General features: G+C 55.1%; 9 protein-coding genes across 10 annotated transcripts; 4 read left to right on the plus strand and 5 right to left on the minus strand.

Annotated features, from left to right (window-relative positions):
* The first annotated feature begins 6,070 nt into the window (after positions 1-6,070).
* Positions 6,071-35,915, plus strand: MAPK8IP2 (mitogen-activated protein kinase 8 interacting protein 2). The gene is made up of 12 exons (XM_033057535.1): positions 6,071-6,235; positions 13,593-13,698; positions 13,906-14,157; positions 17,835-17,937; positions 19,122-21,299; positions 22,121-22,196; positions 24,196-24,365; positions 29,143-29,252; positions 29,318-29,437; positions 31,175-31,245; positions 32,006-32,104; positions 34,632-35,915. The coding sequence occupies exons 1-12, from the start codon at positions 6,171-6,173 to the stop codon at positions 34,702-34,704; spliced, it is 3,423 nt and encodes a 1,140-aa protein (XP_032913426.1). The 5' UTR covers positions 6,071-6,170; the 3' UTR covers positions 34,705-35,915.
* Positions 35,916-41,510: 5,595 nt separating this feature from the next.
* Positions 41,511-42,872, plus strand: LOC116995471. Of its 2 annotated transcripts, none has more exons than XM_033058217.1 (2): positions 41,511-41,934; positions 42,073-42,872. In XM_033058217.1, exons 1-2 carry the CDS (start codon positions 41,832-41,834, stop codon positions 42,840-42,842), a joined length of 873 nt encoding a protein of 290 aa, XP_032914108.1. In that variant the 5' UTR covers positions 41,511-41,831; the 3' UTR covers positions 42,843-42,872. The 2 variants fall into 2 exon arrangements, with proteins under 2 accessions (XP_032914108.1, XP_032914109.1); XM_033058218.1 differs by having other exon boundaries at positions 42,150-42,872.
* Positions 42,873-47,364: 4,492 nt separating this feature from the next.
* On the minus strand, positions 47,365-193,352 carry SHANK3 (SH3 and multiple ankyrin repeat domains 3). Its single transcript, XM_042779181.1, has 24 exons — positions 193,343-193,352; positions 181,323-181,669; positions 168,259-168,462; positions 163,670-163,741; positions 158,172-158,280; positions 155,133-155,284; positions 153,909-154,076; positions 152,027-152,143; positions 150,708-150,785; positions 148,280-148,346; positions 141,497-141,845; positions 134,036-134,226; positions 119,155-119,268; positions 116,968-117,043; positions 107,538-107,620; positions 98,947-99,071; positions 92,988-93,123; positions 85,493-85,573; positions 80,737-80,760; positions 77,852-77,979; positions 75,968-76,070; positions 63,987-66,324; positions 47,717-49,251; positions 47,365-47,668 (listed from the first exon to the last, which is right to left on the minus strand). The coding sequence occupies exons 1-23, from the start codon at positions 193,350-193,352 to the stop codon at positions 48,705-48,707; spliced, it is 5,619 nt and encodes a 1,872-aa protein (XP_042635115.1). The 3' UTR covers positions 47,365-47,668; positions 47,717-48,704.
* On the minus strand, positions 181,643-197,292 carry LOC116995310. The gene is made up of 2 exons (XM_033057908.1): positions 192,896-197,292; positions 181,643-181,689 (listed from the first exon to the last, which is right to left on the minus strand). Exon 1 carries the CDS (start codon positions 197,240-197,242, stop codon positions 196,160-196,162), a length of 1,083 nt encoding a protein of 360 aa, XP_032913799.1. The 5' UTR covers positions 197,243-197,292; the 3' UTR covers positions 181,643-181,689; positions 192,896-196,159.
* Positions 181,672-220,457, plus strand: LOC116995149 (acrosin-like). The gene is made up of 5 exons (XM_033057536.2): positions 181,672-181,742; positions 216,351-216,611; positions 217,369-217,634; positions 217,850-217,995; positions 218,910-220,457. The coding sequence occupies exons 2-5, from the start codon at positions 216,373-216,375 to the stop codon at positions 219,306-219,308; spliced, it is 1,050 nt and encodes a 349-aa protein (XP_032913427.2). The 5' UTR covers positions 181,672-181,742; positions 216,351-216,372; the 3' UTR covers positions 219,309-220,457.
* Positions 220,458-220,924: 467 nt separating this feature from the next.
* On the plus strand, positions 220,925-228,918 carry ARSA (arylsulfatase A). The gene is made up of 8 exons (XM_033057907.1): positions 220,925-221,225; positions 222,280-222,520; positions 222,688-222,906; positions 225,561-225,730; positions 227,107-227,231; positions 227,313-227,440; positions 227,532-227,634; positions 227,708-228,918. The coding sequence occupies exons 1-8, from the start codon at positions 220,987-220,989 to the stop codon at positions 228,013-228,015; spliced, it is 1,533 nt and encodes a 510-aa protein (XP_032913798.1). The 5' UTR covers positions 220,925-220,986; the 3' UTR covers positions 228,016-228,918.
* Positions 228,919-229,196: 278 nt separating this feature from the next.
* Positions 229,197-232,193, minus strand: LOC116995150 (acrosin-like). The gene is made up of 5 exons (XM_042779182.1): positions 232,006-232,193; positions 231,668-231,898; positions 230,726-230,988; positions 230,362-230,534; positions 229,197-229,508 (listed from the first exon to the last, which is right to left on the minus strand). Exons 1-5 carry the CDS (start codon positions 232,191-232,193, stop codon positions 229,197-229,199), a joined length of 1,167 nt encoding a protein of 388 aa, XP_042635116.1.
* A 1,101-nt stretch (positions 232,194-233,294) lies between these two features.
* On the minus strand, positions 233,295-235,776 carry LOC116995152 (acrosin-like). Its single transcript, XM_033057545.1, has 6 exons — positions 235,706-235,776; positions 235,352-235,615; positions 234,896-235,161; positions 234,533-234,678; positions 233,877-234,038; positions 233,295-233,330 (listed from the first exon to the last, which is right to left on the minus strand). Exons 1-6 carry the CDS (start codon positions 235,774-235,776, stop codon positions 233,295-233,297), a joined length of 945 nt encoding a protein of 314 aa, XP_032913436.1.
* Positions 235,777-236,435: 659 nt separating this feature from the next.
* On the minus strand, positions 236,436-241,403 carry LOC116995153 (acrosin-like). Its single transcript, XM_033057546.1, has 6 exons — positions 241,373-241,403; positions 240,840-241,110; positions 238,716-238,958; positions 237,671-237,936; positions 237,310-237,455; positions 236,436-236,903 (listed from the first exon to the last, which is right to left on the minus strand). Exons 1-6 carry the CDS (start codon positions 241,401-241,403, stop codon positions 236,568-236,570), a joined length of 1,293 nt encoding a protein of 430 aa, XP_032913437.1. The 3' UTR covers positions 236,436-236,567.
* Between the last annotated feature and the right edge of the window lie 5,318 nt (positions 241,404-246,721).

The following is a 246,721-nucleotide window of genomic DNA, read 5'->3' on the forward strand; positions in this document are numbered from 1 at the left end:
TGCCACCCCCAGCGCGGGGAGGGGGAATTGAGGCTGGAAAATCCCCCGGGATCCGAGTGGCCAAGGCCACCCCTGTGTCCCCAAGTGTCACATCCGGGGTGGGGCTGGCGATCCCAAACCTTTTCCAGGAGGAGTTTTGCCAGATTTTCCCAAATTTCCCGAATTTTCCAGAGGTTCTGGTGGCCCTGGTGAGGCCCCATGTGGAATTCTGGACAGTCCTGGAGGGGATGGGAAATTCCAGAGGGGTTTGGGAATTGGAAATTCCAGAGGGGTTTGGGAATGGGAAATTCCAGAGGGGAATGGGATGGGAAATTCCAGAGGGGTTTGGGAATTGGGAATGGGAAATTCCAGAGGGGTTTGGGAATGGGAAATTCCAGAGGGGAATGGGAAATTCCAGAGGGGTTTGGGAATGGGATGGAAAATTCCAGAGGGATTTGGGAATGGGAAATTCCAGAGGGATTTGGGAATGGGAAATTCCAGAGGGGAATGGGAATGGGAAATTCCAGAGGGGAATGGGAATGGGATGGAAATTCCAGAGGGGTTTGGGAATGGGATGGGAAATTCCAGAGGGGTTTGGGAAATTCCAGAGGGGTTTGGGAATGGGAAATTCCAGAGGGTTTGGGAATGGGATGGGAAATTCCAGAGGGGTTTGGGAATGGGATGGGAAATTCCAGAGGTGAATGGGATGGGAAATTCCAGAGGGGTTTGGGAATTGGGAATGGGAAATTCCAGAGGGGTTTGGGAATGGGAAATTCCAGAGGGATTTGGGAATGGGAAATTCCAGAGGGTTTGGGAATGGGGCTGGGAAATTCCAGAGGGGAATGGGAATGGGAAATTCCAGAGGGATTTGGGAATGGGATGGGAAATTCCAGAGGGGATTGGGAATGGGAAATTCCAGAGGGGATTGGGAATGGGAAATTCCAGAGGGGTTTGGGAATGGGAAATTCCAGAGGGATTTGGGAATGGGATGGGAAATTCCAGAGGGATTTGGGAATGGGATTGGAAAACCCCAGAGGGGTTTGGGAAGGCCCAGCCCTTTGGGATGAGCTTTGGGCTCTGGCTCATCCCGGGGTTCTCAGGAGTTCGGGAAGCTTCTGGAAGCACCTGGGACAGCTCCAGGGCTCCTCATTCCCGTGGATTTGCCTTTTCCACGAGTCCCAGATTTTCCTACTTCCAAAGGGAAAATCCTTTTATTTAATTTATTTATTATTTTTTTTGTGTATGTGTAATCTCCATCTCCAGCCATCCCAGCTGCTGCTCCCAGGAATTTTTGGGAGGGAAGTTGGGTGTGGGTGAGGGAGCAGGATTTGGGAATGAGGAGACCCCACAGCTCCATGGGAAGGACGAGGGAAATCTGGGAATGAGGAAGGCATGGATTGAATGGATGCGTTTTCCTCAGGCTGGATTGTCCCAGTGGGAATTTCTCCCGTTTTTTGGAGCTGTTGTGGCTCCAGGGGGATCCTCTGAAGGTTTGGGATCAACCCAGGGTGAGATTCCCAGATCCTGGGAATGGAAACTCTCGGAAAACTCCCTGTGCTGTGCCCTGGGATCTCCTGGATCCTGGGGGATCTTTGGGATGGGTTTGGAGCTCCTTCTCATCCCGGGGTTCTCAGGACCTCGGGAAGCTTCTGGAAGCACCTGGGACAGCTCCAGGGCTCCTCATTCCCTGGGATTTGCCTTTTCCACGAGTCCCAGATTTTCCTGCTTCCACAGGGAAAAATCCTTTTATTTTTTTATTTATTATTTTTTTGTGTGGAATCTCCATCTCCAGCCATTCCAGCTGCTGCTCCCAGGAATTTTTGGGAGGGAAGTTGGGTGTGGGTGAGGGAGCAGGATTTGGGAATGAGGAGACCCCACAGCTCCATGGGAAGGACGAGGGAAATCTGGGAATGAGGAAGGCATTGATTGAATGGATGCATTTTCCTCAGGCTGGATTGTCCCAGTGGGAATTTCTCCGGTTTTTTGGAGCTGTTGTGGCTCCAGGAGGATCCTCTGAAGGTTTGGGATCAACCCAGGGTGGGATTCCCAGAGGAAAAGCTTGGAAAAGTTCCTGTGCTGAGCCCGTGGGATCTCCTGGATCCTGGGGGATCTTTGGGATGGGCTTGGAGCTCCTTCCAACCCAGGAATTTCTGGGTGGGGATGTTTGGGAAGCAGTTTTGGAAAAGGAGCTGTGAAGAGCCAGGAATGGTTGGGAAAAAGATCTGGAGTGGGAATGGCGGCATTATCCAGGATGGATCATCCATGGGGAATGCATCCATGGAATTGTCCAAGGGAAGGATGCAGGGAGAGCTTCCAGAACATTCCAAGAGAGCTGGAGAGGGACTGGGGACAAGGGACAGGACACAGGGAATGGGGAAAGGGGAGATTGGGGTGGGAATTCCTGGAATTGCCAGACAATCCCTGGATCCCAAGGAAGGATTGGAGCAGCCTGGGATGCTGGGAGGTGTCCCTGCCATGAGCTTGGAGCTCCCTGCCCAGGCAAGGCAGGCCAGGATTGTGGGATTCAGGACACTCAGAATCCATGCAGAGGGATTGGGATGGAAAGTGGGGATAGAAAAGAGAGGCCCAGGGAAGGGAGAGCCTTGATGGTTTGCTGAGATTGCAAGGGAAGGCCCTGGATGCATCAATTCCTTGGAGAGGAGATGGATCCAATGTCAGGTTCTGGAGAGCTGGGAATTGCCAGGCTGGAGAAGGGAAGGGTGCAGGGAGAGCTTCCAGAACATTCCAGGGCCTGGAGGGGCTCCAGGAGAGCTGGAGAGGGACTGGGGACAAGGGACAGGACACAGGGAATGGGGAAAGGGGAGATTGGGGAAGGAATTCCTGGAATTGCCAGAGAATCCCTGGAATGTCCAAGGAAGGATTGGAGCAGCCTGGGATGGCCAAAGGTGTCCAGGAACTGGGGACACGGGGGTGACACAGGGATCTGGGGACACAGGGGTGGCACTGAGGGATTTGGAGACACACAGGGGTGACACTGAGGAATTGGGGACACACAGGGGTGGCACTGAGGGATTGGGGACACACAGGGGTGGCACTGAGGGATCTGGGGACACGAGGGTGACGCTGAGGAATTGGGGACACAGGGGTGGCACTGAGTGATTTGGGGACACACAGGGGTGACACTGAGGGATTTAGGGACACACAGGGGTGACACAGGGATTTGGGGACACACAGGAGTGGCACAGGGATTTGGGGACACAGGGGTGGCACTGAAGGTCCCCACGTCCCACGGGTGGCAGTGTGGGGGTGTCACTGTCCCCCCCCCAGCCTGGGTCCCTCGCTGGTGTCCCCTCCCCGGTGTCCCCTCCCCGCTCCCCGCCGCCACCAGCGCTGTCACCGTCCTGGCCCGTGTCAGCACCAGGGACAGCTCCGCTCCCGGCCCCGCGCCCGCCGGCCCGCGCGGGGACCCCGGAGAGCTGAGACCCTATAGAGACCCTATAGAGACCCTATAGAGACCCCTATAGAGCCCCCTATAGAGATCCGAGCCCCTATAGAGACCCCTATGGAACCCCCTATAGAGACCCGAGCCGCTATAGAGACCCCTATAGAGCCCCCTATAGAGCCCCTATAGAGACCTCTATGGAGTCCGAGACCCTTATGGAGCCCCCTATAGAGACCCCTATAGGGCCCAGAGACCCTATAGAGCCCCCTATAGAGACCCGTATAGGGCCCCGAGACCCTATAGAGCCCCCTATAGAGTCCCGAGACCCTATAGAGCCCCCTATAGAACCCCCTATAGAGCCACCTATAGAGCCACCTATAGAGCCTCGAGCTCTTATAGAGCTTCCTATAGTGTCCCGAGCCCCTATAGAGTCCCCACAGAGACCTGAGCCCCTATAGAACCCCTATAGAGCCCCGAGCCCCTATAGAACCCCTATAGATCTCCGAGTCCCTAGAGAGCTCCCTATAGAGACCCGAGCCCCTATAGAGCTCCCTATAGATCCCCGAGACCCTATAGAGCCCCGAACCTCTATAGAGCTCCCTATAGAACCCCCCATAGAGCCCCCCACAGAGTTCCTCATCCCCTATAGAGACCCGATCCCCTATAGAGCCCCCCAGTCCCTTATAGAGCCCCCCGTAGGGCCCTGCTCCCCTGTAGACCCCCTGATCCCCTACAGACCCCCCCGATCCCGTTATAGACTCCCTGATCCCCTATAGAGCCTCCAATCCCCTATAGACCCCCCATAGGGTCCAGATCCCCTATAGACCTCCCCGATCCCGTTATAGAGCCCCGGATCCCCTATAGAACCCCCGATCCTTTATAGAGCCCCCCATAGGGCCTAGATCCCTATAGACCCCCCCTATGCCGTTATAGATCCCCTGCTCCCAGACCCCACATGGCTCCTGTCCCCTCTTACTGACCCCACAGGCCCCCTGAGCCCCTTATGGATCCCTCAGCACCCCTATAGAGCTCCGGGATCCCCTATAGACCCCCTGGGCCCCCTATAGACCCCCTGTTCCCCCCCCCGTACATCCCCCGTCCTCCTCTCCCGCCTTCAGCACCGCGGACAGCTCCGCTCCCGGCCCCGCGCCCCCTATAGAGCCCCTATAGACCCTCTGAGACCCTATAAACTGCCCCACCCCTCTAGAGAACCCCCAAACCCCTACAGACCCCCTGATCACCCTTCCCTTCCCTTCCCTTCCCTTCCCTTCCCTTCCCTTCCCTTCCCTTCCCTTCCCTTCCCTTCCCTTCCCTTCCCTTCCCTTCCCTTCCCTTCCCTTCCCTTCCCTTCCCTTCCCTTCCCTTCCCTTCCCTTCCCTTCCCTTCCCTTCCCTTCCCTTCCCTTCCCTTCCCTTCCCTTCCCTTCCCTTCCCTTCCCTTCCCTTCCCTTCCCCTCTCCCCCATCCCGATCCCTCCCCTCTGGAGATTCCCCCTCACCCTCCAGGACCACTCCCCATTCCCACAACTCCCCCAATCCCATCCCACACCCTCAGACCCCTCCTTCCCCAGACCCCCCCCAGGACCACCCCCCTTCCCATCCCATCCATCCCATGGATTCCACCCCATGGATTCCATCCAACCCCATCCATCCCATGGATTCCATCCCATGGATTCCATTCAACCAACCCCATCCAATCCTATCCCATCCCATGGATCCCATCCCATTGATCTCACCCCATCCATCCCATGGAATCCCACCCATGCCATGGATTCAACCCCATGGATCCCATCCCATCCAATCCCATTGATCCCATGGATCCCATCCAACCCCATCCCATTGATCCAACCCCATCCCATGGATCCCATCCCACCCCATCCCATCGATCCTACCCCATCCTATTGATCCAACCCCATCCTATTGATCCCATGGATCCCATCCCACCCCATCCCATCCCATTGATCCAATCCAATCCCATGGATCCCATGGATCCCATCCCACACCATCCCATTCCATCCCATCCCATTGATCCCATCCAACCCCATCCCATTGATCCCATGGATCCCATCCCACACCATCCAATCCCATTGATCCCATGGATCCCATTGCACCCCATCCCATCCCATCCCATCCCATCCCATGGATCCAATCCAATCCAATCCCATTGATCCCATGGACCCCATGGATCCCATCCCACCTCATCCCATCCCTCACCATCCCATTGATCCAATCCAATCCCATTGATCCCATGGATGCCACCCCACACCATCCCATTGATCCAACCCCATCCTATTGATCCCATGGATCCCACCCCACACCATCCCATTGATCCAACCCCATCCCATTGATCCAACCCAATCATATTGATCCCATGGATCCCACCCCACCCCATCCCATTGATCCAATCCAATCGTATTGATCCCACGGATCCCATCCCACCTCATCCAATCCCACGGACCCCACCCAATCCCAACCCATTATCCCATCCCCACAACCCCCAGACCCCTCCCCACCCCTCTCCCTCCCTCCCACCGCCCCCTCCCCTCCCGGCTCCTCCCTCTCCCCCAGCTCTCCCGCAGCCCCTCCCGCCCCTCTCCCCCCGTTCTCCCGCAGCTCCTCCTCCCTCTCCCCCCGTTCCCTCCCCGCTCCCGCAGCTCCTCCTCCCTCTCCCCCCGTCCCCGCGGCTCCTCCCGTCCCTGTCCCCGCTCTCCCCCCGTTCCCGCAGCTCCTCCCGCCGCTCCCCCCCCGCTCCCGCAGCTCCGCAGTCCGGCGCAGCCCCGGCCGGAGAAAATGGCGGATCGCGCCGAGATGTTCTCGCTCTCCACCTTCCACTCGCTGTCCCCGCCCGGCTGCCGGTGAGCGGGGTGCGGGTGCGGGGAGGGATGCGGGGGAGGCTGCGGGGGTCTCGCCGCCCTTCCCCTCCCGCTGTTCCGCCCTTGCACCGGGCCCGCTCCGCCGCTCCCCCCCCACCCAACCCGTTCACCTTGGGGGCTCCTCCCGCACCTCCCCCGCCTTTGCGGGGCCTTTCCCGGGATGAGCCGCGCTCCCCTCGGAGCCCCCGCAGCATCGCGGGTGGGGGGCTCGGGGGGCTCCTTCTCGCCTTCCCTTCACCGGGGCTCGGAGCCCCCCCGGCCTCCGGGCCCGCCGCATCCCGGGGCCGCCGCATCCCGGGAGGAGCCGCCGCCGCCTCTTTGTCTCTCCCGAGGCGCCGCAGCGGCCCCGGGATGGGGACGGGAATGGGAACGGGAATGGGAATGGGAATAGGGGGCCTGGTCCCGGGAGCGCGGCCGGGGGGATCCCAGGGGTTCCCGGGGGGTTCCCGGGGTCGGTCACCTTCCCGCAGAGCCCCCGGGGAGGGGACGGGGCCGGGCCCGCCCCGCTGCTGACCTTGGCTGGGTGCGGGGGGTGCGGGGTCGGGGTGCGGGGTCGGGCTCTGGGGTGCGGGCCGGGCTGGCGCAGTGCGGGGCCGAGAATCCCGGCAGGGGAACGGGAATGGGAACGGCAGGAGGGTGAGGGGCACCGGGGGGCGCCGGGGATGCGGGGAGAGGAGCAGGGGACAGCGGGGATGCAGGATGTGTCCTTGCGTGGCTGTGGCCTGTGTTGGGCAGGGCTCCCCTTGGCCGGGATGTCCCCTTGGCCGGGATGTCCCCTTGGCCGGGATGTCCCCTTGGCCGGGATGTCCCCTTCCCTGAGCATCCCCTTGCTCGGACTGTCCCCTCCCTCAGCATCCCCATCCCCAGGATGTCGCCTTCTCTGAGCATCCCTGTCCCCTTCTCTGGGCATCCCTGTCCCCTTCTCTGGGCATCTCTGTCCCCTTCCCTGAGCATCCCTGTCCCCATCCCCGGCCTGTTCCCGTCCCCAGGATGTCCCCTTCACTGAGCATCCTTGTCCCCTCCCTCGGCATCCCCATTCCCGGCCTGTCCCCTTCCCTCACCATCCCCGTCCCCAGGATGTCCCTGTCCCCGGCCTGTCCCTGTCCCCATCCCCAGGGTGTCCCCATCCCCAGGATGTCCCCGTCCCCAGGATGTCCCTGTCCCCGTCCCTGTCCCCAGCCTGTCCCTGCCCACGGTGGCGCAGGGAGGGGACACCACGGCCTCGCTGGGCCCGGGGCCCAGTCCAGGAGCGGGAGCCGTGCCCGGAGCCATCCCAAAATCCGAGGCCGATCCCTGGGGATGCTGTGGCCACGCTCGGCTCTCCCTGAGCATCCCGAGATCCACTCGGGAATGGTGATGGAGAAACCAAACCCTGAGGAACCGCGGGGACGGAGGGAGGGGGTGCCCAGCCCGGGTTTGGGGTGTCCGGTGGGGCGGGACCCCCTGGCCGGAGAGGGAGAGGCCGAGCCGAGGGCACGGGCTGGGAATGCTCGAGATGGGAATGTTCGGGCTGGGAATGGTCAGGCTGGGAATGCTCGAGGTGGGAATGCTGGGGCTGGGAATGCTCGAGGTGGGAATGCCCGAGGTGGGAATGCTGGGGCTGGGAATGCTGGGGCTGGGAATGCTCGAGGTGGGAATGCTCGAGGTGGGAATGCTGGGGCTGGGAATGCTCGAGGTGGGAATGCTGGGCTGGGAATGCTCGAGGTGGGAATGCTGGGGCTGGGAATGCTCGAGGTGGGAATGCTGGGGCTGGAAATCCTCGAGGTGGGAATGCTCGAGGTGGGAATGTTGGGCTGGGAATGCTCGGGCTGGGAATGCTCGAGCTGGGAATTCCAGGCACACACGCAGCCGGGCCTTGGGATGGCTCCCACTCCCGGCTCGGGCCGTGACACCCTCAGGTGCCCAATTTGGGGTGACCACAGGGTCAGACCCGCTCCGGGCACGGCGGGGATTGGAGTCCCTGACACTGTTGGGGTCCCTTCCCAGCGTCCGGAGCCGCCTCCCGGGCAGGGAGCGGGGCTGGCAGGGATGAGGAAATTCCATCCGCCCGCAGCTCCCCGGGGAGCCCGGCCCTGGCGGCGCTGGCACCGCCGGTGTCCCCTCCCAGCCCTGCCCGGCCCGTCTGGGGTCCCCTCCGGCCCATCCCGGCTCGGGATGGTGGCACCGGGGTCACTGCGATGCCGTGGGGCGGGTCCTGCTGCTTCCAACCCTGCCCGATCCTCTCTGGGTGTGCGGAGTGGGTGAGACCCCCTGGCCCTGTCCCTCCCTCGGTGCCAGGCTGTCCCCGGAGTGTCCCCGAGGTGGGACGGGCGCTGTCCTTGTTCCTGCTGCTCATCCCCGGCGCGGTGTCCCTGCAGCCGTGCCCAGGGCGCTGCTTTGGGGTCCCAGCGGGGAGATTGTGGGGCTGGGTTGGTTCCTGCTGCTGGTTCCATCCCATTCCCATCCCATCCCATCCCAATCCCATTCCCATCCCATCCCCACTGGGGAGGGTCCAGGGGTGCAGGAACAGACCCGGGGTCCCCACCCCAGGACTCTCAGCCCCCCTCGTCCCCCCAGGTGCCCACGGGACCCCCCCAAGAGCCCAGGAAGGGTCCCGGGGATCTTTCTGCAGGGGGGCAGCCCCCGATATTGTGTGGGGTTGGGGAGATGGGTCTGCACCCCATAGTGCCGTGCACCCCAAAATCCTGGGATCTACTCCACGATATCCCTCGGATCTGCTCCCCAATATCCTGGGCTCTGCACCCCAATATCTTGGGGATCTGCACCCCAATATCTTGGGGATCTGCACCCCAATATCCTGGGGATCTGCACCCAAAACCAACCTCGGATCTGCACCCCAATATCCTGGGGATCTGCACCCCAATATCTGGGGCTCTGCACCCCAATATCTGGGGCTCTGCACCCAAAACCATCCTCGGGTCTGATCCCCAATATCCTGAGCTGTGCACCCCAAAGGGTTCTGCACCCCAATACCCTGGACCTCTCCATCCCAAACTGATCCTGCTCCCCAACACCCCGGGGTGAGTTCTGCACCCCAAAACCCCAAAGGGCTCTGCACCCCAAAGAGTTCCACACCTCGACACCCCATAGCTCTGCACCCCAAAGGCTTCTGAACCCCAAAACTTCTGTTCCCCTACACCCCGACACCCCATAGCTCTGCACCCCAAAGGGCTCTGAACCCCAAAACTTCTGTTCTCCTACACCCCGACACCCCGGGGCTCTGCATCCCAAAGGGCTCTGAACCCCAAAACTTCTGTTCCCCTACACCCCGGCACCCCATAGCTCTGCACCCCAAAGGCTTCTGAACCCCAAAACTTCTGTACCCCAACACCTCGGCACCCCATAGCTCTGAACCCCAAAACTTCTGTTCCCTGACACCCCGACATCCCAGGGCTCTGCACCCCAAAGGGTTCTGAACCCCAAAACTTCTGTTCCCCGGCACCCCGGGGCTCTGCATCCCAAAGGGCTCTGCACCCCAAAGGGCTCTGAACCCCAAAACTTCTGTTCCCCTACACCCCATAGCTCTGCACCCCAAAGGGCTCTGAACCCCAAAACTTCTGTTCCCCGACATCCCGGGGCTCTGCACCCCAAAACCTCCGCTCCCAGCACCCCGGGACCCCTCACCCCACACCCCCGGGGCTCCCCCGTCCTTCGGGGCTTTGGGGTCCCGTTCCCACCGCAGCCGCGGCCCCGTCTCCGTTTCTGCCGCTTTTGCCCCAAATCTGCGCGGATTCGACGCGGCCGTGCCCTACTTGTGGGAATTATGGGATTAGGGGAATCTTCCTGCCGGGGATCGGCAGCAGCGCGGGGCCCGGGGGGGGACAGGGGACACAGGGGACAGCCCTGACCCCCTTTGGGCTGTCACACTCGGGGCTGAGCCCCCGCAGCTGCGGGAGCCCACCCGGGGGTCCCCAACCCCACGGAGGGTGGGCACAGGGCCCAGATATTGTCACACCACCCTGGGGACAAGCTGGGGGTCCTGAGTGTCCCCAACCCCATGGAAAAAGGGTCCTGTTGTCACCTGGGTGCTGCCACACCGCCCTGGGGACAACCTTGGTCCCTGCGTGTCCCCAACCCCACAGAAAAAGGGTCCTACTGGTGATCGGGTATTGTCATCACCCCTGGGGACAATCTGGGGGTCCTGGTGTCCCCAACCCCATGGAAAAAGGGTCCTGCTGGTGCCCAGAGGTTGTCACACCCCCCTAGGGACACCCTTGGTCCCTGGATGTCCCCAACCCCACGGAGGACAGGCACAGGACCCAGATATTGTCACACCCCCCTGGGGACAACCTTGGTCCCTGGGTGTCCCCAACCCCACACAAAATGGTCCTGCTGGTGCCCAGATGTTGTCACACCCCTCTGGGGACAAGCTGGGGGTCTCGGGTGTCCCCAACCCCACAGAGGGCGGGCACAGGGTCCTGCTGGTACCCGGATGTTGTCACAGCCCCCTGGGGACAACCTCGGGTTCCTGGGTGTCCCCAAGCCCACGGAGGGCGGGCACAGGGTCCAGATGTTGTCACACCGCCCTGGGGACAATCTTGGTCCCTCGGTGTCCCCAACCCCCCAGAAGAAGTGTCCTGCTGGTGCCCAGAGGTTGTCACACCCACTGGGGACAACCTTGGTCCCTGGGTGTCCCCAGCCCCACGGAAAAAGGGTCCCGTTGTCACCTGGGTGCTGCCACACCGCCCTGGGGACAACCTTGGTCCCTGGATGTCCCCAACCCCATGGAAAAAGGGTCCTGTTGTCACCCGGGTGCTGCCACACCGCCCTGGGGACAAGCCGGGGGTCCCGCGTGTCCCCAACCCCCCAGAGGGTGACCTGGGTGTCCCAGTGTCCCCAGGCCGTGTCCCCCCTCACCCAGCCCCCCCAAACCCCAATTCCCGATTTCCCCCCCCAAACCCCAATTCCCGTTTCCCACCCCAAACCCCAATTCCCGATTTCCCTCCCCGAATCCCGCCGGGATTTCTCTCCGTTCCGTTATTCCCGCTGGTTTCCATGGCACCCCCGTTCCCTGGGAATGTCACAGCCCGGGTCCCCCTTGTCACCCGTGTGACACCCCCGTGTCCCCCCAGCGGCACGGGCCACCCCAAAGCTGGCGCTGTGGATGTCCCCTCCCCAGCTCGGGGACATGTGGTGGCTTCGGCAGCTCCGCCCAGCCGGTGCCACCGCGTGTGACAGCGCTGGGGTGACGTGGCACTGTGCCCGTCCTGTGCCAGCACCCAGGGGTGGCAGGGGATGGTGACATGTGCGTGTGACACCAGAGGTGACAATGTCCTGGTGCCATGTCCGTATGACACCAGAGGTGACAGGGTTTGGTGCTGTGTCTGTGTGACACCAGAGGTGACAATGTCCTGGTGCCATGTCTGTTTGACACCAGAGGGGACAATGTCCTGGTGCCATGTCTGTGTGACACCAGAGGTGACAATGTCCTGGTGCCATGTCTGTGTGACACCAGAGGTGACAGGGTTTGGTGACATGTCTGTGTGGCCCCCAGGGGTGACAATATTCAGGTGCCATGTCCGTGTGGCACTCAGAGGTGACACTGTTGTGGTGCCATGTTTGTGTGACACCAGAGGTGACAGAGTTATGGTGCCATGTCTGTGTGGCACCCAGGAGTGACAATGAATGTCATGGTGCCATGTCCGTGTGGCCCCCAGAGGTGACAATGTCCTGGTGCCATGTCCGTGTGACACCAGAGGTGACAATGTCCTGGTACCATGTCTGTGTGACACCAGAGGTGACAGGGTTTGGTGCCATGTCCGTGTGGCACCTAGAGGTGACAGGATTATTGTGCCGTGTCCGTGTGGCACCAGAGGTGACAATGTTGTGATGCCATATCTGTGTGGCCCCCAGGGGTGACAATATTCAGGTGCCATGTCCGTGTGACACCAGAGGTGACAGAGTTTGGTGCCATGTCCGTGTGACACCAGAGGTGACAATGTCCTGGTGCCATGTCTGTGTGACACCAGAGGTGACAGGGTTTGGTGCCATGTCCGTGTGACACCAGAGGTGACAATGTCCTGGTGCCATGTCTGTGTGACACCAGAGGTGACAGAGTTATGGTGCCATGTCTGTGTGGCATCCAGGGGTGACAGGGTTTGATGTCATGTCCGTGTGACACCAGAGGTGGCAGGGTTTGGTGCCGTGTCTGTTTGGCACCTAGATGTGACAGGGCTTGGTGACACGTCCCTGTGGTTGTCCTGTGCCAGCACCCAGAGGTGGCAGCGTTCTGGTACCATGTCCGTGTGACACCAGAGGTGACAGAGTTGCAATGCCATGTCCGTGTGGCACCCAGGGATGGAAATATTCAGGTGACATGTCAGTGTGGCACCAGTGGGTGGCAGATTATTGTGCCATGTCCGTGTGGCATCCAGAGGTGGCAGGGTTTGGTGCCATATCCATGTGACACCAGAGGTGACAGGGTTTGATGCCATGTCCGTGTGGCACCCAGGGGTGACAGAGTTTGGTGCTATGTCCGTGTGACACCAGAGGTGACAGGGTTATGGTGCCATGTCAGTGTGGCACCCAGAGGGGACAATGTCCTGGTGCCATATCTCTGTGGCATCTAGGAGTGACAATGTCCTGCTGCCATATCCATGTGGCACCCAGGGATGACAATGTCCTGCTGCCATGTCCCTGTGGCACCCAGGAGTGACAGTGTCATGGTGCCATATCCATGTGACACTGGAGGTGACAGGGTTTGATGCTGTGTCCGTGTGGCACTCAGAGGTGACAATGTCCTGGTGCCATGTCCGTGTGGCACTCAGAGGTGACAATGTCCTGGTGCCATGTCCGTGTGGCACTCAGGGGTGACAATGTCCAGGTGACATGCCCGTCTGACACTCAGAGGTGACAATATTCAGGTGCCATGTCCATGTGGCACCAGGGGGTGACAGAATAGTTGTGCCATGTCTGTGTGACACCAGAGGTGACAATGTTCTGGTGCCATGTCCGTGTGGCACCCAGAGGTGACAGGATTATTGTGCCATGTCTGTGTGCCACTCTGAGGTGACAGGGTTTGATGCTGTGTCCGTGTGGCACTCAGAGGTGACAATGTCCTGCTGCCATGTCCATGTGGCCCCCAGAGGTGACAATGTCCTGCTGCCATGTCCCTGTGGCACCCAGGAGTGACAATGTCATGGTGCCATGTCCATGTGGCCCCCAAAGGTGACAATATCCTGGTGCCATGTCCGTGCTGCTCCCATGCCGAGGGTGCCACCCCTGCACTCACGGATGTCCCCGCGGTGCCACTCGGCTCTCTGGCTGTCCCTGAGCCGCGTCCCCGCTGTCCCTGAGCCGCGTCCCCGCTGTCCCTGAGCCGCGTTCCCGCTGTCCCCAGGCCCCCCCAGGACATCAGCCTGGAGGAGTTCGATGACGAGGACCTGTCGGAGATCACGGACGACTGCGGCATCGGCCTCAACTACGACTCGGACCACTACGAGAAGGTGCGGCAGCCTGGTGGCCCTTGGGGACACCGCGGGGACACCGTGGGGACACCGGGCTGTGACAACTCCCCCCAGCGCTGCCACCGCGGTGCTGGCTCTGCTGAGGCCATGACGAGCCGGGGGGTCCCCTCTTGTGGGGGATGGGGACACCGCCACCCCCTCGGTGGCACGGAGGGTGACCCGCCGCTGTCCCCGTGTCACCCGCAGGACTGCCTGGTGCTGGAGCGCGGGGAGCAGCCGCACCCCGTGTGCACCTTCCAGGACGACTTCCAGGAGTTCGAGATGATCGATGACAACGACGACGACGAGGAAGAGGAGGAGGAGGAGGAGGAGGAGGAGGAAGGCAACGAGCTGGAGGCGCCGCCGTCCCCTTCGGCCTCGCCCATCCCCTCGCCAGCGCTGGAGGAGACGCAGAAGCACCGACCCACGAGCCTGAACCTCACCGCGCCGGGCACGCAGGTGGGGCGGGTGTGGCCGAGGTGGCGGTTCCTTGTCGCGTGGTGTCCCCTTAGCCCGGTGTCACTGTCCCTTTTCCCCCTGGGTCACTGTCCCTTCACCCTCAGGGTCTGTGTCCCCTCGCTCCTGGGCTCGCTGTCCCCTTCCCCCCCGGTGCTGCTGCCCGTTCCCCATCGGGTCACTGTCCTGTCCCTTCAGGGTCACTGTCCCTTCACCCTCAGGGTCACTGTCCCTTCACCCTCAGTGTCACTGTCCCTTCATCCCTGCGGTCATTGTCCCTTCACCCCCTGGTGTCACAGACCCTTTCCCTCCTGGCCTCGCTGTCCCCTTCCTCCCCAGTGTTGCTGCCCGTTCCCCCCCGGGTCACTGTCCTGTCCCTTCACCCCGGTGTCACTGTCCCTTCAACCCCCTGATGTCACTGTCCCCTTCCCTCCTGGCCTCTCTGTCCCCTTCCTCCCCAGTGTCATTGTCCTTTTCCCCCTGGGGTCACTGTCCCCTTCCCCCCCGATGTCACTGACCCCTTCCCCCTCCGTGTCACTGTCCCTTCACCCTCAGGGTCACTGTCCCTTCCCCCTCAGGGTCACTGTCCCTTCACCCTCAGTGTCACTGTCCCTTCACCCTCAGTGTCACTGTCCCTTCATCCCTGCGGTCATTGTCCCTTCACCCCCTGGTGTCACAAACCCCTTCCCTCCTGGCCTCGCTGTCCCCTTCCCGCTCAGTGCCACTGTCCCCTTCCCGCTCAGTGCCACTGTCCCCTTCCCCCTCGGTGTCACTGTCCTTCCCCCAGTGCCCCCTTCCCCCTCAGTGTCACTGTCCCTTCTGCCAGTGTCACTGTCCCTCCCCCGACCCTTGTCCCCATCCCTCCAAGTGCCACTGTCCCCCCTCCAGCGTCACTGTCCCTTCCCCCGTTGTCACTGTCCCTTCCACCAGTGTCACTGTCCCCTCCCCCAGTGTCCCCACTGTCCCTCCCCCGTCCCTTGTCCCCATCCCTTCCCCCAGTGTCACTGTCCCCCCTCCGTCCCTTGTCCCCACTCCCCTCAGTGTCACTGTCCCCCCCCACCCAGTGTCCCCCCCCCAGTGTCACTGTCCCTCCCCCGTCCCTTGTCCCCGCACCTTCTCCCAGTGTCACTGTCCCCCCCGCTCAGTGTCACTGTCCCTTCCCCCGTTGTCCCCATCCCCTCCCCCGTCTCTTGTCCCCGTCCCCCCCAGTGTCACTGTCCCCCCGCCCCCAGTGTCCCCCCCTCAGTGTCACTGTCCCCCCCAGTGTCACTGTCCCTCCCCCGTCCCTTGTCCCCATCCCCTCCCCAGTGTCACTGTCCCCCCCCACCCAGTGTCCCCACTGTCCCTCCCCCGTCCCTTGTCCCCGTCCCTTCTCCCAGTGTCCCCATGCCTTCCCCCAATGTCACTGTCCCTCCCCCGTCCCTTGTCCCCGTCCCCCTCTCGTGTCCCCCCTTTCCCGCTCTCGTGGCTCCCCCGGGGGTGTCCCCCCGCCCGTGTGGCCGCAGGGATGTCCCCGTGTCGCCGCGCACGCGCCGCCGCAGTGTGTGGGATGCGGCTGCAGCCGCCGCCGTTGCCAGGGAACCGCGGGCCCTCGGGAATTTCGGGGGCCCCCCCTTTTCCCGGGGGGGCTCCGAGCGCTGCTGGGCTGGGAGGGGCTCCCGGGGGTGGCGGTCACGGCGAGGGGACAAAGGGACAAAGCCCAGGGGGCTGGACAGGGGGGGTCCCCGCGGGGTTCTGTCATCCCTTGGTGGGGGGGGGCGTGGGGTGGAGCTCCCGGGGGGTCCCGGCAGGAGGTGACACCCTGGTCCCTGTGACCCCTGTAACCCATCCCTGTGACCCCATCCCTGTAACCCATCCCTGTGTCCCCTGTGACCCCTGTGACCCATCCCTGTGTCCCCTGTAACCCATCCCTGTGACCCCATCCCTGTAACCCATCCCTGTGTCCCCTGTGACCCCTGTGACCCATCCCTGTGTCCCCTGTAACCCATCCCTGTGACCCCATCCCTGTAACCCATCCCTGTGTCCCCTATAACCCATCCCTGTGTCCCCTATAACCCATCCCTGTGACCCTGTAACCCATCCCTGTGAACCCTGTAACCCATCCCTGTGTCCCCTATAACCCATCCCTGTGACCCTGTAACCCATCCCTGTCCCTCTGCGGCCATCCCCTCAATCCCTCATTCCCCTCTCCCCCCATTTCCATCTCCCCCCATTCCCAATTCCTCATTCCCGATCCCCCATTCCCAATCCCCCATTCCCAATCCCCCATTCCCAATCCCCCATTCCCCTCTCCCCCATTCCCAATCCCCCATTCCCTCTCCCCCATTTCCATCTCCCCCCATTCCCAATCCCCATTCCCAACCCCCCATTCCCAATCCCCCATTCCCAATCCCCCATTCCCAGTCCCCCATGGCTCCCCCCGTGCCCACCCCGCTCCGTGTCACCGCTTGGTGCCGGTGGCTCCAGCCTCGCTCCCTAATCCCTCCCTAATCCCTGCTCCCGCCGGGATCCGCCGGGATTAACTCTGCCCGCTCTTCCCGGAGGGACAGCCCGCAGCTGCCGCATTCCCGAGCATCCCGGGGGGCTCCCGAACATCCCGGGGGGCTCCCGGGGGGCTCCCGAACATCCTGAATATCCCGGGGGGCTCCCGAGGGGCTCCTGAACATCCCGGGGGGCTCCCGAACATCCTGAATATCCCGGGGGGCTCCCGAACATCCCTGGGACTCTGAACATCCCGAACATTCCAGGGGCTCCCAAACATCCCAGGGGGGCTCCCGAACATCCCAGGGGGGCTCCCGGGGGGGGTCCCGAACATCCCGAACATCCCGGGAGGGCTCCCGAACATCCCTGGGACTCTGAACATCCCGAACATTCCAGGGGCTCCCGAACATCCCGGGGAATTTGAACATCCCGAGCATCCCGGGGGGCTCCCGGGGGGCTCCCGAACATCCCGAGGGGCTCCCGAACATCCCGGGGAATTTGAACATCCCGAACATCCCGGGGGGCTCTCGAACATCCCGAACATCCCTGGGACTCTGAAAATCCTGAGCATTCTGGGGGGCTCCCGAGAATCCCGGGGGACTCTGAACATCCCAAACAACCCGGGGGGACTCCCGAACATCCTGAATATACCGGGGGGTTCCCGAACATCCCTGGGAATCTGAACATCCCGAGCATCCCGGGGGGCTCTGAACATCCCGGGGAATCTGAACATCCCGAGCATCCCGGGGGGCTCCCCAACATTCCTGGGACTCTGAAAATCCCGAGCATCCCGGGGGGTCTCCCGAACATCCCTGGGACTCTGAACGTCCCGAATATTCCAGGGGCTCCGGGGGTCCCTCTGCGGGGTGGGGCCGTGCTGCTGGGGTCTCACACCGCTGTCCCCGGGGCTGGCGCCGTGCCGTGCCGTGCCGTGCCGTGCCGTGCCGCATCTGGCCGGGCAGGGATGCGGGGATGGATCCGTGCCCTAATCCGGATAAACCCCGCGCACGTGGCACGGGGGCTGCCAGGCACCTCCGAGCCCTCCCCCGACACACCCCTGGGGTCCCCCCGGAGTCCCCAAACCCCCCTGGGGTCGGGGGTCCCCCACTGAGCCCTGGTGTCCCCTCCGGAGTCCCCAAACCCCCCCCGGGGTCGGGGGTCCCCCACTGAGCCCCCTCCCCGCTCTGCTGTCCCCGCAGGATTCCCTGAACAACAACGGCGGCTTCGCCCCCGCCGCGCCCCGGCCCAGCTGGCAGGACGCGCTCCTCCACTCCTCCTCCTCCTCCTCTTCCTCACACACCGGTGAGCGACAGCGACAGTGGGGCAGTGACACCGGGACAGCGGGGTGGGACAGTGACACCGGGACAGCGGGGTGGGACAGTGACACCGGGACAGTGACACTGAGACAGTGACACTGGGACAGCGGGGTGGGACAGTGACACTGGGGCAGTGATACCGGGACAGCGGGGTGGGACAGTGACACCGGGACAGTGACACCGGGACAGCGGGGTGGGACAGTGACACCGGGACAGTGACACCGGGACAGTGGGGTGTGACAGTGACACCGGGACAGTGACACTGGGACAGCGGGGTGGGACAGTGACACTGGGACAGCGGGGTGGGACAGTGACACTGGGGCAGTGACTCTGGGACAGCGGGGTGGGACAGTGACACTGGGGCAGCGGGGTGGGACAGTGACACTGGGACAGTGACGGTGTGACATCAGGGTGTGACAATGACACTGGGGCAGGGGGGTGGGGCAGTGACGCTGTGACAGTGACATCGGTACAGTGGCACTGTGGTAGCAGGGTTAGGCCAGCAGGGTGACAGTGACACTGGGACAGTGACGGTGTGACACCAGGGTGTGACAATGACACTGGGGTAGCGGGGTGGGACAGTGACACCAGGACAGTGACACTGGGACAGTGACACCGGGACAGCGGGGTGGGACAGTGGGCTGTGACAGTGACATTGGTACAGTGGCACTGTGGTAGCAGGGTTAGGCCAGAGGGGTGACAGTGACACTGGGACAGTGATGGTGTGACACCAGGGTGTGACAATGACACTGGGGCAGTGGGTTGTGACAGTGACAGTGTGACAGTGACATTGGTACAGTGGCACTGTAATAGCAGGGTTAGACCAGCGGGGTGACAGTGACGGTGTGACATCAGGGTGTGACAATGACACTGGGGCAGTGGGGTGGGACAGTGACGCTGTGACAGTGGGGGTGTGACAGTGGGGGCGTGGCGGTGACACTGCGACAGTCGGGCTGTGCCAATGGGCTGTGCCAGTGACACTGAGACAGAAGGGTGTGACAATGGGGTGTGACACTGGGTGTGTGACAGTGGGGCTGTGACAGTCGGGCTGTGCCAGTGACGCTGTGCCAGTGACACTGTGACAGTGACACTGTGACAGTGACACTGCGACAATCAGGCCGTGTCACAGCCTCCCCCCAGACTCACCCTGCCCGTGTCCCTTCCCCGCAGGACACTCGTCCCCCCACGCCTGCATCCTGGACGGACCCTGCCTGGAGAGCCCGCCGGGCCCCGGGGGGGCCCCCCCCTCGCTGCCGCCCTCCCCCCTGGACTCGCAAGGCAACAGCCCCGAGTCCCTGGCACATGGTAACCCATCGCCCCCGAGAGCCGCGCCCGATTTTAACATGAACCTCATCTCCGCTGCGCTCCGAGCTCCGCTCTCCCCGCCGCGCCCCCGCCAGCCGCCCCCGCCTCACCCCTGTCTCTCTCCAACAGGGCCCGCCGCTCCCCCCGGCGCCCCCGACGCCGCCCCCCCGCCCCAGGCCGCCCCCCAGGCCCCCACGCAGCCCCAGGGCGGCGGCAGCCCGGGGTCCCCCCGCTCGCAGCCGCAGGCGCGGCCGCAGCCCCGGCCGGAGCGGGACGGGGCTCCCGCGGAGCCGCTCAGCTCCGACGGGGAGGGTGCCCAGTCCGGCCGGGCCGCCAGCGTGCGCGGCCACCCCTCGGGCTCCTCGGAGACCACCTCGCCCTCCTCGGACCCGGGCATCGAGGCCGATCTCACGAGCCGCACGGCCAAGCCCTTCCTGCCCGGCGGGCGCCGAGGGGACGAGCTGAGCTCGCCCGGCTCCGACTCGGACGTGGACGGGGAGCTCGAGGCGGCTTTCGCCGGCGGGCGCCTGGTCAGCAACATGATCTCGTCCATCTCGGAGACCGAGCTGGACCTGAGCAGCGACAGCAGCAGCGGCCGCTCGTCGCACCTGACCAACTCCATCGAGGAGGCCAGCTCGCCCGGCTCCGAGGGAGAGCTGGAGCCCGAGCTGGAGGCGCCCGGCCTGCTGGGCATCAAGGACTCGCTGCTGCTGGACAAGGGCAAGGAGGACGAGGAGGAGCCGGCCGAGAGGGGCCCGCCGGAGCGCGGCGTGGTCCGGAGGGAGAGCCTGGCCGAGCTGAAGATGGACGCCTACTACGACAGCCTGGACCCGGCCGACGGCCCCGCGCCCGAGGGCCAGACCGACGTGTCCAGCGCCAGCCCCCTGGACCTGAAGATCGACCCCGACCACAGCCTGGAGAGCATCCGCCGCTCCTTCTACCTGCCCGTGGGGCCCAAGCTGATGCCCGAGGCGGACGAGGAGGACAACAGCGAGTACGACTCGGACTCGGAGTCGGAGCCCGACCTGAGCGAGGACTCGGACTCGCCGTGGCTGCTCAGCAACCTGGTGAACAAGATGATCTCGGAGGGCTCGTACCCCATCAAGTGCCCGGACGAGTGCTTCCAGAACAGCCACTCGCTGTGCGACACCATCTCGCCCGCCTCCGACCTGGAGCCCGAGATCCTGAGCGAGGCTTTGGACGAGGAGCCGGGCCCGCGGGACTCGCCGGTGGCGCTGGGGGACGCGGCGGCGGTGCCAGCGCGGTGCCAGCGCGGCGCCATCGAGCTGGTGGACATGGAGACGCTGCGCAGCTCCCTGGCCGAGGCCGAGCACGCAGCCGCCGAGCCGCCCCCGGAGCCGCCGGCCGAGGAGCCGGGGCCCTTCCTGTTCCTCAGCAACCCCACCAACGACACCATCGCGCCCGTGTGCCCCGGCCGCCCCGTCGCCCTCGACCGCCTCGACGCCTCCGAGGTCCTGGCCACCTTGGGCTGCCGTCCGGCGGTGCCACCGCGGGCGTCCCCCGGCACCGAACCCACGGTTGGCAGCGGTGATCGCCACTGGGCCCTCGACGGCGAGCTGGGCTCGGGCGTGCTGGACGCCGACGCTATGATCGACGACGTGCGGTTAGCGCCCGACGGCGACCCCGCCACGCTGGACGTGTCCACGGCCAAGACCAACCGCGGCTTCGCCATGGCCTTGGAGGAGGCCGAGCCACCCTCCCGCCGGGGTAGCCCGGCCGGGGACGCGCCGGTGCCGCCGGAGCCGCCGGCGCTGGACGAGTCGCTGGCCTACGACTCGGTCAAGTACACGCTGGTGGTGGACGAGCACACGCAGCTGGAGCTGGTCAGCCTGCGGCGCTGCACGTCCGTGCTCAGCGACGACAGCGACATCCTGCGGGCCTGCGACGACGAGGTGGCCTTTGGCGACGCGCTGGTGGCCCCCGACGTGCGCAGCTCTTCCGAGGACTCGTCCCCCGAGGCCGACCTGCAGTTCTCCAAGAAGTTCCTCAACGTCTTCGTCAACAGCACCTCGCGCTCCTCCAGTAAGTGTCGTGACATGTCGTGACGTGTCGTGACGTGTCGTGACATGTTGTGACGTGTCGTGACGTGTCACGGTGTCCTGGGCTGCTCTGGGTGACCTTGGCACTCTGGTGTCCTGCCCCAACCATTCCTGTTGTGGCATGTCATGATATGTCACGATATGTCACATCATGTCATGATACGTCACTGAATGTCGTGACATGTCATGCCATGCTGTCCTGGCTTTTCTCACACCTACTTGTCCTGGCCATGGCACCATTACCCTGCGCCATATCGTGTCATGATATGTCATGATACGTCATGTCATGTCACGATATGTCACCGGATGTCACGATATGCCACGGGATGTCACGATATGCCACTGGATGTTGTGACATGTCATACCATGCTGTCTTGGCTCTTCTCATGCCAGCTGTCCTGTCCCAACCATCCTGGCACCATTCTCGTGTGCCATGCCATGTCACGATATGTCACTGGATGTCGTGACATGTCACGCCATGCTGTCCTGGCTCCTCTCACATCATCCGCCTCCCATTGCCCTGTGCCTTGGCATGTCACGATATGTCACGACACGTCTGGGATGTCACGTCATGTCGTGACATGTCGCGGGAGACGGGACAGGCTCACAGTGACCACGAGGGTCCCCAGCCGAGCTCTGCTGGGCAGGGTCCAGGTGGGACCCCCGGGGAGTTCTGACCCCAGGAGCGCCCCTCAGGGACACGGGCGGGGTGTCCCCTGTCCTGTGGGGGTGACAGCTGTCCCCAGTGTCCCCGTGGGGTGTCCCCAGCTGTCCCCAGTGTCCCCTGCACGGCTGTCCCCACAGGCACAGAGTCCTTCGGGCTGTTCTCCTGCATGGTGAACGGCGAGGAGCGGGAGCAGACCCACCGCGCTGTCTTCAGGTGAGGCCACCCCGGGTGACACAGACCCACAGGGCCCCACAGTGCCACCCCAGGATCCCCCAGTGTCACCCCCAGGGCCCCCCATTGTCACCCCAGGGCCCCCCATTGTCACCCCAGGGCTCCCCAGTGCCACCCCAGGGTTCGGTTTCAGGGTTGAAGATGAAGAGTGTGGGGTTGTGTTTGGGTCTGGGGGTGACCAGGAGATGAGGGGAGTGGATTTGGGGTGACCAGAAGGTCATGGGAATGGGTTTGGGGCTGACCAGGACATCAGGAATGTGCCTTTGGGGTGCTGATGACGTGAGGGGTGCCAGGCTGCGGCTTTGAGACTGACCAGGAGCTCAGGGCTGTGGCTTTGGGGTCACTGGGAGCTCAGGGGGCAGTGGTTTGGGGTCCCCAGGAACTCAGGGCAGTGGCTTTGAGGGTGCTGATGACCTGCTGGGTACCGAGCCGTGGTTTTAGGATCACCAGGGGCTCAGAGCTGTGTCTTTGGGGTCCCCAGGAGCTCAGGGGGGTGGCTTTAGGATCACCAGGAGCTCAGAGCTGTGGTTTTGGGGTCCCCAGGAACTCAGTGGGATGGCTTTGGGGTCCCCAGGAACTCAGGGCAGTGACTTTAGGATCACCAGGAGCTCAGGGGGGTGGTTTTGGGTCCCCAGGAGCTCAGGGCACTGACTTTGGGGACGCTGATGACCTGATGGGTTCCAAGCTGTGGCTTCGGGGTCCCCAGGAGCTCAGGGGGGTGATCTGGGATCCCCAGGAACTCAAGGCAGTGACTTTGGGGTCCCCAGGAGCTCAGGACAATGACTTTGGGGTCCCCAGGAGCTCAGGGCTGTGGCTTTGGGGTCACTGGGAGCTCAGGGGAGTGGCTTTGGGGTCCCCAGGAACTCAAGACAGTGACTTTGGGGTCCCCAGGAGCTCAGGACAATGACTTTGGGGTCCCCAGGAGCACAGGGGAGTGGTTTTGGTGTCACTGGGAGCTCCGGGGGCAGTGGTTTGGGGTCCCCAGGAACTCAGGGCAGTGGCTTTGGAGTCACTGATGGCCTGATGGGTTCCAAGCCGTGGCTTTAGGATCACCAGGAGCTCAGAGCTGTGACTTTGGGATTCCCAGGAGCTGAGGGCAGTGACTTTAGGATCACCAGGAGCTCAGGGGGTGGTTTTTGGGTCCTCAGGAGCTCAGGGCAGTGTCTTTGGAGTCACTGATTGCCTGATGGGTTCCAAACCATGGCTTTAGGATCACCAGGAGCTCAGAGCTGTGACTTTGGGGTCCCCAGGAGCTCAGAGCTGTGACTTTGGGGTTCCCAGGAGCTGAGGGGGGTGGCTTTAGGATCATCAGGAGCTCAGAGCTGTGTCTTTAGGATCACCAGGAGCTCAGAGCTGTGTCTTTAGGATCACCAGGAGCTCAGGGGAGCGGTTTTGGTGTCACTGGGAGCTCAGGGGGCAGTGGTTTGGGGTCCCCAGGAACTCAGGGCAGTGGCTTTGAGGGTGCTGATGACCTGCTGGGTACCGAGCTGTGGTTTTAGGATCACCGGGGGCTCAGAGCCGTGTCTTTGAGGTTCCCAGGAGCTCAGTGGGGTGGCTTTAGGAACACCAGGAGCTCAGAGCTGTGTCTTTGGGGTCCCCAGAAGCTCAGGGGGATGGCTTTGGGGTTCCCAGGAACTCAGAGCCGTGGCTTTAGGATCACCAGGAGCTCAGGGGGGTGGTTTTGGGGTCACTGGGAGCTCAGGGGGCAGTGGTTTGGGGTCCCCAGGAACTCAAGGCAGTGACTTTGGGGTCCCCAGGAACTCAGGGCAGTGGCTTTAGGATCACCAGGAGCTCAGGGGGGTGACTTTGGGGTCCCCAGGGGCTCAGGGGGGTGGCTTTAGGATCACCAGGAGTTCAGGGCACTCTCTTTGGGGTCACTGATGACCCGGCGGGTACCGAGCCATGTCTCTGTCCCCGATCCCCTCCTCACCCCATCCCCTCCATCCCGACCCCTCCCCGCTCCATCCCCTCCCCACCCCAGGTTCATCCCGCGGCACGAGGACGAGCTGGAGCTGGACGTGGACGATCCCATCCTGGTGGAGCTGGAGGAGGACGATTACTGGTACCGGGGCTACAACATGCGCACGGGCGAGCGCGGCATCTTCCCCGCCTTCTACGCGCACGAGGTGCAGGGACAGGCCCGGGACATCGGTGAGAATCGGGACTGGGGGGACAGGGACAGGCCCGGGACATCGGTGAGAACCGGGACTGGGGGGACAGGGACAGGCCCGGGACATCGGTGAGAACCGGGACAGGGGGGGCAGGGACAGACCCGGGACATCAGTGAGAACCGGGACTGGAGTGACAGGGACAGGGACAGACCCGGGACATCGGTGAGAACCGGGACAGGGGGGGCAGGGACAGACCCGGGACATCGGTGAGAACCGGGACTGGGGGGGACAGGGACAGACCCGGGACATCGGTGAGAACCGGGACTGGGGGGACAGGGACAGACCCGGGACATCGGTGAGAACCGGGACTGGGGGGGACAGGGACAGACCCGGGACATCGGTGAGAACCGGGAAAAGGGGACAGGGACAGACCCAGGACATTGGTGAGAACCGGGACAGGGACAGACCCGGGACATCGGTGAGAACCGGGACAGGGGGGGACAGGGACAGACCCGGGACATCGGTGAGAACCGGGACTGGGGGGCTGGGACAGGGACAGACCTGGGACATCGGTGAGAACAGGGACTGGGACAGGGACAGGCCCGGGACATCGGTGAGAATCGGGACTGGGGGATCAGGGACAGGGACAGACCCGGGACATCGGTGAGAACCGGTACTGGAGGGACAGGGGCAGACCCGGGACATCGGTGAGAACCGGGACTAGGGGGGGACAGGGACAGACCCGGGACATCGGTGAGAACCGGGACTAGGGGGGGACAGGGACAGACCCGGGACATCGGTGAGAACCGGGACTGGGGGGACAGGGACAGGGACAGGCCCGGGACATCGGTGAGAACCGGGACTGGGGGTCAGGAACAGGGACAGACCCGGGACATCGGTGAGAACCGGGACAGGGGGGACAGGGACAGACCCGGGACATCGGTGAGAACCGGGACTGGGGGTCAGGGACAGGTATATATATATATATAAAAAATACATTTTAATGCGTTTCTTTTATATTTAATATAATTAATATACTTAGTTATATTTATTTACTATATTAATATATTAAAATATATAATATATAATACATAATATATAATATATGTATAATAAATATAATATACTCTAATATATATTATATATAATATGTATAGTATGTATAATATATGCAATATATATAATATATAATAATATATATTACAGTATATACTGTATTTTATTATATTATATTGTTATAATATAATATATTTATTATATATTCAATATATTTAAGATATTAATTTTTATTAATATAAAAATATATTAGCTAAATTTAATAAATTTAATGTATTGTTATATTTAACATACTATTATATTTATATAATATATTTAATATATTTTATAATATATCTTAACATATTTTAAAATATTTAATATCTTTAACACATTAATGTATTTATTTATATTAATACATTTAATATATTAATATATTTATTTATACTTCGTATATTTAAGATATATTTAATACATTATTATATTACTGCTATATATGCAATATATATTAAACATGTATATTATACTATATTATATTATATTATATTAGTTGTATATATAATATATAATATATAATATATAATATATAACATATATAGCTTAATATCTTTTATTTAGATTCAATATATCTAATATATTAATTTATTAATACATTTAACATATTAATATATTTACTCACACTTAACATATTTAATGCATTTATTTATATTAACACATTGAATATATTAACATATTTATTTTAATTTAATATATTAATATAGAATATTTAATATATTTATAATACATTTTAATATATTGTATCTAGGTTTAACCTTGGCTGAATTGCCCATGCACAAATCTCATTGATTGCCCGATCAAAAGGCATTGATGAAATGTGTATTTGTTATTTTAGATATTTAAAAATTCCTTTGAGTTTCTTCTACATCTTTTGGGGATTTTTTTGTTTGGCTCGGCCCCTGAGCTGTCGTGTAATGGTGTGGATTTGAGTTTTGGGCATTGCTTTTTCACTATGTGAAAATCGTGAAAAAATTTCTTTATAACCACCACTGGGGATTTATTGATAACCAAAGCTTTAATGGTAGAAATCTTCTTTATATATATATATTTTAAATGTAATTTAAAATATTTTTTAATTTCCATGTGGCTTTTAAAATGCTATTTAATAATACAGAGTGGTTAGTGGTAGAAGTCTTCCTTACATCTTTTTTTAATGTTATTTTAAATATTTTTATTTCCCTGTGACTTTTAAAATGTTATTTAGTCATACAGACAGTATGGATAGTGGTAGAGGTACTTTTTTACACATAAAAAAGTTATTTTTAATATTTTTATTTCAATGTGGCTTTTAAAATGTTATTTAATTCTATAGACAGATTTAGTTATTTCCACACACCTGAGCTATTCCCACTAGTGTCAGTTAGATGCAAAAAGAAAATTAATTATTTCGTAACTCCAATTACTGCTGTAAAAGTTAATGTTGTAACAGACAGCACACAGTTTCGAATTTAATATTTTGTGAAAGCTGAAACTGTAGTTGAGATTGTGGGATTGTGAATCTGTGATTAATTGTGTGATTCTCTGTGATTCTGATTGAGTCTATGATTGATTCTATGATTTTGGGGTTGATTTTCTGATTGAATCTGTGGTTGAATCTGTGCTAGAATCTGTGATTGATTCTGTGATTATGCATGATTCTGTGATGGATTCTGTGATGGAATCTGTGATTGTGCGTGATTGTGATTCTGTGATTGATTCTGTGATTGTGATTGATTTTGTGATTGATTCAGTGATTGATTCTGTGATTGAATCTGTACTTGATTCTGTGATTATGCATGATTCTGTGATGGATTCTGTGATGGAATCAGTGACTGTGCATGATTGTGATTCTGTGATTGTGATTGATTTTGTGATTGATTTTGTGATTGATTCAGTGATTGATTCAGTGATTGATTCAGTGATTGATTCTGTGATTGATTCTGTGATTGAATCTGTGCTTGATTCTGTGATAACGCATGATTCTGTGATGGATTCTGTGATTGTGTGTGATAGTGATTCTGTGATTAATTTTGTGATTGATTTTGTGACTGATTCTGTGATTCAGTGATTGATTCAGTGATTGTGCATGATTCTGTGCTTGATTCTGTTATTATGCATGATTCTGTGATGGATTCTGTGATTGTGTGTGATTGTGATTCTGTGATTGTGTTTGATTCTGTGATTGATTCTGTGATTCTCTGTGATTCAGTGATTGATTCAGTGATTACGCATGATTCTGTGATGGATTCTGTGATTGTGCATGATTCTGTGATTGATTCAGTAATTCCACAATTGTGTGATTCTGTGTGATTCTGATATTCAGTGACTGACTCTGTGATTCTGTGAGTGTGTGGTTCTGTGATTGTGATTGTGTGTGATTGTGTGATTCTGTGATTGTGCATGATTCTGTGATTCTATGATTCTGTGATTGATTCCGTGATTCTATGATGGATTCTATGATGGATTGTGTGATGGATTCTGTGATTGATTCTGTGATTCTGTTATTGTCTGTGACTGTGTGATTCTTTGGTTCTATGATTCTGTGATTGATTCCATGGTTGATTCTGTGATCCTGTGTGATTCTGTGCAATTCTGTGTGATTGTGTGTGACAGTGTGATTCTGTGATTGTGTGAATCTGTGATTAATTTTGTGATTCTGTGATTGAGTCTCTGTGATTTTGTGATTGTGCATATGATTCTGTGATTCTTGATTCTGTGATTGATTCTGTGATTCCATGATTGTACGACTCTGTGATTGATTCTGTGATTGTGTCATTCTGTTATTCAGTGATTGATGCTGTGTTTCTATGATTCTGTGATTCCCTGTGATTCTTTGATTCTTTAATTTTCTGATTCTGTAATTCAGTGGGATTGTGTGTGATTCAGTGATTGATTCTGTAATTGTGTGTGATTCTCTGTGATTCTTTGCCTGATCCCATTATTTTGTGCCTGTGATCCCATGATTTGTGGCTGTGATCCCATGATTGTGTGCCTGTGATCCCATGATCTGTGCCTGTGATCCCGTGATCTGTGCCTGTGATCCCATGATCTGCACCTGGGATCCTGTGATCTGTGTGCCTGTGATCCCATGGTTTGTGCTGTGATCCCATGACTGTGTGCCTGTGATCCCATGACTGTGTGCTTGTGATCCCATGATTGTGAGCCTGTGATCCCATGATTTGTGTGCCTATGATCCCATGATCTGTGTGCCTGTGATACCATGATTTTCACCTGTGATCCCATGACTGTGTACCTATGATCCCATTATTGTGTGCCTGTGATCCCGTGATCTGTGTGCCTGTGATCCCATGATCTGCACCTGTGATCCCATGATTTGAACCTGTGATCCCATTATTGTGTGCCTGTGATCCCATGACTGTGTGTCTGTGATCCCATGACTGTGTGCCTGTGATCCCATGATTTGTGCCTGTGATCCCATGATCCTTGCCTGAGATCCCATGACTGTGTGCCTGAGATCCCATGATCTGTGCCTGTGATCCCATGATCTATGCCTGTGATCCCATGACTGTGTGCCTGTGATCCCATGATTTGCACCTGTGATCCCATGATTTGCACCTGTGATCCCATGATCTGTGCCTGTGATCCCATGATCTGTACCTGTGATCCCATGATCTGTACCTGTGATCCCATGATTTGTTACTGTGATCCCATGATCTGCACATGTGATCCCATGATTTGTACCTGTGATCCCACGGTTTTTAACCCCCTCCTGGCCGTGTCCCCAGGCCTGAAGCGGAACCCGTGCTGGGTGGAGCGGTTCAACGTGCAGTTCCTGGGCTCCGTGGAGGTCCCGTACCACCAGGGCAACGGGATCCTGTGCGCGGCCATGCAGAAGGTGAGGAGGGGGCTGCGGGACCCCGCGCGGCCCCGGCGCCCCCCTGACCCCCCTGTGCCCCCCAGATCGCCACCACCAGGAAGCTGACGGTGCACCTGCGGCCCCCGGCCAGCTGTGACCTGGAGGTGACACTGCAGGGCATCAAACTCATCCTGACCGTCACCGAGTACAGCCCCGAGCACGAGGTCAGCGGGGCGGGGGGCTGGGGGGGACGGGAGGGGGCTGGGGGTGACCAGGAGGTGATGAGGGGCTCAGAGCTCTGGTCTTGGGGGGCAAAAAGATTTAGGGGTGACCAGGAGTGTGGAGAGTGAAGGGCTCTGGGTTTGGGGGTGACCAGGACAGGAAGAACATGGGGGGTGCGTTTTGGGGGTGATGAGGAGTTCAGGGGTCTGGATTTGGGGGTAAAAAGGAGATTTAGGGGTGACCAGGAGTGTGGAGGGTGCAGGGCTCTGGGTTTGGGGGTGACCAGGAGGTGATGAGGGGTGCAGGGATCTGAGTTTGGGGGGCAAAAAGGAGATTCAGGGGTGACCAGGATGTGATGAGGAGCTCAGGGAACAAAAAGAAGATTTGGGAGTGACCAGGACAGGAAGAACATGGGGGGTGGGTTTTGGGGGTGATGAGGGGTTCAGGGGTATGGATTTGGGGGTGACCACGAGGGGAGGAGTCTGGGGGTGACCAGGAGGTGATGAGGGGATCGGGGCTCTGGTCTTGGGGGGCAAAAAGATTTAGGGGTGACCAGGAGTGTGGAGGGTGCAGGGCTCTGGGTTTGGGGGTGACCCGGAGTAATGGGGGACCACAGGAGGGGACAGGAGAAGGTTTGGGGGTGACCAGGATGTGATGGGGGGCTCAGGGCTCTGGGCTTGGGGATAAAAAGGAGATTTGGGGATGACCAGGGGTGTGGAGGGTGCAGGGCTCTGGGTTTGGGGCTGACCAGGACAGGAAGAACATGGGGGGTGGGTTTTGGGGGTGATGAGGAGTTCAGGGGTCTGGATTTGGGGGTGACCACGAGGGGAGGAGTCTGGGGGTGACCAGGAGGTGATGGGGGGGTGAAGAGATCTAGGTTTGGGGATAAAAAGGAGATTTGGGGGTGACCAGGAGGGGAGGGGAGGGGTCTGGGGGTGACCACAAGGGGAGGGGGTTTAGGGGTGACCAGGATGTGATGAGGGGCTCAGGGAAGAAAAAAGGAGATTTAGGGGTGACCAGGAGTGTGGAGGGTGCAGGGCTCTGGGTTTGGGGGTGACCAGGACAGGAGGAACATGGGGGGTTGGTTTTGGGGGTGATGAGGGGTGCAGGGATCTGGGTTTTGGGGGGCAAAAAGGAGATTTGGGGGTGACCAGGATGTGATGAGGAGCTCAGGGAACAGAAAGGAGATTTGGGGGTGACCAGGACAGGAAGAACATGGGGGGTGCGTTTTGGGGGTGATGAGGAGTTCAGGGGTCTGGGCTTGGGGGTAAAAAGGAGATTTAGGGGTAACCAGGAGTGTGGAGGGTGTTTAGGTCTGGGGGGGTAAAAAGGAGATTTAGGGGTAACCAGGAGTGTGGAGGGTGTTTAGGTCTGGGGGTGACCACAGGAAGGGAGGGGAGAAGGTTTGGGGGTGACCATGAGATCAGGATTTGGGGGGCAAGGAGGTGATGAGGGGCTCAGGACTCTGGGTTTGGGGGTGACCAGGACGGGAGGAAGGTGTGTGGGGTGGGTTTTGGGGGTGATGAGGGGCTCAGGGGTCTGGGTTTGGGGGTGACCAGGATGGGAAGAAGGTGTGGGGTGGGTTTTGGGGGTGATGAGGGGCTCAGGGGTTTGGGGGTGCCCAGCAGGTGGAGGGGGCGGGGCTGTGGGTTTTGAGGGGCCGATGCTGAGGTGGGGGACACAGATTTTGGGGGGCTGTGGGCACCCAGAGCTGACCCGGGGGGTCCTCTGTGCCGCAGTTCGAGCGCTGCAGCCACTTCTTCCAGATGAAGAACATCTCCTTCTGCGGGTGCCACCCCCGGAACAGCTGGTGAGGAACCTCAAGGGACCCCCACCCACCCAGGGACACCCTGAGGGTCCCCCACCATCCAGAGACACCCCGAGGACCCCCACCCTACCAGGGACACCCTGAGGGACCCTCACCATCCAGGGACATCCCGAGGGACCCCCACCCTGCCAGGGACACCCCGAGGGACCCCCACCCCATCCATGGGCAGCCCAAGGACCCCAACCCTGCCAGGGACACCCCGAGGGACCCCAGGGGACCCCAACCCTGCCAGGGACATCCCGAGGGACCCCCACCCCATCCATGGGCACCCCAAGGACCCCCACCCTACCAGGGACACCCCAAGGACCCCAACCCTTCAAGGGGTACCCCAGGGGACCCCCACCCTGCCAGGGACACCCTGAGGGTCCCCCACCATCCAGAGACACCCCGAGGACCCCCACCCTGCCAGGGACACCCCGAGGGACCCCCACCCTGCCAGGGACATTCTGAGGGATCCCGAGGGACCCCAACCCTGCCAGGGGCACCCCGAGGAACCCCACCTCATCCATGGGCACCTGAGGGGACCCCCACCTCATCCATGGGCACCCCAAGGACCCCCACCCTGCCAAGGACACCCCGAGGGACCCCCACCCTGCCAGGAACACCCCCAGAGCCCCCCACCCGCTCCTGGTGCCCCCAGTGTGGCTGTCCCGAGGCTCTGGGGGTGTCCCCTGGCACCCCCCGCCCGGGGCAGGTTTTGGGGTGTCCCCCTGAGCCCGTGCCCCCCCCAATCCCTGTGCAGCTATTTCGGGTTCATCACCAAGCACCCGGTGCTGAGCCGCTTCGCCTGCCACGTGTTCGTGTCCCAGGAGTCCATGAGACACGTGGCCGAGTGTGTCGGGTACGGACAGAGGGGACAGAGGGGACACGGGGGGTGTGGGGACATGGGGGACACGGGGATATGGGGTGGCATGGGGGGTATGGAGGGTATGGGGACACGGGGGGCATGGGGGGTATGGGGGCACACACAGGGGTCACAGGGGGCATGGGGGTGTGGGAGGTATGGGGGGACACGGGGGGACACGGGGGGACAGAGGGCATGGGGGACACGGGGCTATGGGGTGACATGGGGGACAAGGGGGACATGGAGGGTATGGGGACACGGGGAACAGGGTGGACACGGGGGCACACACAGGGGTCACAGGAGGCATGGGGGGTGTGGGGACACAGGGGGTATGGAGGGCATGGGGGACACGGGGGGACACAGGGGTACAGAGGACATGGGGGACACGGGGTTATGGGATGTCATGGGGACATGGAGGGACAGGGGACATGGGGGGTACTGAGGGACACGGAGGCACACACAGGGGTCACAGGGGGCATGGGGGGTATGGGGGGCATGGGGGGACACGGGGAGGTACAGGGGAAATGAGGGGACACGGGAGGTACAGAGGACACGGGGGACACGGGGCACACGGGGATATAAGGTGACATGGGGGACATGGGGGGACAAGGGACACAGGGGGGCATGGAGGGTATGGGGACACGGAGGGCTCGGGGGACACAGGGTCGCACACAGGGGGTACAGAGGGCATGGGGGACATGGGGATATGGGGTGGCATAGGGGCATGGAGGGTATGGGGGCACAGGGGACATGGGGGACACAGGGTCACACACAGGGGGTAGGGGGGACATGGGGGACAAGGGGCTATGGGATGGCCTGGGGGACATGGGGGGACAAGGGACACAGGGGGGCATGGAGGGTATGGGGACACGGGGGACACAGGGTCACACACAGGGGTCACAGGGGGCATGGGGGGTGTGGGAGGTATGGGGGGACACGGGGGGACACAGGGGTACAGAGGACACAGCGGGCTACTGGGGGACACGGAGGCACGCACAGGGGTCACGGGGGGTATGGGGGGACACGGGGGGACACGGGGGACACGGGGCTATGGGGTGGCATAGGGGCATGGAGGGTATGGGGGCACGGGGGACATGGGGGACACAGGGTCACACACAGGGGGTACGGGGGACATGGGGGACACGGGGCTATGGGGTGGCATGGGGGACATGGGGGGACAAGGGACACAGGGGGGTATGGGGACACGGGGGGCGTGGGGGACACAGGGTCACCACAGAGGTCACAGGGAGTATGGGGAGTGTGGGAGGTATGGGGGGACACGGAGGGGCACGGAGGGACAGAGGGCACAGGGGACACGGGGATATGGGGTGACATGGGGATATAGAGGGACAGGGGGGGCATGGAGGATATGGGGACACGAGGAACAGGGGGGACACAGGGGCACACACAGGGGTCACAGGATGCATGGGGGGTGTGGGGGGACACGGGAAGTACAGAGGACATGGGGGACATGGGGCTATGGGGTGATATGGGGGACATGGAGGGTATGGGGGGACTCGGGGGGCAGGGGGCACACGGGGGCACACACAGGGGTCACAGGGGGTATGGGGGGACACAGGGGGTCACGGGGGTTATGGGAGATATGGGGCGACACGGGGGGACACCGGGATACGGAGGACATGGGGGACACGGGGCTATGGGGTGGCATGGGGGACATGGGGGGACAAGGGACACAGGGGGGTATGGGGACACGGGGGACTGGGGGGACACAGGGGCACACACAGGGGTCACAGGGAGCATGGGGGGTATGGGGACACAGGGGGTATGGAGGGCATGGGGGACACGGGGCTATGGGGTGGCATGGGGGCATGGAGGGACAGGGGACATGAGGGACATGGGGACACAGGGTCACACACGGGGGTCACAGAGGGCGTGGGGGTTATGAGGACTCGGGGGGCATGGGGGACACGGGGGCACACACAGGGGTCATGGGGGGCATGGGGGGTGCGAGGGACAGAGGGGCACGGGGGGTGAGTGTGGGGGACAGGGGGACATGGGGGGACAGGGAAAACAGGGGTTATGGGGGACAGGGGACACGGGGGTTATGGGGGACAGGGGACACGGGGGTTATGGGGACAGGGGACATGGGGGGACAGAACTGGGGGCAGGGAATGGCTGGGATGGGGCTGGGGTGCCAGGCATGGGGGGCTGGGGGTGGCGGTTTTGGGGGATCTGGGTGCCAGGGGGGTGGGAGGGGCTGGGATTGGGGTGTCAGGGGTTTGGGGTGCCGGGGGATTGGGGTCTGGGTGCAGCATTTTGGGGTCCAGGGGTTCTGGCTGTGCTGGGGCTGGGGTCCCAGGGTGCTGAGTTTTGGGGTACTGAGTGTGTTGGGGCTCTGGGAGCTGGGGGGTTGTGGGGCTGGGGGGTCGGGCTGTGCCAGTTTTGGGGGCTCTGTGGGTGCCGTGCCAGCTTTGGGGGTGCCAGCAGCTGGTTTTGGGGTCTCAGGGGGTGCTGGGGGTGCCACCCTGCCCCCCCTGAACCCCTCCCCCCGCTGCCCCCCCAGCCGAGCGTTTCAGGAATATTACCAGGAGCACCTGGAGTACGCCTGCCCCACAGAGGACATCTACCTGGAGTAGGGCACCTGTGTCACCTCTAGGGTCCTGTGTCACCTCCCAGGGACCTGTGTCACCCCTCCAGGGAGCTGTGTGACCCAGGGACCCTGTGTCATCTCCCCAGGGACCTGTGTGACCTCCCCAGGGACCTGTGTGACTCAGGGACCCTGTGTCATCTCCCCAGGGACCTGTGTCACCTCTCAGGGTCCTGTGTCACCTCCCCAGGGAGCTGTGTGGCCCAGGGACTCTGTGTCACCTCCAGGGCCCTGTGTCACCTCCCCAGGGACTCTGTGTGACCCACCCAGGTCTCTGTGTCACCCCCCAGGGACCTGTGTGACCCCAGGGACCCCATGTCACCTCCCCCAAGGACCCGGTGTCACCCACCCAGGGACCCTGTGTCACCCCCTAGGGACCCTGTGTGACCCCAGGGACCTGTGTGGTGTCACCCCAGGAACTCAGTGTCACCCCCAGGGACTTGGTGTCACCTCCTAGGAACCCTGTGTGACCCCAGGGACCTGTGTGGTGTCACCCCTGGGGACTCGGTGTCACCCTCAGGGACCTGTGTCACCCCCTAGGGACCCTGTGTGACCCCAAGGACCTGTGTGGTGTCACCCCAGGAACTCTGTGTCACCTCCTAGGAACTCTGTGTGACCCCAGGGACCCTGTGTGACCCCACCCCACCCCCCCCACGCCCCCCTCGCCTCTGGGGGGTCCGGGTGTCCCCTCGGGGGGTGACACAGCCCGAGTGCCCCCCCTGCATGAGCACGGCCAGCCTCGGGGACAGCAGGGCCCGCAGCTTTGGGGACACTGGGGGGGCTGGCGGGGGTCGGGGCGTTTTGGGGGGTCCGGGAGCAGCTCGGGGTGAAGGGGGGGGGTGGGGACACCCCCAAATCCTCGCTGTCCCCCCCGAGGAACGCGGGTCCCCCAGGGCTGCCCCGCCCCCTCCCCGGGTGTGCTGTCCCTCGTGTCGGTGTCCCCGGCTGTCCCCTCCCGCCACCGAGCTCGGGCCGGGGGGGTCCCGGGGCCGCCCCCCCCTCACTGCTGTGCCTGGTGGTCCCTCGCTTCGGCCCCTGTCGCCCAGCGCTATCGTGACTATATCGCCACCGCCCGCTCGATGTCCCGATATTTATCTGTATCAGCAGCCAGAGGAGCCCCCGAGCCACTGTGCCAGCCCCGGCTGTCCCCACGCCGTTGTCACCCACTTGGTCTTTCAATAAAATATATGCTTGGTGTGAGCTGGGACAGGGCTGGGACAGGGTGGGGACAGTGCGGGGACACTGCGGAGAAAGGGCTGGGACACTGCGGGGACACTGCGGGGACAGGGCTGAGGACAGTGCGGGGACAGTGTTGGGGACAGTGCTGGGGACACTATGGATAGAGGTCTGGGGACACAGGTGGGGACACTGCTTGGTGTGAGCTGGGACTGTGCGGGGACAGGGTGGGGACACTGTGGGGACACTGCTTGGTGTGAACTGGGACAGTGCGGGGTCAGGGCTGAGGACACTACGGGGACAGTGAGGTGACACTGTGGGGACACTGCGGGGACAGGGTGGGGACACTGCGGGGACAGGGCTGAGGACATTCCGGGGACGGTGCTGGGGACAGGGTGGGGACACTGCTTGGTGTGAGCTGGGACAGGGCTGGGACAGGGTGGGGACAGGGTGAGGACACTGAAGGGACACTGGGGGGACACTGCTTGGTGTGAACTGGGACAGTGCGGGGACAGGGCTGGGACAGGGCTGGGACAGGGTGGGGACACTGCGGGGACAGTGTGGGGACACTGCTTGGTGTGAGCTGGGACACTGTGGGGGCACTGCTGGGACAGTGTGGGGACAGTGCGGGGACAGGGTGGGGACAGTGTGGGGACAGAGTGGGGACACTGAAGGGACACTGTGGGAACACTGCTTGGTGTGAGCTGGGACGGTGCGGGGACAGTGTGGGGACAATGTTGGGGACAAGGTGGGGACACGGGTGGGGACACTGCGGGGACAGGGCTGAGGACAGTGCAGGGACAGTGTTGGGGACAGTGCTGGGGACACTGTGGGGACAGGTCTGGGGACACAGGTGGGGACACTGCTTGATGTGAGCTGGGACACTGTGAGGACACTGCTGGGACAGTGCTGGGGACACTGCAGGGACAGTGCGGGGACAGGGCTGGGACAGGGTGGGGACACTGTGGGGACAGGGTGGGGACACTGCAGGGACAGTGTTGGGGACAGTGCGGTGACAGGGCTGGGACAGCGCTGGGGACACTGAAGGGACACAGATGGGGACACTGCTTGGTGTGAGCTGGAACACTGCGGGGACAGTGTTTGGGACAGTGTTGGGGACACTGCGGGGACAGGGCTTGGGACACAGGTGGGGACACTCCTTGGTGTGAGCTGGACACACTTCCGGGACAATGTTGGGGACAGTTCTGGGGACACCCAAGTGAGTTGGGGACCCCCAGCCCTTTCCCTGTCCCTTTGTCCCTTGCCCCCCCCGGTCCCTGCAGGTCTCACCCCCTGTGCTGGCACTGGGGACACCCCGCTGGAGGCGTGACACTGGGGACAGCGCCATCGTGCCATTGGGGTGGCACCTGTGGGAGCCAGGGCACTCCAAAACTCACCCAGGGCACCCCAAAACTCATCTGGGACACCCCAAAATTCAACTGGGACACCCCAAAACTCATCCAGTGACACCCCAAAACTCACCCAGGGCACCCCAAAACTCATCTGGGACACCTCAAACTCACCCGGGGCACCCCAAAACTCACCAGGGACACCCCAAATCTCACTCGGGACACCCCAAAACTGACTGGGACACCCCAAAATTCAGTCAGGGACACCCCAAAACTGGCTGGGACACCCCAAAACTCACCTGGGACACCCCAAAACTCACCGAGGACACTCCAAAACTAACCTGACAAACACCAAATCTCTCTCAGGACACCCCAAAATTCAGTCAGGGACACCCCAAAACTCACTCGGGACACCCCAAAACTTACTGGGACACCCCAAAATTCACCAGGGACACCCCAAGACTCACCCAGGACACCCCAAAACTCACCCAGGACATCCCAAAACTCACCTGGCACACCCCAAAACTCACTGGGACACCCCGAATCTCACTGGGACACCCCAAAATTCAGTCAGGGAGACCCCAAATCTCACTCAGGACACCCCGAAACTCACCTGGCACACCCCAAAACTTACCTGGCACACCCCAAAACTCACCCAGGACACCCCAAAACTCACCTGGCACACCCCAAAACTGACTGGGACATCCCAAAACTCACCTGATACACCCCAAAACTCACCTAGGACACCCCAAAACTCACTGGGACACCCCAAATCTCACTGGGACACCCCAAAACTCACCTGGGACACCCCAAAACTCACCCGGGACATCCCAAAATTCAGTCAGGGACACCCCAAAACTCACCTGGCACACCCCAAAACTCACTCAGGACATCCCAAAATCACTGGGACACCCCAAAATTCACCTGATACACCCCAAAACTGACTGGGACACCCCAAAATTCAGTCAGGGACACCCCAAATCTCACCCAGGACACCCCAAAATACACCAGAGACACCCCAAGACTCACCTGGCACACCCCAAAGCTCACTGGGACACCCCAAATCTCACCTGACACACCCCAAAACTCATCCAGGACACCCCCAAGCTCACCTGGCACACCCCAAAATTCAGTCAGGGGCATCCCAAAACTCACCTGGGACACCCCAAAATTCAGTCAGGGACACCCCAAATCCCACTGGGACACCCCAAGCTCACCCCCCACCCTCTGTCCCTCCCATTTCCCCCCCCTTGTGCCATCCCAATCCCCAGAACCACCACAGGACCAGGCAGAGCTTTCTTATAAATTTATTACATAATAATAATAATAATAATTAATAATAATAATATAATATAAGAAACATAGATCTCTGTGGGGGATGTGTATCACAACGTCAAGGGCGGGAGGCGAATGGCCGCACCTCCGTGACTCCGGAGAAGGAGAAAGCTCCTCCGGGAAATCCATACAAAATTAAGGGTGAAGTCAAACTGACCCTGGGAAATTAAAAACGGAACGAAAACCCACAGGTGAGTCCGGCTGGGGGGCGGGGGGGACCGAGAGTGTGGCGGGGCCGGGCTGTGCACATGCAGCGGGTGTGAGGGCGTGGCACATGCATGGGCAGTGAGGCCGTGGCCGGACAGCGGCCGGACAGCGGCCGGACAGCGGCCCCGCCGCGGGTGGGGCTGGCGAGGCCGCCCGTCCCCCCTCGGGAGCTGAGTGACCCGAGGGGGGTTTTTGCTTTTTTTTTGTCACAGTCGGGAGGGGAAGGTACGGACAGGCTGGATGGAAGTGAGGGGGGAGGTGATGGCGCCGGGCTGGACGACGGAAAAAATATCAACAAGTTTTGGGGGGAAAAATCCCTTTGGAAGCGGGGGGAAAAGAAAAGGAAAATGTCTCCCTTTGTACAGCGGAAAAACCCGAGTGCTGGAGAAGCCATGGGAGGAATCACAGTAACCGCCGCGGCCGAGGGCGGCGCGGCCGGGCCGGCATGGCCGGGGGGCGGCATGGCCGAGGGGCCAAGCGGTGGTCAAAGGGTCAGCACGGCCGAGGGGTTGGCGCGGCCAAGCGGTGGTCGAGGGGTCGGCACGGCCGAAGGGTTGGCGTGGCCGAAGGATTGGCCTGGCAAAGGAGTGGTCGAGGGGTCAGCACGGCCGAGGAGTTGGTGTGGCCGAGGGGTTGGCGTGGCCGATGGATTGGCGTGGCCAAGCGGTGGCCAAAGGGTCCACATGGCCAATGGGTTGGCATGGCCAAGAGGTCAACATGGCCAATGGATTGGCGTGGCCAAGGGGTCAACATGGCCAATGGATTGGCATGGCCAAGGGGTCAACATGGCCAATGGATTGGCGTGGCTGAGGGGTCAACATGGCCAATGGATTGGCGTGGCCAAGGGGTCAACATGGCCAATGGATTGGCATGGCCAAGGGGTCAACATGGCCAATGGATTGGCGTGGCCGAGGGGTTGGCGTGGCTGAAGGATTGGCCAAAGTGCCAAGGGGTGGTCAAGGGGCCGGCACGGCCGATGGGTTGGCGTGGCCGCGGGATTGGCATGGCCAAAAAGCCAAGGGGTGGTCAAGGGGTCAACATGGCCAATGGGTTGGCGTGGCCGAAGGGTTGGCATGGCCAAAGAGCCAAGGGGTGGTCAAGGGGTCGGCACGGCCGAGGGGTTGGCGTGGCCAAAGGATTGGTCTGGCAAAGGGCTGAGGCGCGGTCAAGGACTTGGCACAGCCGGTGGATTGGCGTGGCCGAGGGGTCAGCATGGCCGAGGGGTCAGCGTGGCCGAAGGGTTGGCATGGCCACTGGCCAAGGGTGCTCTAAGGGTCAGCACAGCTGATGGCTTGGCATGGCCGAGGGGTCAGTGTGGTCAAGGGGCCAGCATGGCCAATGGGTTGGCGTGGCCAAAGTGTGGCCAAGGGGTCATTGCCAAGGGGTCAGCGTGGCCAAGGGGTCGGCACAGCCGATGGGTTGGCGTGGCCGGGGGGGTCAGGGTGACCCCGGGATTGGCATGGCCGAGGGGTCAGTGTGGCCAAAGGCTTGGCATGGCCGATGTGTTGTTGTGACCAAGGGGTCAGTGTGACCCAGGGGTTGGCAGAGCCGGGGGGTGACCAAGGGGTCAGCACGGCCGATGGGTTGGCGTGACCGAGGGGTCAGTGTGACCCAGGGCTAAGGGTCAGTGTGACACAGGGGTCAGTGTGACCCAGGGCCGAGGGTCAGTGTGACCCAGGGCCAAGGATCAGTGTGACCCAGGGGTCAGTGTGACACGGGGGTCAGTGTGTGACCCAGGGGTCAGTGTGACCCAAGGCCGAGGATCAGTGTGACCCAGGGGTCAGTGTGACCCAGGGCCGAGGGTCAGTGTGACCTAAAGGTCAGTGTGACCTAGAGGTCAGTGTGACCGAGGGGTCAGTATGACCCCAGGGGTCAGTGTGACCCAGGGCTAAGGGTCAGTGTGACCCATGGGTCAGTGTGACCCAGGGCCGAGGGGTCAGTGTGACCCAGAGGTCAGTGTGACCCGAGGGGTCAGTGTGACCCAGGGCTGAGGGTCAGTGTGACCCAGGGGTCAGCGCGGCCGAGGGGCCAGGCCGGGGTCAGGGGTCAGGGGTCAGTTCCTGCTCTGCCTTCTCCTGGATGGCTTTTCCAAAGGCAAGGTGGCCTCGGCTCTGGAGGTGGCCGGAGCGTGGCCGGAGCTGGGGACCCGGGAATTGCTCTGTCCCCGCGGGATGGGGACAGCAGCGCTTTGGGAACGGCCGCGGGACCGGACCGCGGCCGGGGGCACTGGGGGGACAGTGAGGGGACAGGAGGGGCACACGGAGGGGACACGGGGGGGCTGTGCTGGCTGCTGGAGGGGCCACCCCGGACGAAGCCAGTTCGCCCGGGGACCCTGATGGCCTTTTGGAAGTCCCTTGTCCAGCTCTGCCACATCCCCGTGGTAGCGCAGGGGACAGGGGTGGGCAGGACAGGGGTGGGCAGGGGACAGAGGACAGGGGTGGGCAGGACAAGGGACAGGACAAGGGACAGGACAAGGGACAGAAATGGTCAGGGCTGGGGACAGGGATGGGCAGGGGACAGAGGACAGGGGTGGGAAGGACAAGGGACAGGGATGAGCAGGACAAGGGACAGGACAAGGGACAGGGATGGGCAGGACAGAGGACAGGAATGACCAGGGCTGGGGACAGGGATGGGCAGGGGACAGAGGACAGGAGTGGGCAGGACAAGGGACAGGAACGGGCAGGGCTGGGGACAGGAGTGGGTAGGACAGAGGACGGGGATGGGCTGGGGACAGGGATGGGCAGGGCTGGGGACAGAAATGACGAGGGCAGGGGACAGGGATGGAGTGGACGGGGACAGGGATGAGCGGCACGGGCGACAGGAATGGGCAGGGCGGGGGACAGGGTGAGTGGCGCAGGGGACAGGAGTGAGAGGAGCTGGGACAAGGATGGACGGGGCTGGGGACAAGAATGGGCAGGGCTGGGGACAGGAATTAGTGGGATGGGGACAGAAATGAGAGCTGCTGGGGACAGGGACAACGGGACGGGGATAAACGGGACAAAGAGGACAGGGATGAAAGGAATGAGGATGAGCAGGGCTGGGGACAGCGATGGGTGGCACAGGGGACAGGGATAAACGGGACAAAGGGGACAGGGATGAGTGGCGCAGGGGACAAAGGATGAGTGGGGCGAGGGACAGGGACAAACGGGACAAAAGGGACAGGAATGCGTGGTGCAGGGGACAGGGATGAGTGGCACGGGGATGAATGGCACGGGGATAAACGGGACAAAAGGGACAGGAATGAGTGGCACAGGGGGACAGGGATGAGTGGCACGGGAATGAATGGCACGGGGATAAACGGGACAAAGGGGACAGGAATGAGTGGCACAGGGGGACAGGGATGAGTGGCACGGGAATGAATGGCACGGGGATAAACGGGACAAAGGGGACAGGAATGAGTGGCACAGTGGACAGGGATCAACAGGACAGGGACAAACAGGACAGGCGACAGCGCCAGCAGGACGAGGAGGCTGCGGGGACACAGCGGGGTCGGTGGCGGCCCCGGGCGCTCTCGGGACGGGCAGCGCGGCTGGAAGTCGCCTTCTCTGGCGTGGGGCCTGACTGGGACGAGCCGTGGTGTCCCCGCGGGGCGGGTGACACTCAGTGTTCGCCAACACAGGTACGGCTGCAGCTGCTTCGGCGGGAGCTGGGGGTGCCGGGCGGGCACGGCCGCGGCTCCGCGGGCGCGGAGCGGGCACCGCCATCGCCTCCTCCGTCCCGAGAGGAGGAGGAGGAGGAGGAGGAGGAGGAGGGGGGAGAGGAAGGCTCCTCCGAAATGGCGAGAAGGCGTCCAGCTCTCCCGGTCCCAGAGCGAGCTTGGCGCGGAGCGGTTGCGCTCCGCGGGGTTTTCGGCCTCTCGCGGCGAGAGGCGGCCGCGGGCGGGTCTCCCTCTCTCGGGGGGTGCCCCAAAAAACAGCTGCGGAACGGGGCGGAGACCCGGGGACACCCGGCGGGGATGGCGCCGGGCTGCCCGCGCTCAGGCCACCACTGTCACCTTCCAGCGCGCGCCCGTGTGGCCTTGGCGGAGCGGGGGTGGCTCCGCGGGGGTGGCACCGGGTAGCGGTGCCACCGAGGGGACACCGAGGGCGCCGGGGGCTGCCGGGGGGGCGGGAGGTGGGGAGGGAGGGACAGGGGGGCAGGGACAGGGGAGGGAGAGGGACAGGGACAGGGGAGGGACAGGGCAGGGTGGTCAGGCAGGGTGGGCAGTGCCAGGCAGGCTGGGCAGTGCCAAGCAGGGTGGCCAGTGCCAGGCAGAGTGGTCAGTGCCAAGCTGAGTGGTCAGGGCGGCCAGGCAGGGATGGTCAGGGCGGTCAGGCAGGCTGGGCAGTGCCAGGCAGAGTGGCCAGTGCCAGGCAGAGTGGTCAAGGCGGTCAGGCAGGGATGGTCAGGGTGGTCAGTGTGGTCAGTGTCAGGCTGGGTTAGTGCCATGCAGTGTGGGCAGTGCCAGGCAGGGATGGGCAGTGTGGTCAGGCAGGGATGGTCAGTGTGGTCAGGCAGGCTGGGCAGTGCCAGGCAGGGATGGGCAGTGCCAGGTAGAGTGGCCAGAGTGGTCAGTATGGTCAGACAGGGATGGTCAGTGTGGTCAGTGTCAGGCTGGGCAGTGCCAGGCAGGGACGGGCAGTGTGGTCAGTATGGTCAGGCAGAGTGGTCAGTATGGTCAGGCAGGCTGGGCAGTGCCAGGCAGTGTGGTCAGTATGGTCAGGCAGAGTGGTCAGTGTGGTCAGTGTCAGGCTGGGCAGTGCCAGGACAGACAGCACCGAGGGTGACACAGCCGGGACCCCCGTGTCCCCAAGGCGGGGACAGCCCGTCACCCACAACAGCCGCAACAGCCGGGAAGCGACAGCCAAAGGAATTCCAGCGAATTCCCAATTCCACAGCTTGGGAAGGAGCCCGCGCGGTGCCACCGGGACGTGCTGTGCCCGCCGTGCGACATTCCCGCGTGCGACATTCCCGCGTGCCACATTCCTGCATGCGACATTCCCGCGTGCCACATTCCCGCGTGCCACATTCCTGCGTGCGACATTCCCGCGTGCCACATTCCTGCATGCGACATTCCTGCATGCGACATTCCCGCGTGCCACATTCCCGCGTGCGACATTCCCGCCGGGATGCAGAGGGGCTGGGATGGGATCGGGGATGGCGGGATGTGCGGGACAGCACCGGGAAGGGGGCGGGAGGGGACAGAGGGACGGGGACAGGAGGGGACACGGAGCGCAGGTGGCGCGGGAGGCACAGGAGGGTGGCACAGGATTGTCTGGGATGGGATCTGGGATGGGATCTGGGATGGGATTGGGGATTGGATGGGGATGGCGCTGGGATTAGATCTGGGATGGGATTGGGGATGGGATCAGGGATGGGACTGGGGATGGAGCTGGGATTGGGGCTGGGATGGAGCTGGGATTGGAGCTGAGGTGGGATCTGGGATGGGATTGGGGATGGAGCTGGGATGGGGCTCGATGGGAACAGGGATGGGGCTGGGATGGAGCTGGGGTGGGATTGGGGATTGGATTGGGGATGGAGCTGGGATTTGGGATGGGATGGGGCTGGGATTGGAGCTGTGGTGGGATCTAGAACGGGATTGGGGATGGGGATGGGGCTGGGGTTAGGGCTGGGATGGGATCCGGGATGGGATCTGGGAACACAGTCGGGATGGATTTGGTGCATGGGAGGTATTTGGGGGGTACAGGAGGGATGGGTTTGGGGTGCGGGGGGATTCATTTGGGGGTGCAGGGTGGATGGATTTGGGGGCACGGCTCGGATGGGTTTGGGATCACAGGACGGGATGGGTTTGGGGCACAGTTTAGATGGATTTGAGGGTACAGGGTGAATGGATTTGGGGGTGCAGGTGGGACGGGTTTGGGGGTACAATTGAGATGGGTTTGAGGCACAGTTGAGATGGGTTTGGGGGTACGGGTGGGACAGGTTTGGGGGCACAGGGTGAATGGATTTGGGAGCACAGGTGGGACAGGTTTGGGGGTACAGTTGAGAAGGATTTGGGGGTACAGGGTGAATGGGTTTTGGGGGTACAGGGTGGATGAGTTTTGGGGTACAGGTGCGATGGGTTTGAGGGCACAGGATGGGACAGGTTTGGGGGCACAATTGAGATGGATTTGGGGGCACAGGTGGGACGGGTTTGGGGGCACGGGTGGGACAGGTTGGGGGCACAGGTGAATGGATTTGGGGGTACAGGTGGGAAGGATTTGAGGGTACAATTGAGATGGATTTGAGGCACAGTTGAGATGGGTTTGGGGGCACGGGTGGGACAGGTTTGGGGGCACAGGGTGAATGGATTTTGGGGGTACAGGGTGGGACGGGTTTAGGGGTACAATTGAGATGGGTTTGGGGCACGGATGAGATGGGTTTGGGGGCACAGAGTGGATGGGTTTGGGGCACAGGTGGGATGGATTTGGGGGCACGGGTGAGATGGGTTTGGGGGCACAATTGAGATGGGTTTGAGGCACAGGTGAGATGGGTTTGAGTTTACAGGGTGAATGGATTTGGGGGCACAGGTGAGATGGATTTGGGGGCACAATTGAGATGGATTTGGGGGTACAGGGTGGATGAGTTTTGGGGCACAGGTGAGATGGGTTTGGGGGTACAGGGTGGATGGGTTTGGGGGTACAGGGTGGATGGGTTTGGGGATACAGGTGGGATGAGTTTGGGGGCCCAGAGTGGATGGTTTGGGGGTACAGGTGGATGGGTTTGGGGGCACGGATGGGACAGATTTGGGGGCACGGGTGGGACAAGTTTGGGGCACAGGTGAGATGGGTTTGAGGGCACGGATGGGACAGGTTGAGGGGCACAATTGAGATGGGTTTGGGGCACAGGACAGGGCTGGCTTTAGAGGGCACAGGAGGGCGGATTACAGGAGGGTGACCCTGGGGGCGACTGGCACAGAGGATTTGGGGGCCGAGGGTGACATTGGTGACACGGCAGGGCAGGGCTGGGGACACAGGCGCTGGCTTGGCGAGGGGAGGGGACACGGCCGAGGGGCAGGACCTGAGCTCGACATTCCCGCCCCGGCTCCCTGGGGCTGGGGACACCCGGCGGGGGCGGTGACACCCGCGGTGGCGCAGGTGAGGGGTCGGGCAGGTGTCCGGGCTCCCCGAGCCCGGCATTCCTGGGATTTTTTTTTTTCCCCGGGATTTTTTTTTTTTCCCCTGGGATTTTTTTTCTCCCGGGATTTTTTTTTTCCCTGTTTGTCGCTCACCGGGCCGGCTCCAGACCTTTCCCCATTCCCGGCTGGGACAGCGGGATGGCAACCGGGGATGGGGACAGGCCACGAACCCCCGGTGGCTTCCGGAGAAATCCGGGTGTCGCCACGTGGGCGAGGGCCTGGGGACAAGGAGGTGGCACCGGGGACCCTCCTGGGGACATCGCGGTGCCTGGCACAGGGCAGGGACCATCCCGAGGCTATCCCGGTGTCCCCTGTCCCCGGCAAGGTGGGGAAGGTTCGGAGATGTTTGAGGGTCAGGACGAAGCTCCCTGTCCTCCCCTCTTAGCACCACAAGAGTTTTTTATTTTTTTTGTTTTTGTTTTTAATGCCTTCCTGGGGGCCTCGGCTTTTGGGACCACCGAGCCGTCCCCTCCCGGCCAGCCGGGCACGCCCGGGCCACCCCCAGCCCAGGGGACAAGCGGGTGGCGCTGGGGACAATCCTGGCAATCCCGTCCCCGCGGCCACCGCCAGCCCTGGGACCCCCAAAATCGGGGACACAACCCTTGGGGACCTCCGTGCTGTGTGCCTGGAAGACTCGGTGTGTCCCAAAATGCAAGTTTTGTGTTTTTTTTTTTTGTGTGTGTGTTTTGCGATTCTCTGAATCTTTACAAATCCAGAGCGTCTGAAAGGAGATTTTTTTTTTGGGGGGAGGGGGGGATTTTGGGGGTTTTTGTGTGTGTTTAAAAAGACTTTTTCACATTCATTCAGTCGCTTAAAAACTCCCACGAGCCACGGGCGTCCCGGGAGCGTCTCCTCCAGTCCAGAGATAGGAATATTTTTTTTTTTTTAGGAAAATCCTAACAAAAATCAGGTGGCTATAGCTCTGGAGATATAGATATATAGATATTCTCTCTTTCCAAATATAGAGCTGCTTAAAAAGATGCAAAACGAGGGATGAGCAGGAATTTTTTTGGGGGAAGGGGTGTGTGTGTGGGGGGGGGAAGGATCCTGTAATTCGTTATCTCGTGGGGCTTATCAGCTGCTCTCTAGATAAATGCACGGAGATTAAATAATTTCCCATCAACGCTTCCCCCTTTTGGAAAATAAAACAAGACCCCAAGCCCAGAGGAAATCAAACCTTTCCCACCCCCCGCCCCCTCCCCTCCAAACGTTGGCAAAGCATTTTTTTTTTGTTTTGTTTTGTTTTGCTTTTTTTTTTTTTGCTGCGGGAATTTGTCCCCCCCAGCCTCCCGACATTCCCAAACATGCTTCGATCCATGCGCTCCTCGCTCCCTCCTCTCACCCGGCCGGGGCAGCAGCTCAGAGTCCGGGGGGGTCCGGCTGGCGGGGGGGCTCTTCTGGCACGGCCTGGCACGGCCTGGCACGGCTCGGGGTGGCACGGCCGCTGCTGGAGCCTTCCCGGCCCTTCCTTCTTCCCTTCTTCCCTGTTTTTCCTTTTTTTTTTTCCTTCTTCCTTTCTTTCCTTCCTTTCTCCGGGAGCACCGCCGGGATGGCCCCGCTGGAGCCGCCGCCTCCGAGCCCTGCGGGGACACCTGGGGACACCTGGGGGACACCTGGGGCCACCTCCTGGCAGGGACACCTGGGGGACACCTGGGGCCACCTCCTGGCAGGGACACCTGGGGGACACCTGGGGCCACCTCCTGGCAGGGACACCTGAAGCGGGAGTGGGGTTCAGGACCTTGGGCCACCTCCAAGCCTGGCAGGGCCACCTCTGACCCTGCCAGGGACACCTGGAGGGTGTCAGGACCTGGGGTCACCTCTGACCCTGCCAGGGACACCTGGAGGGTGTCAGGACCTGGGGTCACCTCTGACCCTGCCAGGGACACCTGGAGGGTGGCAGGACCTGGGGCCACCTCCCGGCAGGGACACCTGAGAGGAGGGACAGGACCTGGCGCCACCTCTGACCCTGCCAGGGACACTTGGTGGAAGGGAAGGACCTGGGGCCACCTCCTGGCAGGGACAATTCTGAACCTGCTGGGAACACCTGGGGAAGGGGGGTTCAGGACCTGGGGCCACCTCTGACCCTGCCAGGGACACTGGGATGGGTTCAGGACCTTTTGGGCCACCTCCAAGCCTGGCAGGGACAATTGTGACCCTGCCAGGGACACCTGGGAGGTGTCAGGACCTTGGGGTCACCTCTGACCCTGCCAGGGACACCTGGAGGGTGTCAGGACCTTGGGGTCACCTCTGACCCTGCCAGGGACACCTGGAGGGTGTCAGGACCTTGGAGTCACCTCTGACCCTGCCAGGGACACCTGGAGGGTGTCAGGACCTAGGGCCACCTCCCGGCAGGGCCACCTGGGACTTGTCAGGATCTTGGGCCACCTCTGAGCCCGTCAGGGCCACCCGGGAGGTGCCACCCCCGCAGGTGCCACCCTCCTGCTCTCGCCACGCCGCCAGCGGCTGGGGCAGCTCGGGGGGGTTGTCCCCGAGGTGCCACCACCGCGGCGCGTCCCTGCCTGTCCCCCGCGGCCAGCCCTGGCCCGGTGCCACCCCCGGGCAGGGCACACGGAGCGATTTACAGGCCAGACTCTCTGGGAGAACGGGAACGAGGAGGAATTTCATGCAACATTCCTGGTCCGGAGGCGGCGCGGGGCCGGGGCGGGAGCGGGCGGGAGCCTTGGGGAGGTGGGGGGAGGCTCCACACCCTCAGTGCAGTGCTCGGAGAAGGAGAAGGAGAATCCAAGTGGGTTTTCTTGGCTTGGGAATAACGCCCCGCCCTTCCCACGGCGGCTCCGGGCGCGGTCAGCTGTCCACCAGCTGCTTGAGCGCCCGCTCGATGTTCATGCGGTGCCCAACCCGGGTCACCCCCAACTCCACGAAGTCCTCCTTGGTCAGGGCGGGCAGGTGCGTGCCCTCGATCTCGTGGTCCTCGAACTTATCCCGGTGCTCCACCAGGTTGATGCTCTCCAGCCAGTCCCCCACGTCGTACTTGTTCCACAGGTGCAGCGGTTTCTGCATGAAGGGCCGCGGAGGGTGCAGCGTGTGCAGCGGCGGCCCCGGCGACGGCGACGGCGACGGCGAGCGGCTGCGGGCGCTGACGCTGCGCACCACGAAGCGAACTTCCTTGGGCTCGTGGGGGATGGACAGGCTGGAGGATTTGAGGATGGTGGGGGGGGTCAGGCCGTAGGGCCGGACGGTGCTGAGGGGCTCAGGGCGCTCCAGCGCCGCGGGTTTGACGGGGCTGGGCGTGCGGCGGGTGACGGGGTAGCGGCTGCCGGGCCGCACGGTGAAGGTGGTGCCGGAGCTGCGCTGGGAAATGGTGCTGAGCTCTCCTAAACTACTGAAAAGTCTGTGGAGAGAGCGGGAAAACGGGAAAAGAAGAGAGAGAGAGAGAGAGGAGAGGGAAGGGGTGAGGCCAGGTTTGGGAATGGGGGCACGAGTCCAGCGGGGTTGGGGGTGGGATAATTTGGGGCACGGCTCGGGTGGGATATCCCGGTGGGGATGTCCCAAAGATTCCGGCAGCGCCGCCAAGGTGGGGGGATTCCCGGCCTGTCCTGCCCTCCTGGCATGGCTCTGCGCCCCTCAAAATGTCCCCGGGGTTGGGGACAAGGAGCCTGCGCCTCGTCCTGCCCCGTTCCCCTCCCCACCCGTGCTGGTCCCGGTCCCACATGGAATGGGATAATCGGGAATGTTCCGGCGTTTTCCCGGGATGGGAGGGCCCTCTGGACAGCCCTGGTGACGGTCACCTGGCCAGGGGTGGCCGGGCCGGTGTCCCCTCGGCACTGGGACGTGTGGGACCCCCTGGCTGTGCCACCGTGGGAATCTGGATGGGGACACGGCTGCTGCTACCGGCGCTGTCCCCTCGGCATTGTCCCCACCCTGCCACTGTCCCCAGGGAATGGGCAGGGAATGGGGAAGGAAACGGAGCTGACACCCCGATGAGTCCTGGAAAATCAGAGTCCTCTGCTCTGGAGAGGCTGGGAAAACTGGGAATGTTCTCCTGGAGAAGGGAAGGATGCAGGGAGAGCTTCCAGAACATTCCAGGGCTTGAAGGGGCTCCAGGAGAGGTGGAATTTGGGAAAGGGACAAGACACAGGGAATGGCTCCCACTGGGAAAGGGGAGGTTGGGGTGGGAATTTGGGCAGAAATTCCTGGCTGGGCTGGAATTACCAGAGAATCCCTGGATCCCTGGAATGTCCAACGAAAGGTTGGAGCAGCCTGGGATGCTGGGAGGTGTCCCTGGATGTGTTTTGAGGTCCCATCCCATCCCAATCCTCTTGTCGTCAGAACCATCCCATAAAATTCCTGCATCCCGGTGCCTCAGTTTCCCTGCCCTTCCCCTGCTCAGGTTCCCATCTCAGCTCCCTCCTGGAAAACCGGGACGCTCTGGAATGCTGCTGGGATCCAGCATTGTCTCCTGGTTTTGGGAGTGGTGATGAGCTCCAAGGATCCCATAAATCCACGGCTCCGAAGGGATGAGCTGAATGCGGCTGAAGATCCGCAGGATGAGCCACATTCCTGGTAATTCCCAAGTCCCTGATAATTCCAATTTTTGAGCCACATTCCTGATAATTCCCATTTTTCTGCTTCCTTGGGATTGTTTGGAATGTTCCTGGGATTGCTTGGATCGTTCCTGGGATCACTGGGATAATTCCTGGTGTTATTCTGATTGTTACTGGGTTCCCTGGGATTGTTCCTGGGATCTTTTGGATCCTTCTTGGGATTATTTGGATAATTCCTGGGATCGTTGCTAGGATCACCGGGGTAATTTCTGGGGTCGCTGGGATTGTTCCTTGGATTATTTGGATCATTCCTGGGATCACTGGGATCATTCCTGGGATCACTGGGATCATTTCTAGAATCACTGGGATTGTTCCTTGGATTATTTAGATAGTTCCTGGGATCACTGGGATTATTCCTGGGATTGTGGGATCATTCCCAGGATCGTTTGGATCATTCCTGCAATCACTGGGATCACTGGGATTGTTCCTGGGATCACTGTGATCATTTCTAGAATCACTGGGATTGTTCCTTGGATTATTTGGATCATTCCTGGGATCATGGGATCATTCCTGGAATTGTTTGGATCGTTCCCTGTTCCTTGGCCAGGTTTCCATGCTGCTACTCCGGTGTTCATGGTGGGCCTCAAATCCTCGGGATTGTCTCCAGCAATTCCCACTGCAGATTCCAAAGGGGCTGTGACCACACCCACCGTCCTCTGGCCTTGGCAAGGACCTTCTCCCAAATTTCTTGTGGATCTTCTCAAACTTCTGATGGATCTTCCTCTGAATCTTCTTCCAACCTTCCTATGGACCATTTCCTGACCTTCCTGTGGATCTTCCCAAACTTCCTGTGGATCTTCCTACCTTCCTATGGATCTTTTCCCAACCTTCCAATGGATCCTCCCAACCTTCTTATGGACATTTTCCCAGTCTTCCTATGGATATTCTCCTGACTTTCTCATGGATCTTCCTCTGACCCGCTCCCCCAGATCTTCTCCGACCTTCCTGTGGATTTTTCTCCGACCTTCCAATGGAGCTTTTCCCAACATTCCCAAGGATCTTTTTCCAGCCTTCCCGAGGATCTTCCTCTGAAATCTTCCTTCCAATGGATCCTATGGATCTGCCTTCCTTTCTATGGACCTTCTTCCAATGCCCCAAACACGACCTGAACCCTGATCCTGACCCTGATCCTAACCCTGATCCTGAGCCTGTTCCCAACCCTGATCCTGAATCTGATCCCGACCCTGATCCCGACCCTGATCCTAACCCTGATTTTAACCCTGAACTTAAACCTCACCCTAACCTTGACTTGAAATTAACCTTAACCCTGATCCTGATTTTTATCCTGGTCCTAACCCTAAACCTGACCTTGATCTCAACCCTCATCCTAAACCTGACCCTAATCCTGATCCTAATTCAGAGGTGATTCTGAGCCTGATCCTAACCCTGGTGTGGATCCCGATCCCAATCCTAATCCTAACCTTGATTCAGACCCTGATCCCAAACTGAACTCTGATCCTGACCCAATCCCAACCCTGATCCTGATCCTAATCCTGATCCCAATCCTCATCCTAATCCTGCCCCTGGCTTTTCCTGGGAGCTGGGCAGGGATACTGGGAGCTGGACAGGGATACTGGGAACAAAACACGGATACTGGGAGCTGGACAGGGATACTGGGAACAAAACGGATACTGGGAGCTGGACAGGGATACTGGGAGATAGACATGGATACTGGGAGCTGGACAGGGATGCTGGGAGCTGGAGAGGGATTCCAGGCAAGGACCAAACACTGTCCAAAGTTTTCCTGATCCCGGTCATCTGGTGGATGGGACACGGCCATCCCAGAGGATCTGGGATCAGGACACAGAATTCCTGCTTCCTGAACCTGGCAGCTGCAGGATGGGCTCTGGGAGGAACTTTGGGATTAGCCCTGGGAGGGACTGCGGGATGAACCTTGGGAGGAACCTCAGGATTAGCCCTGGGATGAGCATTGGGATGAGCTCCGGGAAGAGCCCTGAGAGGAACCTTGGGATGAACCTTGGGAAAAACTTCGGGATGAGCCCAGAGAGCAGTTTTGGGATTAGCCCAGGAATGAACCTTGGGATGTGCCCAGGGAGGAACCTCGGGAAGAACCTTGGGATGAACCTTGGGATTAGCCCCAGGATGAACCTTGGGAAGAACCTCGGGATGAGCCCAGAGAGGAATTTTGGGATGAGCTCTGGGAAGAACCTCAGGATGAACCTTGGGATGAACCCTGGGATGTGCCCAGGGAGGACCTTTGGGAAGAACCTTGGGATGAGCCCTGGGAAGAAAATTTGGGATGAGCCCTGAGATGAACCTTGGGATGAAGCTCGGGATGAACCTTGGAATTAGCCCTGGGATGAGCCTTGGGATGAACCCTGGGATGAGCCCAGGGATAAGCCCTGGAATGATCCACAGGATGATCCAAGTGCCAACACAGGGGACGGAGCCCCCCTGGTGTCCCCAAATTCCCGTGACACCAGCGCCAGGATTGAGGGAATGAATCCACGGCTGGATCCGCTGGGATGAGCCCCCCACGGCCGAGAGGAGCCTCCGGAACGGCCCCGCTCCGGCATTCCCGGAAAGATGGGGAGCAGGCCGGGCGCTCCCAAGCATCCCACACCTCCGCCCCACCCGGGAGCAGAGCAAATCCCCGGGAATGGCATCCAGCAGCCGTGGGGAAAGCGGGAACGCGGCCCCCGGCGCTCCCGGAGCGTCGGGATCCGGCGCTGCTCTCCCGGGATGGGGCCGCGGCCTCGGGAATTCAGCGCTTGGCAGAAAAGGACAAGGAAAAATCAACCGGGATTGGCTCCGGGACACGGGACACGGGACGGGACACGAGGACGGGACACGGGGACAACACGCAGGAAGCACAACCAGGAGCACAGAGCCGGCCATGCACGCTGGGAAATTCCCAAGGGGAGTCGGAGATTCCCATGGATCCCAACCCCACGGATCCCCCTCCACCCAATCCCAAGGGTTTTCCCCTTCCAGCCCAGTGGAGCTGGAGTGGGAATGGCTTTTCCCGGGATCCCACTGCTGTCCCAGCCTGGGGGGCCCTTCCAGCTCAGGAAGGGATTCCAGAAGCTCTGGAAGCCACTGGGATATCCTGGAATCACTGCTGGGAGAAGAGGAGGGAATCCCTGGATCCTGATTTTCCTGCTGTGGCCTCAGGTGACTTCCCTGGGGGACGGGGATGGAACAGGATCCCAGGAGCTCCTGCCTCTGCCTCATGGAATTTTTGCTCCAGAGGGGGACCTGGGATTCCCCCTGCCCTGGAGAGTCACGGATGGATCCTGGTGCATCCATGGCTGCATCCATGGTTTGTGGGGATGGGAATGGGGATGCTCCGTCCCCCTTCCCAGTGTCCTTTCCAGGGTCTTCTCCTTTCCTGGAGTCTCTACCACCATTCCTGGGGTCTTTCCCACTTTTCCTGGGGTCTTTCCCCCTTCCTGGGATCTCTCTCACCGGTCCTAGGATAATTTCCTGCATTCCAGGATCTTTCCCATCCTTCCTTGAGTGTCTCCCATCTTTCCTGGGATCCTTTCCCCCTTCCTGGAATCCTTTCCCACTTCCTGGGATCTTTCCCATCCTTCCTGAAGTCCCTCCCACCCTTCCTGGGCTTCTCCCACCTTTCCTGTCATCTTTCCCACCTTTTTCAGGATCCTTTCCCACCTTTTCTGGTGTCTTTCCCATCTTTTTCTGCGATCCATTCCCACTTTTTTTGACATTCATTCCCACTTTTTTTGGGATCCCTTCCCACTTTTTCTGGGATATTTCCCCACCTTTCCTGGTGTCCTTCCCCACCCTTCCTGTGGTCTTTTCCCACTTCCTGCTGTCTTTCCCACCTTTTTTGGGATCCTTCCCCACTTCTTGGTGTCTCCCCACTTTTCCTGGGGTCCTTTCCCACTTTCCCTGAAGTCCGTTCCCACTTTTCCTGGGGTCCTTTCCCCTTTCCTGGGACCCTTTCCCACTTCCTGTGGTATTTTCCCATTTCCTGGTGTCTTTCCCCACTTCCTGGCATCTCTCCCACCTTTCCTGGTGTCATCCCCACCTTGGGACCTTTTCCATCCTTCTGGGGTGTTCCCCACTTTTCCTGGGATCCTTCCCAGACCTCTCCCACCCCTCCATCCCAATCCCCCCAGGGGATCCCGACGGGAATTTCCTCAGCAGGAACAGGAAGAGCTGGACACGCCACCACAGCACAAGGACAGGGCCATGCTCCCGAAGGGACACATCCCAGAGCCGGCATCGCTCCCGACGCTTCCCAAAAAACCTCGGGAACGCCAGCGGGAGCGGGGCCGCACCGGGCAGGGGGAAGAAGACAGGTGAGGAATGGGACATTCCCGGTGGGATGGAGCTATGGAATGGGAACGTGCTCACTTACACAACTCGCCCACCCTCCGGAGGCCAGAGGCGGATCTAGGACAGAGCAGCGGGACATGCACATGGAAGCAGGAAAAGAGGCAATGAGAGAAATGTTAGCTCCGGTCCGGGCAGCGCCACACGGAAAAGAAGCCACCGGACGTCGATCCCGAGGGATTCGGGGCCGGGAGAACCGCGGGGATCCGGCCTTGGGCGTCGCGGTGTTCCCTGAGTGGAGACCCCCGGCTGGGTGTGGGGAGGTGGGAATTGGGAATGGGGGAATGGACGGGGTGGGAATTCGGGGGCAGGTCGGGATGGTTCCCGTGGGGAATGGGGCGGTTGGAATTGCATGGATTCAGCCAAAGCCTGGAGGGTTGGACAGCGACAGAGCTGCTGGGAAAAGAGGGAGCAGAGGGAAGGGGTTTGGGAAAGGTGGGGATTTGGGAAATGCAGGGGATTTGGGGAGGAACAGGGAAATGGGAAATGCAGGGATTTGGGAAAGAGGGATTTGGGAAAGGGCAGGGATTTGGGAAGGGGAGGGATTTGGGGAGTAACAGATTTGGGAAAGACAGGGAAATGGGAAATGCAGGGATTTCGGAAAGAGGGATTTGGGAAAGGGCAGGGATTTGGGAAGGGAAGGGATTTGGGGAGCAACAGGGATTTGGGAAAGACAGGGAAATGGGAAATGCAGGGATTTAGGAATGGAAGGGATTTAGGAAAAGCAAGGATTTGGGAAAGAGGGGAATTCGGGAAAGGACCAAAGATTTGGGAAAGATTAGGATTTGGGGAGGAACAGGGATTTTGGGAAAGGTGGGGACTTGGGAAGGAAAGGAATTTGGGAAAGGCAGGGATATGGGAAAGAGGAATTTGGGAAGGGCAGGGATTTGGGAAAGAGGAATTTGGGAAGGGAAGGGATTTGGGGAGGAGAGGAATTTTGGAAGGAACAGGGATTCGGGGAGGAGAGGAATTTAGGAAAGGCAGGGAAATGGGAAATGCAGGGATTTGGGAAGGAACAGGAATTTGGGAAAGGCAGGGATTCGGGAAAGGAAGGAAACAACAAATGCATGAGAAAAATGCCCCACAGCCAGAACAACACCGAGCAGCCGACACAAAATTCCCAAGTTTTTCCATGTCCCCCCGGGGCTGGTGACAGTGACGGTGCCATCGGCCACCCCCAAAGGCCGCGGGATGTTCCCGGGGATTCCGTACTTCCCAGAGGGAATTCCCCACGGAAATCCCTTGGGATCCCTTGGCTTTGCTGTTGGGAAGGAGGGAACGGCCTCATCCCACCTGGATAATGACCAGGAGCTTCCAGGTTTGGAATGGCAGCTCCAAACGCCCCCAAAACCCTTGGATTATTCCCAATTTTATCCCTTTCTGCAGTGGAACAGGCAGGGAATGCCGGAGCGGGGACACCTCAGGAATGCCAGAAGTTGGGAACTGCCACTGGAGCAGAGCCTGGGAATGTTTGGGAATGCGGATTTGGGAATTTTTGGGAAGGACAAGTGGTTATCCCTTGGGAAAACCATCCCAGCGGGATCACGCTGGAGCAGGGATGGAGAGGAGGCCTAAGGGGGTCTCAAGCTCCAGCTGGGATTTGTTGGGAGTGGTTTTGGGATTGGGATTTATCCGTGAGCTTTGTCCCGAGGACAATCCGGAGCAATCCCGGCGACCGGGAAGCTCCAGCAGGGACGTCTGGAAGGGTCAGGAATGTTGTAACTAAAATTTCATTTTTTTCCTTCTCTGATCCCGGCAGGAAAAGGGAATTCAGGGCTGGAATCCACAGGAAAATTCCCAATTTCTTCAGTGTTGCCCCCGGGCCTTCCCAAGCCAATCTCCCAAACTTCTGGAGCTCCCTCCTTCCCTGAACTCCACCTGGAATGGATCCCTCGGGATTTCTCCAAGGACAAACCCTTCCCCCACACCCTCCACCTCAAGGAAAAGGTGACAAATCCCTGCCTGATGGGAACATCCCGAACTGGGGACGCTTCCCACTCTTCCCACCTGGAGCTCATCCCACGGAGCTCCAGCCACCCCAGATTTCCCAAAAAAGCCCGAGTCCCGTTTCCTTGGGATGGGGGTGATGGGTGACGTGGGGATGGGAGGAGCCAGCGCAGCGGTGACGCGGGGACGCGGTGACACGGTGACACCGGGACAGGACACGTGCTGGGACCCTGTCTCCTTGTAGGCATCCAACCCTTCCCCGATCCCGTGGGATCACCTGGGATCCAGGCTGGGGGGTGTCTCAGTGAATTCCCAATTTTTCCACGGCTCAGCCTCCCTGAGCTCTCCCAAGGCTCTGCTGGGGGGAAAGGTCCCAGCCCGATGTCCTGTGAGAACCTGGGAAAATTCCATGGAAACCCTGAGGGGAGGGGATCCAGGAGATCCCGCTGTGCCTGGGCAGCTCTGGAGAAGCCATGGGAAGTGGAATCCATGGAACCCCGGGGGAGGGAGGGTGGAGAATGCAGGGATTGTGGCCTTTGGCAGCGTGGCCACCTGCATCCCAATCCTGGAACCTCCATCCCAATCCTGGAACCTCCATCCCAATCCTGGAACCTCCATCCCAATCCTGGAATTTTATTCCCAATCAATCCTGGAATCTTATTCCCAATCAATCCTGGAAACTCCATCCCAACCCTGGAATCTTATTCCCAATCAATCCTGGAATCTTATTGCCATTCAATCCTGGAAACTCCATCCCAATCAATCCCAGAATCTCCATCCCAATTCTGGAACCTCAATCCCAGTCCTGGAACCTCAATCCCTGTCCTGGAACCTCAATCCCAATTCTGGAACCTCAATCCCAATCCTGGAACCTCCACCCCATTCCTGGAATCTCATTCCCAATCAATCCCGGAACATCCATCCCAATCCTGATCACCTCCTTCCCAGTCCTGGTCATCTCCATCTCAATCCTGGCCACTTCCTCCTCCAAGTTGGCCATCTCCTTCCCAATCCTGGAATCTCCTTCCCAATCCTGGATTCTCCATCCCAATCCTGGAATCTCCATCTCAATCAATCCTGGAACCTCCATCCCAGTCAATCCCAGAATCTCCATCCCAATTCTTGAACCTCAATTGCACTCCTGGAATCTCATTCCCAATCCTGGAATCTCATTGCCAATCAATCCCAGAACCTCCATCCCAACCCTGGAATCTCCATCTCAATCCTGGAACCTCCATCCCAATCAATCCTGGAACCTCCATTCCAATTCTTAAACCTCAATTGCAGTCCTGGAATCTCCATCCCAATCCTGGAACCTCCATCCCAATCCTGGAACCTCCATCCCAATTCTTGAACCTCAATTGCAGTCCTGGAATCTCATTCCCAATCAATCCCAATCTTGGAATCTCCATCCCAATCTTGGAACCTCCATCCCAATCAATCCTGGAACCTCCATCCCAATTCTTAAACCTCAATTGCAGTCCTGGAATCTCATTCCCAATCCTGGAATCTCATTGCCAATCAATCCCAGAATCTCCATCCCAACCCTGGAATCTCCATCCCAATCCTGGAACCTCCATCCCAATCAATCCTGGTCACTTCCTCCTCCAACTTGACCACCTCCTTCCTAATCCTGGAATCTCCATCCCAATCCTGGAACCTCCATCCCAATTCTTAAACCTAAATTGCAGTCCTGGAATCTCATTCCCAATCAATCCCAATCTTGGAATCTCCACCTCCTCTCCAGAAGTGGCCACCTCGTACCCACCCCTCCCTGCCACACAAACCCCCTCCATTTCCACTCTTCCTCACTCAGCAATTCCAATCCCTTTTCCTTCCCTCCCCGCAGCCAATTCTCTCGATTTTCACCCCAAATCCCTGCTTCCCATTGGAATTTCCCCAGGAAATCCTCCCCCACCAAGCCTACAAGGAAACAGGGAGTGCTTTTCCAAGCTTTTGCTGGGATGTGACATCACTTCTGGGACACGGAATTCATTCAGGATCGGAGAAAAAGAGGCAGCTTTACCCTAAAAGGAACTCAAACCCCAAAGGGCTCAAGTTTCTTCTCCTTCTCCCTCAGATCTGTGGGAATACAAAGGAATTCGTGGAATTGCAGAGCAGCACCGGAAACGCCCCCTTTGGAAGCTCAAATTCCGCTTCCCGGGAGCCTTTTGGGGTTAAAGAGAAACAAAGGAACGAGCAAAGACACACACAAAAAAAAGTTTTCCTGGGATCCAGAGCCCCAAACTGGGATATCTGGGATTTTCCTGAGGAATCGCAGAGACTCCTTGGAAAAGCTTCCCTGAGCTTGGATCCAGAGCCCCAAATTCAACATTTGGGATTCTCCTCAGGAATCACCGGGATCCCTTGGAAAATCCTCCCTAAGCTCCAGAGCCCCAACCTGGGACATTTGGGATGTTCCTGAGAGTTCCCAGGAACCAGAACCCCTTGGAAAAATCTTCCCTGAGCTTGGATCCAGAGCCCCAAACTCAACATTTGGGATTTTCCTGGGAGTCCCCAGGTCCCTTTGGAAAATCTCCCCCTGGCCTGACTCTGGAGTCTCAAAACCTTGGAACTCTCCTGGAAGCTGCCTTGGAGATTTATCAATGCCAAGGAAAACTCTTGGAAAAGCTGGAAATCTGTGGCTGGGATTTAACTGGACAAACCCTTGGGATGGGCAAAGCTCCCACAGTTCTGGACTTGGATCCTCCTTCCAAATTCCAGAGGGAAATACAAAAATGACCAGGACAGATCCTGGGCCCTCCACATCCCAAATTCCTGGGAATTAAAATGTGATGGGATCGTTTTCCGATCGGCTGGAAACCACAAAGCAGCTGGGGCAGGCTTTTTGGGATGTTTGGGATGCTCCCGGTGACTCCCAGAGGTCGGGAAGATGGATCCAGTTGGGATTATGGATGGGGGAGCCTGGCAGGGCTGAGTGGGGCAGGGGGACATGGGACGGGAATTCTGCGGGAATTCTGTGGGAATGTCGCCTGGAGCAGCGCTGGGTGTGGAATGTGGCTCCCGAAATCCCGGGAATGGCCGTGTCCCCAATGACACACACACGCCTGTCACGGTCACCGTCAGCTTTATTGGGGACACGGCGTCACACACGGAACACGCGCGGCTCCCGGCGGCTTTTCCAGGATCCCGCCACCGCTCCCAGGAATCCCGGCCAGGAATTCCAGCCGGGCACAGGGCAGGCTTTCCTCCCAGGGAACAAGAGGGAATCACCTCGAGGTGAAGCTGGATTTTGGGAAAATTCCTTCCCGGAAAGTTGGTGAAGCGCTGGAATGGGATGCCCAGGGAAGGGGTGGAGTTCCCATTCCCGGCGGGATTCAAAGCCGTGGGGATGTGGCACTGGGGGGACACAGGCAGTGCTGGGAATGGTTGGACTCGGTGGGATCAGAGGGATTCTCCAACCTCAACAATTCCAGGGATTTGGGGGAAACACGAGGAAGCCACCTAGGGCCACCACGGATGAAGGGAATTGTCCCCTTGCTCCGCTGCCATTGTCACCGTCCCCGGTGTCCCCGGTCCCGGGATTGTCACCGGATGTTCCCAGTGTCAGAATTCCTCGGGCTCTTTTCCAGGCCCTCGGCTCAAAGGTCCTTCCGTGGACGCCCGGCTTGGGAGGAGACAGAGCCGGAGTTAGAGCGAGGGGAACACGTCACGGATCCGTGAGCATGGATCGGGGCTTCCCAGGGAGCATTCCCACACGGACCCGCCTGCTCTGGGGCAGGGAATTCCCTGAGCTTGCGTGGAATTGCTGGGAATTCAGCAGGAATGTGGGGAGGGAGGAATTCCAGCGTGATTCCTGAATGGCAGCTGCTCCGCCGATCCCACGGATCCAGAGCCGCTGGGAAGGCTGGGAGGGATCAGGTGTGGGAACATCAGAGCCCCCATCCCTGCGGGGACTCCAGGACACCTCAGTGTCCCCATTCCCAGATTCCAGGACATCTCAGTGCCCCATTCCCAGATTCCAGGACACCCCAGTGTCCCCTTCCCAGATTCCAGGACACCTCAGTATCCTTTTTGGGAACGCCAGGCCACTTCAGTGTCCCTTTGGGGACTCCAGGACACCTCAATGTCCCCCTTCCCAGATTCCAGGACACCTCAGTGTCCCCATTACCGGATCCCAGGACACCTCAGTGTCCCCTTTGGGAATTCCAGGCCACCTCAGTGTCCCTGTTCCTTGTGGGATTCCGAGACCCACATCCAGTGTCCTTCTGGGGACTCCGGGTGACCTCAGTGTCCCCATCCCTGCAGAATTCCAGGCTCCCATTCCTGGGGGTGTCCAGGACACTTCACTGTCCTTTTGGAGACTCCAGGACACCTCAGTGTCCCCATTTGGGAATTCCAGGTCACCTCAGTGTCCCCATCCCTGTGGGATTCCAGCCCACCGTTGGCTCCCGGCAGCTCTTGAGGGACATTCAGGTGACACTTCCCTTCTCTGGACAATTCCAGAGCCTGGAGAACGCGTCCCAAACTGGGTCACTCTCTCTTACCTAACCCTGCTCCCATTATTCCCTGAATTCACAGCAATTCCATAAAAAAAAACCCACTAGGAGAACTCGGACACAGCAGGAGAGCAGTCACCATGATTAAAAATTCCGTTCACCACCGAACTTCCCAGGAAACATTTTGAGCCTTTGACATCCCAAAACTCGGGAGATGAAAGGTAATGTGACTTTCCCAAAAGGGAAAAAACCAGGAATGTGGGACTCTGCGGGATGGCTGGAAGGGCCGGATTCCAGCGGGAAGCGAGGAGCGAGGATGGGATGTTTGGGAAATCAGGAGGCTCCAGGGGCTGGGTTTGGGGGAGACGGATCCCTGGGAATTGCGGGAATTGTGGGGAAGGCGGGAAGAGAGGATGGAGAAGGGATCATCCCCGAAATCGGTGAAATTGCTCCGGGGAAAAACTGGGAGATTGGATGGACGTGGATGGAAGGGATGGGGACATGGAAAGGGACGTTCCAATGTCACCGGGGACCAGAGGATTCCCAGCAGGGAACCCCAAACCAGGGTGGGATCCTGGCAGGGCTTGTAAAAGCCCGGAATTCCCAAATTTCTGGTGCTACTGGAGATGGGCACAGCCCTGATTCCAGAGGATCCCTGAACGTCCTCCGCTCGGGATGAGGGAGGGGACATCAGGGAACATCCTGGGGCAGGGGGGACAGCCCCGGATCCGCTCCCAGTATTCCCAGTTTGGATCAGCTGGGACAGGCTGGAGTGATGCTCCAGGACACTTTGTCCCCAAGGCCACCGTCTGAAATGTCCCCTCCTGTGCCAGCGCCACATTTGGTTGGAAATGGTTTGGGATCCATCCCAAATGGTTGGGATGGTTTGGTTGGAAAAGCTTTTCCCAAGGAAATGGCTGCCCCTGATCCAGAGCTCCTGGCACCCACAGGTGACACCGGGTGACACTGAGTGACACTGGGTGACACTGGCTCACGGTGGCCCTGTGGGGTCACACCTGGAAGAGCAGGACAAGACTTGGAATTTTGGGTCCCTTCCTGCTGGGATTTAATATTCCCAAGCTCTTTTAGGATCTGGGCTCTGATTTGGGAGGTTTGGGATCATTTTAGGGCTGGGTGGGTGAGGCAGAACCAGGGTGGGGTTGGTGCCACCATGTCCTGTCTGGGACGTGCCACTGGCCACCTTTGTCACCTCCTGGGTGGGACAGCACCTGGAGATCCTCAGAAATGGAAAAACCCGGAAAAACCCATCCTTAGTGCTTGGCCAGGAGTGAACACGGAGGGGGTGACCCAGGACTCGACATTGTCACCACGTCATAGTCATTGTCACCATGGCATTGTCACCATGGCATCGTCATTGTCACCACGGCATTGCCATTGTCACCACGGCATCGTCATCGTCACCACGGCATTGTCACCGGAGCATCGTCATTGTCACCATGGCATCATCATCGTCACCACGTCATTGTCATTGCCACCACAGCCTTGCCATTGTCACCATGGCATTGTCATCGTCACCATGGCGTCGGCATCGTCACCACAGCACTGTCATTGTCAGCACGGCACTGGCATTGTCACCACAGCATTGCCATCACAGCATCGTTGTCGTCACCACATTGTCGTTGTCACCATTGCATTGGCATTGTCACCACAGCTTTGTCACTGTCACTACAGCCTTGTCATTGTCACCACAGCATCGTCACTGTCAACTCAGCATCCCCATTGTCACCACGGCATCCCTATTGTCACCACAGCATCATCACTGTGACCATGGCATTGGCATTGTCACCTCAGCATCCCCATTGTCACCACAGCATTGTCACCACAGCATTGCCACTGTCAGCACAGCATGGCCATTGTCACCACAGCGTCATCACTGTCACCTCAGCACATTCACCACAGCCTCGTCATTGCCACCACAGCATCCCCACTGTCGTTACAGCATCGCCACCACAGCATGGCCATTGTCACCACAGCATTGTCATTGTCACCACAGCATTGTCACCACAGCACGGCCATTGTCACTACAGCATTGCCATTGTCACCACAGCATGGCCATTGTCACCACAGCGTCATCACTGTCACCTCAGCATGTTCACCACTGCCTCGTCATTGCCACCACAGCATCCCCACTGTCACTACAGCATTGTCACCACAGCATGGCCATCGCCACCACAGCATTGTCATTGTCACCACAGCATTGTCATTGTCACCACAGCATGGCCAATGCCACCACAGCATTGTCACGTCACCACAGTATGGCCATTGTCACCACAACATTGCCACTGTCACCACAGCATTGTCATTGTCACCACAGCATTGCCACTGTCACCACAGCATTGTCATTGTCACCACAGCATTGCCACCACAGCATGGCCATTGCCACTACAGCATTGTCATTGTCACCACAGCATGGCCATTGTCACCACAACATTGTCATGTCACCGCATTATTGCCACCACAGTATTGCCACCACAGCACGGCCATTGTCCCCACAGCATGGCCATTGCCACCACAGCACGGCCATTGTCCCCACAGCATGGCCCTTGTCACCACAGCACGGCCATTGTCCCCACAGCCCTGTCCCACAGGCAGGGGAGGACACGGAGCCACGGCAAAGGCGGAGCAGGGGGAGCAGCCACAACCACGACGCGCTGGGCACCCAGCCCACCCCTCCCTCATACCCCGGCCCCTCCACCGAGCTCCTGCAGCTCTGAAATGTCCCTCAAAGCCACATCCCCCCGTCCCCAACCCCGGCCACGCCCGGCTCTTACCGTGCGGCCACCACCGGCGACTTCTTGCCGGGATCCAGCGCGGAGCCGGCCGGTTCCTCGCCCAAGGAGCGCGTGTCCTTGTTGAGCTGCTGGAGGCGGGAGCTCAGCTCGCTGATCACAGTTGGTTTGTCCTCTTCGGCCCCGTGGCCGGGCCTGCTCTCCATGGGGTCCCCCCATAGCTTGGACCTTCTCTGAAAGAGGTAGCGTGGCCGGGCCGCGCTGGTGGCCGCCAGCGTGGCCGCGTGGTGCTGGGAGATGAGCTCGCTGTCCGAAGACTGCTTCAAAAGTGGGTCCCTGAAAGTAACCGGCCCCTTGCTGAGCTGGGACTTGAGTTTGGGCTTTGGAGGCACTGGTGGCTTCTCGAGTAGAAAAGTTTGGCCGTCGGCGAAGGACGTGTAGGTGTCGGTGGGCTCGCCGCTCTCCGAGGACAGCGTGGACATGCTGGAGACCGTGGAGATGGTGCTCGTGGTCTCCAGGTGGTGGTCGCTGGAGCTCCTGGTGTCCACCTCTTCCACTCCCGAGTCCGCCGCCGACTCCGGGGCCGCGGGGGCGTCCGAGGGCTTCCCTGAGGGTGTCGCGCCGGGGGGAGAAGGTGCTACTGCTGCCGCTGGCAGGGACGGCGTGCCCGGCGCGACCAGGTGGCTCACGGGGGTGCCGGGGGTGGTCACCAGCACCCCGTTGGCGAATTCATCCGGGGGTGGCACCAGCCCGATCTTGGCCAGCTCCTCGCGGGTCTCCTCGTCGCTGGAGGACAGCTGGGCCGGCGGGAGGGTCACCGTGTAGGGCTCCACCTCCTCCTCCGAGCTGCCCTGCCCCAGCGCCTTCTCCGAGGCCGGGCTGGCCGGCGGCTTCCCCACGGGGCTGGGCTGGGGCTCGACCTTGGGGGACTCGACCGGCTCGGCGCAGACCTCGGGCACGGCCGGGCTCTCCTCCTTGATCTCCAGGCCAATCTCGTCTTGACCATTACTGGTGGCGTGGACCATGATGAGGCCGGCGGTCTTCTGCTGCGACGTGTCCACGATGCTGATGATCATGGACTTCTTGTCCTCGGGTTTCTTCTCCTCCTTGCCCGGCGTCTCCGCTCGCACCTCGGGCTCCTTCCGCAGGGTGGTTGGAGTCCCCCAGGGGCTCTTGGTGGGGGTCAGAGCGCCGGCGTCGGCCGCCATCACCGCCTTCCCTCCGGGGGAGTAGGCGGGGGACACCAAGCTCTCCAAGTCCCCCCTGTCCGGTTCTTTGGTTTGGATGTCCACAAACAGGGGCGCGGCTCTGTCCGAGTCGGGGCTGTGGATCGGGGTGGGCGACCGGGATGGGACTTGAGTGGACAGCGCCCGTTCCCTTGCGGCCAGCGCCAGCGCCAGGGGTGAGTTGGGATCCAGGGGCTTTCCCGTCAGGGGGTGGATGAAGGTCGAGGAGGAGCTGCTGATTAATGGCTTTAAAGCTGACACGGGGGACGGCAGGAGGACATCCCGGCTGCCCAGGAGCCGCTCGTCGATGGAGCGCGACTGCTGCAGCGACGGCATCTCGCTGCCGCCCGGCGCCGGCCCCTCGATGGCGCCCACCGACAGGAACACCGTGGATTTCCTCCGCTCGTCCAGCCGCCGGTCCCGGTCCTTCATGACGCCGGCGGCGATGGCGGTGGCGAAGGGGAGGCCGGCGGCTTCCACCTGAGCGATGCTGGGGTGGTGCTGGTATTCCAGGCGGTGGCTCCGGCGCGTGGGCGACGGCTCCCGGGAGGAGTAGCCGCCGGTGATGGCCAAGGCCGCCCGTTCCTGGGCGTCCTCCACCTGGAGCTGCTTGACCAGGGGACTCTTCTTCCTCTGCGGCTTGGTGGGGGCGAAGAGGCTGACGTTGAACTGGCCCATGTTGGCGTAGGGGTTGTCGATGACCCGGCCCTTCCTCTTGAGCTTCTCCGGAGGCGTCGCCGCCGGGCCGGGCCGGGGGATCTCGGTGGGTTCCACGGGGAGGTGGGAGGAATCCTGGAGGATTATCATGGAGCGGGCCCTCTTCTGCCTCTCGGGGTAGGGCATGGAGCCCCGCGCCTGGTCGTACATCTCGGCCGCGCTCAGCACCTGCGGTAGCCCGTGGAGTTTGGCTTCCAAGCCCGGCTTGAAGCTGGAGCGGATGGTGTCGTAGGCCCGGCCCGGCGGCGGAGGGGGCGAGAAGGATGGAGGGGGGCCGGTGTCGAAGTAATAGGGGGAGGGGGGCGGGGGAGGGGCGGTCTGAGGGGGAGGGGGGATCCCGTGGCCTTCCCGGAGGCCTTCCCGGACCGTGTCCGTCATGGAGGTGCTCCGCGGGAACTTCCCGTCCAGCAAGGACGCGGCCAGCTTCTCGTCTTCCCCTGGAAAGCAAGGGAGGCAACGGAGTCAGGGAGGGGCTCCTTGTCTTCCCAAGGGAAACAGGGAAAACAATGGAATCGGGGATGAGTTCCTTGTCTTCCCAAAGAAAACAGGGAAAACAATGAAATCAGGGAGGTCTTCCCAAGGGAAACAGGGAAAACAATGGAATCAGGGATTAGTTCCTTGTCTTTCCATGGAAAACAACGGAATCACGGAGGAGTTTCTTGTCTTCCCAAAGAAAACAGGGAAAACAATGGAATCAGGGATGAATTCCTTGTCTTCCCAAAGAAAACAGAGAAAACAATGGAATTGGGGATGAGTTCCTTGTCTTTCCATGGAAAATAGGGAAAACAATGGAATCGAGGATGAGTTCCTTGTCTTCCCAAGGAAAACAGGGAAAACAGGGGAGTCAGGGATGGCTTCCTTGTCTTCCCAAGGAAAACAGGGAAAACAATGGAATCGGGGTTGAGTTCCTTGTCTTTCCATGGAAAACAATGGATCAGGAATGAGTTCCTTGTCTTCTCAAGGAAAAAAGGGAAAACAGGGGAGTCAGGGATGGCTTCCTTGTCTTCCCAAGCAAAACAGGGAAAACAATGGAATTGGGGTTGAGTTCCTTGTCTTTCCAAGGGAAACAATGGAATCGGGGATGAGTTCCCTGTCTTCCCAAGGAAAACAGGGAAAACAATGGCATTGGGGATGAGTTCCTTGTCTTTCCATGGAAAACAATGGAATCGGGGATGAGTTCCTTGTCTTCCCAAGGAAAACAAGGAGAGAAGTGGAGCCAAGGAGAATTTTCACATCTCCACATGGAAAACAAGGCAAGCAATGGAATCAGGGATGAGTTCCTCATCTCCACATGGAAAACAAGGAAAAGAGCAAAGTCAGGGATGAGTTCCTTGTCTTCCCAAGGAACACAAGGAGAGAAGTGGAGGCAAGGAGAAGTTTCACATCTCCACATGGAAAACAAGGAAAACGGGAGTCAAGGATGAGTTCCTTGTCTTCCCAAGGAAAACAATGGAATCAGGGATGTTCCTTGCCTCCAGCTGGAAGACAAGGAGAGAAATGGAGTCAGGGGTGGATTTGTTGTCTCCATGGAAAACAAGGAAAAGAGTGAAGTCAGGGATGAGTTTTTTTCTCTCCATGTGGAAAATAAGGGAAGCAATGGAATCGGGGATGAGTTCCTTGTCTCCACTTGGAAAACAAGGGAATAAGTGGAGCCAAGGAGAAGTTTCGCATCTCCACATGGAAAACAAGGAAAATGGGAGTCAGGAATGAGTTCCTTGTCTTCCCAAGGAAAACAATGGAATCAGGGGTGAGTTCCTTGTCTCCACCTTGGAAACAAGGAGAGCAGTTAAGAGGACATTCCCAGAGAATTCCCAGAGTGGGACAAGCTGGGAAGTGGCTGGGGTTGTTCCTCCCGCCCCGCTTTGCTCCCGTGACTTTCCCTCTTTCCAAACCTCACTGGAAAAGGTTTGGAACAATTTCCAGCGGAAACTCCAAGACTGGAGGAGCCAGACAGAATTCCTGGAGCAGCTCTGGCTGCCCCTTCATTCCTGGGAGTGTCCAAGGCCAGGCTGGAGCACCCTGGGATCGTGGGAGATGTCCCACGGAAATTGGCTGGGAATGGGATGAGCTTTGAGGTGACCCCAACCCAAACCATTCCACGATTCCATCAGAGCCTCCCCACAGCCACGTTCCCATGGGATCAGCTCCCCCGGGAGTGGTTCCCACCCCTTCCCGAGCAGCTCCGGGGACGGAAGTGCCGCCACCGCCAACGTGCCAGACGCCCAAGTGCCACCGGCACGGGCGCGGCTCCCGTCACACTTCCCGCTTTCCCGAGGGGTGACATCTGTTCCCGAGTGCCAGACTGAGCCCGGTGGGGTCTAGCAGGAATTCCTGCTTTTTCACGGAATACTCGCAGATGCTGCGAGGATTTGGATGGAAAAGCAGGAAAAAAAAGTCAGGGCTGGATTGGGATGATTTAACGGCCTTCCCAACCCGAGGCATTCCACGATCCTGAAATCCATTCATGCCACAATTCCCTCCCTCCATCCCCAGCTCCAGCCTCGTTCCCAAGCTCGGATCCGCTATGCTCACCCCTCCTTGGGGAAAATTCCTCCTTCTCAATCCCTGCTCCGCTCTTCCCAAGCTTCCAAACCGCTCCGGAGAGGATTTGGGGCTTTTTTTTCTTCTTCTTCTTTTTTTTTTTTTTTTTTGGCCTCTGGAGCTTTTCCTTTATGGAAAATGCTCTTCCAGTGGCACTGAAAGGCTCCGGCAGCTCCGCCCGGAATCCGTCAGCGATTCCACCCGAGGCAGAATCCAATGGGGACAAAAGGGAGGAATTTGGCACTGAAATTCCATCCCATGCTGTTGGTCGTGCTGGAAACTGGGCTATTTTTGGGAATTGGGGATGTGCAGTGGGAATAAAGAACCGGCAGCACAGAACAGGTTCAAAGGGAGCCTGGACAAAGCCATGGAAAATGTGCCTTTTCCAAGCTTTTTTTTAAATCCCAGAGCCGAGACCAGCAGGGGGAATTCGGGAGGATGATCCCATCCTTGCCCTTTTTTCCTTGGGAATCTGGGTTTCTGCTCTAGATGGAGCCGTGGAATGTTCTGGGAGCAGCAGGAAGATTCCCAAAAAAACCCCAGTCCTTCCTTTCTATAGATTTCTGGGAATAGCTGGGAGGTGACACAGGGATATTTGGGAAGCTCCGAGCTCCATCCCTGTGCCTGGAATGTTGCAGGACATGGAATAGGAGAGTTCATCCTGGGAATGTGGTGTCTGACTGAGCTAGGGCAAGAATTCCAGTGGGAAAGCGGGATGCTCCCTCTGGAATGTCCAGGGCATGGCTGCTGGATCAGGGGTGACATTGGGACACCCAGTCCTTGGATCCAGCTCTCCTCTGGGGAACGCCATGGAAAACCACATCCAAGGAATTGCCAAAAGTAGGGAATACCATGGGAAACTACATCCAAGGGCAGGGAATGCTATGGAAAACCAAATCCCGGGAATTGCCAAGTTGAAGGGACGCTGGAAATCCACACGCGAAAAATAAGGAACACTATGGAAAACCAAATCCAAGGAATTGCCGGATGTAGGGAATACCATGGAAACCGCATTCAAGGAATTGCAAAATGTAGGGAACATCATGGAAAACCACATCCAAGGAATTGCCACCTTCAGGGAATACTACAGAAAACCAAATCCCAGGAATTGCCAAGGGAAGGGACCCTATGGAAAACCACATCCAAAGAATTGCCAGATGTAGGGAATACCATGGGAAACCACATCCATGGAATTGCCAAGTGGAACGGACACTACGGAAAGCCACATGCCAGGAATTCCATGTTCATTCCCACCCTGCATTCCAGGCCTGGAGCAACTCCCTGTGGCACAGCCACAGCCACGGGATTATTCCCGGATCATCCCTTGGTTTTCCAGCCATTTCTGGGTGGAGTCACCTCCGGTGTCACCCCGGCTCCGCTCCCAGATCCTGGAACTGCTCCCTGGATCTGGGCAGGATTCCCTGGAAAAGGGAGTTTGGAGCAGCCGTGGAATGGGGGAGGAACTACTGGAGATGATTTTGGGAATGTTCCTCAGGGCTGGATCGGGAATATCTCCAGGGAAGGAGATTCCACAGCCTCCATAGTCTGGAGGTTCTTCCCATGGAAAAATCATGGAATGGTTTAGGTGGGAAGGGACCTCAAATTCCAATCCCATTCCAAGGCCGGGGACATCTCCACAGTCCCAGGGTGCTCCAACCTTTCCTTGGACACTCCCAGAGATCCAGGGGCAGCCACAGCTTCTGTGGGAATTCTGGGACATTGCCGCGATCAAATTCCAGAGTTTAGGAATAAAGAGCTGGGATCCCACCAGTAAGAACCAGTAAGGATCAACTCCCAGCATCCGGAATGAACTTCCCTGGAATGGGAATGACGCTCCCTGTGCAGCCTGGCAACCCCCGGAGCCATTCCGGGCGCACTCCACGGAATTAATCTCCAAGGAAAACACAAAGCCTCGCCAGGAAAGCTCCCGGGGCCGTTGCCATAACAGCCCAAATCCCTGGAAAAACCTCATTCCATGCATTCCTTAGGGATGGAAAAGGATCCCGCTGGCAGTGCTGCTTCCCGAGGCTGGGATGGGGGAGCAGATCCCAAAAATACACCTGGAGCAGGAGGGAGCAAATTCAGGAGTGGGAAGGGGGAGGGAATTCACATCCTGTGGAACCAAAGATGGGAATTTCCACCCTCAGGAGCCCAGGTCTGGGAATATTTGTCCTATGGTATCCAGGGATGAGAATCTCCAGTTTTTGGGTCTGTGGTTGGGAATTTTCATCCTCTGGAGCCAGGAATGGGAATTTCCATCTTTTTGTGTCCAGGAATGGGATTATTTGTCCGATGGTATCCAGGGAGGAGAATCTCCATCCTCTGGAACCCAGGGATGAGAATCCCCAATTTTTGGTGTCCAGGGTTGGGAATTTCCATCTTTTGGTATCCATAGATGGGAATTTCCATCCTCTGGAGTCCAGGGATGGGAATTTCTGTCCTGTCATGTGCAGGGTTTGGAATCTCCATCCTTTAGTATCCATAGATGGGAATTTCCATCCTCTGGAACCCAGGCATGGGAATCTGTGATTTTTGGTACCAAGGGATGGGAATTTTCATCCTTTTGGGTTCAGGGATGGGAATTTCCATCCTCTGGAGCCCAGCTCTGGGAATATTTGTCCTGTGGGATCCAGGGATGGGAATCTCCATCCTCTGGAGCCCAGGGATGGGAATCTCCAATTTTTGGTATCCAGGGGTGGGAATCTCCATCCTTTGGTGACCAGGAATGGGAATTTCCATTCTTTGGAGCCTAGGGCTGGGAATATTTTTCCTGTGGTATCCAGGGGTGGGAATCTCCATCCTCTGGCATCCAGGATCAGCCCAGAATTCCCAGAGCAGCTGTGGCTGCCCCTGGATCCCTGGAAGTGGCCAAGGCCAGGCCGGAGCACTCTGGGAGAGCAGGAGGTGTCCCTGCCCTTGGAATTTGGGAATCTCATTCCCACCCAAACCATTCCAGGATTCCATTCCCGATGTCACTCTAACACCAGGACACTTCCCAGCCCTCCTGATATTCCTGATGGTCCTGAGGGGTCCCAAATCCCTCCCACCCCTCCAAAACCAGCAGCTCCACCCTCTGGAATTCTCTCCGGGATCCATGGCAGCTCCGCAGTCTCCGGAGTGTTTTTAACTCCACTGCCGGAGCAGATGGCGCTGGCAGAAATCTTGGAAGTCTGACAGGAATTATCTTCCCTCTCCTTCCCCCCACTCCTTCCCATTTTCCTCCAAATATTCCTCCCATCCTGCTTTTTTTATTTCCCAGGCAGCCGGGGGTTAACCACCTTCATCCCGGGAATTTTTCCAGGAATCTTTTCTCTCACTTTTCTTTTTTTTTTTTCCAGCGAGCCAGGGGTTAACCACCTCTATTCCAGGATTTTTTTCTGGAGACTCTTTGATCTTTTCTCCCATTTTTTTCCCCAGACAGTTGGGGGTTAACCACTTTATCCTGGGAATTTTTCCAGGAATCTTTTTGATCTTTTCTCTCACTTTTTTTTCCAGCGAGACAGGGGTTAACCACCTTTATTTCAGGATTTTTTCCTGGAATCTTTTCTCCCATCTTTTTTTCCCCAGCCAGCTGGGGGTTAACCACCTTTATCCTGGGAACTTATCCTGAAATGTTTTTCATCTTTTCTCCCATTTTTCTCCCAGCCAGACGGGGGTTAACCACCTTTACCCTGGGAATTTCTCCTGGAATCTTTTTATCTTTCCTCCCAGCTTTTTTCCCAGCCAACCAGGGGTTAACCACCTTTATCCCGGGAATTCCCCCTCCCGCCCCGGGAATTTTTTGATCTTTTCTCCCTGGGAATCTGCAGTGCTGCTGGAATACTGCAAATGCCAGGAAGCATTTCTTCCCCCAAAAAAAAACCCTCCGAGCTTTTCCCTGCTCTTCCATCTCCTTCCCCGCCCGTGCAGGGATTTTTTTTTCTCCTGGAATCAAGTGACTGCGCAGCTCCCGGCCGTGGGCGTGGAATGACAGCTCAAGGACTTCTAATTCCAACCCCATTCCCACCCGATTCCTCCCTCTCCGCCTCTTTTCCATCCCCGATTTCCTGGAATTCCACGGGAATGGCTTCGTCCAGGAGCTGCTTTGGGTTTTCGGTTGGGTCCCCTCCGCCCCAGGGGTTGTGGGGATGGAGCTGGTGCTCCTGGAGGGGATTTTTCCCTGGATTTTTTGTCGGGATGTGCTGTGGCAGTTGCAGCCATTCCTGCTCGGAGCAGGGATTCTCCTGCTGGGATTGGAGCTCTCCTGATGGAGATTCAAGGAATGGTTTTAATTTTTTTTTTTTTTTTTTTGGGAGTTTGGCTGAAGGGGAATTTCTGGGAAGGTCAGGGATAGTGGGGATGTGCTGGGAATTCTCATGGAGTGTCAGCACAGAATTCCCAAATTTTCCAGGTGGGGAAAGAATTCCAAGGTCACCAATCCAAGCTGGGACCGATCCCCACCAGAGCCCCGAGTGGAATTCCAGGAATTCCTTGGATTCCTCCAGGGATGGTGACTCCAAACCTCCCTGGGCAGCCCCTGCCAAGGCCTGAGCGCTCTTCCCATGGGAAAATGATCCCAAAAATCCAACCCAAACCTCCCCTGGGCCAGGCTGAGACGTTCCCTCTTTTCCCGGGGCTCATTCCCGGAGCAGATCCCGATCCCCGCTGGCTCCGGGCAGGAGCTGGGCAGAGCCAGAAGGACATTCCCAATCCCTGCCCTGATCCCAGCAAAGCTCCCCTGGCCCCGATCCCTGCCCCAATCCCACTTTTCCTGGCCTCTCCTTGCATGGATCCCTGGCAGCCCCTGGGCCACCATTCCCTGGGCAGGGATTCCAGAATTCTGAAATCCTGGAATGGTTTGGGTTGGAAGGAGATCCAAGCCCATCCACTTCCAACCCCTGGACACCTCCCAGCATCCCAGGGGTCTCCAACCTTTCCTTGGCCATTGCAGGGATCCAAGGATGCTCTGGGAGTTCCAGGAATTCCTTCCCAAATTCCCACCCCAATCTCCCCTTTCCCCATTCCCTGTGTCCTGTCCCTTGTCCCCAGTCCCTCTCCAGCTCTCCTGGAGCCCCTGGAATGTTCTGGAAGCTCTCCCTGGATCCTTCCCCTCTCCAGGAGAACATTCCCAGCTCTCCCAGGGCTGGCTGCAGCCCTTGGACAATTCCATGGATGCATTCCCAGTGGATGATCCATCCTGGATAACGCTGCCATTCCCACTTCAGATCCTTTTCCCAACCATTCCCAGTTCTTCACGGCCCCACCAGCCTTTCAACAGTTCCTTTTCCAAAACTGCTTCCCAAACATCCCCACCCAGAAACTCCAGACACGCTCTGGGAATCTCCTGGATCCGCCTCATTCCCACAGCACCGGGGCAGGATCCACTTCCAAGACCAAAATATGGGATAAACCAGGATAAAAATCCCAGTTCCTCTCTGGACAGCACAGGTTTGGGAATGTTGAGATTGGGATTTCTCCATGGATCCATTCTCCACATCCCACACATGATCCCATTTTATCCCAGCTCTTCCAGAGCCTCAGGAACATTTTTCCCGTGGAATTCCCAGCACAGGAGCAGCTGCTCCAACACAATCCCTGAAACCCCCAATTTTCCTTTATTTTTAGGATCAAGGACCCACCACAGCCAGGTTTGGGATTGGTGGCACCAGAAACCTTTAGGGACAAGGTCAAGGAAACCCCACAGCCAAGTCAGAGTTTGGTGACACCACAAACGTTTTGGGATAAGCTCAAGAACTTCCTACAGATGGATTTTGGGATTGGTGTCACCAGAAATTGTTGGGAACAAAATCAAGAACCCACCAGAGATGGTGTTGGAGTTGGAGACTCCATAAATTTTTAGGGACAAGGTCCAGGACATTCCAAAGCCAGATTTGGGATTGGGGCATCACAAACCTCTAGGGACAAGGTCCAGGACTCACCGCAGATGGATTTTGGGATTGGTGGCATCATAAATTCTTAGGGACAAGGTCAAGGACACCCCACAGCCAAGTCCAGGTTTGGTGACACCACAAACGTTTTGGGATAAGCTCAAGGAGCCCCCACAGATGGATTTTGGGGTTTGGTGGCACCAAAAACCTTCTGGAATGGAGTCAAGGAGTTCCCAGAGATGGATTTTGGGATTGGTGTCACCAGAAATCGTTGGGAACAGAATCAAGAACCCACCAGAGATGGTGCTGGAGTTGGAGACTCCATAAATTTTTAGGGACAAGGTAAAGGATACCCTGCAGCCAAGTCCGGGTTTGGTGACACCACAAACGTTTTGGGATAAGCTCAAGGAGTTCCCACAGCTGGTTTTGGATTCAGTGGCACCATAAATCTTTAGGGACAAGACCCAGGACCCACCAGAGATGGTTTTGGGTTTGGATTCTCCATAAATATTTTGGGATAAGTTCAAGAACTCTCCACAGACATTCTGGGTTTTGGTGGCACCAAAAACCTTCTGGAATGGGGTCAAGTAGTTCCCAGAGATGGATTTTGGGATTGGTGGTACCAGAAATCTTTGGGAACAGAATCGAGAACCCACCAGAGATGGTGTTGGAGTTGGAGGCTCCATAAATTTTTAGGGACAAGGTCCAGGACATCGCACAGCCAGGTTTGGGATTGGTGGCACCACAAACCTTTAGGGACAAGGTCCAGGACTCACCACAGATGAATTTTGGGATTGGTGGCATCATAAATTCTTAGGGACAAAGTCAAGGACACCCCACAGCCAAGTCCGGGTTTGGTGACACCACAAACCTTTTGGGATAAGCTCAAGGAGTTCCCACAGGTGGATTTTGGGGTTTGGTGGCACCAAAAACCTTCTAGAATGGGGTCAAGGAGTTCCCAGAGATGGATTTTGGGATTGGTGGCACCAAAAATCTTTGGAACCAGAATCAAGAACCCACCAGAGATGGTGTTGGAGTTGGAGACACCACAAATTGCTAGGGACAAGGTCCAGGACACCCCGCAGCCAAGTCCGGGTTTGGTGACACCACAAACGTTTTGGGATAAGCTCAAGGAGTTCCCACAGGTGGATTTTGGGGTTTGGTGGCACCACAAACCTTCTGGAATGGGGTCAAGGAGTTCCCAGAGATGGATTTTGGGATTGGCGGCACCAGAAATTGTTGGGAACAGAATCAAGAACCCGCCAGAGATGGTGTTGGAGTTGGAGACTCCATAAATCTTTTGGGATAAGCTCAAGGATCCACCACATCCAGGTGCCTCCTCCAGACCTTGTCCTGCTCCCCCTAAGCCCCAGCTCCGGCATTCCCAGTTCCAGACGTGCCATTCCCACTGGGAATTCCCAGTGCTGATGCTGGGGATGCCCGTGGCACAGCCAATCCGGGAATTCCTGGAATTCTCTCCCAAAATTCTCTCCTGGAATTCTCCAGTCCCACCTTCCTCTCTGAGCAGGACCAGGCATCCCTCCAAGTCAGAATTCCATGGAATTCTCCAAAATCCAAGAGCTGGAGTGACCCAGGAAGGGTCGAGCCTTTCCATACCCCATAGGGCCCCTCCCTTCTCATTCCCAAGGGATTCTCCTGGGTTTTTCCTCACCTACAGACTTGGTCCTTGGAATTCCCTTCCGGAGGGACACGTGGGGCTTCTCCGTTCCCGCCAGGACCCCGGAATGTGCCATTCCCTGGCGCTCAAACAGGGACTGGAAGGGAAAAACAGGGAATTCCCAGTCTGGATTCGGCTGGAAGGACCCGACATTCCCACGTGAGCACAGGAAAACAGGATCTCTTCCCAACCGGGATGGATCCTCCTGCGGAATTCCAAACTTTGGGATCATCCCTGGCTGCTGTCCCATCTCCCTACCTGCTCCAGGTGGGAATCTGGAGCTCCTGTCCTGCTTTTCCCGGAGCTGCCTCCCACCCACAGCATTCCTGGCACAATCCCGAGCCCCTTCCTCCCCCTCCTCCTCCTCCTCCCTCCGCGCTTCCCCCCGGAGGCGGCACTCGGATTCCGGCAGAATTCCAGCCCGGCTCTCCGGGCTCCTCCAGAGCTGCTCTTCCAGCATTCCCTGGGAAATCCCTGTGGATTCCCAGGCCTGAGTGGGGATTGGGGTCTCCCAGGCTCCACATTCCCGGGAATTCCACTCCTGAACCAGTTCCCCTTGGTGCCACATTCCCTCTCATCCTTATCCATGGCCTCCCATCCCTCCCCTTCCATTCTTGGGAATCCCACTCCTCATTTCTATGAATCCCACTCCCCATTCTCAGGAATTCTACTCCTGAGCCATCACCACTCAGTACCATGATCCCATTCATCCCTCTCCACATTATCCCATGGAATTCCCAGGAATCCCACTCTTCATTCCCAGGAATGCCACCTCACATTCCCTCCCATGCCCCTCATTCCCGGCCACCATTCCTGGTGGGATTCCCTCTGGATCACATCGATCTCTCCAGTGAGATCCTCTGGATCCTTCCCATCCCTTTCCATGTGCGCCTGTCCCTCTCTTTCCCTTCCTGGGAATTCCACTTCCCATTCCTGGGAATTCCACTCCCCAGTGCCTCTCATTTCTCTCCAGGTCTTCCCGTCCATTTCCCCATTCCATGCCCACATTCCCACAGAATTCCCACCAGCTCACACTGATGTCTGCCAGGGTGATCCTGTGGATCCCATTCCCATTCCCATTCCCATTCCCATTCCCATTCCTGCTGGCTTACACTGATCTCCGCCAGGGTGATCCTGTGGATCCCATTCCCATTCCCATTCCCATTTCCCCATTCCCATCCCATTCCTGCTGGCTCACACTGATCTCCGCCAGGGTGATCCTGTGGATCCCATTCCCATTCCCATTCCCATTCCCATTCCCATTCCCGTTCCCGCTGACTCACACTGATCTCCACCGGGGTGATCCTGTGGATCCCATTCCCATTCCCTATCCCATTTCCCCATTCCCAAGGAATTCCCGGTGGCTCACACTGATCTCCGCTGGGGTGATCCTGTGGATCCCATTCCCATTCCCATTCCCATTCCCATTCCCAAGGAATTCCCGCTGGTTCACACTGATCTCCACCGGGGTGATCCTGTGGATCCCATTCCCATTCCCATTCCCATTCCCACTGGCTCACACTGATCTCCTCTGGAGTGATCCTGTGGATCCCATTCCCATTCCCATTCCCATTCCCAATTCCTGTTCCCGCTGGCTCACACTGATCTCCGCCAGGGTGATCCTGTGGATCCCATTCCCGTTCCCATTCCCATTCCCATTCCCATTTCCCCATTCCCGTTCCCATTCCCGCTGGCTCACACTGATCTCCGCCGGGGTGATCCTATGGATCCCATTCCCATTCCCATTCCCATTTCCCCATTCCCAAGGAATTCCCGCTGGCTCACACTGATCTCCGCCGGGGTGATCCTGTGGATCCCATTCCCATTCCCATTCCCATTCCCATTCCCATTTCCCCATTCCCATTCCCGCTGGCTCACACTGATCTCCGCCGGGGTGATCCTCCGGCTCGTCGGGCGCTGTTTCACCGTCGCCGCCCTGGAATCGGCCTCCACCAGCTCCGCCCTCAGCGCTGGCTCCGCGGCCGCCAGGATCTCATCCAGCTTCTCTGGAATCCAAGGAAAACCGGACCCGGGGTCAGCCCAGCCTGCCAGGATCGTTCCCTGCCCACAGCTCATCCCGGAGAATGGAGCCGACGGTTTTCCATGGATTTGGGGGGGCTGATCCCATTCAGCCAGGAATTCTGTGGGTGCTGCCCCGCCCCTGGATGTGCCACATTCCAAGGAATTCTTTCACTGACACCAACCAGCGAGTTCATCCCGGATTTTGGGTATCGGGATGAATCCTGCCAGGAGGGTTGGAGATCCAGGGAATCCCAGGACATGGAGATGTCCGTGGGATCCACTGGGATCTGGCATATCTGGCCTTTTTTTGGGATAAACTGAGATATTCCCAGCCTGAATGGACTCGGAACTCTGAGTGATCCCAACTTTCTGTGTCTGGGTGGGTTCCAGTGCCCACGGACATCGGGAATATCAGCAGAACCACCACGGCCGTGTCAATGGAATTCCCTGGAATTCCCTGCTCCAGGATCCATCCCAGCACATTTATCCCTTGGGAACACCAAGCTGTGTCTCATCAGATCCATTCCCTTGGGAATTCCAGCTGGAATCCTGAACCTCGGGATACGGGAATGGGCGGGAGGTGGACACGATTCCATTCCCATGGATGAGCCCAGCCCATGGAATTCCCACCTGGAATGGGAAGTTGGGGCTGTTGGCTCCGTGTCACCTCCACCTGCTGGCACTTCTCAGATCCAGGTGGATCTGTATCCCAAATTCCTGCCGTGGTGGGAATTGTAGCCCTGGGATTCTCCTGAAGCCAGGCTGGTCCTCAGACATTCCATGGAATTGTGGGACATGGAATCATGGAATGGTTTGGGTGGGAAGGACCTTAAAGCTCATCCCATTCCATGAGACACCTTCCCGTTATCCAAGATTTCTAGAGCTTTTCCTTGGACACTTCCAGGGATCCAGGGGCAGCCACAGCTGCTCTGGCAATTCCAGCCCAGCCAGGAATTCCTGCCCAAATTCCCACCACAAGCTCCCCATTCCCAGGGAATTCTCTCCATTCCCAGCTCTCCCAGTCTGGCATTGGATCCATCCCCACCCCAACTCCTCTCTAGGAAGGAATTTTGGGATCCAGGGGCTTCACTGGGAATCTCAGGACTCCAGGAAGGTTCTCCCTTCCCTTTTCCATCCCTGAAATCCATAAAATCCCTTAGACTGGATTCTAAGCATCCTTGATCCCAGAATCCCAGAATGGTTTGGGATGGGATCCATGGACCTTCAATCCCATCCCATTCCAATCCCATCCCATTCCAATCCCACCATCCCAGGCTGCTCCAAAGTTTCCTGGGACATTCTAGGGATCTGGGGATTCTCTGGGAATTTCAGCCCAGCCAGGAATTCCTTCCCAAATTCCCACCCCAATCTCCCCTTTCCCAGCGGGAGCCATTCCCTGTGTCCTGTCCCAAATTTTTCCCAAATTCCAGCTCTCCTGGAGCCCCTGGAGGCCCTGGAATGTGCTGGAAGCTCTCCCTGGAATCTTCTCTTCCACCTGGGAAGATCCATCTCCAATCCTTGGGAAGTTCCAGCTGATTTTCCTGTCCCATGGGATCCTTGTGTGGCCCCCTCTGGATCCGCCCCTTCCAGGGAAGGGTTGGGAAGATCCCTCTGACATTTCCCGCGGGAATTCCCGTCCGGCTTCTTCCCTGTCCTGCCCCCACTGGATCCCACAGGAGGAGCCGATCCCACATTCCCGGCTCTGTGCTGGAACAGGGAATGGGAACCACTGGGACAGAAAACCTGGATCTGAAAATCCCAGGATGGGTTGGGTGGGATCCCATCCAGATCCAACCCTTCCATCGAAAAATTCCCGTTTTTTCTGTGGCCCTGATGTGACATTCCCAGCACATCCTCAGTGTGGGAACAAGGGGATAATCCACATGGATCCACCAGGAATGTCGGGATAAACTGCCTGGATCCACCAGGAATATTGGGATAAACTGCCTGGATCCACCAGGAATAGCAGGATAAACGCCCTGGATCTACTAGGAATATTGGGATAAATTGCATGTATTTACCAGGAATACTGGGATAAACTGCCTGGATCCACCAGGAATATTGGGATAAACTGCCTGGATCCACCAGGAATATTGGGATAAATTGCCTGGATCTGCTATGAATATTGGGATAAACTGCCTGGATCCGCCAGAAATATTGGGATAAACTGCCTGGATCCACCAGGAATATTGGGATAAATGGCATGAATTTACCAGGAATATTGGGATAAACTGCCTGGATCCACCAGGAATATCGGGATAAACTGCCTGGATCCACCAGGAATATTGGGATAAATTGCATGAATTTACCAGGAATATTGGGATAAACTCCGTGGATCCACCAGGAATATTGGGATAAACTGCCTGGATTTGCCAGGGGAGGCTTTGGCTATTTGGGATAAAATCGAACACCGTCATTCCCAAGGATCCCACACAGGACATTCCCATGCGGAAAACCCAGAGCAGGGATCACACCTGGGAATGGCAGGGTTGGGAATTTTGGGATAAATCCCATGTGGCCATTCCAACTCCCAGCTCCACAATTCCTGGCATTCCAATTCCAGGTATTCCAATTCCTACTGGAGCAGATCCAGGATTCCCAAATTCCATCTGAATTCCCTGAGACGCTGCAGGAACAGCGACCCTGGGGATGCTGGGATTCCCCCCCAGTTTGGATCCCACTGGATCCCAGGGGGAGCTGGCAGGCAGGGGCGGAATCCCGGGAATTTTGGTTTCACTCACCCCCTTTCCTTCTCCGCATGGAGGCTTGGAATGGGAAACAAAACACAAAATCAACGGCACGGAACAATTCCCGCTCCCATTCCCGGCTCTTCCCGCAATTCCCGGCCTCTGGGATGTGGGATTTGGGTGTTTATCCACTGGGATCGTCCCTCTGAGCCGGGATTTGGGATTTATCAGAGCCCCAGGCTGGGGTCATCCCTGGCCCGCCTCATGGATCCAGGGAAGCCGGAGCAGGATTGGCTGGAATTCCATCCCATGGAAAAGCTCCCAAGGGCAATTCCCTGAATCCATGGATTTGGGCACAGGAGGGATCCCTGAGTGTCCTGCTGCTCCAAGGGGATGGGAATGGCAAGGAAAGGGTTGGGAAGGGCACAGGGGGTGGTCGGGATCCATGGAAAACAGGGTGGGAAGCACTGGGCAGAGCTTTCTTTGGGAATGTCCCTTTCCCGAATGTTCTTTGGGAAGCAGAGCGGCTCCAGCCCAATCCTGGGAATGCTGATCCACAGGAAAACCCAGAGCAAAGGATGGGAAGAGGATGGATCTCCTGTTTTCCCTGGAATGGTTTCAGCCCATTCCTTGATCCATGGGAATGAGCACGACAATTCCCAGGGAAAATCACAGGAATTGTGGGATTAGAGCTGGGATTGCTTCCAGATCCTCCTCCCGGGATTGCTGCTCCCAATCCCTCTCCAGGAAAACTGGGAATTGCTGGGAGGGTGAAAGGAGGAATCTGAGGATCCAGGATGGGGAAAATGTGGGAAAAAGGAGCTGTTCCCAAGAATTCCCTGCAAAAAAAGAGCCTTTGGATTGGGAATAATGGCCTGGAAGTGCTGGGAATCAAGGGTGGGAATCCAGGCTCAGGATAAAATAAATCCCAGTTGATCCAGTCTGGGAATGTTGGGATTTGTCCCGGTCTGACTCTGAGGAGGAGCTCAGGGAGCAAGGAAAGGCCTGGAAAACCAGGAAGAGTATGGAAAACCAGGAAGAACATGGAAAAACTGAGAACATGGAAAACCATGGAGAGCATGGAAATCCAGGAAGGGCATGGAGAACAGGGAGGGCATGGAAAAACCAAGGAGGGTGTGGAAAAACTAGGAAGAGCATGGAAAACCAGAAAGAATGGAAAACCAGGAAGGGCATGGAAAAACCAGGAAGAACACGGAAAAAAAGCAGGGAGAATATGGAAAACTATGGAAAGCACAGAAAACCAGGAAGGGCATGGAAAACCAAAAGGAATGGAAAACAGGGAGGGGCATGGAGAACCATGGAGAGCATGGAAAACGAAGGACAGCATGGAAAACCAGGATGAGCATGGAAAACAAGAAGGAATGGAAAATCAGGAAAGGCATGGAAAAAATGTGGAAAACAGGGAGAACCTGGAAAACCAAGGAAAATATGGAAAAACATGGAAAAACATGGAAAACCAGGGGGAATGTGGGTTCCTGCTGAGGCTCCAGGCTGCCACATTCCCACGTGGAAAATCCCAAATTCCCATGGAAGCTGGGGCAGGAGCCAGCCCTGCTGCCAGGGATGCTCCAAAGTTTTTTCTGGGAATTTTCCACTCCAGGAAAAGGGAAGGGATGGAGAGGGATCGGCTCCCACCCCTCCAAGGGGTCCTGGGGACATCCCAGGTGGTCACAAGGGCTGAGAAAAACAAGGAATTCTGGCAGCAGGGAGCAGGGAATGGTGGGAGTGGAGAGGATTTCAGGGAATCTGGGAATGTGGAGCGGGATGGGAAAACAGCAGGAAAAGTGGGAGTGGCAGTGGGGACAGAGCAATCCTGGAGATGTCCTGGAAATCCCTTTGAATTCTCCTGGACCTCTCCTGGAGCTCTCCTGGAATTCCAGAGCTCTTGGAGCTCTTCTGGAATTCCAGAGCTCCTGGATCTCTCGTGGAACTCTCCTGGAATTCCAGAGCTCCTGGAGCTCACCCGGAGCTCTCCTGGAATTCCAGAACTCCTGGAGCTCTCCTGTCAGGGTTTGGGATCTTCCCGGAGATGGGAAATAAAAACCTGGGACTGCCGGGTGTGGGAAAGGAGGGAGAGGAGCAAGGAGAGGATCAGGATCAGAGAGAGGAATGGGATAAGGGAGGTGAGGAGAAGAGCACGAGCAGGGATAGGGATCAGGGAGAGGATCGGGAGCAGGAGCAGGAGCAGAGAGAGAAGGAGCAGGGAGAGAAGGAGCAGGGAGAGGAACGGGATAAGGAAGGTGAGGAGAGGATCAGGATCAGGATCAGGATCAGGATCAGGATCAGGATCAGGATCAGGGAGAGGAGAAGGAGCAGGGAGAGGAGTGAGGAAGGCAGGGAAAGGAGCAGGGAGAGGAAACGGGTGAGGAAGGAGAGGAGCAAGGAGAGGATCGGGATCAGAGAAAGGAATGGGATAAGGAAGGTGAGGAGAAGAGCACGAGCAGGGATCGGGATCAGGGAGAGGAGCAGGGAGAGGAGAAGGAGCAGGAGCAGGGAGAGGAACGGGATAAGGAAGGTGAGGAGAGGATCAGGATCAGGATCAGGGAGAGGAGAAGGAGCAGGGAGAGGAGAAGGAGCAGGGAGAGGAGTGAGGAAGGCAGGGAAAGGAGCAGAGAGAGGAGTAGGAGGAGCAGGAACAGGGAAAGGAGCAGGGAAAGGAGCAGGAGCAGGGAGAGGAGCAGGGAGAGGAGCAGGAGCAGGGAAAGGAGCCGGAGTGGGGAGAGGATGAGGAAAAGAACAGGACCAGGGAGAGGATGAGGAAAAGGTTCAGGAGCAGGGAGAGGAGCAGGAGCAGGGAGAGGAGCAGGGAGAGGAGCAGGAGCGGGGAGAGGAGCAGGGAGAGGAGCAGGAGCGGGGAAAGGAATAGGAGTGGGATCAGAGTCAGGGTCAGGACCAAGAGCAGGAGCAGGGAAAGGAGCAGGAGCAGGATCCAGAGCAGGGAAAGGAGCCGGAGTGGGGAGAGGATGAGGAAAAGAACAGGACCAGGGAGAGGATGAGGAAAAGGTTCAGGAGCAGGGAGAGGAGCAGGAGCAGGGAGAGGAGCAGGGAGAGGAGCAGGGAAAGGTTCAGGAGCGGGGAGAGGAGCACGAGCAGGGAAAGGAACAGGAGTGGGATCAGAGTCAGAGTCAGGAGCAAGAGCAGGAGCAGGATCCAGAGCAGGGAAAGGAGCAGGAGTGGGGAGAGGATGAGGAAAAGAACAGGAGCAGGGAGAGGATGAGGAAAAGGTTCAGGAGTCGGGAGAGGAGCAGGAGCAGGGAAAGGAACAGGAGTGGGATCAGAGTCAGGGTCGGGAGAAAGAGCAGGAACAGGATCCAGAGCAGGGAAAGGAGCAGGAGTGGGGAGAGGATCGGGAACAGGGAGAGGAACTGGGGAAGGAGCAGGGAGAGGATCGGGAAAAGCTTCAGGAGCAGGGAGACGAGCAGGGAAAGGAGCAGGAGCAGGAAAAGGGAGAGGAACAGGGGCAGGAACGGGCAGGAACAGGGAGAGGATCAGGCAGAGGATGAGAATCAGGGAGAGGAGTAGGAGGAACAGGGAGAGGAACAGGGAGAGGAACAGGGAGAGGAACAGGGAGAGGAACAGGGAGAGGAACAGGGAGAGGAACAGGGAGAGGAACAGGGAAGGGAGCAGAAACGGAAAAGAGCTGGGGAAGGAGCAGGGAATGGAGCTGGGGAAGGGAAAGGAACAGGGAATGGAGCCGGGATAGGGAATGGAGCAGGGAAAGGGAACGGAGCAGGGAATGGAGCAGGAGAAGAGAGAGGATCAGGAACAGAGAGAGGAACAGGGAGAGGAGCAAGATCAGGGAGAAGAGCAGGAGCAGGGAGAGGATCAGTAATGGGGAAAGGAACAGGAACAGGGAAAGGAACAGGAATGGGGAAAGGAACAGGAGCAGAGAGAGGAGCAGGCAGAAGATGAGGACCAGGGAGAGTAGTAGGAGAAACAGGGAAGGGAAGAGAAACAGGAAAAAAAGCTGGGGAAGGAGAAGGGAAAGGAGCTGGGAAAGGAACAGGGAATGGAGCAGGAATGGAGGTGGGAAAGGAGCGGGAGCAGGGAATGAATCAGTGAAAGGCGCAGGGAATGGAGCAGGGAGAGGAGCAGGAGAGGAGCAGGGAATGGAGCAGGAAAGGAGCAGGAGAGGAGCAGGAATGGAGCAAGGAAAGGACCAGAAGAGGAGCAGGAGAGGAACAGGAAAGGAGCAGAGAATGGAGCAGGGAGAGGAGCAGGAGAGGAGCAGGAGAGGAGCAGGGAATGGAGCAGGAGAGGAGCAGGGAATGGAGTAGAGAGAGGAGCAGGGAAAGGAGCAGGGAAAGGAGCAGGAGAGGAGCAGGAGAGGAGCAGGAGAGGAGCAGGAGAGGAGCAGGGAATGGAGCAGGAGAGGAGCAGGAAAGGAGCAGGGAATGGAGCAGGGAATAGAGAAGGAATGGAACAGGAAAGGAGCAGGACAGGAGCAGGGAATGGAGCAGAAAAGGAGCAGGGAATGGAGCAGGATGCCCGAGGCCAAGTCACATCAACCCCTCCACACCCACCCGGAGACTCCCAAAATCCTTCCCACGCCCACCTCCGCCGGGCTGCGCCCCCGGAGCGCTGGATATCCCTCTGGATATCCCTCTGGACAGAACGGGAATCCTGCTGCCCCCTCCCCGAGTCTCCCACACCCCCCCCCACCACGGGCCCACGGCGCGCATGCAAAGAGCCGGGAAAACCGCTGGAAAACCGCCGGAAAACCGCTGGAAAGCGGCTCCCAAGCATCACCCCGGATTCCCGAGGGATCCCATCCCGCCGCCGGCCTTACCCAGCTCCTCCAGCTCGGCCGTCATGGACTTGGAGCGCAGCGTGAGGGTGGTGCTGGGGGCTCTCTTGGGAGGCGGCGGAGCTGCAAGGAACAGAGAGGGCATCTTGCACCTCTTCTCGCGGAATTTGCGCGGCGTGGCCAGGTGCAGGTGCCACTTCTTCTCCACAGCCTGGATCTCCTCGTATTCCCGGGACGAGGAGTCGCACTGCTGCAGGATCTTATTGAGGCTGCGCGTGGACGCGAACTTCTTCATGATTCCCGCCGGGAATGTGCCCACGGGCCTTTTTTGGGAATGCCTCTGGGAATTTCGCCTCTGGGAATGTTGCTCCCCCACCCCCTCCCCGCCCCAACTCAGCGCGGAGTCCGAGGCATGGCCCCGGAGAGGCGGGGATGGCTCGCAGGGACGCGGGGACGGACGAAGGGAAAAGCGGGAATGTGTCCAGCCGGAGCTCGGGGATCCTCTTCCCACCTCGGCGCAGCCCCCGGAGCTCCTCAGCCCACCCCACCCTCCTCTTCCTCCTCCTCCTCCTCCTCCTCGCCAACCCTATGGAAGCGCCGGCGTCCGGCCGGGAGCTGCCCAAGGACGCATGGCCCGGGATGATCCCAAAAGCTCCCGATCCCGCATTCCCTGAGCACCCCCCCTTCCCCAGGAGCGGCGAGGATGAGTGGAAAAGCTCTTCCTCTTCCTCCTCCTCCTCCTCCTCGCTGCTCCTCGCTGACAATGCTGGAATAACGCTCCAGGATTGCCATGGCAACCGCAGCTCCAAGGATCCCTGTGCCTGCGGCAGGGATCCAGCGGGGCGGATTCAGCCCCAGCCGGGCCCACACAGGCGCTGTCACCGGGGTGGGGGGGACACGGCGTGAGCCCCCCACCCCACCCCCACCGCTCCCCGCTCCCCTCGGATCCCTGGGAACAGCGGCCGCGCGGATCCGGAGGGTCGGGGTGAGGAAAGCACCGGGAAGGGAGCGCCGGGAAGCGCCGAGGGGCAGCGGCTCACCCCGGGCTGGAGCGGCAGGAGCGGCCCCGCGCGGGGCTCCCGGCGCTGGCTCCCGGCTGAATTCCCGAGGATTATTCCCGGCTGAATTCCCGGCTGGATTCCCGAGGCTGCCAGCCGTTCCCACGGCTCGTGCCTTTGTGCCGTGACAGGATAATTGGAGCTCCTCGTGCCAGCAGCGCTCCCTCCTTCCCTCCCTTCCCTCCCTTCCCTCCTTCCCTCCCCCCAGCCCCGCGTGCTGCGCTGGGAGCGGCCCCGATCCCGGCCCCCCTTCATTCCCTGCTCCCATCCCCCTGCTCCATCCCTGCTCCCATCCCCCGACTCCATCCCTACTCCAATCCCCCTGATTCCATCCCCCTGACTCCATCCCTACTCCAATCCCCCTGATTCCATCCCCCTGACTCCATCCCTACTCCAATCCCCCTGATTCCATCCCCCTGACTCCATCCCTACTCCAATCCCCCTGATTCCATCCCCCTGACTCCATTCCCTACTCCAATCCCCCTGATTCCATCCCCCTGACTCCATTCCCTACTCCAATCCCCCTGATTCCATCCCCCTGACTCCATCCCTACTCCAATCCCGCTGCTCCCACCCCCTGACTCCATTCTCTACTCCAACACCCCGGATTCCATCCCTGATTCCATCCGGCTGCTCCCATCCCCCTGACTCCATTCCTACTCCAATCCCGCTGCTCCCACCCCCCTGATTCCTTTCCCACTCCAATCTCCTTGATTCCATTCCCGTCATTCCATTTCTACTCCAATCTCCCTGATTCCATCCTCTGCTCATCCGTGATTCCAACCCCCTGATTCCATTCTCTACTCCAACCCCTCTGCTCCCATCCCTGCTCCCATCCCTTCTCCTGTCCCCCTGATTCCATCCTGTGCTCCCATGCCCCTGATTCCATCCCCCTGATTCCACTCCTGCTCCAATCCCTGATTCCATCCCCAATTCCATTCTCTACTCCAATCCCCCTGATTCCATCCCCGTTTCCATTCCTACTCCAATCCCCCTGCTCCATCCCCCTGCTTCTATCCCTCTTCCAACCTCCTGCTTCCATTCCTGTTTCCATCCATCCCTGCTCCCATCCCATTTCCATTTCTGGCTCAAATCCCTCTGCTCCCATTCCCTGTTCCCGGTTTTCATCTCTCCACTTCCACCCCCTGCTCTCATCTCTCTGCTCCCATCCCGGTGTTTCCATTCCCTGTTTCCATTCCCCTGATCCCATATTCCTGCTCCTGTCCCTCTTGTCCCGAGTCCATCCCTGCTCAAATTCCTGCTCAAATTCCTGCTCCCAGTCCCTCAGTTCCTCTCCCCGTTTCCATTCCCTGCTCCCATTCCCTGGTCCCATCCCAGATCCCATCCCTGCTCCCATCCCAGCTTCTATTCCCTGCTCCCGTCCCTCCTGTCCCATTTCCATCCCCGTTTCCATCCCTGCTCCCATCCCTCTGTTCCTCTCCCACTGTTCCCATTCCCTGCTTCCATCTTCCTGCTCCTGTGCCTCCATCCCAAAGCCATTCCCCAAAACCACGCCAACTCCAGGAATTCCAGCTCTTGGGAATCCAAGCCATTCCCAAAAAACAGCACAGCACCAATAATTCCAGACCCTGGGAATCCAAACCATTCCCAAAATGCACCACAATTCCAGGAACTCCAGATCTTGGGAATTGCAACAATTCACAAAAATACCACAACTCCAGGAATTCCAGCTCTTGGGAATCCAAACCGTTCCCAAAAAACACCACAACACCACAAATTACAGAGCCTGGGAATCCAAACCATTCCCAAAATGCACCACAATTCCAGGAACTCCAGACCTTGGGATTTTCAGCTATTCCCAAAAAACACCCCAACTCCAAGAATTCCACATCTTTGGAATTGAAGCCATTCCCAAAAAACACCCCAACTCCAAGAATTCCAAACCTTGGGAATCCAAGCAATTCCCAAAAAACACCACAACTCTAGAATTCCCAGATCTTTGGAATTGAACCCATTCCCAAAAAACACCCCAAGAATTCCAGATGTAGGGAATCCAGGAATTCCACCTCTTGGAAATCCAACCAATTCCCAAATAACACCACAACTCCACAGACGTAGTTGGGACCTTCCTGAGTTTCCCTGCCCACCTCCCACATTCCCAAAAAACAGCGCATCCCAGAAACCGGCGCATCCCAAAAAATGACATGTCCCAAAAATGGGAATATCCCAAAAATCTTTGCATCCCAAACATCGACACATCCCAAAAAACAGCACATCCCAAAAATGGGCACATCCCAAAAATTAATAAATCTCAAAAAACTATCCATTCAAAAAAATAGGCAAATCTCAAAATTGGCACTTCCCAAATATTGGAACTTCCCAAAAATCAACACATCTCCCAAAAATGGGCGCATCCCCAAAAATGACACATCCAAAAAAATCAATGCATCCCAAAAATGAACCCATCTCAAAAACCTTTGTATCTTAAAAATCAATGCATCCCAAAATTTAACACATCCCAAAAACTGGCACATCCCAAAAATGACGGAACACAAAAATGGGCATATCCCAAAACAGGTGCATCCCACAAAATCTTCACATCCCAAAGTGGGCAAATCCCCAAAATCTTCACATCCCAAAACCCAGCAGACTCCAAAAAATGAGTACATCCCAAAAATGGGCACATCCCAAAGTCAGTGCATCCCAGAAATCAGCACATCCAGAATCCATGCATCCCAAAACCTGATACGTGTCAAAAACATGGACATCCACAAAATCATCACATCCCAAAAATCAACACATCCTGAAAAACTGGCACATCCTAAAAATTAGCACATCCCAACATGAACACACCCCAAAAAAGCAGAGCACCCAAAAAAAGGAAACATCCCAAAAACTGGCACATCCCAAAAAATGGATGTATAGCCCACAAAAATCATTGCATTCCAAAAATGGAAACATCCCGTGCATCCTAAAAACCAGCACATCCCAAGAACTGGAGCATCCAAAAAATTGACCCATCCCAAATAATCAATGCATCCCAAAAAATAACACATCCCATAAACCAGCGTATCCAAAAAACACAGCACATCTAAAAAATTGGCACGTTCCAAAAACCAGCACGTTGCAAAAAATGGACATATCCCAAAAATCAGCACATCCTAAAAACCAGCACTTCCCAAAAAATCAATGCATCCTGAAATTGGCACATTGCAAAACCTTACACATCCCAAAAAACCCCAGCACATCCCAAAAAATGGCACATCCCAAAAAATGTCGCATCCCAAAAATCAGCACATCCCAAAAATGGACACATCCCAAAAATGGACGCATCCCAAAAGCTGGTACATCCAAAAAATCATTGCATCCCAAAAACCAGCACATCCCAAAAAAGGAAACACCCCAAAATCTGGTGCATCCCAAATAATAGACATATCCCAAAAATCAAAGCGTCCCAAAAACCAGCACATCCCCAAAAATGAACATATCCCAAAAATCATTGCATCCCAGAAACTACACATCACAAAAAATGACACATCCCATAAATCAGTGCATCCCAAAACTCATTGCATCCTGAAATCATCATATCCCAAAAAATCAGCACAACCAAAAACTGATGCAACCCAAAAATGGAAACATCCCAATAACCAGCATATCCCAAAAATCAGCACATCCCAAAAATCATTGCATCCCAAAAATGAATTCATCCCAAAAATCAGCACATTGCAAAAATCAATGCATCCCAAAAAATGACACATCCCAACATCAAAGCATCCCAAAAATGAAAATGCCCCCAAAATCACCGCATCCCAAAAACAGGGGCATCCCAAAAATCATTGCATCCCGGAAATTGGCACATCCCAAAAACCAGTGCATCTCAAAAATGGAAATATCCAAAAAAGTGGCACATCCCAAAAAATGGACACAACCAAAATTCAGCACATCCCAAAAAACTGGTGAAACCCAGAAATGGAAATATCCCAAAAATTTGACACATCCCAAAAATCATTGCATCCCGAAAACCAGCACATCCCAAAAGTCAACACATCCCCAGAATGGAAATATAAAAAAAATGGAAACATCCCTAAAACCCAGCACATCCCCAAAACTGGACATATCCCAAAAAACAATGCATTCAAAAAACCAGCATAACCCAAAAATCATTGCATCCCAAAATGTGACGCATCCCAAAAATCGTCGCATCCCAACATCAGCACATCCCAAAATGGAAACATCCCAAAAACTGGCACATCCCAAAAAATGGACACATATCAAAAACCAGTACATTCCAAAAAATGGACATATCCCAAAAACCAGTGCACCCAAAAAACCAGAGCATCCCAAAAATCATTGCATCCCAAAAATCATTGCATCCCCAAAATAATCACATCCCAACATCAACACATCCCAAAAATCCAGCATGTCCCAAATACTTGGCACATCCCAAAAATCATTGCATCCCGAAAACTAGCACATACCAAAAGTCCACACATCCCCAAAATGGAAATATGCCAAAAATGGAAACATCCCAAAATCATTGCATCCCAAAAATCATTGCATCCTAAAAATGGAAACATCCCAAAAAGTGGCGCATCCCAAAAATCGTCGCATCCCAACATCAGCACATCCCAAAATCTGGCATATTCCAAAAATGGAAACATCCCAAAAATCAAAAATGCATCCCAAAGATCATAGCACCCGCAAAACAGAAACATCCTTAAAAATTGACACATCCCAAAAAAATGGACATAACTCAAAACCAGTGCATCCCAAAAGATGGACATATCCCAAAATTCATGGCATCCCAAAAATCAGCACATCCCAAAAATCATTGCATCCCAGAAATCGGCATATCCCAAAAACCAGTGATCCCAAAAAATGGAAATATTCCAAAAACCGGCACATCCCAAAAAACCGGTGAAACCCAAAAATGGATCCATCCCGAAAAACTGACACATCCCAAAAATCATTGCATCCTGAAAATCATCGCTTTCCAACATCAACACATCCCAAAAACCTGGCACATCCCAAAAACGTGACACATCCCAAAAACCAGCACATCCCAAAAACCAGCACATCCCCAAAATGGAACTATCCCAAAAATGGAAACATCCCAAAAATCAAAAATGCATCCCAAAGATCATAGCACCCGCAAAACAGAAACATCCTTAAAAATTGACACATCCCAAAAAAATGGACATAACTCAAAACCAGTGCATCCCGAAAGATGGACATATCCCAAAAATCATGGCATCCCAAAAATCAGCACACCCCAAAAATCGGCATATCCCAAAAACCAGTGCATCCCAAAAAATGAAAATATTCCAAAAACCGGCACATCCCAAAAAACTGGTGCAACCCAAAAATGGAACCATCCCGAAAAATTGACACATCCCAAAAATCATAGCATCCCAAAAATCATCGCTTTCCAACATCAACACATCCCCAAAACCTGGCACATCCCAAAAACGTGACACATCCCAAAAATCATTGCATCCCAAAAATCAGCACATGCCCAAAATGGAACTATCCCAAAAATGGAAACATCCCAAAAACCGGCGCAACCCAAAACTGGAAACATCCCAAAATGTGGCGCATCCCAAAACTCGTCGCACCCCGACATCAGCACATCCCAAAATCTGACACGTCCCAAAAATGGAAACATCCCAAAAATCAAAAATGCATCCCAAAGATCATAGCACCCGCAAAATGGAAACATCCCAAAAAGTGACACATCCCAAAAATCATTGCATCCCAGAAACTGGCACATCCCAAGAAACAGTGCATCCCAAAAAACGGAAATATTCCAAAAACCGGCACATCCCAAAAACTGGTGCAACCCAAAAATGGAACCATCCCGAAAAATGGACACATCCCAAAAATCATTGCATTCTGAAAATCATCGCTTTCCAACATCAATACATCCCAAAAACCTGGTACATCCCAAAAACGTGACGCATCCCAAAAATCATTGCATCCCAAAAACCAGCACATCCCAAAAATCAGCACATCCCCAAAATGGAAATATCCCAAAAACGGAAACATCCCAAAAACCGGTACATCCCAAAAACCGGCGTAACCCAAAAATGGGAGCATCCCAAAAATCAAAAATGCATCCCAAAGATCGTTGCCCCCCGCAAAATGGAAACATCCCAAAAAGTGACACATCCCAAAAATCATTTCATCTCAAAAATCAATTCATCCCAAAAATCAGCACATCCCAAAAATCAGCACATCCCAAAAAAATTGACACATCCCAAAAGTCATTGCATCCTGAAAATCATCGCATCCCAACATCAACACATCCCAAAAATCAGCATATCCCCAAAATGGAAACATCCCAAAAATGGAAACATCCCAAAAATCACCACATCCCAACATCAACACATCCCAAAAACCCGTCACATCCTGCCCTTCCCACCTGGAATTTTCCATCCCACCTCCCCTCCCGCCATTCCCTCTCCTCCCTGGGGTCTCTCCGGTCCCCCCACCCTGGAATTCCTGGAATTCCCGCCTACCCTTTTTGCGGCCGCCCTCCTCGGCCTCGGGCTTGCGGCTGACGGACACGACTTTCATCAGGAGGTGATTCCCGCCCTGCCGGATCAGCGCCACCACCTGCTTGTGCCCCACCTTCACCACGTTCACGCCGTTCACCTGCGCTCCCGGAAAACAGGAAAAACGCGGATCAGAAATCCTGGCGACGGGAAAATTTAAAAAAACCCCAAAAAACTGAACTGACAAAACAAAAAAAAAATGGGAGCAATCTGTAAAAAATTTTAAAATTTCCCATTTTTTTTGCTGTGGTTGGGAGTGATGGCGAGGAGGATGAGGATGATGGGAATCTGCGTTTCTGACCCCAAAAAATGGGATTTTCCCAGGTTTTTTTGAGTTTCTGGAAATTTTTGGAATTCCTGGGAAGACTCAGAATTCCTGGGAGGACTCAGAATTCCTGGGTTTCGATTTCTGCTCTCTGGGAATTTGGGTGGAACAGGATGGGCTTGGAGAGGTGGGAAAGGGCCAGGCTGGGATCCTCGGGAGGAATTCTGGAGAATCTCAAATTCCCTGGAATGGGAATCCCAAGATTTCTGCTCTTCCCTCTGGGAGAAGGATTGATCCCAAAATTCCCGGAATTCTTCCCAATACTCCGTGTCCATCCCATGGATCTGTCCCGTGGGATGGCCCTGAGCCCATTCCGGCTCCTTGGCTCCAGGAAACTTCAGATTCCCAGGATTCGGGATTCGGATTCCTGGGTTCTTGGAATGGGGCAGATCCATGGGATGGACACTGAACGTTGGGAAGAATTCCGGGAATTTTGGGATCGACCTTCTCCCAGAGGGAAGAGCAGAAATCTTGGGATTCCCATTCCAGGGAATTTGGGATTCTCCAGATCCCAAAATGCTCCCGAGGATCCCAGCCTGGCCCTTTTCCACCTCTCCAAACCCATCCCATTCCATAGACAAATTCCCATGGGATTTTCTGGTGTGGGAATGGGATTTACCAGAATCCATGGAATGGTTTTCCAGAGAATTCTATCCATTTGCACTGAGCTCCTTCCCTACCTGCTGGAATTCCATACCCACATTCCAGTGGATCCTCATCCCTTTTCCTGACTCCTGGGTGATTCCCAGCTCCCATCCCAATCCCGCTGGATCTATCCACCAGCTGGGATCCACATGGGAATTTCAGGGAGCTTGGGAATTTTCTGGGATCTTCCACAGAATTCCTCCTGGGATTTTCCACATCTGCCCAAAAAAATCTGGGAGAAATCCAGAAATTTCTGGGAGAATTCCGTTTTCCCAATGGAATTCCCAAGCCTGGAACCTCCATTCCCTGCCAGAATGGGAAATTCCCGATGTTCTCCCACCAGCCATTCCCGGGTTGGGAATGAAATCCTGGAATCTGGGAATCCCTGAGGTTGGAAATCAGACTGGGAGCATTCCCAGCTCTGCCATTTCCACCCCTGATCCATGGATTTGGAACCCCTCAGGAATGGGGATTCCCACTGCCCCGCCCAACCCATTCTGATCCTTCCCAACCTTTTCCAGGAAGGATTTTTCCCGAATATTCCATTCTTGCCTCAGCTTGAGGTCATTCCCTCTCACCCTGTCCCTTTTCCCTGGGATCAGATCCTGATTCCCACCAGGATCCAGCCAGGGAATTGTTGGGAATTGTCTCCACTCCCAGTTCCGTTGATTTCTACCCAAATCCTGTGGTTTTGAAGGAATTCTGACACTCCCACAAAACCCTCGGGATAACCTGAGCCCAATCTCCACTTCCACGGAATTCCTTGGGATTTGAATCCTGGAATTCTTCATGTTCCCAACTCATCCCTGCCTCGATTTCCCTCCCTCCGGAAAACCGGGACAGCCCAATCCTCATCCCGAGGCTCGGGAATTCCAGGGCTGAGCAGCATTCCCAAACCCCCCCTCCCGGAGATCTTCGGGATCCGCTCTTCCAGCCCGGTAATTTGGGAATGGATATTTTTAGGAATTCCTCTCTCCTTGGTTACTGGGAAACTTCGCGTTCTGGAGAAATCCGAGCTCCGGATTCGTTCCCAACTTGGAGCAGAACATTCCAGCTTTTTTTTTTTTTCCCCCTCACCAGAATATCCCAAATTTTGAGCATTTCCATAAAAAAAATCTGGAGCTGGACCAGCTGCTTCCCTCCTTTTTTTTTTTATTTTTAATTTTTTTGACCCCCAGCCCTGATGTTCCCGAATTCCTGATGATCCGAAATCCCGGCCTTTGATATTTCCTCGGATCCTTTTTATCAACCTCCCACACTCCAGAGCCGGAATTATCCGCATTTCCTGCTTTTTTTGCTTCCTGACCTTTCCAGCAGGGAGAGGATCCGGGAATGTTTCAGCGCTCCCTCATTCCCACAGTTCCAGAGGGGGAATTTTTTTTGTCCCAGAGGACTTTTTTGCCCCCTTCCTGGATTTTTGGGCTCTGTGTCCTTAAAAAAAAAACCCTGGAATTTTGTCCATTGGGATCATGGAATGGTTGGGATTGGATCGTCCCATTCCCACCCCTGCCCAGAGCAGGATTTTTCCTCATTCCCAAAGAAAATCATGGAATTGTTGAGGTTGGAAAAGCCCTCAGAGAGCACCACCAATGCACATTCCCAAATCCAGGATTTTTGAACATTCCCAAGGATTTGACTCCACCATTGCCTCTTCCAAAGCTTCCCAACCTTTTCCATGGCGTAGCATTCCCAAATATCCCATGGAAACCTTCTCAGGGATGCTGGGATCCCACCTGGATCCGTCATTCCTGTTTTTTCCTTTAAAAAAACTCCAGACAACAATAAAATCCGTCCCTAAATCCTGGAAATATCCACGTATTTCCAGCCATGTCCGTAGCCCAAATCCTGGGAATTCCCAGCCAGATCCTCAAGGAATCATGGAATTCTCATGGAAGTGGTCAAACTTCTCTGTTTCCAAGGCTCCTCATGGAAAAAATTTCAGGATTCGAAACCTCACAGGATGGAGTGAGGGGACAAAAGGCTGGAAATTCTGGATTTTCCTTGGGAATTCCCATGACATTTTCCCAATCCCAACCCTCGGATCTGTCAGATCTTGTCCCGAGCTGGGAATTTCCTCATGGAGCCATTCCTGGAATGTGGCTGGTGGGATCATGGAATTGTTGAGGTTGGAAAAGCCCTCGGAGATCAAATCCCAGAATTCCCGGCTCTGCCAGGTCCTCCAAACCCACCGGGATTTGAATCCCTCCAGGAGGAATTTTCCCAATTTCCAGCCTCAACCGTGGCTGTTCCAGAGGTGGATCCCGATTTTCCGGGAGGAATTCCTGCCCAGTTCCTTCCCAAAGGGAATTCAGGGCTGGAATTGGCACTGAGGGAAGCTCGGGAGAGTTCCAGGGGTCACCCAATTCCCAAAGGGAATGCGGGGACTCCAGATCCTCCTGATCTCAATCTGGAAAACTCCTGGAAGCTCCAACAAGTGGATAATTCCAGATCCTCCTGATCCACACCCGAAAAACTCCTGGAAGCTCCAACACCTGGAGGACTCTGGATCCCTCTGGATCCACACCTGGAGAATTTCTGGAAGCTTGGAATTCAGCAGGAATTTTCCCATGGGAAGGGCACTCAGGCCTTGGCAGGGGCTGCCCAGGGAGGTTTGGATTGCCCATCCCTGAAGGAATCCAAGAAATTCCTGGAATTCCACTCCATGCTCTGGGTTGGGGATCAGGCCCAGCTCAGATTTGGAATTCTTGGAATTCTTTTCCAAGCTCAGGGATCCCAGGATTCGGAGGAGAAGCCCATGGGAACAGCTCCGGGATTTTGGGAAGCGGAGCAGGGACATTCCCGGTGTCACACTGGCCCCAAAAGGAAGTTCAGGGAATATGCGAGGCTGGAGCTGGGAAATTATCCATGGAAAAGACAGAGAGGAGGAAAACCTGGAAATTGGATTTCATGGACAAAACGAGCTCGGAGGGAAAAGGACAATTCCCAGCGGGGAAGAAGAGCTCAGGGAATTCCCAAATCAAATCCTGAATCCATTGGAATGAATCCAGAGGAGCCCCTGGAGCTGCTCCAAGGCTGGAGTTGCTCTGGAACCAGGCTGGGAAAACTGGGAATGTTCTCCTGGAGCAAGGAAGGATCCAGGGAGAGCTTCCAGAACATTCCAGGGCCTGAAGGGGCTCCAGGAGAGCAGGAATTTGGGAAAGGCCTGGAGGGACAGGACACAGGGAATGGTTTCCCAGTGGGAAAGGGGAGATTGGAGTGGGATCTTGGGCAGGAATTCCTGGCTGGGCTGGAATTCCCAGAGGAGCTGTGGCTGCCCCTGGATCCCTGGAATGTCCAAGGAAAGGTTGGAGCAGCCTGGGATGCTGGGAGGTGTCCAGGGGTTGGAAGTGGATGGTCTTGGAGCTCCTTCCAACCCAAACCATTCCAGGATTCTGGAATTCTGAAATCCCTGCCCAGGGAATGGCGGCAGTGCCTCGGGAAGGGCCCAGGGGCTGCCAGGGATCCGTGCAGGGAGAGGCTGGGAAAAGCGGGATTGGGGCATGGATTGGGGCCAGGGGAGCTTTGCTGGGATCAGGGCTGGGATCAGGGCAGGGATCGGGAATGGGATCGGGAATGTCCTTCTGGCTCTGCCCAGCTCCTGCCCGGAGCCTGCAGGGATCGGAATCTGCTCTGGGAATGAGCCCTGGGAAAAGAGGGAACGCCTCAGGCTGGCCCAGGGGAGGTTTGGGTTGGATTTTTGGGAATTTCTCCATTGAAAGGAGCCTCCAGCCATCCCAAATCCCTCCAGGCTTTGTTTTCCTCCTTCTCCTGCCAGGACAAGCAGGGGTGACAATTCCAGAGTTTTTCCAAGCTTTCCATGGAGACAGAGCCTGAAATCCTCAGCGGGAAGAAAATTGGGATCAGATTCCCACCCAAAGCACCTCTGGTAACACAAAATGCCAGAGATTCATCCCAGGTGGAATCCTGGAATGGTTTGGGTGGGAAGGGACCTCAAAGCTCATTCCAGGGACACCTCCCACCATCCCAGGCTGCTCCAAGATTTCCTGGGACATTCCAGGGATCCAGGGGCAGCCACAGCTGCTCTGGGAATTTCAGCCCAGCCAGGAATTACTTCCATAATTCCCACCCCAGTCTCCCCTTTCCCAGTGGGAAGCCATTCCCTGTGTCCTGTCCCTCCATGCCTTTCCCAAATTCCCACTCTCCTGGAGCTCCTTCAGGCCCTGGAATGTTCTGGAAGCTCTCCCTGGATCCTTCCCTGCTCCAGGAGAACATTCCCAGCTCTCCCAGCCTGGCAGGATCCATCCCAATCCCAACACTCCTCACATTCCATTGGAATCCAACTTTCCATGATCCTTTTCCAACCAAAGGAAACACCTGGATCCAGTCCCTGACCATTCCCTGAAGCATTCCTTGGATTTCCCACTGGAAAACCTTTTTTCCGCCTTTCCAAACTCCAGCCCTGTCCTGTTCCCACCAATCCCATCCTGGAGCTCCAAATCCCATGGGAACATCCCAAGCTCTTCCTCCAGCCAGGAAAATCCCGGAAGCACCGATAAATCCAGGGAATCCCCTTAAATGTGGGTGTGTTCTCCATGGGATGGAGCAGCCACAATTCCATGGATTCACCAGAACTGGGAGAGGCTGGATCCACACCTGGAGAATTCCAGAACCTCCTGATCCACTCCTGGAGAATTCCAGAACTTCCTCATCCACACCTGAAGAACTCCTGGAAGTTCCACGACCTGGGGACTCTGGATCCCTCTGGATCTACACCTGGAGAATTCCAGAACCTCCCAACCCACATCCAGGAGAATTCCTGGAATCTCCTTATCCACACCTGGGAGCCCTCTGGATCCACACCCAAAGAACCTCTGGAAGTTCCATGACCTGGGGGATTCTGGATCCTCCTGATCCATACACGGAGAATTCCAGAATTCCGGGGCAATTCCCCAAATTCCCGAGGAGAGGAGCGGAATTCCAGGAGGAGCTCACCTCGATCAGAAAGTCCCCCGTGCGCAATCCCGCTCTCCAGGCGACTCCTTCCACATCCACGGATTCCAGGTACTGCAGCGCTGGGAATGCCGGCGTGGGCGTGAACTCCTCGATCGGAGTCTCGGCTGGAAAACACAACGGGAAAGGGAATTGAGGGATTCCCAAGGAAATTCCACGCGAGAAGGCTCAGCCTGGCCACAGTGTTCTGAAATTCATGGAATTATGGAGCTGGAAAAGCCTCAGGATTCCATTGTTCCCAGCAATTCCAGCCCCGATCCGTGTCCCCCAGTGCCGCATCCACACGGATTTGAATCCCAGGGCTGGAAAAGCCTTTCCAGGAGGGAATTTTCCCGTGATTCCAAGCTGGAACAGGCCCTTATCCTGGCCCTGGTCCCACTACAGTGATGGAATCAACAATGGAATCAATAAAGGAATCAATGGAGGAATCCAAGGTGGAATTAATGATGGAATCAATGATGGAAACAATGGTGGAATTAATAATGAATCAATAAAGGAATTAATGAAGGAATCCAAGATGGAATCCAAGGTGGAATTAATGATGGAATCAATGATGGAATCTATGATGGAATCAATAATGGAAACAATGGTGGAATTAATAATGGAATCAATAAAGGAATTAATGAAGGAATCTAAAATGGAATACAAGGTGGAATCCAAGGTGGAATCAATGATGGAAACAATGATGGAATCAATGTTGGAATCAATCATGGAATTAACGATGGAATCAATGAAGGAATCCAAGATGGAATCAATCATGAAATCAATCATCGAATCAATCATGGAGTCAGTTGTGTTGGAAAATCCCATCAGCTCCAACCATTCCCAGCACTCCCAAAGCCCCCTTGCCCCACATTCCCAAGCGTAGAATTCCCAGGTTCTTTGGACACTTCCAGGAATGGGAACTTCATGAATTCCCTGAAAAAATCCACCAGGCTGGAGCAATCTGGGGTAGTGGAAGGTGCTGCTCGGAGCAGAGCCACATCCAGGAATTCCTTGGATTCCTCCAGGGATGGCGACTCCAAACCTCCCTGGGCAGCCCCTGCCAAGGTTTGAGTGCCCTTCCCATAGGAAAATGATCCCAAAAATCCAACCTAAGCCTCCCCTGGGCCAGCCTGAGGCATTCCCTCTTTTCCCAGGGCTCATTCCCAGAGCAGATCCCAAATCCCCGCTGGCTCCGGGCAGGAGCTGGGCAGAGTCAGAAGGACATTCCCAATCCCTGCCCTGATCCCTGTCCTGATCCCAGCAAAGCCCCCCTGGCCCCGATCCCTGCCCCAATCCCACTTTTCCCGGCATCTCCCTGCACAGATCCCTGGCAGTCCCTGGGCCCTTCCCAAGGCACTGCTGCCATTCCGTGGGCAGGGATTCCAGAATTCTGGAATCCTGGAATGGTTTGGGTTTGAAGGAGCTCCAAGCCCATCCCAAAAATCCCCCAGGACCCAGTAGATCCCAGGGGCACAGCAAAGGAAGTTTTCCAAGCGTTTCCATTCCCAGGATCTGGGAATCCCACCCTGGGTTGATCCCAAACATTCAGCTCCCGGAATGGATCCAGAGGATCCTCCTGGAGCCAGAACAGCTCCAAAAAAGGGAGAAATTCCCACTGGGACAATCCAGTCTGAGGAAGATGCATCCATTCAATCAATGCCTTCCTCATTCCGAGATTTCCCTCTTCCCTCTCGCTCCCAGCTGAGTCCTTCCCATGGAGTTGTGGAATCTCTTCATTCCCAAATCCACCAGGAATGGATCAGGAGCCAGGAGAAATTCTCATCCCTACAAATTATCCCACAGAATGTATTTTTAGGAGCTGACGGGACCCCGGTGGCCTCTCCTTTGACGTCCTTCCAGTAACATTCCCAACATTCCCTTCCCGCCAAATCCAAGCCTCCAATTCCACCCATATCCAAGACTTTTCCTCCTTTCTCCATTCCCCCCCCACATTTCAGGCGGGATTTTTCCACTGGGGCTCGGATCACACCCAGGGAACCTTTCCCTGCCATCCCTCCATGTGCTGAAGCTTCTCAGCTGCTTCCCACCAACGGCTTTCCACGATTTCTGCCTTTCCCGGGAGAAGTGGCAAATGCTTGACAGCTCATCCCTATTTTTAGATATTCCGACGGGATATCGGAGCGCTCTCCAAACCCTTCAGGATCCCTTCCAGGATTTCATCTCCCCCCCATTCCCGGCTGCTCCGAGTGTCCGACCTGGCCTCGGACAATTCCAGGGATATCCAGGGGCAACTGTGGATTCTCTGGGATAAATTTCACGGAGTGAATCCCCCATCCCATGGATCCCACCGCATCCCATGCCAATCCGTCCCCTGAGTTATCCATGTGTCATTCCAGGCACTTTTCCAGCTTTTTTTGCGTGGGCTGGGAGCCACCAGCCCACAGTGGGTGCACGTCGTGATCCAGGATTTGGGAAGCGCCGCCGGAGCCTGAAGGACTCGGAAAATGGGAAAATGTTCAGGAATTAGGGATTGTCTCCCTATGGAATAAATTCTGGGAGCAGAATTTCATCCAGGAGGGGGCAAATGGACACAGGGACAATTCCACTATCCCAGATTTCCCTGGACAGCTGCTCTGGGAATTCCAGCCCAGCCAGGAATTCCTGCCCAAATTCCCTCCACAAGCTCCCCTTTCCAAGGAAATTCCCTCCATTCCCAGCTTTCCCAGCCTGGCATTGGATCCATCCCATTCCAACCCATTTTCTGGAATTTTGGGATCTGGGGCTTTCACTGGGAATCTCAGGACTCCAGGAAGGGTCTCCCTTCCCTTTTCCATCCCTGAAATCCATAAAAATCCCTCAGGATGGATTCTGAGTGTCCTTGATCCCAGAATCCCAGAATGGTTTGGGATGGGATCCATGGACTTCAATCCCATCCCATTCCAATCCCACCATCGCAGGCTACTCCAACCTTTCCTTGGACATTCCAGGGATCTGGGGATTCTCTGAGAATTTCAGCCCAGCCAGGAATTCCTTCCCAAATTCCCACTCCCATCTCCCCTTTCCCAGTGGGAAGCCATTCCCTGTGTCCTGTCCCTCCCTGCCTTTCCCAAATTCCAGCTCTCCTGGAGCCCCTGGAGCCCCTGGAATGTTCTGGAAGCTCTCCCTGGATCCTTCCCTTCTTCAGGAGAACATTCCCAGTTTTCCAGAGGGAAGCTCATCCAATCCCTTCTCATCCTCGTGGCCTCCTCTGGATTTACTCCAGGATTTCCACATCCTCCTGGAGTTGGGATCTCCCCTGGTTCTGGAATCCTGGAATGGTTTGGGTAGGAAGGACCCAAATCCCAGCCAATTCCAACTCTTGGACACTTCCAACTATCCCAGGGTGCTCCAAGCCCCATCCTGGCCTTGGGAATTTTTATCCCAAGGTTTACAACCCTGGGGATGGAAAAGGAAGAGGAGAGGGACATCCCTGCTCCCAGAAGATCCTGGGAATCCTGACCCACCTCTCCTGGTCCCAGCTCAGCCATTCCCAAAACCAGTTTGGGACCAACCCATCCCAAACCAGGATCCAGGGAATGCTCCTGGTGGGAAAATCAGGGAAAATCCATCCCCAAATTCCATCCCAGGGAGGAAATCCAATGGGAAGAGTCTCCCATCCAATGGGAAGAGTCTCCCATCCAATGGGAGAACCAAACCAAAAAGTTGGGAATTAAATCCAGGAAGTTCCCACTGGGAATGAGGAGAATTCCCTGCCCAGGTGGTTCAGCCTTTCCCACCAAAACTCCAGATTCAGAATTCCCAGAAGCACTGTGGAACTCTCTGAGGATCGACCACGGCTCTGGACAGGGAATTGGGAATTCCTGGGCTTAATTCCCACAGTTCCCAGCTGGAATTCCAGAGCCAGCTGTGGGAGAAGTTCTGGCAGAGCTCGGTCACAGGAAGGCCTGGGAGCACCAAAATCCATCCTGGAGGGACAAAATTCCATCCTGGGGGAACAAAATCCATCCCGGGGGAACCAAAATCCATCCTGGGGGAACCAAAATCCATCCTGGAGACATCAAACCCAACCTGGAGGAAACCAAATCCCATCCTGGGGAATCAGATCCCTCCTGGGGACACAAAATCCCATCCCAGTGACACCAAATTCCATCCTGGAGACACCAAAATCTACCCTGGAAGCACCAAATCCCATCCTGAGAAACCAAATCCCATCCAGGAGAAACAAAATCCATCCTGGGGAATCAAACCCCAGCCTGGAGAACCAAATCCCATCCTGGGGAACCAAATCCCATCCTGGATGAACAAATTCCATCCTGGAGGAACAAATTCCATCCTTGAAGGACCAAATTCCATCCTAGAGACACCAAATCCTATCCAGGAGGACAAATTCATCCTGGAGGGATGAAAATCCAACCTGAGAAAGCAAATCCTATCCAGGAGGAGAAGATCCCATCCTGGAGACACCCAATCCCATCCTAGAGAACCAAATTCCATACGGAGGGACCAAAATCCATCTTGGAGGGACCAAATTCCATCCTGGAGTGACAAATTCCATTCTGGAAGGGCAAAATCCAACGGGGGGAACCAAATCCCATCCAGGATGAACAAATTCCATCCTGGAGACACCAAATCCCATCCTGAGAAACCAAATCCCAACCTGGGGAATCAAAGCCCATCCTGGATGAACAAATTTCCATCCTGGATGAAAAAAATTCCATCCTGGGGGGACAAATTCCATCCTGGAAGGACCAAATTCCATCCTAGAGACACCAAATCCCATCCTAGAGAACTAAATTCCATCCTGGAGGGACAAAATCCCATCCTGGTCAGCCCTGGGGTGGTCAGGGAGTTGGAGCAGATCCCCATCCCAGGAAGTTCCAAACTCCGGGAATTCCCAAAGGATTCTCCAACTCCGGAGATTGTGGGAAGTTCCGAGCTCATGGAATTCCCAAAGGATCCATCGACTCCACAGATCCCGGCAAGTTCTGAGCTCAGGGAATTCCGGTCTGGAATATCCAACCCCCAGTCCTGCTCGAGGCCATTCCCTCTCCTCCTTTCCCTTGGGATCGACTCCTTCTGAAGATCCACGGGAAGGAACAACCTCAGGAATTTTGGGAATAACCTGGATCTCTCCAGCCAAACCAAGGAAAGCTCATCCCATCCAGCAAAAACTCAGATTCATTCCCTTGATTTGGATTTTAGGACGCATCCTTGTTATCCATAAAATCATGAAATCATGGAATGTGTTGGTTGGGAAGGGACCTCAAAGCTCTTCCCATTCCATGATGACATTCCACGATCCCAGGCTGCTCCAATCTGACCTTGGACAATTCCTGGGATCCAGGGAGTGCCACAGTTTCCCTGGGAATTCCCAAGGGATTGGATATGGGGAAAGGCCAGATCCAAGAGCTGCAGGGACTGGGATAAACAGGAAGAATTCCAATCCATGAGATGGGAATCCACGGGATGGAATCCATGGGATGGGATGGGATGGGATCCATGGGATGGGATGGGAATCCATGGGATGGGATGGGAATCCATGGGATGGGATCCATGGGATGGGAATCCATGGGATGGGAATCCATAGGATGGGGACTCATGGGATGGGGATGAGGATGGGATCCATGGAATGGGTTGGGATGGAATGGGATGGGATCCATGGAATGGGATATTCCCCTTGGGAACTGGGAAGAGCCGGAGCTGGGATGGGCAGGGAAGGACCCCAGGGTGGGCAGAGCGTTTTCCCTGGAAGTGTTCCCAGGGATGAGAGAATTCCAGGGAGGAATTTGCAGGAGGAAGAGCAAATCCCTTTCAGGATCATCCCAAAATCCACCTCCCTCCCCCTGCCTGGGATGAAGCCCTGCCTTTTCCAGCCCCTTTTCCCACTTTTCCCCACAAGCCTGGAGCGGTTTTCCAGGAAAATCCTGAGGGAGCAGTGGTGACATGGACAGGGCCCATTCCCAGCCTAAAATCCATGGAATTCCAGCCTAAAATCCATGGAATGCTGGGATGAGGGGCTGGATAATGGGGGGAATTCTGAGCCACTTCCCTAACTTGGGAACGCTGCTCCAGAGGGAGCATTCCCAGATTCTGGATCTTCCATGCCAGGACCCCTCTGCATCCTTGTCCTTCCTGTGTCCCACAGAATTCCCAAATCCCATGGAATTCTCAAATCCCACAGAACTCCTGAATCCCACAGAGCACGCTCCACGCGCTTCCCTCTGCCTCGGCAAATGAAGGGAAACCAGGAATGGCAGGAGAGCCAGGAAAAGGAAAAAAAGGGTAAAAAAAACCCAGGGAATGGGAATGAATTTTCCAGTTTTCCCAACACAAAAGGAATTGCAGGACTGATCCCAGAAAAAAACCCATGGATGCCATTTTGAGCCCTGAAGTTTCACTTGGATTTAAAATCCCTTCGGAATGGGAGCAAAATTCCCGCTGGGATGCGGAGCTTGGGAGAAGGGACAGAACAAAGGAGATCCAGGAATTCTCCTGGAAAATCCCATTCCAGGCCGGATCTGCAGCTCTTCCCAGTTTTCCTCCCACGTGGAAAAACGGCTCTGCTGTCCCTCTGCTCCTGGGAATGCCGGGGGTGGAGAGGTCTCGAGTTTTTCCCGCCTCCTCTTCCCTAAATCCATAGGAACATTCCCAAGTCTCCAAGGGATTATTTTTCTTTTTTTCTTTATTTTATTTTAATTTTTTTCCCAGCAAAAAGGTGGAATTCTGGCCAAAGGAGCCTCGGAAAACTCCCACAAAAAATCCCGGCCCTGGGAGAGCCCCGGGATGAGCCAGGAATGAGCCCCAGGGTGGGAGCTGCAGGAAAAGCTCTCCCGGTTTTCCCCAGGGATCCCAAAAGCCCCCAGCTCTCCCCGGCCAAAATCCAGGGAAAAACTCTGAGCATTCCAATCCCAAAAAGCCATGGATGGAGTTGGGCAGGGGCTGTTCATTCCCACAGGGAACAGGAGTGAAAATTCCCCAAAAATTCCAAGCAGCGTCCGCACCAAAAGTGGGAAAGGAAAAGATGGAATGAGGGAAGGAAATTCCTCTGGAGCCCCACAGGATTGTTGGGAATGGGGCTCCGGAGCCGAGCAGGGGCCGTTCATTCCCACAGGGAAAAGCAGCCACAATTCCCAAAAATTCCAAGCCTCCACCAGCACCAAAACCTCCTAAAATTCCAAGCCACAGCCCCAGACCACGACAGCGAATGAGCCATGGAACAAAATCCCAGGATTGAATAAAATCCTCCAGGAATGAGGATCCCAAGCCAAGCAAGAGCTGTTCATTCCCACAGGGAAAAGGAATGACAATTCCCAAAAATTCCAAGCCACCACAAGCAGCTCCAAACCCCCCAAATTCCGAGACTCGGCACCAGGACACGGCACTGAACCGGAGAAATCCAGGAGGAAAATCCCTTTGGAACCCCCCAGGATTGCCGGGAATGAGAATCCTGAGCCGTTCATTCCCACAGGGAAAAGCAGCGACAATTCCCAAAAATTCCAAGCCACCAGCAGCAGCATCAAAGCCCCAAATTCCGAGACTCAGCCCCAGACCACGACACTGAACCAGCCAGGGAATAAAATCCCTTCAGAGCCCTCCAGGATTGCCAGGAATGAGAATCCCGAGCCGGGCAAGGGTTGTGCATTCCATGAGGGAAAAGCAGCGACAATTCCTAAAAATTCCAAGCTATCACGAGAAGCATCAGCACCAAAACCCCCCCAACATACGAGAGAGCCACGATGGCAGCAGGACACGGCACTGAACCGGAGAAATCCGGAAAGGAAAATCCCTTTGGAGCCCCCCCGGATTGCTGGGAATGAGAATCCTGAGCCAGGCAAGGGCTCTTCATTCCCACAGGGAAAAGAAGCCACAATTCCCAAAAATTCCAAGGCATCACCAGCAGCAGCAAAGCCCCAAATTCCAAGACTCAGCATCAGGACAAGGCACAGAACCAGGGAATAAAATCCCTTCAGAGCCCCCCAGGATTGCTGGGAATGAGAATCCCGAGCTGGGCAAGGGCTGTGCATTCCATGAGGGAAAAGCAGCGACAATTCCCAAAAATTCCAAGGCACCACTAGCAGCACCAAAGCCCCAAATCCCGAGACTCAGGACCAGACCACGACACTGAACCAGCCAGGGAATAAAATCCCTTCAGAGCCCTCCAGGATTACCGGGAATGAGAATCCCGAGCTGGGCACGGGTTGTTCATTCACACAGGGAAAAGCAGCGACAATTCCCAAAAATTCCAAGGCACCACCTGCAGCAGCAGAGCCCCAAATTCTGAGACTCAGCACCAGACCACGGCACTGAATCAACCAGGGAATAAAATCCCTTCAGAGCCCTCCAGGATTACCGGGAATGAGAATCCCGAGCTGGGCACGGGCTATTCATTCCCACAGGGAAAAGCAGCGACAATTCCCAAAAATTCCAAGCCACCAGCAGCACCCAGACCCCCCCAAACCCCCAAACTCCACGCCACCGCCCCAACCCAATCCCCCCCAGCCCCTCCACCACCGCCTCTCCTCTCACTGCCGCCCGCTGCAGCGCTTCCAGGGGAAAAAAAAAACCTGGAAAAAAAGGGGCTCCATCCATCCATAAATCCATAAATCCATAAATGCATCCGTGCCTACCTTTAGCCCCTCGCAGGACGAAGCCGAAGCCCTCATGCTCCCGTTTCTGCAGCACGGCCGTCTTCTCCTCGATGATGTAGTCACTGGGCAGGAAAGAGCACAAGAGAATGATGCCAGGGTTAGAGCGCAGCACCATCGCTGCCAGCCGGGGTGGCCTCTGTCACCGCCCTGTCACCAGCCGGGGGTGGCCTCTGTCACCAGCCAGGGGTGGCCTTTGTCACCGGGAGACCTCTTCGCATCCAGCCTTTCATCTCCGCAGGGATCCGCTTCCCCTCCCTTGCTCTTTCTTTCTTTATCTCTTTTTTTTTTTTTCTTTCTCCTGGATTTTTTTTCCGTTTTTTTTTTTCCACCCTGGATTTTTTTTTTTTTTTGGTGCCCAAAGTCACGCCAAAAAAGACGGAAGCGACTTTGCCTCGGCGCGTGGAGGAGGAGGAGGAAAAAGGAGGAAAAAAAGAGGAGGAGGAGGGAATAAAAAAGAAGAAGCAGAAGATCGTGGATGTCCCTGCTGCCCACCGGGCCCCCTCGCAGTCACCTGCAGAGGAATGCAGGGATACGGAGCCCTCCTCGCAGGAATTTCGGGAATTTCGGAGCTTTTCCCGTTAAACGCGGGGCTCGGCCATCGGGAATCGCCTCTTCCCACACTTCCCAAGCGCGTATCCCGCGGGGGGGTGGGAAAAAAAAACCCCAAAAATCCCAAAACCACCAAAAACCGGGATTCTTGGATGCAAGCGGCGGAGCCTCCTCGGGCAGGAGCGGGGCAGAGTTTAAATCCTCATCCCGGCGGATTTGATCCCAAAATTCCCCCCTCGGGCGTTGCTAAGTGACGGATTGCCGGCAGCGGGGGGGACGCATCCTTGGGAAAAGCCGGGATCGATCCAGCGGCGGACGGACGGACGGACGGACGGACGGAGGGAGGGAGGGACGGACGGAGCCCCCTCCCCAAATTGTGGCTAGGGGCGGCGGGAGGGGGAGGGGGCCGCAGGTCCCTCCCAGCGGAGCCGCAGGGGTGACATCAGAGCCGGGATAATCCGGGAGAGCCGGGAAGGAGCTTGGGAAGGAGCCGGGAAGTGGGAGCCAAAGCGGGAGTGGAGAGGAGGGAGCGAGGGCAGCGAGGGGAGGGATGGGAACAAAGGGAGGGATGGGGAGGGATGGGAATATTGGGGAGGGATGGGAACAATGGGAGGGATGGGGAGGGATGGGCAGGGATGGGGAGGGATGGGTATATCGGAGAGGGATGGGAACAAAGGGAGGGATGTGGAGGAATGAGGAGGGATGGAGAGATGGGGAATTATTGGGAATGTTGGGGAGGGATGGGAACAGAGAGAGGGATGCGGAGGGATGAGGAGGGATAGGAGGGATAGAGGGATGGGCAGGGATGGGGAGGGATGGGAATATCGGAGAGGGATGGGAACAAAGGGAGGGATGTAGAGGAATGAGGAGGGATAGAGAGAAGGGGAATGATTGGGAATGTTGGGGAGGGATAGGGAGGGATGGGAACAATGGGAGGGATGGGGAGATGGGAAGGGATGGGAATATCGGAGAGGGATGGGAACAAAAGGAGGGATGCGGAGGAATGAGGAGGGATAGAGAGATGGGGAATGATTTGGAATGTTGGGGAGGGATGGGAACAAAGAGAGAGATGGGAGGAATGAAGAGGGATAGGAGGGATAGAGAGATGGGAAGGAATGGGGAGGGAAGGGGAGGGATGGGAATATTGGAGAGGGATGGGAACAAAGGGAGGAATGAGGAGGGATGGGGAGATGGGGAACGATTGGGAATGTTGGAGAGGGATGGGAACAGAGAGAGAGATGTGGAGGGATGGGGAGGGATGAGGAGGGATGGGGAGGGATGGGGAGGGATGGGAATATTGGAGAGGGATGGGGAGATGGGAAGGGATGGGAATATCGGAGAGGGATGGGAACAAAAGGAGGGATGTGGAGGAATGAGGAGGGATGGAGAGATGGGGAATTATTGGGAATGTTGGGGAGGGATGGGAACAAAGAGAGAGATGGGAGGAATGAAGACGGATAGGAGGGATAGAGGGATGGGGAGGGATGGGGAGGGATGGGAACAAAGGGAGGGATGTGGAGGAATGAGGAGGGATGGGGAGATGGGGAATGATTGGGAATGTTGGAGAGGGATGGGAACAGAGAGAGGGATGCGGAGGGATAGGAGGAATGAAGAGGGATAGGAGGGATGGAGGGATGGGGAAGGATGGGGAGTGATTGGGAATGCTGGAGGTGGATGGGAGAGATGGAAGTGACAGGGAACAATGGGAGGGATGAGGAGGGATGGAGAGATGGAGAGGGATGGGGAGGGGTGGGGAATGATTGGGAATATTGGAGAGGGATGGGGAATGATTTGGAATATTGGAGGACGGGGAGGGATGGGAGTGATGGGGAGGGATGGGAGTGATGGAGAGATGAGGAATGATTGGGAATATTGGAGAGGGATGGGGAGGGATGGGGAATGATTGGGAATGTTGGAGAGGGATGAGGAACAATGGGAATGATGGGGAGGAATGGGGAGGGATGGGAGAGATGGAAGTGACAGGGAACAATGGGAGGGATGAGGAGGGATGGGGAAATGATTGGGAATGTTGGGAGGGATTGGGAGGGATAGAAGTGACTGGGAAGAATGGAAATACGGGGAGGGATGGGGAACAATGGGAATTACGGGGAGGGATGCAGAGAGATGGGGAATGATTGGGAATGTTGGGAGGGATTGGGAGGGATGGAAGTGACAGGGAAGAATAGGAATATGGGGGAGGGATGGGGAACAGTGGGAATGTTGGGGAGGGATGGGAGAGATGGGAGCAATGGGAGCACTGGAAATGTTGAGGAGTGATGGAAACAATGGGAATGATGGGAACGATGGGAACAACGGGAACAGTGGGAATGATGGAACAATAGGAATGATGAGAATGATAGGAATGATGGGACAATGGGAATGATGGGACAATGGGAATGATGGGAATGACAGGAAGAGATGGAAAACAATGGGAAGAGCTGGGAAGCAATGGGAAGAGAAGGGGAAGAATGAGAATGATGGGGAGTGATGGGAATGATGGGAATGATGGAACAATGGGAATGATGGGAATGATAGGGAATGATGGGAATGATGGGAATGATGAGGAGTGATAGGAATGATGAGGAGTGATGGCAAGAGCTGGAAAACAATGAGAATGTTGGGAAGGGATTAATGGAGGGAGGGAGCACTGGTGGCACTGGAACTCCTGGAACTGGCAGCAAGAATTGCCTATGGATCCATTCCCAAGGCACAGGAAGGGACTGGAATTCCAGCTGGGCCTCGCCTGCCCCTCCGGAGGGAAAACCTCGGATCACTGGGAACACCAGCAGGGAATGGATCCATGCTGGGAACACTGGGAATGCTGGGAGAGAATGGATCCCTGCTGGGAACATCAGGATCACCGGGAACACCAGGAAGGAATGGATCACTGCTGGGATCACTGGGAATACCAGGACAGAATGGATCCATGCCGGGAGCACTGAGATCACCACGAGGGAACGGATCCCTGCCGGAAATACCTTGGATTTCCTGGATCCCTAGGAGGGAACAGATTCCTGCCGGGAACACCTTGGATTTCCTGGATCACAAGGAGGGAATGGATCCATACTGGAAATACTGGGAACACTGAGAAGGAACAGATCCCTGCTGGGAACACCTCAGATTTCCTGGATCACCAGAAGGGAACAGATCCATACTGGGATCACTGGGAACACTGGGAAAGAATGGATCCCTGCCGGGAACACCTTGGATTACCTAGAATGCCAGGGGGAATGGATTCTTGCTGGGATCACTGGGATCGCCAGGAGGGAATGGATCCGTGCCAGGAGCACTTTGGGAATCCATTCCATAGGGAGACAATCCCTAATTCCCAAGTGCTTTCCCATTTGCCAAATCCTTCAGGCTGCGGTAGCGCTTCCCAAATCCCGGATCACGACGTGCACCCACTGTTGGCTCCCTGCCCTTGGAATTGTGGGATGGGATTCACGGAATCATGGAAAATGCTGGAAAAGCTCCGGGCTGGAGCAGTGTCATTCCATGGAAATGGGAATGCAGAGGGAGGGAAGGAAAACTCTCCCTGGAAAAGCTTCTCTGGAATCCCACTGGGCACATTCCCGAGCCTCTGGAATTGTCTGGGGGCAGCAGCTTTTGAGGTCAGACCCCTTTTTCAGGGAGTGTCGGGAATATCCCGGATTCGTGGAATGATTTGGGTGGGAAGGGACTCCAAGCTCCTGGAATTCCATCCCATTCCATGAGCCCAGGGTGCTCCAGCCTTGCCTTGGAACCCTGTGGGGATCCAGGGGGCATCCATGATCCCATTCCCTGGACAAAGCAGGTTGGGAAAGCCTCAATCCCATGGAAAACTGGGAGTTCTGGCCTGAAGCCACCTGAGGGGCTCTGTGGAGCTGCTTGGGAATGTTGGGATAGGGATAGATGGGATTTGGGAAGGAATTCCTGGCTGGGAGGGTGGGGAGGGGCTGGGCTGGAATTCCAGGGGTTGGGATTTCAGCTCCATTCCCACCCAACCCATGCCAGGATTCTCCCATGGAATGGGAATTCATTCCCAGCCCTGGAGGTGTCCAAGGAATTCCTGGAATTCCATTCAGAGCTCCGGAGAGCTTTTCCCACCTTGGGAATTCCATGGATTTTAGGGCTCCAGTTTTCCTTGAGGAACCCAAACATTCCCTCTCCAGCCATTCCAACATTCCAGCATTTTCCTGGAAAACTGGGAACCCCTCCCAACGCTTTTCCCATGGGAGTAACCAAGCAGATCCATGAAAACCGATTTCACTTCCTGACTTCCCCCTTTCCTTCCAGAATCCCGGGATTTGGCTTGGAAAAGGGATTTGGGATCATTCCACAGGCAGGACCAATTCCCGCTATCTCAGGTTGCTCCAGGTTTTTTTCCAACCTGGAATCCTTCCAGGTGTCTCCTGGGTGGCTTTTCCTGCTTTTCCCCAAACTTTGGGAATGTGGGCGGAGCGTTGCCTCAGCGGGATCGGCGTCACCGGGAATGTGGGCAGGATCCAGGTGTGGGATCCGAGCCCGGAGCCGTCACCGGAGCCTCGGGAAGCGTGGGAGCCGGGATGAATCACTGGCTCCATTGATTCCCGCACATTCCAGGGATTCTAAAAGGAGCTGGAATTGCCGGGGGTGGTGCGGAGACCGACGCCCACCTTTAACTCCCGGAGTTCCGTAGGGATGGAGAATTCCCGGCATTCCAGGCCCTATTCCAGGTTTTCTGCTCGGCCTCGGGCACTAAAGGCTGGGATGGTGCTGGCCTCTCCAGGAATTCCTTTTCCAAGCCTTTTCCATGAGTTTTCCATGGTTTTGCCTGATCCAAACCCAACATTTAACTCCCAGCATTCCATAGAGACAGGGAGAATTCCAACCCCATTCCAGGCCCATTCCTGATGGCGTTCCCAATTCTATTCTAGCTCCCATTCCGAATCCCATTCCCAGTCCCATTCCAGCTCCTATTCCAGGTTTTCTGCTCGGCCTCGGGCACCATAGGTTGGGATGGTGCTGGCCTCTCCAGGAATTCCTTTTCCAAGCCTTTTCCATGAGTTTTCCACGTTTTTTCCTGATCCAAACACAATATTTAACTCCTGGGATTCCACAGGGACAGGGAGAATTCCAGATCCCATTTCCAGTCCCATTCCAGGCCATTCCCAATCCCATTCCAGATCCCATTCCCAAACCCATTCCCGGCATTCCAGCTTCCATTTCCAGTCCCATTCCTGATCCTATTCCAGATCCCATTCCAGGTCCATGACAGATCCCATTCCCAATCCTATTCCAGGCCCATTCCTGATCCAATTCCAGCTCCTATTCCAGGTTTTCCACTTGGGTTTGGGCACTAAATGTTGGGATGGTGCTGGCCTCTCCAGGAATTCCTTTTCCAAGCATTTTCCATGGGTTTTCCACAGTTCTCCTTGACCCAATGCCCACCTTTAATTCCCAGTGTTCCACAGGAACAGGGAGAATTCCTGATCCCATTCCCGATCCCATTCCAGGCCTATTGCAGGTGGAATTCCAATGGAAACTCAGCCCCTTTGTATGGGAGAATTCCAGATTTGGAAACACTGGAAGGAATTCCCAGATTTCCAGATGGATAGGAGAAGAGGCAACAACACCTAGGAAATCTCAGGAATTCCAGGGAAACCCAAGGAAAACTTTTCCCAATGGAAACTCAGCTCCCTTTTTATGTGGAATTTCCAGCCTTGGAAATCTGGAAATTCCCAGATTTCCCAGCTCTGAGGAAATTATTCCATAATTCCCTTATTCCAACCTGCATTATTCCATAATTACCGAATTCCAGCCTCCATAATTCCACAATTTTCTGCCTCCATACATTTTTCCATCCTGGCATTCCAGGATGGAGAAATTCCCCTTTCCCCCTCCGTGTTTTCCACATTTTCCATGTTTTCCCTGTTTTCCAGTGAAATCCCTCGCCCTAATCCCTGACACAAATCCGGGATTGGCTCCTGCTCCTGATTTTTCCCCTTCCCAGCTGCTCCTGGCTTTAATTCCTGAATTAATTTGGAGCCTCTGTAATCCCTCACTTTAATCCCAAAGGTAATTCCCACTGGGATTTCTCGTCCAGATAAAGCCGGGCTTGGATCTGCCCCCTCCAGGTGAATTTTTCCGAGCTCTGTCCTGTTTTTCCCATTCCTGGATTTTGGGAATGACCAGAATTTTGGGAGCATGCAGCACATTCTGGCTCCTCCTCTGAGAGATTCCTGATTCCAAAGGAAATCTGGGAATTGTGGGAATCCCATCCTGGGGGAGTTTTCCTGTCTCCAATCCGGATTTATCCCAGAATTCCTGGGGATGTCCCATCATTCCAAACCATTCCGTGATCCCACAGAATCCATCATCCAGAATTTTGGGATTTTCCCTTTCCCAAAAATTCCCCAAACTCCCAGATTTTCTCAGGGAGCTTCCGCCTGCAATCCAAACAATTCCCAAAGGATTTCCTGGAGCGGGATCAATCCAAGCCCTCCCTGTGGATCCAATCCCACTCCCAGCTCTTCCCAAGGATTTTTCTGGATCCAGCTCCTTAAATTCCCCTTAAATTTGCCTTGAGCCAAGGAATTGTGTGGATCCATGGAATTCTGGGAATCTTGGAGCTCATCCACAACATCTTCCCGCTTTTCTTGAGCTCCTTAGCCCAAATTTTGCTCCCCAGAGCATTCCCAGCTCCAAGGAATTTGTGGAATTTTGGAGGGCCTTCCAAAGATTTTTTCCATGTCGGATGCTGCTCCTTAAATTCCCCTTCCTGCCCCACTCCTCCATTGGAATCCCAGGAAAAAAAGGAAAAGTCCTGGGAATTCCAACTCCTGTCCAAGAGCTCCTCCTGCTGTTTTCCCAGGATGCGATTCCCAAAGGAAAACCCTTTTCCCGGGATTGCCATGGATTCAATCCTTCCTTTTCTTCCACTGAAGAATTCCCACTTTTTTTCCTGCTCTTTCCATGATCCCAGCAGGGATTTTCCAGAACTTCCCTTCATTTTTCCCTCGGTTTTTCTTCTTTCCTGATTTTTCCAACAGGAACGGCCCTGGAGCAGCAAATCCTGGGAATTTTGAGGATTGACCCAAACTCCACAAATTCCTCAGAGCTGGGAATGCTCTGGGAAGCAAAATTTGGGATAAGGAGCTCAGAGAAGCAGGAAAATGTTGTGGATGATCTGCAAGATTCCCAGAATTCCATGGATACACACAATTCCTTGGCTTCCAAGGGAAAACTCCTCCTCTGGCTTTGATGGGTTTGGGAATTCTGAAACTTCCCTGGAAAAAGGGAAAAATTCCCCATTCCAGAGGAAGCAGCTGCTCATCCCTCTGGGAATTCCTGAGCTCTGGGACATTCCCGAATCCAATCTTTTCCATTCCCATTTCCATTCCCAAATCCACCAGGAAAAGTCATGATCCAGGAATGTCCCAAATGGGAATGCGTTCACATTCCCAAACTTTTCCGGAAGCTTGGATGCTCCACTGGGACAGGAGCCTGGAATGGCACCACATTCCCAAACTTTTCCAGGATATTGCAGTCTCCATTGGAACATGAGCCAGGAATGGTACCACATTCCCAGAATTTTCCAGAATCTTGGATTCTCCCCTAGGATGTGAGCCGGGAAGGGGAAACATCCCCAAAGTTTTCCAGAATTTTGGATCACCCACTGGGATGATCCAGGAGTGTGAAACATTCCCAGAATTTTCCAAAATCTTGGATCCAGCACTGGAAAATGAGCTGGGAATGTGAAACATTCCCAAACTTTGGATTCTCCATTGGAACACGAGCCTGGAATGGGAACACATTCCCAGAATTTTCCAGAACCTTGGATCCTCCACTGAGACAGAAACCAGGAATATGAAACATTCCCAAACTTCTCCAGAATGCTGGAGCATCCACTGGAATATGAGCCAGGAACGGGAAACATTCCCAGAATTCTCCAGAACCTTGGATTCTTCACTGGGACACAAATCAGGAATGGTGCCACATTCCCAAACTCTTCCAGGATATTGGATTCTCCGCTGGGAAATGAGGCAGGAATGGGGAACATTCCCAAACTTTTCCAGAATCTTGGATCCAGCACTGGAAAATTAGCTGGGAATGGGAAACATTCCCAGAATTCTCTAAAACTCTGGATTCTCCATTAGAACACTAGCTTGGTATGGGAGCCACATTCCCAAACTTTTCCAGAACCATGGATCCTCCACTGATATACAAACCAGGAATGCGAAACATTCCCAGAATTTTCCAGAACTTTGGATTCTCCCCTGGGACATGAGCCGGGAATGGGAGCACATTCCCAAACTTTTCCAGACCCTTGGATTCTCCACTGGGACAGGAGCTGGGAATGTGAAACATTCCCAATCTTTGGATTCTCCATTGGAACACGAGCCTGGAATGGGAGCCACATTCCCAAACTTTTCCAGAACCTTGGATCCTCCTCTGATACACAAACCAGGAATGTGAAACATTCCCAGAATTTTCTAGAACTTTGGATTCTTCCCTGGGACATGAGCCGGGAATGGGAGCACATTCCCAAACTTTGGATTCTCCATTGGAACACGAGCCTGGAATGGGAACACACTCCCAGAATTTTCCAGAACCTTGGATCCTCCACTGAGACACAAACCAGGAATATGAAACATTCCCAAGCTTCTCCAGAATGCTGGATGATCCACTGGATTATGAGCCAGGAATGGGAAACATTCCCAGAATTCTCCAGAACCTTGGATCCTGCCCCAGGCTCTCCCCATCCAGGCCCTGGAATTCCTCCCACCACCCAAAACTCCCAGAAAAATCCCTTTCCCATGGAATTCCTCAAAAAGGGCGGGTTTTTCCATGGAAATGAGAATCCCCAGAATTCCCAGGATTCCCGGGAGCGGCTCCTTACCTGTGGGAGGTGAAGTTGTCGTAGGATCCGACGGTGTAGTGCCGGAAAAGCCGCTTGGTCCGGTCTTCCCTGGTTTCTGTGGGAAAAATCCACATCCCAAATTATTCCCGGCTTTTCCCGCCTTCCCAAGGGATCCACAAACCCTGGGAATTCCATTCCAGGTGGGAATGAGAAGAATCCATTGGGGTGAATGGCCAAGGAATTCCTGGGAATGTTGGAGCCGTTCCTGGAAACTATCTGGGGGAAATTCCAGCGAAACTCCCGGCTGGAATGCCAGAGGAGACTCAACCCTATGGAAAACCCAAATCCCACATTCCTGCCCTGCTTCCTTCCTTTTCCAATGTTGGAATGGGTGGGAAGAGCTGGGAATGCTCCTGGGAATTGCTGGAGGTCACTGGGTCTCCGGGAATGCCGGAATTTGAAGGAAATCCGGGAATGAGGGATTCCACTCCTGAGGGAGCAGGTCCCATGGAAAAGCTGGGAATGTTTCTGGGATCCTCCTGCAGGTCTTGGGATTTCTGGGAATGCTGGAATTAGGAGGAAAACTGGGAATCCCAATCCCAAGGGAACAGCCACATTCCCTCCCTACTTCCGTGCTTTCCCCACCTTGGAATGGGTGGGAAGAGCTGGGAATGATCCCTCTGGAGTTTTCCAGCTTTCCAGTTTTCCACCTGGATCAGGCTGGGAAAATCCTCACTGGGAAAATCCGAGGGGTTCCCGGCTCTGATTCCAGGGGGAAATTCCAAAGAAAAGGAAAAACCTGGGAAGTTCCCGCTTGCCACCAGGAGACGGCAGCAGGGAGCAGCAGATCCAGGAACAATTCCTGGCGGGAATGAGGCTGAAAAATCGGGATCAGCGGGGCTGGATGTGCCCGGAAAAAGTTTAGGGACGCAGAAATGTGGGAATTGTGGGAATTGTGAGAAGGGAAGGAAAAGGAAAAGGAAAAGGAAAAGGAAAAGGAAAAGGAAAAGGAAAAGGAAAAGGAAAAGGAAAAGGAAAAGGAAAAGGAAAAGGAAAAGGAAAAGGAAAAGGAAAAGGAAAAAAGGAGGGAGAGAAAAAAGAAAGAAATTCCCAGAAAATCCTGAATTTCCAGCAGATCCTGAATTCCCAGCAAATCCTGAATTCCCAGATCCCAACAGTTCCGCGAGCCCACCCAGCCCTGGCATTTCCCGGCACTTCCCATTCCAAGGAATTCAGGAATTCCCTCCTCCTGCCGCCTTGTCCTGCCATTCCAGCCCTTTGGAATTCCCGATCCCCCTCATCCTTCTGCACATTCTCCCTGATCCCCAGGCCCTCCTGGATCTCATTCCCGAGAAAAACCCGGGATTTATGGGCTGTCCACGGCCCGGCGGCTCCGTTCCCTTCCCGGCTCCCAAAAATAGCAGCGCTGTTAATGGAGCCGTCACGGAGCCTCCGGAGCTGATGGATGGATCCGGGAGCAGCCGGGATCCGCAGGGACACGGAGCAGCTCAAAATAGTGGGAATGAGCTGGAGGAGTCCGGGATGGGATGGGATCCTTGGAATCCATGGGATGGGATGGGATGGGATGGGATGGGATCCATGGGATGGGATCCATGGGATTGAAGAAATCTGGGATAGTGGATTTTTCCATCGGGAATGGGATCAGGATGGGCTTTAAAGCCCTTTCCAACCTAAGCATTCCATGAATCCATGACAAAAATCCTTGGTGATTCAGGTCTGTCTGGAATAAATCTGGGATGTGCTTTCTACAATCCCCACAATTCCCACTGCCCAGAAGGAGCGGTCTAGTGCTTCCATTGGGAATTCCAGCCAGAATTCCAGGTTATTGACCTTTTCCAACTGACCAATCCCAATTTTCCCAGTTTTTCCTCTGCTCCCATCCCAACCAATCCCAAACTCTCCGTTCCCTGATGATGAATCGATAACCAGAACTCATTCCTTGGGATACAATTCCCACAATTCCCACCTCCCAGAAGGAGTGCCCTGGTGATTCCATCGGGAATTCCAGCTAGAATTCCAGGATACCAACCTTTTCCACCTGACCAATCCCAATTTTCCCTCTGCTCCCATCCCAACCAATCCCAAACTCTCCCTGATGATGAATCCATGATTGGAATCGAGCCCTTGGGATACAATTCCCACCGCCCAGAAGGAGCGCTCTAGTGATTCCATTGGGAATTTCAGCCAGAATTCCAGGATACCAACCTTGCCTGGAGTCGTACTGGCGCATCTGCACCTCCTCCACGCATTCCGCCGGGAACCAGCCGCTCCTTCCCTTCACGGAGCCTTCCCAAAATCCACCCTCGCCGATGCTCAGCACTGTGGAAAACAGGGACAGGGAATCAGCTGGGAATCCTGGGAAAAGCGCACTTGGGATGGTGGAGGCACAGCGGGAACCCGGGAAGCAAAGCTGGAATGTGAAAGGGGAATGTGGAGTTTTCCGTGGGTTTGGTTCCTTTGGAAAATCTGGAATTCATGGATTTTCCCACTCTGGATGCTTCCGTTCCCAAGTTGTGGCATGCTGGATGCCCAGATTCCTGAATTTTCCAACTCCCGATCCCCAAATTCCCAAACTGTCCCAGTCAGGACCAAATTCCCAAATTTTTCTACTCTGAATACCAAATTCCTGATTATCCACACTCTGGATACCCAATTCCTGTTTTTTCACACTCTGGATCCCCAAATTCCGAAACTGTCCCACTCTGGATACTTGAATTCCAAATTTTCCCACTCTGGGTGCCCGAATTCCCAAATTCTCCCACTCTGGACATCCAAATCTCGAACTGTACCACTCTGGATCCCTGAATTTCCAAATTTTCCCGCTCTGGATACCCAAATTTTCTCAGTCTGGATCCATAAATGTCAAAATTCCTGATTTTTCACACTCTGGATACCTGAATTCCCAAACTGCCCCAATCTGGACACCTGAATCCAAAATTTTCCCACTCTGGATGTCCAAATCCCAAACTGTGCCACTCTGAATCCCTAAATCCCAGATTTTCCCAATTTGATTGTCCAAATTCCCACATTGTCCCACTCTGGATGACAAAATTCCCAAACTGTTCCACGCTGGAAACCTGAATTCCAAATTTTCCCATTCTGAGAGCCTGAATATCTGAATTTTCCCGCTCTGGAATTCCTAAATGATGCCACCCCACATTCCCAAATTCCAGCAGCACCTTCTTGGTGCTCCCCAGGTGTGAATTCTCTCAGGAGTGTCCAGATCCTGGAATTCCAGAGGTTGGAAAAGCCCTCCTGGATCACAGAGTCCAAACTGGGCCCAATCCCAGCCCCGGGTGGAATTCCAGGAATTCCTTGGATTCCTCCAGGGATGGCGACTCCAAACCTCCCTGGGTAGCCCCTGCCAAGGCCTGAGCCCCCTTCCCATGGGAAAATGATCCCAAAAATCCAACCCAAACCTCCCCTGGGCCAGCCTGAGGCATTCCCTCTTTTTCCAGGGATCATTCCCGGAGCAGATCCCAATCCAAAAGGCTGAGGTTGGGTGGATGCCAAACTTCCGCCAATTTTATGGAATCCTGGAATGGCTTGGGTGGGAAGGGACCTCAGATCCCATCTCATTCCAAAGTCAGGGAAATCTCCTCTTATCCCAGAGTGCTCCAAGCTTTTGGCTCTTCCAGGGATCCAGGAGCTGGATCCAGCCTGGGAGAGCTGGGAATGTTCTCCTGGAGAAGGGAAGGATCCAGGGAGAGCTTCCAGAACATTCCAGGACCTCCAGGGGCTCCAGGAGAGCTGGAATTTAGGAAATGCATGGAGGGACAGGACACAGGGAATGGCTTCCCATTGGGAGAGGGGAGATTGGGGTGGGAATTTGGGAAGGAATTCCTGGCTGGGCTGGAATTGCCAGAGCAGTTGTGGCTGTCCCTGGATCCCTGGAATGTCCACGGAAAAGCTGGAACACCCTGGGATCATGGAATTTTCTCTGCCCTTGGAATGGGGTTTAGGGTCCCTTCCCACCCAAGCCATCCCAGGATTCCTGAAAAGGAAAGAAAAAAAGGAATTCCTGTGGGATTTGCTGCCACATTCCCACATTTCTCCCAACAATTCCCAGCTTTATCCCAGTTCCCATTCCCGTGGATCCATCAGAGCTGATCCCAAATTTATTCAGGCATCCGGAAATCCGGCCCTGCTCCTTCCATCTCGAAGAATTCCCAGAAGGATCCAGGAATTCAAATCCTGCCTGAAGGCATCCAAGGAAAAACAAATCCAAGGAAAAGCCAAACAGCAAAATCCTTTCAGGCTCCTCCAGGGGTTTTTTTTTGGGATGCAAATTCTCCAGCTCTCCAAAGGTTCTGGTGTTGTCAGGCCTTGGAATGATCCCAAATCCTGAATTTTGCTGAATTCCCACTGCTCTGCTCCCAACAACTCCCCCTGGAAAATTCCTGCCTGGGAGCCCTTTGGAATTCCAGCCTGCCAGGAAGGAATTTTGGGATCTGGGGCCTCACTCCAAATCTCCCTGGGACCCCCTTTCCATGGAAAAATATTCCCGAAATCCAGCCGAGATCTCCCCTGGCACAGCCCGAGGCTGTTCCCTCTTTTCCCATCCTTCATTCCCTGGATTCTCCTTCCCTCCCTCAGCCATTCCAAATTTTTCCTCCTCTCTTTTTCAGTGCTTCCCATCCTCATCCCACAGGGCCTGGAGCAGCTGGAATTCCAGCAGGGATTTCTGTAGGAAATCTGCGTTCTGTGTATGGAATGAGGGTGGGGAATGGATCCAGGAATCAGCAACGGGAATGGCCCTGGATGGATCTGGTGGATCTGGGAATCAGCACCAGGAGCTGGGATGGCTCTGGGTGGATCTGGGAATATCCCGGGAATGGCTCCAGATCCATCTGCTGGATTTGGGAATCAGCCCCAGGAATCAGCACCAGGAGCTCTTCCCGCTATGGATGGATCTGGGAATCAGCAACGGGAATGGTTTCAGATGGATCCAATGGATCTGGGAATCTGCACCAGGAATGGCCTTGGATGGATCCAGGAATCAGCCTTGGGAATGGATCCAGATGGATCTGATGGATCCAGGAATAAGCCCTGGGAATGGATCTGGATGGATCCAATGGATCTGGGAATCTTCACCGGGAATAAGCCCTGGGAACTGTTCCCACTCTGGAACAGGGGTCTATTCCAGGATCCACCTATTCCGGATGGATCCTGGAATCAGCCCTGGGAATGGCTCCAGATGGATCTGGGAATCAGCACTGGGAATGGATCCGGATGGATCTGATAGAGCCGGGAATCAGCACCGGGAGCTGGTATGGCTCCGGATGGATCTGGGAATGAGCCCTGGGAACGGATCCAGATGGATCCAATGGATCCAGGAATCAGCACAGGGAATCAGCCCCAGGAGCTGAAATGGCTCCAGATGGATCCGGGAATCAGCACCAGGAATGGCTCCCAATGGATCTGATGGATCTGGGAATCAGCAATGGGAATGGATCCGGATGGATCCAGGAATCAGCCCCAGGGATGGATCTGGGAATCAGCACCAGGAGTTGTTCCCACTCGGGATGGATCCGGAATCATCCCTGGAGCCGTTCCCACTCCGCAGGCTGCAGCTGCGGAGCTGATTGGGGAAAGGATCCGGCTCTGATTCCCGTCATTATCCCGACATTCCGGCTCTAATCAAGCTTTCCTCGGAAAAAATAGCGGCAATCAAAGGGAGCGGGAAAGGGAGGGAACGAACAGAGCTGGGGAAATGTTCCCGAGGAATTTTCAGCCTCAGCAGAATTTCGGGACTGGGGGCAGGAGGGAGTTTGGGAATGGGATTTGCTGACCCAAAGTTTCTGGATCTTTCCCATGATCCAGGGTTTCCTCTCCCCTCCTCATTCCCGTTTTCCTTCCCTATTCCCAAGGACCTGGATCCCACCTGGAATGGGATTCTCACAGTGAGAATGGGTTTTCCACATGCTGGAATTCCAGGATTTCCCAGGCCTGCCTAGAATTCCCAGTCCAACCTTCCCAAAGCCAATCCTGCCTGGAAAACTGGGATGAATCCCAGCACAATCCATCATTCCCAAATTCCCTGTGCAGATCTGAAGGGATCAAACTCAGGAGGGACTGTGCTGGAATGTTCCTTTCCCTCTTTTCCAGATCCTGGGAATGACAATGGAAGCATCCCCAGGAATGAAAGGAGGGAAAACAAACAAACAAAAAAATCTGGAATGCTGAGCACATTCCAAGGAAAAAAAAAAAAAAAAACAGGGAGAAATTCCCTTTTCCTGCCATCTCCCGGCACTGGGAGAGCAGTAGGATTCTGGAATTGCAGGATATGGGTGAGCAAATCCAAGGAAAGCTGGCTGAGGGATGTAGGAGGGAAAAGCGGGAATGAGGCAGCAAACCCAGTGGGAAATGCTAGGAAAAGTGGGAATTCCCATTGGAATTCCAGGGAAAATGGGAATTCTGGAGCCTCGAGAATGATAGCAGCACACCTGGAAATTCCTCCAATCCTTGCTCCAAGCTGGGAAAGAGCCAAAATGTGGGAAAAGGATCGGAATTCCTCCAACAGATTGGGGTAACCCTTGGGAAAGGGAATCCTGGAGTGGGTTGGGTGGGAATGGAGCTGAAATCCCATCGAATTCCAAGGGCAGGGAAAAATCCCACAATCCCAGTCTGCTCCAATTTTTTCCTGGACATTCCAGGGATCCAGGGACAGCCACAGTTGCTCTGGCAATTCCAGCCCAGTCAGGAATTCCTGCCCAAATTCCCACCACAAGCTCCCCATTCCCAGGAATTCCCTCCATTCCCAACTCACCCAGCCTGGGATTGGATCCATCCGCACCCCAGCTCCTCTCTAGGAAGGAATTTTGGGATCCAGGGGCTTCACTGGGAATCTCAGGACTCCAGGAAGGGTCTCCCTTCCCTTTTCCATCCCTGAAATCCATAAAAATCCCTTGGGATGGATTCTGAGCATCCCTGGTTTGGAATGGGATCCATGGACCTTCAATGCCATTCCAAGGACAGGGAAAGCTCCCACAATCCGAGGCTGCTCCAAGATTTCCTGAGACACTGCCAGGGATCTGGGGATTTTCTGGATATTCCAGCCCAGGGCCTTCCCGCCCTCACAGCCAGGAATTCCTTCCCAAATTCCCACCCCAATCTCCCCTTTCCCAATCTGAAGCCATTCCCTGTGTCCTGTCCCAAATTGTTCCCAAATTCCAGCTCTCCTGGAGCCCTTTCAGGCCCTGGAATGTGCTGGAATCTCTCCCTGGATCCTTCCCTTCTCCAGGAAAACATTCCCAGTTTTCCCAGCCCTGGGAGTAGCTCCCTCTCCCTGCCTTTATTCCCTGCAGTCCCTCGGATGTTTCCCAGGTTTTTTTTCCGGAGCGTTCCTGGCTCAGCATTCCTGAGTTCTGGAAAAGAGGGAAGAGCAGCCGGAGCTGTCTCACACCCGTGCCCACGGAAAACACGGATGGGAAAGGAGTCAGGGATCCAAGGAAACCCGGCCCTGCTGCCAGGCTGCTCCCAGCTTCTCCCAGGAGGAGAAGGAGTACAGGGAATCCCTCTGGAATCCCTTTGGAATCCGGAAAAACCAGGATGTGTTTGAGGGATTAACAGAAATTCCTTGGCTAATCCAGCCTGGGAAATGTCTTGGATGTTATTCCAGCCTAAAGGGATTTTCCTAATTCCCTCCTGGTTCCAGAAAATATTTGGGATCAGCTGTGTAAGCAGGGATTAAGAAATATTTCAGGATCACTCCCTGCTGGAACTCTCAGCTGGAAAACAGCAGGATTTGGGAATTCCCCATCCTGAAAAATCACAGCACCTTTAGGAAAGGAATTCCTAGAATTCCTGTGCCTGGAGCAGCTCCTGGAAGGATGAGGAGCTCTGTGGGAAGCCCTGGGAATGTTGGATCCTGGCCAGAATTCCCAGAGAATCCAGCAGGAGAGCCTTGGGAATGTGGGCAGGGATTGGGATGGGCCCATCCTGATTGGAATGTGCCACAAAGGGCAGAACCATTCCCAAAAAACCCCCATGGAAAACCTGGATTTACATCCCAAAAAAAGTATGGAAAACCTGGATTTACATCCCTCCAAATTCCATGGAAAACCTGAATCTGCATCCTCCCTAAAACCATGGAAAACCTGGATCCCCATCCTTCAAAAAACCATGGAAAACCTGGATCTACATCCCTCCAAATTCCATGGAAAACCTGGATCTACATCCTTCATAAAACATGGAAAACTTGAATCTGCATCCTCCCTAAAACCATAGAAAACCTGGATCCAACTTCCCTCCAAAACCATGGAAAACCTGAGTCCCCATCCCTCAAAACATGGAACACCTGGAAGATTTTCTTCCATGGAAATTCCAGGATTTCTGAGCAACCTCTGCAGTCGGAGCCTCTGGAGCAGCTCCCGCTTTCCAGCATGACACGGCACTTCCCAGCCCTTGGAAAAATCCAGGATTAAACCCAGAAATCTGGGAATTCCTGACCTTGGAAAAACGTCCTGGATTAACAAATCCCACCTTATTCCCAGCTCAATATCCAGGAATTCCTTGGATTCCTCCAGGGATGGCGACTCCAGACCTCCCTGAGCAGTCCCTGCCAAGGCCTGAGCGCCCTTCCCATGGGAAAATTCCCAAATATCCCAGCGGAGCCTCCCCTGGCCCAGCTCGAGGCCATTCCCTGTTTTCCTATCCCCTATTCCCTCAGGAATTCTGTGACACCTGGAATTCCCAAATCCAGCAGCATTCCCGGGTTTAATCCACATGAATTCCTCATGGGAATTCCCAGGTTTCAATCCAGCTCATCCCAACTCCGGCTGGGCGGGATTTTCCTGGGAATGAGAATCCAGGAGCCAGTGGCAAACAGTGGGAAAAGAGCGTTTTCCATGGGGTTTTCCCATGGGGTTTTTCCATGGATATGGCAGCAGAGGAGTGATGGGAACATGTGGAAACCTTGGGATGTCCACCGGAATTTTTGGGATCAGCTCCGCCCCATCCCTGGATCCAGGATCCGATTTCCAGGATCACCAGGAGAGGATGGATTTTCCCAGCATCAGAAATTCTGGGAATTGTGTCCCAACATCCCGAATCCCTGAGCAACAGGAATTCCCATGGAATTCCTCATTCAGAATTCCTGATCCACAATCCCCCCCCAATTCCATAACTTTCCCAGGAGGTGTCTCCCAGTTTGGGTTTTCTGGGAATTTCAGGCCAGACAAGGACAGGGAAACTTTGGGAAGTGCAGGAAAACCGGGATGGGAGAGGAAGATCCCTCTGCCCCCCAATCCAGTCTGGAATAAACAGCAGGAATGGAGGGAAAACCAGGAAAAGTCGAGTTCCAAAAATCCTGGAAAACTCCCAACACACGGAGGCCACAGCGAGGAAGAAAATGTGGGAAAAAGGGATAAAGCTGGGAGGGAAAAAAAATTCCAAGGAAAAATTCCATAGTTACCTACTTCACCGAGCTGCTGGTCTGGAGCATGGATGGGAATGGAAAAGAGAAAAAAAACATGGAAAAAGAGAAAAAAAACATGGAAAAGAGAAAAAAACATGGAAAATGTGCAGAGGCGCAAACAGAACAACATGGAAATTAAATATGGGAATGAGCTCCAGTGAAATCTCGGGAATTGTCCCCTGGAATGTTGTCCAGGGAAGTGTGGACTCCTCATCCAAGTCAGAGCATGGACAATCCCTAAAAATCCAACCCATGATCCCAAATTTGTTTGGAATTCCAGGTTGGAATTCCAGGTCAGACCATGGACAACTTCTCCAAATCCCAAAAGAACCCAAATTTGGTTGGAATTCCAGATCAGGACCATGGAAAATCCCAAAATCCCCAAAAGATCCCCAAATTGGTTGGAATTCCAGGTTGGAATTCCAGGTTGGAATTCCAGGTCAGACCATGGAAAATCCCCAAAATCCCCAAAAGATCTCCAAACTTGGTTGGAATTCCAGGTTGGAATTCCAGGTCAGACCATGGACACCACTCCAAACCAAACCCACGATCCCAAACTTCGATGAGCCCCAAAATCAGATGATGGACAGTCCCTCAAATCCCAAAAAACATCCCAAATTTGGGTGGAAATCCAGGTCAGATCATGGACACCACTCCAAATCCAACCTGAGATCCCAAATTCCACTGGAATTCCAAATGATACTATGGACAACCCCTCCAATCCCAAAAAAGATCCCGAATTCAGTTGGAATTCCAGGTCAGACCATGGAAACCACTCCAGTCCCAAAAAGATCCCAAATTTGGTTGGAATTCCAGGCTGGAATTCCAGGTTGGAATTCCAGGTCACACCTTGGACAACCCCTCCAAATCCCCACAAATATCCCAAATTCGGTTGGAATTCCAACCTGAAACTCCAGCCAAATTTGGGATTTGGAGGGGTTGTCCATGGTCAGATCTGGAATTCCAACCTGGAATTCCAACCAGATTTGGGATATTTTGGGGGGTTTGGAGGGGTTGTCCATGGGGTGACCTGGAATTCCAGCCCCTCCAAATCCCGAAAAAAAATCCCGAATTTGGTTGAATCCCAATCCCAAACTTCCCGTTTAAACCCAACCCAAGATCCCAAACGAGGCTGGAATTCCAGCTGAGACTTCCCACCTCTCCAAATTCCCATTTTTTCCATGATCCCAGCACTCCCCAATCCTACGGAAACTCAATTCCCTCTGGAATTCTCCCGCCGATTTTGGGTCGCGTCGGAAAACTGGGACAGTTCCGAGGTCAGGCTGAGGGACACCGGGATGCGGAGCGGAATTAATGAGGAATTTTCTAATTTTGGGATGGGAATCGGGGCCGGCTGCCAGACAGAATATTCCTGACCGGAAAATCTCCTGGGTTTCTCCATCTCCAAGGAAAACCGGGCACCAATGGCACTTCCCAAATTCCAGCTGGGAATTCGGGGTCACTCAGAACCCCTTGTTTATGGGTTGGAATTCCAGGTGGGAATAAAAATTCCCAGGATTGTCTGGAGCTGAGGAGGGAGCAAATCCACCTCAGAATTCCCAGGAAAATTCTGGAATTATTCCCCAAAATACCAACAGGATTCCCATTCTGTTTTGAGCTTTTCTAGGGATATCCCATCATTCAGGGATCCCAATGGAATTCCTGTGGGGAAGGGGAAGCACAAGGAGATTTTTCCAGAGGATGGAGAAGAACAAAATTCCAGGACTAAATTCTGGGATTAAAATGCAGGGAAAGTGCCAGGAAATGCAGGAACACCAAAATGAATCCTTAAAATTATTCCTTCAAAAATTAAAATAAAGAGAGGGAATTTTGTTTCTTTTGGAAAACTCTAGGAATTTTCCTGCTAAATTTAAGATTTCTGTGTCCAAAGGTTTTTCCCACCAGGAGCATTTTCTGCTCCAGGCCCTGATCCCAAAAATCAAGGCTCTGATTCCCAAAAAGATTCCCAAAAAGATTCCCAAAAAGATTCCCAAAAAGATCCATGAAATTATCCCAGGGATCTGAAAAGCCTCGGCCTGGAAAATTGGATTTATAATGGAGGCTCTTCCCCAGAATTCCAGGAAAAAGGAAGGGAAAAAAGCAGGAAATTTGGGAATTCTGTCTCAAAATTCCGAGTTTTGATGGGATCTCCCTCTCTCACCACCAAGAATTTTTCCAGGGATAACTGATAAGAATTCCCAACGTCCTCCCACATTCCAGAAGCAAATGTGATTTTGATGGGAATGTTCTGGAATGACCCAGCCTAATCCAGGATATTTCCAAGATTTTCTGATGGCTTTTCATCCACACATTTTAAAAATCTCCTTTTTTTTGGCATTTCAGGAATTCTGGGATGACTCCAAGGGATCCCAACCGAGAAATTCCTGACGGAATTTTTGGTCCTCAGCAAATAAGGAAGAAATTCCATTAAAAACAGGGAGATAGGGAATAAAAAAAAAAAAAATCCAGGAATTGTCCTGACCTAGGAGCTTCCCTGTGGATTCCAGAATTTGGGATCTTCCCTGGACAAAAATCCATGCTGAAGGAAAAGCAAATCATGGAAAAAGTTGGGAAGTTTTGAATCCCGAGCAAGGGGATGGGAAGAATTCATGGAATTCTGGAATGGTTTGGTTGGGAAAGATTTTAGGGCTCATCCCATTCCAATCCCTTTTCCAACAAAATCCCCCAAAATCCTGAGGCCGTCCCTAAATCCCTAATTTTTTTTTCTCCCCTATATCCAGCAGAGAATTTTCCCTCGGATTTCCAGGCAGGAAATTTGGATTTAGGGAAGTTCAAAGTGGAGCGGCTCCAAAAATCCCACCAAACTTTTCCTGGTGACCTGAAATCCCTCAAATCCCAATGGAAAAATCCTGGCCTGACCCAAAACAAAGGAATTTAGCCCAGGAAAAAGGCGGATTTGGGACAGATGGCATTCCCGAGGGCTTGGATAATTTTCCAGCTGGGAACCAGCTGCATCCTGGCTTCTTCCCAATCCTTCCCAAATGACCTTCCCAGAGGAAAAACCAGGAGCAGGAGGAGAAATTCCTGACCTTGGGATGAAGGGGGAAAACTTCCCCAGGAATTCCGAGCCCTGGAGAAGCCACGGGAATGAGGTGATCCAGGGAAATGTGACTAAAAAACGGGAATATGGGATGGGGAGGGATCCTGGGAAGGACGTGGAGGTGTTGGAGTAAATCCGGGAGGACTCAAGGGATGGAAAAAGGAGGAAAAGCTGGGAAAACTGGGAATGTTCCCCTGGAGAAGGGAAGGCTCCAGGGAGAGATTCCAGAACATTCCAGGGCCTCCAGGAGAGCTGGAATTTGGGAAAGGCCTGGAGGGACAGGACACAGGGAATGGCTTCCCACTGGGAAAGGGGAGGTTGGGGTGGGAATTTGGGAATTCCCAGAGAATCCCCGGATCCCTGGAATGTCCAAGGAAAGGCTGGAGCAGCCTGGGATGGTGAGGTTGGAATGGGATGGGATTGAAGGTCCATGGATCCCATCCCAAACCATTCTGGGATTCTGGGATCAAGAATGCTCAGAATCCATCCCGAGGGATTTTTATGGAATTTGGGAATGGAAAAGGGAAAGGAGACCCTTTCTGGAGTCCTGACATTCCCAGTGAAGCCCCTGGATCCCAAAATTCCTTCCTAGAGAGGAGTTGGGGTGGGGACGGATCCAATGTCAGGCTGGGAGAGCTGGGAATGGAGGGAATTCCCTGGGAATGGGGAGTTTGGGGTGGGAATTTGGGCAGGAATTCCTGGCTGGAATTGCCAGAGCAGCTGTGGCTGCCCTGGATCCCTGGAATGTCCCAGGAAATGTTGGAGCAGCCTGGGATTGTGGGATTGTCCCTGCCCTTGGAATGGGAATGATGTCATGGATAAGGATGGGATTCATCATTCCAGGATCCTGGAGATTCCCAGGCTGTCCCTTGGCTGGAATTCCTGCAATTCCAGCTTCCCATCCTCATCCAGCAATTCCTGCAATTCCCAAACTGCTTCCCACACTTCCAGCTCCACCTTTTCCCTCCAGCATTCCCATTCCCAGGAATTGCCATCATCCCCCACATCATTCCAGAATCCTGGAGAGTTCCCTTGGTTGGAATTCCTCCAATTCCAGTTTCCCATCCTCATCCAGCAATTCCTTTCATCCATGTCCCACCCTTCCCACATTTCCAGCTCCACCTTCTCCTTCCAGGACCCTCCACCCCCCAACGTTCCCATTCCCAGGAATTTCCATCATTCCCAGGAATCTCCATCATCCCCCACATCATTCCAGAATCCTGGAGAGTTCCCTTGGCCGGAGTTCCTCCAATCCCAGCCTTTCCCAACATTCCCAGACACCCCCTGAGCTCAGGGCTCCAGCTGGATCCAGGATTTTCCCGGGATTTTCCCGGTTTGGAAGCAGCTCTTCCCTGTTTCCCAAATCCATGGAACATGACAAAGCAGCTCGGCTCAGCCCGGAGCTGCCAAGATTCCCAAAAAACACCAATCAGCCTCTCCGGGCGCTTCCCGGAGAAATTCCATGCGGGAAGGGATTGGCTCTGGACTTCCCGATGCTCCCAAACTCCGGGAATGATCCAGGGAAGCGATTCCCGCTCCCGGGGGTCACCCCACGCCCTCCTCCCCCTTCCCACGAGTTGTTTTTTCCCTGGAGATCACACGCCAGGAATTTCGGGATGAAGAAGCGAATCCCAAGGATTTGGTGACCACCCACTCCCACGGCAGCACGAGGAAACGCAGGGAAGAGGGGAGGGGGGGTGGAGGGGGGGAAAAAACATCGGGAAAAACATTCCAGGTGCCAGGAATCCTTCCCGGATCCCGGAATTCCACACCTGCATCCCAGGAATTCCCAATCCCATCCCGAAATCCATAGGAAACCTGCTCGAATTCCAAGGAATCCTCACCACAGGCCCTTCCCTGCCGGCTGCCGCTCCTCTCCCGAGGGAAAACAAATCCATGGGAACGGCAGCGGGAATGTCGAAGCCGAGGAGAATCCTGGAGCAGCAATTCCAAGCTGGGAATATTCCCTGTCTGCCTCTGCCATGGCACAGCCGGAGCTTCCCGTCATTCCAGAGGCTCCAGCTCTGGAATCCGCGAAAAAAATCGCGGAGGAGGGAGAGGAGGAGGAGGAGAAGCTCCCGAAACTTTCCGGGGGGAAAAAACTCTGGAATTCTCCGGCTGGCAGGGAAGCCCTTCCCGGTGTCTGGCATTCCAGCAGAATTCCCAGCCCAGCCCCACGGCAGCGCCGGCGTTACCCAGGAAAATCCCCCGGCTCCCGCTGCAGCTCTGGGAGCGGAGCCGGGAAAAGCTGGAATGCTTCGCGTGAGGGGGGGGTGGGAATTTGGGGTGTGGGAACGGGATTTGGGAGGGGAGCTGGGGTGGGAACAGCGGGAATGGGAAAGGACCCGGAGATGGGGCCCTGCAGAAGGGATGGGGACCCCAAAATCAGGATGGGAACCCCAAAACCAGGATGGGGACCCTGAAACCAGGATGGGGACCCCACAGAGCTGCGGCCCCAAAACCGGGATGGGGACCCCAAAACCAGGACGGTGACCCCAAAACCAGGATGGGGACCCCGAAACCAGGATGGGGACCCCGAAACCAGGATGGGGACCCGAAACCAGGATCCCACAGAGCTGCGGCCCCAAAACCGGGAGGGAGACCCCAAAACAGAGCTGGGAACGCTGGGAACCCCGCAACAGGACTGGGGATCCCAAAATCAGGATGGGAACCCCAAAACCAGGATTGGGACCCCAAAACCAGGATGGGAACCCCAAAACCAGGATGGGAACCCCAAAACCAGGATCCCACAGAGCTGCAGCCCCAAAACCGGGAGGGAGACCCCAAAACAGAGCTGGGAATGCTGGGAACCCCAAAACAGAGCTGGGAACCCCACAACAGGACTGAGGACCCCAAAACCAGGATGGGAACCCCACAGAGCTGCAGCCCCAAAACCAGGAGGCAGACCCCAAAACCAGGCTGGAGACCCCACAACCGCAAATAGGATTGGAAACCCCACAAAGCTGCAGCCCCATAACCAGGATGAGGATCCCACAAAGGAACTGGGGACCCCACAGCCCTGCAGCCCCACAGGCACAGATGGGGACCCTCCAAAGATGCAGCCCCATAACCGAGCTGGAGACCCCACAGAGCTGCAGCCCCAAAACCAGTCTGGAAACCCCACAGAGCTGCAGCCCCAAAACCAGCCTGGAAACCCCACAGTTCTGGAACTCCATAACCGAGCTGGAGACCCCACAGAGCTGCAGCCCCAAAACCAGCCTGGAAACCCCACAGAGATGTAGCCCCAAAACCGAGCTGGGGACCCCACAGCTGGGGGGGTGAGCACCAAAGCACCACAACCCCATAACTGCCCTGAGGATCCCAAAGCGCTGCAGCCCCACAGGTGGGGTGGAGACCCCACAGAGCTGCAGCCCCACAAGGGGGCTGGAAACCCCACAAAGCTGCAGCCCCACAACCTGTCTGGAAACCCCACAGTTCTGGAACCCCACAACCAGTTCTGGAGACCCCACAGTGCTGCAACCCCACAGACCTGGGCAGGGGATCCCAGAGTTCTGCAGCCTCACAACCAGCCTGGAGACCCCCAAAAGCTGCAGCCCCACACCTGAGCTGGACACCCCACAAAGCTGCAACGCAACAAGCTGGAGACCCCACAGGTGGCTTGGGCACCCCAAGGCTCCACAGCCCCACAACAGACACCCCACAGGTGGCTTCAAGACCCCACAGAGCTGCAGTCCCACAACCAGCCTGGAGACCCCATAAAGCTGCAGCCCCACAACCATCCTGGAGACCCCACAGAGCTGCAACCCCACCGTTCTGCAGCCCCACAGGTGGGTTGGATACCCCCAAAAGCTGCAACCCCAAAGCCAGCCTGGAGATCCCAAAAGCTGCAGCCCCACAGGTGGACTGGAGACCCCACAATTCTGTAACCCCATAACCAACTTGGAGACCCCACAAAGCTGCAACCCAGCAAGCTGGAGACCCCACAGGTGGGTGGGAGACCCCACAGAGCTGCAGCCCCACACCTGGGCTAGAGACCCCACAGTTCTGTAACCCCACAGGTGGGTTGGATAACCCCAAAAGCTGCAGCCCCACACCTGGGCTGGAGACCCCATAAAGCTGCAACCCCACACAGCTGGGCAGGGGATCCCAGAGTTCTGCAGCCCCACAATCAGACTGGAAACCCCACAGTTCTGCAGCCCCACAAGCGGGTTGGATACCCCCAAAAGCTGCAGCCCCACACCTGGACAGGGGATCCCACAGTTCTGCAGCCCCACAGGTGGCTCCGACACCCCAAGGCACCGCAGCCCCACACGCGGGCTGGACACCCCACAAAGCTGCAGCCCCACAGGTGGCTCGGACACCTCACAAAGCTGCGACCCCCACAAGCAGCCTGAACCCGCCAGAGCTCTGCAGCCCCACAGGTGGCCCCGATCCCTTCTCCCCACACCTGAGCGCTGCCCCATCGCACCCGCAGCTCCGCCAGTGCCGCATCCAGCGGGGGCATCGCCCGCGCCTCCTCCCGCCCTGCTCGGCCGCTCCCTGCCGCTGTCCCCGGTGCTGTCCCCGGAGCTGTCCCCGGTGCTGTCCCGCTGTCCCCGGCGCTGTCCCCGGTGCTGCCCCCCGCCCGTCCCGCCGTCCCCACTCACCCTTGACGGCCTCCCCGCGGTTGAGCTGGATCTCGCCATCACCCTGCGGCGCGTAGCTCTTCACCACGATGAACTTGCGGCCGGGCACGGCGCTGTACAGCTTGCGCTTGGGCCCGCGCAGCGGGGCGGGCGCGGCGTGCGGAGCGGGCTCGGAGCCGGGGCCGGCGGGCGGAGCGCCGGCAGCACCGGGGCTGTAAACGAACACGTAGGTTACGGTGCTGATGCCCGGCAGCTCGCGGCTCGCCCCGCCGCGCCCCGCGGGCTGCGCCATGGCCGGGGCGGCTCGGTGGTGGTGGCCCCCGCGGGGCTCAGCGTGGCCCCGGCGGTGCCGGCCGGGCGCGGCCAGCGGAGGAGGCTGGAGCGGCAGCGGCTGCGGGGCGGCCGCCGCCCGGCACCGGCGGCTCCATGGCGCAGCGGCGCCGCCCGGGCCGCGCTCCGCTCCGCTCCCTCCGGCGCACCATGGCCCGGGGCAGGTGGGGCCGCAGCCCGCGGCTCCTCCCCCGGCGGGCGGGACCGCGCCGGACCGGCCGCCCCCGCCGCCCCCGCGGAGCTGGCGGCGCGGTGCCGAGCCCGGCGGCGGTGCCGGACCGGATCGGGCTGAGCCGGACCGGACCGAGCTGAGCGGAGCGGAGCGGAGCCGGACCGGGCGCGGAGCCGCCCCCTGGTGGCCGCTGGCGGTGCTGCCCCTGGGGGGAAAATGTGGGGATGGGAATGTGGGAATGGGTGTGGGAATATGGGAATAGGTGTGGGAATATGGGAATAGGAATGGGAATGGGTGTGAGAATACGAGAATGGATGTGGAAATATGGGAATAGGTGTGGGAATGGGAATATGGGAATGGGTGTGGGAATGGGAATGGGTGTGGGAATATGGGAATAGGAATGGAAATGGGTATGGGAATGGGAATGTGGGAATGGGTGTGGGAATATGGGAATGGGAATATGGGAATGGGTGTAGGAATGGAATGGGAATGGGTGTGGGAATATGGGAATAGGAATGGAAACGGGTATGGGAATGGGAATATGGGAATGAGTGTGGGAATATGGGAATGGGTGTGGGAATGGGAATGGGTGTGAGAATATGAGAATAGGAATGGGAATGGGTGTGGAAATATGGGAATGGGTGTGGGAATATGGGAATAGGAATGGGAATGGGAATGAGTGTGGGAATGGGTGTAGGAATGGAATGGGAATGGTGATGGGGATAGATATGGGAATGGGAATAGGGATGGGAATGGCAATGGGAATTAGAATGGGAATGGCAGTGGATGTGGGAATGGCAATGGGTGTGGGAACGAAATGGGAATGGGGAAGGATGTGGGAATGGGAATGTGGGAATGGGAATATCGGAATGGGTGTGGGAATGGGATCAGGATCAGGTGTGGGAGCAAGAGTGGGATGAGAGAGGGATCCCAAGAGTGGGATCAGGTGTGGGACCAGGATCGGGATTGGGTGTGGGATTGGGATTGGATGTGGGATCGGGATCGGGATTGGGATTGGGATTGTGTGTGGAATGGCAGCAGCGAAGGGAGCAGCCCTGGGGCAGGGAGGGCTCGGAGAGGGGAGAAGGGAGTGGGATGGGGATAGGATGGAGGGAAAGGATGGGACAGCATGGAGGGATGGAGGGATGGGAGAGGGGGAGGGAGGGAAGGACGGAGGGTGGGATGGGGATAGGGTGAGGGAAGGATGGAGGGAGGGAAGGAGGGAAGGAGGGAAGGAGGGAAGGAGGGAAGGAGGGAAGGAGCCACCGGCCATGGGGAAGACGCGGAGCCGCAACCACGGGGCTGGGGGAGGTTGGGGGGATTTGGGGCGCGGTCACCGGGCAGGGGAGGCTGCGGGGTCCGGAGTGCCTGGTTCCCATTCCCAGTTCCCATTCCCAGTTCCCAATTCCCATTCCCAGTTCCTAGTTCCCATTTCCAATTCCCATTCCCAGTTCCCATCCCATTCCCGGTTCCCAATTTCCATTCCCAGTTCATAGTTCCCATTTCCCATTCCCTGTTCCCATTCCCAATTCCCATTCCCAGTTCGGGGGTGCCCACAATGCCCCAATCTCTGTTTTTGTCCCCAAAATTCCATATTTGCCCCACCCCCAATTTTTGCCACCCTGTGCCACCTGTGCCCCAGTGCCACCTGTGTGTGACAACCCTGTGTGACATTGACCTGTGCCACCCTGTGCCCACTGCCACCCACAGTGACACTTTTAGTGCCTCTGTCACTTGCGCTGCCCCGTGCCCTGGTGTCACTTGTCACAGCCCGTGCCCTGCTGCCACACACAGCAACCCTGGTGTCACTGTCACCTGTGCCACCCCTGTGTGCCACTGTCACCTGTGCCACCCCTGTGCTTTGGTGACACTTGTCACAGCCTGTGCCCCACTGCCACCTGTGCCATCTCATGCCCACGGCACCCACAGTGACACTTTGTGCCACTGTCACCTGTGCCACTCTGTGTCCCAGTGCCACTTGTGCCAGCCTGAGCCTCACTATCACCTGTGACAATCTGCCACCAGTGCCACCCACAGCAGCCCTGGGTGCCACCACCACATGTCACCACGTCACCCTGTGCCGCAGTGTCACCTGTGACAACTGTGTGCCACTGTCACCTGAGCCACCTGTGCCCACGGCCACCCACAACAACCCTGGTGCCACTGTCACCTGTGTCACCCCTGTGTGCCACTGTCACCTGTGACAATGTGTGTCCCACTGTCACCTGTGCCTCAGTGCCACCTGTGACAACTGTGTGCCACTGTCACCTGTGCCACCCTGTGCCCCAGTGCCACTCGTGCCATCCCTGGGTGCCATTGTCACCTGGGCCACCTGTGCTCACAGCCACCCACAGCAACCCTGGTGCCACTGTCACCTGTGCCACCCCTCCAGCATTCTCCAGGGGGGAAGATCCCAAAGAATTCCGGGGGAAAACTTCTGCAAAGAGCTCAAATCCCAGAATTTCCGAGGTTGGAAAAGAATTCCAAAGACACCGAGCCCAAGAGTGGAATTCCAGGAATTCCTTGGACACTTACAGGGATGGCAACTCCGAACCTCCCTGACTGCCCTTTCCATGGGGGGAAAATATTCCATGAGCAAAAAATTCCACCGGCAAAAAAAATTCCATGAGCAAAAAAAATTCCATGAGCAAAAAAAATTCCATTGGAAAAAAAGTTCCATGAGGAAAAAAACCAATTCCAGGAGCGGAGCTGCCCGGATGGGGTTGGATGTTTTCCATGGGAGAGAATTCCTGGGAGTTTTTCTAGGCTTTTCTCTTCATCCCTTTTATCTCCCCACACCAGGCCCACATTCCACAAATCCGGAGCTCATCCCGGATTTCTGGAACGAGGGATAAATCCAACAGCGGGGATTAAAATTCCCAGTGGATCCGGGATTTCTCCACGCTTGATCCTCCTCCTGGGATTCCCGAGGGATTCTGAAGGAAAAGGGAATTCTGGGAAGGAGCAGCAGCTCTTCCTCCTGCCCCTGGTTTTGTGTTCCATGGAATTTTTTTTGCCCTGCATTCCGTCCCTTTGGAATGCCAGGTGGGATTGACGGGATTCCATGGCTGATTCCAGGGAATTCCAGCCCATGGAAGCATCTGGCTGGGTTTGGTGCTTCCATCGGGAATTGTCCCGTTCCAGGATGGAAAAATTTCCTCTGGAATAAACTTGGAATAAATCCCCAGGGAATTCTCATTCCAGGGGGATGAACAGACCACGATATTCCCAAAAATCCCTTTCCATGCATCCAAGGATCCCAAAAATCCAGGATGTTTTAATTTCTGTGGGATTTCAAGGGAATGATCAAAAGTAAATTCCAGGGATAGGTTTGAACAACGCTTCCCTTGGGAATTCCCAGAATTCCCAGAATTCCTGACCTCTCTTTCCCAGGGAAAGGAGCCCAAATCCTGGGAAGAGCATCCAGAGGGAGCCAGGAGGGCTCATCCTGGAAAAAAAAAAAAAAAAAAAAAAAAAAAAGAGAGGATTGGGAGGGATGTTTTCCCTCCAGAATTCCATGGCAGGTGGGATTTGGGATCTGCTCCCAGGAAATCCCAGGGAACAGCCTCAAGCTGTGCCAGAGGAATTTTAGGTTGGAGATTGGGAAAAATTCCTGAATTCCCACACACAGTTAGGAAGAATTCCTGATTTTTCATAGAATTGGGGAAAATTTCTGACTCTTCACACAGAATTAGGAAGAATTCCTGGGTTCCCAAACACAATTAGGAAAAAATCCTAAATTTTCACACAGAACTAAGCAAAATTCCTGAATTCCCACAGAATTAGGGAAAATCCCTGAATTCCCAGAAACAATTGAGAAAAATCCTAAATCCTTCCCAAATCCAGAGGGGCCTTAGGGCTCAAAAAAAAACTGGGAATGGGGATGGGATGAACTTAAGGAATGAAATATCCAGAGGGATGATTCCCACAGAGTCAGGGGGAAATTCCTGAATTTTCACAGAGTTAGGAAGAATTCCCAAATTCCCACAGAACTGGGGAAAATCCCCAAATTCCCAAACACAATTAGGAAGAATTCCTGAATTTTCACACACAATTGGGAAGAATTCCTGGATTTCCATGCACAACGAGGAAAAATATTCTGAATTCACACAGAACTGGGGCGGGGGGGAAATCCTGAATTCCCAGAAACAATTGGGAAAAATCCTAAATCCTTCCCAAATCCAGAAGGGCCTCAGGGCTCCAAAAAACTGGGAGTGGGGCTGGGATGAACTTAAGGAGTGAAATATCCGGAGGGATGATCCCAGCACGAGGAGCTGGGTCGGGAAACTCGTGGTGTTGGAGTGGGATTGGGAAAAGCACGTGGGAATGAGTCAGAGTCACGGCCACGAGGGAGGAGGGATCCAACTAAAAACCTGGAAAAAGCCAGGGAAAAGTTCTGCTGTCCCAGCCCTGGGAAGGGCTCAGGGATCCACTGGAATTCTGGGAGCAGCTCTGGAGAGCAGGAAAAGGGAAGGGAAGGAGATGGGAAGGGCTCAGAAAAGCTTGGAATTAAAAAACTGGGATAACTCTGAATATTCCTGATATTCCCTGGGAAACCTGCCCCAGAATCTGGATTTTTTTTCTGGGATTTTTCCAGGAAAATGGGAGAAGACTCTGGTAATTGTGGATATCCCTTGCCATGGAGTGAGGGAGTTTTTGTTGGGAATTAAAACTTCCAAGGTTTTTTTCCAACTTGAGCTGTTCAGAACCCTCAGTTGCAAACCTGGGGAATTTTTCCTGCCCCTGCTCCATGGAAAGAATTCCATGATCCTTCTATCCCTGGGAACACCTGGAAATAACAGAGCAAAATGCTCTTTCCTTGGGATATTTTCCTTTGGACAAGGAGTTAAAATTTTGAATTTTGGGAATGTTTCCGTGTCTATGGATTATGAAATTCCACATTATTTTTGACCTCTCAATGCGGATCCTGCTCTGGATCTGCCTCTGGCACATCCTAAATTCCCGAGTTTTCCGAATTCCAAGGGGGGGATGGAGCAACCTGGGATAGTGGGAGGTGTCCCTGCCATTGGAATTTGGGAATTTAGGATCGTTCCCATTCCAGGATTCCACAATTCCCACAGAATCCTCTGATCCAAATCCCTGGATATGTGAGAGATGCCAGAACCAGGGACGGTCCCCAATCCCAGCCAAACCAACATTCCCATGGGATGAGGAGCAGCAGGATAAGGCCAGATCTGATCCCAATCCCAATCCTGATCCCACTGGAACAACTGGATGTGGTATCCACAATATCCATGAATCCATGATCTCCATGAATCCACAATATCCATGATATTCATGATATCCACAATATCCATGATATCCATGAATCCATGATCCAAGCATGGGAAGGCAGGAAAATCCCAGGGAAGAACCCAATTTGACACTGGGATGAGAAGGGATGGAGGGAAGGAAAAATCCAGGGAAAATCCAGGGAAAAACTGGATCCCCAGTCCATGGGATCCCATTCCCAGCTCTGTCTCATTCCTTCCACATTCCTCCAATCCACAGCACCCCATTCCCAGCTCCATCTAATTCCATGAGATCGCTTTCCATACCACCACTCCCCCCTAAATCCATGGGATTGCATTCCCAGCTCCATCTAATTCCTTCTGCCTCCATATCCCAGTCCATGCGATCTCATTCCTGGCTCTGTCTAATTCCATCAGATCCCATTCCCAGTTCCATCTAATTCCATCAGATAGCATTCCCAGCTCTGTATAATTCCATGGAATCCCATTCTCAGACCTGTATAATTCCATCAGATCCCATTCCAGCTCTGTTTAATTCCATGGGATTGCCTTCCATGCTCCCCCAGTCCATCAGATCCCATTCCCAGCTTTGTCTCATTCCTCCCACACCCCCCCAACCAGGGGATCCCATTCCCAGCTCCATCTAATCCTTCCCAACCCCTCCTCAATCCGTGGGATTGCATTCCCAGCTCCATCTAACTCCTCCCACATCCCAATCAATCAGATCCCATTCCCAGCTGTAATTCCACCAGATTCCATTCCCAGCTTCGTCTTATTCCCTCCCACCCTCTCCCCAGTCCATGGGATCCCATTCCCAGCTCTGGTTCCATCAGATCCCATTCCCAGCTCCATCTAGTTCCTCTCCCATCCCCCCAATCCATGAGATCGCATTCCCAGCTCCATCTAATCCCTCCCACATCTCCGCAATCCGTGGGATCCCATTCCCAGCTGTAATTCCACCAGATCCCATTCCCAGCTCCATCCCAACCCTCCCCAACACCTCTATCCCATTCCCAGCTCCATCCAGTTTCTCCCACATCCCTGCAATCCATGGGATCCCATTCCCAGCTCTAAACCCACTATATCCCATTCCCAGCTCCATCTAATCCCTCCCACATCTCCACAATCCATGGGATCCTATTCCCAGTTCTGATTCCACCAGACCCCATTCCCAGCTCCATCCCAACTCCTCTATCCCATTCCCAGCTCCATCTAATCCCTCCCACATCTTCGCAATCCATGGTATCCCATTCCCAGCTCTAATCCCACCGGACCCCATTCCCAGCTCCATCCCAGCCCCGCCATCCCATTCCCAGCTCCATCCCAACCCCTCTATCCCATTCCCAGCTCCATCCCAACCCCGCCATCCCATTCCCAGCTCTAATCCCACCAGATCCCATTCCCAGCTCCATCTAATCCCTCCCACATCTTTGCAATCCATGGGATCCCATTCCCAGCTTCGATTCCACCAGATCCCATTCCCAGCTCCATCCCAACCCCTCTATCCCATTCCCAGCTCCATCCCAACCCCTCTATCCCATTCCCAGCTCCATCTAATCCCTCCCACATCTCCGCAATCCATGGGATCCCATTCCCAGCTGTAATTCCACCAGATCTCATTCCCAGCTCCATCCCAACCCCTCTATCCCATTCCCAGCTCCATCCCCAACCCCTCTATCCCATTCCCAGCTCCATCCCAACCTCACCATCCCATTCCCAGCTCCATACCTGGCCTTTCCCCGGCTGCTCCTCCGCAGGGACGGCGCCTCGCCCTCGCGCTCCTCCTGCACGCGCTGCAGCGATGGCGAGCGGCTGTGGGCGCTGCGGGCACTGCCCGAGCTGGCCACGCTCCCGTCTCCAGCCCCAATTCCCGCAATTCCCGCTGCCGCCTCCTGCATCTGCACCAGGAGCTGGGGCGGGAGGCTGCGGAGGGACGGCACGGGCGAGTACGAGGCGCGGGGCTCGGCCTTGAGGTTGTTGTCGCTGGCCGAGCGCTGCAGGACGCGCGGCGACGCCAGCCCGCCCGAGCCCAGGAGACGGCGGCGCTTGGTGTAGCTGGGGGTTTCTCGGAAAGGCACTGGGGGAAAAATGGGAATATGGGGTTAGGGTGGGAATTGAAGGCGTGGAAAGGTGGGAATGTGGGATGAGGTGGGGATTGAAGGCATAGAAAGATGGGAATGTGGGACTAGATGGGAATTGAAGGCATGGAAAGGTGGGAATGTGGGATTAAGTGTTGGGGGTTACTTGGAAAGGTACTGGGGAACAAAAAATGGGAATATGGGGGGTTAGGGTGGGATTGAAGGCATGGAAAGGTGGGACTGTGGGATTAGATGCGAATTGAAGGCCGGAAAATGATGGGAAACTGGGATTATGTAGGAATCAAAGGCCCAAAATAGATGGAAATATGGGAAGAACGTTGGGGGTTTGTCAGAAAGGCACTGGGGGAAAAATGGGAATACAGGCAGTTAGGGTGGGCTTGAAGTCATGTAAAGGTGGGAATGTGGGATTAGATGGAAATTGAAGGCCTGGAAAGATGGGAATGCGGGATTAAGTGTTGGGGGTTTGTCAGAAAGGCACTGGGGGAAAAATGGGAATATGGGGTTAGGGTGGGATTGAAGGCATGGAAAGGTGGGAATGTGGGATTAGATGGGAATTGAAGGCATGGAAAATTGGGATTGGGGGATTAGGCATTAGGAGTTACTTGGAAAGGTACTGGGGAACAAAAAGTGGGAATATGGGGGGGTTAGGGTGGGATTTAAGGCATGGAAAGGTGGGAATGTGGGACTAGATGGGAATTGAAGGCCTGGAAAAACGGGAGTATGGGATTAAACGTTGGGGGTTTCTCGGAAAGGCACTGGGGGAAAAATGGGAATATGGGGTTAGGGTGGGAATTGAAGGCGTGGAAAGGTGGGAATGTGGGATTAGATGGGAATTGAAGGCATGGAAAGGTGGGAATGTGGGATTAAGTGTTGGGGGTTACTTGGAAAGGTACTGGGGAACAAAAAATGGGAATATGGGGGGTTAGGGTGGGAATTGAAGGCCTGGAGAGGTGGGAATGTGGGATTAGATGGGAATTGAAGGCCTGAAAATGATGGGAAAATGGGATTATGTAGGAATCGAAGGCCCAAAATAGATGGGAATATGGGAAGAAGGTTGGGGGTTTCTCAGAAAGGCACTGAGGGAAAAAATGGGAATATGGGGTTAGGGTGGGATTGAAGGCATGGAAAGGTGGGATTGTGGGATTAGGAGTTAGGAGTTGTTTGGAAAGGTACTGGGGAACAAAAAGTGGGAATATGGGGGGTTAGGGTGGGATTGAAGGCATGGAAAAGTGGGAATGTGGGCTTAGATGGGAATTGAAGGCCTGAAAATGGATGGGAATATGGGAAGAAGGTTGGGAGTTTCTTGGACTGAGAAAAAAAATGGGAATATGGGATTAGGGTGGGATTGAAGGCATGGAAAGGTGGGAATGTGGGATTAAGTGTTGATGGTGTCTTGGAAAGGTACTGAGATAAAAAATGGGAATATGGTATTAGGGTGGGAATTGAAGGCATGGAAAGGTGGGAATGTGGGATTAAGTGTTGGGAGTTTCTTGGAAAGGCACTAGGGGGAGAAAATGGGAATATGGGATTAGGGTGGGAATTGAAGGCATGGAAAGGTGGGATTGTGGGATTAGATGGGAATTGAAGACCTGAAAATGATGGGAATATGGGATTATGTAGGAATCGAAGGCCCAAAATAGATGGGAGTATGGGAAGAATGTTGGGGTTTCTCAGAAAAGCACTGAGGGAAAAAAAATGGGAATGTGGGATTAGGGTGGGAATTGAAGGCCCAAAATAGATGGGAATATGGGAAGAAGGTTGGGAGTTTCTTGGAAAAGCAGTGGGGGAAAAATGGGAATGTGGGATTAAGGCAGGAATTGAAGGCCCAGAAAATGTGGGAATATGGGATTTGGTGTTGGGAGTTTCTTGGAAAAGTACTGGGGAAAAAAAATGGGAATCTAGGATTAAGTGGGAATCACAGGCCCAAAAAAGATGGGAATACAGGATTAGGTGGGAATTGAAGGTGAAAAAAAAATGGGAAAATGGGAAGAAGGTTGGGAGTTTCTTGGAAAGGCACTAGGGGATAAAAAAGGGAATGTGGGATTAAGGCAGGAATTGAAGGCCCTAAAAAAAGGGGAATACGGGATTAAGTGTTGGGAATGTGGTTGTGGGAAAAGATGGAAGAGGGTGGGAGAGAAGGAAGGTTGGGAATCGCAGTGGGATGGGAGAATCCAGCTGTGGATCACCACCGGGAAGGGTCTGGAAGTGGCATCTCAGGAAATTCTGATGGACCAAGCTGGGACTTGTGGAATTCCCAATAATCCAGGTCCAGCTGCCACCAGGATCCACATTTCCACAAATCCCGGCTGCTCCTCCTATTCCAAGTCCTTATCCCAGAGCTCCAGGGAAAATCCAGCACACGGAATAAATCACCAATGACTCCCTGCCCTGAATTCCCTCCCAGTTCCTGGGAATGCCGGGATCCACCTGGAAGTGCAAACTCCGGCTCCTCAGAGGGACCGGGGGTGGAATCCCCATCCCGAGGGGATTTCGGGTGGAATCTGGGGATGTGGCGACCTTGGAAGTGCTGGGAATTCTTGGATTCAATGTCTTAAAGGACTTTTCCAGCCTAAACAATTCCATGAAACGGATCCGGATGTTCCGGAAAGAGAAGAGGTTCAGCTGTGGGGTCCCTATACTCCAAAATTCCAGGAAAATGGGATTTTCCAATATTTTGCTTAATGAAATCATTCCCATCTTGAAGTTTAACATCCCGGGAATTTGTCCAGTGCCTGCAGCAAAATCTGGGAAATGTGGAATCGGCCACATTCCTGGCACCAAAACATTGGGAAAACCATGGATTGCTCCCGCTCCAAGCCAGAACAGGGGACAGGGAACAGGAATTCCAAGCCCTCTGGATTTGGGATATTCCCAGAGCCGCCATTCCAAGGCTTTCCAGAGGTGAATCCTGAGGACACTCTGAGACCACCAGGAGCCGGAAAATCCCGGGATTGGGAAGGAGCAGGCCAGGCTGAGCACGGCCGTGCTCGGAATATTTTCCCGAGGAATATTTGAGGTTCAAAGTCCGAGGATTTCAGGCTCCTGGAACTCTTCCCGTTGCCGTGGCAACGCCAGGCGTTCGTTCTCCGATCAGTTCCAACCTCGGGTGCGGGAATTTCTCCCGGCAGCGGCACTTCCTGGATCCTGTCGGCACCCCCTGCCCTTAGCGCCCACAGCCGGGCATTCCCAGCGGGGAAAACAGAAAAAATCAAGGAATTTTGGGGCCAGAGAGGTTGGAAAAGCCTTCCCAGACCATCAATCCCAAAAATTCCCAGCACTGTGGGGCCACCCCTGATCCGTGTCCCCAAGTGCCACTGGGAATGAGGGATGTCCCACCAAGGTCATTCCAGTGGGAAAATTGGGTGAAAATCATGGAATTTTGGTGCCAAAGGGGTTGGAAAAGCCTTCCCAGGCCATCAATCCCAACCACTGCAAGGCCACTCCTGAGGGTGGTTTGGAGTCACCATCCCTGGAGGAATCCAAGGAATTCCTGGAATTCCACTCAGGGCTCTGGTGTGGATCGGGCACAGCTTGGATTGGTGACCTTGGAATTCTTTTCCAGCCCCAGTGATCCCAGGATTTTGGGATTTCAAACAAGCTGGGTGAGCACAATGATGATGAAGAAGAACCACCAAGTCTGAATTCTGGGATCCAGAATCAGAACATTCCCAGATTTCCAGTTCTATGGAATATTTCCTTATCCCACCCTCTGGAATCCACAATTCCCAATGGGAAAAGCCAGGAAAGAAGAGATGATGAAGATGATAATGATGACGATGATGATGATGATGATGATGATGATGATGATGACGATGATGAACCACCAAACCCAAATTCCAGGATCCAGAACCAGCACATTCCCAGATTTCCAGTTCTCTGGAACATTTCCTCATCCCACCCTCTGGAATCCACAATTCCCAGTGGGAAAATCCCAGGAAGGAGACAACAAAGGAACAAAACTCGGAGCAATTCCCACAGGGAGCTCCGGATATTACTTCCCACACTTTTCCCAGACTTTTTTCCAGGTCTGTTTCTCCCGGCAAAACAAATCCCGTCTGTTACCATGACAGCGCCGCTCCGAGCAGCCCCATCCCTGTTTTCCAAAGGAAAACATGGATCCCTGTTTTCCAAAGGGGCCTGGGTGCTCTGTGGGACACACCCAAAGCTCCCTCAGGAATTCTCAGCCTGGAGATTCTCCAGAGGCTCCTGAAAATTCCTGGCAGCCGGAGGAAAGGAAGCGCAATCAACGCTCCGAGGTTTGTTTGGATTCACTGCTTCCATGATAAATATTCATGGAAAAGCACAAGGAGTACAAATGGCTGCTCGGTTCCAGGCCACGATTCCAGTTTAATCCTGGAAAATTCCAAAGGGGAGCAGGGAAGGAGCCTGGAATGGCCCAGAGGGGAAAAGGGAAAAAGCGTTTCCCAGGCTGGAGAATTCCCACATTTTCCAAACTTAAGAATTCCCACAAAGCGATTCCCAGACTGGAGAATTCCCATGAAAGGTCCCAGACTGGAGAATTCCCACATTTCCCAGACTGGAGAATTCCCAGGTCCCCGCTCTGACAAAATTCCACAGCTCCTCCCCAGCTACCAATCCCGATTTCCAATCCCAATTTCCAAACCCCATTTCCAAACCCCATTTCCAAAACCCAGTCTGAATTTCCAATCTCAATTTCCAAACCCCTTTTCCAATCCCAGTTTTCAAATCCAATTCCCCATCTTAATTTCCAATCCAAATTTCCAGACTCCTTTTCCAAACCCCATTTCCCATCCCGATTTTCCAACCACTTTTTCAAACCCTTTTTCCAAACCCAATTCCCAATCCCAGTTTTCAAATCTCATTTCCAATCCTGATTTCCAATCTCAGTGTCCAAACCCCATTTCCAATCCCCATTTCCAATCCCCATTTCCAATCCCCATTTCCAAATCTCCTTTTCCAGTCCCAGTTCCCAAACTCCTTTTCCAAATCTCCTTTTCCAATCCCTATTTCCAATCCCAATTTCCAAACCCCTTTTCCAAACCCAATTCCCAATCCCAGTTTTCAAATCCGATTTCCAATCCTGATTTCCAAACACAATGTCCAAACCCCATTTCCAGACCCCTTTTCCAAACCCCTTTTCCAATCCCCGTTTCCCATCCCAGTTTCCAAACCCAATTTCCAAACCCCGGGAGCTCCTGGCCGCGGGCAGGACCATCTGGACCTGCTGCTCGGGCTGGAATTAGTTTGGAAATCTTCCCTGACCTATTTTTTCATCCAGAGCTGATTCCCAGACATCCCATTGTTCCTGACAGCTTTCCATGCAGCTTTTCCTGCTTTTTTATCCTGAGGAAAATAACGGAGATGCTCAGCCCCACGTGCGGATTCCAGCTGAGGGGAATTTAGGCCGGAGCTTTGGAGGTCGCTTATTCCCAAACTTTTTTCTTGGATTAATTCCATGACCTTGCAGGCAAAGGAATTCGCAGCCTCTTCCCCAAATCCTTCCCAACTTTTCTATCCCACCCCAAACTCCCAGTTCTGGCTGTCAGGAATAGGGGAAAAAAAAAAAAAAAGTGAGAAAGGATTTTTGGGATTGAGCCAAGCTCAATTCCTGCTGCGAATTCCCTAAAAATGGATCCTTGTTTCCTTTCATTTCAGTGTTTTCATGGAATTCCAGGAATTTGGGTGGGAAAGGACCTTAAATCCCATCCAATCCCACCCCCTCCCACCAGCCCAGGCTGCTCTAACCTCAGACATTCCAGGGAATCCATTTACAGCCATAGGGAATTCTTTGGGAATTCTCCCAGCCACGAATTTTTTCCCTAAATTCTTTTTCCAGCTGCTGATCCCACAGCTCCATTCCTCTCCACTGGGAATTCCCACTGCTCCCTCCATCAGCAGCTCTGGATCCGTAAATTCCTCGGGATCATCCAAGGAAATGCAACAAGTGTGGATTTTATTCCTGATTCAAACCCACTTTTCCCTGGAATTTCTCTCATGGGAAGGATGGGAAAGGTGATCCAAGGGACCAAAATTCCCAAAATATTCCTTAAAAAACAGCAAATCCAACCACATCAACACCTGCTTTACTCCTATTCCCAGAGGATTTTCCCTCCTTGCCCCAAATCCTGGGATTTGGGGAATGACATTCCTCAAGGATTTGAAAAGAGAGGAAAGATCTGGATTTTACAGCAGAGCAATTAGAGGATAACTCCAGACCTTGGGAATGTCAGCCAGGCTGGAAAAACAGCCTGAACCCCATGGGAATCTCTCGGACATTTCCATGATCCAAAGAGGCTGCAGCTCCCATGGCAAAATCCATGGATGCGACACCGGGAAAAATCCATTCATCCCCCGCCAATCCATCCTTGGAATTCACAGGAAAGGGAGAAAAAAAAAAAAAAGGGGGAAAACCGGGAAAAATCCAACTCACCAACATCGGACTCTTTGTGGGTTTTGATGATTTCCGCCAGCTCGAAATTCCCTGCAATGATGGCCACCTGGAAAAGAACCGGAAAACCGGGATGAGCGTGGGGGAAAGCCAAGGATTCTTCTTGGCACCCCTCATGAGGTTTTAAACTTGTGGAGTATTTTTTGTGTGGGGTTATTTTTAAGTGATTTAAGTAATTAACAGTCGTTAAAAAGGTTATTTATTGTAAAAGCGCATTAGTTTTTAAAGGTACGGTTGTAGATATTAAAGTTTATATTAATTTTTGTATAAAGTTTATGTTAATTTTTGTATAAAGTTCATGTTAATTTTTGTATAAAGTTTATGTTAAGTTTCAGTATAAAGTTTTGAATAAAAGCAGGACTTGTCCCCGGGGGTTGGTGACGTTGGAGTTTTTAATTTTTTTTTGGGGTGTTGAAGACTTTGGTAGGTAAATTAAAATAAAATAGAAAGCAAAGGTAAAGTAACGGAAAAAAGTATTATTTTTTTTTAATACATAATTTTATATAGGATTTTTCCAACAAGTTAACATGTAAACTTTGATTACTGTTTTTTAACTTACTAAAATTTTAATTTTTTTAACACGTTAGGATACATATAAATTAAGAATATGATTCATCTTGTTCTACCTGAAAAATGTAATCAATATTTTTGCTGGAATTTTATTATGTTTAAATTCTGTTTTAAATTGAGCTTTTGGGGTTTTACTGAAAACAACAACATGTTTTTAAATTTTTACTAGAACTTGTTCTACTCTGGTATCTGGACCTTTTACTTACTAAAAGTTCCACAGTTTATATTAAAACTTACTGACTTATTTTAAAACTTAAATTTAAACTTGAGTTTATTCTTAAACTAAACTCCCGTTTTATGTGTGAGTAACTTGGTGTGTTTTAATCCATTCAGAGACTTTAATTCCATTTCTGCACTCTGGTACTGCCTGTCTCACTGACTCCGACATTCTGCTGGGAATTCCGAGGTGCCGACGCCTTCCTGGGACAAGCCCTGGCTTAGGGACAATCCCTGTCCCCTGGAATTCCCAGGTTCCAGCCAGGAATTCATCCCAAATCCTGGTGTTGGGTTTGAATCCCAGGTAAAATTGTGGAATTTGGAAGAGGTTTGGGATCCGCCAGGCCAGCTGGATGTGTCCCCCCAGGGCCACATCCAAAGGATTTGGGACATTTCCAGGGATTGGGAATGCCCTGGACAGCCTGTTCCCCCCTCCTGGGAGGGGATTTCCCAGCAGCCAAATTCCCAAATCCCTGAGTTCCCAAATCCCTAAATCCCCAAATCCCTAAATCCCCAAATTCCTAAATCTCCAAATCCCCCAGTTCCCAAATCCCTAAATCCCCAAATTCCCAAATCTCAAAATCCCCAAAATCCCCAAACCCCAGGTCCTCAAGTCCCCAAATCCCCTTAGTATCCAAATCCTCAAATCCTCAAATCCCCAAATCCCCAATTCTCCAAGTTCCTAAATTCTCAAATCCCCAAATCCCAAAATCCCCAGAATCCTCCAAATCCCCAATCCCTCAGGTCCTCAATTCCCCAAGCCCCCAAATCCTCAAATCCTGATGTTCTCAAGTATTCAAATCCCCAAATCCCAAAGTTCCAAAGTCCCAAAATCCCTAATTCTCCAAGTTTCCAAATCCCAAAATCCTTAAATCCTTAAACACTCAAATCCCCAAATCCTCAAAACAACAAATCCCTAATTCTCCAAGTCCCTAAATTCTCAATCCCCAAATCCCTAAATCCTAAAATCCTCAAATCCCCAATCCGCAAATCCTGAAGTCCCCAAATCCCCAAGTGTCCAAATCCTCAAATCCCCAAATCCCCAAATCCCTAATTCTTCAAGTCCCTAAATCCCTAAACTCTCAAATTCCCAAATCCTCAAATCCTAAATTCCCAAAGTTTCAAAATCCCTAATTCTCCAAGTTCCCAAATCCCAAAATGCCCAAAATACCCAAATCCTCAAATTCCCAAATCCTGAAGTGCCCAAACTCACAATCCCTCAAATCCCTAAATCCCAAACTCCCTAACTCTCCAAATCCCAAAATTCCCAAATTCCTCCAAATCTGCAACCCCCAAAGGGGGTTTTTCCAAGGGTTTTCCAATCTGGATAAAAACTCTTTTTCCAAGAATTCTCTTCCTTTCCCAAGGACTCCATTCCATCCCAAACATTCCCATTCCAAAAAACATCAACAATTTCCCCTTCCCACCTCCGGATCCCACAAACCCCCCTCCATTCCCACCCTTTTCCCAGAATTCCATACATTTTTTCCTCCCTCCTGTTCCGGTGCCAAACGCTCATCCCAAATCCCGCCCTGGTGGGACAAATCCCACCTGGAAAAATCCGTGAGAGAGCTGCTGTGGGAACACTGGGAAGCTCCACGGGATTCCCAGGAATTCTGCTCACCTGGAACGCTGTCTGGCTGTTGTAATTCCGGATTTCCTTGCTGGCACCTCGGAAGAGGAGAACCCGTGCACAGCTTTCCTGGGGGAAAAAAAATACAGGGAAAACGGGAATTAGATCAGGATTGGGAGCAACAGATCTGGAAAATTCTTTGGGAAGAGGGAGGGTGAGCATTCCCTAAGGATTCGGTATTCCCGACCCGAAAGGGAGCAAATTGTGGAATCATGGAATTCTGGGGCGGGTTGGGTTGGAAGGAATCTTTGGGATCATCCAGATCCAAATCCCAAGGATTCTGTCCCTTCTCCAAGGATTCTCTGCCTTTTCCAAGGATTCTGCTCCTTTCCCAAGGAATTCTGTCCCTTCTCCAAGGATTCAGCCTATTTTCAAATTATTTTCCTCCTTTTCCAAGGAATTCTCTGCCTTTTCCAAGGATTCTGCTCCTTTTCCAAAGATTCTCCCCCTTCCGTGAGAATTCTGCTCCTTCCGTGGGAATCAAAGGGATTAAACCATGGAATATGCTCCTAGGAAATCCCAAACCAGGCTGGGGCTCCAAGGAGGAACGGCTTCATCCCGGGACAGGGAATAGACTCCACCTCGGGATTTGGGAATGGGGAGATCCAGGAATGTCCCCGGCTGGTGTCCCCCGTCCCCAAATCCCACAGATTCCACCACGGGATGGAACCCAAAATGGGGAGCTCCAAGGAGGAACGGCCTCATCCTGGGACAGGGAATGGATTCCACCTCTGGATTTGGCAAGGGGGAGATCCAGGAATGTCCCAGGGCTGGTGCCACCAGCTCCACACTGTCCCCATCCATGTCCCCATGTCCATGTCCCTGTGTCCCTGTCCCCATGTCCCTGTCCCCGCTGTTCCCATGTCCCTGTCCCCGCTGTCCCCACGTCCCTGTCCCCACTGTCCCCACGTCCCTGTCCGTGTCCCTGTCCCCGTGTCCCCATGTCCCTGTCCCCATGTCCCTGTGTCCCTGTCCATGTCCCTGTCCTTGTCTCCATGTCCCTGTCCCTGTCTCCATGTCGCCGTGTCCCTGACCATGTCCCCATGTCCCTGTCCATGTCCCCATGTCCCTGTGTCCCTGTCCCTGCCCATGTCCCCGTGTTCATGTCCCCATGTCCCTGTCCCTGCCCGTGTCCCTGTCCCCGTGTCCTTGTCCCTGTCCCCATGTCCGTGTCCCTGTCCCCATGTCCCTGTGTCCCTGTCTGTGTCCCCATGTTCACGTCCCTATCTCCCTGTCCCTGTCTGTGTCCCTGTCCCCGTGTCCCTGTGTCCCTGTCCCCGTGTTCCTGTGTCCCTGTCCCCGTGTCCCACCTGGTTGTAGAGGGCGCAGATGTGCAGGGCGGTGTTTCCTGAGGCGTTCTGCGCCGTCATGTCCGCTCCGTAGAACAGGAGATGCTCCAGGTGCTGCACGTGTCCGTAGCGACAGGCCTGGAGGGAAAACCGGGAACAACGGGAATCAGGGAGCGCCAGGAACGGCAGGAACCAACCCCCACCCCCCCAAAAAAAAACAAATCCCCTGCTGGATTCAAGTCAGAAAGTTGGGAATTCTGTGGGAATGGGCTCACAGCTCCAGCTGGACACCCATGGGATAAATCAGCTCAGGAACAATGGAAAAAGTTTGGATCATCCCAGATCTGGAGGTTCCTCCAGTTGGTGGTGGCTCGGGATGAACTCAGTGTCCCAAATCTCTGGAAAACTGGGATGTTTTCCTCCAGGTTTGGGGCTTCCCAGGATTCAGGGATCAGCCAAGGAGGATGGAGGCAGCAGGGAGGGTCGGATCCATAAACTGGGATCACAAGGACACATCCCTGGGTATTTTATCCCCAGTTGGGTGTTGTGGGAGATATTCTGATGGGATCCCATCCCTCCTTTTCCCAAAGGATCAGGGAGGCTCAGAATTCCAAACTCCCAATCCAAGCGTTTCTCCAAACCCCTTGGAGAAAGGGGATTCCATGTGGAAAACAGGAATAGGCACAATTGGGATTAGGATCTGGGATCCCAAAGCCTTCTCCTTGGAGCCAGCCATCCTTTGGGAACATCCCAAACACCGGGAGAGGCCGGAAAAGCCGGGATGGAGGCAGAGGAGTCCAGCCCTGAATCTTGGGAATGGGATGACCCCATCCATGGACAGCATTCCCAGAGTGCAGCCCTCAGCTCCAGGCATGGGATGATCCCATCCAGGGACACCAGGAGAACATTCCCATGGCTGGATCCCATCCCTGTGGATCCCATTCCTGCAGATCCCGTGCCACCTGGTTGATCTCCATCCAGGGACACCAGGAGAACATTCCCAGAGACCAACCTTAAACCTCAGGAATTGAATTATCCCATCCATGGGCACCAGGAGAACATTCTCATGGTCAGATCCCATCCCAGTAGATCCCATCCCTGTGGATCCTGTCCCACCTGGTGTATCTCCTGCCAGTCACATCCATAGGTACCAGGAGAACATTCCCATGACCAGATTCCATCCCAGTGGATGCCTCCCTTCATATCCCATCCCATCCCACCTGGAGGATCTCCTGTCAGCCCCATCCATGGGTACCAGGAGTGCATTCCCATGACTGCATCCCATCCCTGTGGATCCCATCCCATCCTGTCCCACCTGGTGTATCTCCTGTCAGCCTCTTCCATGGGTACCAGGAGAGCATTCCCATTATGGGATCCCATCCTTGTGGATCCATCCCTTCGTATCCCATCCCATCCCACCTGATGGATCTCCTGTCAGCCCCATCCATGGGTACCAGGAGAACATTCTCACAGCCAGATCCCATCCCATCCCATCCCATCCCATCCCATCCCATCCCATCCCATCCCATCCCATCCCATCCCATCCCATCCCATCCCATCCCATCCCATCCCATCCCATGGATGCCATGGATCCTATCCCTGTGGATCTCGTCCCACTTGGTGTATCTCCTGCCAGTCCTATCCATGAGATCATTCTCACAGCCAGATCCCATCCCGTCCCATGGATCCCATGGATCCCATCCCATCCCATGGATCCTGTCCCACCTGGTGTATCTCCTGCCAGTCCTATCCATGAGATCATTCTCACAGCCAGATCCCATCCCATCCCATGGATGCCATGGATCCCATCCCATTCGATCCCATCCCATGGATCCCATGGATCCCATCCCGTCCCATGGATCCCATCGATCCCATCCCATGGATCCCATGGATCCCATCCCACCTGGTGGATCTCCTGCCAGCCGTTCTCGTCCACGCAGCCCAGGCGGGCGTAGTCGTGCAGCAGCAGCTCGCAGCAGTACGGGTCCCCCCCGACCATGGCGCTGTGGTACAGCGGGGTCAGACCCCGGCTGTCCTTGTAGTCCGGGGAGGCGCCCAGGTCCAGCAGCGTCTGCCGGGAAAATCCCGCGGGAAGGGTCGGGATGAGGGAATGGGCAGGGGAGAGGCCTGGAGGGAAATGGGGGAGAGGGAGGGAAGGAGGGAGGGATGGGGAAAAGGAGGGGAAAAGGAGGGAAGAAAGAAGGAGAGGGGAAAAGGATGGGGGAAAAAGGAAAGGAGGAAAAAAGGAGGAAAGGAGGAAAAAAAGGAGGAAAAGAGTGGTGGAAGGAGGGAAGAAAACAGGGAAGAAAGGAGGGAAGGAAGGGGAAGAAAGAGGAAAGGAGGGGAAAAGGGATGAAAGAAAGGAGGAAAGGATGGGTGGAAGGAAGGGAAAAAGGATGGGAAAAAAGGAAGAAAGGAGGGAAGAATGGAGGGGGAAAAGGAGGGGAAAGGAAAGGAAAAGGAGGGGGAAAAGGAGGAAATGAGGGATGGAAGGAGGGAAGAACGGCGGGAAGAACAGAGGGGGGAAAGGAGGAAAAAGGAGGGGAAAAAAGTAGGAAAAAAAGGAAGGAGAAATCTGGGAACGGCAGAGGAGCAGGGAGGGAAGGAGCAGAAAGAAAGAGGGATAGAGGAGGAAAGGAAAATCTGGGAAAGAGGAGGAAAGAGGAAAGAGAAGGAAAGGAAAGGAAAGGAAAGGAAAGGAAAGGAAAGGAAAGGAAAGGAAAGGAAAGGAAAGGAAAGGAAAGGAAAGGAAAGGAAAGGAAAGGAAAGGAAAGGAAAGGAAAGGAAAGGAAAGGAAAGGAAAGGAAAGGAAAGGAAAGGAAAGGAAAGGAAAGGAAAGGAAAGGAAAGGAAAGGAAAGGAAAGGAAAGGAAAGGAAAGGAAAGGAAAGGAAAGGAAAGGAAAGGAAAGGAAAGGAAAGGAAAGGAAAGGAAAGGAAAGGAAAGGAAAGGAAAGGAAAGGAAAGGAAAGGAAAGGAAAGGAAAGGAAAGGAAAGGAAAGGAAAGGAAAGGAAAGGAAAGGAAAGGAAAGGAAAGGAAAGGAAAGGAAAGGAAAGGAAAGGAAAGGAAAGGAAAGGAAAGGAAAGGAAAGGAAAGGAAAGGAAAGGAAAGGAAAATCCTGGCACTGACCAGCAGGGCTGCATGATTCCGACACCTCACAGCTTTGTGCAGCGCCGTCATTCCCTCGCGGGTGCGGAAGTCCAGGTGGGCGCCGCCGTTCCGCAGCGCTTTGATCATCTCGGTGCTGAGCTCCAGCTGCGCCGCCGCCGTCAGCGGGCACTCTGGGGGACACGGGAAGGGGGACATCCATGGAATGTTCCAGCAATCCATGGGAACATCCCCGATGGGATCCCGGTTGGGGTTGGGATTGGCTCCATTGGAATGGGAATGGAAGCCAAGTTTTCCTCCCAGGCGTTCCCAAAGATGTCCTGAGCAGCGGGAATGGGAATTGGATGGGAAATTCCATCCAATTAGGATTTGGCGGCAAAGCAGCCAAAATATTTTGGGAATGGGATCTGGGGAATTGTGGATTCTTCTTGGCCCTGTGGGAATTCCCAAATCCGGTGCTACCCATGGAAAAATCCCGGGGTAAGTGGGGGGATTCCCATCAGGAGAAACTCTCTGGATGATCCTGAATTTCCTCGAGGTCGCTGCTCCAAACCCCACAAATCCTTCTGGAAATCTCAAGGATTCCAGGACAAGTGTGATTCCCCTCATTCCCTTGAGATGCAGATGGGATGCGCAGAGGAGAATGGGAATTATCAGATTTAAGAAATGCCAAAGGATTGGGTCTGGACACGCCATGGATACAAAAGGGAGAAGAAAAGGTCGGAATTCCATGTCCATGGCCAGTTTGTCCTGGTAGAAAGTCATGGAAAAGGGGCTGGAATTGAGGAGGGAATTAAGGAATGGCCAGGATCCAGAGTGGGAAGGAATATCCAGGAAAAAGTTTTGCACATTCCGTGGGGAAATTCCAGATCCTTGGGATAAAGAAGGGCTGGAGCGTGGCCAGGGAAGGGAACGGAGCTGGAAAGGGTTGGAAAGTGTCAGAGGGATTTGGGAAGGGCTCAGCCTGCAGCCAGGGAGGCTCTGGGGGCACCTTTGGGATGGGCTTGGAGCTCCTTCCAACCCAAACCATTCCAGGATTCCAGAATTCTGGAATCCCTGCCCACGGAATGGCGGCAGTGCCTCCGGAAGGGCCCAGGGGCTGCCAGGGATCCGTGCAGGGAGAGGCCGGGAAAAGTGGGATAGGAGCAGGGATCGGGGCAGGGATCAGGGCAGGGATTGGGAATGTCCTTCTGGCTCTGCCCAGCTCCTGCCCGGAGCCAGCGGGGATCGGGATCTGCTCCGGGAATGAGCCCTGGGAAAAGAGGGAATGCCTCAGGCTGGCCCAGGGGAGGTTTGGGTTGGATTTTTGGGATCATTCCCATGGGAAGGGCGCTCAGGCCTTGGCAGGGGCTGCCCAGGGAGGTTTGGAGTCACCATCCCTGGAGGAATCCAAGGAATTCCTGGAATTCCACTCAGGGTTCTGTGGGGATCAGGCCCAGTTTGGATTGGTGACCTTGGAATTCTTTCCCAACATTTACAATTCCATCATGATTTGGAGAAGGGATATTCCAAGGTCATCTCATCCCCATCCATGAGATCATTCCCATCCCATTCCATAGGCAGGGACAATCCCACCATCCCTGGTTGCTCCAACCTTTCCTTGGACATTCCAGGGATTTTCTGACAATTCCAGTCCAGCCAGGAATTCCTTCCCAAATTCCCACCCCAATCTCCCCTTTCCCCATTCCCTGTGTCCTGTCCCTTGTCCCCAGTCCCTCTCCACCTCTCCTGGAGCCCTTTCAGGCCCTGGAATGTTCGGGAAGTGGTCCCTGGATCCTCCCCTTCTCCAGGAGAACATTCCCAGTTTTCCCAGCCTGGCTCCAGCTCCTTTTCCCTCCCCCATTCCCAATTCCCACAGCAATTTTTCCCCACATTATTTCAGCGATTTTGAATCCCCCTTTGTAATTCCAACGTTTTCCTGGGCTTCTCTCCCTCCCCCGCTGTCCCTCGTTAAATATCCCTCGTTAAATATCCAAGGATTATTTTTTTTCCCTCTTTTCCCTGGCAAAACCATCCCTGGGGTTTGGCTTTCATTTCAGAACAACGCGAACTTCTCACGGATCTGGGGTTTTTTTTAATTCCCACTTTTTCAATGTCCCCACAGGGAGCAACTGTGAATTTTCTGGGCTTTTTCATCCCTTTCAAATCCTGGGAATCCTTCCTGGAATATCTTCCCAGCAACCCCGAAATGAGAACAGCCTCAAAACTGGGTTGGAAGTGCTTCCCAAAGTGGATTTTTCCAATTTTTCCATCCAAGCAGAGCCAGGAAAATGGGAATAAATCCTCAACACATCTTAAAACCTTTCCCAGAATCCATTAAAATGGAGATTCCCAAAGTTTGGAATCCGTGGGATCAGCTCAGGGATTCCCAGGAAGCTCAGGGGATTTTATGGTTCATCCCAGTTATTCCTGGTCCATGAATGGGATTAATCCCTGCACAGGAATATTTTTCCAATGTTTTTCATCCCAATATTTTCCCAATGTGGGAACTGAGAAGAGTTATCCCTAAGGAATACTTAGGAATTCCCAGAAACCGAAGCTGGAACCCACAGAAATCTTTCCTGGAAAAAGGGGGAAAAGGGGGAAAAGGGGGAAAAGGGGGAAAAGGGGGAAAAGGAGGAAAAGGAGGAAAAGGAGGAAAAAGGTTCTTCCCAAAATCCCACAGGCTCAGGAAGAGCAGCAGGAATTCCCAGAAACTGAAGCTGAAATTCCCAGAAATCAAAGCCAGAAACCCCCAAAAACTGAAACAGAAACTCCCAGCATTTGAAGCAGAAACCTTCCAGAAACTGAAGCAGGAATTCCCAGAAACCACAGCAGAAATTCCCAGAAACAAACTGAAGCAGCAATTCCCAGGATCTGAAGGAGAAACCTCCCAGGATTTGAAGCAGAAATTCCCAAAAATCCCCTGGAAAGCGGGAATTGCACCATAAAACCCCCAAAAAAATGACTGGGACGGAGAGGAAAAAAAAATTCTAGAGGAATTCTGGGATGGAATTGGGGATGTTGAGCTGATTCCTTCCCGGAAGTGCTCCCGAATCCAGAGGAAAAGGTGGAACTGACCTCCGGTGTCGGGATCATGGAAGTTGGGATCCAGTCCCTTTTCCAGCAGCCTGCAAACCTTCTCCGAGTTCAGCATCTGCACGTACTCCATGAACTTCTTCAGATTCGCCTGGATTCGGGAAAAACATCGCGTTAACATCCCGAAATTCCAGGAAAAGCCACGGGGGGAGCGGGCCCATCCCGGAAATCCAAGGAAAATCGGGATAACGGGGCTGAATTCCAGTGGGATGGGATGGAGATCCAAGTGGAAAATCCAACTGGGATTCCAGGATCATCCTTTGGGAATTCAGGCTGGAGGTCCCTCCCCTCTACCCCAAATTTTGGGGTTGGAATTTTCTTTACCCCAATTTGGAATTCCCAAAGATTTGCCTCGAATTCCCAAATTGTTGGGATTTTTCCCATTTTTTTTCATGGCTCAGTGAAACAGTTGTTAAATTCCTGGATTCTGGGAATTCTGGAGGCAGGAACGGCTCTGGTGGGAAAATCCCAGCTGCCACATTCCCAGAGTTCCAGATTTTTCATTGGAGGATTTTTTTTTCCCCAGGAATTTATTCCAATCCAATCTTACAAAACCCAGTTTTGGGAAAAATCCCGGAAAACCCAAAGAGCTGGAATTGAGGTCGGCTGTGCCCTTGGAGCTGGGAGAGGCCGGAGCAAATCCATGGATCCGCCTCCCGCTGCCAGGCAGCAGCAAATGGATCCATTGATCCCACGGAAAGAGGGAATTATGGATTTCCTGTGGAGCCACTAGAATTGCACAGCTGGAATTGCACAGCTGGAATTGCACAGCTGGAATCCTGAATGTTTCAGGTGGGAAGGGACCTCAAATCCCAATCCCATCCCATTCCAAAGACAGGGACTCTGGGAAGGGTCTCCCTTCCCTTTCCCATCCCAGAATTCCATAAAAATCCCTCGGGATGGATTCTGAGTGTCCTTGATCCCAGAATCCTGGCGTGGTTTGGGGTGGGATCCATGGATTTGAAATCCCATTCCAATCCCACCATCCCAGATTTCTCCAAGCTTTCCTTGGACACCTCCAGGGATTCTCTGGGAATTCCATCCCAAAATCCCCAAATCCCTCAAATCCACATCACCCCTGCCAGAGCCTTTCCCATGGGAAGTGCCTGAATTCCCAAATTTTCTTTGGATCCCACTTTTGTCACCCTGTCTGACTCCTTTACCCCACTCCACTTTTTTTTCTTTTTTCCCTCCACTTTTCCCATTCCAAACATTCCCTGAGATCCAGCCAGGCTCTCTCATCCATGAAATCCTGCTCTCCTGCCTTCATTCCATCATTTTTCCAGGAAAAGAGAAGTTGGAGATGAGAGAAAGGCAGGGAGGGTCTTCAGATCCTTCAGAAAATTCCAAGTTTTTCCCATCCAGGTTTTCCTTCCCTGGCACAATGGGATTGCCCTTTTCCAATGGGGATTTTTTTTTTTTGTCCTGCTCCATAATTCCCTGGGAATTCCCTGAGAATTTTCCTGGAGTCAAATGGGAAAAATATCTGGGAGAAACGGCTGCAGATCCCGAGGGATCCAAGGTATCCAAGCGGAGCCTGGCACTTTAAAAATAGAATTACTTTGATTTTCATTGTTGGATCCATCCCAGGTTGGCCCACGATGATCCTGGAGGTCTTTCCCAATGGAAATATTCCACAATTCCACTGTTTTTATTTCCAGGAAAAGTTAGGAATCCTCTTTGAAAGGCATTCAAATCCCAAAGCGCCTCCTGTCACTGAAATTCCCAGTCTAAATTCGGGGAATTTTCCAGCTTTGCTCTAATTTGGGTGGGATTATCCAGAGGCTGAGAGATTCCGGATATTCCAGAGCCTCAGGACATTCCACAATCGCACCAATCCCTTTAAACCCCAGAAAATCCAACATTTCCCTGCCCAGACAGAGCCACAAACCCGAGGTTTGCTTTTCCAAGGAAAACCTCAATATTAAACACAGGAAGAGCAGGAATTCCCCGGGAACTGGAGCAGGAATTCCCAGAAATCAAAGCCAGAGCCCCCCAGAAACTGAAACAGAAATTCCTCAGAAACTGGAGAAGGAATTCCCAGGATTTGAAGGAGAAGCCTCACCGGAACTGAAGGAGAAATTCCCAGAAACCGAAGCAGGAACCCCCAGAAACCTTTCCCGGAAAAAGGGAAAAGGGGGAGAAGGGGAAAGGGGGAAAAGGGGAAAAAAAAAGGGGGGGGGAAGGGGGAAAAAAAAGAGGAAAAGGGGGGAAAAAAGGGGGAAAAGGGGAAAAAGGGGAAAAGTTCCTTCCCAAAATCCCGGAGGCTTGGGAAAAGCAGTAGGAATTCCCAGAAACTGAAGCAGGAATTCCCAGGATTTGAAGGAGGAACCTCCCAGAATCTGAAGCAGAAATTCCCAAAAACCAAAACAGGAATTCCCAGGGACTGAAACCGGAATTCCGAGTTCCCAAACCCCACGGAATCTCCGTGCTGAATTCCCAGCTGTTCCCTGGAGCATCCCGGGGAATGATCCCTGCTTTTATCCCGATATTATCCCGATATTATCCCGATGTTATCCCGATGTCATCCCGATGCTATCCCCATGTTTCCCCACCTTTATCCCGATGTTTTCCTGATGTTATCCCGATGTTATTCTTGCCTGTTATCCCTGCCTGTTATCCCGATGTTATCCCCGATGTTTCCCCGACTTTATCCCGATTTTATCCCGATGTTATCCCTGCCTTTATCCCGATGTTATCCCTGCCTTTATCCCGGTGTTATTCCCGATGTTTCCCCGACTTTATCCCGATGTTATCCCGATGTTATCCCTGCCTGTTATCCCGATGTTATCCCTGCCTGTTATCCCGATGTTATCCCTGCCTGTTATCCCGATGTTATCCCCGATGTTTCCCCGACTTTATCCCGATGTTATCCCGATTTTATCCCTATGTTATTCCCTATGTTATCCCTGATGTTTCCCCGATGTTATCCCTGCCTTTATCCTGATGTTATTCCCGATTTTATCCCCCTGTTATCCCTGCCTGTTATCCCGATGTTATCCCCGGCTTTATCCCGATGTTATCCCTGGCTTTATCTCAATGTTATTCCCAATGTTTTCCCGATGTTTCCCCGATTTTATCCCGACTTTATGCCGATATTATCCCTGCCTTTATCCCGATGCTATCCCTGATTTTATCCCGATGTTATCACTGCCTTTATCCCGATGCTATCCCGATTCTATCCCGATATTCCCGCAGACCCGGTACCGTTCCCGAGGCTCTCCGGGTGTCCCGGTGTCCCCGTGCCAGCCAGGATCCCATCCCTGCTCCCGTTCCCTCTGGACCCAGCTCCAGTCCCGGTTTTTCCCGGGAGCGGCTCCAATCCCGGCTTTTCCCGGGAAAGGTCGATCCGTGCCCGCGGTGCCCGCGCCGCTCCAGCGGGCACGGAATGAGGATGGAGCTGCTGGAATTGTCCCTTTGGATCCTGGCTGGTCCCACCCGGCATTCCCAAATATCCACGGGACTGGAAAAGGACGGGGAAAAACTCCGGCCCGAAATCGCACAGGTTCGGGATAAAGTCAAGGAAAAGGAAAAAAGGTGGGGGGAAAGGGGAAAAAAGGAGGGAAAAAAGGGGAAAAGTTCCTTCCTAAAATTCCACAGGCTCTGGAAAAACAGAAGCCTAAAAAAGGAAAAGGGGAGAAGGGAAAAAGGGAAAATGGGGGAAAAAGGGAAAATGGGGGGAAAGGGGGAAAAGGGGGAAAAGGGGGGGAATGGGGGAAAAAAGAGGAAAAAAGAGGCGAAAAAGAGGGAAAAAAGAGGGAAAAAAGAGGGGAAAAAAGAGGGAAAAAAGAGGGGAAAAAGAGGGGAAAAAAGAGGGAAAAAAGAGGGAAAAAAGAGGGAAAAAAAGAGGGAAAAAAGGGGAAAGAAAGGGGGAAAAAGGAGGGGAAAAGGGAGGGGAAAGGGGGAAAAAAAGGGGGGGAAAACTCCTTCCCAAAATTCGAAAGGCTCTGGAAAAAGAGAAGCCTAAAAAAAGGAAAAGAGGAAAATGGGGGAAAGGGAAAAGATCCTTCTCAAAATCCCACGGGCTCGGGAAAAGCAGCCCAAGAAAAAGAAATAGGGGAAAAAGGGAAAAAGGAAAAAAGGGAAAAAGGGGGAAAAGGGAGGGAAAAAAAGGGGGGAAAAAAAGGGGGGGAAAACAGGGGGGAAAAAAAGGGAACAAAAAAAAGGGAAAAACGGCGCGGGGGGAAGGGCAAAGCTTCTTCCCAAAATTCCACAGGCTCTGGAAAAACAGAGGCCCAAAAAAAAAAAAGGAAAATAGAAAAAGGGAAAATGGGGAAAAGGGGAGAAGGGAAAAAGGGAAAATGGGGAAAAATGGGAAGAAGGGAAAAGCTCCTTCCCAAAATTCCCACCAAGGAAAAGCCACTGAAGGAAAAGGAAAAAGAAAAGGAATAAGACAAGGAATTCCGGGGGTCTCCGGGTGTTTATCGGGTGAATTGTGGGGGAATTCCATGGGAATTCTGAGCTCACCTCTGCTCCAATTCTAGTTCTGACACCAGGAATCCTGGGATTCCTCGGGATATCCCAGATTTCAGTGCCTGGAAGGTTTTCTAAGGGTTTTTGGTAGGAATTCTGTGGGAATTCCATGGGAATTCTGGGGGTCGCCAGGGGTTTATGGGAATTCCATGGGAAATCTGTGTGTCTCCAGGGGTTTTCCATGGGAATTCCAGGCTCACCTCCACTCCCATTCTGGTTTTGGCTCTGCTTCGGTGGAATTCTGGGATTCCTGGGGATATCCTGGAATTCTTGGCCTGGAGGGTTTCTCTAGGGGTTTTTGGTAGGAATTCTGTGGGAATTCCACGGGAATTCTGTGGTTCTCCAGGGGTTTATGGGAATTCACATGGAATTCCAGGTTCACCTCCAATCCCATTCCAGTTCCGACACCGGGAATATCAGGATTCCTTGGGATATCCCAGAATTCCGGGCCTGGAAGTGTTTCCCAGGGGTTTTCCATGGGAATCCCACATGAATTCCGAGCTCACATCCACTCCCATTCTGTTTTTGGCACTGCTTTGGTGTAATTCTGGGATTCCTTGGGATATCCCAGAATTCCAGGCCTGGAGGGCTTCTCATGGGGTTTTTTGTAAGAATTCTTTGGGAATTCCGCGGGAATTCTGTGGGTCTCTAGGGGTTTTCCATGGGAATTCCATGGGAATTCCAGGTTCACCTCCGCTCCCATTCTGGTTTTGACACCAGGAATGCTGGGATTCCTTGGGATATCCCGGAATTCCCGGCCTGGAAGGGTTTCCCAAGGGTTTTCCTTGGGAATTCCATGGGAATTCTGGGGGTCTCCAGGGATTTTCCAGGTGAATTCCACAGGAATTCCGAGCTCACATCCACTCCCATTCTGTTTTTGGCTCAGCTATGGTGGAATTCTGGGATTCCTTGGGATATCCCGGAATTCCGAGCCTGGAAGGTTCTCCAGGGGTTTTCCCGGGGGTTTTCCCAGTGAATTCCAGGGAATTCCCGGAATCCTGGCTCACCTTGGTGTGCAGCTTGGCGAACTGTTTGTCGTCCAGCAGGGGCTGGGAATACACGCGGCGCTTGTAGCGGAACTGCCGGCACAGAGCGGGGACAAATAAGAAATAAGAAATTAAAAATAAAAAATATGAAAAAATAAAATAAAATAAAATAAAATAATCCATCATAAATAAGAAATTTTAAAAAATTAAAACCCAAAAAATAAAAAAATAGAAGATAAGAAATCATAAATAAGAAATAAGAAATGAAATAAAAAATTAAAAAATGAAAAATTAAAAATAATTTAAATTTAAAATAATAAATAAGAAATCAAAAATAAGAAATCAAAAAAATTTTAAAACCCCAAAGTAAAAAAAAATAAGAAATTAAATAAAAAATAAAAAATAAAAAATAAAAAAATAAAAAATTTAAAAATTAAAAAATTGAATAAGAAATAATAAGAAATAAAAAATTAAAAATAAAAAAACCCAAAAAAATTGAAAAATAGGAAATAAGAAATTAAATAAAAAACAAAAAACAAAAAAAATTAAAAAATAAAAATAAAATAAAAATTTAAAAATAAAAATAGATACACAGAGATGAGGGGGAAACAGGGGGAAGAGATGAAATAATGAGAGATAAGAAATAAAACAGAGATAAAATAAAACTGAGATAAGCGATAAGAAATAAGAGATAAACAGAGATAAGAGGAAAAGAGAAAGAAGAGATAAAACAATGAGAGATAAGAAATAAAAAAGAGATAAGGGATAAAGCAGAGATAAGGGATGAGAGATAAAGAGAGATAAGAGATAAGGGATAAATTATTAATATATAAGAGATAAGAGAGATAAGAGATAAACAGAGATCAGGAATCAGGGACAGAGAAAAGAGATAAGAGACAGACACAGATTGAGAGATAAGAGAAACAGAAATCAGGGATAAACAGAGAAAAGAGAGACAGAGAGAAGAGATGAAAAGAGATAAGAGATGAAAAGAGATAAGATGAAAAGAGGTAAGAGACACGGTTAAGGGATAAGAGATAAACAGAGATAAGGGATAAATTAATAAGAGATAAGACAGAGATAAGACAATCAGACCCAGGATAAGAGATACACAGAGATAAGGCATATGGGATAAAACAGGTAAGAGATAAGAGATAAACACAGATAAAGAACAAACAGAGTTAAGAGAGAGATTGATAAGAGTTAAGAGATAAACAGAGATAAGAGAGATAAAGATAGAAGAGGTAAGAGATAAACAGTGATCAGGGATAAGGGATAAATTAATAAGATGTAAGAGATAAGAGATAAGAGATTAATGTGAGATAAAGATACGAGAGAAGGGACATACAAAGATAAGAGACAAACAGAGATAAGAGATAAAGAATAAGAGATAAAGGATAAATGGATAAGAGGTAAAGATAAGAGAGAAGAGATAGATACAAAGATAAGAGATAAACAGAGATAAGAGAGATAAGAGAGATAAGAGAGATAAGAGAGATAAGAGAGATAAGAGATAAGAGAGATAAGAGAGATAAGAGAGATAAGAGAGATAAGAGAGATAAGAGAGATAAGAGAGATAAGAGAGATAAGAGAGATAAGAGAGATAAGATATAAAGGATAGGAGATAAATGAATATGAGATAAAGATACCAGAGAAGGGACACACAAAGATAAGAGATAAACAGAGATAAGAGAGGAGAGATAAGAGACAAACACAGATAAGACAGGAGAGATGAATGAGTCCAAAAGATAAAAAGAGATAAGAGACAAGGAAAGATGAGAGATAAGAGATAAATGAGTAGGAGATAAGAGATAAGAGGCTAAGGGAGATAAGAGATAAGGGATGGAGGAGAGACAAAGGTTAAAATAAGAGATAAGAGACAAACAGAGATAAGAGAGGAGAGATAAGAGACCAACAGAGATGAGATAAATGAAGATAAGAGATCACAGATAAAGGAAAATAAAATATCAAGAGAGGTGATAAGAGACATCCATGGATAAGAGATAAGGGAGGAGAGAGGAATGAACAGGAGAGAAGAGGGAAATGAGATAAGGGATAAAAGATAAGAGAGAGATAAGAGAGGAGAGATAAATGAATATAAAAAATAAGAGATAACAGAGGAGAGAAATAACGCATCAAGGTGAGATGGAGATTAAAACAGAGATAGGAATTCAAATTGAACTACGTCAAATCAAATCACATGAAAATTAAATTAAAATTTAATTAAAATTAATTAAAATTTAATCAAACAAAAATAAAAGTAAAATTAAAAGTAAAAATAAAAGTTTAAAAAAGTAAAAATAAAAGTAAAAATAAAAGTAAAAGCAAAAAAGAATACAAATTTTAAAACGAAAATTAAAATTAAATTAAATCTAAATCAATATTAAATTAAATTTAAATTAAATTTAATTAAAATGAAATTAAATCGAATCAAGTAAAATAATATTAAATTGAAATTAAATGAAATAAAAAATAAATTAAATCAAATGAAATAAAATAAAATTAAATTAAATTTTATCGAAATGCAATAGAAATAAAAATAAATTAAAATAAATCAAATCAAAAATAAATGGAATTAAATTAAAAAACAATAAAATCAAATAAATGAAATAAAATAAAATAATGTGAAATGAAATAAAAATGAAATTACATAAAAATTTAATAATATCTAATAAAATCTGAAATAAAATTTTAAAAATTAGATTTAAAAAGTAAATCAAATAAAATCAAAATGCAGTTAAATTAAATAAAAATGAAATTAAAGTCAATTAAATGAAACAAAAATGAAATTTAATGTGATGCAGACGCTGAGCCCCAGGTAGGGCAGGGTTGTGCGGGCTCAGTGGGGATTCCTGCTCCTCCTTCAGGAAATCTATTTTAATTTAATTTAATTCTATCAAAATGAAAGTAAATGGAATTAAATTAAAACAAATAAAATGAAATAATTAATAAAATAAACAAATAACATAACATAAAAATGAAATTTAATTCAATCCAGATGCTGACCTCCAGATATAGCAGGGGCGTATGGGCATTACTGCTCCTTGTTCAGGAAATCTAATTTAACTCAATCAAAATGAAATGAAATTAAATTAAATCAAATTAAAATAAAACAAAACAAAATATAACAAAATTATAAAATAAAATAAAATAAAATAAAATAAAATAAAATAAAATAAAATAAAATAAAATAAAATAAAATAAAATAAAATAAAATAAAATAAAATAAAATAAAATAAAATTGGAATTTAATTTCTGTTCACGTCCAGGTAGGGCAGTGGGGTGTGTGGACTCAGCAGGGATTCTAATTTAATTTAATTTAATCTAATCTAATCTAATCTAATCTAATCTCTGCTCACCTCCAGGTAGGGCAGGGGCCTGTGCGGGCTCAGCAGGTATTCCGATTTAATTTAATTTAATTTAATTTAATTTAATTTAATATAATTTAATTAAATTTAATCTAATCTAATCTAATCTCGCTCACCTCCTGGTAAGGCAGTGGCATGTGCAGGCTCAGCGGATATTCAAATTTAATTCAATTTAATTTAATTTAATCTAATTTGATCTCTGCTCACCTCCAGGTAGGGCAGGGGCGTGTGCAGGCTCAGAGTGTGTTCAGATCTAATCTAATCTAATCTAATCTAATCTAATCTAATCTAATCTAATCTAATCTAATCTAATCTAATCTAATCTAATCTAATCTAATCCAATCTTTGCTCACCTCCAGGTAGGGCAGTGGGGTGTGCAGGCTCAGTGGGTATTCAGATTTAATTTGACTTAATTTAATTTAATGTAATCTAATCTAATTTAATCTCTGTTCACCTCCAGGCAGGGCAGTGGCATGCACGTGTTCAGCGGGTATTCAGATTTTGTCTAATTTAATTTAATATAATTTAATGTAATTTGATCTCTGCTCACCTCCAGGTAGGACAGTGGCGTTTGCGGGTTCAGTGGGTATTCAGATTTAATTTAATTTAATTTAATAAAATATCATTTAATGTATCCTCACCTCCAGGTAGGACAGTGGTGTGTGCGGGTTCAGTGAGTATGCAGATCTAATCTAATCTAATCTAATCTAATCTAATCTAATCTAATCTAATCTAATCTAATCTCTGTTTACCTCCAGGTAGGCCAGAGGCGTGTGCGGGCTCAGCGGGTATTCAGATTTAATTTAATCTAATCTAATCTAATCTAATCTAATCTAATCTAATCTAATCTAATCTAATCTAATCTAATCTAATTTCTGCTCACCTCCAGGTAGGCCAGAGGCGTGTGCGGGCTCAGCGGGTACTCAGATTTAATTTAATTTAATTTAATCTAATATAATTTAATCCCTGCTCACCTCCAGGTAGGGCAGGGGGGTGTGCGGGCTTAGCGGGTATTCAGATTTAATTTAATTTAATTTAATTTAATTTAATCCCTGCTCACCTCCAGGTAGGGCAGGGGGGTGTGCGGGCTCAGCAGGTATTCAAATTTAATTTAATTTAGTATAATTTAATTTAATTTTATTTAATCTACACTCACCTCCAGGTAGGGCAGGGGCATGTGTGGGCTCAGCGGGTATTCAGATTTAATTTAATTTAATCTAATATAATTTAATCCCTGCTCACCTCCAGGTAGGGCAGGGGCGTGTGCGGGCTCAGCGGGTATTCCCGCAGCAGCCGCTCCTCATCCAGGAATTTGCCGGCGCGGCCGTTGAAGGCGGGCTGGAAGAGGCCGTAGTTGAGCACATCCTTGAGGCTGTGGTTGAGCGTGCACAGGACGCGCTGCTTGGACACCCACACGGGCACGTCGGGGTTCAGCCGCAGACACTTCTGGAATGGGGAAACGGGAAATTAAAAACGTGGAAAACGGGGTGTTCCCAATGGGAATGCCAGAAAAACGGAGAAAATCGGGAATTCGGTGTGGGGTTATTGGGGGATGGGGGGAATGAGGGGTTTGGGGGTTTGGAGTTATGGGAAATTAGGAATTCCCGAGTTTTCCCGATTTTTTAAAATTAAAAAACCCCCCAAAAATTAGATGATCCCACTGTGAATTCCAAAGGGAAATCTAAAGGAAAAAGGAGGGAGAAAATCAGGAAGAAATCAGGGAGAAAATCCAGACAAAGGACGATGGACCCGTGTCCATCCCTGAGGAATTGTCGTGCTCCGGGCACGGATCTGGACACGGGTCCTCCAAAAACTGGGACAAAATTCCAGGCCCAGGGAACATTCCTGGCTTTCCTCCATGGGATTTTTGGGATTTCTCCCAGGATCCTGGTTTTCTTCCCAGTTTTTCCTTCTAAGCCATTCCTGCAACACTCCCACAGGATGGGAAATCCCTGGGTTGGTGGGAGAATGGATTGGAGCCACAAGATTGGGAAGATCCATGAGAATTCCCAGCTGGAGCTCCCAAATCCTACCTTGGGCCAGGCTGGACGGCGCCACTGCCATCATTCCCATCATTCCCATCACTCCCATCATTCCTATCATTCCCATCATTCTCACCATTCCTATAATTCCCATCATTCCATCATTGCCATCACTCCCATAATTCCATCATTCCCATCAACCCATCATTCCATCACTCCCATCATCCGTCATTCTCATCATTCCATCGTTCCCATCATTCCCATTATTCCCATCACTCCATCATTCCCATCACTCCATCATTCCCATCATTCCCATCACTCCCATCATTCATCATTCCCATAATTCCATCCTTCCCATCATTCCATCCATCCCATCACTCCATCGTTCCCATCATTCCCATCATTCCCATCACTCCTGACCACAGTCCCGGGAAGGAGTTGGAATTTTCAGATTTCCAGGGAAAAGCAATCCTGAAGGAGAGGAGGAATCCCCGGGAATTTTCCACTCTCCAAAATTCAAACTGGGACTGGTTTGTGGTAAAAAAAAAAAAAAAAAAAAAAAAAGCAACAGGAATTTCAGGTTTAGATCATCTCTCAAGGAAAATTCCAGCCCTGCCATTCTTGGAGTTTAATTCCATGCTGGGAGAAGTAAAAAAAATTAAAAATGGGGTAAGGGTGGGAGGGAGGATCCAGGAAACACCTGGAGCTCCAGCAATCCCTGGAGCCAGAAAAACAAAGGATTTGGGAATTTCCAGTGAATCAGGGGCTGATCCGTCAGGAAGGGCTTTGAATGTTGTGTCATCGCACAAAACCCAACCCTGAGTGATTCATGGGTCAAAATTCCACCCAAAAATCCCAGAATTCCAACCTTTCCACAGCACCAGCAGCCCCAACGACTCCAATATTCCCAAAATCTCCAAAACCTTGGAGGCAATCTGCTCCCCCCCATCCTGACCAGGGTTTCCCATGGGATTTGCTCCATCAGTTTTCTGGGATAAGGGTTCTCCACTTGGAAAACTGTCTGAAATTTCAAGCATGTCTCTAAAATTCCAGGAAAACCCATCCCAGGCTGTCCCTGGCAGCTCCTGATCCATGAATCCACAAGGAATAATGACTGGAATTCCAAGGAAACACCACAATTCCCTGGAAAATACATCCCAGTCTGTCCCTGGCACCTCCTGATCCAATGGATCAAGGTTGGAATTTTCTTCCAGAAGCAGCACCAGCATGACACTTGCCTCACTTGATTTTTCCAGGATTTTTCCCGGATTTTTCTTGGATTTTCCCAGGATTTTTCCCGATCCATCCAGGAACAACAGGGGTATGCTGGATCTCCCAGGCTTTTCCAGGGAATCTGCTCTTCCTATCCCACCCAGGATTCCCATGGGATTTACTCCAGCACTTTTCCAGGATAAAGGTTCTTCTCAGATTCCCATTGTTCCCACCCTGAATCACACCAGGGAAAACATCCAGAATTCCAAGGAAACACCACAATTCCCAGGAAAAGCCATCCCAGGCCATCTCAGGCACCTCCTGATCCAATGGATCAAGGCTGGAATTTTCCTCTGGAAGTAGCATCAGCGTGGCCTTTGCCTCACTTGATTTTCCCAGGATTTTTCCCAATCCCTCAGGAACACCAGGATCTGCTGGATCCGGTGACTTTGTCCCCACATCTCCTTCTTTCCAAAATTCCTTCCCGAATTTTCAACGCCTTCCCTTGGGATGTTCTCCCTCCTTTCCTCAGCTCTTTCCCCCCCAAAAAAAACCCTCAGGAATTTTTTCCCATTTCAAGCTCCTTCCCTTTCAGAAATTCTTGGAATTCAGCTCCAGCGGGAGCCTCTGGAAGCGGCCATTCCAGAATTTTTCATTAAATCCAAATAAATCCTGGAATTTCTTGGAATTCTGATCAATCCCATCCTTTCTGCCCAATCCTATTCAATATTCCAAACCCATTTGGCCTCTGCATTATTCCCAGGAAAACCCAACAGTTAAACTCCCCGGGAGCTCTTTCCCAGCCACTGGATTTCCCGGTTTTCCATGGAAAATCTCAGATCCGTTCGCTGCTCCTCAGGTGTTGAAGGCTCCTTCCCAAAAATCCCTTTTTCCCTGTGGAATTACCACTTGGAATGACCTCATTCCTCCCTCCTCATCCTCTCCATCCCTCCAACCCTGGTGGGAATTCCCAGCAGGAATTCCCGACAGGAATTTGTTGGAAACTCCAGCACTCACCGACTGCTCCATCACGGAGCGAAAATTCCAAACTTTTCCCACCGGCAGCTCCGGCTTTTCCTTGTCCTCCCTCTGTGTCCCCCCAGATGCTCTGAGGATGCAAAACCCCATGGATTTATCCCAGTTTTTCATGGATGGGGTATCCCTGTTTTCCATGGCTTTCCTCTGGAAGCGGCCGCTCCGGAGCTTTGAATTCCAAGCCAAAGAAATCCCGGGAATGTTGAGAAATTTATCCAACCACTCCCCTCCGGATCAATCCTGCCGGGATTGGTCCGACGCACCCAGGGGCCGTTCCCAGGAAATTCCAGCCTCCAGTTCCACGCTCAGATTCCCAGGAAAAATCCGGGAATTCTGAGCTGGGAAATAAAGGGAGTAAGAGGGGGAATTTTCCCTCCTATCCCAGTTAAAATCAGGATTTTCCTTCTGTTAATTCCGAATTTAAATCCCGTGCATTCCATTGGATCCCTATGGATTTTTTTCCTCTCCTGCTTCCCACAAAAAAAAACAAGGATCTGATTATTTAGGATGCACAAAAAAAAAAGTCGGGAAAACTCCAAACTGGCCAAGGAAAAAACAAGGATTTGATGCAACCGTGAAAAAAAATCCTGGAAAATGAGGATTAAAAGCAGTGTGGATGGAAATCCCAGCTTTTTTTTTTGCTGGAAAAAATGGGAATTAACTGTGTAAAATCTGAATAATAAATGATGGAAATTTTGTTGAATGCAAAATCAAATTGGAATCTGAATCCGACGAAATTCCAGAGGGGATTTATAGGGAAGGGAGGGGAAAGGAGGAATTGGGCAAGAAAGATTAACTAATAAAGAATTAATTACTAAATTAGTAATAAATTAATATTGATTTACTGTTAATAAATAGAAGTGGGTTTGTATAATTCCAAGTATTTTTTAGGGAACTTTTAGGGAATCTTTAGGGACTTTTTAGGGAATTTTTAACCAACTCCAGGCTTGGATCATCCCAGATCCCAATTGGAATTTGAGGCTCTTTAAGGACTTTTCCCACCCAAACCATTCCCGAATTCCTGAAAAACTTCTCACAAATCTTTCTCCACGGGATAAAAGAATTCCCAAAGACAAGCCCATCCCAGAGCTCGTTCCTTCTCCAGATCGTTGCTCTGGGCTCCCCTCATCCCATAAAAAAAAGGGATTAAAAAAAGCCGGAATTTCCATCGATCCCCAATGGGAACAGGGCAGAGGATTTGATTGGTTAATTAATCAACCATATTTAATTAATTAATCAATGACCCGTGAATGTCGGGATAATTAAAGATCCGGGACAAAAGCGGCTCTGGAATGTTTGATTCCAACCAGGATCATCCAGAAAAATTAGGTTTAAAAGTCTGGCTGAAGGATTTTTTTCCATGGAAAAGCAGAATTCCTGGAGCCTGGGAAGGGATGAGGTTTAATTAATCGTGTTTTGGGGTGGTTCGAATAAATTAATTAAAATTTTCATGGATATCCCTCATGGAAAAAGCTGGAAAGGAGAAAATAATAAAAAATGTGGGAATGAGGTGGGATGGGATCTGGGATAAAGCAAAAAAATTAGGGAGAATCCATGAAAAAAGTTGGGATTTGAAATAAGCAGGATCCCAGAGCAGATCCCACAGGGAATTATTCCCTAAAATACTCCCAGAAAATCAGAACAGGCTCAGCAAAAATTCCTTGGGGTTTTGTCAAAATTCCCACAAATTCCAGCTCGGCAGAGGAGGGAAAACTCGGCCTGGGAATGGCTTCCATGAGGCAACAAATTCCAAAAGGATTTCCCCGGAATAGCAGAGGCTGGGGGAGACAAAGGAGGGGGAAAAGGAGGAAAATCCATGGAAATGGGGAGAGGAATGAGCCAAATCCAGCCCCAGTTCAGCTTCCCTTGGAGCAGCGATCCCAGAATTAATCCCATAAAAATTGGGAGAAACTGCAGAGATTCCAGCAGCTGGGAAGGCTCTTGGACATCCCAGAATTCTGGGATCACTGCGGCTGGGAAAGAATTCCAAGGTCACCAATCCAAGCTGGGCCCATCCCAGTTCTCGGTGGAATTCCAGGAATTCCTTGGATTCCTCCAGGGATGGCGACTCCCAATCTCCCTGGGTAGCTCCTGCCAAGGCCTGAGCGCCCTTCCCATGGAAAAATGATCCCAAAAATCCAACCCAAACCTCTCCTGGGCCAGGCTCAGCCCCTTCCCAAATCCCTCTGGAGTTTTCCAGCCATTCCCAAATCCCTCTGGAGTTTTCCAGCCATTCCCAAATCCCTCTGACATTTTCCAGCCCCTTCCCAGCTCCGTTCCCTTCCCTGGCCACGCTCCAGCCCCTCCTCATCCTAAGGATCTGGAATTTCCCCAAGGAATGTGCAAAACTTTCTCCTGGAGATTCCTTCCCATTCTGGATCCCGGCCATTCCTTAATTCCCTCCTCAATTCCAGCCCCTTTTCCCTGATTTTCTGCCAGGACAAACTGGCCATGAACACGGAATTCCGGCATTTTCTTCTCCCTTTTATATCCATGGCGTGTCCTGACCCAATCCTTTGGCATTCCTTAAATCTGATAATTCCCACTCTCCTCTGGGAATCCCATCTGCATCCCAAGGGAATGAGGGGAATCCCACTGGCCCCTCCTAAATTTTTCACCCCTTCCCAAAATCCCTCTGGAGTTTCCCAGTGCTTCCCTTCCCAAATCCCTTCAGAATTTTTCAGCCATTCCCAAATCCCTCTGGAATTTTCCAGCCCTTTCCCAAATCCTCCTGGAATCTTCCAGCCCTTTCCCAGCTCCCAGGACCCAGAACCTGGGAATCAGGGCAGGAATTCCCTTCTCAAAGGAAGCTCAGAACCCTTCCAAGAATTCCTTTTCCTGTCCCATTCCCGCCGTTTCAGGCAATTCCAAGAATTTGAGAACCCCCAACTCCAAGATTTTGACGGCCACAAGAAACCCTGAATTAAAGGAATTATTGGGAAAAAAAATTCCTTTTTTTTTTTCCTCCTCTTCCTGGTGGGTGTTGCAGCTCTTTGGTCACTCACACATTCCCAAGGAACCCAGCAGATGGAATTCGGAGCCGCTATTCCCGATTTTTTTTTAGTGCTGAGGAATATTTCCAAGCGCTCAGTTAATTTTCTTTTCATGCCAATTTTTTTCCCCTCGCCTCAAACGACTCCAAATTCCTCTTTTATTAAGCACGGAATGTGCTCTTCCCGAAGAAAAAAAGTTTAAAAATCGCTGGAAAATGAAAAAATGGGATTGCTGTTTTCCATGAAAATCGCTTCAATGGATGCAGCCGGTTCCAGCAAATCCGCTCAGGAGGGAAATAAAAAGGGAATTTTGGTCGTAAAATCTCTGAAATGTATTAAATTACAAATGTGCTGGTCATGGGTTGATCCGAGTCGGATTTTCCTTGGAAAAAAAAGCTCCGTGGATCGGGAATGGAATGGGCAGCAGCCTCGGTTATTTGGGGGCGGATTTTGCTGCTGGCGGATTTCTCCGGGATAAAACTGGGAATTGCTCGGATTCCGATCGATCCACTTGGCTTGATTGGGCTCATGGAGGGCGACTTTGCCCCGAGGGAGATTCCTGGGATTTGGGGTTTTGCTGGAATTTTTTGGGAGGTTCTGCTGCTTGGCATCCTCTGAGGAGATTGTTTGGGATGGATGGGATTCATTTCCACGGAATTGTTTGGATTTGGGGTGGGAAAAGCCACTCAAATGTGGTGGAAGCGCAGCTTTCCAATGTTTCCTCTGGATCAGGGGTTGGAAAAGCTGGGATGGGGCTGGAAAAACCGGGATGTGACCAGAAAAACCAGGATGTGACCGGAAAAACCGGGATGCGGCTGCCCAGCGAGGTTTGGAGTCGCCATCCATGGAAGAACTCCAAGGAATTCCTGGATGTGGCTCTCAGAACTCCGGGATTGGGATCAGGCCCAGCTCGGATTTGATCTTGGAATTCTTTTCCAAGCTCATGGATCCTGGGAATTCTGGTTAAAGCACCTGGATCCTTCCAGGGGATTTTTGGGAATCACTGATTTGATTCCTACCGGTTTTTTGGGACTTTCTCTCCGGATGCTCCAAGGGCTGCCATGGGAAAAGCGGTTCCCAAAAAAATAAAGCCACAAAAAGCCTGGAAAAATCCGCAGGCAGCAGCTGCACCTGCAGGAACGGGAGGGCGGGAAAAATATGGAAATGGGGGAAAAAAAATGGGAAAAAGAGGGAAAAAAAGCGGAGCAGCTGCTCCATTCACGGATCTGAAAGGCGCCGCATTTCCATGGAAAAACAATGGGAAGCTCCAGGCAAAAAGCGGCTCCCGGCCCCTCTGGAAGAGCTTTGATTCTCCCTGAAAAGGGGGGAAAATTCCATTGGAATTCTGGGCATCCAGGGATTTTTGCCGCAGTGCGAAAGCAGGGAAGGATCAAAGGTTTGGGAATGGTTTGGGGCCATTCCCGAGGCTCATTCCAAACATCCCGATTTTCCTTTTGCAGGAATGAAATTCTCCTGATTTTTCTTTCTTGGTTTTTTTTTTTTTTTTTTTTTTTGTTTTGGGGGGTGTTTTTTTTTTTTTTTTTTTGTTTCTGGTTTTTTGGGGTTTTTTAGTGTTGAGACAGCAGAGAACAGGGAGAGGAATCTTGGGATTGTAGTGGATTTTGGGATATAAGAACTGGGAAAACTGGGAATGGAAAAGATTTGGGATGGAGGTGGGGAATTGGTGGGAAGATCCCTGATTCTTCATCCCTCCCTTTTCCAAGCATTCCCATCCCTTGGAATCCACATTCCTTGAGATCCCCACTCTCATCCCTCCTTTTTCCAAGCATTCCCTTCACTTGGAATTCAAATTCCTGTGAGATCCCACCCTCATCTCTCCCTTTTCCAGGCATTCCCATCCTTTGGAATCCTCATTCCTGTGGCAATTCCCACTCTGGCATTCCAAGGATTGAGGGGTCAGGGCTGGGAGCTCCCAACACATCCTGGAAAAAGTCAGGAAAAACCTCTGGAATTCCAGCTGGACACTCCTGGGCTGTCCAATGCCGGGAGCTGCTCCTGGATAAATCCAACTGGGATTTTATTGGAATTCCAGTTCTCCATGATTTAAAAGGGAAGAGTTGCCAGCACCAAACATGGCAGGAAAACCTTTGGAAAACTCTGGAAAAATCCTCCCTGGCTGCACATCCCTGATTTTTCCAAGCTGTTCCCATAAATTCCAGCCTTGGGAATGTTGGCAGCTTCCCGAGGCTGCGGGAGCCTCTCATCTCTCCCCATCCAAGTTTTTCTGGGATGTGCCAAGATTCCTCGGAATGATTTTTTTTCCCTGCATCCAGAGGGAAAACAAACGGAAAAACTTTGGAATCTCACACCCACCACAGAGCTCATTCCCGTGGGATCATCCCAAGTTTTGCTCCAGTACCTCCAGGATTGCAGCAGGAGGAAAACTCAGCACATTCCCGGGATTTTTAAACTCAGCACATTCCCTAGATTTTTTAACTCAGCACATTCCCGGGATTTTTCCCGGATTTGCCACTTTTTCCTACCCAGCCAGGAGGCTGCTCCCAAAGCGCTCCCGACAAATTTCAGGAATGGGTTTTCCGACGGGCGCCGAATCCATAAATTATTCCAGAGGAACCAACCTGAGCTCGGGCGTGTTCCTGTCTCCTTAAAATCCGGCTCGAGCTGCCGGACCCCGTGGGAGGTTTGGGATAATTTTATCCCGGGTCTCCAGCACCCTTCCCACGGAGCAGCCGGAGGTGGGAACGGCTCTTCCCGAAGGATCCGCGGCCCCGGGATGGGACAGGGAAGCTCCAGCAGGATCCAGAGGATCCTCAGGGATTTCTGCATCCTCCTTTTGCCAGGATCCCAATCCCAGCTCAGGGGGAGGGAGGAGGGATGAGCCAGGTTCTCAAATTCCAAAGAATCACGGGTTTGGGAATCTCTGGATCTTAGGGTAGCCAAGGAAATCAATTTCCTGCCCTATGGAAAAGCTCCAGGATTGGAAATACCTGGAGCTCCAGGCTGAGCCTGGATCCTGGATCATGGCTGGAATTCCATGGGAATCCTGCCCTGGGATCAGTGGGACATTCCATGGATTCCCTGGAATCCTATCCTGGGATCAGTGGGATAGTCCATGGATTCCCTGGAATCTCACACTGGGATCACTGGGACATTCCATGGATTCCCAGGAATCTCACACTGGGATCAGTGGGACATTCCATGGGAATCCTGCACTGGGATCAGGGGGATATTCCATGAGAATCCTGTCCTGGGATCAGTGGGACATTCTATGGATTCCTTGGAATCCTGCACTGGGATCAGTGGGACACCCCACAGCTACCCTTCCCTTCCTGACACTTCAGAACATTCCAGACCCCCTGCTCGGACACCTCAGAACATTCCAGACCCTCTGGACATCTTAGGACATTTCAGATCTGCTTGGAAATCCCAGGATCGTCCAGACTTCCCACCTGGAAACCTCAGAACATTCCAGAACATTCCAGAACATTCCAGACTCTTTGGACACCTCAGGACATCCCAGAACATTCCAGATCCCCAGGACATTCCCAACCTCCTGCCCCCACAATCCAAGCGGGAGAACTGGGAATTGGGATCCATCATCCCAATGGACTAAGTGCCCTCAGCCAGCTCGGTGTCCCCAGTGCCACTGACCACAGGTCCTGTGTCCCCAGTGCCACTGACCACTGTCCTTGGCCAGCTCAGTGCCCCCAGTGCCACTGACCACAGACCCTGTGTCCCCAGTGCCACTGACCAGTGTCCTCTACCAGCACAGTGTCCCCAGTGCCACTGACCACAAGCCCAGTGTCCGCAGTGTCACTGACCAGTGCCCTCGGCCAGCTCAGTGTCTCCAGTGCCACTGACCACAGGCTCGGTGTCCCCAGTGCCACCAGTCTCGGTCAGCTCGATGTCCCCACTGCCACTGATCACAGGCCCTGTGTCCCCATTGCCACTGACCACTGTCCTTGGTCAGCTCAGTGTCCTCAGTGCCGCTGACCACAGGCCCTGTGTCCTCACTGCCACTGACCACAGGCTCGGTGTCCCCAGTGCCACCAGTCTCGGGCAGTTCAATGTCCTCACTGCCACTGACCACAGGCCCTGTGTCCGCAGTGCCACTGACCACTGTTCTCTACCAGCACAGCGTCCCCACTGCCACTGACCACAGGCCTTGTGTCCCCAATGTCACTGACCACAAGCCCTGTGTCCCCAGCATCACTGACCACCATCTCGGTGTCCCCACTGCCACCAGTCTCGGCCAGCTCAGTGTCCCCAGTGTCACTGACCACTGCCCTCGGCCAGCTCGGTGTCCCCAGTGCCACCACCCCACTGTCCCCATGGGGACCCCACACCACACCCCAAAACAGAATTTTTCTGTCCAAGAGGCTCCAACTGCCCTCAGTGCCCTCTGCTCACCCCAAGTCTGTCACCTCAGCATTGTCACCTGTCATTGTTACCTGTCATTGTCACCTCCAGCCACAAGGCACTCCATTAGTGAGGGTTGTTAATTAGGCACAGCCCTGCAGCTTTCACTGCTTTTCCTTCCCTACAAATCCCCCAATTCCAGGGAATTCCCAGCTCATGGATCCCTGCTGCCTGTGGTGCCACCCTCGTGGCCACCCATGATGTGTCCAGTTGAGCCCTCAGCAGGAACCTGCCCTCTGGGGTCACTCCTGAGTTCCTGGGGGTCACTCCAGGACTTCTGGGGGTCACTCTGACACATCCCACCTATGGCACTGGCACAACGACCCCCATTCCAGTGTCCATCACCCCCACACCATTCAGTGTCCATCACCCCACACCATTCCAGTGTCCATCACCCCACACCATTCCAGTGTCCATCACCCCCCACACCATTCCAGTGTCCATCACCCCCCACACCATTCCAGTGTCCATCACCCCCCACACCATTCCATTGTCCATCACCCCCACACCATTCCAGTGTCCATCACCCCCACGCCATTCCAGTGTCCATCACACCATTCCAGTGTCCATCACCCCCACACCATTCCAGTGTCCATCACCCCACACCATTCCAGTGTCCATCACTCACTCACCATTCCAGTGTCCATCACCCCCACACCATTCCAGTGTCCATCACCCCACACCATTCCAGTGTCCATCACCCCACACCATTCCAGTGTCCATCACCCCCACGCCATTCCAGTGTCCATCACACCATTCCAGTGTCCATCACCCTCACACCATTCCAGTGTCCATCACCCTCACACCATTCCAGTGTCCATCACCCCCATTCCAGTGTCCATCACCCCTCACACCAGTGTCCATCACTCCACACCATTCCAGTGTCCATCACCCTCACACCATTCCAGTGTCCATCACCCCAGTCCAGTGTCCATCACCCCACACCATTCCAGTGTCCATCACCCTCATTTCAGTGTCCATCACCCCACACCATTCCAGTGTCCATCACCCCCACACCATTCCAGTGTCCATCACCCCCTCACCATTCCAGTGTCCATCACCCCACACCATTCCAGTGTCCATCACCCCACACCATTCCAGTGTCCATCACCCCCACACCATTCCAGTGTCCATCACCCCTCACACCATTCCAGTGTCCATCGCCCCACACCATTCCAGAGTCCATCACCCCTCACACCATTCCAGTGTCCATCACCCCCACTCCATTCCAGTGTCCATCACCCCTCACACCATTCCAGTGTCCATCACCCCACACCATTCCAGTGTCCATCACTCACTCACCATTCCAGTGTCCATCGCCCCACACCATTCCAGAGTCCATCACCCCTCACACCATTCCAGTGTCCATCACCCCCACTCCATTCCAGTGTCCATCACCCCCACTCCATTCCAGTGTCAATCACACCCACACCATTCCAGTGTCCATCACCCCCACACCATTCCAGCGTCCATCACCCCATTCCAGTGTCCATCACCCCTCACACCATTCCAGTGTCCATCACTCCACACCATTCCAGTGTCCATCACCCCCACACCATTCCATTGTCCATCACCCCCATACCAACGTCCCCATGTCCCTGGCATGGGGACACTGGGACAGGGACACAGGGGAGTGGGGCAGTGCGGACCCGGGCCATGTGGACTGGTCCAGTTTTCCTTTTTTGCCGGGAGCGGGGCCGGGAGCGGGCGGGATTGGGGTCACAACCAGTCCCGGTGCAGCGCTGAACCGGGTGAGAATCCGGGTTAGGACCGGGACTGGTGCGGGTGAGGATCAGGGGATGGAGCGGGACCGGTCTGAGTGACGGTACGGGCTGGTCCGGGTGCGGATCGGGACCACTCTGAGCTGCCCATCCCGGAGCGGATCTGGGCCGTTCCGGGTCCGGGTGCGGGTCGGGACCGCTCTGAGCAGCGCATCCCGGGGCGGGTCGGGGCCGGGCTGAGTGCGGGTCGGGACCGCTCTGAGCTGCGCATCCCGGTGCGGGTCGGGGCCGTTCCGGGTCCGGGTGTGGATCCGGACCGCTCTGAGTTGCGCATCCCGGAGTGGGTCTGGGCCGGGTTGAGTGCGGGTCCGGGTCGGAACCGCTCTGAGCTGCGCATCCCGGAGCGGATCTGGGCCGTTCCGTGTGCGGGTCCGGGTCGGAACCGCTCTGAGCTGCCCATCCCGGCGCGGGTCGGGGCCGTTCCGGGTCCGGGTGTGGATCCGGACCGCTCTGAGCTGCCCATCCCGGTGCGGGTCGGGGCCGTTCCGGGTGTGGATCGGGACCGCTCTGAGCTGCCCATCCCGGAGTGGGTCGGGGCCGTTCCGGGTCCGGGTGTGGGTCGGGACCGCTCTGAGCCGCCCGTCCCGGCACGGGTCGGGGCCGTTCCGGGTCCGGGTGTGGATCCGGACCGCTCTGAGCTGCGCATCCCGGAGCGGGTCGGGGTCGTTCCGGGTCCGGGTGTGGATCGGGACCGCTCTGAGCCGCCCATCCCGGCGCGGGCGGGTCGCGGTGGCGCTCCCGGTGCGGTTTGCGCTGCGCATCCCGGCTCGGCGGCGCTCCCGGTCCCGCTGCGCATCCCGGCTCGGCGGCGCTCCCGGTCCCGCTGCGCATCCCGGCTCGGCGGCGGCCGCTCGGGACTCACTCCCTCCTCACTCCCGCTCCCTCTCCGATCCCTCACTCACCGTCTGCTGCAGGTCGGGGATGCCGATGCGCACCACGATGGCGCCGGGCGCGGGCTCCTCCATGCGCGCCGGTGCCGCCAGCTTGGGCGAGCGGGGCCCTGCGGGTCCCCGGGCGGGCTCCAGGCGCGGCTCCTCCCGCAGGCCGGGGTTCGGCTCCCCGCTGCTGACGGCGGCTCGGGGCTGGCGCTCCGCTGGCGGCTCCGGTGGCGGCGACTCGGGGCTCTCATGCTTGCTGCCCGCGGGGCTCAGAGGCATGCTCCGTGCGCCGCGGCGGGCGCCCCGCACCCGCGCCCGCTCCCGCAGCCGCTCCCGCACCGGCTCCGGGGCCGCACCGCGCCGGGGCCGCGCTCAGCGCCCGCCCGGGGCCCTGCGGGGACAACGCGGGGCTCAGCGCCGGGAGAGGCATGGAGCGTCCCGGAGGTGCGTGGGGAGATGGAGAGGGGGGTTTGGGATGGAGCGGGAGGGGATGGAGAGGGGGTTTGACACCGGGATAGTCTGGAATTGCCCCCAGGATGGGCCGTTCCTGAGGGGGAATCTGGGAAGGGATCCCTGGGATGTGTAGGGATAACCCCATAGGAACCCTCTGGAATATCCACCCCTGGAAGGGACATTCCTTGGGAAAATCTGGGAAGGGATCCCTGGGATGTGCAGGGACATTCCCAAAAGGACCCTCTGGAATATCCATCCCAGGATGGAGAAATCTGGGAAGGGATCTCCGGAATGTGCAGGGATAACCCCATAGGGACCCTCTGGAATATCCCCCCCAGGAAGGGACATTCCTTGGGAAAATCTGGGAAGGGATCCCTGGGATGTGCAGGGACATTCCCAAAAGGACCCTCTGGAATATCCACTCCAGGATGGAGAAATCTGGGAAGGGATCTCCGGAATGTGCAGGGATAACCCCATAGGGACCCTCTGGAATATCCATCCCTGGAAGGGACATTCCCCAAGAAAATCTGGGAAAGGACCCCTGGAATCTCATCCCCAGCAAGGATTATCCCAAAAAAGTGACCATTCCTCGGGAGGAATCTGGGAAAGGACTCCTGGGATGGACATGGACATTCCCAAAAGGACCCTCTGGAATTCCCCCCCAAGGAATGGACATTCCTCAGGAGAAATCTGGGAAGAATTTCAATCGGAAATTCCAATCCCCTGGATCCCACAAATTCCCCCATTCCCCGGAATTTTCACCTGGAATCTCCCCAGGAATTCCCTGGAATTTCCCCAGTGGGATTAATTCTCGGGAATTTTCTGGGATCGACCCCACTTTTCACCTGTAATTCCCCCAGTGGGATCCATCCCCTAACGGGACCCCACAAAGGGACTTTGGGGCTCCAAAGGGATGAGGACAAAGACCAGGAAAAACCCAAAATTCCACCCGGGAAAACGCACTTGGGAAGGAGAAAAATCGGGATAAAAAGGGAAAACCCCTTTGGATCCCTCTGGATCCCGATGCTTCCCCTAATTCTCCTCATCCCATTCCCAAATCCTGGATTTGATTTATTCCCTTTTTTCCCCCCCTCTCTCCGCCTCGTTATCCCACAAATTAATTGCTCCAGATGGCGATCCCTGGGCTTTTTCCTGATATTTTTTTTTCCCCCATCCCTCATTAATTCCCAATAATTTTAAGGCCCTGGCTGGGAAAGGTTGGAAAAAATTTCGCAGAGGAATAATTCCCCAAATTCTGTTTTGTGGAGTCATTTTCCTTCTTTAATTTGACTTCCCTGATCATGGAATGAAAAAAAAAATTCACTTTTTTTCCCCCCTTTGGGAGTCCAGCTGGGAGAACCCTGGAAAAGGGCAGCAGGATGGGGAGACATGGAAAGGATTTTGGGGGATTTTATTGGGATTTTTTGGGGATTTTTGGATTTTTTTTTCCTGTGCATTTATAGGGAGTTTTTTTTGGGGGGGGATTTCTCAGGATTTTGTTGGGGGGATTTTTTTGGGGGGTTGGGGATTTTTTTGGGGTTTTTTGGGTTTTTTGGAAGGAGGTTGGGGATTTTTTTGCGTGCATTTTGGGGGTTTTCAAAAGGGATTTTTGGGGGGGTTTGGAGATTTTTTGTTGCATTTTTGGGATTTTGGGGGGATTATTTGGGGTTTTTTTCTGGGATTTTGGGGTGACATTTTTTGGATTTTTTTGAGGGGAGCATTGTTTTTTTATTCTGGGAGATTTGGGGGATTTTTTTTTTGTGCATTTTGGGGGGGTTGGGGATATTTGGGGGGATTTTTTTTTAGATTTTTGGAGAGGGTTTTGAAGTAGGGGAAGGAGCACGAGAAGGGACAGAGAAGGGACAGGGACAGAAGCAGAAGGGACAGGGACAAGAGAAGAAGGGACAGAGGGGAAAGGGACAGGGACAGAAAGCGGGGACAGGGGGAGAGGACAGGAGCAGGGAAAGGGACAGGGAAAGGGACAGAGGGGACAGGGACACGGACAGGGGAAGGGACAGGGACAGGAGAAGGGGAAGGGACAGGGACAGAAGAAGAGACAGAGGGGAAAGGGACAGGGACAGAAATAGGGACAGGGACAGAAGCAGAAGGGACAGAAAGAGGGGACAGGGACACGGACAGGGGCGGGAGAAGGGACAGGGACAAGGACAGAAAGCGGGGACAGGGACAGGAGCAGGGACAGGGACAGGAAAAGGGGAAGGGACAGAAGCAGGAGAAGGGACAGGGACAAGAGAAGGAGAAGGGACAGAAATAGGGACAGGGACAGAAGCAGAAGGGACAGGGACAGAAAGAGGGGACAGGGGGACAGGAAAAGGGGAAAGGAGAGGGACAGAGGGGACAGGGACACGGACAGGGGAAAGGACAGGGACAGAAAGTGGGGACAGGAAAAGGGGAAGGGACAGGGACAGAGGGGACAGGGACACAGACAGAGGAAGGGACAGGGACAAGAGAAGGAAAAGGGGAAGGATCGGGATTGTTCTCCCTGGTGTCCCCGCCCGTGCCAGGACGCGGGGACAGCGCGGGGACAGCGCGGGGACAGCGCGGGGAGCATCGATCGCCCGCGGGTGGCCGCAGCGTCCCCGCAGTGTCCCCGCAGTGTCCCCAGCGCCTGCCGGGTAATTCCATCGATTTTCCCTCTCCCGCTTTTCCAGGGGACACCCGCGAAGGGAGCGGGCCCTGAAGGGCGAGCGCCACCCCCTTGGCGACACGGGGACATCCTGGTGTCCCCAAACGTCCAGCACGGGGACAGGGACACCCCAGGGCTGGGGGGGAATTCCAGGCATCCCGTGGGAAGAATTCTGGGTGGAGTTTTTTTGGGATTTTTTCCCCCAATTTCTGGGATAAAATCAGGGAATGGTGGAGTAATTTGGGATGGGACATTGAAACCAACCAGTGCCACCACTCGGGGACACTTTCCACAACCCCAGCGTGCTCCAACCTTTCCTTGGACATTCCAGGGATTCTCTGGCAATTCCAGCCCAGCCAGGAATTGCTGCCCAAATTCCCACCCCAAGCTCCCCTTTCCCAGGGAATTCCCTCCATTCCCAGCTCTCCCAGTCTGGGATTGAATCCATCCCCACCCCAACTCCTCTCTAGGAAGGAATTTTGGGATCTGGAGCTTTCACTGGGAATCTCAGGACTCCGGGAAGGGTCTCCCTTCCCTTTTCCATCCCCAAATTCCATAAAAATCCCTCAGGATGGATTCTGAGCATCCTTGATCCCAGAATCCCAGAATGGTTTGGGATGGGATCCATGCACCTTCAATCCCATCCCATTCCAACTCCACCATCCCAGGCTGCTCCAAAGTTTCCTTAGACATTCTAGGGATCCAGGGATCCTCTGGGAATTCCCAAATTCCCACCCCAACCTCCCCTTTCCCATTCCCTGGCTCCTGTCCCTCCATCCTTTCGGGATTTTTCCCTCTCCCTCTCTCCCGCAGCTCCTGCAGGCGCTGGGAAGCTGAAATGAGGTCAGGCGTGAGCTCCTGATTTCTGGGATGAACATTCCCGGTTTTATGGGATGAACATTCCCGGTTTTCCGGGATGAACATTCCCGGTTTTATGGGATGAACATTCCCAGTTTTCCAGGATGAACATTCCCGGTTTTATGGGATGAACATTCCCGGTTTTCCGGGATGAACATTCCCGGTTTATGGGATGAACATTCCCGGTTTTCCAGGATGAACATTCCCGGTTTTCCGAGATGAACATTCCCAGTTTTATGGGATGAACATTCCCGGTTTTCCGAGATGAACATTCCCAGTTTTATGGGATGAATATTCCCGGTTTTCCGGGATGAACATTCCCGGTTTTCCCAGCAGAGTTGCTCCATCCCTGCCCGGCCCTTCTGGGATGATCCCAGAGTTTGGTACCACAAAATCCCCAAATTCCCTGGGGAAGGGACTGGGGACAGGACAGGGTTTGGGGACAGGACAGGGATCGGGGACAGGACAGGGATCGGGGAGAGGTCACAGGTTTGGGGACAGGACAGGGATTTGGGGAGAGGTCACAGGTTTGGGGACAGGACAGGGATTTGGGAAGAGGTCACAGGTTTGGGGACAGGACAGGGATTTGGGGACAGGACAGGGATTTGGGGGACAGGACAGATTTAGGGAAGGGACAGGGATTTGGGGACAGGACAGGGATTTGGGGACAGGAAGAAGTTTTGGGGGACAGGACAGGGATTGGAGAGAGGTCACAGGTTTGGGGACAGGACAGGGATCGAGGGCAGGACAAGGATTTGGGGACAGGAAGGAGCTTTGGGGGACAGAACAGGTTTGAGGACAGGACAGGGATTTGGGGAGAGGTCACAGGTTTGGGGACAGGACAGGGATTTGGGGACAGGAAGAAGTTTTGGGGGACGGGACAGGTTTGGGGGACAGGACGCAGATTCGGGGGCAGGACAGGGGTTGGGGCTTCCCCCATCCTGGGAAAAGGGCTCGGGACAGGGATCAGGAACGGCCCCTCTGGATCAGGAATGGACCCCCGGGATCAGGAATGGCCCCCCCGGGATCGGGAACGGCCCCCCCGGGATCGGGGTCCCCATCCCGCTCCAGGTATCCCGGTGTATCCATGGGAACATTCCCGGCACCGTCACCATGGAAACCGCAGCGCCACGCGCTCCGGGCCACGTGCGGGACCTGCGCACCCGGGGGGGGACAGAGGGGACAGGGATAGGGATGGGGACAGAGACAGAGGGGACAGAGAAGGGGACAGGGACAGAGGGGACAGAAACAGGGATGGGGACAGGGACAGAGGGGACAGGGGCAGAGGGGACAGGAGATAGAGGGGACACGAGGAGGGACAGGGACAGAGGACAGGGATGGAGACAGGGAGAGGGGACACCGAGGGGGACAGGGAGAGGGGACAGGGACAGAGGGGACACGAGGGGGGACGAGGGGACAGGGACAGAGAGGGCAGGGCGGGGACAGGAGGGATAGGGTACAGGGACAGAGACAGAGAGGACGGGGGGACAGGGACAGAAGGGACAGGGGACAGAAGGGACTGGGATGGGGATGGGGACAGGGATGGGGACAAGGGGGACAGGGACAGAGATAGAGGGGACAGAGATAGGGGGGACAGAGGGGACACGATGGGGGACACGAGGGGACAGACACAGGGACAGAGACAGGGACAGGGATGGGGACAGGGGATAGAGGGGACACGAGGGGACAGGGACAGAAGGGACAGGGATGGGGACAGGGGGGACAGGGACAGAGACAGAGGGGACAGAGAGAGGGACAGAGAGAGGGACAGAGAGAGGGACAGAGAGAGGGACAGAGAGAGGGACAGAGAGAGGGACAGAGCTGTGCTTGTGGGTCACAGCAGGGAATCCCCCCAGGAGTGCAGCAGGCACTCAGAGCATTCCAGGACCCCACAGATCCCACAGATCCCACAGATCCCACAGATTCCACATTCCCGGGATGGGAACAGCCCCCGAGCAGCTCCCGAACATTCCCATGGATCGGGAGAGCAGCAGGGCCAGACCCGCGCAGGGACAACCCCAGAGCTCCCAAGCGCCACCAGGGACACGCAGGACAGGGGGACAGCTCGGGGACAAACAGATCCCGGCTGGAATCTCCCCTCATTCCCACCCTTATCCCAGGAAATCCCGCTGTTCCCACCCAGGGCGGCCTGGGACGTGTCCCTGTCCCTGCTGCCACAACCCCAAAAAAACCCGGGAATCTCCAGGAATTCCCCAAATCCATCCCGGGCTTGGATCTCACCTATTCCCGGGAATTCAGCGCTACCCAGAGCTGGCTCCGGGAGGGTTTTCCAACCGGGAAAAACATCCCGGAGGGATCCCGGGGTGGATCCGGCCCCTCCTGCGCGGCCCCGCTAATAGGATCAGCCGCGCTCCATCTGCTCGTCTGGGATCGGGGACACCAATCCCGGCTGGGCCGGCCCCGGGGCCACCCCCGGCCTGGCCCGGGACAACCGGGGGGACACCGGGAATCGGGGAGGAATTGTGGGAATCACGGGGAAATGATGGGGATGGGAGGGATCCTGGGAATCGGGGAGAAATCCTGGAAATCGGGGAAATCCTGGGAATCGGGGAAATCCTGGGAATAGGGGACAAATTCCAGAAATCAGCGATAGCCCAGAAATTAGGGAATAATTCCAGGAACTGGGGAGAAATTATAAGAATCAGAGAAATTCTGGGAATTGGGGAGAAATGGGAATCAGGGAGAAATTCCACAAATCAGGGAGAAATTATGGGAATCACTGAGAAATTCTGGGAATCGGGGAGAAATTCTGAGTATCAGGGAGAAATCCTGGAAATTGGAGAGAAGTTATGGGAATCACTGAGAAATTCTGCAAATCAGGGAGAAATTCTGGGAACTGGGGAGAAATTATGGGAATCATGGAGAAATTGTGGGAATCAGGGAGAAATTCCAAAAATCACAAAGATATCCCAGGAATCAGGGAATAATTCCAGGAATCGGGGAGAAATTCTGAGTATCAGGGAGAAATTCCACAAATCAGGGATAAATCCTGGGAATCGGGGAGAAATTATGGGAATCAAGGAGAATTTATGGGAATCGGGGAGAATTTATGGGAATCACGGGGATCAGAGAGATTCTGGGAATCGGGGAGAAATCCTGAGTATCAGGGAGAAATTCCAGAAATCACAGAGATATCCCAGGAATCAGGGAATAATTCCAGGAACTGGGGAGAAATTACAAGAATCAGAGATTCTGGGAATTGGGGGGAAATTATGGGAATCAGAGAAATTCTGGAAATCGGGGAGAAGTTCTGAGTATCAGGGAGAAATTCCACAAACCAGGGAGAAATCCTGGGAATCGAGGAGAAATTATGGGAATCAGGGAATAATTCCAAAAATCACAGAGATGTCCCAGGAATCAGGGAATAATTCCAGGAATTGGGGAGAAATTACAAGAATCAGAGATTCTGGGAATTGGGGGGAAATTATGAGAATCAGAGAAATCCTGGGAATCGGGGAGAAATTGTGGGAATCAGAGAGAAATTCCAGAAATCAGAGATATCCCAGGAATCAGGGAATAATTCCGGGAATTGGGGAGAAATTACAAGAATTAGAGATTCTGGGAATTGGGGAGAAATTATGGGAATCAGAGAAATTCTGGGGATCAGGGAGAAATTCCGCAAACAATGGAGAAATCCTGGGAATTGGGGAAAAAAATCCCAGGAATCGGGGGAAAAAAATCCCAGGAATCGGGGAGAAATTGTGGGACTCACAGAGAAATCCCAGGAATCCCAGAGAAATGCCGGGAGCTGGGGAGGAATTCTGGGCTGTGGGGGGAATCCCGCGAGTCTGGCACCAGCGGGAGAGGTTTCAGACGCGTTCCGGAGGGAGAACAGCTTGGGAAAGCTCCCACAGTCCCACATTCTACATTCCTGCATTCCCACATTTCTGCATTCCCACATTCCTGCAATCCCTCCCTGCCGTGCTCATCTTCCGAGGGCCAGGCAGGGAAACGTCTGCGGTGCTTGGAGAGGGAAAACAGGGCTGGGAATGGTTGGGAATGCCTGGGAATGGTTTGGAAATGCCTGGGAACGGTTTGGAATGGTTGGAAATGCCTGGGAATGGTTTGGGAATGCCTTGGAATGGTTTGGGAATGCCTGGGAACAGCTTGGGAATGACCAGGAATGGTTTGGAACAGTTTGGAATGGCCTGGAATGGTTTGGAATGGTTTGAGATGGCCAGGAATCAGTGGGAATGGTTTGGAATGGCCTGGAATGGCTGGGAATGGTTTGGAAGGGTTTGGAATGGCCTGGAATTGTTTGGAATGGTTAGGAACGGCCAAGGATAGCCTGGAATGGTTTGGAATGGCCTGGGATGGCCTGGAATTGTTTGGGATGGCCTGGAGCAGTTTGGAATGGCTGGGAATGGTTTGGAAGGGTTTAGAGGGGTTTGGAATGGCCTGGCACGATTGGGAATGGTTTGGAATGGTTTGGGATTATTTGGAATGGTTTGGAATGGCTGGGAATGGCTTGAGATGTCTGGTAATTGTTTTGAATGGCTTGGAATAGTTGGGAATGGTTTGAGAATGGTTTGAGAATGGCCTGGGATGGTTGGGAATGGTTTGGAATGACTGGGAATGGTTTAGAAGCGTTTGGAATGGCCTGGGACGGCCAGGAATGACCTGGAACAGTTTGGAATGGCTGGGAATGGTTTGGGATGGCTGGGAATGGTTTGGAAGGGTTTAGAGTGGTTTGGAATGGCCTGGCACGATTGGGAATGGTTTGGAATGGTTTGGGATTATTTGGAACGGTTTGGGATGTCTGGGAATGGCTTGGGATGTCTGGGAATTGTTTGGAATGGCTTGGAATGGTTGGCAATGGTTTGAGAATGGTCTGGGAATGGCCTGGGATGGGTGGGAATGGTTTGGAATGACTGGGAATGGTTTGGGATGGTTTAGAATTATTTGGAATGGTTTGGAATTATTTGGAATGGCTTGGAATGGCTGGGAATGGTTTGTAATTATTTGGAATGGTTTGGAATGGCCTGGGATGGTTTGGAAGGATTTGGGATGGTTTGGAATGGCCTGGGATGGTTTGGAATGACCTGGACTAAAGCCCTGGAGGTCACTGCAGAGGTTCAGGCCGGAGCCTGGAGCCACCCCCGGTGCTCCCCTGGAATTCCCAACCCCAGAATTCCCAACCCCAGCATTCCCAACCCCAAAATTCCCAACCCCAAAATTCCCAACCCCGAAATTCCCAACCCCATTCCTTTGGTCCATCCCTGGTTCCCAGGATGGGATCCCAGAGAGGATTCCCAGGAAGGGGCTGGGAGCTCTGGGCTGCTCCTGTGGGAATTCCCAGAATTCCTGCCTGGGATGGGATTAGCCCAGGACAGGGACATGAGCAGGAATCCCAAATCCCAAAGATTCCCAGCACTGGGAATGACTCCAGGTGGGAACAGGGGCAGGTCCTGGGATTGGGATCAGGATTGGAATCAGGATTGGGGTGGACATCAAGATTGGGATTACAATCAGGATTGGGATTGGGATCAGGATGGGGATTTGGATTGGTTTTGGGATGGGGATTGGGATTGAGACTGGGATCAGGATCAGGATTGGGATTGAGATTAGGATTGGAATCAGGATGCGGATGTGGATTTGGATTGGTTTTGGGATGGGAATAGGGACTGGGATCAGGATCAGGATTGGGATGGACATCAAGATTGGGATTACAATCAGGACTGGGATCAGGATTGGGATTTTTGCCAGGAGCACAGGAGCTCTGAGAGCCACAGGAAGACTTTGGGGCAGAGATTGGGAAAATCCCCATGGAAAACCGCCCTGGAGGGAGGGTTTGGATCAGGCAGATCTGGACATTTGTCCCATGGGACATCTGTCCCCTCCCTGTCCCCTCCCGGTGCCACCCAGGGACAGCCAGAGGGCCCAGGAAAGGCACGGGGGGACCTGCCCAGCCACATTCCTGTGGGATTTTCCTGCTGATGGCACATCCCAGCCTTTTCCATTCCTGTTCCCGCCTGCATGGACCAGTCTGAGCCTTTCCCAGTTTTTCTCAGCCTCTTCCAGCCTTTCCCAGTTTTTCCAGCCCTCTTCCAGCCTTTTCCCATTCCCATTCCTTCCCTCAACTCTCCACACTTGAGGAGGGACCGCTCTGGTGGAGCCTTTCCCAGTTTTTCCCAGGTTTCCCCAGCCTTTCCCAGTTTTTCCCAGCCTTTTCCCACCTTTTCCAGCCTTTCCCCATTCCCGTTCCTTCCAGGACCATTCTGAGCCTTTCCAGTTTTCCCAACTTTTCCCATTCCCATTCCTTCCCTCAGCTCTCCACCCCTGAGCAGGGGCTGCTCTGAGCCCTGCCAGCTTTTCCCAGTTTTCCCAACTTTTCCCATTCCTGTTCCTGCCTTCAGGGACCAGTCTGAGCCTTTCCACCCTTTCCCAGTTTTCCCAACTTTTCCCATTCCTGTTCCTCCCTTCAGGGACCAGTCTGAGCCTTTCCCAGCTCTTCCCAACCTTTTCCAACTTTTCCCATTCCCATTCCTTCCCTCAGCTCTCCACACCTGAGCAGGGATTATCTGAGCCCCATCAGCCTTTCCCAGTTTTTCCTCAGCCTTTCCCAGTTTTTCCAGCCTTTTCCAGCCTTTCCCACTTTTCCCATTCCCATTCCTGCCCACAGGGACCGCTCTGAACCCTGTCAGCCTTTCCCAGTTTTTCCCAGCCTTTCCCCATCCCCATTCATTCTGGGACTGTTCTGGGCCTTTCCCAGTTTTTCCTCAGGTTTTCCCAGTTTTTCCAGCCTTTTCCAGTTTTTCCCACTTTTACCATTCCCATCCCTGCCAGTCTTTCCCAGCCTTTCCCAGTTTTTCCCACTTTCCCCATCCCCATTCATTCTGGGACTGCTCTGAGCCTTTCCCAGTTTTTCTTCAGCCTTTCCCAGTTTTTCCAGCCTTTCCCAATTTTCCTCACTTTTCCCATTCCCATTCCTGCCCACAGGGACCGCTCTGAGCCTGCCAGTCTTTCCCAGTTTTTCCCAGCCTTCCCCCACTCCCATTCATTCCAGGACTGCTCTGAGCCTTTCCCAGTTTTTCCTCAGCCTTTCCCAGTTTTTCCAGCCTTTTCCAGCCTTTCCCAATTTTCCCCACTTTTCCCATTCCTATTCCTGCCCGCAGGGATCGCTCTGAGCCCTGCCAGTCTATCCCAGCCTTTCCCACTTTTTCCCAGCCTTCCTCCATTCCCATTCATTCCGGGACTGCTCTGAGCTTTTCCCAGTTTTTCCTCAGACTTTCCCAGTTTTTCCAGCCTTTTCCAGTTTCCCCCACTTTTCCCATTCCCATTCCTGCCCGCTCTGAGCCCTGCCAGTCTTTCCCAGCTTTTCCCAGTTTCCCCATTCCCATTCCTTCCCTTAACTCTCCATACCTGAGCAAGGACCACTCTTGAGTCCTGCCAGTCTTTCCCAGCCTTTCCCAGTTTTTCTCAGTCTTTCCCAACCTTTCCCAGCCTTTTCTCATTCCCATTCCTGCCCACAGGGACCGCTCTGAGCCTGCCGGTTTTTCCCACTTTTCCCCATTGCCATTCCCTCATCTCCCCCGGGAATTTCCCGGCCGGATCCCCCATCCCAGGGGACCATTCCCGGCCATTCCCGGGCCATTCCCGGTGATCCCGGGCCAAGGCTTACCTGGAAGCGGTGTCACGGGCAGGGCTCACAGCGCTCCCTCCTCATCCACCTGCGCGGGGACAGAGCGGGGACACGTCAGAGCATTCCTGGCAATGGGAATGCTGGGAATGCTCCCGTGGGGAGCTGGCAGCAGGCTGGGAATGGGGAATTCCCGGGAGAGGGACAGCGGGGACAGGGAAGGTCGCTGCTGGTTTCACAAGGGAGCCGAAATTCCGCGCTCTGAGAATTCCTGCCGCACAAATTCCGTCCTTATCCCGGAAATTCCTGCCACACAAACCCATCCTTATCCCGAGAATTCCCACCACAGGGTCTCATCCTTATCCCGAATATTCCTGCCACACATCCCCATCCTTATCCCGAGTATTCCTGCCACACAAACCCGTCCTTATCCCGAGAATTCCCACCACAGGAACCCATCCTTATCCCAAGAATTCCTGCCACACAAACCCGTCCTCATCCCGAGAATTCCTGCCACACAAACCCGTCCTTATCCCAAGAATTCCTGCCACACAAACCCGTCCTTATCCCGAGAATTCCTGCCACACAAAGCCATCCTTATCCTGGGAATTCCTGCCACAAAATCCGTCCTTATCCATGGAATTCCTGCCACAGGAGCACCTCCTTATCCCGAAAATTCCTGCCACAGGAACACATTCTTATGCCGGGAATTCCTACTACAGGAGTACATCCTTATCCCGAACATTCCGGCCATACAAACCCATCCTTATCCCGACAATTCCTGCCACACAAACCCATCCTTATTCCGAGAATATCTGCCACACAAACCCGTCCTTATCCCGAAAATTCCTGCCACATAAATCCGTCCTTATCCCGAGAATTCCTGCCACACAAACCCGTCCTTATCCATGGAATTCCTGCCACAGGATCTCACCGTTATCCCGAATATTCCCGCCACACAAACCCGTATTTATCTCGAGAATTCCCACCACAGGAGCTCATCCTTATCCCAAGAATTCCTGCCACACAAACCCGTCCTTATCCCGAGAACTCCTGCCACACAAACCAAATCTTATCCCGGGAATTCCTGCCACGCAAATTCCATCCTTATCCCAGTGAGAGCCGCAGGGAACATCCCGGGGATCAGGGACAGGGATGACGGATCCAGGGAACCTGGTTCAGCAGGGAACCTTGGACACTTCTCCCACATTGGATCAGTGGGATCCTGCACTTTTCCCACCCTGGATTTGTGGGATCCTCCAGCACCATTCCCACTCTGGATCTGTGGGATCCTCCACTTTTCCCATCCTGGATCAGTGGGATCCTGCATTTTCCCCACCCTGGATTAGTGGGAATCCTCCAGCACCAATCCCACCCCAGATCAATGGGATCCTGTACTTTTCCCACTATGGATTATTGGTGTTTTTCCAGCACCAATCCCATCCTGGATCTTTGGAGTCCTCCACTTTTCCCAGCCCGCATCAATGGGATCCTCCACTTCTCCTACCTTGGGTCTATGGGATCCTGCACTTTTCCCACCCTAAATCAATGGGAATCCTCCAGCACTGATCCCACCCATCCCACCCTGGATCAGTGGGATCCTCCAGCACCAATCCCACCCCAAATCAGTGGGATCCTCCTGGGATCCTCCACCAATCCCACCCCGAATCTGTGGGATCCTCCACTTTTCCCACCCTGGATCAATGAGGTTTTTCCAGCACTTTTTCCATCCTGAATCAATGGCAATCCTCCATTTTCCCCACTCTGGGTAAGTAGGATTCTGCACTTTTCCCACCCTGGATCAGTGGGATCCTGCAGCACCAATTCCACCTGGGATCAGTGGGATCCTTCTGGGATCTTCCACCAATCCCACCTGGGATCTGTGGGATCTTCCACTTTCCCACCCTGGATCAGTGGGATCCTTCTGGGATCCTCCAGCACCAATCCCACCCCGGATCTGTGGGATTTTCCACTTTCCCACCCTGGATCAGTGGGATCCTCTGGGATCCTCCACCAATCCCACCCTGGATAAGTAGGGTCCTCCTGGGATCCTCCAGCCCCAATCCCACCCTTGATCTGTGGGATCCTCCTGGGATCCTCCACCAATCCCATCCTGGATCAGTGGGATCCTCCTGGGATCCTCCAGCCCCAATCCCACCCCGGATCTGTGGGATCCTGTACTTTTCCCATCCTGGATCAGTGGGATCCTCCTGGGATCCAGCACCAATCCCACCCTGGATCAGTGGGATCCTGCACTTTTCCCACCCTGGATCAGTGGGATTTTCCACCAATCCCACCCTGGATAAGTAGGATTCTGCACTTTTCCCACCCTGGATCGGTGGGATCCACCAGCACCAATTCCACCTGGGATCTGTGAGATCTTCCACTTTCCCACCCTGGATCAGTGGGATCTTCCACTTTCCCACCCTGGATCAGTGGGATCCTCCTGGGATCCTCCAGCACCAATCCCACCCTGGATCTGTGGGATCCTGTACTTTTCCCACCCTGGATCAGTGGGATCCTCTGGGATCCTCCACCAATCCCACCCTGGATCTGTGGGATCCTTCTGGGATTGTCCAGCATCAATCCCACCCCAAATCAGTGGGATCCTCCTGGGATCCTCCACCAATCCCACCCTGGATCTGTGGGATCCTCCACTTTCCCACCCTGGATCTGTGGGATCCTCTGGGATCCTCCACCAATCCCACCCTGGATAAGTAGGGTCCTCCTGGGATCCTCCACCAATCCCACCCTGGATCTGTGGGAATCCTGCACTTTTCCCACCCTGGATCAGTGGGATCTTCCACTTTCCCACCCCAAATCAGTAGGATCCTCCTGGGATCCTCCACCAATCCCACTTAGGATTTGTGGGATCCTCCAGCACCAATCCCACCCTGGATCAGTGGGATCCTCCTGGGATCCTCCACCAATCCCACCCTGGATCTGTGGGATCCTTCTGGGATTGTCCAGCATCAATCCCACCCCAAATCAGTGGGATCCTCCTGGGATCCTCCAGGACCAATCCCACCCTGGATCAGTGGGATCCTCTTGGGATCCTCCACCAATCCCACTCAGAATTTGTGGGATCCTCCAGCACCAATCCCATCCTGGATCAGCGGAATCTTCCACTTTCCCACCCTGGATCAGTGGGATCGTCCACTTTCCCACCCTGGATCTGTGGGATCCTCTTGGGATCCTCCACCAATCCCACCCTGGATCTGTGGGATCCTCCAGGACTCTCTCCCGGCTCATCCCCATCCCCATCCTCCCCTCAGCGCCACCAGCCCTGACCGTCCCCACACGGGGTCACCCCTTTTCCTTCCTCCTGGGGGCCAGCGCCCACCTCCAGCCCGGAAATTCGGGAATTCGCATCCAGGGAAAGGGAGCAGCGCGTCCATGGAGCCTCTGGCACCGCTCGCCGCTCCTGAAATGGCTGCTGGTTCTCAGGGAATTAAAAATGCATGGCTTGGGAATTCTCGGAGCGCCGCAGCTGCCGGGAGCCGAGAAGGGGAGGAAAGGGGGGGAAAAAAAAGGGGAAAAAGTGGGAAAAGAGGGTGCTCCAAAACTGGAGCACCACGTGGGTGTCTGGCCCAAATCCTGGGAATTTTTCCCAAGGTCTCCTCCTGTCTGCACCTGGAAAAGTCGCGGCTCGTGTGGAAAGCGATGCTGGCGGAATTCCCGAGGGGCCAGAGGGGACGCAGCTGTCGCTGTCACCTGCGGGCCGAGCTCGGGGACTCTTTTGGGAATGGGAATTGGGCAGGAGCTGCAGAAAGTGGCCCTGAGGATCCCGGGAATATCCAGGGAATATCCAGTGAATATCCAGGGAATGCTCAGCTCGCAGGGACATCCAAAACTGAATCCTGGTTTAGGGGTGAGGGAAAACACCCCCAGAGCCTCCTTCCCACCAGGTACATCCCAAAATCCCAGATTTCCAGCTGCTCCAGAGCCAGCCCCAGCTCTGCCAGCGCTTCCCATAAAACACAAATCCCAGGAAAAGGCCGAAAAGGGAGGGAAGAGCGGCCAGAGGGTGAGAAAACCTCGCAGGAAGGGGGAGGAAAAGGCGGAATCGCTGCCTTGGGAGGAGATAATGAGAGGGGAGTGAGATAAGAGCGGAGACATCCTGAGAGGGAGTGGAAAATCCCGTGGGATCTGGCACTGGGGAGAGGAAACGCTTCCCTGGTTGGCAGGAAGCTCCAGGGAGAGAATTCCCAGCCGGATCCAGAGGTTCCGGAGGGTGAGGCACCCTCGAGGCAGCCTGGAGGTCACCCCAGCAGCGGGAGGGATTTTCCTGCTCGGCATCTCCTTGTGTTCCTGGGATTTGGGATTGTTCTTCCCATCCCAACACTCACATTCCCAAAGAATCCTGGGGTCTGGGATTGTTCTTCCCATCTCATCCCTCACATTCCCAAAGAATCCTGGGGTTTGGGGTTGATCTTCCCATCCCATCCCTCACATTTCTGAAGAATCCTGTGATTTGGGATTGTCCATCCCATCCCATCCCATCCCATCTCATCCCATCCCATCCACAAAGATCCTGGATCCTGAAATTCTTGTTCCCATCCCAGTTCTCACATTCCTCAAGATTCTGGGCCCTGGAATTCTTGTTCCCATCCCAACTCTTACATTCTGAAGGATTCTGGGATTTGGGATTGTTCTTCCAATCCCAACCCTCAGATCCCTGAGGATCCTGAGATTCTTGTTCCCATCCCAACACTCACATTCCCAAAGAATCCTGTGATTTGGGATTGTTCATCCCATCTCATCCCATCCCATCCCCAAAGATCCTGGATCCTGAAATTCTTGTTCCCATCCCAAGTCTAACATTCCTCAACATTCTGGGCCCTGGGATTCTTGTTCCCATCCTGACTTTCACATTCCATAAGATTCCGTGTTTTGGGGTTGCTCTTCCCATCCCAACTCTCACATTCCAAAGGATTCTGGGATTTGGGATTCTTGTCCCATCCCAACCCTCAGACCCCTGAGGATCCTGAGATTCTTGTTCCTATCCCAACCCTCACATTCCCAAAGGATCCTGGAGAAACAAAACAAAAACCAACAAAAATCAAACAAACAAACAAAAATAAAAAACCAAAACACAACCAAAAAACCCCCAACAACAACAACAAAACCAAAACCAACCAAACAAAAAAACCCAAAAAAACCAAAACAAAACCAAAAAAACCACAAAACCCACACAAAAAAACCCAACAAAAGCCCCACAAAAAACAGCCTCAGTTTTTCTGGGAAAAACAAACTCATCCATGCATCCAGAAAAAATTGTCACCTCCTGCTGCCGTCCCACTGTCACCTCAGGCTGGAGGTGACCAGTGAGAGCTCAGGGATCTCCCATCCCAGCAGGATCCTACAAAGGATCCTGTAAAGTTTTGGAAAACCCCACAGCAATCCCCCTTAGGCCTCATCCCGGATTCCCAGAGCTCCTTTTCCAGCCAGGAAATTTCCAAGCCCGGTTGTGGGGCCAGGATCTCCCATCCCAACATGATCCTATGAAGAATCCTTTAAAGTTTTGGGAAACCCCACAGAAATCCCCCTTAGGCCTCATCCCAGATTCCCAGACCCCTTTTCCAGCTGGGAAATGTTCCAGGCCCGGCTGTGGGGCTGGGATCTCCCATTCCAACAGGATCCTACAAAGGATCCTATAAAGGACCAGGAATCCCCAGAAAGGATCCTATAAAGTTTTAGAAAACCCTACAGAAATCCCCGCTAGGCCTCATCCCAGATTCCCAGAGCCCCTTTTCCAGACGGGAAATGCTCCAGGCCCGGCTGCGGGGCCGGGATCTCCCATCCCAACAGGATCCTACTGGAATCCTACAAAGGATCCTCTAAAGGATTGTATAAAGTTTTGGAAACTTATAAAGGATCCTATAAAGTTTTGGGAAACCCCACAGAAATCCCCTTAGGCCTCAGTCCAGATTCCCAGAGCCATAACCCCTTTTCCAGCCGGGAAATGTTCCAGGCCCGGTTGCGGGGCCGGGATCTCCCATCCCAACAGAATCCTATAAAGGATCCTATAAAGTTTTGAGAAACCCCACAGAAATCCCCCTTAGGCCTCATCCCAGATTCCCAGAGTCCTTTTTTCCAGCTGGGAAATATTCCAGGCCCAGCTGTGGGGCCGGGATGTCCCATCCCAACATGATCCTACAAAGGATCCTATAAAGGACCAGGAAACCCCAGAAAGAAACCTATAAAATTTTGGAAAATCCTACAGAAAGCCCCTTAGGCCTCATCCCAGATTTCCAGAGTCATAGCCCCTCTTCCAGCCAGGAAATGTTCCAGGCCCGGCTGTGGGGCCAGGATCTCCCATCCCAAGAGGATCCTATAAAGGATCCTATAAAGGATCCTATGAAGTTTTGGAAAACCCCACAGAAATCCCCTTAGGCCTCAGCCCAGGTTCCCAGAACCCTTATTCCAGCCAGGAAACGTTCCAGGCCTGGCTGCGAGGCCGCGATCTCCCATTCCAACAGGATCCTGTAAAACATCCTATAAAATTTTGGGAAACCCCACAGAAATCCCCTTAAGGCCTCATCCCGGGTTCCCAGAGCCCTTTTCCAGCCGGGAAACGTTCCAGGCCCGGCTGCGGGGCCGGGCCGCGCTGCCTGCCCGCGTTTCCTCCAGGAGGGAACAATGGAGCGCCGGCGCTTCCGCCCATTCTTCCCGCTCCCCGGAGGCTTTCCAGAAAAAGCAGAGCAATCCAGGCCTGGAAGTTGAAATCATTCCCAAAAAAAAAGCCAGGAATGTTGAGTCCTTCCCCAAGGAATGGGTTGTAGGGAGGTGGGAGCCAGCCCAGACCCCAAACTGCGCTTTTGGGGTTTTTGGTGCCTTGTGGAGATTTCTTGGTTCTTCTGGAGGGCAAATCCTGGCAGGAAAATTCTGTTGGGATTTGGGATGGGATTGCCAGGAAGGTTTGGAGTGCCCATCCCTGGAGGTGTCCCAGGAATTCCGGGATGTGGCACTCGGGGTTGGGGACAAGGTGGGGACTGAGCACAGGATGGGCTTGGTGACCTTGGAGGGATTTTCCAACATCAGTAATCCTGGGATTCTGGGGTTCAGGGTTGTGGGAATATGGGATTTTGGGATTACGGGTTCTGGGATTCTGGATTGTGGGAATATGGGATTCTGGGATTACGGGGTTCTGGGATTCTGGAGTCCAGGATTTTGGGATTCTGGAATTATGGGGTTCTGGGATTCTGGAATCCTGGATTTTGGGATTACGGGGTTCTGCGATTCTGGAATCCAGGATTTTGGGATTCTGGGATTATGGGATTCTGGATTGTGGGAATATGGGATTTTGCATTCTGGGGTTCTGGATTCTGGAATTCTGAGGTTCTGGGATTCTGGAATCCTATATTTTGGGATTCTTGGGTTCTAGATTCTGGAATTCGGAGGTTCTGGAATCCTGGATTTTGGGATTGTGAGGTACTGGAATTCTGGAATCTGGGATTCTGGGATTTAGGGATTCTCAGGTTCCGAGATTCTGGAATCCAGGATTCTGGGGTTCTGGGATTTGGGGATTCTGAAATCTGGGATGCTGGGATCCTGGATTTTGGGATTCCAGGGTCCTGGGATACTGGAGTCCTGGATTTTGGGATTCTGAGGTACCAGGATTCCGGAATCTAGGATTCTGGGATTTAGGGATTCTCAGGTTATGAGATTCTGGGGTTCTGGGATTCTGGAATCTGGGATTTGGGGATTCCAGGATTCTGAAATCTGGGATGCTGGGGTTCTCAGGTTCTGGGATTCTGGCATTTGGGATTACGGCATTCTGAGATTCTGGGATTCTCAGGGTCTGGGATTCTGGAATCCTGGACTTTGGGATTCTGGGATCCTGGATTCTGGGATTCTGAGATTCTGGGATTCTGAGGTTCTGGAATTCTGGATTCCGGGATTCCAGGAAACCCCTCCCGGGCACCTTCCCCTTCCCGCCAGGGCTGTGCTGGCCCTGACCCCGGCCCTGCTCTGGGCTGTGGGGGCGTTTGTGGGGTGCCCGTCCGGGGTCCCCAGCCCTGCCAGCCCCCCCGCGCCCCCCTGTGCCACCATCTGTCCCCGAGTCACGCGCCAGGGCCACCCCCGGTGTCACCGAGCCGGCCCAGGGTCACTCAATATTTCATGAGAGGAATCGGCCGCGCTCGCGCTGCTGCGGCTGCTCGGGTTACCCTGGCGCCAGACGGGCAGATGGCACTGCCACCCGATGTCACTGCTGTCACCAGTGCCACCCGATGTCACTGCTGCCACCAGTGCCACACACTGCCACCCGATGTCACTGCTGTCACCAGTGCCACACACTGCCACCTGATGTCACCGTTGCCACCAGGCCTGGCACTGCCACCCAATGTCACTGCTGCCACACACTGCCACCCGATGTCACTGCTGTCACCAGGCCTGGCACTGCCACCCGATGTCACCACTGCCACCCGCTGCCACCACTGCCACCCTCTGCCATGCTCTGTCAACCTCTGTTATCTCTGTCACCACTGCCACCAAGACGGGCACCCACTGTTACCTGCTGCCACCAGGCTTGGCAGTGCCACCCGCTGCCACACTCTGTCACCCTCTGCTACCAGCTGTCACCTTTTGTCACCACTGTCACCCTCTGCTACTCGCTGTCACTGCTGCCACCCTCTGCCACCACTGCCACCTGCTGCCACCAGGCCTGTCACCCTCTGCTACCACTGCCACTTGCTGTCACCACTGCCACTTGCTGTCACCAAGCCTGTCACCCTCTGCTACTACTGCCACTTGCTGTCACCACTGCCACTTGCTGTCACCACTGCCACTTGCTGTCACCTGCTTCCCTCAGGCCTGGCACCCCCTGCCACCCACCGCCATCAACTGCCACCACTGCCACCTGCTGTCACCACTGCCACCAGGCCTGGCACCAGCTGCTACCTTCTGCCACACACTGCCACTTTGCTGCCACCACTGTCAACGCTGCCACCACTGCCACCCACTGTCATCTTCTGTCACCCTTTGCCACCAGCGCCACTGCCACCACCAGCTGCCACCTTCTGTCACCCCCTGCCATCCTCTGCCACCACTGTCACCTTCTGTCACCCCCTGCCATCTTCTGTCACTCCCTGCCATCCTCTGCCACCACTGTCACCTTCTGTCACCCCCTGCCATCTTCTGTCACTCCCTGCCACCACTGCCACCTTCTGTCACCCCCTGCCATCCTCTGCCATCTTCTGTCACCTTCTGTCATCCCCTGCCATCCTCTGCCACCACTGCCATCCTCTGTCACCTTCTGTCACCCCCGCCATCCTCTGCCACCACTGTCACCTTCTGTCACCCCCTGCCTTCCTCTGCCACTACTGTCACCTTCTGTCACCCCCTGCCATCTTCTGTCATCCCTGCCACCCTCTGTCACCCCCTGCCATCTTCTGTCACCCCTGCCACCCTCTGTCACCCCCTGCCATCCTCTGCCATCTTCTGTCACCCCTGCCACCTTCTGCCACCCTCTGTCACCCCCTGCCACCACTGCCACCACTGTCACTTCTGCCACCGTGCCCGAGGGGCTCCCCCCGAGTGTCGCCGCCCGCGCTGGCTCCGCGCGGGGCCCCCTGCTCCGGAGCCGTGCCCGTTGTCACAGTGACAGCGGTGACAGCTCCGCGAGTGGGATGGTGGCAATTCACTCTTTGTGCTCCTTTTAGCTGCGCGGCCTCCCCTGCGCCAGCTCGGCTCCAGCGGGGCTCGGGGATTGGGAGATTCAGGGGATTTGGGAAATTCAGGGGATTCGGGGGATTTGGGGATTCGGGGGATTTGGGGGATTTGAGAGATTCAGGGGATTTGGGGATTCAGGGGATTCGAGGGATTTGGGGGATTTGGGGGATTTGAGAAATTCAGGGGATTCAGGGAACTCGGGGGAGTCAAGAGATTCAGGAGATTTGGGGATTTAATGAATTTAGGGATTCAGGGGATTTGGGGATTTCAGAGGTTCAGGGAATTTGGGTAATTGGGGATTCAGGGGATTCAGGGATTCGGGGCATTCAGGGAATTTGGTAATTGGGGATTCAGGGAATTCAGAGATTCAGGGGACTCGGGATTCAGGGGATTTGGGGATTTCAGAGGTTCAGGGAATTTGGGTAATTGGGGATTCAGGGGATTCAGGGATTCGGGGCATTCAGGGAATTTGGTAATTGGGGATTCAGGGAATTCGGGGATTCAGGGGATTTGGGGATTCAGGGAATTTGGGTAATTGAGGATTCAGAGAATTTGGGGATTCGGGGGATTTGGGGGATTTGAGCCATTCAGGGGATTTGAGGAATTCAGGGAATTTGAGGATTACGGGGAATTCAGGGGATTTGGGGATTCAGGGCATTCAGGGAATTCAGAGATTCAGGGGACTCAGGGGATTTGGGGGATTTGAGCAATTCAGGGGATTTGGGGGATTCGGGGGATTCAGGGAACTTAGGGGAGTCAAGAGATTCAGGGGATTTGGGGATTCAAGGGATTTGGGGATTTAATGAATTTAGGGATTCAGGGGATTTGGGGATTTCAGAGGTTCATGGAATTTGGGTTACTGGGGATTCAGGGGATTCAGGGATTCGGGGCATTCAGGGAATTTGGTAATTGGGGATTCAGGGAATTCAGAGATTCAGGGGACTCGGGATTCAGGGGATTTGGGGATTTCAGGGGTTCAGGGAATTGGGGTAATTGGGGATTCAGGGAATTCGGGGATTGAGGGGATTTGAGCGATTAGGGGATTTGGGGATTTAAGGAATTCAGGGATTCAAGAGATTCAGGGGATTTGGGGATTCAGGACATTTGGTAATTGGGGATTCAGGGAATTCAGAGATTCAGGGGACTCAGGGGATTTGGGGGATTTGAGCAATTCAAGGGATTTGGGGGATTCGGGGCATTTGGGGGATTTGGGGGATTCGGGGGATTCAGGGAATCTGGGGATTCAAGGGTTCAGGGAATTTGGGTAATTGAGGATTCAGGGAATTCGGGAATTCAGGGGATTTGGGGATTTGAGCAATTTAGGCATTCAAGGGGTTCAGGGAACTCAGAGGATTTGGGGGATTCAGGGAATCAGGAAACTCAGGGGATTGGAAGGATTCAGGGAACTCAGGGGATTTGAGGAATTTAGGGGATTCGGGAGATTCACGGGATTTGGGGGATTTAGGGAATTTGAGGTATTCAGGGAATTTGGGGAATTATGGGGATTCAGGGAATTCATGGGATTCAGGGGATTTAAGGGATTCAGGAGCGCTGGAAATTCCAGGAGCATCCCCACTGCCACATCCCTGCTGCACATGGATCCCTGTCCCGGCTTTCCCTGGAGCTAAATTCCACCCCAATCCCCATCCCCGCTGAGAGGGGAAGGGGAGAACAGAATTCCCCTCAGGAATAGCAGGAGAGGGGAAGGGGAGCCCAGGCTGCTCCCTGGAACATTGGGAGAGCCAAGGATGCCTCCCTGGAACAAGGGAAGAGTCCAGGATGCTTCCCTGGAACATGGAGAGAGGGAAAAGAGAACCCAGATTGCTTCCCTGGAAACTGGGAGAGGAGAGGGGGAGTCCAAGCTGCTGCCTTGGAACACTGGGAGAGGGAAAAGGAGCCCGGGCTGCTTCCCTGGATCGTGGAGGGATGGGAAAAGGAGCCCAGGATGCTTCCCTGGAACATGGAAAGAGGGAAAAGGGGAATCCAGGCTGCTCCCTGAAACATCGAGAAAGGGAAAAGGAGAGCCCAGGTTGCTTTCCTGGAACACTGAAGATGGAAAAGGACCCCAAGCTGTTTCCTGGAACACTGGGAGAGCCCAGGGTGCTTTCCCTGGAACATTGATGGAGGGAAAAGGGAACCCAGGGTGCTTCCCTGGAATGCAGGAAGAGGAAAAGGAGCCGGGGCTGCTTCCCTGGAACACTGGGAGAGAAGAGGAGTTGTCCAAGCTGCTGCCTTGGAACACTGGGAGAGGGAAAAGGGGAGCTCAGGCTGCTTCCTGGAACATGGAAAGAGCCCAGGCTGATTCCCTGGAACACTGAGAGGTGGGAAAGGGAGCCCAAGCTGCTTTCCTGGAACATGGAGAGATGGGAAAAGGAGACAAGGATGCCTCCCTGGAACACTGGGAGAGCCCAGGGTGCTTCCCTGGAATGCAGGAGAGAGGAAAAGGAGCCCAGGATGCTTCTATGGAACATGGAAAGAGGGAAAAGGGGAAGCCAGGCTGCTCCCTGAAACACTGAGAGATGGAAAAGGAGCCCGAGCTGCTTCCCTGGAAACTGGAGAGATGGGAAAAGGAGCCCAGGCTGCTCCCTGGATCATGGAAAGATAGGAAAAGGAGCCCAGGCTGCTCCCTGAAACACTGAGATATGGAAAAGGAGCCCGAGCTGCTCCTCTGGATCATGGAGAGATGGGAAAAGGAGCCCGGGCTGCTTTCCTGGATCATTGGAGAACCAAGGATGCCTCCCTGGAACAAGGAAAGAGTACAGGTTGCTCCCTGGAACAATGAGAGAGGAAAAGGAGCCCAGGCTGCTTCCCTGGAAACTGGGAGAGGAGAGGGGGAGTCCAAGCTGCTGCCTTGGAACACTGGGAGAGGGAAAAGGAGCCCGGGCTGCTTCCCTGGAACACTGGAGGGAAAAGGAGCCCGGGCTGCTTTCCTGGGTCATTGGAGAACCAAGGATGCCTCCCCGGAACAAGGAAAGAGTACAGGCTGCTCCCTGGAACAATGAGAGAGGGAAAAGGAGCCCAGGCTGCTTCCCTGGAAACTGGGAGAGGAGAGGGGGAGTCCAAGCTGCTGCCTTGGAACACTGGGAGAGGGGAAAAGCTGCTCCCGGGAACGCTGGAGAGGGAAAGGGGAGTGCAAGCTGTTCCCTTGGGATACAGGAGTGAAGGGAAGAGGAGCCTGGAACACTGAGAGAGGAAAAGCAGCCCAGGCTGATTCCATGGAACACGGAGAGCTGGGAAAAGGGAGCCCAGGCTGCTCCCTGGAATGCCGGAGATGGGAAAATGAGCCAGGGCAGCATCCCTGGAACATGGAGAGTGCCTGGGCTGCTTCCCTGGAACACCGAGAGACAGGAAAAGGAGCCCGGGCTGCTTCTCTAGAACATGGAGAGATGGGAAAAGGGAGCCCAGGCTGCTCCCTGGAATGCAGGAGATGGGAAAAGGAGCCCGGGCTGTTTCTCTAGAACATGGAGAGATGGGAAAAGGAGCCCGGGCTGCTTCCCTGGATCATTGGAGAGCCAAGGATGCCTCCCTGGAACACTGAGAGAGGAAAAGCAGCCCAGGTTGATTCCATGGAACACGGAGAGCTGGGAAAAGGGAGCCCAGGCTGCTTCCTGGAATGCCGGAGATGGGAAAATGAGCCAGGGCAGCATCCCTGGAACATGGAGAGAGCCTGGGCTGCTTCCCTGGAACACCGAGAGACAGGAAAAGGGGCCCGGGCTGCTTCTCTAGAACATGGAGGGATGGGAAAAGCAGCCTGGGCTGCATCCCTGGAATGCAGGAGAGAGGGAAAGGAGCCCGAGAGGCTCCCTGGAGCATGGAGAGACAGGAAAAGGAGCCTGGGCTCATTCCCTGGAACATGGAGAGAGCCTGGGCTGATTCCCTGGATTGCCGGAGACGGGAAAAGGAGTCCGGGCTGATTCCTTGGAATGCCAGAGATGGGAAAAGGAGCCTGGGTTGAGTCCCTGGAACACCGAGAGATGGGAAAAGGAGCCCGGGCTGATTCCTTGGAATGCCAGAGATGGGAAAAGGAGTTCGGGCTGATTCCCTGGAACATGGAGAGAGCCTGGGCTGATTCCTTGGAATGCCAGAGATGGGAAAAGCAGCCCGGGCTGATTCCCTGGAATGCCAGAGATGGGAAAAGCAGCCTGGGCTGATTCCTTGGAATGCCAGAGATGGGAAAAGCAGCCTGGGCTGATTCTCTGGAACACCGAGAGATGGGAAAAGGAGCCCGAGCTGATTCCCTGGAACATGGAGAGATGGGAAAAGCAGCCCGGGCTGATTCCTTGGAATGCCAGGGATGGGAAAAGGAACCCGGGCTGATTCCCTGGAATGTCAGAAACGGGAAAAGCAGCCCGGGCAGCCCCCCCGGCCGTGCCCACCCCAGCCCGTGTCCCCACCCCGCACTCGCACTCCACACGTGCCTCGCCACCCGCACGTGGTGCCGCGCGGGGGAGGCAGCGCTGGGAATTTTTTAGGGGCTGGAAATCTCGGCAGAGCCTTCCCTAGCGTAGCGCTGCTCGGCTCGGGGAGTGCTCGTGGATTTTTGGGGGGTTTTTGGGTGATTTTGTGCCCCATTCTCCCCTCCTAGCACGAGGGAACAGCGCAGCACCAAACACAGGCGGCTGGGCCGGGAATGATTCACACCAGAATTCCCGCAAAATTAAGAATATTCAGGAATTTGGGATATTTAGGGTTTACAGGCTGTTCAGCGATAACAACAAAAAATCCCCAAAATTTTCCAGCTCCATCCCTGGAAGTGCCCAAGGCCAGGTTGGAGAGTGAAAAGTGTCCCTGCCTCTGCATCAGGGTGAGCTTTAAACTCCCTCCCACCCGAACCATTCCAGGATAATTTTCCGGGAATTTCCAGGATAATTTTCGGTGCCTTTCCTGCCCCTTTGGCCTCGCCCAGGGCTCCCGTGCAGGTGCAGAAGGCACAAGGAGCTCTCCGAGTTATGTAAGAGCAGCTCTGAACTGGAATTTTGGGAATTCGCCACCTCCATCACCCCCGGGTCACTCCTGGGACAGAAGGACAGAAGTTTTTCGGGAAGTTTATCCCGAGGAGATCCAGAGGGGACCTGCACCTGCTCAGCTCTGGAATCTCCTTCCCCAAACCCGGGCTGGGAAGAGCAGAGAGGGGTAAATTCACTTTTCCAGCAGCTGCCGAAGACATGGAGGGGGAAAAAGGCCCGGGAAGGAACACAACCCCCCTGAATCCCAAAAATCTCACAAGTGCCCTGCTTGGGGCTGTCCAGCACTCCCTGAGTGCCAGGAGCAGCTCCTGATGCTGCCAGCCCACAACTCCCTGCACAACTTGAGCTCCCACACCGTGAAAATCGGGATTTCCAGCACAGCTCCGCTCCGTTCTGCCCGAACCACAACCGGGGGGGCCACAAAATCACCACCAGGCCTCGGCCAAAAAATAAAAAATAACCCCAAAGGTTCCTGCCGCACCTCCTGCCTCCCATTCCCAGGAAAATCCCGGCTCCAGCGCGAGCCGCAAACCCCGAGCACGCCGCGTTCCTCGCTTTTCTCCCCCCCCCATCCCCAAAAAAAAAAAACCAACCCACGCTCCCCGGGCACATCGCAGCCCTTCGCTCCCAGCTCCGCGATGCCAGCTTGGAATGCCGAGCTTGGAATGCCGAGCTTGGAATGCCGAGCTTGGCCTCCAGCCCGCAGCCACCCCCATGCCCGCCCTCCCATCCATCCATCCATCCATCCATCCATCCATCCATCCATCCATCCATCCATCCATCCATCCATCATCCATCCATCCACCATCCCCCGTGCCCCGCGCATCCCCCGCGCATCCCCCGCTCTTCCCCCTCCGCATCCCCCGCGCTCGCTCCGCCTTCCCCCGGTGCCTCCCCCGTTACCTGCGGGGCTGCGGGCGGCGCGGGCCCGAGCCACCATCGCCGCGGCGGCCGCCGGCGGCGGAGCGGGAGCGGGAGCGGCGCGGGGGCGGCGGCGGCGGGGCCGGGCGGGGAGCGGCGCGCACGGCGGATCCCCCGCGAGCTCGGCCCCCGCCGCCGGCAGCGGGGCTGCTTCGTTTTGAGGAGTTGGCATGGCAACGGCCAGCCCCGGTGCGCACGGAAGGGGCGGGAGCACGGAAAACTTCAGCGGTACCGCGGGGGTCCCGCTAAACCCATCCCCCGAATCCCCTCGCTGCTCCCCCCGGGTTTTGTTCGCTCCCACCCCCGCCTCGTTTCTCGGGGTTTCGGGTGGGGGTTCGCCCATCCCGGGATGAGTTGGGGGGTCGGGGGGCAGCGCTGCTCGCTCCTCGGTGCTCCCCGAACCGCGCAGAGCTCCCGGTTCCACCCTCCCGGTGACCCCCGGGCACCGCGCGGTCCTGCCCCGGTGGTCCTGACCCCCCATGGGGAGGGGGGAGCCCCAACCCCGCGCTCAGGGGGTGGCCGGACCCCCCCGGTCCCGGTACCTGGCTCGGTGCCGCTGCTCCGCCGGTGGCCGCTCCGCTGCTGGCGCCCGCGGGGCCGGATCCCGCAGGAAACTCCCGGCCCCGGCAGCGCAGCTCGGCCCCTTTCCTGCCAGGAAGGGACAGCGGCGACAGCGGCCACCGCCCCCACCCGGGCTGCGTCCTGTCCGGACAGCGGGACAGAGCGGGGCAACCGCGGGGACAAACCTGGGCAACCGCGGGGACAGAGCGGGGCAAACCGCGGGGACAGAGCGGGGCAAACCGCGGGGACAGAGCGGGGCAAACCCGCGGGGACAGAGCGGGGCAAACCCGCGGGGACAGAGCGGGGCAAACCCGCGGGGACAGAGCGGGACAAATCGCGGGGACAGAGCGGGACAAACCGCGGGGACAGAGCGGGGCAAACCGCGGGGACAGAGCGGGGCAAACCGCGGGGACAGAGCGGGGCACTGCCAGGCCGTGGGGCGCTGCCAGTGGGGACGGGGCACAAGGGGTACAGGGGGGTACAGGGGCTTGCGGGTGACGAGGGGGATGTGCCGTGTCCAGCTCTGGGGTCAGTGCCCAGTTTTGGGGTCAGTGTCCGGCTCTGGGGTCGGTGCCCGGCTCGGGGCCTGTGAGGTCAGTGCCCAGTTTTGGGGCCAGTACCCCTCTCTGGGATCAGTGCTGAGTTTCGGAGTCCGTGCCCGGCTCTGGGGTCAGTGGGGTCAGTGCCAGCTCTGGGGTCCGTGCCCAGTTTTGGGGCCAGTACCCCTCTCTGGGATCAGTGCTGAGTTTTGGGGTCCGTGCCCGGCTCCGGGGTCAGTGCCCAGATTTGGGGTCAGTGCCCAGTTTTGGGGTCGGTGCCAGCTCCGGACGCGCTGCCCGGCCCTATCGGGAGCGCAGGAAACACCTTGGCGGGACCGGGATTGTCCCTTCCTGTGGGACCCGGGCGGGGACAGACCGGGCACGGGGACAGACCGGGCACGGGGACAGACCGGGCACGGGGACAAAACCCGGCAGCACGGCTCGGACACAGGGACACGCGAACAGACGGACACGGGGACACACAGGGGACAGAGAGACACGGGGACACACAAGGGACACAGGGACAGGGTGACACACAGGGCGACGAAAGGACTCAAGGACACGGGGACAGGCGGTGTCCTTGTGTCACGGGGCCCGGCTGTGGCACTGCCCTGGCCAGGCGTGGGTGGGGACACAATGGGGCAGTGCCAGAGCCGGCGCTGGCCCGAGCCAGCGGGGACAAAGGGACAAGGGGACAATGTCACAGCTCCTGCTGGGCACAGGGCCAGCTCACCGCGCTGTCACCCTTGGCATGGAGGGAGGGACTCGCTCCTCCCCGTGGGGACATCCCGTCGCACTCTGCTGTGCCCTGGTTGTCCCCAGTCCCCTTCCCTGTGCCCTGGCTGTCCCCATCCCCTTTTCTTGCACCCTGGCTGTCCCCAGACCCCTCCATCTGTCCCCCCCGAATGTCCCCATCCCCCTTTTCCTGTCCCCATCCCCCTTTTCCTGTCCCCCTGACTGTTCCCATTCCCTCTTTTCCTGTCTCTATCCCCTTTTCCTGTCCCCCCCGAATGTCCCCATCCCCTTTTCCTGTCCTCTCCGATGTCCCCATGTGTGTCCCTGTCCCCATGTGTGTCCTCAGTTTTGTCACCACAGCTGTCCCCGTGCCCAGAGGGGACAAAGGGACACATCCATCCCTGGGACAGCTCTGCAGCATTCCTGGGATTTGTGTCCCCTCCTCCTCTTTCCGTGTCACCCCCAGGCTCAGGAACAGCGTCCAGGATTTGTCCTTTGGCCTCGTTCGGATCCGGAGATTCTCGTTGGGTTTTTTTGGGATTTTTCGCGTCATGGAGGGGGAACTTCCCGGATTTCCTCCAGCAGAGCCAAGAACTCGCCGCTCTCCAGAGGCTGCCCTGTCCCCCAGATCCCAAATCCCAGGAGTTCCCCGAGGAGCTGGGACACTTCCAGCAGCCCCACAGCACTGGGAACAAATCCCTGCAGTGCAGAGAGGAAACGGGAACTGGGATGGTGAAATGGGGCTGGAAACTCGGGAATGGGATTGGGATCAGGAATAGGATTGGGATGGGAAATGGGATCAGAGCTGGGATGAGTCAGTCTGGGATCAGGGCATGGATTAAAACTGGGATCAGGACTGGGATCAGGACATGGATTAGAGCTGGGATTGGGGCTGGGATTAGAGCTGGGATCAGAGCATGGATTAGAGCCAGGATTAGGACTGGGATCAGGACATGGATTAGAGCTGGGATTGGGGCTGGGATAAATGCTGGGATCAGGACTGGGATCACAGACAGGATCAGAGCCGGTATCCAGACTGGGATCAGGACTGGGATTAGAGCCAGGATTAGGACTGGGATCAGGGCTGGGATCAGATTCTGTATCTGCTGGGAATCCCTCTGATCCCACCTGGATCTTGCCTGGGCTGGCACCTCCCAGGGAAAATTCCCCTTCCATGTCCCTATCCTGAGTTTCCTGCTCCTGCTCTGGTGAATTCCAGGTGTTTCCTGGACACCTGGCTGAGGAAGGGTCCAGGCAGAGCCCAGGGAAGGTCTGGGCAGGATCTGGGAAAAATTCAGGCAGGATTCAGGCAGGGTCCAGGAAAGATGCAGGAAAGATGCAGGAAAGATGCAGGAAGGGTTTAGGACAGGATTTAGTCGGGCTCTGGGACAGGCCCAGCTCAGGTGGCCACAAAGCCGAGCAGGGCTGCCTGAGGCCAGCCCCACCCAGGTGGCCCCGGCTGGGTGACACAGGCGGTGACAGAGCCCCTGTCCCTGCACAGCCAGCCCCAAAAAGCCCCTAAATCCCGGGATAACCCGTTCAGACACACCCCTCAATCCCGGGATAACCCATTCAGACACACCCCTAAATCCCGGGATAACCCATTCAGACACACCCCTCAATCCCGGGATAACCCATTCAGACACACCCCTCAATCCCGAGATAACCCCACCCAGCTGCTCCCCTAAATCCTGGGATAAGCTCATCCAGATGGGATAACCCCATCCAGCCTCACCCCTAAATCCTGGGAGAACCCCATCCAGATTTGCCCCTAAATCCTGGGATAACCGCATCCAGCCTCACCCCTAAATCCCGGGATAACCTCACCCATCTTCACCCCTAAATCCCAGGATAACCCCATCCAGTTGCATCCCTAAATCCTGGGATAACCTCATCCATCTTCCTCCCAAAATCTTGGGATAACCCCATCCAGATTTGCCCCTAAATCCCAAAATCACCCCATCCACCTGCTCCCCTAAATCCCGGGATAACCCGTTCAGAGACACCCCTAATCCCGGGATAACCCCATCCAACTGTACCTCTAAATCCTGGAGTAACCTCATCCATGTTCACCCCAAAATCACAGGATAACCCCATCCAGATTTGCCCCTAAATCCCAGGATAACCCCATCCAGATTTGCCCCTAAATCCCAAAATCACCCCATCCACCTGCTCCCCTAAATCCTGGGATAACCCCATCCAACTGTACCCCTAAATCCTGGGATAACCCCATCCATTTTCACCCCAAAATCTCAGGATAACCCCATCTAACTTCACCCCTAAATCCCGGGATAACCCCATCCAACTGTACCCCAAAATCTTGGGATAACCCCAGCCATCTTCATCCAAAAATCGCGGGATAATTCCATCCAGATTTGCCCCTAAATCCCAGGATAGCCCCATCCAGCTGGGATAACCCCATCCAGCTGCACCCCTAAATCCTGGGATAACCCCATCCATCTTCACCCCAAAATCACAGGATAACCCCATTCAGATTTGCCCCTAAATCCCAGGATAACCCCATGCAACTGCACCCCTAAATCCCGGGATAACCCCATCCAGCTGCTCCCCTAAATCCTGGGATAACCCCATCCATTTTCACTCCAAAATCTCAGGATAACCCCATCTAAGTTCACCCCTAAATCCCGGGATAACCCATCCAACTGTACCCCTAAATCTTGGGATAACCCCATCCATCTTCATCCCAAAATCGCGGGATAATCCCATCCAGATTTGCCCCTAAATCCCAGGATAGCCCCATCCAGCTGGGATAACCCCATCCAGCTGCACCCCTAAATCCTGGGATAACCCCATCCATCTTCACCCCAAAATCACAGGATAACCCCATTCAGATTTGCCCCTAAATCCCGGGATAACCCCATGCAACTGCACCCCTAAATCCCGGGATAACCCCATCCAGCTGGGATAACCCCATCCAGCTGCTGCCCTAAATCCTGGGATAACCCCATCCATCTTAACCCCAAAATCACAGGATAACCCCATTCAGCCTCACCCCTAAATCCCGGGATAACCCCATCCAGCTGGGATAACCCCATCCATCTTCACCCCAAAATCCCCAAATCACCCCCTCCAGCTGCCCCCCTAAATCCCGGGCCGGATTTTAGGAAGAGGATTTTTCCCGCAGGGAATGGTGACGTTCCCAAGGCTGCTCCAGGCACGGGTGGGATTTCAGGGCCAGGAGTTGGATTCTGATCCCCCCCAGGCGCTTCCAGCTCAGGATTTCTGCAATCCCGGGATTCTGACCCAAAACCCGCCCTGCCATGGATTTGCTGCCACCTAGAGCGGGAGTCGGAATCTCGGGAATTTCAGGGAACTCCAAACCCTGCAGCCAGGCAGGAACAACCTCCCGAAAATATTTGGGAATTCTGGGCTGGGATTTGTGCCAGGGGTGATCACGCCTGGAATGCTGAGCCCATTCCAGGCTTCCCTGGGCAAGGAAAAAACGGGAATTCCGGCTGAGAGGGAGTGGGAATGGCTCCGGGGGATTTTGGCAGTGGGTACCGGGATGTGGGGAGGGCTGGAGAGGCGAAAATTCTTCTGGGCGCTGCCCGGTGACAGCAGAGTTTAAATAAAAATAAAATAAAAGCAAATGAAATTAATTAGGAAAAAATAAAATTTAAAAATTAAATAAAAAATTAGAAATCGAATAAAAACCATGAAACACCACCAGAAGCACGAGCAACCAGTGCAGGGAAATGCGGGATATTCCAAACATTCCTGGGGAATATCCAAAATCCTGCTTGTGATTCAGGCCACGCTGACCCGGGACTGGCCCGGGAGAGCTCCGGCCTCAACCCGCGGTGATCCCGGAATAATTCCTCTGGATCCCGGGACAATTCCTGCGGATCCCGGGATAATTCCTCTGAATCCCGGGGCAATTCCTCTGGATTCCGGGATAATTCCTCTGGATTCCGGGATAATTTCTGTGGATCCCGGGATAATTCCTCTGGATTCCAGGATAATTCCTCTGGATCCCAGGACAATTCCTGCGAATCCCGGGATAATTTCTGTGGATCCCGGGACAATTCCTGTGGATCCCGGGACAATTCCTGCGGATCCCGAGACAATTCTTGCTGCTCCCGGGACAATTCCTTTGGATCCCGGGACAATTCCTGCCGCTCCCGGGATAATTCCTGTGGATCCCGGAACAATTTCTGCCCCTCCGATAATCCCTGCCGCTCCCGGGATAACCCCTGCCGATCCCAGGACAATTCCTGCCGCTCCCGGGATAATTCCTGCCTCTACCGGTACAATCCCTCCCTCTCCCGGGACAATCCCTGCCTCTCCCGGTACAATTCCTGCCTCTCCCGGGATAATCCCTGCCGCTCCCGGGATAATTCCTGTGAATCCCAGGACAATCCCTGCCTCTCCCGGTACAATCCCTGCCTCTCCCGGTACAATCCCTGCCGCTCCCGGTGTGTCCCCGCCATCCCCGCTCCTGTCCCCGAGCCGCAGATGGAGCGCAGCAGACGCGCGCCGTGGGAAGCGCAGTCGGGAACGCGCTCGGGGACGGCTCCAGCTGGAGCTGCGGGGTGGCAGCGGCAGCGCGGGGACATCCCGGGGACATCCCGGTGCCATCTGTCACCTGCAGCCTGCCCAGAACCGCCCCCGGGCCGCGAGGGTTCCGTGCGGAGCGATCCCGGCTGTGCCCGGTTCGCGGGGAGCGGCGGGGATGGGTTTGGGGTCGGAGGTGGGTGGGGAGCGATGGTGACAGTGGAACTGCCTGAGGGGACACAAATCTTTGGGATCAGGAAGCGGTGGTGACAATGGAGCTGCCTAAGGGACACAAATCTTTGGGGTCAGGGAGAGGCGGTGACAATGGGGCTGCGTAAGGGGACACAAATCTTTGGGATCAGGAAGCGGCGGTGACAATGGAGCTGCTTCAAGGGACACAAATCTTTGGGATCAGGGAGAGGCGGTGACAATGGAGCTGCCCCTGAGAGGACACAAATCTTTGGGATCAGAGCCGGGATCAGAGAGAAGCGGTGACAATGGAGCTGCTTCAAGGGACACAAATCTTTGGGATCACGGAGAGGCGGTGACAATGGAGCTGCCCCTGAGGGGACACCAGGGAGCGGCGGTGACAATGGAGCTGCCTAAGGGGACACAAATCTTTGGGATCAGAGCCGGGATCATAGAGAAGCGGTGACAATGGAGCTGCCCCTGAGGGGACACAAATCTTTGGGATCAGAGCTGGGATCAGGGAGAAGCGGTGACAATGGAGCTGCCCCTGAGGAGACACCGATTTTGGGATCAGGGAGAGGCGGTGACAATGGAGTTACCCCTGAAGGGACACAAATCTTTGGGATCAGGGAGAGGTGGTGACAATGGGGCTGCCCCAAGGAGACAGAAATCTTTGGGATCAGAGCCGGGATCAGAGAGAAGCAGTGACACCGGAGCTGCCTAAGGGGACACAAATCTTTGGGATCAGAGCTGGGATCAGGGAGAGGCGGTGACAATGGAGCTGCCCCTGAGAGGACACAAATCTTTGGGATCAGGGAGAGGCGGTGACAATGGAGCTGCCCCTGAGGGGACACAAATCTTTGGGATCAGAGCTGGGATCAGGGAGAGGCGGTGACACCGGAGGCGCCCCAAGGAGACAGGAATCCCCCGTGCCCCAGCTCCTCCCCCCTGAGGCTGCTCGTCCCCGATCAGTCCCGTCCCTGCCGCTGGAAACGCCCCAATTCCAGGGAGCTGCGGCTGCCCCGTCCCGGGGAGTGCCCGGGGCCAGCGGGAGGTGGCCGTGCCCATGGCCCAGGTGCCACCACGCTGTCGTTAAGGTCCCCTGCCAGCCCCAACCATTCCAAGGTTCCAGCACTCTGTGCCACCCCTCTGTGACATCAGCCCGGCCTGGTGGTCAGGTGCCATGGGCACCAGAGGTGACAGCTCGGCTCTGCCTCTGCCACCTGCGCTGGCACCGATGGCTCTGCTGGGGCTGCTCGTGCTGCTGGCCCTGGCCTGGCCCGTGGGGGCCACCTGGGACACCTGCAGGTCAGTGGGCACGGGGGGCTTGGGGACACTCGGGGGTCCCTGTCCCTGCTGTCCCCGAGCAGGGCAGTGATGGCTTTGTGCTTCCAGAGGCACCTGCGGGCTCCGGCCCATGGCCTTCGACCACAGCTCGCTGGTTGACGAAGATTCCCAGGACTCCGATTTTGCATCCTGGGATTCTTCCGATGACAGCTCGCAGGACACGGGGGACGATGGGGTGCACCTGGGGGCCTGGCCCGGGGTCATCAGCATCCAGGCCACGCTGGAGAACGGCACGTGGCACATGTGCTCGGGGGCACTCATCCACAACCAGTGGGTGGTCACGGTCGCCAGCTGCTTCACTAGGGCTGGGTAAGGAGGGGAGGGACAGGGGAGGGACCACAAAGGGACAGGGGTGGGATCCCAACAGGGGCAGGGGAGGGACCTCAAAGGGACTGGGGTGGGACCTCAAAGGGACAGGGATGGGACCCCAAAGGGACAGGGGTGGGATCCAGCAGGGACAGGGGTGGGACCCCAAAGGGGCAGGGATGGGATCCAGCAGGGACAGGGGTGGGACCCCAACAGGGAAAGAGATGGGACCCCAAAGGGACAGGGGTGGGACCCCAAAGGGACAGGGATGGGGCCCCAACAGGGACAGGTGTGTCCCCACAGCACTGGGATGTCCCCACAGCAGGGACAGAGATGGAAACCCAAAGGGACAGGGCTGGGACCCCAGCAAGGACAGGGATGTGCCCACAGCAGGGTCGGGAGTGTCCCCACAACAGTGACAGGGATGTCCCCCCAGCAGGGACAAGGATGGGCCCACAGCAGTGTCAGGGACGTCCCCATGGTAGGGACAGAGATGTCCCCACAGCAGGGTCAGGGATGTGCCCACGACATGGTCAGGGATGTTCCCACAGGAGGGTGAGGAATGGGCCCACAGTGGGAACAGGGATGTCCTGACAGCAGGGATGTCCCCACAGCACAGGGGTGTCCCCACAGCAGGGTCAGGGATGTCCCCACAGATGTCCCCCACAGCACAGAGGTGTCCCCAGCACAGGGAGGGAATGGTGCTGCTGCACTCCCCAGCCAGGCCCCATCAATCCTTTCTCCCTCTCCTGCTCCCCAGGGACATCTCCAGGTGGGAAGTGGTGATCGGGGCCTCAGACCTGAGCCAGCCGGGCCCCGAGGCCGAGGTCAGACACATCCAGACCCTCGTGGTGCATGAACAATTCGACCCTGCCACGACCACGAACAACATCGCCCTGGTGGAGCTGGACCAGCCCGTGGAGTGCAGTGACTACATCCAGCTGGGCTGTGTGCCCGACAGCGCCGTGCCAGTGGGCGAGATGAAAACCTGCTACATGGCGGGCTGGAGAGTGGCCCCACACAGCGGTCAGTGCCCAGGGGCTGAGCCGAGCTCTGGGCCCGCGGCCGGGCTGGCCCCGAGCAGAGCCGGGCCTGGGCCGTGCCCCGGAGCCCCGGGCAGGGACACGGCTGGGCCAGGGGCTCTGGGGGGCACGGCCCGGCCCCGGGCCAGGGGCTCGGCCCCACAGGGCCCCCGGGGGCTGCCGGGTGCTCAGAGCCCTCTGTGCCCTCTGTGCCCGCAGCCCCCGGCCCACGCCTGGTGCTGCAGGAGGCCAAGGTGCGGCTCATGGACGTCCAGCTGTGCAACAGCAGCCGCTGGTACCGGGGGGCCGTGCACCCCCAGGACCTGTGCGCGGGGTACCCGCGGGGCGGCATCGACACCTGCCAGGTGTGGGCACAGGGCCTGGGGCACAGGGACCCCAAACACGGCCCCACTGAGCCCTGAGAGCAGCACAGGGACCCCAAACACGGCCCCACTGAACCCCTCACACTCAGCACAGGGACCCCAAACACGGCCCCACTGAACCCCTGAGAGCAGCACAGGGACCCCAAACACGGCCCCACTGAACCCTGAGAGCAGCACAGGGACCCCAAACACGGCCCCACGGAACCCTGAGAGCAGCACAGGGACCCCAAACACGGCCCCACTGAACCCCTCACACCCAGCACAGGGACCCCAAACACGGCCTGTTTCTTTTCAGGCCTGGCCCGGTGTTCTCCCACCCCCAGGGTTCCACAACTGACAGGTGTCCCTTTCCCATCCCTGTGTCCCTGCCCCATCCCTGTGTCCCTTCCCCACCCCTCTGTCCCTTCCCCACCCCTTCGTCCCTTTCCCATCCCTCTGTCCCTTTCCCATCCCTGTGTCCCTCTCCCATCCCTCTGTCCCTGTCCCATCCCTGTGTCCCTTTCCCACCCCTGTGCCCCTTCCCTGTGTCCCTTCCCCATCTCTGTGTCCCTTTCCCATCCCTGTGTCCCTGCCCCATCCCTGTGTCCCTGCCCCATCCCTGTGTCCCTGCCCGCTGTCCCCTTGTCCCCAAGGCCTGGCACTGCCCACAGACCCTCCCCGTGCTCCCGGCAGCCCCAGGTTTGGATTCCCTGGAATTTGCATTCCCTGCCCACCCTGCCCACAGTGCAGAGATGAGACAGAGCCCACCCTGACCCAGCCCCACCCTGCTGCCCCTTTGGTCCCCCCAGCCCCCGAGCGGAGCCTTCCCATGGGAATCCAGCCCGGAGCGCGGCTCTGGAGGGGGTGGCATGGGAAGAGCAGTGGCAGCAGCCCCTGTCCCCTCTCTCCTGGCACAGGGGGACATCGGGGGACCCCTGGTGTGCAAGGACAACGATGGTGACTACTTCTGGCTGGTGGGACTGACCAGCTGGGGCCGAGGCTGCTCCGGGAACAAGCGGCCCGGGGTGTTCACGTCCGCCCAGTTCTTCCACAACTGGATGCAGGTGCACATGGGACTGGTCCCACCAGATGCTGATGTTCCTCTAGAGCCCGTCTCAATGCCAGACATGGAGACAGAGGAAGAATCCGAGGAGGAGTCGGACTTGAGCGCGTCATCCGAACCCAGATTGGGGGACATTTCCGACCAAGAGGACATGGAGGATTATTCGAACGTTTCCTTCCAACAAGTGATGCTGGGGAAATTCCTGGACCTGCTGTTGGACTTGTTGGATTTCCTGAAGGGGAAGAACACCTGAGCAGTGGGATGAGCTGATGCAGTTCTGGCAGCCATTCCCAGCTGGGGCCATGACTGTGGTGCCAAAGGTGGCCCCGGTGCCCAGGGCTGCTGTGCCCTGCCCACGCTGACCCCTGCGCCCACCCCGGCGGTGAATCCACTTTGTCCTTGAAATAGAGTTATCCCAGTTATCCTCCTTGTCCAGCTCAGTCTCCTGGGAAAAACAAGGATGGGCAGTCTGGGAAAAATGAGTGGAGTTGGGGCTGGTTGTTAACAAGACAAAGCAGAGATTCACATGGAGAACCCGTGACAACACCCACTGGAAAAAATGCTCTTGTCCGTGGAAGTGACAGTCCCTTGCCCCTGGCAATGTTTGGGGTCCTGGACATGCCCCACTCCCAGCTACTGGGAAAAAATTATTCCTGTGGCCAAAATCAGGACATCCATTATCCACATTTTCAGCCCAATTCAGGGAAAAACAAGGATGGGACAATTTGGGAAGAATGAGCAGGGTTGGGCCTGGTTTGGGGGGAGATGAGGAGGGGATGGCAGATGGAGAGAGGGACAAACTTCTCCAGCCCAGCCTCAGGGATCCCAGTCCCAGGAAAAGTCACTGAGAGGGGCAGGAATGGGAAGAGCTGGAGCTGCGAGTCCTGGAGCCCTGTGGAGCTGCTGGAGGTGCCACCCTGAGCTGCTGCTGCCACCCAGGGCTGTCCCCTCTGTCACCAGCTGCTGCCTCTGAGCTGCCAGGACCCCCCATCCCACTCCTGCTGGGTCCAAGCTCTGCTCTGGGTGTCCAGAAGTGGCACCAGAGGAACGAGCAGGAGCTGATCCCAGGGATCAGGACATCCCAGAAATCTCAGAATTCTGCCCCTGGGCAGTGCCCAGCCCTGAGCAGGGTGGAGTCTCCTCCCTGGGGATATTCCTGAGCTGCCCAGAGGCAATGCTGTGCTCTGGGATGCTGTTATAAACACACATTGTGGTATTGGATTGTCACAAATATTATGGTGTGGTGTTGAAACGGTTTTTAAGATACAGTTTTCTTTAGGAATAACATAAGTGATAAAGTGTGTTTGTAATAAGTGAACTGCCTGGTTGTTTGGACAACACCCAGTGAAGACATCTGCTGCTCCTACACCAGCTACCAGCACTGAAATTGTAGAAATTGAGGACCATAGCATGAATTAAGACCGAAAAGAAAAATAAATTAAAACCACAGCCATGAATAAATAAAATAAATTAAAACCACACGCTCTGAAAAGGCAGACTCAGGGAGTGGCTATGCAAAATATTCCTGGAATACGGAAAATAGTTTATAGAAAGTTTGAATAAGCATGGTAGGTCTATGAATATGCAATGGGCTGATGAATTGAAGGAATATCTCCAAAGCAAGAGGAGTGCTGAATGCCAAGCACCTGGCCATTTTAACCTTTTGCTTCATTGTTTGTCTCTCATCGCCTTTTATTAAACTTTTTTTAATTTGACCAGGAGAGTGCAGCTCGTTTTTCAGAGATGCCATTCCCAGCGGCGCCATCTTGGCACGGCCCTGCGGGACTACAACTCCCAGCATGCCTCGCGGCCACGTGGCCGCCATTTGCAACCACGTGATCGGCTCGGCTACTGCCGGCACCGCCCCGGGGACACCGGGGACAGCACCGGGACAAACCGGGACAGCACCGGGACAGCACCGGGACAGCGCCATGGAACCGCAGGGCCGGCACCACCCCTGGGTGCTGCTGCTGCTGCTGCTGCCGCCCGTGCGAGCCGCGGCCGCCGCTCGCCCCAACTTCGTGGTGGTGCTGGCGGACGATTTGGGGTACGGGGACCTGGGCAGCTACGGGCACCCCTCGTCCGCCACCCCGCACCTGGACCGGCTGGCGGCCCGCGGGCTGCGCTTCACCGACTTCTACAGCAGCGCCGCCGTCTGCAGCCCCTCCCGGTACGGCCCGGCCGCGATACACGGGATGGAGCGGCGGGACACGGGATAAACGGGGATGGATGGAGCGGTGGGATACGGGATAAACGGGGATAGAGCGGTGGGATACGGGATAAACGGGGATGGAGCGGCGGGACACGGGATAAACGGGGATGGAGCGGAGTGACACGGGATAAATGGGGATGGAGCGGTGGGATCCGGGATAAACGGGGATGGAGCGGTGGGATACGGGATAAATGGGGATGGAGCGGTGGGATACGGGATAAACGGGGGGGATGGAGCTGGGGTGTCCCGGGATAAACGGGCGGGGATGGAGTTGGGGTGTCCCGGGATAAATGGGGGGGATGGAGCTGCAGGACCCGGGATAAACGGGCGGGGACAAACCCGCCGTGTCCCAGGAAAGACGGAGGGACAAACTCGTGGTGTTCCGGGATAGACAGGTGGTGACAAACCTGCTGTGTCCCGGGATAAACGGGCAGGGACAAACCCACCGTGTCCCGGCAAGGACAGAGGGACAAACCTGGCGTGACGCGGGATACACGGGGGGATAAACCCGCCGTGTCCCGGGATAAACGGGCAGGGACGAACCCGCGGTGTCCCGGGATAAACGGGCAGGGACGAACCCGCGGTGTCCCGGGATGGACGGGCGGTGACAAACCCCGCGTGTCCCGGGATGTGCCGCTGACCCCGTGTCCCGGGATGTCCCGGGATGTCCTGCTGACCCCGTGTCCCGGGATGCCCCGGGATATCCCCGGCTGTCCCGCTGACCCCCTGTCCCAGGATATCCCGGGGTGTCCCGGGCTGTCCCGGGCTATCCCGGGCTGTCCCGGGCCTTCCCGTGACCCCATGCCGTGTCCCCAGCGCTGCCCTGCTGACCCTGTGTCCCAGGATATCCCGGGATATCCCAGGCTGTCCCGGGCTCTCCCGCTGATCCCGTGTCCCGGGCTGTCCCAGGATATCCCGGGCTGTCCCGGGCCATCCCGCTGACCCCGTGCCGTGTCCCGGGCTGTCCCGGGCTGTCCCGGGCCGTCCCGCTGACCCCGTGCCGTGTCCCCAGCGCTGCCCTGCTGACCGGCCGGCTCCAGGTGCGCTCCGGGATCTATCCCGGTGTGTTCGACCCGGGCTCCCGGGGGGGGCTCCCGCTCTCCGAGGTCACCGTGGCCGAGGTGCTGAAGGCTCGGGGCTACGCCACGGCCATGGTTGGCAAGTGGCACCTGGGCTTTGGCCAGAACGGCTCCTTCCTGCCCGTGCACCAGGGCTTCGATCACTTCCTGGGCGTGCCCTACTCCCACGACCAGGTGAGAGCGCCCAGGTGTGCGGGATTTTGGGTGGGATCTCCCTGTCCTGCAGCGCTGGCTGTGCCTTCTGTTTGGGCCACTGGGACGCTTCACCTCCCATCCTTTCATTCCCTGCCCTGCAGCAGAGCTGGGATCCCCAAAATTTGTTGTTTTTTTTTTTTTTTCAGGGTCCCTGCCAGAATCTGACGTGTTTCCCACCCGACACCAAATGTTTCGGGACGTGTGACCAGGGCGTGGTGCCGCTGCCGCTGCTCTGGAACCAGAGCATCATCCAGCAGCCCGTGTCCTTCCCCGACCTCGTGCCCCTCTACAACAAATTCTCCCGGGATTTCATCGCCGACTGCGCCCGCAGGGGCCTCCCCTTCCTGCTCTACTACGCTTCCCATGTGGGAATGGGGGGATTGTCCGGGCTCTGGGGTGGGAGTGGGGTGGGAGAGGGGAGAAGGGAAAAGGGAAAAGGGAGAAGGGAAGGGAAAAGGGGAAAGGGATGGGAGAAGGGATGGGAGAAGGGAAAAGGGAGAAGGGAAGGGAAAAGGGGAAAGGGATGGGAGAAGGGAAAAGGGATGGGAGAAGAGGAAAGGGAAGGGAAAAGGGATGGGAGAGGGGAAAAGGGAAGGGGAAAGGGAAGAGAGAAGGGAAAAGGGGGAAGGGAAAATGGAAGGGAAAGGGATGGGAGAAAAGGGAAAGGGAAGAGAAAAGGGAGAAAGGAAGGGAAAAAGGAAGGGAAAAGGGAAAAGAAAGGAATGGGGAAGGGAAAAGGGAAGGGGAAAGGGAGGAGAAAAGGGAAGGGAAAGGAAGGGGGAAAAGGGAAGGGAAGAGAAAAGAGGGAAAGGGAAGGGAAAAGGGAAGAGATGGGAGAAGGGAGGAGAAAAGGGAAGGGAAAAGGGAATGGAAAAAGGAGGGAAGGGGAAAGGGAGGAGAAAAGGGAAGGGAAGAGAAAAGGGAGAAAGGAAGGGAAGGGAAAAGGGAAAAGAAAGGAATGGGAAAGGGGAAGGGAAAAGGGAAGGGATGGGAGAAGGGAGGGGAAAAGGAAAGGGAATGAGGAATGGAAAAAGGAGGGAAGGGGAAAGGAAGGGGGAAAAGGGAAGGGAAGAGAAAAGGAAGAAGGGAAGGGAAAAGGGAAAAGAAAGGAATGGGAAAAGGGAAGGGATGGGAGAAGGGAGGAGAAAAGGGAAGGGAATGGGGAATGGAAAAAGGAGGGAAGGGAAAAGGCAGAAGAAGGAAAAGAAAAGGGAGAGGGGAAAAGGGAAGAGAGAAAGGTGAAAGGAAGGGTAAAAGAAAAAGGGAAAAGGGAAAAGAAAGGAATGGGGAAGGGAAAGGGAAGGGAATGGGGAATGGAAAAAGGAGGGAAGGGGAAAGGGAAGGGAATGGGGAAGGGGAAAGGAAGGGAAAGGGAGAAGAAGGAAAAAAGAAGGGAGAGGGGAAAAGGGAGGAGAAAAGGGAGAAAGGAAGGGAAAAGGGAAAAGAAAGGAATGGGGAAGGGGAAGGGAAAGGGGAAGGGATGGGAGAAGGGAGGAGAAAAGGGAAGGGAATGGGGAATGGAAAAAGGAGAGAAGGGGAAAGGGAAGGGAATGGGGAAGGGAATGGGGAAGAGGAAAGGAAGGGGGAAAAGGGAGAAGAAGGAAAGGAAAAGGGAGAATGGAAAAGGGAAGAGAAAAGGGAGAAGGGAAGGGTAAGAGGAAAAGAGAAAGGGAAGGGAAAAGAAAGGAATGGGGAAGGCAAAAGGGAAGAAAGGGAAAAGTGAAAAGAAGGGAAAAGGGCCCGAGTCCCATGGGGAGAACCCCTGTTCTCAGGGAACCTGTGCAGGGAATCTTCTGCCACCCCAAAATTTGCACTAAGAAATGCAAAAATCCTCTAAAAAGGACATGAAAAACGGCCCAAAAAATCATCCTAAAATCTGCACTAAAAAAATCCTAAAATGGCCCCAAAATCCAGCGAGATTCAGGGGATTTCTGAGAAAAAAACCAGGAAAACAGATGGGCAAAAATCTGTGAAAAATCAGATTTTAAATGGCCCAAAACCCCCAAAAATTGCACTAAAAATGGGCCATAAAGTCCTAAAATCTTCACTAAAACACCCAAAATCTGTCAAAATTCCAAGGATTTATGGGAACAACATCAGGAAAAATCCAGCCTACAAAACCCAGAAAAATCCCTAAATATTTGCATTAAGAAACGCAAAAATCCCCTAAAAATCAGATGAGAAATGGCTGAAAAAAGTCCTAAAATCTGCACTAAAAAACCCCAAAATCCAGCGAGATTCCAGGGATTTCTGAGGAAAAAACCAGGAAAACAGATGGGCAAAAATCCACGAAAAATCAGATTTTAAATGGCCCAAAAAACCCAAAAATTGCACCAAAAATGGACCATAAAGTCCTAAAATCTTCACTAAAAACACCCAAAATCTGTCAAAATTCCAAGGATTTATGAGAAAAACATCAGGAAAAATCTCTAAAAATTCACACTAAGAAACGCAAAAACCCGCTAAAAATCAGATGAGAAATGGCTGAAAAAAGTCCTAAAATCTGCACTAAAAAACCCCAAAATGGACCCAAAATCCAGCGAGATTCCAGGGATTTCTAAGGAAAAAAAAACAGAAAAAAGACTGGGAAAATATCTGGGGGAAATAGGATTTTCAATTGCCCCAGAACCCCAAAAATTGCACTAAAAATGGACCATAAAATCCTAAAATCTTCACTAAAACGCCCAAAATCCGTCAAAATTCCAAGGATTTCTGAGAAAAACATCAGGAAAAATCTCTAAAAATTCGCACTAAGAAACGCAAAAACCCCCTAAAAATCAGATGAGAAACGGCTGAAAAAAGTCCTAAAATCTGCACTAAAAAACCCCAAAATCCAGCGAGATTCCAGGGATTTTTGAGGAAAAAACCGTGAAAATAGATGGGCAAAAATCCGCGAAAAATCAGATTTTGAACGCCCAAAACCCCAAAAATGCCCCAAAACTCGCAGTGAGGCTGCTGTGAGCTGCCAGGACCTGGCAGGTGCTGGCAGGGGGTGACAGCAGCTGTGTCCCCTCCCCAGCACACGCACTACCCGCAGTTTGCCAGCCGGGAATTCGCGGGGCGCACGCGCCGGGGACCCTTCGGGGACGCGCTGGCCGAGTTCGATGGCTCCGTGGGACACATCCTGCAGGCGCTGCAGGACAGCGGGCAGGACAACGCCACCATGGTGTTTGTCACCTCTGACAACGGGTGAGGGGACAGGGACAGGTGTCACCGTGGTGTTTGTCACCTCTGACAACGGGTGAGAGGCTGGGGACAGGGACTGGGACAGGTGTCACCATGGGGCAGTGACAGGTGTCACCTTGAGGCAGGGACAAGTGTCACTATGGGGCAGTGACAAGTGTCACCCCCTGGGACAGTGACAGGTGTCACTGTAGTGTTTGTCACCTCCGACAACGGGTGAGGGGCTGGGGACAGGGACAGTGACAAGTGTCACCATGGGACAGGGACAGGAGTCACCTTAGAGGCAGGGACAGGTGTCACCATGGGACAGTGACAAGTGTCACTGTAGTGTTTGTCACCTCTGACAACGGGTGAGGGGCTGGGGGACAGGGACAAGTGTCACCATGGGGGCAGTGACAGGTGTCACCATGGTGTTTGTCACCTCCAACAACGGGTGAGGGGCTGGGGGACTGGGGACAGGGACAGGTGTCACCTGGACAGTGACAAGTGTCACCATGGGACAGTGACAGGTGTCACCATGGTGTTTGTCACCTCCAACAATGGGTGAGGGGCTGGGGACAGGGACAGGGACAGGGACAAGTGTCACCCCAAGGGCAGTGACAGGTGTCACTATGGGACAGGGACAGGTGTCACCATGGTGTTTGTCACCTCCAACAATGGGTGAGTGGCTGGGGGACAGGGACAGGGACAGGTGTCACCTGGACAGTGACAGGTGTCACTGTAGTGTTTGTCACCTCTGACAACGGGTGAGGGGCTGGGGGACAGGGACAGGTGTCACCTGGGCAGTGACAAGTGTCACCCTGGGACAGTGACAGGTGTCACCCTGGTGTTTGTCATCTCTGACAATGGGTGAGGGTTTGGGGACAGGGACAGGTGTCACAGGGACACTGACAGGTGTCACCATAGTGTTTGTCACCTCTGACAATGGGTGAGGGTCTGGGGACAGGGACAGGTGTCACCGTGGGACAGTGACAGGTGTCACCCCAGGGGCAGTGACAAGTGTCACCCTGGTGTTTGTCACCTCTGACAGTGGGTGAGGGACTGGGGGACAGGGACAAGTGTCACCTGGACAGTGACAAGTGTCACCATGGGGACAATGACAAGTGTCACCCCAAATGCCCCCAGGGTTGAGGCAGGAGTGTGACACCCCCAGATGTCCCTAGTCCCCTCTGTGTGGGTGACACCCCCAAGTGTCCCCAGTCCCCTCTGTGTGGGTGACACCGGTGTCACCCTGCCCTGCTCGGGGTGTCACACCGTCCCCTCTACCCTACCCCTGAGGGTGGCACAGTCACACTGGCCCCGGGCCACCCCTGTCCCTGCCCCCTCAGCCAGCGCGTCCCTGGCTCTGTGTGGCAGCTGCTCCTTGTCCCCGCTGTCCCCAGCCCCTCCACTCTGCGCATGGCACGCGGTGGCAGCGCCGGCCACCTCAAGTGTGGCAAGGGCACGACCTACGAGGGCGGCATGCGGGAGCCCGCCGTGGCGTATTGGCCGGGCAGGATCGCTCCAGGTGAGCCAGGGGAGACATCCCGGGATAAACCCGGGTCAGGGGGGCCAGCAGGGTCAGCCCTGGGCTGTGTCCCCGTGCCAGGAGTGACCCATGAGCTGGCCAGCACCCTGGACCTGCTGCCCACGCTGAGCGCCCTGGCTGGAGCAGCCCTGCCCAAGGTGGCCCTGGATGGGTTCGACCTGAGCCCGCTGCTCTTTGGCTCGGGGAAGGTGAGTCCTGCTGGCCCTGCAGCAGCCAGGCCGTGGCTACCTGGCTCGTTCCCAGGTTGCCCAGGTGGGCTGAGCTGTGTTGTCCCCCCAGAGCCCTCGCCAGGCCGTGTTCTTCTACCCCCCGAACCCCGACCCGCTGCACGGCCCCTTCGCCGTCCGCCTGGGCAAGTACAAGGCTCATTTCTTCACCCAAGGTCAGTGCTGCCTCCTCCTTTGGGGGGAATTTTGGGAGTTTCTGCTGCTCTGAGCTCAGGGTTTGTGTCTCAGGTTCCTTCCACAGCAGCACCACCCCGGACCCGGCGTGCCAGGGGCTAACTCCGCTCACCCCACACTTGCCCCCGCTGCTCTACGACCTGGAGTCGGACCCCGCGGAGAACTACGACCTGCTGGCGGGGCAGGCCAGCCCCGAGCTGCTGCAGGTGCTCAGGGACATCACCCTGCAGAAGGTGCTGCTGGAGCAGCGCCTGCAATTCGGGGAGAGCCAGATCAGGAAGGGCCGGGACCCGGCGCTGCAGCCCTGCTGCGCCCCCAACTGCAGCCCCAAACCTTCCTGCTGCCGCTGCTCCCCGCACTGAGCCCGCAAAACTTCCTGGCCCCCATCCCAAATCACCTGGATCAGCCTTGGAGGTCGGAGGGACCCCTTGGAGTGATGGGGAGCTGGAGTGAAATGGGGTCAGGGAGATCCCAAATGCGTCAGGAGTGTGAGCAGGGCCCTGTGCTCCGTGTGGGACGTTCCAGGTGAGGCTTTGGGCAGGATCCTGACCCATTCCAGGTGGGATCAAACTCCAGAACCTTCTCCAGAGCCAGGACAGCTCCTGGGAGCTGCGATCCCGCTGGAGCAGAGGGAATGTCCCGGATCCAGGGATCCCAATCCTTTGGGATCTGGGGCAGAGCAGGGACAGTGGGATGGGGCAGCAGCTGGTGACAGAGGGGACAGCCCTGGGTGGCAGCAGCAGCTCAGGGTGGCACCTCCAGCAGCTCCACAGGGCTTCAGGACTCGCAGCTCCAGCTGTTCCCATTCCCGTCCCTCAGTGACTTTTCCTGGGACTGGGACCCCTGAGGCTGGGCTGGAGAAGTTTGTCCCTCTCTCCATCTGCCATCCCCTCCTCATCTCCCCCTAAACCAGGCCCAACCCTGCTCATTCTTCCCAAATTGTCCCATCCTTGTTTTTCCCTGAACTGGGCTGAAAATGTGGATAATGGATGTCCTGATTTTGGCCACAGGAATAATTTTTTCCCAGTAGCTGGGAGTGGGGCATGTCCAGGACCCCAAACATTGCCAGGGGCACGGGACTGTCACTTCCATGGACAAGGACATTATTTCCAGTGGGGATAGAAGTGGGTGTTGTCAGGGGTTCTCTATGTGAATCACTGCTTATTAATAATGTCTCATTAATTTTTTATTAATATTGATGCAAAGAATGGTTTGATTCCTTATCTCATGGCTGTTTCCAGTAAATTGTTTTTAACCCCAGTAAATTATTTTTAACCTTTTGTGTTTTCAAAGCGGGAAGGGGAAGGAGCACAGTTCTGCTTTTAGGATCACAAAACTGGAGAATTCCACCCCTAAACTCCCAGCACGGATGGAACACAACTTTATTGCCAGGATTAAATGAACCTGAGCACCCGTGAGGCCTCGGGGCAGGAGCGTGGGCAGGGCACAGCAGCCCAGGGCAGCGGGGCCGCCTTCGGCCCCACAGCCACAGCCCCAGCTGGGGGATGCTCTGCAGCCACAACAGGATCTGCTCTCCTTCCTGTCACCCCAACTTGTTCTTGAGCACCTCCACCAACTCCTGCAGCCTCTCAAAAAGATGCCTCAGGCTGATTTTTGGCCAGAAAATGCTTCCTGGCTCCGGTGCTGGCGTGTTCAGGGTGGGCAGCGGTGCCACGGTCGGTGCTGCCGGGCTGGGGCCGGTGTGGTCACGGATCCAGGTGTGGAAGTGCTGGGTGGACGTGAACACCCCCGGCCTGCTGGCCCTGGCACAGCCCTCACCCCAGCTGACCAGTCCCACCAGCCAGAAGTAGTCCTTATTCTTGTCCTTGCACACCAGGGGTCCCCCGATGTCCCCCTGTGCCAGGAGAGAGGGGACAGGGGCTGCTGCCACTGCTCTTCCCGTGCCACCCCCTCCAGAGCCGCGCTCCGGGCTGGATTCCCGTGGGAAGGCTCCGCTCGGGGGCTGGGGGGACCAAAGGGGCAGCAGGGTGGGGCTGGGTCAGGGTGGGCTCTGTCTCATCTCTGCACTGTGGGCAGGGTGGGCAGGGAATGCAAATTGCAGGGAATCCAAACCTGGGGCTGCTGGGAGCACGGGGAGGGGGCTGGGGGCAGTGCCAGGCCTTGGGGACAAGGGGACAGTGGGCAGGGACACAGGGATGGGGAAGGGACACGGGGTTGGGGAAGGGACACAGGGATGGGAAAGGGACACAGGGATGGGAAAGGGACACAGAGATGGGACACAGGGATGGGAAATGGACAGAGGGATGGGGAAGGGACACAGGGATGGGACACAGGGATGGGGCAGGGACACAGGGATGGGAAAGGGACACAGGGATGGGAAAGGGACACAGGGATGGGGAATGGACACAGGGATGGGACACAGGGATGGGGAAGGGACACAGGGATGGGAAAGGGACACAGGGATGGGAAAGGGACACCCGTCAGTGGTGGAGCCCTGGGGTTCGGAGGGCACCGGGCCAGGCCCGAACTGAGCCAGGCTGGGTTTGGGGTCCCTGTGCTGCTCTCAGGGGTTCAGTGGGGCCGTGTTTGGGGTCCCTGTGCTGCTCTCAGGGTTCAGTGGGGCCGTGTTTGGGGTCCCTGTGCTGCTCTCAGGGTTCAGTGGGGCCGTGTTTGGGGTCCCTGTGCTGCTCTCAGGGTTCCATGGGGCCGTGTTTGGGGTCCCTGTGCCCCAGGCCCTGTGCCCACACCTGGCAGGTGTCGATGCCGCCCCGCGGGTACCCCGCGCACAGGTCCTGGGGGTGCACGGCCCCCCGGTACCAGCGGCTGCTGTTGCACAGCTGGACGTCCATGAGCCGCACCTTGGCCTCCTGCAGCACCAGGCGTGGGCCGGGGGCTGCGGGCACAGAGGGCACAGAGGGCTCTGAGCACCCGGCAGCCCCCGGGGGCCCTGTGGGGCCGAGCCCCTGGCCCGGGGCCGGGCCGTGCCCCTCAGAGCCCCTGGCCCAGCCGTGTCCCTGCCCGGGGCTCCGGGGCACGGCCCAGGCCCGGCTCTGCTCGGGGCCAGCGCGGCCGCGGGCCCAGAGCTCGGCTCAGCCCCTGGGCACTGACCGCTGTGTGGGGCTCGTTTCCAGCCCGCCATGTAGCAGGTTTTCATCTTGGCCACTGTCACAGAGTTGTCAGGCACACAGGCCAGCTGGATGTAGTCGCTGCACTCCGCGGGCCGGTCCAGCTCCACCAGGGCGATGTTGTTGCTGACCGTGGCCTCCACGTAGCCCTGGTGCATCAGGATCTGCTTGATGTGGAGCACCTCGGCCTTGGGGCCTGGCTGAGCAAGATCCGTGGCCCCAATCACCACCTTCCACTCGAGGACAGCCCTGGGAGGGCCATGGAGAGTGACAGGGAGCAGAGCCTGGGGCTGGGACAGCCCGGCCATTGCCAGGCCTCTGCTTCCCACAGCAGGGAGGGGAGGCAGCCATGGAGCAGCATGTCCTGGCTGTGGGGACATCCTTGTCCCTGCTGTGGGAACATCCCTGACACTACCATAGGGACATCCCTGCCTCTCCTGTGGGGAAATCCCTGACACTGCTGGGGGGACATCCCTGTCCCTCCTGTGGGGACATCCCTGACACTGCTGTGGGGACACCCCTGTCCCTGCTGGGGACACATCCCTGACCCTTCTGAGGGCACATCCCTATCCCTCCTTTGGGGACATCCCTGTCCCTGCCATAGGGACATCTCTGTCCCTCCTGTGGGGACATCCCTGACACTGCTGTGGGGACATCCTCATCCCTGCTGGGTCCCATCCCTGTCCTTGCTTTGGGGACACAATTGACCCTGCGGAGGGCACATCCCCATTTTTGCCATGAGGATATCCCTGTCCCTGTTAGGGTCCCATCCCCGTCTCTGCTTGCTCCCATCCCTGTCCCTGTTAGGGTCCCATCCCCATCCCTGTTGGCTCCCATCCCTGTCCCTGTTAATGTCCCATCCCTATTCCTGCTGTGGGAACACCCCTGTCCCTGTTTTGGGGACACCCCCATCCCTGCTCCTCCTTACCCGGCCCCGATGAAGCAGCTGGCCACTGTGAGGACCCAGCGACGGCTGATGAGTGCCCCCGAGCACACGTGCCAGGTGCCATTCTGCATGGTGACCTGGATGCTGGCGATGCCAGACCAGGCCCCTGGGGGGACATTGAGGGTTGTTGTGGCCTTGGCAGAATCCGAGGATACGTACTCGGGGATGGCGGAGCTGTCGTTCAGCTCCATGGGCCGGAGCCCGCAGGTGCCTCTGGAAGCACAAAGCCATCACTGCCCTGCTCGGGGACAGCAGGGACAGGGACCCCCAGGGGCTCCTCTGTGCCCCCGAGTGTCCCCGAGCCCCCCGTGCCCACCGACCTGCAGGTGTCCCAGGTGGCCCCCACGGGCCAGGCCAGGGCCAGCAGCACGAGCAGCCCCAGCAGAGCCATCGGTGCCAGCGCAGGTGGCAGAGGCAGAGCCGAGCTGTCACCTCTGCTGCCCACGGCCCTGGTGGTGCCACCAGGCCGGGCTGATGTCACAGAGGGGCTGGTTCCATGTGGGGGCATGGTGGCCTCGGTTCCCTCTGTGGAACCCCAGAATGGTTTGGGTGGGAGGGAAGGACCTGAAGGATCCCTCTGGAGCAGAGGGAATGTCCCAGATCCAGGGATCCCAATCCTTTGGGATGGAGGGCAGAGCAGGGACAGTGGGATGGGGCAGCTCAGGGTGACAGAGCGGACAGCCCTGGGTGGCAGCAGCAGCTCAGGGTGGCACCTCCAGCAGCTCCACAGGGCTCCAGGACTCGCAGCTCCAGCTGTTCCCATTCCTGCCCCTCAGTGACTTTTCCTAGGATTGGGACCCCTGAGGTTTGGTCTGTGCTGGTTTGGAGCCACACCAGCCACAGGAATTCACCCCACACAAACACCATGAGGAAAGTTTGGAAGTCAGAGTCACACTTTGAAGGAAACAATCCAATAAATGCAAGGAATTCAGAGAAATCACCTTAAAACCACCGAGTCAGAGCACATCCTGTGGGGTCGCAGTGCAGGCCAGCAGTGCTGGTTGAAGTGGTCCTGCTGGTCTGGTCCTTCTCCAGCAGTGGTGGTTGTGTCCCAAATCCCCAAAGTTGAGATTCCATCCTCTGAAGTCCAGGCAGGAATGTCCAGAACCTCCCCCAGCGTGAGGAGTTTCGCCATGGGGTGATGGAATCCCCTGAGGTATTCCTGGAGCCCATGAAGGTTTTTCTGCTGCACCACTGAGTTCCTGGTGGCCCAGGATGACCCCTCAGGGTGGGTGGTCCTGCTGCTGTCCCAGAGGGAGTTCTGACCCTGTCCCACCCTTCCTAAGAGCTCACCAGAAGATGCTGGAGATCCATCAGTTACACCCAGGGGCATTCCCATCCTTCCCTCATCCCCCCAAACCAGGACCCAACCCCAGATTTTTTTCCCTAAATTGTCCCATCCTCGTGCACAGGAGACTGAACTGGGCTGAAGACGAGGATAATTAGGAACAACTCTATTTCAAGAACAAACACAAGGGTGTGTGGAGGGGAGGATAACGAGCAGGACAGAGCAGCCCTGGCAAGGGGGTGGCTTTGGCACAGCCGTGGTTCCCCCAGGGAATGGCTGGGATCTCCAGAATCCAGAACAGGATCTGCTCCCCCATCCTGCTCAATCCATTTTGTCCTGCAGGAACACCAGGAACTCCTGCAGAGCCCCAAAAAACTTTGTCAGAATGCTCCTGGGGAATGAAATTGTTATCAAGGGTTCTGCTTCCTCTTCTACTTCCTCTTCTGCTTCCTCTTCTGCTTCCTCTTCTGCTTCCTCTTCTGCTTCCACTTCTGCTTCCTCTTCTGCTTCTTCTGCTTCCACTTCTGCTTTTTCTGCTTCTTCTTCTGCTTCTTCTGCTTCCACTTCTGCTTCTTCTGCTTCTCCTTCTGCTTCTTCTGCTTCTGCTTCTTCTGCTTCTCCTTCTGCTTCTTCTGCTTCTGCTTCTGCTTCCTCTGCTTCTGCTTCTGCTTCTTCTGCTTCTGCTTCTGCTTCTTCTACTTTTTCTTCTTCCTCCTCTACTTCTTCCTTTACTTCTTCTTCCTCCTCTTCTTCCTCCTCCTCCTCCTCCTCCTCCTCTTCTTCTTCTTCTGGTATGGGTTCTGGTTCAGGGATTGGTATTGGTTCTGGTTCTGGTATTTCTGCTGGCTCTTCCTCAACGGTGTGGGGTGGGGCTGGTTGTAGAACGTCCGTGTGGGGTGGGACCAATCCCATCTGCACCTGGATCCAGTTGTGGAAGTGCTGGGTGGACGTGAACACCCCGGGCCGCTTGTCACCTGCGCAGCCCTGGCCCCAGCTGGCCAGTCCCACCAGCCAGAAGTAGTCACCAATGTTGTCCTTGCACACCAGGGGTCCCCCGATGTCACCCTGTGCCAGGAGAGAGGGGACAGGGGTGCTCCAGGGTCACAGCCACGCCTTGGAGGGACAGGGGACACTTGATGGGATTTGGGGACAGGGGGATGCTTGGACAGGGATCCATGGGTGGGGAGTGGCAGCCCTGGGACAGGGATCCATGGAGGGTAAAGGGAAGGGCCACAAGGGATAAAGGACAGGGTGGGACATGGTGGGGGCAATGGGGACCCTGTGCTGGGTGTGAGGGGTTTGGTGGGGCCGCGTTTGGGGTCCCTGTGCTGCTCTCAGGGTTCAGTGGGGCCGTGTTTGGGGTCCCTGTGCTGCTCTCAGGGTTCCGTGGGGCCGTGTTTGGGATCCCTGTGCTGCTCTCAGGGTTCCGTGGGGCCGTGTTTGGGGTCCCTGTGCTGCTCTCAGGGTTCAGTGGGGCCGTGTTTGGGGTCCCTGTGCTGCTCTCAGGGGTCAGTGGGGCCGTGTTTGGGGTCCCTGTGCCCCAGGCCCTGTGCCCACACCTGGCAGGTGTCGATGCCGCCCCGCGGGTACCCCGCGCACAGGTCCTGGGGGTGCACGGCCCCCCCGTACCAGCGGCTGCTGTTGCACAGCTGGACGTCCATGAGCCGCACCTTGGCCTCCTGCAGCATCGTGCCCGTGCTCGGGTCTGGGGGCACAGAGGGCACAGAGGGCTCTGAGCACCCAGCACACCCTGAGCCAAACCCCTTTCCCAGTGCCATGCCGTGCCCCTGTCCCGCTCTGTCCCTGCCCAGGGCTCCAGGGCACAGCCCAGATGTGCTCAGGGCAGCTTTGTCCTCTACCCCAGGCCAGCCCAGCCGTGTCCCCGTGGTGCCCAACCCCTGCTCATCCCCTGGGGCACTGACCACTGTGTGGGGCTGCTCTCCAGCCCGCAATGTAGCAGGTTTTCAGCTCGGCCACAGGCAGGGAGCTGTCGGGCACGCAGGCCAGCTGGATGTAGTCGCTGCACTCCACGGCATGGTCCAGCTCCAGCAGGGCGATGTTGTTCCACTCCGACTGAGGATCGTATTTCTCGTGCACCTGGATGCTCTTGACTCGGTGCTGCTTGGACTCGGGGCCTGGCTGGGCCAGGTCTGTGGCTCCAACCAGCACCGTCCACGGGGAGACGTCCCTGGAGGGCAGGAGATGGAGAAAGGATTGAGGGAGCAGGGACAGGGAGTGCAGCAGCAGCATTCCCTTCCTGTGCTGGGGACATCTCTGTGCTGTGGGGACACCTCTGTGATGTGGGGACATCCCTGACCCTGCTGTGGGGACACCCCTGTCCCTGTTTTGGGGACACCCCCATCCCTGCTCCTCCTTACCTAACTTTGATGAAGCAATGTGCGACTGTGAGCACCCACTGGGGGTGGATGAGTGCCCCCGAGCACATGTGCCACGTGCCATTCTCCATGGTGGCCCTGACGCTGACGATGCCAGGCCAGGTGCCTGGGGGGACACCGGGGCCGTCCTTGACGAGGGAAGCGCCCTCAGAAGGGCCCCAGGTTCCGTAGTCACCCTCCGAGGGGTCGTAGTCCACAACCAGCGAGCTGTGGTCGAAAGCCAAGGGCCGGAGCCCGCAGGTGCCTCTGGAAGCACAAAGCCATCACTGCCCTGCTCGGGGACAGCAGGGACAGGAACCCCCGAGTGTCCCCGAGCCCCCCACGGTGCCCACTGACCTGCAGGTGTCCCAGGTGGCCCCCACGGGCCAGGCCAGGGCCAGCAGCACGAGCAGCCCCAGCAGAGCCATCGGTGCCAGCGCAGGTGGCAGAGGCAGAGCCGAGCTGTCACCTCTGGTGCCCATGGCACCTGACCACCAGGCCGGGCTGATGTCACAGAGGGGCCGGTTCCATGTGGGGACACGGTGGCCTCGGGTGGGGCACAGAGCTGTGGAACCCTGGAATGGTTTGGGTGGGTGGGAGGGAGCTGATGGATCCCTCTGGAGCAGAGGGAATGTTCTGGATGCAGGGATCCCAATCCTTTGGGATGGAGGGCAGAGCAGGGACAGCGGGATGAGGCAGCAGCTGGTGACAGAGGGGACAGCCCTGGGTGGCAGCAGCAGCTCAGGGTGGCACCTCCAGCAGCTCCACAGGGCTCCAGGACTCGCAGCTCCAGCTCTTCCCAGTCCTGCCCCTCTCAGTGACTTTTCCTGGGACTGGGACCCCTGAGGCTGTGCTGGGGTACCCGGGCTGGAGAAGTTTGTCCCACTCTCCATCTGCCAGGCCCATCCTCCCCTCTCCAGCCCTCCCTGGGTCCCTTTTGCCTGTCCCCAAACCAGACCCAGCCTTGCTCATTTGTCCCACACCTCCCAGATTGTCCCATCCTTGTTTTTCCCAGGACACTGAACTGGACAACGCGGATAACTGGGAACAGGAACAGCTCTATTTCAAGGATTAGCCATCGGGGCGGGCTCAGGGCAAAAGTGTAGGCAGGGCACAGCTGGCCTGGGCACCGGGGCTGCCTTTGGCTCCACAGCCTCGGCCCCAGCTCGGACTGCTGGAGATCCTCTGCAGCCAGAATGGGATCCGTTCTCCTTCCTCATCAACTCATTTTCACCTTTAGGAAGTCCAGGAACTCCTGCACAGTCTTGAGGAACCTCAGCAGAGTGTCTGTGGGGAATGAAATTGTGAAGTGGTCTGATTGCGGGTTTGGTGACTGCTCAATCACAGTCAGGACCAGGGTTGGGCTCGGGATGAGGGCTGGCTTTGCTGACACCAATCCCAACTGGGCGTGGATCCATGCACGGAAGCGCTGGGTGGACGTGAACACTCCGGGTCGTTTATCTCCAGAGCAGCTCCTGCACCAGCTGGCCAGTCCCACCAGCCAGAAGTAGTCATCACGCTGGTCCTTGCACACCAGGGGAGCCCCGATGTCACCCTGTGCCAGGAGAGAGAGGACAGGGCTGCTCCAGGGTCACTGCCACACCTCGGGGCACAGGGGACACTGGATGGGATTTGGGGATGGGGGGACACCGGGGTATGGGTTGGGAGTGGCAGCCCTGGGACAGGGGACAGGGATGGGAAAGGGAACAGACAGAGAGAGGGACGCAGGGACAGGGAAGGGCAGGGAACAACAGCAGAGATAGGACAGGGGCTGGGAGGGAACTGGGCCTGGCAGGGTTTGGGGTCCTTGTGCTGGGTGTGAGGGGTTCAGTGGGGCCGTGTTTGGGGTCCCTGTGCTGCTCTCAGGGTTCAGTGGGGCCGTGTTTGGGGTCCCTGTGCTGCTCTCAGGGTTCAGTGGGGCCGTGTTTGGGGTCCCTGTGCCCCAGGCCCTGTGCCCACACCTGGCAGGTGTCGATGCCGCCCCGCGGGTACCCCGCGCACAGGTCCTGGGGGTGCACGGCCCCCCGGTACCAGCGGCTGCTGTTGCACAGCTGGACGTCCATGAGCCGCACCTTGGCCTCCTGCAGCACCAGGCGTGGGCCGGGGGCTGCGGGCACAGAGGGCACAGAGGGCTCTGAGCACCCGGCAGCCCCCGGGGGCCCTGTGGGGCCGAGCCCCTGGCCCGGGGCCGGGCCGTGCCCCCCAGAGCCCCTGGCCCAGCCGTGTCCCTGCCCGGGGCTCCGGGGCACGGCCCAGGCCCGGCTCTGCTCGGGGCCAGCGCGGCCGCGGGCCCAGAGCTCGGCTCAGCCCCTGGGCACTGACCGCTGTGTGGGGCCACTCTCCAGCCCGCCATGTAGCAGGTTTTCAGCTCGGCCACAGGCAGGGAGGTGTGGGGCAGGCAGGCCAGCTGGATGTAGTCGCTGCACTCCACGGGCCGGTCCAGCTCCACCAGGGCGATGTTGTTCTTGGCCGTGGCGGCCTCGTAGTCCTGGTGCATCAGGATCTTCTGGATGTGTCTGACCTCGGCCTTGGGGCCCGGATCACCCAGGTCTGTGGCCCCAATCACCACCTCGTAAATGGAGACGTTCCTGAGGGGCAGAGGGGTCACAGGGAGCAGAGCCAGGGGGTGTGACAGCCCTGCAGCTGCAGGGATATCCCTGTGCTCTGGGGACATCCCGGTCCCTGCTGTTGACACGTCTCTGACCCTCCTCTGGTGACATCTCTTACCCTGCTCTGTCAGGACATCCCTTTGCTGTGCAGACATCCCTGTCCCTCTTGTGGGTACATGTGTAGGACACCCCTGACCGTGCTGAGGGGACATCTCTCTCCCTGCTGTGTGGACATCCTTGTCCCAGCCTTGGGGACAACCCCGTGCTGTAGGGAAATCCCTTTCCCTGCTGTAGGGACACCCCTGACTGTGCTGGGGCGACATCCTCGACCCTCCTGTAGGGACATCCCTGACACTGCTGTGGGGACATCCCTGTGAGGACATCTCTGTCACTGTTGTGGGGACATCACTGACCATGGTGCAGGGACATTCCTGACGCTGCTGTGGGGACACCCCTGTCCTTGATGTGGGGACACCCCTGTCCCTTCGCGCTCCCATCCCTGTCCCTGTTGGTGTCCCATCCCTGTCCCTTTGGGGTGCCACCCCTGTCCCTGTTGGTGTCTGATCCCTCTCCCTTTGGGGATGCCCCTGTCCCTGTTGGGGTCCCACCCCTGTCCCTGTTGGTCCCATCCCTGTCCCTTTGGGGTGCCAGCCCTGTCCCTTTGGGGATGCCCCTGTCCCTGATGTGGGGACACCCCTGTCCCTGATGTGGGGACACCTCTGTCCCTTTGGGGACACCCCTGTCCCTGCCCTCCTTACCCAGACCTGAAGAAGCACCGTGCCACCGTGAGCACCCACTGGGCATGGATGAGTGCCCCCGCACACACGTGCCACGTGCCATTGGCCAGGATGGCCTGGACACCAACGATGCCAGGCCAGGTCCCTGGGGGGACACCAGGGCTGTCCTTGATGAGGGAGGCGACATCAGAAGAATCCGAATTTTCGTAGTCGTCAACCAGCGAGCTGTGGTCGGAAGCCAAAGGCCGGAGCCCGCAGGTGCCTCTGGAAGCACAAAGCCATCACTGCCCTGCTCGGGGACAGCAGGGACAGGGACCCCCGAGTGTCACTGAGCCCCCCACGGTCACTGACTTGCAGCTGTCCCAGGTGGCCCCCACGGGCCAGGCCAGGGCCAGCAGCACGAGCAGCCCCAGCAGAGCCATCGGTGCCAGCGCAGGTGGCAGAGGCAGAGCCGAGCTGTCACCTCTGGTGCCCATGGCACCAGGCCACCAGGCCATGCTGATGTCACAGAGGGGTGGCACAGAGTGCTGGAACCTTGGAATGGTTGGGGCTGGCAGGGACCTTAACGACAGCGTGGTGGCACCTGGGCCATGGGCACGGCCACCTCCCGCTGGCCCCGGGCCGGTGGCACCCCCAGATTAAATTCAAATTAAACATACAGACAGCTGCATCCATAAATAATTAATCGTTACTGATTAATCATACTACCTTGTTGCTTCATTGGATGCAATTTGTAATGTCTAAATATTTATTTTATAAATAAATAACAATATGTAAATAACAATAAATACCTATTAATGTGTATTAATATATTAATATGCTTATATATAAATATATAAAAATAATGATATAATATATAAATATATTAAAAATAATATAATATATAAAAATAAATATGGGATAACTGTATTGGTTCTAACCTCACTGTAGCATTATCGTCTTAATTACCACTGTTATGACTACACAACTTTATTAATTTTTTGTATCGTTTCTACAACACGAATTTATGTGCATAAATTATCCTACACACACTTGTAATGCAGTAAAACAGAAACTTGTAATACATTGTATGGACAACTCGTACGGAATGCATCAACAAAAACCGGGATGGGACTTTTCCCTGTATTTCCTGTGCTGGGCGGGGACGGGCACAGCTGGACGGGGAACATCTGAGTCACAGCTGGCAGGGGCACAGCTGGCAGGGCACAGCTGGCAGGGGCACAGCTGGCAGGGCACAGCCAGGTGAGTCACAGCTGGACGAGGAACAACTGAGTCACGGCTGGCAGGGGCACAGCTGGCAGGGGCACAGCTGGACGCGGCCCAGCCGGGCAGGGGCACATCTGGATGAGCGCAGCACATCTGGCGGGGCCGGGGCGGGGCCGGGGCTGAGCGCGGCGCGGGCGGGCGGCGGCGGAGCCACGGTGAGGGACCGGCACCGGCACCGGGCAGGGGCGGGGGCTGCCGGGGCTCCCAACATCCCCGGGGGGTGCTGCCCTACACCCACCCCCGCCCCCAGCCCCATAACTGCCCAGCCCCCGGCCCCTCAATCCCCCCGCCCACTGCTCCATGACTGTCCAGCCCCCACCCCCAGAATCCCCCAGCCCCGAATCCCCCAGCCCCAGAATCCCCCAGCCCCAAAATCCCCCCGCCCACCGCTCCATGAGTGCCCAGCCCCCAGCCCCAGAATCCCCCAGCCCCAGAATCTCCCAGCCCCGAATCCCCCCGCCCACTGCCCCATGACTGCCCAGCCCCGAGCCCCTCAATCCCCCCGCCCACCGCTCCATGACTGCCCAGCCCCAGAATCCCCCTGCCCCGAATCCCCCGCCCACCGCTCCATGAGTGCCCAGCCCCCGGCCCCTCAATCCCCCCGCCCACTGCTCCATGACTGTCCAGCCCCCAGCCCCAGAATCCCCCAGCCCCAGAATCCCCCCGCCCCCTGCCCCATAATCCCCCTGCCCTATTATTTCCCAGCCCCCCGCCCCAAGACCCCACCGTCCATTGCTCCGTAAGTGCTGAGCCCCCAGCCCCACAATCCCCTCACCCTATAACTGCACAGCCCCATAACCCCAGAATCCCCCCGCCCCATAACCCCATAATATCCTTGCCCCATAGCCCCCCTGCCCAGCCCCAAACCCCCCCGCTCACCCCGGCTGTGGGGCTCCGTCCCTCCCTGGCCATGCCGGGGCTGTGTTTGGGGTCCCCCCAGGGTTTTGGGGTGCCCCTCTGCTGACGGTGCCCGCGTCCCCCAGGAGCTGCCGGGCTCCGGATGCCGCCAGGATGGCGCTGGTCCCCGTCGTGGCTCTCTGGGCTCTGTGCCCCCTCCTCGCCCGGGCAGGTACCCACGGGCAGCGGGGTGGGGGGTCCCGGCAGAGCCCCCCCTTTCTGGGGACCCCCTTCCCAGCCCCCCTTTCCTCCCCTGCGCCGTGCGGACCCCGAGGGCGGGGGCGGGGGAGCCGTTCCGGGCAGGGCGGTGACTCACGGGGCGGCTGCTGGCACCGGCGAGCCCGGCGCTGGCACCGGGCTGTGCTGCCACCGCCGTGTCCCTACAATGTCCCCAACCGCGAGCCAGCAGAACCGGCTTGTCCCGGGGTTACCCCGCTGTACCCCATCCTTGTGTCCCCACAGATGTCCTTTGTCCCCAACCGCCAGCCAGCAGAGCCCGCTTGCCACGGGGTTACCCCGCTGTACCCCATCCCTGTGTCCCCACATGTCCCCTGTCCCCAGCAGAGCCCCCTTGTCCCGCTGTACCCCATCCCTGTGTCCCCACATGTCCCCTGTCCTGCTGTCCCCCATCCCTGTGTCCCCAGAGATGTCCCCTGTCCCCAACCGTGACCCAGCAGAGCCCCCTTGTCTTGGGGTTACCCCGCTGTACCCCATCCCTGTGTCCCCACATGTCCCTTGTCCCCAGCAGAGCCCCCTCGTCCCGCTGTCCTCCATCCGTGTCCCCACATGTCCCCTGTCCCCAACCGTGACCCAGCAGAGCCCCCTTGTCCCGCTGTTCCCCATCCCTATGTCCCCTGTCTCCAGCCGTGACCCAGCAGAGCTCGCTTGTCCCGGGATTACCCCACTGTGCCCCATCCCTGTGTCCCCACACATCCCCTGTCACGGTGTGCCCCATCCCTGTGTCCCCACGTGTCCCCTGTCCCCAGCCGTGACCCCGCAGAGCCCCCTTGTCCCACTGTACCCCATCCCTGTGTCCCCACATGTCCCCTGTCCCGCTGTACCCCATCCCTGTGTCCCCACACGTCCCCTGTCCCCAGCAGAGCCCCCTTGTCCCCCTGTCCCCCATCCCCGGGCTGACCCCGCCGTGTCCCCTACCAGACCAGCCTCCTGTCACTGTCACCGTCACCGCGGCCATCGGCGAGGACGCCTGCCTGCCCTGTGGCACCCAGCCCTGGGGTGACCTGCGCGGGGTCACCCTCAGCTGCACCCACCAGGCTGGCGGCCACCACGCTGTCCCCGTCCTCAGCCACCGCCTGGGGCTGCAGCCGCCGCCCCCCGAGCCGGGCTGGCAGCCCCCCGTGCAGCCCGACAGCCGCTTTAGGGGCAGGGTCGCCTTCTGCGCCGCGGGGACAGGCGACACCGGCGTGTCGCTGCTGCTGAGGAACCTCAGCTATGCCGATTTCGGGAATTATTCCTGCTACGCCTCCCGAGCCGCGGCCCCGCAGCTGCTCTGCTCGCTGGTGCTGCAGCCCGCAGGGGCAGGTGAGAGGGGCGGGGGTGGCACTGTCCCCTTTGGGGTAGAGGGGCGGGGGTGGCACTGTCCCCTTTGGGGTCCCTCTCATTCCAGAGGGTGTCTGGTCCTGTCCCCATATTGGTGGTGCCAGAATTTGGGAGTGTCTCCAATTCTTTGCTGTTGCTGTCACCTACTCTGTCCCCTGACCCAGCTCTGTCCCCTTGTGGGTGGTGCCAGAATTTGGGGATGTCCCCATTCCCTGCTGTGTCCAGCCCTGTCCCCATCTCGGTGATTCCAGAATTAGAGGATGTCCCCAGTCCCCTGCTGTGTCCACTCCTGTCCCCTTCTGGGTGGCTCCAGAATTTGGGGATGTCCCCAATTTCTTGCTGTGTCCAGCCCTGTCCCCTGCTGGGTGATTCCAGAATTTGGGGATGTCCCCAATTCCCTGATGCATCTGTCACCTCCTCCAGCCCTGTCCCCATCTCAGTGATTCCAGAATTTGGGGGTATCCCCAATCCCCTGCTGTGTCCAGCCCTGTCCCCATCTGGGTGATTCCAGAATTTGAGGATGTCCCCAATCCCTGCTGTGTCCAGCCCTGTCCCCATCTGGGTGACTCCAGGTGTCCCTGCTCTGTCCCCTGCCCAGTTTGGGGTCCCCAGCTCCCTGCTGTGTCTGTCTGGGGGTCCCCTGGTGTGGCAGGGGACAGGGCAGTCCCGGCCGTGTCCCCAAGTGCCACTGTGACCCCGCAGATGTCCCCGAGGCCGCCGAGCCGGACATGCTGATGGTCATTTGTGTCCTCACGGCCGCCTTCACCGCGGTGGCCATCGGGGTCATGGTGTGTGCCCGCTGCCAGGGGCACTGCTGGGGGCGCGCAGGTGGGACAGGGGACACGGGGGGGGACAAATGGGGGTGATGAGGGGACAAAGGGGGGTCCTGGGTGGGGACAGGGGGTGTTGTAGGATGGAGGCAGTTGGAGACCCCCTGGTGCACTAGGGATGGGATTTTGTGTGGGGAGAGGTTTTCAGGATGGGACCCATGGGGTGGGATCCATGGGATTTGGGATGGGATTTATGATGGAGTGGAATGGGGTTTGGGATGGGATGAGATTTGGGATGGGGTTTGGGGTGAGATTTGGGATGGGGTTTGGGATGGAGTTTGGGATGGAGTTTGGGATGGGATGAGATTTGGGATGGGATTTGGGATGAGATTTATGATGGAATGGGATGGGATGGGATATGGGATAGGATGGGATGGGATTTGGGATGGGATTTGGGAAGGGATGAGATTTGGGATGGGATTTGGGGTGGGATGGGATTTGGGATGGAATATGGAATGGGATGGGATTTGGGATGAGATTTAGGGTGGGGTCCATGGGATGGGATTTGGGATGGGATCCATGGGATGGTATTTGGGATGGGATGGGATAGGATAGGATGGGATGGGATTTGGGATGAGATTTATGATGGAATGGGATGGGATTTCAGATGGAATTTGGGATGGGATGGGATTTGGGATATGGGATGAGATTTGGGATGGGATGGGATTTGGGATATGGGATGAGATTTGGGATGGGATGGGATTTGGGATTTGGGATGGGATATGTGATGGGATTTGGGATGGGATGAGATTTATGATGGAATGGGATTTGGGATGGGATTTGGGATGAGATTTGGGATGGGATTTATGATGGAATGGGATGGATTTGGGATGGGATGAGATCCATGGGATAGAATGAGATCCATGGGATCCATGGGATGAGATCCATGGGAGGGGACATGGGATGGGATTTGGGATGAGATTTATGATGGAATGGGATTTGGGATGGGATTTGGGATGGGATGGAATATGGGATTTGGGATGGGATGGGATGGAATTTGGGATGGGATTTGGGACAGGATTTGGGATGGGATTTGGGATTTGGGATGGAATGGGATTTGGGATGAGATTTGGGATGGGATTTGGGATGGGATGGGATATGGGATGGGATATGGGATGGGATGGTATTTGGGATGGGATTTGGGATGGGATATGGGATGGGATGGGATATGGGATGGGATATGGGATGGGATGGGATTTGGGATGGGATTTGGGATGGGATATGGGATTTGGGGTGGGATTTGGGATAGGATGGGATGGGGATGGGATGGGATTTGGGATGGGATTTGGGATGGGATTTGGGATGTGATGGGATTTGGGATGGGATTTGGGATGGGATTTAGGATGGGATGGGATGGGAGCAGCTCTGTGCGGGGTCAGGGCTGTGCCATGCCCTCCCTCACTGTCCCCCTCAGCGCGGGGCCCAGCCCAGGAGCCCGGAGCCGTGGCTGGAGGGGACGAAGGACAGGTGGCCTTGGGTGACCTGAAGAGTCTCAACACCTGAGGCCACCCCAGCTGGACAGGTCCAGGGGTGACACCGGAGCAGGACACGTCCCAAAGCAGTGGGGACAGGGCTGGGGCGATGCTCTGGGGCAGGGCTGCAGGCATGGGGGGCAGGATGAGTTTTGGGGGGTGCAGGATGGGTTTTGGGGGGTGCACGATGGTTTGGGGTGGGGGGCTCTGCTCAGGGATGGGCAGGGGACAGCTCAGGGTCCCCTCACCCCACAGGGGACACCCAAACCCCGGGGTGCCATGGCTGGGGGGGACAAATGCTGAGACCCCAAATAAAGAGCGTTGCTCCAGAGAAGGGGTGACCCCTCCTTCCAACTGTGAGGGTCGGGGGGCTTGAGGGGTGGGATGTGGGGTACGAGGAGGGGAGTTTAGGGGTGGGCTGTGGGGCACAGGGGTGTCCCCGTTTAGGGGGGGCTGTGTGGTGGTCCTGGGGGTGTCCCCATTTCAGGGTGAGTGTTGGGGGGTCCCGGGGGTGTCTCTGTTTAGGGACATTCTGTGGGGGTCCTGGGGGTGTCCCCATTTCGGAGAGGCCGTGCGGGGTCCTGGGGGTGTTCCCGTTTCAGGTTGGGCTGTGGAGGGTCCTGGGGGTGTCCCCATTTTGGGAGGGCTGTGAGGATCATGGGGGTGTCCCCGTTTCAGGGTGAGTGTTGGGGGGTCCCAGGGGTGTCCCTGTTTAGGGACATTCTGGGGGGGTCCTGGGGGTGTCCCCATTTCGGGGGGGCTGTGAGGATCATGGGGGTGTCCCCATTTCAGGGTGAGTGTTGGGGGGTCCCAGGGGTGTCCCTGTTTAGGAACACACTGTGGGGGTCCTGGGGGTGTCCCCGTTTCAGGGTGGATGTTGGGGGATCCCGGGGGTGTCCCTATTTCGGGGTGGGTGTGGAGGATCATGGGGCTGTCCCCATTTCGGGGGAGCTTTGGAGGACCCCGGGGGTGTCCCCATTTCAGGATGGGTGTGGGGATCTCGGGGGTGTCCCCGTTTAGGGACGGGCTGTGGGGATCCCGGGGGTGTCCCCATTTCGGGGGGGTTGTGGGGATCCCGGGGGTCCCCAAGTGCGCTCGTTCCCTCCCGGCCGCTAGGCGGCGCTGTGGGCGAGGGGGCTCGTGTTGACCCCGCCCATGGCCCCGCCCATCGCACCATATATGGTCATGTGACAGCTTGGGGTCACTCGATGGCCACGCCCCCTCGCCCGTGGCCACGCCCCTTATCCTGCCCTTTTCCCAAAGGCGCCGAGGGGAAAATTTGGGATATTTGGAAAATTTGGGATCCTGCAGCATCCCGGGGGCTCCGCGGGGCTTCTCAACCTGCTGCTCCCCCTCCTCTCCTCCTCCTGCTCCCGTGGTGACCACTGAGGGGACAACAGAGCCACCTTCCCCTTCCTCCTCTTCATCCCAAATCCCAAATCCCATCCCATGGATCCCAAATCCCTTTATCCCATCCCAAATCCCATCCCATGGATCCCCAGGAGGATGGATCTGCTGGGTGGGCACACAAAGCTCATGGATGGACATGTGGAATTTTCAGGACTTCTTTCCCAATATATTTCCCACAAATCGTTGGGATTTTGGCAGATTTGGGGTGTTTTAGTGCAGATTTTAGGACAATTAGGGGGGTTTTTGGGCCGTTTAAAATCCAATTGTCCCTGGATTTTTTTCTTGTTTTTTTCCTTAGAAATCCCTGGAATCTCACTGGATTTTGGGGCCATTTTTGGGTGTTTTAGTGCAGATTTTAGGACTCCTAAGACCATTTTTATTGTGATTTTTGGGTTTTTTTCGACCTTTTAGAGTCGGATTTCCCCCGGATTTCTTCCCAGTGTTTCCCAACTTTTTCCAAGTTTTTTTGACTTCAGGAATCGCTGGAATCTCACTGGTTTTTGGGACCATTTTGGGTTTTTTTAGTGCAGATTTTAGGACTTTTTTGGCCATTTTTAGTGTGATTTTTAGGGACTTTTTGTGTTTCTTGGTG

The sequence above is a fragment of the Catharus ustulatus genome, chromosome 4 (genome assembly GCF_009819885.2).
Source record: "Catharus ustulatus isolate bCatUst1 chromosome 4, bCatUst1.pri.v2, whole genome shotgun sequence".
In the NCBI taxonomy this organism is placed as follows: Eukaryota; Metazoa; Chordata; class Aves; order Passeriformes; family Turdidae; genus Catharus; species Catharus ustulatus.

What these genes read in the sequence shown, in the direction of transcription:
- MAPK8IP2 (XM_033057535.1), top strand. Translation starts at nt 6,171, where the DNA reads ATGGCGGATCGCGCCGAGATGTTCTCGCTCTCCACCTTCCACTCGCTG. An exon ending in AGTACAGCCCCGAGCACGAG is followed by an intron (nt 29,438 to 31,174) that starts GTCAGCGGGGCG and finishes TCTGTGCCGCAG; the next exon opens with TTCGAGCGCTGCAGCCACTT. An exon ending in TGCCACCCCCGGAACAGCTG is followed by an intron (nt 31,246 to 32,005) that starts GTGAGGAACCTC and finishes ATCCCTGTGCAG; the next exon opens with CTATTTCGGGTTCATCACCA.
- LOC116995471 (XM_033058217.1), top strand. Translation starts at nt 41,832, where the DNA reads ATGGGTGGCACAGGGGACAGGGATAAACGGGACAAAGGGGACAGGGAT. An exon ending in GGACAGGGACAAACGGGACA is followed by an intron (nt 41,935 to 42,072) that starts AAAGGGACAGGA and finishes ATGAATGGCACG; the next exon opens with GGGATAAACGGGACAAAGGG.
- SHANK3 (XM_042779181.1), bottom strand. An exon ending in TCGCCAAGCTGCACACCAAG is followed by an intron (nt 158,281 to 163,669) that starts GTGAGCCAGGAT and finishes TCCCGAATCCAG; the next exon opens with GCGAATCTGAAGAAGTTCAT. An exon ending in CGTCCTGCGAGGGGCTAAAG is followed by an intron (nt 99,072 to 107,537) that starts GTAGGCACGGAT and finishes TGTGTTTTCCAG; the next exon opens with CCGAGACTCCGATCGAGGAG.
- LOC116995310 (XM_033057908.1), bottom strand. Translation starts at nt 197,242, where the DNA reads ATGGGAAGAACAATCCCAGACCCCAGGATTCTTTGGGAATGTGAGTGT.
- LOC116995149 (XM_033057536.2), top strand. Translation starts at nt 216,373, where the DNA reads ATGGCCTTCGACCACAGCTCGCTGGTTGACGAAGATTCCCAGGACTCC. An exon ending in GAGAGTGGCCCCACACAGCG is followed by an intron (nt 217,635 to 217,849) that starts GTCAGTGCCCAG and finishes CTGTGCCCGCAG; the next exon opens with CCCCCGGCCCACGCCTGGTG. An exon ending in GCGGCATCGACACCTGCCAG is followed by an intron (nt 217,996 to 218,909) that starts GTGTGGGCACAG and finishes CTCCTGGCACAG; the next exon opens with GGGGACATCGGGGGACCCCT.
- ARSA (XM_033057907.1), top strand. Translation starts at nt 220,987, where the DNA reads ATGGAACCGCAGGGCCGGCACCACCCCTGGGTGCTGCTGCTGCTGCTG. An exon ending in TTTGTCACCTCTGACAACGG is followed by an intron (nt 225,731 to 227,106) that starts GTGAGGGGACAG and finishes CGCTGTCCCCAG; the next exon opens with CCCCTCCACTCTGCGCATGG. An exon ending in GCCGGGCAGGATCGCTCCAG is followed by an intron (nt 227,232 to 227,312) that starts GTGAGCCAGGGG and finishes TCCCCGTGCCAG; the next exon opens with GAGTGACCCATGAGCTGGCC.
- LOC116995150 (XM_042779182.1), bottom strand. Translation starts at nt 232,193, where the DNA reads ATGCCCCCACATGGAACCAGCCCCTCTGTGACATCAGCCCGGCCTGGT. An exon ending in GCCACCTGGGACACCTGCAG is followed by an intron (nt 231,899 to 232,005) that starts GTCGGTGGGCAC and finishes TTGTGCTTCCAG; the next exon opens with AGGCACCTGCGGGCTCCGGC. An exon ending in GCGGCATCGACACCTGCCAG is followed by an intron (nt 229,509 to 230,361) that starts GTGTGGGCACAG and finishes CTCCTGGCACAG; the next exon opens with GGGGACATCGGGGGACCCCT.
- LOC116995152 (XM_033057545.1), bottom strand. Translation starts at nt 235,776, where the DNA reads ATGGCTCTGCTGGGGCTGCTCGTGCTGCTGGCCCTGGCCTGGCCCGTG. An exon ending in GAGAGCAGCCCCACACAGTG is followed by an intron (nt 234,679 to 234,895) that starts GTCAGTGCCCCA and finishes CTGTGCCCCCAG; the next exon opens with ACCCGAGCACGGGCACGATG. An exon ending in GCGGCATCGACACCTGCCAG is followed by an intron (nt 234,039 to 234,532) that starts GTGTGGGCACAG and finishes CTCCTGGCACAG; the next exon opens with GGTGACATCGGGGGACCCCT.
- LOC116995153 (XM_033057546.1), bottom strand. Translation starts at nt 241,403, where the DNA reads ATGTGGGGACACAGGGATGGGGTACAGCGGG. An exon ending in CAGGGATGGGGTACAGCGGG is followed by an intron (nt 241,111 to 241,372) that starts GTAACCCCGTGG and finishes CGCACGGCGCAG; the next exon opens with GGGAGGAAAGGGGGGCTGGG. An exon ending in GCGGCATCGACACCTGCCAG is followed by an intron (nt 236,904 to 237,309) that starts GTGTGGGCACAG and finishes CTCCTGGCACAG; the next exon opens with GGTGACATCGGGGCTCCCCT.